Source organism: Chroicocephalus ridibundus, chromosome 12, assembly GCF_963924245.1.
Source record: "Chroicocephalus ridibundus chromosome 12, bChrRid1.1, whole genome shotgun sequence".
Taxonomy (NCBI): domain Eukaryota; kingdom Metazoa; phylum Chordata; class Aves; order Charadriiformes; family Laridae; genus Chroicocephalus; species Chroicocephalus ridibundus.
The window spans coordinates 2976773-3252960 of NC_086295.1; the positions used below are offsets into that span (position 1 = coordinate 2976773).

General features: G+C 45.0%; 8 protein-coding genes and 1 long non-coding RNA gene across 15 annotated transcripts; 5 read left to right on the top strand and 4 right to left on the bottom strand.

Moving 5' to 3' along the window:
- Positions 1-28561: 28561 nt before the first annotated feature.
- LOC134522415 (uncharacterized) lies at positions 28562-57658 on the bottom strand. Of its 2 annotated transcripts, XR_010073051.1 has the most exons (4): positions 57572-57658; positions 54963-55124; positions 42930-43039; positions 28562-29172 (listed from the first exon to the last, which is right to left on the bottom strand). It is a non-coding gene; the product is annotated as an uncharacterized LOC134522415 (long non-coding RNA). The 2 variants fall into 2 exon arrangements; XR_010073052.1 differs by lacking the exons at positions 28562-29172; positions 42930-43039 and adding an exon at positions 46378-49144.
- A 24-nt stretch (positions 57659-57682) lies between these two features.
- On the top strand, positions 57683-63530 carry MRGBP (MRG domain binding protein). Its single transcript, XM_063350074.1, has 5 exons — positions 57683-57936; positions 58502-58623; positions 59725-59806; positions 60927-61001; positions 62074-63530. The coding sequence occupies exons 1-5, from the start codon at positions 57714-57716 to the stop codon at positions 62262-62264; spliced, it is 693 nt and encodes a 230-aa protein (XP_063206144.1). The 5' UTR covers positions 57683-57713; the 3' UTR covers positions 62265-63530.
- A 1584-nt stretch (positions 63531-65114) lies between these two features.
- On the top strand, positions 65115-77310 carry OGFR (opioid growth factor receptor). The gene is given in 10 exon segments (XM_063349758.1): positions 65115-65382; positions 67437-67490; positions 69806-69850; positions 70559-70621; positions 71439-71523; positions 71934-72012; positions 72494-72560; positions 72875-73023; positions 73598-74791; positions 74793-77310. Coding segments are annotated over 10 exon segments (2262 nt in total). The 5' UTR covers positions 65115-65142; the 3' UTR covers positions 75079-77310.
- Positions 77311-78235: 925 nt separating this feature from the next.
- Positions 78236-117670, top strand: COL9A3 (collagen type IX alpha 3 chain). Of its 2 annotated transcripts, XM_063349759.1 has the most exons (33): positions 78236-78283; positions 78628-79298; positions 80559-80627; positions 85095-85130; positions 85736-85807; positions 86660-86713; positions 91190-91225; positions 91840-91863; positions 92378-92431; positions 93105-93158; positions 93914-93955; positions 95337-95393; positions 97081-97134; positions 97617-97670; positions 98213-98266; positions 98962-99015; positions 100155-100208; positions 100615-100668; positions 100978-101031; positions 101657-101710; positions 102654-102698; positions 103171-103224; positions 103551-103604; positions 106509-106562; positions 107249-107320; positions 110794-110829; positions 112222-112266; positions 112838-112870; positions 113236-113382; positions 114006-114060; positions 114852-115034; positions 115294-115371; positions 116535-117670. In XM_063349759.1, exons 2-33 carry the CDS (start codon positions 79233-79235, stop codon positions 116708-116710), a joined length of 2028 nt encoding a protein of 675 aa, XP_063205829.1. In that variant the 5' UTR covers positions 78236-78283; positions 78628-79232; the 3' UTR covers positions 116711-117670. The 2 variants fall into 2 exon arrangements, with proteins under 2 accessions (XP_063205829.1, XP_063205830.1); XM_063349760.1 differs by lacking the exons at positions 78236-78283; positions 78628-79298; positions 80559-80627 and having other exon boundaries at positions 84885-85130; positions 86660-86711.
- A 918-nt stretch (positions 117671-118588) lies between these two features.
- On the bottom strand, positions 118589-123216 carry TCFL5 (transcription factor like 5). The gene is made up of 6 exons (XM_063350306.1): positions 122483-123216; positions 121606-121792; positions 120791-120950; positions 119906-120152; positions 119385-119526; positions 118589-118715 (listed from the first exon to the last, which is right to left on the bottom strand). Exons 1-6 carry the CDS (start codon positions 123214-123216, stop codon positions 118596-118598), a joined length of 1590 nt encoding a protein of 529 aa, XP_063206376.1. The 3' UTR covers positions 118589-118595.
- A 3206-nt stretch (positions 123217-126422) lies between these two features.
- Positions 126423-186841, bottom strand: DIDO1 (death inducer-obliterator 1). Of its 5 annotated transcripts, XM_063349851.1 has the most exons (19): positions 186592-186838; positions 185859-186062; positions 184046-184172; positions 166501-166702; positions 164614-164712; positions 163345-164248; positions 162707-163025; positions 159506-159718; positions 158795-159017; positions 144782-145250; positions 143712-143871; positions 142880-142996; positions 142547-142654; positions 141966-142101; positions 141293-141839; positions 140519-140672; positions 139399-139488; positions 138538-138733; positions 126423-131575 (listed from the first exon to the last, which is right to left on the bottom strand). In XM_063349851.1, the coding sequence occupies exons 1-19, from the start codon at positions 186732-186734 to the stop codon at positions 128196-128198; spliced, it is 7791 nt and encodes a 2596-aa protein (XP_063205921.1). In that variant the 5' UTR covers positions 186735-186838; the 3' UTR covers positions 126423-128195. The 5 variants fall into 5 exon arrangements, with proteins under 5 accessions (XP_063205921.1, XP_063205925.1, XP_063205922.1 ...); XM_063349855.1 differs by lacking the exon at positions 185859-186062 and having other exon boundaries at positions 186743-186841; XM_063349852.1 differs by lacking the exon at positions 185859-186062.
- A 63-nt stretch (positions 186842-186904) lies between these two features.
- On the top strand, positions 186905-194561 carry GID8 (GID complex subunit 8 homolog). Its single transcript, XM_063349856.1, has 5 exons — positions 186905-187036; positions 188240-188369; positions 189527-189723; positions 190218-190415; positions 190748-194561. Exons 2-5 carry the CDS (start codon positions 188252-188254, stop codon positions 190919-190921), a joined length of 687 nt encoding a protein of 228 aa, XP_063205926.1. The 5' UTR covers positions 186905-187036; positions 188240-188251; the 3' UTR covers positions 190922-194561.
- A 3031-nt stretch (positions 194562-197592) lies between these two features.
- Positions 197593-219388, top strand: SLC17A9 (solute carrier family 17 member 9). The gene is made up of 13 exons (XM_063350270.1): positions 197593-197753; positions 206939-207136; positions 208723-208862; positions 209544-209643; positions 210417-210547; positions 211350-211446; positions 212335-212431; positions 214532-214619; positions 214907-214941; positions 215508-215623; positions 216110-216165; positions 216538-216567; positions 216677-219388. Exons 1-13 carry the CDS (start codon positions 197638-197640, stop codon positions 216838-216840), a joined length of 1368 nt encoding a protein of 455 aa, XP_063206340.1. The 5' UTR covers positions 197593-197637; the 3' UTR covers positions 216841-219388.
- Positions 219389-261191: 41803 nt separating this feature from the next.
- On the bottom strand, positions 261192-263057 carry BHLHE23 (basic helix-loop-helix family member e23). Its single transcript, XM_063350021.1, has one exon. The coding sequence runs from the start codon at positions 262663-262665 to the stop codon at positions 261670-261672; it is 996 nt and encodes a 331-aa protein (XP_063206091.1). The 5' UTR covers positions 262666-263057; the 3' UTR covers positions 261192-261669.
- Positions 263058-276188: the final 13131 nt, after the last annotated feature.

Here is a 276188-nt window from a genome sequence, read left to right on the forward strand (position 1 = left end):
AGAGAAATGAATCCTGTGTCGCTCAAACCAGGACACTTGTCTTGCCTGCCTGCTTTCCCCCTGTTGCCGGCCAAATGATAAAGACGACGTATCTTGGCCATGATTCCTGCAGCGGCTTTGCCCAGAAAACTGAGCAGATCAGGGCTTTATTGCACTGGGAGCTGTAGGGCCAGAGCGAAGGAGACGGCCCTCGCCCCGGAGAATTTGCTGCTCAAAACAAAGCAGGTTTACTGCGCCTTAACGGGGAGATTTCCCTCCCCACCTTCCCCTCTTCTACGTGACCCGCTTCCTCCCCGGCATCCGTTTTTCTAACACAGATGTAATTATCTGGGAACAGAACACTTGGGTATCACCCACTACATTAAAGTGTCTTTACACTTAATGAGCCAAAATCAGTCACCTCCATAGTCCCTGCTGCTCCCTGTTAAAGTTCTGTTGTGAAACAGCTCAGCCAAGCGCTAGGAAAATACGCAAAATCTTCCTAGTTTGTAGCCATTCAATTGTTTTGATGTCTGGCGGAGAGAAAGGTTGCTCGGAAAGCAGCAACAAAATAAAATTTAAATATTTGGAATCATTCATGCCTGGAAAATTCATCTTCTAAAACCTAGCTGAAATGCACCGCCTCTCCAAAAGCATGTCGGTGCTGCTTCCAGATGAGCAGAGCAGGAGCCTCTATTGTCCCTACACCATCTATTATTAAAGAATCAAATCATTTATTTTACGGATCCTTTTATTTGGTATTCAGCCCTACTCTGTAAAAAGGTGTCTTTTCAGTCCACTGCCAAAGGAGCTGCAGCAGCTCGTCTCTTCAGCAGTGAAAACCCACAACATGCGGCCATGCCCTTGTTTTCTGGCTGCAGGAGGATTTTGTGCAGGGCAGGATGCTCCCAGCGGAGCCGCCACTGACGGTGCAGAAACCCGGACCGCGTTCAAGCTGGGGTGAAAAACGTTGCCCTCTGCTCGTGGCTTCTCTAGCTCCGGGTGACTCCTTGAAAACGCAAAACTCCCGGGATCCAGGAGCTCCTCGCTCCTCCCACCCCGTGTCACGCAGTCGGGCACCGCATCCCGCCCCACCATTGCGAAGGAAAACAAAAAGGCTGCGGAGAATCAAGGAATTTCTTTTTTCTTCTAGAAAGGCACAAGGGCTGCGCCTCGAGCAATGAGGAATGCTTTCAATTTGGCCCGTATTTCTCATTTCAATTATAAAAGTAATTTCCATAGTTCACAGGAGGAAAATTTCAGGCGCCTTTTGAAACAAACGTTACATTTTAGTAAATGGCTTCATAAAACTTAATAAACATCCATCCAGAAGTTAATTTATTTAAAATGTCTTTAAATCCTCCGCTGCCTTATTGAATTTGTTCGAACTGTAGATCGGGTTGGAGTATATTCATGAGGGTGTTTAAGCAATAAGGCGGCGCATCCTGGTTATTGTTACGGGTCTCTGGTGGGCTGTGAGGCACGAAGCAGAGCGTGAAGCGACTTTGGGCACTCAAGTGCAAAACCCCTCCAGAAGTACAGGAGCACGGAGACAGCCCCGAGGACAGGTCAACTGCGCCCACCAGGGACCATGGCTACTAGAGAGAGAGAAAACACAATTGGTTCGCTCTTGAAGACAGACTTACTGAGAGCAAATTAAGTGGGAAGAGTCAAAAAAACTTAAATGAAAATTAAACATCTCAGACATGGCCAGAGTATGATAGAATCATAGAATGGTTCGGGTTGGAAGGGACCATAAAGATCATCTAGTTCCACCCCCCTGCCCTGGGCAGGGACACCTCCCACCAGCCCAGGTTGCTCCAAGCCCCGTCCAACCTGGCCTTGAACCCCTCCAGGGATGGGGCAGCCACAGCTTCTCTGGGCAACCTGGGCCAGGGGCTCACCGCCCTCAGAGTGAAAAATTTCTCCCTAATATCCAATCTAAATCTCTTTCAGTTTAAAACCGTTCCCTCTCGTCCTATCACTCTACTCCCTGATAAAAGATTCCCTCCCCAGCTTTCCTGGAGCCCCTTTAGGGACTGGAAGGGGCTGGAAGGTCTCCCCGGAGCCTTCTCTTCTCCAGGCTGGACCCCCCCAGCTCTCTCAGCCTGTCCCCACAGCAGAGGGGCTCCAGCCCTCCCAGCATCTCCATGGTCTCCGCGGGACCCATTCCAACAGGTCCATGTCCTTCTTGTGCTGAGGACTCCAGAGCTGGACGCAGTACTGCAGGTGGGTGAGCACAACAGCCACGCACTTACCCATCCACTCCCTCACTATAGATTTTTGGTCTTTCCAGTGGGGATCTCTTCCTTTTGCTTGAAAGTACTGGCTTGGCTGGTTTGTACCACCAGTGACATGACATTTGATTACACTTGGCTCCTTCTCTATGAAATCCTGAAGAAACGGGAAGCAAAATCCTTTACCCTTTTAACACAAAAATGTAAAACCATCTTGTAAAGCACGAACAGTCCGCTCTGCGTCCACACTGCTGCTGCTCCGCTGTGCACTGCTGAGATGTCTCGGCTTCGCTGTAAACTGAAGGTACATGAAGGAGCGATTATGGACGCACAGCCTGGAAGATCTGCTTCGAGATCTGCAAAGGTACAGAGAGAGTAAAGAACTCCTCTCTTGGGAGTAACATTAATATCTTGGATGGACCATTTCATTCTCCCTCGTCTTGATGAAATGCAGCATGAAGAGGAAAGGACAGACACACCATATTTCGCCATTGCATCAGTTTCAGTCGCATTAAGGGCTGAACCAGTTAGCCCGGCATTTCTTTGTTCCTTTCTTCTGCTTCTCCTTTCTCCTGTCTTTGGAAGCTGCTCAGGAGGAAGGGTATGTCCAACACTTCTGCAATGCAGCTTTCAGCCTCGGGCACCACTAAAACACATCATAATTAATCAGGATGTCTGATTGCTCTGCATCTCATCACTACTCCTTAACTGTGTCGTCTCCAGTGAAAACTTTCACGCACCATTTTTTCTTTACAAATGTCTCGGGGCTGAGCAGGTGTCAGCCTGGGTCACACAGGCCTGTGGTTCATCTCCTGCCGAAGCCAAGCGTGCAAGGGAAGGGGTCAGGGGCCAGAGCTCTTCGTAACTGGAGTGTGGGTTGCACAACGTGATACTCGCTCTTCTGAAATCCCATTTGTTGTGGAATAACCCCTCTGGGCTCACCCTGAGAGCAGATACTCAGCCACTTCTGCCATCCTGTGCCTACGTGCTGGACACAGTCACTTGCAGATTCCAACACCCCAACGTTGGGACCAGCACCCCAACATTTCATGAACGTAATCGAGATGTAATAGCCATCGTTAATGAGATGTAATAGTATTAGTGCACTGCTAACAACCCAGCACACTCCATACCTTCGTCGCCGCAAGGGTGCTCATGTTTTCTGGTGTCGTTTTCAGGCACGGAGAACATAAGGGATTCATTCAAGATCTCTAATGAAATCTTCTTGCAGACCAGAGATTCAAACCCCAGTGTTTCCGGCACAGTCAGCTCTGATTCATCTTTCCCTTCATTCAGCATAAGCAGGTAGTCCAGGAGCTATTTTAAGCCTCCATTCCAAGACGTGTATTAGCAAAACACGCCACCATTCAAAAGTTTAAAAGCAACTTCTCGCTGGTTGTCAGCAACGGCAACAACCTTGGCGTAGCACTTGGCACCTTTCAAAGTGTTCGTGACGGTGCTGTTACCCTTGGTGTCTGCTTCCGTTTGGAAACATACAGCTTGCAGGAGGTGAAGCATTCTGTTCTGAATTGAAAAAATACCCAAACAGGAACAAACTCCATTAAATGGGAGTGACCTTGGTGGTGCCATGGAGAACTATAACGGAGTCTGTGACACCTGACATTCTCAGTGTTCTACTTCTTCTGTCCACTTGAAAAGCAGCTACGGCTGTCAACAGCGTTTTCAGTACAGCTCCCACACAGAGTGTGCGTTCTCACAAAGTTCCACGTTACTGCGGTAAATCCTTTTTTGTCTTCCCTCAGACTGGCAATTGGGATAAGATCCATTGCTCTTTACCATCATCACAAGCATGAAACTAGATTTTTCGTGACCATCCCAGAATACCGCCTTATGCAGCCAGTAGTGCTTCCTGACTCAGAACTTGAGACTTACCCCTCTCCCTCCTCTGGCCTTCATCTGGACTAGGACAAGGAAAAGATACAGGGCTTTTCAGGCTGGTCGCCAATGACACCACAGCCAGGCACACGGACTGGGGAATTTTCTTGCCCAGGGAAGTGAGCATCCTTCCCGGGGAGGCTGGTTTAGCAAGAGAGGTAAACATAAGCCTATAGGCTTTAGAAATGAAAGGAAATCCAGATTTGTGGAACGTTTGTGATCCTAGGTGTAGACCCACATGCACAGCTGGTATAAATCAGTTTGCATCTGCTCAGAAACCCAGTCTGTGTTTTTAAATGGCCCAGTCTAGATGTTTGTTTCTCTTTTCTGAGGCTTTTTTTTTTTTTTTAAATATCATTTAGCAGGGGAAAAATGAAGCTGTTCATTAGGTGAGCAGCGCCACAACCAATCATAAATGCCAGAGGCGCTGATCAGATTAAAACAGAACTCACGGTTTGTAGCTTGTGTCTGGAAGGAACAAAGACGCTGGTGCTGATTTTGATTGAATGCAGGACGGTATCTCTCGCTTACTGTATGTATTACAGCGGCAAGGAGGGAGAGTGTTTATCACAGCTTGCCTCAGTGCTTTTTAATACACTGTTTGTCATACGGGGCTCACTGGCATTCACAAAACACCTTTGCAGATTTCACGTTGTGTCTTAATAAGTTTTCATGGACTTCAGGAGACAGAGAAAAATACATACTCCCATGCTGCCACTCTCATTCCATTCATACACCCATAAAACCAGCTCCGCGTCGAAGAGCGACGTCCTTGGTTTAGCACGGCTAATTGGGTGGTATGGCCCCTGCCAGATCAGCCACGCTGTTATAAACCGATTCCTGCGGAAGAAGCGGTGGGAAAACCTTTCCTCAATAAGCTTGAGGAAGAACAGGAGTGAATGTGAGTGGCAGCTTTGTACCTGTGGTGAACAGGAAAAGCCAAGGCCACCCACAGATGAACACCTCAATAGAAATCGGGGGGGGGCTATCTCTGCTCCACTCGTCAGTCTGGAAGGCAAATGCAAAATTAATGAACCTCTGTACAGTGAGATAAAGGCAGAAAAGGTTTCTGCGGGGAGGAGATCTCGCTTTTTTTTGGCCCCCCGTTGAAATGCGTGCCAACCCAAAAGCTACTGACTTTTCAGTGCTCAGCGTTGAGGAGGATTGTTCCATACCAGCTTAAGCTTTAGGTACAAAGGACTCCAAGTATGTCCAGAAAGTGTGGGAGAAATAAGTGCACAATGATAATTCTATTTGCTTTCTGTCTTTCTATATACACCATGGCATCAAAAGGATTTGCAGGCTTTTTCCAGAGAGAGGACAGTTGTGTTAGCAACATCAGCATGTAACAAAAAACACTGGAAAAAGAAAAAAAAAGAAAACCTTCTGCTCCTGTCTGATTTTCGCATCTTCACAAATCAGTCAAAAGCTTTTCTCTTCAACCAAAATCTCCCTTCCACTTGTTTACGGCAATTCATCCCCCTGTGCTATTCATTTTCCATGCAGAGTGCCTCCGGGGCTCAGGGTCTGCCTATTTTTCAAATCCGTCTCTCCAGGAGGCACCATAGGGTTTGAAGATTGGTTGTCTTGATCAACGTGAAAAGGCTGTTTTATGTAAGAAGGGGCTGTGAGTCACAGCAAGACTTTGACGAGCCCAATAGACTTCCTTAGCGGTTGGCACCGGAGAAATGGAGAATTAAGAGCTATAGGACTGAAATGAGATAGTGAATCAGATGACAGGATGGGAAAGATGTTTTGTTGGGGCGACAATTGATAAAGCTGAGGATATTGCACATTTATTTGACATTGAGCCTACTTCTTGTGAGGCAGCAAATGGAGTTTCCCAGGAAGCTGTTTAATTGTGCAGAAACAGAGAACAGGACCACGGTCGAAACGAACTGGAGGGGAAAGAGTGCTGGTCAGACACTGCACCCGAGGCGGTGGGATGAAGGAAGGGCTTGGGCACAACCCCACTAACCTGCTCGGCAGCGCATCCCCTCGCCGAGCATCACAGTAAAGCAGAGAAGCGAAGAGTTAAGTTCGCTCACGTCTCCCAGCAAATGCCTGTTCCCACAGTTGCTGTCTCTTTTTGGCCAGAGTTCTGTATTTTTCAACTGTTCTCAACTCTCTCTTAGAGCAATTATTCCAAAGTGCAACTGAGGACATTTTCCCTTCTGCTGAGATGAAATTCACGTCTATTCAGTTTGGTAATAGCTCCTCGGACCACCTAAAGGCATCTCCTTTCTTTAGTTTCTAATCTGTACATACCCAAATACAGGGAGAGCTGCTAAAACACGTGGACAGTCGGTGGGAGAAGAGAAGCTGAAGGGGAAAAAGAGGATCTGAGCTGATGCTGCAAAGGCTGAGGAATGGGGCACTCACCCGGCTTACAGGAGAAGGAGAGGGGGACAGCAAGGAAGGAGCTAAACATTCAAATCTGGGCAGGTTTGCAGGATTATCTGCTGCCAAATACACCTCCAGAGCACGTCAAGCTGCAGCTTCGCCAGCACCCCTCTTCCCACATCCACCTTTTCGATCACGGATGTTTTCACAGCCATCCCTGTCCTCCACATTTGGAAAAAATGGTCACCCCCAGACCCTTAAAACGAGTGCGTGTTTGGCTTGATTTGTTTCATCTCCACCGCAAATGCTCACATCTTTCCAACCAGCTCCTTTTATTTAGGATTAACGAGTAGAAGTTTCGTTTGAGCAGTTGTGAATGTTTAAGGACGTTTCAGGATAATTTGCGTTTCTGTTCGTATCAAATTATCTGGTCTATAAAATGGTTTGAGTCAATTCTACATTTTTACTGTTTGTGAGCAGAAATATTTCTGCCTTATTGGCATCGTGGACAGATTTATTCCTAGCTTTGTTTTCTTTAATAAGACTGTTACTTTAATAAGATTTAAATACTGAGACTTACAGTATACAAATTTCAGATAAATTTGCTCCCTGGTCAAGGCACAAAAGAGAAAATATTTCAATTAAATTGAATGTTAGCTTCTATCCACTATTCTACCAGCAATAATGAATTGCAATATAAAATACAATTCAACTCTAACCATAAATATTGGTAGTTAAAAGTCCTTATTTTTCCTTAAACTGTTCTGTGCTACTAGAAAATGTAGTGTTTCAAAAGTCAAACACTGAGACCTCATCATAACCAGATGTACCCAGAAAAGCTGCGATGCAGAGAAGTGGATTTCATCTCGAATAAATCACGAAGTGTGGTGGGAGCAATGCTATACGCTGAGAGTGACATTTGCATAGATACACAGAAAGCAAGTCCAAGACCCGCAAAACTGGGGTTGCACAACCAGGATGAGGTGAAGACACCGAGATATCGCAGACACATATTCCAGCCCCATCAGGGGGATCATGAGCAGCCACGTGGTGCGGATCTCACTTTGGCAGCTCATCTGAAGGACCGCACTTCTGTAGGTAGAGATCAGTTTCTTTTTAAGCATTATTTCGAAAGAGGAGCTCACGTTTCAGGTGAAAAGGTTGCCGTCTCGAACATCCTCAACGGCCTCTAATCCTGGTTTCTCGGCCAAGAGCTGACTCTGGCAGACCCCACTTAGTTTCAGAAATGTCACAACCTCCTCCTCAAAGATAATGGTAACAGAGAACGTAACACCCATAAAAAGCAAGGGAAGACGCATCAGACATTTCTGATAAGCAAAAGAGAAGCTGAAAGTTAATGTTCTCACACCTCTATGTCAGCAGTCCAGATGTACTGTGCCAAAAGAGTTTCAGCACTGTCGACAAACGTACACCTCCTCAAGGGCCAACCTTGCAAACACTATGTTTACCACCAGCTCCTTTGCAGAAAAGGGGATTAAGTTGCCAACAGCCAGGTTCTTCAGCTGAACCAGACCTCCATCACTAGAAACCGTAGAACTGGAGAATCACAGAACGGTTTGGGTGGGAAGGGACCCTTAAAGGCCATCTAGTTCAACCCCCCTGCCATTGGCAGGGACATCTTCACCTAGACCAGGTCACTCAGAGCCCCGTCCAACCTGACCTTGAATGTTTCCAGGGATGGGGCAGCCACCACCTCTCTGGGCAACCTTGGCCAGGGTCTCACCACCCTCAGCATAAAAAATTTCCTCCTTATATCTAGTCTAAATCTTCCCTCTTTAGTTTAAAGCCATTACCCCTTGTCCTATCACAACAGGCCCTGCTAAAAAGTTTGTCCCCATCTTTCTTATAATCCCCCTTTAAGTACTGAAAGGCCACAACAAGGTCTCCCCGGAGCCTTCTCTTCTCCAAGAGCTGTTACTGCCTGTGTTGAACATCCGTGGCCGAGGGCAGCACGGTGGCATCCCTGGGCCATCCGTGCTCACTTAACACTGTCTGAGGGTGGTGCCAAGCAGGAGTGCCACCCCTGACTGTGTGGGGCACGAGTGATGGAAAAATAACTGGACGGGGCCAAGTCCAGCTCTGCGTCTCGGTCTCATCAAACTTCAAGAGGTGACCTAGGACCCTGGTGCAGCAACCTTGTACTTTCTCCTCTCTGCTCGCATCCCCTTGGCTGGCAGCTCACTGTCCCTTTACAACCGCAGCAGGAGTTCGCAGTTTGGCATCCCCAGGAGGCAGGCAGCTGGGGACCGAGACGTCTCCAACCAACGCTCCCGTCCTTAGAGGCAGAGACAGAGGCACATTAGGCTGTTTGCTAAGAGTGTTCGTGCGCACAACGGGGAGGGGGGAAAGGAAGAAAGGGTGTCTTATAAAACCCCACGACAAATGGCAAGACAAAGGTAATTCAATTACTCCGCACAACGATGTTACGAAAAAGGATGAAGAACTTAAGTAGATAATTGTTTATCCTTTGTTTTCATTGCCGATTCAAAACTAATACAATTATTTGTGCAGGTGATGTCTCCGTTCCGATTCACATGGGGGAACAGTACTTCTTGTGCCTTATCAATTGTTAATTCAACATGACAGGTTTGACCTGAGAACACTAATAACATTGTCATCTCAGTTGTCTGTTGGCACGGCGCTGGACCGATACATTCTGTCTCACTAGTTCAGGCAATTTTGTGAATTTTGTGGAAGCAGAGATCTCAGATCTCTTGGGTGACAGGTGTGTACAAGGGGACAAGGGGAATTTCTTTCCTTTTTCTTTTTTTTTTTTTTTTTTTTTTTTTACAAAATCACTTTTCCCGTCACTTATAGTTGTGGTCCTCTTTCACTTTGGTTTCACTACCTAAGTCTTTCTTATAGAATAGCTCCAGTAAGGGAAGAAATATGAGCGGGGAAGTCATCTGCAGAGTGGACTTCTGAGTACGGTTAGACAACGTGGCTGTGGCTGGGTTGTTCACTCCTCTGCCTCTCTCTTCTGCTGTCAGCAGGAGAGAATTCTTTCCTTTCTCCCCTAATTAGCCCTGACACTTAAATGGCAAAATCCCCAAATCCCCACTCACACATGTTTTCCATTTGTGCCTTCCCATGAGAAGATGCAAGGCTTGTGCCAGGAACCCTCTTCTTTGAGCAGTCCCGCTTTAAGTTTCCAAATACTCCCACACAGCCCCGGCCAGGTGGTCCCCTTGTACGTAAGCTGCAGTCCAACCACAGCCACCTGTGCTCCATGCTTTTGTGGTCCAGAAAGTACAAGAAGAACTTTCCTGCAGCCTGCATGACCTTGAAGATATGATCCCTCAGGGAGGGGGAGGCTCAGCTCCTCCTTTCCTGTGTCCTCCTGTGATTTGATTTGATTTTACCCTGCCATGAAAAGTTTCCCTCTTGCCTGCTATATCCTTCCACCAGAGAGAGATCTGCAGTGAAAAGGGATGATTGTTAACACAGCTGCTGCAGGATGCAGTGTTGAACTCGCTGAGATTCTCATGGTGTCACCTTCGGCCTCCTCCAGAAACGCAGCATTGCTCTAGGGGCCTCGTTCAAACACTTGGAGCTGACAAGATGGGTCTCTGAGGGAAGGCTGGAGGTCATAGAATCATAGAATCATAGAATGGTTTGGGTGGGAAGGGACTTTTAAAGGCCATCTAGTCCAACCCCCTGCCATCAGCAGGGACACCTTCACCTAGACCAGGTCACTCAGAGCCCCGTCCAGCCTGGCCTGGAACATTTCCAGGGATGGGGCATCCACCACCTCTCTGGGCAACCTGGGCCAGGGGCTCACTACCCTCAGGGTAAAAAATTTCTTCCCTATATCTAGTCTAAATCTTCCCACTTTAGTTTAAAGCCATTACCCCTTGTCCTATCGCAACAGGCCCTGCTAAAAAGTTTGTCCGCATCTCTCTTATAATTCCCCTTTAAGTACTGAAAGGCCACAATAAGGTCTTCTCCTCTTCTCCAGGCTGAATGAGGTAACAAATGCTGCGTCTTATCAATCGCTGGGTGTCTTCAGAAAACAACTCCTTTGCCTTATTCATCTTTATGGATCCATCTCAGTATCTTCTCTTTTCTTTCTGGGCTGAACAGACCCATTAGCGCTACAGGCTTTTTTAAACGCATGTTCCTTTCAATGAAGGAAAACAGATAGGGAAGAGAGAATCCTTTTTACTTTCACACCTTTGTCTTGAAACCTTTGCTTGGTAATCCTACTCACAAGTAGAGATGAGCATACACTCTCTTCTGGGGTCCCGAGGAGAGGACAAACGCTGTGTGCTACAACTTCTGCCTCATGATCTTCACTGCTGGGAGCAGCTTCGGTTATTGCATCAGATTTCTCATTTCCCCTTGTTGCCCCTAGCTGAATTCATTATCATGTCATTGGATGAAATGGATAAAAAGCAAAAAATACGTATACACACAATGGGTATTCATTATTGCAGGAAGCACCTTGGCTGGTCCTCATTTCTAGCTGATGACTATCCCTCACAGACCAATATCGTGGTACCTGGGACTTTCTGAAGATGGACAGATCATCCCCATCACCTCACCCTGCCCGTGCAGACCCGTTGTTAACGCACTGGCACATCTCAGAAGCTCCTTGAGCCGAGAGGCTGGGGCACGGATCACAACAGGTTCTCAACAGCGCCCAAAGGAAATGATTCCCAAACGCCGATCAGACACAAAATATCCGCTAAGGACCAGAGCCGTGGGATGCCTCTTCTCACACACTCCTCCACTCCCGCTGACGGCGGATGCCGAAATAAACTTGCTCAGATGTCACAGCGGAGCCCGGCGAGGGGCCAGCGGGAAGGGAGGAGGTGTGGGGGTGGGTGAGGGGGAAGGATTTTGTTCTCTGTGCAAACAGCCAGTTTCACCACTGACAAGTCTGACAGGTGGAATCCAATTAAAAAAAAAGAAAATCCAATTAAAAAAAAAAAAAACAACTCACGGGTGCCCAGCTTCTTTGGAGAAGCTCCTCCGTTCTCCCCGCTCCTTTGTAGCAGCCGTTGGGTGCTGACTCGGGGCAAGCGAGCCCAGGCGGCCCTGTCCCCTGGCGTCAGGGCTCTCTTAAACAGGGACTGTGCTGGGGGCTTTGTCAGCTGACGGGGTAACGGGGCCACAGTCCCTCCGTTTGCACCTCGTGGGACAAAGCATCAACCGCTCTGCTGCCCGCACCGTTGGGAACACCGCTGCAGAAAGGTCGGTTGGAGTCTTTTGCTCCCGTTTTTCCCATGGGATGCCAACAAAGTGTCTCAGAGACACATAAGCTGTTTCGGTTTGATGATTAGCAGAGCAAGGACAAGGACCAGCCTATTAAGATGGGTCATTTGGCTTCAAAATTTCATTTTCTATCACATAACAAAAAGGATCTCCGTGAAAATATCTAAGTCAGAAAGGCAGGTCCTGCCAATTCATCATCAGACAGGCTTGAAACAAGAGCAGAAGACGGGTTTTTCCTCTCACAGGGTCAAGTTTGAATTTAAACACACATTCCTGGGAATCTGCATCAAAGATCCTAAACAGCTCATAACACAGAGCAAGATGGGCAAACGATGTTATTATTCAGCTACATTTACAAAATCCCCATGCAAAATAAACGTGCATTAAACTACTGCTGCAGCGTCTATGAATGACAGGGACCTTAATGTTTTAAAATTCCCTGATGAGCTTTGCTCTGCAAGATACTAAGCAATTTTCCCCCTGCGCCCTGAAGCTGGTAAGGGCGCAGAGCTGCTAATGCTTTGTAGGATGAAGTTTTTTCCGAGACAGGAAAGCTTTTCCAGAAAAGCAACTTGGTTTTTGTCACTTGCGCTTCAAAAAAAAAAAAAAAAAAAAAAAAATGTCCCGTGAGATCTGAACCTGCAGACCCAGGTAGAAGCAGTCTGGGTTTATCTTCCCCGTGTAGAGCAGACACCGAGAGTCTCAGCTCCCCTCCAGCCCTGCAGCTCTGGGAGGCGTATCACCGCTGGCGCTCTGGTTATGCTGGATTCCTGTGCTGCTCCCAGGACAGGCTGCACACGGCGATGCAACAACCACTCGCGCCTTTCCCAGGGACTCTTCTCACAAGCGGGGTAAAGCCTGACAAGCAGCAGCTGGCTAACATCAGCAAACACCGTCAGCTGGCCACGTGGGTGCCAAAGGGTTTGGTTTCTCATGGACCCAAATCTCTGCTCAGCCAAACGCTTCCTTTGATGGCAGGAGAAACCGAGTCACTATTTTAATTTCTCCCAACTTTAGGACACGAAGGATGATCGTACTTACGGGTGTGACAGCAGCAATGACACTGTGAGTTGTTCCCCCTTAGGAAAGTATCGACGTGAGCTATGGAGGCCCTGCTGACAGCAACAACAGAAAGAAGCCATGGCTTTCCTTGGCCCACAACGGAGATCTCACCTCAGCGAAGAAGTCTCAACTCGAGCAAAGGACGCCCTTTCTATCCATCCAATGGTCTTGTCCGAGGTTCTTTTTTACTTAGTGCTTGTTCGGGGATGCTCACCAGGGCCTCTGAGGATGCTGCCCACTCATCCTTGCTCACACGTGAATCCATGAGAGATCTTACGCTACGAAGCCTTTCAAAAGGTTTCCCCCTTGATGAGAGCCGCCACTTCTCTGCAAGGAGCCACCGCGGCCTGGTGATCAAAGCCAACATCCCTCATCAGGCAGAGCTGCACTGCTGTTATAACCCAACTTGCTGCAGTGCAAAGCTCATTAATACAACTCGCATTCATCACCGGCCATTACGCGAAGGGCTGACATTTTGAAATACTTGGCAAATCACACAGCAAGGTCCCCTAGCCCCAGCGTACACGTTCCCTCCCTAAAAAAAGGATCTGTGGAGTAATGACTGACAGAAGGTCTTATTCACCAATGTCTTTTAGTCTGCACTCATGAATTTTCATCCCCATGCCTTCCTCATAGGACTTTCAGAAAGCCAAACTGATTTTATTGAATGTGACAGGAGATAACGGTGCTTTATAATAATTGCACTTTTTTTTTCCATCATGAAGACTATATAACTTAGCAACCTCCAGCTCGCTGATGAGCAAAGGGATGCTTTGCCAAGTCACAGGCTATAATGTAAGCATCTAGAGCTCTACTTACCCTCATTATATCCCCCATAAAGAGGATGGCCCAGGAGGTTCGCAGCGATGTCCAAAGCATCTTGTGATTCAATTTGCCTCCTTATGGACAACAAAGGAGAAATTAGGGCAGGAGTAGAAACATACTGGAGTGCATCTCCCTTCTGAGGGACATCATGCTAAGATGGAATATGAACAAAATGGCTTGCTCTACCTTGTTATTCTGATTTATTCCCCGAGATGGGGCACTAACTATTGGTTAAGGCCAGAAAGGGCCTTCATTTGTGAGACTTAAAGTAACCAGTTGCTGGAAAGTTGCCCACAGCCAAAGGGAAGACTTGTGCCTACAACGTCTGCCCCTCTGAGGTGGGCGTCACTCCCCATGTGTCAAAGGGACAGGAGATGTAGACGGTTGGAACACGCCAGGCTGGAGATCAGAGGAATGGGTTCCACACGTGCTTGAGTTGTGTGTCCAGTTGCAAGTGTTGACCAGGTGCTTGGCTGCACAGCGGCTCCCAGGAGTGTCTGCAATTCCTGCCGCAAGCACAGAAAAGAAGGGCTGCGCATTTTGCTAGAGGAAAATCAGGCAGTTCGGTGAAGATTAGAGCCAGAGCAGGAAGCAATATCACTCCCAAGTTCTGATTTTGGCACAAAACCACCGGTGCAGAGCTATCAGTATCCTAAAAGAATGCTCACATACTTCATTTCTTCCTTTCAGCCCCATCATTCGGCAGTGACTCTTGGTTTGCTCCACTCGTAATATTTTTCCTCCAACAATAACAAAGTTTAGCCTATTTTCATTATCATTCATTTGCTGCACATTCTAAATAGCAGGGAGCGTGCCGCTGTCATCGGAAAGCAAGAAATGATTACGGGTCCCGCAGCCAGTCCTCAGATTCTGGGGGACAACGGGAGGACATGGGACAACGGAAGGATTGCATTTGTGATGGCACTAAGCTCCAAGGAGACCGTCAGACGCTGCCACAGGTGCGCACACTGGAACACGCCCCGTGTTGTATACGCATACATAAAAAACACGCATGGATTCTTGCAAGTGGAGGCGGCAGATTGGCTTTCTGACTTGCCACCCACGCCAGAGCCTCGGTCTCTTCGCGTTGCCCGCTTTGCCGTTCTTTGCTTGAGATGGGGGAATTTCCCCTCGACCTCAGCCAGGGCTGGTGAGCGGCGATGCTTTCCCCTCACAACAGCACTCTCTGCATCAGGCTGACACCAATGAGGCAGAGCACAGGGGATGTAAAAAGTTCCTGAAAGCGCAGCTGATTTTGGGTGCACTCATTCAGCAAAACATTTTATGATGCCGCGTGTGAAGGACATTGTGTGAAATTAATTGTGCTACATTTAATTAGCTCTCTGTCTCTTTTTCAGGTCTGCTACATGCGTATTTCCTTTCTTCCTGTTCAATTATTCTACATTACTCTCTTTCAACTCCTTTTTCCATTTAGCACTGTAGCTAATTCTGTAGCTGGTTGTTTACTTAGGGAAGTGGAACTGAGGCAATTTGTACAGGGGAAAAAAAACCCTCCTGTGCTACAATATGCATTTCTAGTGGCAGTCAACAGAAACAGACCGTTTCTGCCTCCCCCTGTAGACGCTCAACAGCCAAAATTACCCCCGCCTGCACTGCATGAAGCAGGGCTGCAGCCTCGCTCACGTCTATGCAAGTCCTACCTCCTCGGCAGCATTTTAAAACCAGGAGGAGGAGATGCCGATGGCCTTCTGTCAAAGCAACAGAAGTACATCGAAGTCTACACCTTTGGATAGAGAATACGTCTGATTAATTCTCCGCTAAATGCCACGCGCAGCGGAGCTGTGTTAATCCGACTGTTTGGGCACCCGATCCTGGTTTGGATTAGTAGAAGTTCATGTTCCCGTGCTGGAGTGATTCCTACTCTCATACTCATTTTTCAGGTGTACTGCGGTGTCTTTCACCAGAAAGATACCTTGGCAGAAGCAGGAGAAACAGGAGAAGCGATAGCATTAACTCGAACACACCGCAGCCACAAACCGATGCAGAAACTACCGGCAGCAGCAGGAGCAGAGGAGGAATAATCCAGCGAGCACTCGCTGATGGAGGGGTTGGGGTGGCCAAGCTCTAGGAAGGTGGCTGATGAGATGATGTGTACTGTGCAATCAAGGGCAATAATACATTAACTTCTGCCATCATGGGCATAAATACTGGTTAGCAAACACATCCCAGAGTCTATTGTCATACCCCTAGAAGCAGCCCAACCCGCAGCCGCCACCACTGGGTGATGGTGACATTGAAGACACACAGCAACATGGTGTCTAACGAACTGATGGCAGCAAAACCTGGGCAGCTTCGTTTTGCATCCCCAGTGGAAGAGGTCTGCCCCCCTCCCAGCTCTCACTCTGAAAAATTAACTTTGATGGGATCTTGCATATTTCCCCCTTCTCTCGGTTGTGCTAGAATTTCTCTGAGATGTAGATATGTTATGGCATCTCTGAGATGCCATAACAACCGGCTGACGAGACCGTCCCTCAGCTCAGATGTAAAGCCAGGCTTCCAAAGTTAGCATTTATGCAGAAGGCGAACTGGTATTTTGAATTTTGCCAGAACCTTAACCCTGACGTGCGCAAATCCACAAGTGTATTTGTTGGTGAAGAAGAGAAGTGAGTCAAGGCAGCAGTACATGAAACTGCATTAACACACTCTGTTCTTTGCCAATAAGAATCCAGGCTTCAGGGCAAAGGTCTGTTCTTCACCCGATTTTATTACGTGGCCTGGATTTAATTGTGAGCATCCTTTATCAGCTCTTTCGTTCTCTTTGTCAGACTCCAGATGCACGCGTAAGAACTCACGTTAGTCTTCCCCCGCTCTTTCAGCTGTCCCTGAAATACTGAAGCACCACTTTTCAGGCAGCATCAGTGGTTCCTGGGCTGCCAGAGGGCAGCTGAAATGGAGCTGGATGTTTTTGTTAGAAAACCGCCACGTTATAGCCACATTAAATAAATGTTGACGTGGCTGGAAGAGGAGCAAGTCCCCACATTAGGGTGTAGTGCAGTGAGGATTTAAAACCATGAGGAAAGGATCTGTGACTGAAAAAGTCAGCCTGGGGAAATGATCATCTATTTTATTTTATTTAGCCAGTTTTGCCTACGGATCTGCTTTTTCTTTGCTTATTTCTCACTCGGCTCCATTACGTGTTTCCTTAGTCTTGCTGCCTATACACTATCCAATATTTGTGGGGTTTTTTTTCTCTCTCTGTGCCCTTACAACCCACTTCCTGAATTTCCCACCACAGGCTGGGACCACTCTACTGACAACGTGATTTTGTAACGTGAAATTTCAGAATGAGCTGCTTTTTCCCCCACCATTTCAAGGATATTCATTCAGAAGCGGAAGCCTCAAAATAGCACTTGTGCCACAAGTTCACACTGAAAACTGGGGCCAAATACAGGAGGAGTCTTTATTTATGAGTTTGGGTAAGCGTCAGCAGCCCTAAACAGCCTAACACAGCCTAAACCTCGAATCCAGAGTGTGAGGAGAGAATTTGCAACAAATACTCGTGGTCAGTGACACTGAATGTGGTAGGAACGGAACTGTGAGAGGCCAGCTTGTAATTCTGGGTCAGAGCCAACTGAATTCAAGGGATGATTTCCTATCATCTCTGATAGGCTTTGGGATCAGGCCCAATTTGCCTTAAATCAGGCATCTGACACTTAAATAAAGGAAAAGGCTTCTGAAGTTGTGTTTCCAGTCAGGCCAGCGGCAATGAGCTTGCGCAACGAGAAAGCTCTCGTGTAATATTCCTTCCTGGCTATAGCTTTGTCCCAAGATGACAAATTGCTTTCAAATAGACCCACATGATATAATTCTATTATAGATGCTCTGTGCACGTTTCATGATGAGTCTTTCTACTTCTTTAAAGTCCTTCAGGAAGTATATTTTCTATTAAGTGCATTGATTTATATAGAGATAAAGCCATGTGTTATACAGGAAAAGGACAAAGTAACTTCACCCTTTTTTTAAGGTGAAAAAAAAAGGAAAAAGAAGTAGAAAATAACAGAAAATGACATAACTTGTATTCTGTCAGAGTAATTATCTGGTGAAGGAAGAAATAAAAGCTGTTCCAAAGCAAGCTTAGGTAGGTGGGAACGGATCACCCCAATGTGAAATTAGCCCTTCTTTTATTTACAGAAGTGTCCTGTCGGAGATTTGTTTGTTCAATTGAAATCTGGTTTCTGCTCAACCCTTGGAAAACTGACTCACAGATGAGCTGTTCGTCTCGGCCAGGCGAGAGGAGGTTGTCGACTGTGCTGCAACACACGTGGCCTTGGCTGACTTGATAATCGGAGACTCCGACAGGTTGAAAGGATCTTGACGAGCCCCTCCTGACGCTGCTCGTCCATCCGGCTCTGCCAGCTTCAGGGGCTGGTTATTGCAGTTCTTCTGCACATTGGACATCCAAACAGCTCCTCGGCTGCTGCTGTTTCACTAGGAACAAAACGGCCCCGTGTTGGTACAGGAGGGATCAAGCCCTCACCTGCCAAGAGGCTACAGTTTGTGTCTCACTAATCCGCACTTGCCCCTTTTCATGCTGGCATGATCCTGCACAGAAATAAATGTGTGCATAAAACCCCTGGCACTCAATACAGAGGATCTGGTTTTGGCCAAGAATATCGTGCAAGGAATTTCATGTGTTAAATTCTCTGGATCCTCCTTAGAAAAGGCAGTCCCTGGTATTTGCTCTGTTTCATGTATGTCTTTGGCTTTCACAGCCTCTTCATTCTCAATGACCCAAATAGTTTCTGTCATGTCTTGTTGATAATCCGACTGTCTTAAAACCTCTCTTAGTGTTATTAATATCTCATGCGGAACCATGTGAGCCCTCAGACTCACCAAAGCCCGTACTGAGAGCCTTTGGAAGCGATTCTCCCATTGCATCTGTCCCATAGACCAGGCTACAAATATGAGAGCAAAACGTCAAGTCCATGTTCACATGCGTGGAGACTTACTGCAAATCATACATACCAATGTTAGATATGTGATTACCAACTATTACTACATCAAAGGCACCAGTAACTATTTCACCTTTAATTATATTGATTAAACAACACAGGTGCGAAGCAAAAGGAGTTAATCGATTGCAGAGCACAGTGAAAGGCTCTTCCTTTCATCTCAGGAAGGTCCCTGGATGTAATTACAAAGACGCAGGTTGGCCCAGAGTGCCCAGACTGTGTTAGGGCGACGGGCTGCCCTTTGCAATTTCTGTCACCTCTCCGGCTTGTCTCCCCGGGTTCTTGCCTCTCCCGGATTTGTAGCGACATCCACAGCGGGAGCCGCGGAACCCTTGAGCTTTCTGCCATCCATTTGCTTCTCCTGACGTGAATTGGATGCACTGGGCAACCCTGGGGGAGGGTGGAGGGCAGGGAAGCGATTAGCAATCGACCCGCTCCCAAGATGAAACCATTTAATCTCAAGCAGCTGTGTGGAGGCAGCTGGAAGGGGCGATTTCTTGAATGAGGCTCCTTGTTATTGCTCTCTTTTGGAAGGAGGACTGGAGGGTAAGGGTGAATTGGGGTATTTCTGGGTTTGTTTTTTTTTTGTTGTTCTGCTGTCTTTTCAGCCTCTCTTTTCAACAATGACAGGATGTTTGATATACAGCTAAGGGCAGAAATGTGTGAAATTACATAAATGGGAAAAGAGGTCAAGCCAAAGCATTCTTTGGGAGAAATGAAATCTCTCTGAGCTGTCGTATCTTTTCTCAGCATATTTCTTTGCTTGAATCTTTTTTGGCTAAATGGCCAGGTCTGCTGTCACTGTTTCTCCCGCCCCGCTCCTTCAGAGGGTGGTTTTTCCAGCAGTGGGCTGTTTTCTGGGGTTGGTATTGGTTCATAACTTAGAATCATAGAATCATAGAATCTTCATGGTTGGAAGGGACCTTTGAGATCATCGAGTCCAACCATACACATACACAAAAAAACCCCTACAATCTCTGTCACTAGAGCATGCCCTGAAGTGCCAAATCTAGACGTTTCTTAAATACCTCTAGCGATGGCGACTCAGCCACCTCCCTGGGCAGGCTGTTCAGTGCCTGACCACTCTTTCAGTAAAGTAATTCTTCCCAATATCTAACCTAAACCTCCCCCACCGCAACTTCAGACCATTTCCTCTGGTCCTGTCATTATTCCCCTGGGAGAAGAGCCCAACACCCACCGCTCTACACCCTCCTTTCAGGGAGTTGTAGAGGGCAATGAGGTCTCCCCTCAGCCTCCTCTTCTCCAAGCTAAACATGCCCAGCTCCCTCAGCCTCTCCTTGGCTCTGTTCAGCGTAAAACCAATGTCTGTGGAGACATGAAATGCGTATGAGCCATGGACATATGATGTCTCTATCCTGGCACACCCACTTAATAAGAAAAGCTGGGGAAAACGTTGATGCTATGGACATCTGCCTGCTGGTGGAAGCTATTCCTCATAAGTGTTATTTAGTTTACTATAGCACCTAGAGACAACAGCAAAGCCAGAGTGCCTCTAGGTTTGACGTTGCTCTAATTTGGACAGTCCCTTGCCTACATCTGGGTTTCATTGTCCCCAAGATCTAGAGGTCCAGGAGCATCAGGTCAAAATTTTCATTTTGGGCTCATTGCTATGGCAGACAGGTGAGTTTTCTCCTTCTGTGGTCTGAAGATAAGTCATTTTTTTTTTTCTCAAGTGCCAGCACAGCTTCTATTGAGTCTTCACAATAAAGATTCTATTGTTTAGTCATTGTTATTATTTCTAGAAAAGGAATGATTGTCAGTGCTGCTGTGGGCTGATATTTTCTGCGGATTGGAATTGAATGAAAAGTCTAAATTAACAGTCTGCTATAAAAATGAAGAGATGGCAGCAGCTGTCATAAATCTGTCTCTCTGTGGAAAGAAAAGTGGAGTTTGCTGCTGATTTGCAGATGGTAGATCTGGGTCTCAGACCACCGCACAGTATGCCAAATGGAGTTACACTGAGGGCCAATGAATTAAACAGCTGTAACCGCATTGGCGAGAGGATACAAATCCTCTATTAGAATCAGAAAATAACCAGACAAATTATTTCCATCTTGCTGTTTCTTCTGGCTCGTGGTATGGCCTTTTTCTTAGGCGAAAGAACAGGGTGAAAGACGACAGTCTGTATGGCTCTAGGAGAACGCTTGGAACAAGTTCCCAGACACAGCGCATCGTTTTGTACTGGTTTCTCTGTCAGCAGGTCCAAGGCAGATGCGGGAAATTCCCCCATCGTAGAGGGATGTGATGGTGCCATAGTAGTAATGACCTGCAAGATGGGGAGCAGAAAGTTGCCAAAACCTAGGGATCTTTCACCGTGAGCACCCTGTGGGGACTGCAAATGGATGAGCAATCCGGACTCTGTAACTGTAAATTCTGTGGGACGTGTGGGGATGGAAGACAGAGGCGAGGCCAATGTAGCACTCAAATTTTCCAGGTAGAGTTCTCCCCCCACCTAAACTTTATCTCTAGAGAAAAAGGGAATATGGGATTGAAAGAATCATCGACAGAACTTGGGATCCAGAAGAGCTACGTCATGTGTCAGTGTTTTCTACCACAAATGGAACATTAAAAGTTCATCTTCCTCTCCTTGCCTGCAAGGCAAGTTTGTCGTTTCTTCTGCTTAGGAAAGAAAAAAGAAAAAAAAGACAGAAAGACAGAAATGCTTTTGTAGCCCATCTCCTAAAACATCACATCTGATGTGATAACTGGGAGGGAAAGTGGGTCACTCTGCTACAGCAAGTGACTTTAATTAAACTTCTTGGCAGGATCCACGAAGCCACTGTGTTCACACCTCTAATTTAATCTTTTTTGGGTGGTTGCGTACGGCCGCACCATCACCCTTTCCCCCTCTCCTCTGCTGGCATCCCTGTGCCCTCTGCTCTCTCTGACCCAGACAGCCTATTTTCACAGAAAAGCTGTAAAAAGTAAAGCTTGAGCTGTGTGGCAGGGGGCTGGACTGGTGGCATTTTGGGGATTCCCTTCTGACAGCCCTTCCTCCCTCGCTGCTCTTCTCGGAGATGGTGAAGAGAGGACAGGGTGGCACGGACGCAGCAGGTGCCTGTATCACACCTGCAGGCAACAGACGGCCTCTATACCTTGGGAGATTTTGGTGGAGAACAAGAGCTTTTAAATAAGCTCTCTGCAAAATTTTGCAAGATAATGCATCCCGGTATAAAATACCGAGTTGTGTCATGGTGCCTCCTCCATCACATAGTATTAGATTAAGCGCAGCAGCAGGACAGGGTATTACACAGCATCACGGTGTATTAACTTGAATTTGTGCTCAGTGCGTGTGCATCATATGATAATGGTTTGCTGTCAGCAAAGGTTGTTCGGAAAAGGAAGACTATTAATACAGACATAATGAAAACAGAGGGAGTGGAAATAATTACGTTTCCTAGCTCTTGTTAGAGGAGGACTGGGGCTCGGGGAGCGCCATGCACAGCCTGAGCATGGCAAGAGAGGAGCAATTAAGGGCATTTAGAATGGGGGGAAAAATGAAGTATTGCCACAGAAGCTGAGACCAGACGGACAACTTTTCTTCCTTTTAAATTACAAAGGATTCTACCTTTTTCTTTTTTTTTTTTTTTTGAAAGTCCATGCCACCAAGTAAATAACTATTCATGGCGATGCGCTTTGGAAATAGCCTCATTCAGAAGCTCAGAAGCTCTGTCCCTGATAACAGACAAGCTTTTACTGGGTTTATAGGAAGAACAAGGTATTTCTTGGGAAAGATCTAAAGTTTCAGCCACCTTATTTCTGTCTTCCAGGCTTCTCATCAAAGGAACGAAACTTGATTTAGCACTGGATCGCTGTCTGTGAGTCACCTGTAATTTAGCCATCACTGATTTAGAGAGGCATCAAGCATAAATGGACATGGAGTAAAAACCAATGGACAATTGATATTTTTCTGTCAGAGATAATAATTTATAATACCGAAAACAGGACACAGCTGAATTTAAAGTGATCTCACTCTTGGAGAAGCAGTGAAAAACTTGTAAAACTATAACTTCTGCAGATATATTTTCAACATGTATATATTCAGAGACCCTGGAGGAAGAGATTAAATAGAACAGGTTTTTAGGATGACACCTGACACCTGAGTTTTGTGGTCAAGATATTAGAGTGCGAGTTAGAAGACTATGCTTTACTTCCTGGCTCTGCAAGAAATGCTCCCTGTGACCTTTAACGTCTCATTTATTCTCCTGCTGTCTCCAAAATAAATAAAATCAGAAAAATCTTAATATTGCTGCCCAGCCTCCGAAGGGCACTACAGTGATAAATGCATTCATGCCTCCAAGGCACCCAAGGAATGGCATTACTACAGCCTTATTAGAACCAAGACAGACGCTTCGTGCTTTGGCCCATCACTCACCGATGGGTCACCAACTCAACCCATACCCTATAAATGGAAGTGACAGTCACACGACAAATTGCAGGGCTGTGGGAAAGATGGATCTGTCCTGCGCTTCTGACCCCAGCACCTGCCCTCTGCCCACAAATGCATTTATTCCATCCTTCCCCATCTTTGCAAGCTCCAGTCTGCCAGCGTTTGACAACTGAATCTCAGCTTTGACGAGAAATATTTAGGGAAGTGGTTTGTGATAGCTGCAAGATGAGCAATATTCTAATTCAAGAGTGCTCAGATAACAGCGTAGCAAGGTGGAAAGTGTCTCCCATCTTCTCTTTATCTAAATTATCACTTTGCGTTTAAAGACTATTCAAATGAAACCCCTGCAGTCACCAACAACCAATTTCATTTCCAGTGTCATGGAATAAGTTACCATATATTATCAATAAATAGAGGGAGAATAATAGTTCCAGAGAGAAACGTTGTTCAAAAGGAACTCAAGTGGACTCGAATGGAATAATACAGCACAAAAAGATCACTGTGTCTAGCTTCATCACCAGCTATTTGTAGCAAGCACAGCATCAGCCATATTACCCCAAGGCAGTCCTGTCAGGATCGATGACATCTTTAATTAATCCAGCCAAGCCAAAAACAAAGGACAGGAATCTCCGCATTCAATATTTTCTTTGCACATTGTGCATCCCACTGAAAAGTGCTCTGGAGAAGGTGGTGCAATAAGGCATTTCGGTCCCCAGCCACCCATCTGCACGCCCTGCACCTCCCCTCCAAGCGCCTTGCAAGCCGCGCTGAGATGGGAAGCGGTTGCCTGCACCACAGAAGGTGTATTCTTGCCTTTCCACAGATCTCAGACTTTCAGGTTCTAGTCTTTTAAAAGCCTGATTAGTCACAAAGATTTTATCAGCCCTTTGGTAAAGGCTGAGCTCCATCAAATTTGGGGTGTCATACCCTTCTTCTGAGGATATCTGCATTCAGTACCCAACCTCTGCTTCAGTTCCTCTGAAGCAATCTAACGAAAGATATTAATCTCTCTGTCTCTAGTCCCTAGCTTTTACTTTTAATTACCTTCTTTGCTTTGCACTTGAGAAGTGAAGCCGCCAGGGCCCAAAATTTAATTTGGGTGGATCATGCACCTAAGCAGACCCGATGATAAGCCAGAGTATTGGCAACGCTACCAGCCTGGAGACAATGCTGCAGATGGCTGCGTGACCTCAGGTAGACCAGATTGTTATTAAACATGATCTCAGAACAACTAATTCTTTAGCAACTAGAAGTTTATTAGGCTCTATATTGACATTCCAGTCTCCAGCAGTTGACAGAACAAGTACAAATTCATCTTCTGGCTGACTGGGCAACCCTCTGCTCCTCTCATGTTGACAGATCTCAGCTGAAGCACATTTTCAGTTTTCTTGGCAGATAAGTCAAGGATTTTTGCCATCTGAGCTGTCTCAGGCCAAATTAATTCACTGCCACATACACGCACGCCCAGCTCGGGACAGTGGGGACATTATCTCCGTGCCAGGAAGCACACGGTAACTGATGGGTGAGAGGACACCTCAAAACCCAGGTGACCCTATCACACACCTCCAAAATGAAAGTGTGGTTCCAGTCCTGTCCAGCTGTGGGCACTGAAAAATGAAAGAATTTTATGCAATTCTGTTTATGCACATCCGTATGTATATAAATTGACACACAAAGACACACATGCACGTACGTAGGTGTTTGTGTGTGTGTTGGAGAACATCCATCCAGACAACCTAAGCAGAAAACAGAGCACTACATTAAAGTTGATTGGATTATGAGGGAACACTGTACAGCATACATATTTCACAGAAAAAAATAGAGTAGTAGAAAACATTTTCCCTATTGAGCCAAATGCCTTTTGCTTTACTCAAGGCACTTTTTTTATACTACATTTGGAGCTGTTGATGGTTTCTAGTGATTTTCTGCATGACCATGAAGGATAGGGAGGGACTCTGTGCTCCTGTACCACGGGGCTTCATGAATGGTGCAATCGAGACCTTTCCGACAGCTCAGATGGCTGCGGGTAACAAAGCGATTACCTAGAGAACGCGGCAATTCAGAGAGTCTGAGAGGCTCTAGGGCCTTCTCTGCTTTTAAACATGATAATGTTTTTCCAGAAGCAGCACCCTGTGCTTGTTACAAAGCCCAGTTTAGCAAACCATATCTCAAAAAACCTCTTGCTGCTGCCACTTCACACCTTGTTTTCATATCGGACAGGGTCACTGTTGGAAGCAGGGCTCTCTCGGGCTCCTTGGGTTTCTCTGATTTCTCAATAGGACGCGGAAAAGCAGATCTCACCGGAGGGAGCAGCCACAGGAGGTCCAGACATGGATTTTCTCATCAAGGGAACTGCCCGCTGTGTTTCTGAGATGTTCACTGGGAATTTGTGTGTATTTTTCATAAATTAGGTTATCAAAGAAGGTACAGACATCAACCACTTCTCATCCTAATGGAAAGAACTCTAAAAAGCTGTGAATATTGGCTAATCACACAAGTGAAAAGGGCAGCAATTCAATTAGCCAACACATTAATTATTAACATAGAATTTGTTTCTTCACTTTTCTGAGGAAACACAGCAAAACACTAAGATAAAAATCAAAATGCACGATAGAGGCAATCCCAAAGTGTGTGTTTACTGACACTTTTTAATTTGCACAGAGCTGCCACCTATGAGAAATAAAGTCCCTGTTTGAATCTCATTTCAATAAAACCCTCAAGATGTGCAGAGGGGACCCACGCTGCTGAAAATGTGTTTCTGGCAGCCAGTGGAGCTGGTTCCACTTCTAAACACCTACCGGTGGTTGCAACAGCTTCACCTGCAGGATCCTTGGCTCCTGCGAGATGAGGATGGTCCCATCCCGCCATCCCCATCTCTCTGAGGCTCCAAGACTGGGATGTCTGTTCTTCTGCTTCTCACAGCACAAATTTGTACAACTCAGCCAATTTGCCCCTTTCCTGCGTTCCCCGTACGAGTCCCACGGTAACCGTCCCTGCACAGACTTTTTGTGAGAGGCAGGACCTGCTGAAAACACGTTACAGCTAAAGGGAGATTGTATCTAGGAAGGGCCATTATCTAAATTTTGCGAGTGGACAACTGAGGTAGAGAAACAGGGTCTAGAATCTCACTCAAGTTTAAGAATTAAGGGTAAGGTTAACCCGTTTCTTGAATCCCAGCCCGGGGTCTTGCCTGAAACTCATTTTCTGAGCTGTGGTTGTGAAGGGATAACTGAAAAACTCCCTTTTCGTTAACTTCATCGTTTTGGATTCCATTCTGTTACCCTTCCCCAGACGGGACAACATTTAGCTCTGCAATTCATCTCACTTAAACCCCGGGAACTCTGTGGAAAGAGCAAGTCACTCATCAACTTGAAAATAGACAGAATCAGGCCTGTAGAAGGGGACGGAATGAAAATGGGAAAGCAGAGGGTCTCCAGGGAGTTTAAAGTGTCTGTCAAACACACACCAAAGCTTCAGTTAAGTGGGCTGTGGAAAGTTTAATCGGATGGCATTATCCCAAACTGAATTCATTTGCTAGTGTATAATGTTAATGAACCTCGGCTGCTTTTGCTGAAAATAGAGGATGAATGTGCATTATTTTGAGTGCACGCATTAGCCACCACTAGTTCCTTAATTAGTTTTTCAAAGACTCTGTCTGAATGGAAAGGTTATGGAATAATAAGTGATAATGGACATTTGTTTTATTTGGTGCTCTTTCCTAATCTATGGGACATTAAAGAATGGTAAAGAGAAATAACTTCTTCCCATCAGAGGTGTCCATGTTGTGGGGAAAATGAAGCATGTATCTTTTCCACAAATGATCTGAAACTCAGATCCAGGCAAGTTCAGCTTTGATGGAACTCCCTTTTCAAGGGACAATTTGCCTGCCAAAAAGGAGTGTATTTTTCATATGGCTTCGCTGTAATCCACTTGACTGATGCTCCAGTTCTCTTTAAAGAGTAGATCTGCATCTAAACTGCTTCAGATGCAAGGACAAAGGAAACAGTGAAATTCCAAGAACTGAAAGCCATCAAGGCACCGGCAAATGCATTGAGGTCCATGAAAAGAAATGGATCTGGAGCTACAGGGCAGGCTTTCATGGAGAAAGAGGGCTGATTGATGGAAACGCAAAACAGGCCAGGGTCTTAGACAAAGACGGTGTCAGATTTCCTGTAGAAAATGGGAACAGCCCTTGAAAGAGGTTTTTTTACTAGCAAAAACCTTTGCATTTTTAAAGCCAGATTATGTAGCAGTGCTCACAAAAGCAGTGACAATGATCTACCTGAAACAAGAGACCCAAACTCTTACCAGGAGCAATCTCCTGACAAAGGGACTGAAAGATGCACCTCTTCTCTCCTGTCTCCTAGCGGGGAACCCCACTGCCTCCTTCACACCCACAGGTGAGGGAGGGGGCACCCTTGCCCTGACATGGGTGAGCCGTGAATTCCCCCCATCTTTCTTTTGTAGAGATAAGATGAGGGTCAATGGTTTTAAACTAGAGCAGGGCAGGTTTAGGTTAGACATTAGGAAGAAGCTCGTTACAACGAGGGTGGTGAGACACTGGCCCAGGTTGTCCAGAGAGGGGGTGGAGGCCCCATCCCTGGAGACATTCAAGGCCAGGCTGGATGAGGCTCTGAGCAACCTGATCTAGTGAAAGTTACTGCAGCGGGGTTGGACTAGATGGCCTTTAATAGTCCCTTCCAACAAACACATTCTGTGATTCTCCTGTCCCTTGCTGAAGGCTCTGTGTCACTGTCGGTTTGCTGGGGGGGGAGCAGGGAGCGCCGAGCAGGGACCGTGTTCTTTACCAAAGAGCCATCTGTGCTTTGCAGCCAGCGTTTGCGGCTGGAAGCCACAAGAGAAATCTGAATCCAGGCTGCGATGGCGTGGCCTGGAGTTTGGGGACCGTGTGTGCAATGTCCATGCACAGGTCAAGCTGGGCTATCCCAGTCCCTTTTGAAACTAGTTTTGCTAAAAGAGCTCGGAATGCAGAGGCCCGTACAGTCTTTAATCGTTTGCAGTGAGTTTTGCTCTTCACAGAAAATTAGAGGCATTAACTACACCCACAGAAAGCTTGGCGTGGATGTCCATCCGTGCCCCGCTTTCACCGAGCCACGTTGAAATCACACGGTTAGTTAAATCAGCACAGCTTCGTGCATCAGGCAAGCATTAATCACATCGCGGGGCTGTGCTTCAGCCCATCTGCGTGGCGCGGAAGGATTTCTTTGAAACTGCCAAGAAATCATCCGTTCCCTCTGCTCCCTCGCTGAGGATCTCGCAGAAGCTGGCTGGAGTTGTCTCCATTGGTTATCGATTGCCCTGATGGAAAACTTCAGCTTAAAATTTTTGAAAATAATTTATGGTATTTTCCAAAAAAAAAAAAAAAAAATTCCCAGACCATTTCTCAGAGTCATGGAAAGTTGAATGGTACCTTACCAAACAACACAATGACCATCAGCTTCCACTGACATGGCTTATGGCTTGATAAAAAATACTCAATAAAACAGTAGCAGCCATTTCCGTGTGTATGAACCTCTGTTCTGCATGAGAGACCCTCGACATTCGCATGCTAGAAATGTGGGAAATTCAGGCCCATTCCTTCTAGAATGTTATAGCTGTTCTGTTCACATCCATTTCTTTCACCCTCATATATAACTGCTTTTACCTTCACTCCTTTTGCTATCACTTTCTTATCATGAACTCCTGACATAGCAAACTGTGTTTTGACTGAACACATATAAAAAATGTAAATTTCTATGTTTCTATATAATTGTGCCTCAACATAACTGCGCAAGGCTTGATTCTGCTTGCAAGGGATCCATTTGCACACACAGACTCTGTATGCCTTAGCTATTTTCCTTTGATTTATTGCTTAGAATAAACTGTAAACACCGGTGTCTCTGTGCGGTTGTGCATTTCATTGTATCTCATTTCCATACTTCAGGTTTGCAAGTCAGACTCTGTGATTTATAGAGAACGAAAAATATGAGATTAATCTGTCAGCTCTGACACTGAAAAACTGACACATTGTAATGTCTGGAGAATTGCCCCTAATCAAACAATTAGTTAAATTGCAGTGTATTTAATTATTGGTAAATTTACCAGATACCGAAGCACAGAGCAGTCAAAACCCCTTCAGGAACCATTTTTCCTCGGAAAGCTGTTTCCTTGTGTCAGGATAGTATTTGCCATGTTCAAACTTCTCACCCTGGATTAGCAAAGTCTTTAATGTAGACAAGGATTACTGTATTATTTGCAAACTTATTCAACAAATGCTGCTGCCACGATGAACAGAAGCAGTATTTTCCTGAAAGTCTGGGATAGAAATTAAAGCCTGAGGGAGACTAATATCATCCGAGGCTGTTCTGAAGATCACGAAGGGACAGTGAGGTTTACTTAAATGCTCTTTCATTTCAACCAGAAATTTAATTTCACAGAACACTAGAACCAATCTCCGACAACAGCTTTATACAAACTGTTTTTTTCTGCTCCTGTGAAGGACTCCTTTCCAAAGGACCTGCTTTTTCCACCAAAAATGTTTCTGACCAGCTCCTGCTCACACTCATGTCCCAGACATATTTAAAGGAGGGAGGAGATGCGCAGTATTGGCTCTATCTGTCGGCCAGATGCGGAGCACCCTGCAACGCCCCGGCTATCGGAGCGTTCAAAGATGACTCACGGCCACCTGCACCCAGCAAAGAGGGAGAGAGAAACTCCCAGATTTCAGCCCAAAGAGCCCTGCCGCAGGCTTGCAGCTCTCACGGGTAGAAACGAAGCTTCGTCAGCAGACAGAAGGCATCCTTATTACTCCGGAGAGCAGCTCACGAGCCTTTCACTCCTAATTTGGGGTTTTAATAGAAGAGGGGAGAAGAAAGGTTGGAAACGAGATAAAATGAGGATCCCGTCTTAAATTCCAGTGATTCATGGATAACATTTTATCAAGGTATTTTCCTGCTTCCACCTGTCAAGTAAAATGCCAGTGGGCAGTATCAGATGCTTTCTCCCAGAACGCAAAGACAGGGAACCGGGAGACACAGATGAAGTGCTTGTTCACACCCAGCTACAGAACCTCCTGTGCTGCACTTTTTTTTGTCTTCTCTTGCCACACAATAGGGAATTACCAGCAGAGAAAAAGTGGAGAGCCCAAAAAGGGCTGCCCAAAGCCCTCTTGGAGGGTGAGCATGGTGGGCTGTCCTCTGCCATCGCCGATACCTGACGCATACTTGGTTCTGGGCTGTCCCAGAGGCACAACAAGACCCAGCACCTAAAAGATGAAGCCAGATATCGCAATAGAGTAAATACGATCTCGTTAACTTCAGATCAACACTGGGCGTCTTCCTCACCGTGTATCAGTCAAACATAAATAGGTCAAAAGCAAGGTAAATGGGTGAAAATTCATGTCTGTGATGTACCTGGAAGTAAAACTACGGGGTTTAACGTCCGGCTTTAAGCTCAATAGTGTTGTGCTGCAGTACCGTGACGATAAAGTCGTCCTCGGTCAGAGCTTTTGCATTATTTCATGTAATACCACTGGGATGCCCAAAGGACATGGGGGATTTGTCTTGACAGAGGAATTTAGTCCCTCAGGATCCTGCCTCTTAGTCCCTCCAGTAATAGCTCTTTTCTGGAAAACAAATTTCAGTTTCTAAAAACTGGCTGCTGTACCTTTTTGGTGCACGACGCCGAGAAGGAAGGAAACATCTGGAAATTTCATTTAACAAACTTAAGAAGTAAGACTGTTTTTTGGGGCTGCATGTTCTCCCTGGAACACCTCCAACTCCTTACTCAAGGCTCTGTTTGTCTCCTCAGGGGAAACATTATAACAGTACTGATGTCCTGATGGATTAGACAATTTCTTAATAATTAATGACAGTTTCCCTGTACAGCTTGGTCAGCATCCCACTAAACAGCACAAAACAAATGAGGTAACAACAAAATAGTTCACCAGTAGGTAATGCAGGGCAAGAGCTCTGAGCCCTCTTTAATTTTGCTGTGCACCTTCAAACTCCTCCTGCGGGAAGCCTGTTTAGGGTTGCATTTTTTTAAATAGGAAATCAGGAAAATGAGCTCAAAATTTTGCTCTCAATAATAACCTCCGCAGTAGTGTAATTTATGTTCCTTGAGTGCAATATACTGTAACAACTCTGCAGAGACTTCCTCACTGCAGCGTACCACCCACCCAGAAGATGAGCAAACGGCCACGAGGGAAGAGCCAAACCTCCCCAGAGGACAAGTCGAACCTAAGTTAGAATCACAGAATCTTTTAGATTGGAAAAGACCTTTGAGATCATCGCGTCCAACCGTTAAACAGTTACCCTATGGAAAAACCTCTCCATTTCCCTCAGCTGAGTACATGGGGACTGAAGTTCAGGTTTCCACCTGAAGACCTGTTTGCAGATGCCCAAAGTGAATGTACCCCCACGTCTCTGCAGCCTGTAAAAGGCAAAGCGCCGTCATCCCCAGGCCACATCCCCACCGTTTCTGATCTCCTTCAGCAGTATCAGGGACTCATGTGCAGACGAAAGGACATAATGTTGCCATCAGAGAGGCACTGCCTTATTAAATCATTAATGCACTGCTGTTTTCCTGAATATTACCGAGAAATTATTATTTGGAGAAATAATAAAGTATACTTTATACATATACACCATACTTTTCATATATATATGAGGATAAAGTATTAGGAAAAATTTTCAGAAGCATCAGGTGTTGGTTCCCATAGACTTCAGTTATAAATTTTTCACTCCTGCATTTAACTATTTGAAAATATTATTCCATTCTTTATCATGAAGAGCACTAGCCATATGGCATAATCAAGCACAGAGTTACTTACTGCCAAAGTGTTACTTCCAAATACAGTTACTTACTGCCAAAGAAGAGCAAATTATAGCTGAAATGGAAAAATGTTGAAATATTTGACAGCTGTTTTGCTATACCTTCACCAAAAAGAAATAAGTGGAAACGAGGTACAACTCCACTATTTTCACACAGAGTGAGAAATGCAGGCCACATAGAGATTAAATACTATTTTAGGTGGATAACTGAGTTTGGCAGAACCTGCAGAAATCTCTCTTACAGTGTGTAAGAAAATGGCCAGATTTAAATATCTGACTATAGGTTATCTTTTATTTTCCTACAGTTTTTCTGTATTCACTATATATTCACTATATAATAGAAGCAGAAGAAAATTACAACTATTGAAGTCAAGATATCCATTTACCCACTGAGCCATGTAAACACATTTTTAAAAAACAAAGAGTTGGATTCGGAAATATTTTTAATCTGTTGGATCTTACAGCCTCATTCTTTACTTGTACAAAAAAAATCAGTATTGGGATCTGTTTCAGCAGAAATCAAAAGTCGCCTAAACCTGGGAAGAAATTCTGTGCTGAATGAAAATTTTCACCCCAGAGAAGCGTGTGGCTGGAAACCAGCGGGGATTTGAGACAGACCTCAAATCAGAGTGTGTATAAACTTCTTACGTTGTGATCAAGTCTGGCCCCAGTTTAGGATTAAGGTTATGAAATGCTAAAATTACGTAATCAGAAATGACGGCAGCAGATAATGTATCAAGCTGTTAGGGAAAGAAAGCTGTTCCAGCTAAATCAGATGGGCCTTTTTTTCAAATATTCTCCAAGCAGAGCTAAAGGATCTCCGAACGGGAGAGGAGCGCAACAACCAAAAATTGAAGCTGCTGACAAAAAATAATAGGCTGAATCCTCAAGTATGGTTTAGCAAACTGCGCCCTGAACAGAGTAAAACACGAGCAGACGTAACTCATCTTCTGTGTGCCAGAATATTCGCCCAGAGCCAGGGCAGACTATATGGCACCCAGCACCCACGGACACCCAGTGCCAGAACATCCGTAAGGCCACGGGCAAAGCCACCTATGGAAACACATTCTAGTGGCATTAAGGCTGCTGTCCTTCTCCATCTCTGCATCCTCTGCTGGTGGCAGCTCAGCCACACCAGCAGATCTCCCAAAGACCTTTTAGCATATTTTATTGCCCATATGGGTTGCAATTCTAGCTGGGAACTCTCTCACCTCACCGTCTTCCTGTCCATGAGTGACCTACTCAGAGGTCATGCTGGTGACCCAGCTTGGGCTGCGCGCTGGGGACCACCAGGCAGCCCACATCTGCAGGAGGATGTCCATCAGGACCACACCCAGCACAACCAGCGTGGTCACTTAAGGCAATGGGGGCCCTTCAGGGCTATTGTCACCCCTGCGACGCAAACCAGGACTGCTGCTTTTGGTTCTCATAGCCGTGTCGCTTCAGGCTTGTGACTCTCAGCCCTTCGCACCTTTCGCTGTGTGACCACTAGAGCAGGAGGTTTAGCCACCCCTCACTAGTTTATCAGAAGAGAACTGCCTCTTTTGCCTCTAAAAATATTTCTCAAATTCTTCTTTATCACAGGTGCCTTCATTGCTATCTCATTAAATGCAATCACTGATTAGACACCAATAAGAATTTCATGCCATTGTTCCGGCAAAAAATTGGTGCCGCCAACTTTCTGACAAGCACTGGGATGTTGTAAGCTTGGTAGGAGTTTGATTAAACTCTAAGTGGAAGTTCTGAGTGCCACCACCAAAAACCTCCCTGCAGCTGTAGCCCCAAGTAGCACTTAGTCACCTGTGGGTATTCTAATTAATGAGAATTACAGAATTTCTCAATCAGGATCAGAATTCCTCGTTCCTCAAGCAATCTATCAGAAAAGGTAGATCCATCTGGGGGCGGATGGATGGATGGATGGATGGATGGATGGATGGATGGATGGATGGATGGATGGATGGATGGATGGATGGATGGAGCTGAGCTGTTGCACTTACCACTGAGGGTAGGTCCCATTCGTGGCTGTGGCTGTAAATAGGCTTGAGGTGGCTTTAAACCAGGCAAGTACCATGAGCGCTACAGAACTCAATGGGGGCTGGAAAACCCCCTGTGGAAATTCAGTATGCATTGCACCTGTCAAGTAAATTAGATATTGGGGCAATGCCTCCAATTACTCCTGATTTAGCCAGTTAAAAGGTAATCTGGGTAGAACTGTATGACCTGGCAATTTTCATAGTCTAAATATAATTAGGCATAATTAGGAAAAGATGCCAGCTGGTGAGTATGATTTAAACCCAGGTATGAGTTAAACCCATTCTGTATAAGAAGAGGGCGGTTCACGTCAGTCAGTGCTCTAATCTCTCCTTCACACTTGCCGTTTGCTCTCTGTTGTGCATTCATCTCTGCAGTGCACTGAAATTTCATACTCCAGTTCATCCAGCCTTTACCTTTCAAGTCTTGCCAGTTCTGCTGTAGCTGACTAAATTCACGGGTTCTGGAGGCAAATCCTGGTTGGTAGGTGCTGTCTCGGAAAAGGAGATGAAGCACTGAACTAAATAGCATTGCCCCAGCCTTTGCAATTTGCCATAGCCTTCTTGTAATTGCCGTGCTCTCTCTTTGGAGAGTCGCCCACGCTGCTCTGCGCGCGGCTTTGCCTTGATTGATGGTTCCTGTGCTCTGCTCTCTGGGGCAAGAGATTCAGGGACGTGTGCCCAGCACTAACTGAAGGCGCTAAAGGGGTTAATTAACATCGTTTAATAGCCTTCCCCTTGGCTGACTCAGGAGTGATGCTGGGAGGTTTGTAATATGGCTCTGCCCAGCCATCCCAAGCCTGAAAGATGCCAGTTCTAGGAAAAGGCTGGAAATTAGGGCCATGGATTACGGCTGGGGGGATGCTCCGAGGTTAGAGAGCCCTGCAGAGGATCCTGGAGTAGCAGGGAGAAATGGAAAGTTTCTCCTGCTGTTCATCAGGCAGAATAACCACAGCCAGCGAGATGCAGGTGACAAAGATGTGCCGTGTTCCGATGTTCAGTAGGGTACCTGCTTCATAATTAAAGGCTTTCATAGCAAAAACCACTGCACAGTGGATTTTATAGCAGTCTATGAAGAAGCAGAAGGGCACGGTTTGCCTTCCAAGGTCAGCTGGGAAGCCTGTACTTAGACAGAAATGTTGTCTAATTGTGCCTGCTTTCTGCTTCCACCATGCAACGTCTCTGCCCTGAGGAGCTCACTTAAAATCAAAGCAGTGACAGGAGAAGGCACGGGATAACAGCTGGGGAGGAGAAAACTGGATGCTCCCAGGACATTTGTAAGCACCTTGTTCCGGGAGCAATGAAACCTGTAGCCTACAAACTGGTGTTTCATGGCTGGATTCTCTAGTATTTATTAAGGCGTACTTTTTTGCCTGAAGTCTTCCCTAAAGATTGCAATATTCATAATGACTCTTTCCTGTGTTTTCTCTGGTGTCTGCTACCATTCCCCCAACATGAACGCTAACAACATCCATCCTCCTTGCCAGGCTACCTTCTGCTACGAGGTTTTTCAGACATTAATTTCTTCAGGAACTCTTCCTATCATATGAAATGAAACCAAAACCGAGCATTTGGGACACAAACTCAGAGTCTGTTTACACAAGAATGCCTATGGAAAACGAGTTAGAAGCTGAAAGATGTGAAATATCTCTGGTCCACTGGATGTCAGCCTTTCTTTCTTACTTTTTGAGACACCTAAGGGTTTCAAGTAGGGCAGCTGGGGCTTGCTGTAATTCCTGCCTTTACCCACCCCATTGCTTTCAACAGCTGGAGACCATAAGCACTTGGGAACAGAGTCTGTTTTTATAAGACACATCTACAAATGCCTGATGCAAAAGGACTCTTACTGGAATTACTGGTTAGTATCACAGTCACATGAAGAAGAAAAATACCTGGAAATTGAACAAAAATTCATGCCTTTTCAGTCACAGGATAAAGCTAAAATCATTTTGAGTGTAGCTGGTGCAAAACAGAATTAGTACTTATGACCTTTTTCTTTTTAAATTAATAAACACTTTCTTTGCTACTCCTCTTCCCCTTTAAAAAGTAAGATCACTTAGAGATCTTGGATAGTTTCTCTTTTTCTGGGTGTTTGAGAATTGCCTGGTATTGCCTCAGGTTAACAATAATCGGAATAGAGCATTCTGCAAATGAGCTCAGGAAACTTACCCCAGGACATCTCTCAATCCATCCTTTGCGGACAAGTGTTTTCAGCTTCCTTGTCTGTGACTCCGCATTAACAAGATTGATGTGGCTTTCACTTCCCTTGGACAGGTGAACCTCTTTTGATCATCCATCACTGCTTTTCACCAAGTAATGTGAGCAGCAGCAGCCTGTATCCTTGTGCTGTAAGAAATAATGGACTTCCTACTCCTTCATGGTGTTAATTCACCAGATAAACTCAACGAATTCCCATTGGGAGTCAAGGGTACTCAACAGCAGCCCAGAGAAAGGGCTATGACATGAAAAGGGACATTTCTTGTGTTGAATTCATGGCTGCACCGTGTAGATAAGTATTGCTTAGTTGGCTGTCAACAGTAATGAAGATTTTCTTTTCTGCAGGCCAATATCAATAAGTGTTAGCACACCACTGCAGCAGCTCTGGTTTGGATTGTTGGGTTTTCTTCTGGTTTGGGGGGTTTTGGAGGTTTCTTGTTGGTTGGGTTTGTTTGTTGGTTTGTGGAGGTTTTTCCCAGAAGACCCTAATAGCAGGTAGGCAGAATAAATCTTGGCAGAAGCCAATACGGAATAGTTTTAGGCCAGTAAAGGGAAGGATAAAGGAAAAGCCAACCCGAGGACACTCCTGTTTTCATTGGTAACACAATAATTTTGGGCTCAGACACACATGAAACAGGCCTGCTAACTACCCGTGCTGGTATTCATTTTGCAGAAATTGTATAACAATACGAGTTAGCTTATCCCCAGAAAAAAAACCAAGACAAATGTATTCAAATTTATCTAAAAACTTAGTATACATAATGAGATCAGTGTATCATTAATTCAGGAAGAAATTTAAGAACTGTTTTGATTTCAGGAGAGTTGCTCTTGACACACACCACTGAAAGCCACATGTGGTGTTAAAACAGTGGAAGAAATCTTTTTAAAGCTTCTGGAGGGATCCCTTGTGTTTTGTAACATAAAAATTACACCTTAAGTGAACTTCTGAAATCCCTGACAGAACCAAAAGACCTTATTCTCCTTTCGTTTTGACTGGTGGAATTACGCACAGTTTATACTGATAAAAGCGAGGAGAATAAATAAACCCAGGCTGTGCACTAACACTCTCCAAAGGCTCATTAAGCTAATTGTGGCTTGCTCTCAGGTGCCTGATTCCAGCTTCACCTCCCTGCCCCAACACCCGCATGGCCAAGGGCAGCAGAGCTGCCTCTGTTCTACACCACCACAGCCGGCAGCAAGGTAAGTCTTAAGGCAAACTGGAGTACTGCGCGCAGCTCTGGAGTCCTCTGCACAAGAAGGACGTGGACCTGTTGGAATGGGTCCAGTGGAGGCCATGGAGATGCTGCGAGGGCGGGAGCTCCTGTCCTAAAAAGACAGGCTGAGAGAGATGGGGGGGTTCAGCCTGGAGAAGAGAAGGCTCCAGGAAGACCTTGGAGCCCCTTCCAGTGCCTAAAGGGGCTCCAGGAAAGCTGGGGAGGGACTCTGGATCAGGGAGGGGAGCCATGGGACAAGGGGAGAGGGTTTTAAGCTAAAAGAGGGGAGATTTAGATTAAAAATAAGGAAGAAGTTCTTCATTATGAAGCTGGTGAGCCCCTGGCCCAAGTTGCCCAGAGAAGCTGTGGCTGCCCCATCCCTGGAGGGGTTCAAGGCCAGGTTGGACAGGGCTCTAAGCAACCTGGGCTGGTGGGAGGTGTCCCTGCCCAGGGCAGGGGGCTGGAACTGGATGATCTTTAAGGTCCCTTCCAACCCAAACCATTCTATCATTCTATGACTCTATGAAAAGTGCAGCAGAGCTGAAATGCAGCACAGCACTAGTTTTAATACGACCACACTTCAGTTTGCTCCCCACGGCTACGCGAGAATTGTGATGCACGCAAAGCACTCAGTGGGACCATATTTCCGCCGGATATGTTTCTCACAAGAAGCCAAACTGCGTTTCTTTATTCCACTCGGACTAGTTAATTTTGCATTTGCAAAATGAGTACCAATTTCTCTCTGATTTTTTACTCCTCAAAGAGAGATTTCTTATGGTATGTCACTTTTCAATCACATGCACAAATTCCCCACCTGGAATTGTGGCTGTTTAGTTACCGCAGACTTACTCCTCGTGTAATGGGGAAACAGCGTATGTATTATAAATCTTAAAAATACAAACCCAGCATGCAAATATGAATGTTACTCTGAAAGTCGGGATCTGCCTCTACCAGTAATTTTAATGCAAATAAACAGAGGTGACCTACTTTAGTACAACAGCTCTTCCCTGATATAGATGGCTCTTCCAAGATTTTCTTTTTGCTCTAGGTTAAGTTTTTATCTTGGCTACACAGGTGTGACTATGGATCTACTTACGCGACTTCAGCAGCTATTGCATTGATCCCAATAAGGAGATCTGGACTGTAGTGACTTGCCCAATGTGTCATAATGGGTTTGTGACAGAGATGAAAAGAAAATCCATGAGTCCTGATGCACTCCCTGCTGTTCTCCTCCTTACACAACACTTTGTTACATAAAACTTTTTCTGGAAAAAAAGTGGTGGGGGTGGGGGGGAATGGAAAAAAATAACATCTTTTTGGTTGTAAGCCAGTTTTCTGTATCAACATGGCAGTAGCGTGTGAAGCGAAGCAAGATTTCCTCACAGCACCATGTGACAAGGCTAATCAAAATAAACATCCAAAAAATAAAGAAATTAAGGATGAGGTAGCAGACTGTGGGGAGAGCAGATGGTTATTTAAAATAACAGCAAATTTTGCATGCTGACTGCAACTATAGCTCTTGTCACAAAACATAGTTGTTAATGGCAAAAGAGAAGGCAGAAACATCACGAGGGCACTTTGTAGTGTTGGTGGAAGCAGAAGGATGAAAAATATATGGGGAAGAAGGTATTTTCAGCTCTCCGCAAAATCTGCCCCAAATATCAATGGCACTGGAGCAGAGGCAGGGGAAACAGAGCTGCAGTAGGTAGAAAAATCACACTGATCAAATTTGTCACACAATACAAAAGGTGTCTCACAACCCCAGGGATCAGACACTGTGCTAAAGAAGAATCTTTTGTTTCCCCAGGAAAAGAAAACCACAGAACGTGTAGTTTACAGTAGTCTGAAACCTAGAAAAGAGGGTCCAGCCCCTGAGAAAGGAGCTGGGAAAGCAGGACTGCACTGGCAGCTTAGCTGACGTCGTGATTCAGCTCCAGCCACCAGCACAGCTCCCAGCCCCACGCATGAATCCATGACTTGGGTTCGAAGTCATGAGTTTAGCCGTGGGTTTTGCTAATCCTGCCATTTTACAGGCTCTTACTATGGAAAGGCTTGTTGCCATGGGTCAGACCCGCACAGGGCTGCAACGGGGACGCCCCTGAGCTGATGTACCAGAGCAGTTCAGCTGCCGTATGGCGGAGAGGTGGCCCGGGTTATTTTATCTGAACCTGGGCTCTGCAGGGATGGGGCAGCAGCTATACCAGCCCTCCCAGCTACTTCCATCCGCTCTGGCCACTGCCACTGCAGCCAGGCCAGCATCAGCCACGTGGCTCAGCATCACTCTGAGCCGCTGCTGCGCGCGGACTGCCCCTCGGGTTTGCAAGAATATATAGCAAAGAGAGGGGCAGATTATTGCCAGGCTGCAAATCACATTAAATAACAAAATAAAAGCCAAAGATGGGACCGTTTACAGACAGACAGGGGCATGAGCCAGTGTACAAACCAACTCTGTAGCCCCCAGGTTTGTAACCAGTATTCAGGTGGGTCACAGACTCTGATTAGGAGCAAAACACTCGCTCAAAGAGGCTACCACCACCTCAGAAAAGCTCCCAGTCATCTGAACAGGCTCCATTCATTTTGCAGATGCCATTCCCTGGTCTGACTCTATGAATATTACACTTGAAATGTGCCTGGTTTAAAAAAAAAAAAAAAAAAACCAACACGAAAACACCCCAAACAATCTCCTCCTGACATGGCTGTTGTGACAAATTGAACTGCAAGAAGAAAAACTTCTCTCTGTGCAAACTAACTGCCTGACAACTGTGTGGGAAGGTGGGCGGGAGCAGGAGGGGAAGGTGGCTCAAAGCATCCAAAAAAATACATCTTTCTGTACTCCAGCCTGCAGCAGCTGCTGCGGGAAGTGCTCTGGAATAGCAACCTCCCTCTGCACACCCCAAACAGCGCTACAGCACCAACCCATCTGCTCTTGGAGACCTGATCTTCCAATGTTCCACAATCACAAGGAGCTCCAGGTCTGAATAACAAGGCGATGAAGAGTTTATCTACGTGGTCACCTCTGACCAGCCCACGGTTCACCCCAGACTGGGGAGGACGAGACACTTCACTGACGACCATACCCAGATTACCCCATCCTCCCTGCACCCGTGTTCCCTATGCCTGAGCCTTCAACACGGATCTCTGAGTCTTTCCTAGTGAATTGTAAAATAACGTGTCTTTGCAGTTCTACAGGGGAGGGACTCTGGGAAGGAGAGCTGGCCGGTGTTTCAACCCCCCGCGCCACAGCAAAATGGGCAGCTACCAATCTGGAAACAAAAAATAAAAATCCTCAGATTTAAACTCACACTTGTTTCACTCTGGCCACTGCCAAGAGCATTCCCCCAGGCAGCGCCATCCGTACTGGCCGCTTTCAAGGGCAATATATCCACCAGCATGTTCTTTTTTACAAACTCAGTTTTAAATGTGTTGCTGGGATCTCAGGTGAAAACGGGGAGATGCAGCTTCCACAAAAGCAAGGATGCTGCCAACCAGCTGCTAAACAGCATCGTGGGGTCTCGGATTCAACGGAGGGGCCCTGGGAGCCTCTGCCTGCGGTTCCCTCTCTGCCCGGGCACGTGCTGTTTGCAGTTTGCCCAGTGTTCTCTCTGCTAACTGTAAATTCATTGCTGGCCCCCTGGCAAGGAGCACAGATTGCTGTTGTGCCACCACCCTGTCCCCTGGGAGCAGCCATCCAAGTGAGGTCAGCCAAGAAACGATACCAACTCAACAAAAGACATACATGCTTTTATAAGTTCACAGAAAATACCTGTTTCCTCCTGAGCCGCTAACTCTGAACCGCTTTCTACTGTGAATCCCCCTTTAAGGGGGAATAATAAAAATAATAATCAGAAATTGCAGACAAATTGCTTCCTCTCTACAGTTAAAGCTTGGAGAAGTGAGCTGTCAGCACACTGAAAGAATGGAGAGCAGCCGGCTCCGCTCTGCGCTATTAAGTGTTTTTAGCACACCAGACACTTTAGGATCTTGGCATAGTGAGCAATAAATGCAGAAGAAGCATCTTTTCTGTCTCCTGCAGAGGAGGGGGAAGCAGAGGGACATATTCTAAAGCCTCAAAGGCTGGAGATGGCAGTGGCATAGAGGATGCAGCTGTACACTTTTTCCAAGGAGGACAGGTTTCCATGGAGCTCACACCACGCATCACCTGTGTGGTACCCACCCCGGTCTGGCCTTCGGGATGCGGGAAACCAACAAAGCCCTTTCCCCAAAACCTCAGCACTGGCTTTGTCATGGTATCGCTCAGAAAGGTGGACGTTTCCAGGTCGGATCACCCCCAAGGTCCATTTACTGCACTCGCCTTCTCTGACACTGGCAGCACCAGATGGAAGAAGGTGAAAAAAATCCCTGGAGCATCACAAGTGCAGTGTCCCTCAGATCTGGGAAGGCATCATCAGCCTTATTATCTGCATTTTACTATCCTTCCAGCTGGTTTTCTGCCCTAATAGAAATGTTTGTGTTTTCCATGACCATGAGACAGCTTTTCTAGGAGCTATTTCGCTCCTTCAGCAAAAAAAAAAAAAAAGAAAACAGGATTCCTGAGTTTTCCTTTGAATGGAAGCTTTAGATCTGTTGCACCAGGATTCTCCTCACTCAGATACATCTCAGTTCTTGTCTCACAAAACTTCCTACTTAAAACTACATGTAGCAGCTTCCTCAGCAACAGAAAAGACAAAGGCAAAGGCTTATTGCCTGCCTAGAAACACAGAATTTTTTATCTGTCTATCCTGATAAACTACTGCTGCTGAACAGCAGATGAAATTAAAGCATTTTTCTAATTCTTTTCCTCCCAAGTGATCATCCTTGCAAAAATTAACTGTGTGGATGCCCACGGTATTTAAGATCACGATCTGCTCAAAGGTGTTTTCTGAAAAGAAAGGGAAGTTTTGCTGGGAGTCTCAGTTCCTGGTGACTGGACTTTACACATGATCCTTCTGCAGCATTATCTAGATAAATTATAATTAAATTTCCTTAGAAGTCAGACATCTTTGTACTGGCTTTATACACCCTTTTCTTTAAACTCTCTGATTTTATGCAACCGTTTTATATCAGCCCTCATCAGCACAGTAGCTGAACACTTCCCACATGAAAACTGAAAGTGAATGTAAACTTCAGTTAATTCTTTGTATTTCTTGCACATTGGGGTAAAACCTCGGCTTTGATGGCACTTCTATTTTTTATTTTAGATGTTACTATTTCTTCTTCATTTAATATTGCTTGATTAAAAGGGATTTATTGAATAGATATGTTGTTTCCTAAAGCTGATTGCATTTGCTGGGACTGAGGGCAGGATAAATCTCACCCCTAGCAGACAGAACAAAGATGTTTCCATTACGATACACAGGTGGGAAAAAGATGCTGGTACTCCAGAGTAGAATCCCAGAACCACAGCTTGTAACGTGGATGAGCACATTAGAAGGACCTAGGACAAACAGCAATATTGAAAGCTTTGGGAGAGCTGACAGAGACAGCATTAAAGCCTCTGACGAAGCCCCGTCTCCTGTGTGTCACCGTACGGTGAGTCACCGTCCCGCTGTCGGGCAAGCAGAGCTATAGATATAGATATACGCAACCTAATACCCAATTTTCTAGTTCCTGCCAGAGCATTTGGATAGAGCTTTTTAGTCTGTTTAATTCAGTTTTGCAAATATATCCTACCTCAGTGGTCTCATGAAACAAAAGACTAGCACTTTCTTCATTGCCGAAGGCCTTGAAATTCAGCACGGCGACTTCATTACAGAATCGACTTCTCAGATTACATTGGAGTCCTTCAGATTTAAAAAACAGACACCTGGTGAGCTTCTGTATTACATTTCCAAAACTTCTTGCATTTAGCAGCATTTTCAATAAGTTTATTTGCAAATTAATTGGCAGTGTGATTAAATTCTTATTCAGGTTACTCTATACAACGATTCAAGCGCCCATGTGAATATGTAATGACACATAAGATTAGACTCACTAGAGAAGCAGAAAATGAACAGTGACTGGCAATGTTGGCTTGGATTTTTTTCTTTTGAAATTAAAGTTCTTGCCAAGCTCTATTACACACAAAAAATTACACACCCATGCCTCTAATACCCTAACAAACCTTTGCTTTGCAAAACATCCAGACTTGAAGGTTATATTATTAAGTACAACCCCAGAAGATATAATGGAGGCTATTGCCATGTTTATAGGGTTAGAATTTATTTTTAAAAATAGGAAGTCTTTCCATCTAAGGTTTTCTTGGCCTGCTCGGTGAAATACCAGCCAGGTAACAGGTAACCTCCAGTTTATTTTCAAACCCTCTGGCCTCAAGGGAGCGGTGTACTTCGAATATCTACAAAACGTCGTTTTCCCCTCTACCTACAGGGCCTGAAAAAAAACAGAAGGAAATCACCAAGAAACAAATTCCCCTGCCCACTGCCCGGATTCGTTCGGGTTCCTCCTGCTCAGTGCCACCTCTCCCACCCATCACAGGAACCACCAGGACCAGAACCAGCAGGATTTCCCCAAGGGAAGCGCCCAAGTCATTCATGGGACAGAGGAGACGCCCGTCCTTTCTGCTGAGGTGGGAGGCTCTAAAGCTCAAATTCCCCCTCTCCTTTTGCTTTGCTGATTAAATCAAGCCCCCTGCTGTTTGTGGTTGATGGCTTTACAGGTATCATTCTCAGCCTGCTTACAGAAAGATATGCAAAAATACCTGATGCCCTCTGGCTGGAAATGGAATCGCCTAATCCGCAGGCACTTTCCTTGTAAACAGCCTGATCAACAGTCCACAAACGTCTGCAGAAAGTCTTCACCAATTTCACTAAATCCCAAGCTTGGACGTGGCTCCTTCTTCTGGAATTTGGCATGCTCGTAGCCATGGTAGCTGTCTAATATCAGAAAGCATCACCGGCACTGCTGTCCCTGCAGTGTAAATGCAGAGAACAACCAGCAGCCTCACACTAGACAATAAAACCCAGTGATGTTAACTGCCCATTAAGCCTGATGAGCAGAGCTCTTGATTAAGGCAATAATAAAGTTAGATTTGGATGTGATGATTGCAGCCATTGTTGCTGTCAGAGCCCAGGTGCCAGGCCTGAGCCAAGCCTCCTCCTTGGTTTTATCTACAGCCACCTGTACTAGAAACGTTTTTGTTGTTCCCCTTCTTGCTGCCCGCCCGTGTCACAGACCAGCGCTGGCATCACCGAGCTGCTGCCACCGGTGCCACCAGCACCAGCCAGGGCACAGCAAGCGCAGAACCGCTGCTGTCGTGCCAGGGCTTCAGATCTGCCCAGTGAGCTGATCCCAGTGTGAAGTTGCAACCATTAAAGCCTGGTATTGTCACAACAGAGCCACATCCAGCACGTTTGGTCATTTCCCTCTCCATACCGAACCACTGTTGTCTCAGGGCTGTGTCTGTCTGATCCACATCGCTGCTGGCGTGTAGTTTGTTACAGGAGCAGAGAATGCAAAATCAATGTCCAGGAGGGTTTTATAACTGAACCAGAAACACCGTGTTCTCGGCAGAGGAATGGACGAGAGATAAGAATGAAAACGAAGCTGTGGGAATACCTGAATCCTGCCCCACTTTGATATTTAGCGTGGTATTAAAAAAGGCAGTTATAGGGTTTCTTCTGTTAGTTCATTTGTGAAAGACTGGGGCATTTTTATCTGCAAAGCCTTTGGAGCTCCACTATTAGTCTGTTATTATGATTTTTTAATTATTACAAATAATTTTTAAATCCTTTAAGGAGGCTTTGCTCTCTACAACTTGGAGAAGGTGCTTTAGAACAGGCTTCCTACCAGTAACAGTCCAGCAGGGCCAGGAATACAATCCACTGCCATGGGATAACTTGGAATAACAACTCAGAATCCAGACTCCACTCTTCCCAGCAGAGTTGCTCCTAAAACAAGTCTCCTCCAAGCAGGTTGGTCACCTCTGGAGGCCATTCACTTGCAAAAACCTGGCAGCTCTCAGATAAACCACTTAGTTACAAGAAGATCCAATGCCCTTTTTAATAAGGTATCGCATAGCGATGGTGGGAACAGAGCACCCACTGTCCATCACAGGTCCCGCAGGAGAAGGAGGGGGCAACAGTCACCTCCAAACCCCCACGAGTCCCAGCCGTGGCCACCAGCCAGGGCGGGGTGTGCGGAGCGGGTCCGGAGCAGGGAGCATGGGACAGGCCAGGCTGCTGCTACGGGAACAGAGGCACCTCGCGGGGCTCTTTCCAAATGGCTGCTAATGCAACAAAGGGGACCAAAAATAAGTGTTTTGCATGGAAAACAGCACTCACGGGCAGTTCCACTTAAATGCTGTGAAATCAAATATTTTCCACTTATGACTACAGCCCATAATGGCATTTCCTAAAGGATCCAACTGTGCTGCTGACACAGAGTAGAAGTGAACAGGATAGTCCCAATAAAGCCTGATGTCCAATGGGTTGCTGGGAATTATTTACGCTAACTGGTTCCCTGAAAAGCTTGTTCTCCTTCTGCAGAAACCAGGCAGGAGCCCACCTCCAGCGCCACTTGGCTGCTTCTCTTGGTCTTGCTGTGCCCCTCCACAGGCAGCTCAGAGAAACACAAGAGTATTCAGGCAAAAAAACCATCTGGCAAACTTAGTCACAGACGTACATTTAAGGATGTGTGGGATTAATTATAGAGGAGAAGTTATACATGAGGAGTTGGAGGCCTGGGGTATTATGGTGAGAAGAAAATCGCAGATAAATTGTTTTCATTAGAGTGGGGAAGCATCGTGTGTGATCATCATTTATCCTGCACTTCATCAGTGCGGAAAGGTTGGCACTAGCACCTCCCTCGCAGCTTCTGTTTCAGGATGTAGCCCTGCAGGTACCATCGGGCTGCTGGACAAATACACTCTGCCATCTTAAGCTCGCCCAGCACCATCACTGCTGCTCCTTCTAAACCTCCAGCAAAATCACTTCTTTTCTGCCAAAGATGCTCTTGTGCTTTAGGAGAAGTTTAAGAAAACTGTGCACACAGGCCAAAATCCCAATGCAAGCTCACTTTTCAAACTGTTTATTTCTACACATCAGGCACTTTAAACATGTTGTTTGTCACTTAAAACAGTTACTCCAAACACTTCCAGCTATGTAAGTGTTATCTCTGTGCCAGTATTTCTTCCTAGAGGTAGAGGTAAGCCTGAGGACTAACATCAGATTGTTTCTGACAATAGAGAAATTTGAATCCGAGCCCAAACTGCCTGACTAAAATCTATTCCAGCAAGAATATAAACCAGCATACAATTCCAGATCATACTGCAGTAAACTAGGCATTTGAATTTGTACCCCAGATTACCTTTTGCACTTCAGTCTCATCACTTAAAATCAGTGAAAAAACATATTAACTGAACATACGGTAGTCACGGTGGGTGGAGACTGAAGACATGTAACAGGGTATGCTTCAAAAAATCTTCAGTCTGGGTTGATTTAACAGTTGACGGTCCTCAGAGTGGGAGAGTGGTAATGAGTGAAAAGATCAGAGAACTAAAGCATTCAGGCTGGAAAGCGTTACTCCTCTGCTCCGTCGTGTGCAGGAATATCACAGAAGGGCCAAGTAGCAATAAATCCAAAGGCAGGTAATTGGTGTTAGTGCTAACTCCTCAGCCAGGAGAGGAGCGGTGTCGCAGGAGGCAAGGTGGATCTAATTCACTTAACTCCTTGACCATTCTTAAAAGAAAACCACTTTTACATTACAAAATTAGAGCCATGTTTATTTACTTGTAAAGTTTTGCTGAATTTTGAAAGGAAGAAACTGTCAGAGTGTACCAAGAAGACCAGTAAATAGCCTGCATTAATCTTTGGTTGTCCCCCATTCCCTAAGATGACCTGAATTCGTAAGTTATGCGAGCTCTGAAGTCTACGTGACCACTGGGTCAAGCCACGAGGATACAGAGAGATTTTGTTCTGAGGCTGAATGCAAATGCACAAAAAACTAATGATGATTCTGAAGAACATTCAGGTTTCCAGTTGTTGACACCAACAGAGCTTATAAAGCAGCAAAAAGACAGCTGCTCCCATCAAACAACATCAATTTGAGATCTGATGCTTGATCCCACTTATCTTAATTATAACCTTTCATTAACCGTCTAAAGAGAAAAACAATTCTAATATAGTATCTCTTGGCAGAAGACTCAACTGAACAGTAAATTGAGGAAAGAATTCAGATTCACAATGCAGTAATAGTCATAATGAAAAGCTTTTCCCTTCGGCTGCCCTCTCGTTGTAACAGGTCACAAAGTTCTAAAATCACATTTTCTTCAATGATCAGTGATATTTTGCAACGTAAATAGCAATTGTTGTTCCAAACTGAAAATTAAAATGTTCGGTGACAGGGATGTTTGGGTTTGGTGACAGAAGTAGTTTCTTATATTATGACATACCATAGATATTAATACTACCTCTTAACAGGGCTTAGAAATATTCTTATTGTCTTGTCTTCCTAGATGTTTGAGGAATGTGGCAATTTAAACCTCTCGGACAGCCCTTGCCCTGTTGTGAATCCACTGAAACTGGCCCCAGTGCTGCCCACTGGGAGGTTTCCATCTCTCCTGCACGTGGGTTTGCAATCCTTTATCTGAGCTGGACTGGGATGTGAAATTGTCCAAAAGAGCAGTTTCGAAGCCCAAAAGAGGGTTTGAAATAGATCCGCCTGTAATGAATAAATAGAGGATAAACAAAAAAGGCCTTGCGTAATGCAAGTAGCGAGGCAGTATGAGCTGTACTGGTTTATAACACAGCGTCTCCTTCTCTCACACCACTGTGAACCAGGAGCAATTCCAGCGCCTGAACTTAGTAGATTTAGTCCAGTGTCATAAACCAAGAGATCATCATCATGTTTAATTGTCTGTTGTTTAAAGTACCGTCTGTTCATAACTAAAGAGTACATTGTGTACTCATTGTTCCAGTAAGTTTGCAGTTTTCATTTTCTGGAAATATATTTGTCAATAAACTTCCTATTATGAACCTGAATATTACCTGTATTAGAATGAGGAGCTTCAAAAAGCCATTGTCAGAATTCATTTTATAAATCGGTCTGGAAGACAAATATAAAGACTCCTAATCAGCAATCCTATCTAATAAAACTGATTAGAAGAGCACAGGTTTGCATGAGCCCGCCTTGATCATAGTGAGAGCAAATAGAAACTGTTCTGAATTTGAACAAATTAGAAACAATCCCATCAGGGCACACAGGTAAGGTAATATACAGATATGAATTGCAGCAATAAAAGAGCAAGTGGAAAATGAGATACGATTATTTTTCTTAACAACTAAGTTGATCCAAGAAGAACAACTTAAAAAATTCAAGGTAGTGAATGGAGCTTATCATGTTCTTGGGTTCCTCTTTCAGAACAGACTGTAGATATACAGGAAAATTCATCAGCTCTCCCTAACTTCCCCTCCAGTGCTGAAGATAAATTACACTTTGCACACGGGTACGTAAACAGCTACACACCTTCTACATGGAGCTGTTTTCTAAGGGTGGTAAGATTCCTGTTTCATCCCACTTTTGATCATGGAGGATACTCAGACGGAATCAATCAGACTCCCCTTCAATGGAGAGAAATTAAATGAATTTAGTAGCAAGACTCTTTAAAACAGCTTTAGAAACTGCTATACACAAAATGGGGAGAAACTGCCACTTTCCATGTTGTGCCCATGTTTGAAAGCCACCACAGACGGCTGCAGGTGGACACCATCAGAACGGCAGTAGCAGATTCGATCTTGTCCTGTGCAAGAGTAGAGCTTCCGCAGTCAGAACAGCATCAACATTGCCTCGAGGATGAAAGTCTGGCAGATGTATAAGGACAACAGTCGTGTTAGACCCAGGGCTAACACTATATCCATAGGTGTTTCTATCACTTTCACCGATGAAAATCCTTCCTATAAAAAAAACAATTATGAGACTAGTTTAAAGGGATCATTTAACAAGGGCAGTGAATGACCCAGCCTTTTAAATTTGCCACAGACATTTTTTTCCACCTCTCATTTTAGGTCTTTCTCTTCTTTGGCTATTGAGCATTTGGTCTTCAGGCTAATAAATAAAAGGGAGGACAGTGAAACCAGGTATAGGGGGAAGACGACAACATGAGAAAGGCCAGCATAAACGGGAATTTCTGAGAAACGCAGCTTATAAGTAGATTTGGTGAAAGGTTCTTCACCCAACAGAGCTGGATGATATTGCCCTCTAACCAAGGTCGGGTGGTTCTTCTAAGGTCACACAACTTTTCCTTCAAAAGCATCAAAAAAAACATTGGTAGATGCAAGTTCTCTTCTAAACTTACCACAATTGTAAATATTTTCTAGTGGAGACTTAGTCATTCAAAAGGAAAATCGTGGTGATTATGTTTAACATCACCAAAAGTAGAGAGCACTTCAGGTAATAGCTTCCAGGGAGGGGAAATAAAGCACTGGGAATAAAGCCATCCGTTCAATCTTGTAAATATTTATTATCATTGCATGAGCAATTCAGAATTCTGGTGTGCAATGTTAATAGGACCCACTATAGTTCACCTGAGCCCCAAATTTCCTACTGTTAAAGCAAATCAGATTATTTTTTAAAAATTCTTATTATTTTCATAAAGTACACCGTAGTCTATTATATGGTAAGGTGTGTAAGGATTCCAAATGAACTTTCATCTGCTTCTAACGGTGAACAAAAAAAGAAAAACTTTTGAAAGTCGGAAATATAATGTGATTGAAGGATTCTCATCTCGGGACTGCTAGGGAACCTAGGGCCTAATTCAGTACCTCTGAAGCTGCTGCAAAAAGAAGTTTCTATTTTTTTAGGCTTTGCTATCTCATGGCAGCAAAGAGAGCTGGGAAAAGAGCTGTGTTCTGAAATACTTGCTCTGACATATAGTAAGTTTGGCACATGTAGATTAAAGACATTAAATTTTCCTTCACAGGTATACAGTCCCCAAAATCCAACGCGCACAGATACCTGATTTGAGACATACGAGTTAACAAATCCTTAATCAGGATGACATTAGCAGTTAACAAATGCACAGATTCTGTGTGAGCAACAGGCCAGCTTTGCCTCTACCCCAGCCAGCTCGGGATACCTCGGCAAATCTAAAAACTAGCTAGCAAAGGAAGATTAGAAAAAATGAGGATTTTTATCCTCCCTAATTCTTTTGATGACACAGTAGCATCTCTAGTGTGATAAAGGATCTCCAGGGCCTAAGACTTACAGAGAGGTATAAAGTGGCTGTGGAATCACAGAGCTCTGACATTCCCTAGGATATTCTTAAATTACTTCTCCAACTCCAAGGGACAATCTGTAGCAAATGCTCCGTCTCTACCTCCCGCTCCTAATGGCTTCCTAAAGGCTGACCTAAAGTCTTCTGAAGCCCGGAGGAAGACTCCCCCCAGACACCGGAACATTCTGTATCAGCACTTTCTTTGGACTGTGGAGGTCCTTTTCTAATGGGAAGGTAAGAAAAGTGGGAGTAATTCAGATCATCAGCAGAGACGGTTTTCAGAATGGGTAAGAGCAAGAGATACTTGATTACTCTGACATGGGCTGGAGGATGAGTCAGGAGCCCCAGGACGTGCAGGTGGGATCCAAAGCCAGCCAAAGCATGATGTGCACCTGAGTATCTGTCTCTCACACCTCGCTTTCCTCTTCCAATCCAAAAAGAAATAGTTAGCGAGCTTCTAAAAGTGTGCCCCTCAACACACAGTATAAAATCAAATACATATTTTCTTTATAAGTTTCTCACAAAAACAATGAAGATAACTATTGTGAAAGAAATCGGGGGCCTTCCTACCATTTAGAAAATTGCTTAAATTTGATACTTTACTTCCGATATTGTGTCAAGGAGCGCAAAACCAGCATGAATGGCTGAGGCAATTGAGAAATCCTGAGTAAGAGGAGAAGCCCTGCCTCTTTCCAAAAAGCTTACAGTCGCAGCTTGCTGGGAAAAGCTGTGAAATGTGCTAACTGGCTTTGGCGCTGACATGGTTATGCAAAGTAGACGATAGTAATAGTGCTGCCCTGCCGTCATTTACAATGGCATCTGCTCTCTTTCAATTTTATGTAATTTTCATTGAATTTAGATCCATCAGGTTGCCCTGCCATAGGATTCATGTGAAAATGAGATCCTTATTCTCAGCAACCGAGGCCGTTGAAGAAACGGGATGTGCTAAGGCTGCTATCCATTATACAAAGGGAGGAAGATTATTCCCAAAATGAAAAGAGATGAAATCCATTCAAATGTGCAAGTTTTCAGTCACCTCCATTCCAGAAAAAAATGAGGCTATTCTAAATAAGAGGTCTGTATAGCACAGCTGGCCTCAGAATACTCTAACATATGTGTTCAGATGGGAATTATGATATATATGTAAAATTGCTTACAGACCTGACCCAGCACAGAACGCATTCTGACAGGAATCAGAGCTTGGAGTGAACGCTCCCTCCTGCTAGCTTGAAATAGTAACTTTCGGGTAGAGGCTACTGAGCGAAATAAATAAGGGATAAAGCAGGACCAGCAATTTAAAGATGGACAAAGGAGTAGAGCACATTGGCCAAGTCAGCCTGTATCCATCCACTATACATTCCCCCAACGCCAGAGTTTCATTATGTAGTGCTCCTAGTTGGAAGCAATGCAGAAGGCAGTAATTAGAATTTTGGAGTGCAGGAGAGAACTGCTGACCCCGTGGGCAGGTTTATGCAATTAAGTCTCTCATGAAGGTAACGTACATAATTTGCCAACCTTCTCATGCAATAGCTCATTGGTATCATTGACTTCTAGATCAACTTTTATCATCTCTGTACAGTTTATAAAATTACTGAGTTGCGGTACACAAGCAGCAACGCACTGAAAGGAAGTTCTGCCTGCTGAATCAGAAAACAAAAAGTGGCTAAGTGTATCAGCCCATAACAAAAAGAATTGCACGTCTTACCCTGGTAGTATTGTTAGCTGTATCTGTTCCTTTCTACAGGAACAGATATTTATATATATACATATATATATTTATATTTTTATATAGTGATGTCAGTCATGACAGTGTTGTCTGCACCCTTTCTTTAAACCTGTTTATTTATTTGAGGGGTTTTTTCCCTCCTGAGATGCCGTAGGCATGCACATGGTGAGAACTGACATTTTGTTGGCTATGAAGATGGAAACACTTCCTTGCTTCAGATCTAATCCAAACACTTTCAATTACTGATATAGTCACTTTGGCATTTTTGTGCTGTTTTAGAAGGAATAACTGGCTTTGAAATATTTGGTGTAAATTACAAGCAAAAAAGTAAGAGTCACAGGCCTGAAATATAGTAACCAACTGTCTCCTGTCTCCTCTTACAGGTGTCTCCTAAACCACCAAACAAATAGAAACAAGAGTCCAGTTGATACGAAATTCCACCTTCACTGAAATCAATGGATTTTTTTCCCTTTTGATTAACACTTAAGCATAAGACAACTAATTTTTTTGCAGTTGGTCTGTTTTAAGATCATTAAAGATAGAGGAGAATTCATTGAACATGGTGAAGGGTAAAACTGAGAGACTTAGGCAGCAGCAGTCAAAGCTGCTCCTGATAGAGAACAGTTACATCTGTCTGGTTGAAGGCAAACTCTGACCCATGTTAAGAGCATCTCCTACCAACAGAACCACTGCAAATATACAATTTCTTCTCCATGTGATGGACTTCGCTCCATACCCAGCGAGGAATTTGGCTCCATCATCAGATATGTTGGCTTATCAAGCATTCTCTACTGTGAGTAATTATATTCTTTGCACGTGAGGATAAACCCAGAATTATACAGCTCTGGTTTGGTTCCGTAAATCAAACACAGGCTTGACATTATGGAATCACAACAGAAGAGCTTTTAAAATAAAACAGGAGACAGGACAGGCCTGTTTTCCATGACTAATGAGGACAGAAGATCCTGTTACCAGCACTTTGTGGACTCTCTTGTTTCAGCGACACACTGAATCTGAAGACGTATTCCGACACACCAGACAAGCTCAGGCGTTCTTTGACAAGTTACTTGGCTTAGTCCTGGATGGTGCCACTGATTTAGCATTATTGCAAGCCAAATTTCATCCTAACCTACTGGCTGCAGCTGCAGATTGTTCCTAACGCACTCTTGTTTGCCGATGGGTAGGGTCCGTACTAGGAAGCAAACTTAAACAGATGATGCAGTCTAATGGATGATGCTGAAGGGCACTTGGGAATACTCTGGAGTAGTCAAAGTTGAAATGCAAAAAAGGGCCCTAACACGACGTCCCAAACCCCTGACTTGCACAGTTCTGTCCAGGTTTGTATGCGCTTAAAAGAGTACACGTGCTTTATGAAAATCTGCTGCCACCCTCCGCCACAGCGAAAGGCTGAGCGTGGTTGTCATGTGAATGTCAGCCGGTCGGGTTCAGTGCTTGGCTGCTTTCCTTCTGGAAATCCTTTGTATTTATGCTGGCTCCTTTTTATTTTAAAGAGTAGTATTTTTGTTTTGAAAAATAAATATAAAAACATGACCCAGAGACGAAAATGATGATCTGAACAATCCCAGTCACAACACTGAAACTGCCAAGGAAGGGAATTCCTTCTAGATTTGTGCTGGGCAGTGGGGTGAGTGTGAGTTTAGTTTGGCAGGAACTTTAGGCACTACCAACGAAAATGACCTTCAGTAAAACATGCCACGGCATTCTGATGGTGGCTTGGGGTAGCCAGGCACTCATGAACTGATTCTTGTGCTCACCTCGAACCAGCTCATTCTAAATCCACTGGTTCTTCTTTACACTTCCCTCTAAGCCTGGGATATGATGGATTTATTAAACTGAAAAAGTAAGATGGCTTCTTACACAATCCCCACTCTGCACTGAGATATTTTGAAGTGTAACAGCAGCAGTAGTGAACGCCTCTGTGCGTGCTTAGAGATGATTATTTGCACTGTTTTCAATCTATTTTTCAAAGGCTTGCCATCTGATGCCCATCTAATATCTAGCCTCTCTCTGTTGGGAGAATGAGCACAACCGATCACAAGGGAGAAGCTCCATTCAAGAACATATGTCTCAGCAAACAGAATGTGTCCTCTGTCTGCCAGCTGCTTCCCACACCCCACACCCCCCTATTTTGAATTAAATTCCATATTTTTACCCCTATCTGGCCATGCAGACCAGATCTGAGAGTGAATTCCCCATTCAATGCTCTTGTTTAAAATAATCGAACACAACTTTTTTGCTAAGAACTTAAGCAACTGGGAGAGGGCTGGGAAGTATCTCCTTGCCAGCCACGGAAGAGGCAATGCTGCTCTACAGGGATGTGTGATAAGACTCTAACAACAAATAGGTTTATCTTTTTGGTTCTTCCTCCTTGATAGGTTTAATGGGGAGAAAAACACATCTATATCAAACAATTGTCATTTATGTATGCAAAATGATCAGGCTCCAACTTTAGGGCAATTCCCTACGCAGCTCTGTTAAGCAAAACTTCCCACAGATTTCACACCAAAAGAACGGATTTTGAAAGTAATGCTAAAGCTTACAAATCAGAGCAGAACTCTGCTTTTCAGGGGTCTTCATCAGTCAGAAAGGATATTATATTTGGAAATACTGAAGTATGCCAAAGCACTGAGATTACTTCTCTTGTAGGACGATTTATGGACCTGAGAGTAACTTGGTGCAGGACTAGACCCCAAATCTTCTGCATGTAAAAACTACATATGTAATGAAATGGAATAATACAGTAGCTAATTACCCAGTTTGTCAAAAATTAAACCCAGCATCAGGCAGCAGTGACCACTGGGCACATCCATCAGCTTTACCAGGGCTCCCTGTCCGTGGGCTCCAGCAAACTGCAGCACTTCTGTAGAATAAAGCTGGTAACGCTCCCCCGGGGGTCTCGGGAGGTTTCATTCACCTATGTAAGAAAAATTCTGTTAGACTCTGTATCAAAGATGTACTAAAATCCCCAGCAAAGGTTAAGTGACCGGTTTTAATGCAAAAGTATGCAGATGATATTAATTGACAAGGTTCACATGGCATAGCAAGAATCATCCAGGATTCGGAATGAAGTTTTAACTTTGTTAAGGGCACTAACACATGGTGTTCTAAAATAATGACAAAAATAGTTGCAACCATATTGCTTATCCCAGAAATATAACGCTTCTAGAGAGAATGCCAAATGCTAGGCGTATTTCTCAGTTGTTGCAGCGCCTTATGAAATATCAAATTGTCTCTGCAGGGGGACACGACCCGACCCAGCAAAGGGCTGAGCACCCTTCGTGGACATCATCGGCAGCCAGGTTTCTATGGCTGGAAGCAGCCTAAAGAGTGGCAAGAAAAAGAGAGGAACTAAACTGTGCTTGTCTGACGTGGCTGGTATCTGCTGAAAAACAAAAGTAAGATTCGAACTTGAACAAGAGGAGGGTAAATTTTTCAGGATCTGAAAAATCTGTTCAGTGAGGGGGAAAAAACCTCTAAAATTTAAAGAGAGAAAAATAGAACTCTGGTCCAAATCCAGGCAGAGGCTGCGTGTGGCATTACTACAGGCTCCCATATGTCTCCTGGAGGCACTGAAAGAGACAAGGACATTTAGATGCAGGAAAATGTAATTATTTGCGATTGAAACAAATTAGCAGCCGATTTATGCATATACTCTTCCTGTTGAATTAACATTATTCTACTGAATTAAATTATTCTCATTTGCTATTGTACTTTCAGAGGTAGCCATATGTTTTTTCACATTCTGTCTCACATGCTACTTTTTTTAGTCATCAGAACTTAATGACATAAAAATTGCTATCTGAGTTGACACGGTTATTCCCTCTTGATGATAGTCTTTAAGTAGAAGCATAATGTGACAGCTGAGAGCACTGAAGCTCAGTGTTTCACACAGACTTAATATATATTAAAAAAAATTAGACCTGCAAAACTTTGAAAACTATTCTATGGGGGAGCAATTTTTCTACTCTGTAATTTATTTGCTTCTCTGTCTTCCTTCATTTTTCTACACATAGAAACATGTGTATGAAAACAGGAATTTAGTTGTTCGGGAACCCACGTGCTCCCGCTGTGCAGTCATCAGAGGAAATCACAACCCTCTCTTTCGGGAGCAGCTTCAGACTGGGTAGCAGCACAGGGCAAAAAAACATTTGGAAGATTAAACAGGTCTGAGAGCCAGGGCTGGATTTAGGGCTGGATTTAACTGGAAAAGCGTGCAAATTTGTATTTGAGATCAGCAAAATCTTGCTGATATATAATTTTGGCTCAAAATGAGGAAGGTCGTGTGAAGCCTGAGCTGTGCAAAGGCAGGTCCAGTGCAACCAGGACACGGGTAGAGAGGTGACAGGAGGCAGAAGAAATATTTCTGGAGATTCCTGTAGTCTTGACCCAGAAAAGTCATTCCAGCAGGATCTCTGTCACTCCGAATGGAGCTCTCACAGCAACAGTTATTCCTGGAAAATTTCAACAGCATCTAAACTGGACTGAAGCGAGAGACTCCTTTCCATTTGAGAGCCTGAACCTTGCTGGAAATGAGGATTTGTATCCAGGCGTCCCAATCCAGGATCCGCACCACCAAACTTCCCAAGGCTTCACACGTGAGGTTTTGGGTTTAACTCATTTCAGATGTTTACTTAATGTTAGGTTAATCTGTTTGGGGTATAAGCATTACATCAAGCCCCAAAGAATGGTATGAGTCAAGTTAATTCTTTGGGTAGCAAAGGTAGAGAAAGTTTTTCATTTCAGAAAATTGCATCTTTCCCATCCTGCTGTTTATTCTTTGGATAATTTGCATTGAAATAATGTCTCTTTGCTTGGGAGTTTTTGCCACCACTGCTTTATTATTCACTTGGAACAGACGTCCTTTGCGTATGATGTCATTGTTATTCGCTATTGAAATAATTTTAATGTCACAGAAAGGATTAAGATTTCAAGTGAGGAGTGAGCAATAGGAAAACCTGATCACCTAAGCAACAGAAGTCCTGTTTCATGCCTGTGTGTCTAATAATACCTAACAAGGCAAAAAAACCCTGTCACTGAGGGAATGATACATTCTCTTCCCAAAGAAAATGTTTTCTTACGCCTCAAATGACAGGCAAAGCTGGTGGGTTCTGCATTTTTTTTTTAAACGTGCCAGGAGTAGTTATTTGTTAAGCATCAGTTCAGGTTGATGTTGTGACAGGGACGAGCGGTTCGAGGGCTCCAAGGCGCTCGGGACCCTTCCCCAGTGCAATGTCCCACCGCGGCCGCGCCTTGGGCCCGAAGGGCGAGGGCTGGGACGAGCGAGGCTTCCACAGGCCCCGCTCCTACGCCCCAACCCTCCGGGGATCCCAAACGCCGACCAGGCCCACGGACGCCATTTACCTGAGGTAAACCCCGCCACGAACCTCCTGCTCCAGCACAGAAGCCGCCCAAGGCCTCGCCCCGCCGCCGCGCCCCGCCTCGCCTCGCGGCCGCCACCCCCTCCTCCCGGCCGGCAGGAGCCGCTGCGGCCGGCGGCGCGGCGATGGGCGAGGCGGAGGGCGGCTCGGCGGGCGCTGTGGAGAAGCCGCCGTTGCCCGCGGCCGGGCCGGGGACCGCCGCGGCCGTCGCTGCCGCCGTTGCAGCCGCCGCGGCGGCGGCGGCGGCCGCCCCGGAGCCCGGCGTGCCGGCGGAGGAGGCGGTGGTGGTGTGGAGCCCTGAAGTGGAGGTTTGCCTCTTCCACGCCATGCTGGGCCACAAGCCCGTAGGTGAGAGCAGGCCGCGGCCGAGCCGCGGCCTCGAGTAGCGGCGCTGGCCCGGGAGGAGAAGCAGGCGCTGGGCCCGGAGCGGGGGGGAGCGTCCCGGCCGCGCCGCTGTGCTGCCCCCAGCGGCCTCCTGGGCCCGCTCCCGCCGCCGCTGCCGGCCCGGGGCCCTGGGACTTCTCCCGAGCGCGGCGGGGCCTGTGGGGAAGGGGCGCCTCCGTGCCCGCCCGGCCTCCTCGGCCGTCCCTCGCTGGGGCACGGAGCCAGCCCTCCTCTCCCCTCTCAGTCTTCACCTTTCCTGGCCTGCTGCCTCGTGTTTCCATTCCGTTGTGTTTCATGCAGGCTCTCTAAAAGCCCTGGCTGCGGCCCTGTGTGGACGCATTGCCCAGTGGGGCATCCTCAGCCCCTCTCCAGCGCAGCACCTGTAATGTAGGGTGGAATATCAGCCAGGCAGGGCTGACCGGGTGCCATGTGTCCTTCCCGGACTGTACGGTTTCCCTGTAATGATAGCATGTTTTTTTCATTGTGTGGCATAGGTAGAACTGTTAATTGCCCTGAGTTCTTCCCTCAGGTGTGAACCGCCATTTCCACATGATTTGTATCCGAGATAAATTCAGTCAGAATATTGGACGGCAGATTTCTTCCAAAGTGATTTGGGACCATCTGAGCACCATGTATGATATGCAAGCTCTTGTGAGTATAAAACATCGATGCAAGTGCGTTGTTATTTCTTATAGTTCAGGAGTTTTGACAGGCCAAAATCACTGGGCCTGACATGCCTTTCACGTCATTAGGAATTACGTGTCGTTCCAGTGAGTTGATAAGCTTTTCCTCATGAGGTGGAAGGCAGTAAAACTTGCAGTGGTTTGTTGTTGGATTTTTTTTTCTTACTGTGTTCTGACTTTAATAAAGTTGCCTAAATACTGATCCAGCAAACACAGGTACTGTACTTAAGTGCCAAACAAGGAGGTTATAGTGTGTTTATGTAAGAATTTGCCATGGTTGGATACCAGAAATGATCTCAAATGATCACGAGTCATGATCTCTGTTATAGATTGAGGCCCAATAATTGACAGGAACCAGTCCAATTAATCAAATTAGTTTATTAAGCAAGCGGCAACAAGCAAAACAGCGCTGGGCGGCCGGGGAGTCTTTGCTCCGCCAACGGCGCACACCCCCTTCCCGAAAGTAGTTGATTATATACCCTTCTGGTTCCCGTATATGTGTCAATCCTGGTATATTCCGTGTCTGAGCGACGTGTTGCTAGGGGGTCGGTCTTGTCCCGCCTCCTGATGGTGGTGAGGCTGAAGGCTCCTCATCTTTATCAGTGTCCTTGGGGAGACTCTTTTCAGCTTATCTCACAACTTAGCTCTTCCCTTTAAAGTGTTAAAACACACCAGATGCCTGTGATTTAGGCCTTGAGGTGTCAAAGTGCCCCAGACAGCACACCGGATGCCTGTGATTTAGGCCTTGAGGTATCAAAGTGCACCAGATAACACGCTGGATGCCTGCCTGCGATTTAAGTATGTGAAGAGTCGAAACAGTGTAGGTTTTCACCAGCCTTTAAGAAAGCCTGATTTGGTTAACAAACATGATTCTATTTATTACAATCTCAAATACCTTTACCACCTAATCAGTTTGACATCAGGAGCCTCCTCATTCTCTAATGTTTGAGGTATCTTCTTAAGAATTATTAAGCTACTAATTGCATGTAGAACACAACTTGAGATTGCACTTCTAAATCCAAATTAAAGTTTTTAACAAATTCATAGAGATCTTTCTTTTCTTTCCTAGCACGAATCTGAAATTCTTCCATTCCCTAACATAGAGAAGAATTTTGCTCTTCCTGATGAAATGATTCAAGAAGTGAGAGAAGGTAAGTTCTGACAGCAGTCTCTTATTCTTGGTTGCTCTAATCTCATCTCAGGACAGGTAGTTTAACAGAACTCCCCCAGAAAAAGAGTGTAATGTGCCAGTCCAGGGCTATTCTTTTGGACTAGTATATCAGGAAAAGGAAGTGCTAAACACATAAAACTTTATCTCATGAATTTTTTAATCAGATGACTGAAGGAAACAGTTGGGGAAAGGAATGCTTCTTGTGCTGTTCATATTCTCACTGTCAGCCTCTGTGATTGACCACTGTGGGAAACAGGCTAGTGAGAGAGAGAGATCTTTGGTCAGATTCCACACAGTATTTCTCTTATTCTTAGATATAATGTAGATGAGATGCTAATATGGCACAAACATGTTCTCTTTATACCATTTAGACTCAATTTCTCCTTCTGGGTATACACAAAAGATCCATGTGCTTCATTAATACCAGTTTGCAGAGTGAAAGGCAGAATATGGTTCTTTGCAAGGCAATTAGTAGTTTATTGTGGTTGTGCTCTGTTGAGACTGCTGTAATATTACATCAGACCGTAACTTTTGCTAAAACAGATGATCTGCACGCTGTAGTGTGGTTGGTTTTGTAGCAAGATCATTTTTTGGACAGAAATCTTAGGTTAAGCAGCAAGAGCTGGATTTTCAAAGTTTAGCTATATGTGTGCTACTTAGTACTGTTATCCAAGGTAGGAGCTGGGAAGTTCTAGCATCTGCCAAAGGAGTTCTTGGGATATTTTAAACTACAGTGCAATTCTTCTCAGTTACTAGGTGCACTAAGCTTTAAACTAAAAATTCAGTGTAGAATCATAGTATAGGTAAGACATTGTGATATGTTTTGCCTGTTTAGCATTTCAGTTTCTTTCTGTTAGTAATTTCAGTGGAACCTTTTGACATGCGGCATCATCTTGTTTCAGTGCTTTACCTTATGCTCATAGTATGCCTTGACTGTTAGCTGTGTCTGTCACAGTGCAGAGGAACCTTTCTAAATTACTGCTGAATGTTGCACTGAGTATTTGTTAGCATTATGCACATATGCTGAGGCTACTAATCCAGAAAAACCACGTATGGTTCTTCAAAAGCATCTAACCATTGCCTAACAATCCTTTCTGTAGGAAAAGTAATGATAGAAGAAGAAGTAAAAGAGGAAATAAAAGAAGAGATGGAAACGCATGCAGGGCCAGAAGAAGGTAAATTTGTAACTCTCTACTGTGTAGTATGAGATTAAAAAACAACTGTAACTGAGAAATTAATGTTAAAATGTAAATCCCAAATATGGTGTACTTTGTGATTTGTATTCAGACTTAACATATACTCATGCCGAGAACTAGAATAATTTAAGAATGCACAGAGTAAGCAGTTGCCAATATCTGATACTTTGAAAGATTTCTGCTTTGCTCCTAATTCAGATGTGCAAAGTTGTATAGCTTTTGAGTTTTTTGGTTTTAATATGTACTTGACAAAACCCTGGGCGTCTGAAGTAATCTGAGGATCTCTGAAAGAAAGTTGAGTCCAGTTTTAGTGAACCGAAATACTCTGTGTTAGGATCTTTGTAGTCATGGGGAAAAATAGTCCCTATAAATCAAAAAAGATTGTAAGATTGTATGCTTAAATGAGAAGGTGGGCAGAGTGGTTTTTTTATTTTACTTTATTTGCAGTATCTTGCTTCTTTTAAATATAAGGCTTATTTTCCTAACACTTTGCTGTAGAACAAAGTCAAATGTGAACAGTAGAGATCCTGCTATTTACCTTAACAGACCAAGCCAACTGTTAACTTTATAATTTCGTAATACTTATATCACAGAATAAGTGTTGCTTTAAGATTGAGTCTAATAAAAGATCTAAAAATGTATTTTAAAAATATATTAAATTTCACATTTTGTGTGTTCAGTTTTAAAATCTATCTATAATACCAAATGTAATGACCATTGCAGATTATACATTTCATAGATTGGTCCTATGTTCTGTAAGTGTTACTATTAAGTATTTTAATTTTAAGCGCTGTTTGATGCCAGTTAATTAATTTCATTTTTAGCCTGTCAAAATACATGCCTGTCTTTAAAGCAAATAATAAAAGCAAGATGTGCCTTTCTTACAGAGGATTTTTCCTTTAAAAGTGAAAGTAATACTCAAGTGGTGGTTAAATATGCTGGGAATTGATTGGTTTGAAAAGTTTTATGTAATATGAAGAAATTTGCATCACTTCTTGTTTGCCTATGTGTGTAACTCTGATCTGGAATCATTACTTTAATCCTATTTCAGTTTTTGCACCCTCTGGAAGTTTAGGAAAAACAACTGAAAAGCCAAGCAGCAAAGAGAAAGAGAAAACTTCATCAGATTCTGGGTCCAAAGAAGGATCTGATAAGAGGAAGCGCAACAGAGTCACTGAAAAGGTCTTAAACGCAAACAGTAATCCCTCCAGTCCCAGTGCTGCAAAACGACGCAGAACATAAAGCAAGCTGTGAAAGACAGAAGGAATAAACTCTGGAACATGAGGAGGGAACAGTAAAAACGAGTAGCAGGATAGTCGCTACGTAAGCTTTTTGAGAAAGGAAAAGGTATCTGAGCCAGGTATTTGAAGAATCTGCACATTGGCTTTATACATGTAAGACTTTGTCTTTCCTGATGTGTTTTCTTGTCAGCACCGATGGCAATGGCCACCTTCTCAGGGCGCTGGGAGAAAGCTGGCAGCGTTAAGAGTTTACGCGTATGTGACAATTCCAGTGGTTGCATTTCAAACAAGTAACGCGCTCTGCGGCAGCACAGGTCGTGAAACGAGTGCTCAGTGAAGCACGGAGCCTCAGTTCATGAAAAGCGTAGGTTATTTCTATAAATTTTGGGTCGTTTTTTCCACCTTTGTTACTGTCTTTGAATATTACAGACCCTGCGTGGGTAATGTTTGTTGGCAGTTTTACTTAGTGCAAACACAGTGTTTGTATCAAATGTCTGAATTTGTTGGTTCACTAAAACTAAAATTCTTTTAAGTACATATGACTACTGAGTTGAAGTATTCTTTCACCCTGTTTGCTGGAGGAACCTTTACTTTCACCCACAGTGATGTAACATTTTTCAATCTTCCTAAGTTTATATACCATAAGTGAAGTGAAAATGATAATGCCCCTAGAATAATAATTAATTAGTGTCCTAAATAAAATATCCAGTGACGTCACATGGTTTTGTAAGGGATCAGCTGAGCTGTGTGTGTACCTGGAGATGTCGCTTCATCCATCTGCACTATAGTAGTATATAACAGTGGGTTTTGTACTTCATTATTTATTTTTTTTAAAGCCGTTTTAGTAGATGTTAATGAAGTTGGTGTTCAAAAATGTTAATTTTGTTTTACAACTTAAGAATCTTACTGACATTGTAATGCTTATCTTTTATATGCCGGAATGTTAAGATTTGATGAAGTTACTATTTTTCTGTTGTGAAAAAATAGACCACAATCAACAAAACACATGTTAAATGGTGAACGAAGTAGACTGAAATGCTACTGAATTTGTTTCACCATATTAACTACAAGTTAATGAAAAGAAGAATTACTTCTTAATCTGTCAGTATTGCCTTCAAGGTGAGGAACTAGGAACACGCGAGGTTTTGCTTTTATTCTAGGTACGTAGCCGAGTTCTTGTCTGCCTTATTTGTTTCAATTGTTTTATACCAAGAATAAATTTGACTTGTTTTTATTTTACTAAATGCTTATTGTTGTGTAACTTGTTTGAAAGTTATTTAGGTATGTTAAGCCCTTAGTGAAATTGGTCAGAAGTGCCTACCTCTTTTGGTTTTTTTTTTACTAATTTTGCCTGATCTTGCGAACTGCTACGCTGTTAGTTCTGTGAGATGTTTGATGAGAAATCCTTACCTGCTGAACTCAATACCCAGGTTGCTGTAAGCTTCCAAACTAGAGGATTTTCTCTGTTCTAATGAGCAATTTTGAAGGACTGAGTTGAGAAGATGGAGTTTTTGTTGCAGTCTGTTGTGAGCTCACCTCTCCGTCCTCTTGGAGGCCCTGGTGAGCTCTAGGAGGCTGGAACTTTTCCGGGATGGCCACTATAACCACTCTTACTGCACTTTAGGATCTGAAGTAGTGGGGCATAAACAAATTCCGAATGGGAAGGCATGAAATGCCATGGCTTTGGTGTTGTGCTCCAAGCGATGAGCTGTGCAAATTGTCCATCGAGGTGCCCCCCAGCTGGAGAGGTGCTACAGGTACCTCCATGGGTGGAAATGGAACTTCTGTAAGCTTGTGTGAGGCAGCTCCTGGCTTTAATTTTGATGTGTAAAAAAATGCTCAATTTATGTGGTATGATCAAGTTGCTAGGAGTTGTAATCATATGTCACTTACAGATCTATCACCGAAGGGAGTGCTGAAAGATGAAGGCCTCTTAAGTTTTGCTGTTTCCTTAAGAATTGAAGCCCTTTTTACTTTGTAGTGATCTTCAGAGGTCTTGGCCATAAAGTGCAGATTTTGTAACTTTTGAAGTCTCCCACCTTGTGGGTAAGTCCTTTCCATCCAAGGGATTCTATTCAATTTTTATTTTTTTTGTAAAACCAATGAAATGTGTTTTAGAGCTTAAAGCATGTATAAATGTGTCAACATTGATGTAATGTTAATGTATCTCTCAACACCATCCTTGGGGCACGGAGTCCCCACTTGGGATTTCACGGCCAATCTATCAACACAAGTTTCTTAGGAATTTGCTGGCTGCGGTCAGACTTTTGGAAGACGTAAATGATTTATGTGACCCGAGTGCCGCAGCTCTCCTTTCCCCCCTTCCCTTTCACTGCTCCCTGGCTCTCAGGAGGACTGGTTTGTATTAATTTCCCGTAAGAGGAGAATTCCCGCTCTGTGGAATGTGGGTGCCCAGGAGTTGGGTGGAGTTGGAGTGGGTTCCTGGAGTTGGATGCCCAGGTCTTGCTGAACCCTTCCCTGGAGGGACGAGGAACACTCCCGCTGCTCCGGCGCCGTGTTTCCAACAGCACCCACTGGTGCGGCCCGGGGAGCGGGGGTGTCCATATCCTGCCCAGGACCCCTTGCTGCTGCCGGGAATCACTTTTCCCCCTGTTTTTCCCCCAGGCCGAAGGGAAGGACCCAGCTGAACGGCGGAGCGGCCCCGCGGCGCGAGTGAGTGCGGGGAAAGGGACGGGGCGAGCGCAGGGACCGCGCGGAGGGACGCACGGCGGCCAATGGGGGAGCGGCGGGGCGGGCGGCGACCAATGGGGTGGGCGGTACCGCAGGAAGGGGGCGGGGCGTGTCCGCGCTTCCGTCTCCCCCGTCCCCCCCCACGTGCCGGGCTTTGTGCCGTGGCCCCTTTCGGTTTCCCTTTGCCCATGGCGGCCTGGCACGGCTGCTGGGCCGAGGGCGGCCCGGCGGAGGACGAGACGGGCTTATGGAGGTACGACTCCACCTGGGAGGAGGACGACGAAGAGGAGGAGGAGGAGGAGGAGGAGGAGGAGGAGGAGGATGGCGGCGGCGAGGCGGAGGGAGCAGAGGCGGCAGGCGGGGAGGAGCCGGAGGATGCAGCGGAGCAGCCGGTGCCCAGCTGGGCGCAGGGCTGCCGGCAGGCCCAGGTGGGTGCCGGTGGTGCGGGGGTCTCCCGGGGCGTGAGCGGGGCACAGAGCAGCCCCCCGTGGGGGGAGGAAGCCCCTTCCCCCTTCTAGTCCCTGGTTGCGGTTCGGCCGCCGTCGCAGGGGCAGCGCGATGGGTCTGACCGCTCTGTCGGTGCCCCGAGAGTCACCCCGGCCCTCGGGGCTGCTCGAATACTTTGGCGGATGCGGCTGATATGCACGCGTAGTCCCCCCCCGCCCCCCGGCCACCCGCTCGGTGTGCTGTCATTGTACCTGGGCACCTTCTCCAGCGTCCCAGTTACTGTCGGGAACTGGAGCAGCTTAAAATACTTATAGGAAGGTAAAGGTTTTTGTCCTGGCAGCGATCACTAGCATACGATTTTGTCCTCGCCTTGATGAAACAGATCTTCAAAGAGAGGAGGTAGCCTGAGGTCCATCCAGAAATGAGCTCTGGGGGTGGCCAAGGCAGAGGTGTGCTGTGGCTTTGTGATCTCTTAAATTCTATTACACTGCCAAGAGCTGGGGTTTAATATTTTTTTTTCCCACCATTCCATGGGATCTGGATACTTTATCCCATAAATACAAGTTCTGTCCTCTGTATGGCATCTGCCTGTTCACCAGATGCCTATGGCCACTGAATTTGACATGACATCGATGTTCTTCAGCAGCTCCTTGCTTATGAGTGTTTTGTTGGTATCATCTTCCTTGTATGGTGGCCTTTCATACTCCTTCATGCTATCAATAAAATGCCATCACGTAACATCTGCTCACTTTCAAAAATAATCTGTAACTTTTTTTTTTTGACGTGTTTTTTTCTAGGGAGCATATTGTAAAGCAGGTCTGAAAACAAAAAAGATCCACTGATGTTTTTAAAAACTGCAGGTGTGTGGGCAGTTATGAGTGAGGTAGTGCTGCAAGATGTGAACACTTGTCTCCAGTGCCTTAAAATAATGTTGATTTGAAATGAAAGGACCTTGTTTTCTTATCTAAGGTCCCCGTCTTTACCATCAGTGTTCTTCTGTTTGATGTGGAGCGTCAGTAATTTCTTCTGCGCAAAACTGTGTCTCTGTTTTTCAGTCTTTCCTGGGTCAGTTGAAACACGGTACAGTCCCTTGATTTAACTCCTCCCCTTTCAGGGAAAGGGAAACTAATCTTTTGGTTGAGTTTCATTTCAGTGACTCGTCCATATTCTTAGAATATAAACAGGAAGATAAAGCTTTCTAATTAATATACTTTTAAAGGAGTTTAATACTAAACTTTAAATATTTATATAAGCATTAAGTTATTAAAATAACCTCCCTTTAAAAAAAAATAATGCTGTGCAACGTAGTATTCCAGACACTGGTGACAAAAATACACACTCTCTACTTTGCAAATAAAATCAAAGTTTAAATACAACAGATGGACATGCTCATGCTTGTCTCTGTGTCTTCATAGAGTTTGCTGCAGGGAATGTAGTTGGGCCTTCGCTGTGCGCGTAGATCTGTGAAAGGTCACGGGTGTTTTAGGTGGAATGGCTGTAATACTTAAAAGAAGACGCAGGGATTTCCTTTGAAGTGTTTTGCATTGTTTGAGGGCACGCTGTCAATTTTCTTTTGTTCATGGCTGGAGTTATGGTTTTGTTCACAAGTTATAATGCCTCCAGAACATTCAGATTGTTCTTTTTGAATGTGTTTGTTCTTCAGATATTTTTTTTTTCTTAGAGCAACTTCTGGATTGTGACAACTGTGAAAGCAAGGACCATTTTTTCACCCCAGTGACTGGACTTTTCAAACTTTGCCTTACAAGGGAGGATATTGGCCCTAAGATTTATGGCCCCTGGAATATTGCTCTGCATCTTTAAAGCGGAGTTCTTCCTTCAGTGAGGACTCTGTGGTCACCTCTGTCTGACAGTGCTTGAAAAATTTTTAAGGGCAGTGAGCATGAATACAGAAAGAAAGAGTAAATATTCTGCTATCCATTTATGCCTTTACAACCTGCTAAAGGCATAAATCGGTTTCCAAAACTAGTTCCTGCTTCTGCTGGTATTACACTAATTCTCATTCTTCTCCCCTCAGCCTAGGTGGTATACTTTATGGCTGAAGCTGCTAATGTTTTTATTCAATACTGAGGTTAGAGTTTTTTTTATTATTATTTTCACTACGCACTTTTAAAACCGACCTAAAATTCGGCTTTTATCTTTGTATCTCACTCGTGTCTCTGCAAATCCTCTGAGTCTGCTGTAACGCGTGGAGTTCATGTGTTAATAACAAGCCCTGTAGTTCTACCTTCTCCTTACTCTCCATCAACAAAAAGTTTTGATCCCTTTACTCGATTCTGTTGACTTTCTCATTCCTGTGTCTTGTTCACAATCTGCGTGTTCTTTCATCCCTTTCGGTTGCAGCTGGTTTCCAGTTTTCAGCCACGTATCGTTCACGTTCCTCCCTCCTGGCTTTGTTCTCTGCTTTCCTCGCGCTCCTTGCAGAGCGATGCACGTTCTGATTGACGTGTTGCAGCTTTGGGGGGAGAAACCCAGTTAAATTGCTTATTGGTGGGGTGAAAAATGGGGAGGTTTGACTTAGGCGTTTCAGTTTGTCTTCCTAACCTGGAAGGAAAGGGAAGGTTATGTTTCTGTGTGGCTTGAATAGAAGTTTATAGAGACCCAGGAACAAAACCTGCTTGGAGGGAGGGCAGAGTTTTGCTCTCTTTGCTTCCCCGTCTTGTTCTCTCTAGGGGTGTGCTCCAGAACACCTTTCTCCTGCATCAGCCTCAGAGCCCCTTGCACCGTGGCATTGCATCCCTCTCGGTATCGACACTTACTCTTCAGCAAACCAGTTCTTTTCCAAAATTGGAGCCAGTCTGCTGTTAGCCTGTCCCACCTGGCTGAGTTAAAGGCTGTGATTTTAGAAGCTCAAGTGTAAAGAATGTCTGGAAATTGATTTTTATTTTTTTTTTCTGTAATTGGGAGCATAATTTTTGTTACTCCCACATGTATCAGAATTTTATCCCTGTAGTTCAAAAGTTATAGTCAAAAGCATCGATGAATTTCAAAGTGCTGAATCCCAGTCTCTGCTTACATCTTGAACAAAAGAATAATATTGCTCTGTTCTGGCTGAACATATTTCTTAGTCTTGTGTTTGCAGCCACTTATAATGGTGGGTTTTTTCCCCCAAATGTTAACAGTGTAGCAAAGCTTTTTATGGGTGCGTGCATTTCTGCAGCCTGGGTGGGTTCTGGGAACGGTCTCCAGCACTGGGATTGCCAGTCCCCAATGGCCCACGTGGCTGTGGCAAGTCCTGCCCCTTGTTTTGGTCTATCTTGCCATGTATAAAATGGAAATCTCTTGCGATGTTGACAGGCGTTATTTTAGGTCATCACAAGTTACTGCATTTAAAGAACAACTCGAGCTTTATTTAAGTCTTGTCACCAAAGCGTGGGGGAATCTTAGTGTGTAAATGTGTATTTAAAATGTAATTTTAAAAATTCTGCATTGATGACTTCCCTCTGTGGATAAAGGTTTGCTCTCCCAAGTGCTGTGCATGCTTCATAAATTCTCAGTATCAAGAATCAACAGGGCAGCCGAACGGATGACTTCCTTACAGCGAGGTGTTACAAACTCTAATCCAGTTCCTGCCTTAATAATTAATGAACCAGTGATCAGGGTTCACTAGAAAGTGCTTTTGCGTTTTTGATTTTTGCTCTGTTCAAGTGAGGTGAAGGTGTATCAAATTAAGTTAAAAAATAACTTGGGAGAATATTTGCTGCTACTTTCTTCTAAGTTGCTTAAAATGCTTATTTCGCAAGAGTCTGCACATCTTATTCCTGCTTCACAAAGCTCCTGCCATCGGCTGGCACTGAACGCTCTCCCTGCACCGCGCTTTGCACTGGGGGGGTCCTTTTATTCCTATTTTGGTGGTTCTGCCTTGACATTTCAGAACACTTTTAATGGTTCGTGAGAAGATGGTTCAGCTCTCAGCAAGACTAACCCTGTTTGTGTTGCTTGGGAAATGTATCAAAATCTTGTTATCATCCACTGTAAAAAAAAAAAATCTATATATAATTCCATTAAAATACATTTTAAATTAATTCATACTTGCAACTTTTATTTTACTGAAGCTCAGAGGAGGAAATGAAGCTGTTCTTCATGAATTCTGTCTAAATGCTACTACATTTGGAATTAATCTAGCACATCTGTGTAGGGAGGAGAACCTGACACCTAATTGTCAGGTGGCTGCGGCACCACAGGTTTTTCTCTGCAGCAATTTGAATTATGAATAAAATCAAGTGAATTCAGCTGTAACTAGGTAAATCTGTCACTTGGCAACTAATAGGCATCATATGAGTCACTGCTGTGGGATATTCTTATTTGGCATATATATATATATTTTTATTTTATTAGTAAAGCTTGGTTTCCAAATGTTTGAAACTAAATGCCTTTTATTTGTAGGATCAAAGATCAAATTTGTCACCACTGTCTCGGAGGGTTTTTGAGGTAGGCTTGATGTAAAGTTTGGTTACCTGGAGAGATGAGCAATAACGAAAATGATGATTGGAACGGAAGTCCAATAAAATAAATATCTGACGTGGGCCTAATATTGCAGACTGTCTGGCTCAGCATGATGCTAAATCTACAGGGCTGCTGTCGAGCATAAAGCAAAGATGAAGGAAACTTTATTTCGATAATGTCTACAGGCAATGAGAATCCTGAATTTAAGGGATATTTTTTGCATCTCGAATTCTACAGTTTTAAAGTCTGTCTGTGTCTTGACTAGGACATCTAGTGACTCAGAGAGAGAAACAGACAGGCAGGACTTAGTTTGTCTTGTTTTAAAACCTTTAAGTTAAGGAAGAAAATGACATTTTACTGTTTGAGGTTTCCAGATAGTTCTGACTGTTCCTCTAGGAAAACCCAACTGGGATAAAAGATAAGCATGAGACATGAAGACCTTGACTAATAAGATGAGAAAGAAAAATAAATGTTTGGGTTAAGGAGGATGGTGTGAATTTCCCTTAGTCCAAAGTTCTCTTGAGGAATGCAGAGAAACAACTGCAGTAACAAACCGGCTGGGTTTGGGGGTGCTGGGGGTGCAGTGGAGGGTACAGGAGAGCGATGTGTGAGAGATGCTGAATTTGGTCGGTGGATTATTTTTTGTCGCAGAAGACAACTTTATGGTGGATCTCTGATCTGTCTCTTCTCTAGTTCTCAGGCAGGCGCAACTGGAACGCGGCAAAAGACTTGCAGCGATACAGACATCGTTACCCGGTATGGACTGAACGACGATGCACGTACTCTCGTGGCTCTTCCTCATCCCGTGCTAAGTTTAGGAACACTTTCTAGATTTGAGGGCACCCTTTTGTCTTTGCATTGACAGGCTAATGTGGTTTCAGTTGGGGTAGAGTTAACTTTTTTTTTATTAGCAGCTGGCGTAGTGCTATGGTTTGGGTTTGGGATGAGAAGTACTGTTCATAGTGCGCTGGTGGCTTTAGTTGTTGCTGCTGAGCTCTCAAGGCCTTTTCTGCTCCTCGTGCCAACTGCCAGCGATGGCCGGGGAGGGGACACGGCCAGGACAGCTGACCCCAGCTGGCCACAGGGATATTCCGTGCCGTCTGGTGTCATGCTCAGCATATAGAGCTGGGGGAAGAAGAATGAAGGGGGGGACATTTGGAGTGATGGTGTTTACCTTCCCAAGTCACCGTTATGTGTGATGGAGCCCTGCTTTCCTGGGGCTTGCCTGTGTGGCTTTTCCTCTACCTATTAAATTGTCTTTATCTCAACCCACAAGTTTTGTCTCAGTCTTACTCTTCCATTTCTCTCCCCCATTCCATCTCGGGGGTGAGCGAGTGGTCCTCGCTCCCAGCTGGGGCTAAACCGTGTCACGGGCTCAGAACCTTTAAAGGAGTCTTTAGTGAGGGGGAAGGGATGATATGCATTATAAGAAACAAGCTGTTCCTTCCCAAAACACACTTCAAGGATTTAGCTTGAAATGTTTAGAAACATGAGGGAAAGCAAGAAAAAATGTTGAAGTAAATACTGCCTTTTAAAAGATTGCTGCTTGTTGATTTCTTATTCTCATCTCCAGGGTTTGATAGAATCAGAAAACGAGGAGGAAGAAGAGATGTGGAACTTAAGCTTTTATAAAAATGAAATTTGTTTTTTACCCCACGGTAAGTACTTTGATGACTTTTTGATGCAACTCTTGAACTGGTGAAAGAGTAGCTTGGTCTATGTGGGACAGTTATTTAAAAAACACCCAACCACCAAACAAACAAAACCCATCACCAAAACGAAAATAAAGAAGAGCAAAAAAACCAACCCAAAACAAAAAAAAAAAAAGTACCAAGAATTTCCATTTTTGAATGTCCTTGTTCCTGCTGTATGTTCCTTAATTTTTTGTTTGGTGGTAGAAAACTAAGGGTTTTTTTTCTGGCTCACCAGGATGGTTGTCTAATTAGAGAAGCTAACGCCTGTATGCGAACACCTGGCTCTGGATAAGGAGCCACGTTGGGTGGCTGGCCAACTCTAATTTTCATTTGGTGTCATTTCTTCTTGCCTGACTCCTTCCTTTTCTTTTCAGGTTTGCATATTGACACTCTGCTCGAATCTTGGTGGGACAACTATGAAGTTCTGGAAGAAAACCATTCTTACATACAGTGGTAAAGTACCTGCGTGAATACAGCGCCTCTCTTTAGTTGTGCCTCTTACGAGTCAGTTGTATCTGTGTTCCTGAACTCAGCTTTCCAGCAGGGCCACAATTGCTCCTGAGTAAAACTTGCGTCCACTTTATTTTTATTGAGTTGTATTCTTCTGGAAACAATGCAGTGGAAATCCTGAAGACTCGGGTTTCTGGTCAGCTGCGGCAGTAGATCTCAGTTGTGCCTCGTCTTACAGCACACTGCGGAACCACGGATCAGGGCAATGAGAGAGAGCCAGATGAGCGAAGTATGTTATCATTGGGGTAGATGATGCTTTTATGGCAGGGATTTATTTGTCATATAGTAAACTGCTGTGTCCATAAGGATGTGAGGTCTCCAAGAGATGCCTGTGATATCACAGTTTTTGGAATCTTTTTCAGTTTTAACGAAATGGGTACCCTGGGCTGGATGTCATCTGGGCTGAAAAGTTCTTTCCTTTCAGGCTATTCCCTTTGCGTGAACACGGGATGAACTTGCGTGCCAGACCGCTCACGTGTCAAGAAATCCAGGTATTGAAAGCTTTTGTTTGCTTTGGTTTTTGTGAGATCTGAAAGATGTTAGGATTTTCCCTAAATACCTGAAGTATATGTACCTAAGTATCTGAAGACTAGGTTTTTTTACATTGCTTCCTTGGGGCCCTAGTGTGAACGGAGCTTACTCCAGCACTGTCAAGCATTTGTCTTGTGTCCTGCCAGTAGCTACACCAGCAAATGAAATGTTTAGTGATATAATCAAGCCTTGTTTATAATTCAGGTGCGACTTAAACTCGTGCAGGTAATTAGGGAGTTGCACCTTGTACTCATTGAGTCTGTCTTGTTTTCAGGCCTTTAAGAAATCCAAGGAAGTTATGCAAAGGTTTATACGAGCGTATCAGCTCATGCTGAGATTTTATGGAATCAATCTGATCAATGAGGAAACTGGAGAACTTAAGAGAGCAGAGAATTGGGCTAAACGATTTCAAAACTTGAACCGGTGAGTCTCTGTTTATGTTACTGGTCATTTACTACAGCCAGACGCTTCTGTGAGAGGAAAAAAAAAAAAGTCAAAGTCAAGAAAATCCTCAGCCCTTGAGGAATGGAGGCTTTTGTTGATAAAAAGTTAGCTAGCTAAAGTGTTTTTAACTTGGCTCGGCCTCTGACTGTAGGTCACCACACTCTCTGTCACTTTATTAAGTGGCAAGTATAATAAGCAAACAAACCAGCTGAGCCTGGTTTCCTTTTGTGTCTGCTGCAGCTGCGAACAGCAGGCATTCTTCACGCTGGTCTCCTGGAGCATGAAATACAGACTTGGAGATGTTAATATTTGCTCTAGCAGAGCTTGTGTTTAAAACTGTATTTTAAGCAGCCCCCAGGAAGGGCTAGGAAGGTACTGCTGAAGGCAGGGAGCAGCAGTAAGCCCACCTGTACTCCCATCTGCATTGTCAAATAACCTTTAATAGATCACACTCAATAATGCAGGAAACATTTTGCAGGTGCCCTGGGGGTTCGTTGTGACTTCAGGCTTGTAAGACTTCAACTCAAGGGCTCTGTGTGTCTTTTTCTTTCAGGTTTAGCCACAACAATTTGCGGATTACGCGAATCCTGAAGTGCCTGGGAGAGATGGGGTATGAACACTATCAAGTGCACTTGGTAAAGTTTTTCCTAACAGAAACCCTTGTTAAGAAGACATTACCAAATGTCAAGATAAGTGCCTTGGATTACTTCCTGTTCACCATCAGAAGCAAACGGAAGAGAAGAGAACTAGTCCACTACGCTTGGCAACACTTCAGACCTCGAGGCAGCTTCGTGTGGGGGCCGCACGACAAACTCCTGAAGTACAGGCCCCGCTCCGCCAGGTCACAGCTGCACCAACAGGCTGAGGATAAACAGGAAACTCCTGGTAAAAAATGTGATGATTCTGAGGAAAAGGATCAGAATCGGTCTCTAGAAGAACAGAAAGCTGGAGGTGCTGGAGATGCTGCAGACTCGCAGCCTAAAGTGAACGATGAAGATGTAAAAGAGAAGTTAAGTGAATATGTTTCAAAGGGAGGTAAAAAATGTGATGATTCTGTGGAAAAGGATCAGAACTGGTCTCTAGAAGAACAGAAAGCTGGAGATGACGCAGACTCGCAGCCTAAAGTGAACGATGAAGATGTAAAAGAGAAGTTAAGTGAATGTGTTTCAAAGGGAGGGGATGGTGATGAGGAGAAAGAAGCTTCACTTACCCAGCTGGAGGAGAAGGATTTAAACAGTGAGACTGAAGAAGTGCAGACTACAGCAGAGAATGACTGCACAAAGGAGAGCAAGAAGAGAAAACTGGATGCAAATATGGCAGACGCTAAAAAGAGTGGACAGCTGAAAAGCCCTACTGATATTGAAAACATTTCCCGTAATCTGGGAGAATGTGCGATTGATGCAGAAAACCCCTCCTCAGTTCCGCTCTTACAAGCAGAAGAGGACCAGGACACACCGAAAGAAGAGGATGCAAGCACCAAAGACTCGGCAGGGCCAGAGACCGCTGATGCAGCTGTAAAACGGAGGAAAGTCAATGAAAGAACATCGAGAAGCAAAACGTTCAACTTGGCCATAAACCTGAACATGGGGCCCTCTGCCTCTAATGCCACGGTAAATCCATCCGTTGCAAACGCTGAGGCTGAAAAAGAAAATGTCAGTGAGAAAAATGCAGCTGTGGAAGCGACAAGTGAGAAGGGGGGTGGTGACGCAAATGGTGGGGCTGCGAGAGCCCCAGTTGGTTCCGAGACTGACTGGACTTTTCTCCAGTGAGAGATCTCCACATCAGCACCACTGCAACAGCGCAGTCCTTGGAGGCAGAAGTGAGGTAGATGGGGTAGAACAGCAAAAAAAGGCAGAAAATGCAAGTGAAAAAGAGCAAGCAGAAGTCACAGGCAAAAAACAAGTTCCAGAAAGCGTTGAGCAGAGCATGGCATCCGCTTGCCCTGAAGACGACACTGCCGAGGTTGCAACGCAAAAAGACAAAAGCTCTGAGCACGCGGCAGAACCTGATGAAGAGCCCGTAGCAGCAGAGTGAGAGCGGCACCGCAGGCACTCGAGCAAGCGGCGATGCCGCTGCCCTACCTGCTGGGAGCCAGCTTTAGCGATTTGGATGGCAGAACTACATGGAAGAATAAACTTTCTTCGGGCTGATCCTGGCTAGTCCCTGTCTGACTTCCACCCTTTTTTAATCATCTGTAGTAATTTCACCGAGATCCAGCCCTTGGTTACCCTAAAGAGGAAAACTCTTAGTCATCGTCTCGGACAGGCTGTGTCCTGTTCCTATTTTTTTATCTGATGTTCGGGATTATCTTGGAGTAACAGGGATTTTCGCACTTTGCTTTGGTTCTGGTATGTCCCTTCTTAAAGAGAAGAGGAAAACTAATCTTTCCTTGTTTGAACTAGTCAAGTATTTATTAAATACATGATTTTTAATGTAAGACAGCATGACCTAATTTGCCGGGCCTTTCTATGACCTTGTACCTTCTATTTGCTATTTTGAAAGGCTGAACCTTCCCTGGAGGCTTATTCCTGGCAAAGGTGCTGTGTGTCTGCTTCCTAGGGCATAAATCATTATTTTTGTGGCATTTGCCTAAAAGAGACGAGTATATGCATTTCCCATCATGTCAGAGTGTAGTTGCCTCTCCTTCTATAAAGAAAGTAGGTTTGACTTTAGACTGGGGTAAAACACGTAGTCAAAACCTTTCTCTGACCGGTTAACCTTTGTGTACAGATACTGTTCTCTAGGGTGCAAAGTGATGGGTGATTTGTTCCCTTTGTCCCCATCGGAAGTTGCTTTGTAGTGCTTGTTAGAATTGAGAAATTATGAATTGTCTGGTTTTTTCTAAGAGAAAAACCCTCAAACTTTGCCTGAAGCGGTCTAGAGCTCTTTTTCCCCAGGTTTTTCCACCGCCTTGAGACCCTTGATAGTCTTCCACAGATGCTTATGTCCACTACTGATTCAAAAGCCTTCTGTCCTTAATTGCCAAAATAGAATGAATACTTGTTTTTTCACAACTTTGCTGTTAATTTGCCGGTGGATTTTCTGCGGGCCCATGGCGTGAAGTTAGATGTGTGACATTTAACCCACTTCCTAGTTAGGGCAGGATTGTTTTACCATTAACGACCAGCGTGTCAGACAGCTGAGAGCATGTTAGAGTGCAACATGTCTGGAAACCACTGGGCTTTGTGGGGCAGTTAATTGAAACTTTAATTGCAGGGGGTACGCTTGTCTGGTTCGTTTATTTACAGCCCCCAAGAATTTACTTTCAGACCTTGCCAGCTATTTGCCTGCCCTAACGCTGCTGACCTCCCCGTTAGCTATTCTGCCTGATTTACACAGTATTCAACCAAGTCTGAAGGAGCATTAAACAATTTAGCACTTTGGCTCCTAGAGATTTACAACCGAGGACCTGTTTCATGAAGCGGAGGAAACCGTTTCCAACAGCCAGAAGGTCTGGACTTGCCGTTTGCTGAGATTGTTTGTTTTAGTTTGGGGCTTGGTTTTTTTTTTGGGTGCTGTTTGTTTTGTTGTAGGAGATGGCTAGAGGCTCGCCCGCCTTGCCAGAGGGCAGATGCAGTGGCCTGTGCTATGTTCATGTTTTCCCTCTCTCTGCTACAGCTCTTAAGAAGCTTCATCTTTCAAGGAATTTGATCGGTGACTTCCCTTCCCAGACTGTAGGTCCTGATTCAGCATGCCGCATCCATGTGTGGGAATAAAAGTCTGCGAGCTTAACATCTAATATTCATGGTCACACACATGCTGGAAAAGGCTTTTAATGTTCTTAAATTACTTCTTTTTTTTTTTTTTTCCTTATGAACAAATGGGGTTGAGTCGCCAATAAGAATACACTTAATTAGATACAAATACTTGAAGACGTTGAGTGAAAATTCTTTCATAAAAGATTCATAAGAAATTGTTAATTGTGGCTTTTGTACAGATTTATAGTAATTTTCTTATTTAATGAAGTTTTCATTGTGAATACGTGCTCAGTTGGGGCATAGATCCTGTATCTTGTTATGGTGATGTGTGGTTTGGTTTTGTGTTAAATGGGATTCCACGGTGAGCCCTGGTCTGGAGAGCTCAAACCAAACCCTTCCCATCATGGTCAGGTTTAGAGGTTTGGCTGTGGGTGCTTGCAGAAAGTTCACGGGATGTTTTCCAGCAATGAGCTGTATCACAGAGTCTGTTCCATTAACATCACCTATTAAAGCATGACTTTAATGCATACCGGTTTCTACTTATGTTTTTTCCATCTTTGAGGGTAGGACGTGACCATCTGTCTGCCCCCCACCACCACCACACATCTGCTGTTGCTTGGGCACCTCCAACAAGCGGTCCAGCCCCAGGCAGGGGCCTGGTGGGCTCAGCATGAGATCAATCTGCTGCTTGGTCCATGTGGAGACGATGCTCTGTCTTCTGCCACCAGTGTAAAATGTGGCCAGTGAATGTTTGTGGGGAAAGGACACCCTGCCACGTGCTTCTTGTTTAATGATGCGCTTTGAAGTGTTTCAGTTTGCCCCGTCTTGGCTTGGTGCTGCCATCCTCCCAAGCATGTCTGGAGATGCTCTGTGGAGCAAACGAGGACTTTGCTTTTGAGCAGCTCGTGGGGCTCACTGGCATACGGGGGCTTTCGTCTGGTGGGCCTTTTCCTCCAGGACACAAGCTCAGGGGTGTGTTTGTGGCGATGGTTCTGGAGGTGGCTGTGTCCCTTCAGCTGTGACCCCCCTGCGTGGGGACATGGAAGGAGAGGAGGACCAGTCCTCCTCTGTCCTGTGGGGTGGGCATGAAGGTGAATACTCCAGAGCCCTTCCCTTGCTGGCCAGAAGCAGGCTGAGCTTGCCGCAGCCCTCCGAGCCCTGGCTTGCTGTGAGCAGTGTGTGCCCAAAGGATCTGGATCTGCTTTGCCTTCTCTCTTGCCATCCGTTGTCCCCGGTGCGGAGGAGGAGGCACAAGGTCTGTGCCGAGCAGTTCCTGCGACTGCGCTGCTCTCCCTCGGCGAGGTCTGGGGTGTTTAATAAAGCATTTGATTTACTTCGAAGCCATCCAAAGACATACAGACACACGCTCCCTTTCTGCCCCCAGCTGCCTGTTCCGCAAAATCTTGTGGGAACTTGGTAAATCTTTGAGCCCTTTATCCCTCTGTCAAGGCTGGTGGGATGTTGGCTGCTGGGGAGCTGGACGGGCACACACTGTGGGCTCATAGAAACCTCCTGGCAGAAGGATGCCAAACTGAAACCTGGTATTTCATTTTTTAACCTTTGCTTTTCCACTTCTTCCTCTTGCTAACCAAATGAGCTGTGTCATCGCGGTCCCCATGAATCTTTCCACTGTTCCTCTCCGCTTCCAAGCCCCGCTTTGGATGAAATTGTCTTTAATCGATAAAGGGAGGCATGAAGCTATTTGCAGGAGATGCATCTTCGTGAATGTATTGCCATTTGGGATCGCCTAGCTGGGAACTGTCATCCTGTTCCTTCCTTGCAAATATTTCAAAGGCAATTCTTCCTTTTTTTTGGTCACTCTGAGAATGTTTCTCCTTTTTTCTCCCTCCTTGTTTCTCTCTGCGATCATCTGTTCTCTGGTCAGGATTCATCACTTTCCCTGGAAATCGGCTGGCATTCTTTAGATCTCCCTGAAAAACACCCAACAGATGTGAATACACCTCCAGAGCTAATAAACCATCTCGCAAAGCAGTAAGTGCTTTTCTCTGTAGTGCAGTTGCACTCGTTACAGGTATATTAATTTCTCTAGTGAAGTTAGGTAGCCTCAGGTGCTCGATAGCTCTCGCTCTGTGTTGCCTTTTATCTGTCACCACTGGAGTGGTGATGGGCTTTGAGAAATGCCCCGGGTGAGACCTGAGGAACGTCTTTGTATCCCCAGCTGGAGCAGCCGGATTTTGCTCCTGCGGCGTGTCTGCAAGTCCGGCCCTGCCGTGGGCTCCCTCCCTGTTTGCTCAGGGCTGGGGCTGCCCAGCGGGACATGAATGAGCTTCTCTTCTGCCTGCCTGCTGCTCCCCCTCCTTCTCCAAACCTCCCCTCTCCTCCCAGCTCGGCCCCTTTGCCTCTGCTCCTGAGCTCTGCCCTCCAGCTGGAGCCGCAGGTTTATCTGGAGGCGAGGAGGAGGAGGGATCTGCTGGACCTGAAAGGGTTTAGCTGCCCAGGAGGAACGGAGAGAGGCAGAGCCTGGGCACCATGGCTGGATTCTCTGCTCTCGGGCTTCTCTTCCTATGTCAGCTATTAGCCACGACGTCAGCTCAGGTAAGAAGCCTCGTTTATGTCTTATGCTCAAGAAAAAGGTCTGTAAGCGAAAAAGATACTGCGGTTGTTATACCTGCAGGATGAAATGGCAATAGGCAGATCGTTAGAGTCTAAAATTTGTTAAAAATGTGTGTGTTGCTTGTGCTGTTATGCAGAGAGTGCCTGGCAAACAGCTGGTTTTTACCTGCGTAGGTAGGCTTTCAGATCGTATCCTTGTGTGTAGAAACTGCTGCTTTAAACTTTCTGTAAAAGTATTGTCTTCTCCTTCGGGACTGCAGTTACGAGAGAGAAAGCCTTGGGAAAGGGGAGACCTGTTGATGCGAGAGAAAGAGTTTTCTTTTACAGTGAAGTGGTAGGTTGCCAGTGAGACCGATCTCCAGATTGGGATCTTCATCTGAATCGGAGAATTTCTTATTCCTTCCCTCAATCAGTTTCCAAATTTTACATTTATGAAATAGCATATTTAACCCCTGTTCACTTCAGACGTGAAGCTATATTAAACTTCCCTGTACGGTGTTAATGTTATTGCCTGGGGAAGTAGCTCCTCAGTGAGGTTTTTCATTGTGTTAGTGAGGAATTTTTGCAGCCTGGCTTGGGAATTCAGAGCTGCCCTCATCTGCTGCGAGCAGAGCTACTTCCACAATGAAACCTTTGTTCGCCGAAGCTACAGCAAGTTGCTCTCTGGAGCCCTCTCCATACAGAAGTCATTTATTGGACCTTTCTTTCCTTCCCCCCACCTCAGACCTCCTCCAAAATCCCAGATTTTCAAATGGCATCCTGCTCGGAGAGGAGATTTTTCCCTTTTTCCTTCTGTCTCCAACGGTGTCTGTCTTGCTTTTCCATAACCCCATCAGACTGGGACTATAAATTAATTTTTAACACTCGGGACCTATTTTCTGTGGGCTTTGCATTTCCTCCTCTGCCCCAGATGAAACGTGCCCGTAGGCAGTGAGAACCACGTCCTGTGCAACCAAAACCCATTTGCTGCCCAGTGGCCAGCTCTGATTCCCGGTGTAAGCCACCAGTTAAACCAGCTGGGATCCCTGAGGATGTCCTCAGTCAAAAAGGTTTTCCAAAGAACCTTGCACCGATCCTGAGCTCCTCCGAGTCCACCCAGGATGGCAGGGGGCCTGAGGGATGGAGGGTTAGTGCAGATGTAGGGTTATGCTGTAGGACTTGGCCATTGCTTTCTGATTTAGCCTGTACGTTTCTTCTGATGCAAAAATAAACTCTTCTCTCTCTTTCCCCCAATCCTTTCAGAGAGTAGGACCACAAGGCCCTCCTGGACCACGAGGACCCCCTGGACCATCTGGCAAGGACGGCATAGATGTGAGTGCCGGACGGCAGTGGGCAGGCTCGGGCGAGGGGAGGAGCAGAGGCAGAACCAACTGAGCAGAGAAACTGCTCTTGTTCTCCAGAGCCCCAGCTGATGGGCCATCCTTTGGAGACAGAGGACCTGGAGAACCACCCTACTCGCAAGAGACCTCGCTCTGCAAGCGTCAGAACAGCGAGTGGAGGAGCCGGGTGGCCTCGGGTTCATTGTCTCAAGAGAGAGTTCAGGACAAAGCTAGTGAATGCACAGGGGTTTGTGACCCTGCTTGCAAAGTAGAATGTTTCTGTTTTGGTGTCTAGGGAGGGAGGGGAATGTAAGACGTGAGGTTGAGTGCATGGGTATGATGTGTGCTAGAGTCATTGCACGTTCTGTGGTTCAGAGAGACGCTTATGTGACACACCAGAGCATCCATGTTTCTAGAGAGGCTCCGAGAAACTCAAACGTGCAGTGCTGGACCCTGCTTTTACTTATATTTGTTTTATTTCATTGCCGTCAGTATGGCTATCCCTAACTTACATTGGCATGTGAGAGGTCAGAATCTGGCTCGTGTGTTGCCAGACACGAGTTGCCTGTAGTGGCACAAAAGGCAAATGAAATGGGCACCCTTAATTTCAGCATGCCGTTCCGTATACGTACACCTCCTGCAGAGGTAGAAGACTACATACCGGAGGAGGAAAAACTTGTCCTATTATTTTTAATTGATGTTTCCATAGAAATGAAAAATTTTGCTTCTGTGAGTCTGTTGGATAAGGCCTGAATTGTGTCTTGTAGCTGGCAGTAGATAAAGAGAGCATCAGATGGACCTTCAACTAGACCACATCAGATGCAAAAGGCCGGATTCACATTTCGATATTCAGTTGGGGTAGCGCTTGTCTCTCTAAGTTGCTTAAGGAATAGGGCAGGTTTTCTTAAAGCTCTTCTCAAGTAAGTTTATTGGAATTGGACCTTTAAGCAACCTTGAAAAAAATCTATTCATTCCATGCAGTCATTTTCTTTTGGATAAGGTTAAAAAAAGATATATGAGTTCCCTGGTATATGGTGAACAAGGAGCTTTTTTGTGCGCAGTGGTGAGCTTTCATAGTGGCTCTGTGAGCGAGGCTGGTCTGAAGAGAGAACCTCATTGATTTGCAGCCAGTCCCTCTAAAGTGTCCTTTCGACTCCTGGAGACCATCTCACTGAAAATCTCGCTCTGGTTTTGTAGCGTGAAAAGTTCAGAGCTGGTACCTCCATGTCTTTCTCTCCACTGTTTTTCGTGATGTGATAAAAGGCTTAAGGGGACGCCCTGGAAGAGGGTGAAGGACACGCGTTGACGCTGGCAGCAGGACACCAGCGTGGCCAGCAGGCTTCAGCAAAGGGTGGCTGCGTTTCTGCACAGAGTGAAAAAGAAGAATTTGGGAGGGATGAAGCCCTTCAGAGTTCAGGTTGTAACCAACTTCTGTGTATAGGCAGTCGGAAAGAAACAGATCCCTGTCACTGTGTTGTTCAGTTCCTGCTTTCTAGAGGATATTTCACACCTTAATTCTGGAACAGCACCAGCATCGCTTCTGATTGCTCTTGGAAACAGGAGCCTGGGGAGATGCTGGTCACGTGAACTTACGCCCTTTTATCCACTGCTAAAAGCTTCAGAAGGGCTCCCTGTGGGACAGGCCAAATAGCAACATCTAATTAATATGAAGAACTGAGTCCGAATAAATCAAATGACAGAGTAAAGTATTTAAGGTGCTAAGTCTTGCAGTCCCAGCTTGAGCCTGGGGTTTCGGCTGTACAGGAATAGTCTCTCATTTGGACAGACTTGATCTACATCTCCCCTATGGATGTGGGTTGGCAGGTGCCATATTCACGTTTGTGGCCCGGCTGTTCAGAGACAGGCTCCGGGATGGCTTCTGCTATTCAGCAGGACATTGAGGCCTTTAAGGAACTGCACAGAAGAGGTGGAGGGCTGTGGCTAATGTTGAGTACAGTCATACAGCCTCCCAGTTTAAGGGCTACCATTTTTCTGGCAGTACCCTCTAAAAAAGTACGGCGTATAAAATCCACAACTGCTCTGCATTGTTGTCATAGTGCCGCGTGGAGAGGATGGTGTGGAGCCTGAGCCTGGTAGCATCAATTCTACCACTGCAAAGAATGAAACTATTATTTTATTTCTTTTCTTTAACAATGAGACTGTTGGTTTTTTTTAAAGCACGATCAGAACATTTCTGGGCTGTATCTATGCAAGTTTCCTGAACTTTGTAAGGTGCTCCAGCTGGGCTGTCTTCACAGATGGCTTTGGATGGTCACTGTGTGGGAAGAGTCGCTGAACGGTCTTTGAGCATTGCCAAGGTGTTCAGCAGTCCCTCACCGTCGGCCATGAGCAGTGAGCGGTGCGTAACGTACAGCTGAATTATTCAGGATATCTCCGAACAAACCTCGGATGAACCCCATAAGCACGATCTCTAGAAGCTGCTGCTTTCCTTCCTGCCTTTCAGTGAGAGCTGCAGCATTAAGTCCCTCTGAAATCTTTTATAATTATAGCCTTTAACATGCTTCACGTTTCATACTCAGTAACAAGCAAAATCTCTCTCTCCCAAGAATAGAAACAGCATGTTATGATCAAAAGAATTAGCGACAAGTTCCTGTGAATTATTTCTGGGGATGTAATTCCCCAAATTGCTAATAAGCAATTGTCACTTTTCAAAAATCAAGCTTGCGTTTTCCCCCTCCACACTTTCCATCTCCTGGCTTGACTTGCTAAGAAAGAGTAAACTTCCCTCCCTCTGGTGTAGCACCAGGAGAGCATTGCCTTCTGCTGACAGCCTTTGCCTCTAATTCCCAGTGATCTGGCATTAGGGGTATAAACACTGATTAGGCTTTTGATTCAGCTGACTGAAGTTCTGGTGCTCCTGCAGAGTCCCGCAGGGGTCCGCAATGGCAGGATCAAGGTTCAGGATGGTCCCAAACAGCCTTTGCTGATGCTGTGACCTCGCTGTTTGGATTGCCGTCACACAGGCAAGAAGAAATGCGAGGAGCTGGCAATCGCGAGTGATGGAGGAGGGAGTTGACCACCTCTGCTGCCGTTTCTAGCTGCCTTTGCAAACCATTCATTGCAAAAGAACTGCTCCTTTCATTTCCTTGGCAGGGGACTTTCCCCACCTATGATAATGATAACTATTTATGGAAAATTCATGGGCAAAGGACAGCAAAGGAGATGCTTCAGCAAGCCAGAGCACAAAGATCCCTCTGTTCAACGACCCTCTGGTCTGTGCGTTGATCGGTCACTGGTGCAGTACATAAATCCTCTCCTGAGCAAATCAAGGCAGCCAGTCTTGAGAGATTTGCCCACAGACTTCACAGTTGCCGACATGGTAAATATAGAAACGTGCTATAAATTCCACGCTTTTGCTTACTGCCTTACAACTCCTAATTATCGAGGCCCACGGTGGGGATGGTGTTATTTCTAGCCTTGCTCTGTTAATAACCATCCTTTTTTCCATATAGATTTTCCTCTTCTGGGGTATCAACGTGCCCCTTCCCCTCCGCTCGCCCACAATACCCACCTCTCTCACAGTATGTAGAGCACTTATCCTAAAGCCAGGAGGGGAGAGTACCATCCAGACGTCTGGAACTGCGACACAAAGTGACTTTCTGCAGGATGAGATGGGAAACCAAGCTCCAGTCAAGCTCCTACTACTCACAAGTGATCGCCTCTTTTGGGGCCTAACAATAAAACATAAATATCTTGTTGTCTGGGGTCCGCGCAAGCTCCTGAATGATGTTACAGCTGGCTGAGCTAGAAGGATTGATTCAGAGACTTTTCAAATATTGTCTCCCAAACACCTTTAGTGCTGTCCTTAAAAGTTGTTTTCCATTAGGATAGGAAAAAATGAGCGCTTTTGAAATATTTTATAAATACTGGGTTTAATCCAGATTGTGCAATTGGATTAGGTGGAAATCAGTTGGGGGCTTCGTTGATTTGCTTTTCCTGTCGAAGTTCAGTCATATGAAGAAAATGATTGTAGACAGTTTGTTTGTTCTTCACTTTCTGATAGTTCCCAACTCCTGGTGGTACCACAGTTCCGTACTGTGTCCTGGATACCTGGAGCTCATCACTGTATCCCTCTGTTTCATCGGGAAGATGTTTGAAAGCCTCGATAGCCATCCACTGCCCCACTTGCAGACAAGCCCAAGCGCAAATAAATTCTAAGCATATCTGGAAAAAGTTGCAGGTGTTGGGCACCGTTCAGAAGCTCAGGTTCTCTCTGGGAGGTCGAGGATGTGGGTTTCACCAAATCTGCTACTGTAGATGTGGAAAAGGTTTATCCTTGATCCAGAGCATCAGCTTCATAAGGGTGATGGTGGTAAATCGTGGAGTGGGCGTGAAGGGAGACTTGAGCGCTGTGACGGCTGGGAACACCGCTCTTGCAAACAGTCCGCAGAGAGGCGGGGTTCAGAACTAACACTGATGTCTTTTCTCTTTCATTTAGGGAGAGCCGGGCCCTCCTGGCTTGCCAGGCCCACCAGTAAGTATTTTCTGGTTGACGTTGACTTGTTCATCCTTCTGAGAGGGACACGGTGCAAGAGCTAAGGCCTACTGGCTTGGCTTTCCTCTTGATCTGCAGCAGAATTTCCATAAGGGGTACAGAGGAGCGGAGATGCTCAGCACTGGTCCTGGGGACAAGTGTGTTCCCCTGCTTCCATTGCTAGGGGAGGATACGCATGAACTAGAGCTCACCCATCACCCGCGTAACAAAAGCTAGTACGTGTGGTTATTTCTGGCATTGGTCTCAGTCTGCTTCAGCTCTTCGGTCTGCCAAAGGGTGCTCAAAATTGTAACAGGTGGCACAGCTCTTTGCTTTGGGCCACTTACCCCATCCCTTTCTACCCCTCTTACGGGTAACTGTATGCGTAAGTGATTAATTGAGTTGTGGAGAACTGAGCCAAAGCATTGAAATGTAGTTAGGATTTGGATATGGATTTATGGCAGGTTTCCTTTCTCTGCAGGAATTCTTCCATGGTGTAAGATTAATACATCAACAGATAAACTTCAGTCTTGTAGCCCGTATCAACACATGTTGTGTTTCACTTGTTGTTACGTTAAAACTAGTTGCCTTTTTATCTGATTTAGGGGCCAAAAGGTGCACCGGGGAAGCCTGGAGCAGCTGGTGAAGCTGGATTGCCTGGCCTGCCTGGGGTGGATGTGAGTACTTTGTCATCTTCTCTTAGATCTTTTAAATAGGTAAATAGGTCTCAGATCTTTTAAACAGTTCACACAGGTATAGGTGCTTTCACAAAGGGTGTATTGGATCTACATGTGTGTGTATGGTTGGACTCGATGATCTCAAAGGTCCTTTCCAACCATGAAGATTCTATGATTCTCTGATTCTACTTATATATCTTACATATCATGAGAAACGTAAGAGTTTTAAGAGCTGAAAGCATCTCCTGATTGAATCAAGGAGTACGAGAACAATTTTGAGATACATAACTGATAGGATGGCGTTCTTACAATGAAGTGTTTCAGTTCTTCAGAAGTGCTCTGGGCAGGTCTGCAGAGACATGGGCATCACCTGACACTTCTGGAGACCAGTTCAGGAATCCAGTGGCACTAATTAGCTGAGGCTTGCTGGTCACTGGGCTGGGATTTGCCCTGCAGCTCTGGAGAGGTGACTGCACGCAGCCAGGTTTTCCCAGCTTACCAACTTACTGCCGTGGCAGCCGAGCGTGGATGAGGTCTTTGCCAGCACATTTTCTTTTGCATCAGGCGAGAGGAAGCGTTCAGTCAGCTTCCACAGCTAAGCTGCAACTCAGTAAACACCAGTAACGAGACTCCTTGGTGGTGTTCGTCCACACTTCCGATGTAGAAGGAACCATACTGATAACTTGCTTCTGGTCCTTGCCTTTGTGATTAATCACAGAGAGAAGTAAAATAGGCTTTCCTGAGAGCGTGACATCCAGATGATTTGTGTTGGTGACAGGGACTTCCTACAGCTCTTATTGTTGTATTTCTCTGTTTTCACACTTCTCTATCTTTTTTTTTTTTTTTTTACAGGGTTTAACAGGAACTGATGGCCCACCTGGCCCAAACGGGCCTCCAGGAGACCGTGTGAGTAACACATTAGATCCCGAGCCCCTTTAAATGAACATTGTCATTGCTTGTATTGACGATTTCTCATTCCTTTGTAAATTGGTGACGTTTGAGTGTTGATGATGATGGCTTATTTGCCTGTAAGCCCTTGCAGAATACTTGGATCCTTGCAAGGAAGCCCCAGATGGCTTTTCATTAGGAAAGAGCATGAGATCCATCTTTCTGTCACATGTGTTGGAATGGGCTTGGATAGTTCAATGGGTACCAGAGGAGAACGGCTCTGGTGATATTTCAAGTATCTAAAAAGTTCCTTGAAACAGTCGATAGACTTAATTACAAAGTTTATCAAAGCGAAGCTATTTTGGCCTTCATTTGCAGTCTGAGTACGCAACTCTGTTACGTTTATAATTACTGCCACTGTGTATTAACTGTTTAAACTTTTGCCTTTTGTTAATTCCGGGGCTGTCCATATGGCTGACATTATTAGCTGCTTTGGCAGAGTTCCTCAGCCGGCATAGCAAGAAATAAGAGTTTTTTTCTTGCTTCCTGCATATTACAGCTCTGCTAAGGGGCACCACAGGGATAGTGAAATGTCTGCCTGTGATGTTACAGATATCCTTCACATCACCTACAATGGGGCTGGAGAGGCACTTCGGCCTCCTTGTGGCATTAAGAACTAAATATTAGTGAGCCATTCAGCACAGATTTTGATCCAGCGTGGTTATTTTCCCGTCTCCCAGGGAAGATAAGGCTGATATCCACAGCTAGTTTGCTGGTCTCTTGAACTGGGGGCTGCAGTGATGGGCTGAACACACATCAGTGTGCAGAGGTTGAAAAAGGTGGACTTTTCTGACATGTCCAGTATATCTCAATAATCCATTTCTTGCCCCGAGGAGGTACCCAAAGCTCAAAACACTGTGAGTTGTCTCATTTAATTAAGGGGATGAGTGATAGAGACAAGTATCCTTGATACGTGCCTCTTCCTTTCCCACGTGTAAAGCAATGTTTGCTTGGCCACTGGGAGAGCTGAGTGGCAGGAGCCGGGTGTCTCCAAGTCTCCATCCATTGGCACTGCGCTGAAACCCATCTCCTTTGCTTTTCCTCGTGCCCATCCTTCTCCCCAGAGATCCAGGGCCGCAAGATCCTGACCGCTCTCGGTCTATGGCGAGAGTCCAGCGCTTTCTGGGAACTGATCCCCAACTTTTAAAATAGAAAAGTTTGGGACCACACACAGCAGACTGAGCAGTTTTGTGCCCCGGTTTTCCTTTCGGTGGTAGTGTTTGCCCATGCCCACTTTAGCACACAAGCTCCTAGTTTGCAGGGCAATTGAGCAGATGATTTCTGGGCACAAGAACTTCCTCTTCAGCCGTTTCGTAGAAGAACACAAACACAGTTACCGTAACTACATCCTCTGGTTTGACGTGCTTTCCCATGTCTTGTAACTCAAGCTGTCAGCATGGGGCAAACCTGGGACCTGCTGTCATTTATGGGAGCTTTTCAAGGTCAGTGGTCCATCTGGAAAATTGTTTTAATTGGTCTAATAAAAGCCCGGAAAAAGAAAAACCTGTAAATCTCTAGCACTCTGAAAAGGACAGCATTGTTATCCCGGCTTGTGTTCTTCTGCCCAGCTTCAAGAACATATTTCAGTCTCAGGAGTCACTGAAATAAGCAGGTGGCTACTGACTGTTGTGGGACTGAATTCACACGTAACGCTATGACTTTTTCTGAATAAGCTTGTTTTTCTGAACTGAGAGCGAAGGTGTTTAGCATATGGAAGTGGGCTCAGGGAAGAGGATTTTTGGTAACACGTTATTGCTAAACGTTTCTTTTCCTCTTTAAGGCACGCTTCGTCAGTCCAACGGTGATTCATGTCTGACCGGGGACAGAGTACTGGGAAGTCAGCATACTAAAATGATTTTTATCTTAAATACTCCCATCGCTATCAGCATCCATTAGCTTTTCTCATGGTTCTGCTTACAGACTCATCAGATCAAGCCTACGTGTTTTTTCAATTAAAACCCTGCTTAATTTTTAGCCAAGAACGAGCTGGGTTCTGACCTCAGTGCTAGAAACTGGTGTCCTTCACTGCAAAGTTTTCAAAGGCCGTTCTGAAGTTTGGTGCTTTACACTGTAAACAACGAGGAAAACATAATTATTCATATTTATTTACAAGTGTCATATTAATCGAGTATTTCCTGTGCTCCGTAGTTGTATATTCATAAAGTATATAATTTTAAAATGATAAATTATGGTGAGATAGCTTTCTAATCAAACGAGAAAGAACATTGTCACCAGGAGAATGAGTTGAGTCAGACAATGTTATTAAAATCGAGGTGTAAATTAGAGTCTCTCCTTTGAAATTAATGGAATCACATCAGCTTGCTCAGGGACTCGATGATCTTTTACCGTACCAAGAACGTTCGCTGCTGCGTGCTGCACCTTACACCCTCAAGAATATCAAAACTAAGGGGAGTAAAGTGCCAATGCTCGGCGTTTTGGGTCATCTGCCAACCTTTTGGCATGTGGGCCAAAGCAGGAGGGTGAATGCAACTGGTTTCGGTGGGGCAGGATTAGGGTGTAAGTCAGGAGGTGCCCAGAATTCCATGGTTTTGTTGTAGGAGGAGATCCCAGCTTGTCCCTTGCAACCATCAGTAGTTGTGAGGACTTCAGCCTAAAGATGAAAGCGCCTGGAAGAAAAGCAGAGTAACCTGCAGCAAGAGAAGTGAATGAGCTGACATTTGCAGCAGAGTTGATTTTTATTGGATTACAGCCCTCTCCCCACAAGACCGCTCCTAATGAGGCCTTGGGTCCTCGGTGTCTTTCTCCTTAAGCTTAACAAGGGAAAATATTTCTAATCTCGTTTGGTACGCAGAACATGTGGAAAGGGCTGGAGTCGTCCCTGGGATCACGATAAGCAGCGGTGTGCTGGGAGATTTTCCAGGTCTGCCCATCTGCCTGGCGCTCGCGGTCCTAGGGGGAAGGCATCATTTAATTCCAGCTGAGGACACCATTCGTGAGGTGTTTGTGTGCATCACTTTGAGAACGTTTGGAGCGCAAGTTTGGGCAATTGGGCTGGCGAGAGGCTGAGGAAGCCTCGTGCTGTGATCGCTCTCTGTGCCCTGCACGAGGAGACAGGGGCTCTGCTGGCAGCACCAGCCGAGAGCATCACAGATGCAGGTGAAGAGCTGTCTGCAGCAGGGCCTGGAGAGCTGCGCGGCTCCTCCGCAGCTCCCAAGCACCAGCCCAGCTTAGAGAAACACACCGCAAACTGTTATTTTATTTATCATTTGCCCCAAATTACACTGGCATTGCTGCACCTCCACTCCTTTCCTTCCCTCCACTCCTTTCCTTCCCTCCACTCCTTTCCTTCCCTCCACTCCTTTCCTTCCCTCCACTCCTTTCCTTCCCTCCACTCCTTTCCTTCCCTTCCCTTCTCTTTTTTTTTTTCCTTTTTTTCCGTTTCTTTTTAAAAGGAGTGACAAAACTGGCCTGCTCTCATCAGCTGCCTGCCACTGCTTTTCCTTTCCCTGTTGCAGCAACAGCAATTTTCCAAGGAGGGTCTCAGACCGCCAGTCAGCGACACGCACCCGGTATCTTTTAGAGCTATCTTAGCAGCTGCTGGCCAAGCTTAATGCATCACACTGGGGTTGTTTTTTTGTTCATTTTTATATTTCCATTCCTTTTGTGTTTCAGAGTTACCACCTATAATTAATTTTACACTCTACCAGCCAATGCTGGCATCTTTGCAATGCAACAAGGGGATTAAGAAGGTCGGCCTGTCTGTGGTACTATCTTTAGCTAAGCAAGAACGTAACAACTTCAGGAATGACTTAATTTCGGTCTAAGACATAAGATCACCAAACTCTAGTCAAGCTTAAGAGGAAGAATGCAAATTGGGGAAAGGAGATTGGGGATTTGCCAAGGAAGCTAGCGAAGAGGCAGAGGCTGCCAAATCTTTGTCGTTGCTTGAAGGGAAAATGTATGAATTAATAAAAGTCACTAGAAAGAGTCCAAATCTTGTAAATAGTTTCAGATAATTTAGTCATTGGATCTACAACATGAAAGTATTATGAATGAGAATATTTAAAATGGATGAAATTCAATTTATGAACCTTTAAATATTCATGGAGACTGATCTGAAGCCAGCTGTGACTTGCAGAATTGTCTGTTTAGTCTTTTGGGAGCAGCTCTGCTCTCTCTTGCTCAGCAAACGGTGAAGAAAGTTGCCGGGGCCAGTTCTGAACATCCATCCCTACTGTCTGAAAATGTCCTTCAGTCAAGTAATTAATCAGGAATGACAGAGCCGTTATCCATAAGCTTCTACCCTTATATTTGTGAATTCAGCTGAGCATCTCCCGCTGCGTGCTGTGACTGTATGACACTGCTGGGGTTTTCAAACAAAGATCGGTGTCAAGGAGAGTGGGCGTTGGTGTCTGCCCATATGGAGGTTTCTGGTCTATCCCTGCTAATTTGTGCTCTGGTTTATTCCTGTAGGGCGCGCTGGGACCTGCCGGGCCACCGGGACCAGCTGTGAGTAACTCCTAGACCTGCATGTCTAAAAATGGTGTGCAATATTATGCTAAAACCACCACCAAGAAAAGACAGGAAGCCTTGTACCCCAAACAAAGGGATCAAAGCCTGACTGAGTTGAAAATACCGTTTGAAGTGTTCAAATGTGTATGTATGACCTGTTCCGCTAACACAGGGCTTGCTCTTAGTCCCTGAGATGTTACCAAGCAAGCCAGTTTGGGATAAAGACTAGCATATCAGATGCTATCAAAATTATTAGACGTTAGATAATGTCTTAATAAAAATGAAAAGGAAAAAAAAAAGGAAAAGCAGATAAACTAGAATCTCGTCTTCATAAATGTCTGTGTCCCACTGTCACGTCACCGTATGTGGCTTTACTTAGAGGTGTCTCATAGGTAACAGCGACGTAAAGGGAATACAAACTATTAGAGGCAACAAAAGGATTCACAAGACTCCAGCTCTGCTCTAATTGCAAATTACATTAATTGGGGACAGGGGAGTGCTAAGGAAACTTACAAGAAAAAAAAATAATTAAGCAGCATTTTCTAAGGTTTGCGTTTCTTCCTGTATGTTCAGTTTCTAACATCTTTTATTGTTTTAAATGTTGTTTCCAGGGCAAAGGACTACCAGGACCTCCGGTAAGTAATGAGGCTCTTGTTCAAAAAAGAGGTTTAAATTATTATATGAATGTTACTGGATACACTGAGTGTTACAAACCCACCCCAGGCCTTGAGTCCCTCTCCTGTGCCGGGGAGGGGGATGTGGAGTCCTGCAGGTCAGCAGCCTTCTGGGTTTTTTATGCTCACCCTCACCCCAGGGCAGCTGGCACTGATGTCAGTTCAAGGCATGGCAGCCTTGGAATCGCTGGAAACGACCAATTGGACAGCTTTTGTTTGGTGGGTTCCTGGGGCATCTCAGAGGGGGTGTCAGAGGGGTGCAGGTGTTGGCAACATGTGATGATGACATGAGTGTGCTCCCTGGGAAGGTGGAGCAAAAAGGAAGGTGTGCATGGGTAAACCGGTGGTCTGGATGGGGATTGGGTTCCTCAGGGGGATTAGACAAACAAGTACAGCCAGACTGTTTGTTTGCCCCTGGGCTTTGGCAGCTGTGCGAGGTCACCATGGGTGTAAGGCTCTTCTCTCTGTTCAACAGGGGCCTCCAGGACCCAGTGGGCTCCCAGGTGGAAATGGATTTCGGGGTCCTCCTGTGAGTTTCTCCTACCGTTTGATCCTCATTTACTGAACATGCCACAACCACAGAAGAATGAGGTTAATTTCTGGCCTCTTACCCCATTCTGGAAGTGTGACGCACAAGACACTACAAGCTCTACAAATGCCCATGGGCAATGCTATTCCTTGTATCAGCTTGTGTAGGGTCACCCCAGTCAACCAGTGCAATGCCAAAGATGTGCAACCGCTTGCAGCCGTATCTTCCTTTACCAACTATGAGTAAGGACAAAAGAGCAGCCAATGTCAGGAGAACAGAGGTCAGCTACCGACTGGCACGTACTTTCGGCATCCTCAAAAGAAGCTACTGAACAGAATGGGCCTGATCTGAGGCAGCCCGTTCTGCAGAAATATACCATTGGTTTTGGGTGCCCACAGTTCCACCGGAGGGTACAGAGACAGTGGAAGCAGGGATGCAGGTGCAGGGATATGTTCTTCTGTCCTAATCCCTGTGCTTCCAGGTGCATCTGCTGTTCTCTTTGCACTCATAGAAGCCTCTGCAGAAAGAAGGGTGCAGCTTAGTCCCATTAGAGATATCTTGCCCCACATTCCCAAATATGCAATGGTATTTGGTAGCCACGCTTCCTCTCACTTTCCGTTTTCATTTAAATGATTAAGTAAGGGGAATTCTGACTATTTTTCACTCTTTTTAGGGACCTTTTGGTCTGCCAGGATTCCCAGGGCCTCCTGGACCACCTGGACCTCCCGTAAGTTGAGACTTGCAAATAAATGTGAGAAAATTCCCGTGGGGAGTCCAGAATTTTCTTCTTGCTGCCCAAACGTGTGCGTTTTATTTGCTGCCATTGCCTTGAGGACTCCCTTTCCAGGCTGTTTCAGCAGGCCATAAACGCTGTGCCCCAAGGAGAGCAGTGACTCCTCACTGGCTGCGCTTCAGCGTGTCGATTATCTCCTGTTAATTGGCTGTGCTGTGTGGGGGGAGGAACCCAGTGATATCCAGGCTTTGTGGCACAGACAGATCACGGGGTGGGCTTTCTGGTCTCTCAAGGTTTATCTGGTTGATTGGATCATGATGTGTTCTTGTAGGGCCTGCAAGGGGGGCTGGAAACCAGCACGTCTCTGCTTTGGGTTTGCTGTGGTATCTCTGGAGGGTTGGAGGGATACGGGGGTCTTTCCCAGGGAACTTCCCTGGCCCAAAGGAGGGCCAGGCTCAAATTGCTCAAATTCTGAAATCGCCGCCTTCATCACCTAAGGCTCAGGGCTCTTCCCCAAGCTCTTCTGTGCATCTCCAGAAGATAATTCCACCCCTGACGTGTCTGTTTTGAGGACCGTTGCTGCTCGTAACGTTCTGGGTTCGGGGGGCTGCATTGTACGCTGTGGGGCTGAGTATCTGCCTCGTGCTGACCCAGCCGAGCTGGGGCTCTAAAGGGCATTTTCTAGAAATTGTATTTCCTCCCGGTGTTTGCCTTGATGCATTTAAAAGACCGCGTTTCATGAATTGCAGGGTCTTCCAGGCACCTTTCCCGATGGCAGTGTGGACCTTCAGGTAGGTTTTCCTTTGTGTAGCATGAAAATATTTGTTGGTTTAATCCTTGATGTGACTTTTTGTTGGCATACTTGGGTGACTGTCGGACCGTTTAACGTGCACCGTTCAGACCTGCGGACGTGGGTATAAACTGCCGTATCGCAGAACGCGTCAGCGTTGCGTGTGTCTTTACAAGACTGAAATGTTCTTTCAAGGCGGTAGATGATGCTAGCGCTGATTTTCTTCCTTGGCCTTTGCTTTCCAAAATGCAGGTTTTGCACACATTTTTTTTCATTTACAAAACAACTTCAGCATTTGGTAAATGACAACAGCTTTTCACGCATCTGCTTCCAATCCTGCTTTGCAAGAGAAAAGGTCGTGCGTGTTGCACTGTTTATTTCCATGGATGGTGGCACTGGGTTCCTATGGGCATATGCTTTGCTTAGATTTCCTTCCTTATGAGAAAGTCTCGATTCCTTTCTTTCAGGGGAATGAAAGGAGCGTTAAGTCCGTGAACGATGGAAGTGACGTTCCCAGATTTCACAGCTGTTGTTGTGACAGTATCTTTGCTTTTCTAATTGGCGTGCCCCAGAAAAGCTCAGAGTCAGTTTAGACTGCCTTCTGGCAAGTCACGTGGAAGTTAATAGAAAATGATACTATTTCTGCAAGTTTAATTTAAGTTACCCTGTGGAATATACTAGAAAATTAAATTTCTGCTACAGAGATGTTGCCTGAGGTTTTATTAAAAGAAAAAACAAACAAATGAAAGAAAAGCTGCAGAAGACAATCTCGTTCCCTATTTAGAATTTTTAGACTACGGCTTTTTAAGTCCCCATTAAATTTCCGTGCATGTTCTGATTTGTTCCCAGTCAAACCAGAGCTCCCACCAGGGGCTCACCCACCCCTAGTCATCTGCAGGTACCAGCTCACTGGTATTGGGGTTAATTTTTTTATAGGTCCCCTTCTGATAAACTCTAATGCTTGTCCTTGTTTCGGCTAGGTGAGTTGTCTAATGGAAATCAATACGCGTCAAGGAATGCACAGAATTAAATATGTTCCTAACAATTTACAAGATACCCGTCCAGCGTCACGGGGAGCTGTGGTTCTCCAGCATTACGGGCTGCGGGCCACTGCCAGCCTTCAGAATTTCTCCCAGCCCGTGCTCAAAGTGAAGCAAACCACTCATAAATCATTTTTTTTGTGGGTTACTGGGGGCCTGACCTGTTTAGGGCCCTCGGCCGTAGGGAAATGCCAGTGAATATATGATGCTATGAATGAATTAGATTTAGTGAATTTAGCCAAAACCCACAGGACCTTTTCACCTCTCCCCAGTCCCGAGACCAGCCTCCCTGGCTGCGCCGTCTGTACTCCATGAACCAAAGCGTGTTTCTGTTCCTTGCAGTGCCCAGCTCTGTGCCCGCCGGGTCCTCCAGGTCCCCCGGGGATGCCAGGGTTCAAGGTAAGAAAAATACCACCAGATACAAGGGTCTGTCTCCTCCTAAAATAAATACCGCGATGAACCCCTGGGATTAGGGTGTTTTATATACAGTGCACATCTGTTGGCTCCACACCCCCCCGAACCAGCCATGCGCTTGCCTGGGTTTATGCTGCCAAAACGGGAAACCCCGACACAGCCAAATATGAGACAAGAGGAGGATGGAGGGCGCGATCCTGCCCTCTTTGCATGCTGTTCCCACATCCATAGCAAGAGCTGCTCTGCCACGGAGCTCAATCCTGCGAAGCGTGCGAGCGCTCTCCCTTCTCCTTCAGCAAGGAGCTTCACATCCTCAGGTCCCTGCCTGCGCTTACGGGCGCGTTGCTTTGTGCCTCCATCCCTTGCAGGACTGCAGTCTGTCTTGGAAGATTTAACTGCCGCCTTTTATTCCTACAAATGAAATTTAACCCTTTGCCTAGGACAAGCATAAAGATTAAAACAGCACGCAAGCCTTGCCAGGCGCAGCTGGTGACCAGGAGCAGGCGGAGCGCAGCGGCTCAGGGCTGCCTCGGGAGCGATGGGCTGCCTCTCCAGGCTTCAGAGAGCTGTAAAAATCTCACCGGGTCTTAAATTGTGCTCACGGACCCGGTACACAGAGAGATACACGTTTTACTGGAGCAAGACATAACTTCCATGACTAAGTACAATTTAGTTGTCACTTTATACCCAGTGTAGCACCAGGCAGCTCTCTGTTTATGTCGTTTGATTCTGGTACATAAATTCTAGGTTGCAACCCTCAGGAGACCTTGCTCAGTGATCAAACAGCTCCTTCTCTGTCCCCTCTATGATTCACAGGAACTCTGTGCAGTAGGTCACACTCCAGCAGTGAACTGAAATAATAAGTTACTCAAGTTATTTTAGCAGGATTTAGCAAGAGTTGGCAATGGATGGACCATCTCCTGGGAAACGCTCTCAGTTCCTCATGATCTGACCTTTTGCAGGTCTGTTTGGTCTCTGAGCTGAGTCATAAATATCGTTAGAAATACACAATGTTTAGGGTAAAGCTATTCAAAATTCATAGCTTATGAAATGGAAAAACCTGTGAAGGTCTCCAATTATGATGCAAATGATGCACAGGACCTCTTGCGTGGTGAGGAATAGCATCTGCCACGGCTGAAATTAGTTCTGGGTCTCTCCCACAACAGTAGGAAGGGAGCCAAGAAGCAAATTGTATCTGAGTTTATATAAAAGATTTCCATGGGACATGGAGTTCATTGCAAGCTGGATGATGCAGACATTAAAGATGACTTAAACAAAAAGGGAGGTTAAAGATGCGGAATGGGGTTTTCAGAAGCGTCTCAGCCCCATTTTCAAAAGTAATGGGGGCTGAGTTCTGGTCCCTGACCTGTAATTGAGAATTGCGTGTGGAGACCCACAGCGTCGTCTTACTGCGTGACACTCCTGAAAACTGAATCTGGGCATTTCCTGAAACTAGATCAATTCTGACGCAATGGTACCTAACGCAGGAATGATGCATGGCTAATTAACCCCAGAAGTGACCTCCATTCACGCGTTTCCGGCACGTCTATAGATTATTTTCCCAGTAAGTCATTTGTGTTGTGGGAGTTTAGGTCTTACAGCTGTCTCACAAAACTCAAATTTTGAAACAAGACTGTACTGGAATGTGAATAATTGGAGCTCTTGCTTCTAGGGACACACTGGTCACAAAGGAGAACCTGGTGAAATAGGAAAAGAAGGAGAAAAGGTAAACTTCAATTTAAAGGGGGTGGGGGAGGATTTTTCTCTTTAAAAGCAGCGTAACATATAGGTTTTTTTCAATAAGACACGGAGAAATGAGGCAATTAACTGAATAACAAGAAGTTACTATGACTGAAGTGCACTGGCTTCCATTGCTCTGCATGTATGACTGTGTGCTAATGCTTCAAGAAAATCCGTCTTCCCAGTAATCATCGTGTTCAGATCAGTGCAATAAGTTAGTACCTGTTGTTTCACATCAGGGATGTCAGCTCAGGAAAAAAAGTCCTGCATTAATCATGCAGGTAAATTCCTGACTGGTGAAGTGTTCTTGCATGTAGAAGAAGTTGCCTATGAAGTAGAAGCCAATTCTGAAGCAGAAATCTGAGTGGGATGGAGTTCAAGGAGAAATAAGATGGGAAGGTCCCTGGCTTTGGGTTGGCAGGCTCATGCTATCTCACCCTTTGTTTAATTATTTTTTTCCTCTCCCAGGGCAACCCTGGCCCTCCCGGTCCTCCAGGCATCCCCGGCAGCGTTGGCCTGCAGGTAACACCTTCTCTTCAGACCAGTTCCCATGACCTTTTTACCGTGAAACTCAATGGTGCCATCAATCATCTCGCGTGACACAAACAGCTCTTGCCTCGGCATAATCACAGGTGTCAAAGTTGATGCTGGTGAAAAAACAAATCGCGCCGGTTTCACTGAGCTTTAATTCAGGTCCTGCTTTTTTGGCACCTCGCCTGGGCTGAGACATCCCAGCGATAGCCACGGTCTTGCTGGTACTCCAGGAGAGCCCTGGGCAGGTTTTGGGTGGATCTGAGGCCGAGCTCTGGGCTGGCTGGGCAGCCTGGCAGGGGGGCTGGGGACAGCAGGACTCCGAGTGCCTCTCTGCATGGGGTGTCTCCAGTGGCACTTGCTCAGAGGTCATCACCGGGAAAATGTCTTGTTTCTGCATCAGAAGGCTGAGCTTCCTGCCGCTCTTCACTGTTTCTTAATGCTTTCTGTGTTGATGAGTGGCTACATCATGCTGTTCTGCTGTTTTATGTTTAACAGTGATTGGGTTTTAATTGATTTGTTTTCTTAATTAGGGCCCAAGAGGACTAAGAGGCCTCCCTGGTCCAATGGGTCCAGCTGGTGACAGAGTAAGAAAAACCTTCTGATTTTTTTTATTTTTTTTTTTCTCTCTCCACCACCTATTTTTCTCGTGCAAGGTCCAGGTGGCATTTGTCCTTACCGGAGACCACTGGGGAACTTGTAAAGATGCGAAGTGCAGGCTCTTTCCTGCACCTCCCCAAGCAGAACAACCTTCCAAAGGCGGGAGGAGTCTACATAGATGAGGGATTGACGGAATTGAGGGATTGAGAAATGTTTCGTGAACATTTCACTTTCTGTTCGGTCTCTTTACAAGAAAAAGCCAAAGAACCGCTGGTGGACAAAGATTTTCAGGACGTGAAGAGTCTCCTCGGTGAGAACAGGGTTAATCTCCAGCTCATCGTGGCTTTGGACTTTTGCCGAAGTCCCTTGACCATTGCCCTAGAGGCTGTGAATGGCTTTGAATTTGATAAAGGCATGCGTTTATTTAGGAACAAGTGTGCTATCAAGATAGCGAGGCCAGAATAGTGTGTGTCACAGAGATAACGGTGGGGAGATCCAGAGTGAAAACCTGCGTGTTCAGAGGGGGATCTTTTGCAAGGCTGTATTGCAGGCTAGCAAGAACTACGGGGTGTCTCGCCAGGGCTGTGTGTTTTCTTCGACTGCGGTATAAGGTGGGGATACTGTTACTTCACCCTCTGCCAACCACAGCATTACAACGATGTATTATTATTATTCTTTGCAGGGTGACATCGGTTTCAGAGGGCCACCTGGAATGCCAGGACCTCCAGGGAAAGCCGTATGTATCTACTTCTCACCATCTCTATGGCCCTGCCTTCCACGACCAAAGCCTAAAGCTTTTGTTCCTCCTGCACTACGCTCTTTGCTGCCAGGGGACAGGAGGGCTGTGCTGACCGTCTCCATCAGATTATTCCCTTTGCCTTTTTCCCTCCAGTTAGAGAAATGTTATTTCACCTGACCCAGATCTCATGATGTCTTTCCCTCCATTGTGCCCCATGCCAGATTAAGTCCACCACATTTCCATCGCGCTCTGTTCTTCGCTGCTCTTCCCTGAGCGTCAGCAGCTGTGGGCAAGCACTTGAGAGGGGCATCTGTGTTCTTCTTGGGAAGGAGGGTTTTGAAGAAGAATCAGTAAGCGCTATCCTGAGCTGACGTCCTTTGAGTCTGGTCTCAGTGCCCGCAGCTCACAAGGACGTCTGCTACAAGCAGAAATGGTTGTGTGTATTAAAGCCCTCATCCTTCTGCAGAGCTCGGGGGTGAAGTGTAGGAGAACTCTGAACCGCACGTTACCCGTGGGCAATGCCTTGTACCCTCCTCACCACGCCCAAATATGAGACCAGAGCTGCACCTGCGGCATTATGGCCTCTCTAAGAGCATTTTCCACTGGCCTGCCACCCACTCTCTCCTTAGTGTGGATAATATGACGTCTGCTTTACAGCAGACACCTTCGCCTGCCTACACCAGCCAACACACCACGATGTGCATTGACCCCGGGGCAGCACCACCTCTGGGGTCCCCTCCCCAGTCTCTGCAGTTCTAGAAGAAATTCACCTGAACCAAAATAAAATGAGGTCTGCCAAACATTTAATTACGCCAAGCAGGATCTAGGCAGTAAATATTAAAGTTTTTCTCCTACCCCGTGTCTGGTTAAAGAAAATGCTTCATTAAGCGAAGGGGAAGATGGTCTGTCTCTGCCCCGAGGGGTTGTTGGCAAAGTCCCTGCTGCGATTCATCTGCGTGTCAGGAATTACAGAGTGTAACTGAGAAAGTACAGCCGAGCTCCTACGGGAATGTGTACCCTCACGCCTCTGCTGATGCCACCAAACAGCACAAAAAACCTTCATCATTTACACCCTTGAAACGTTGGTCTTTGTCGCTGTGTGAAGATGCTTAATGACTTTTCCTCCTCTGTCACAGGGAGACCAAGGAACCAAAGGACCTCAAGGATTCCAGGGGCCCAAAGGTGATACTGTAAGTGCAGTAAAACACCCGTCTGCTCAAATTTTGTACGTGACATTCAAAGGAGTCTGTTTCACAGGTTTATTATGGCTTGTCCCCCCTTTATTTGAAAGGGATGAAAGTATTCCTCTCAAAAATGAGATGTTTAAGTCTTATTAAAGATGCCCAAGTGCTTCTTACACTCCAGAGCACGGGGATGAGATCTTACATCTCCATCCCTTGAAACGACCAAGAATTTTCCCAGCATTGGGCCAGTTTTCTGGTGTGTCCTAAAAGAACCGCCATACCTACAAGAACAGGACAGGAGCCAGCACAAACTGAATGAAACGTCCCCACAGACTTTGAGTATTATCTTTGTTGACTAATTGTTCCTAAGGGTTGTGTCCTGAATAACACAGAATTTATTGATGATTTCTAGGGTAGACCTGGACCAAAAGGAAACCCGGGGGCTCGTGGACTCATAGGAGAACCTGTAAGTCAATTAAATAGGATGCAAGTCTCACTGTTGTCTTGCTTGTGGATGGTGAGATAAAACATGATAGGAGAAATCTTGCGTTTTACAGTCTTTGCTGTCAAACTTCTGCTCTGTGGGTCTGTGTAACCTTCAGCATAATCCTGGTTGGACCAGACCCAGTTGTACTGCTGTTGGTGAAAAATCTCCCCGTCCCCCAGTACAACTGGAGTTGGACCCGTTGCCAGAAGGTTCTTTGGTGTGAAAAACCTATTTTGCAAACCGCAGTATCTGCTTCACGACCTTAACCTGTGTTGTGCGTGGTTGCAGGGCATGCCTGGCAAGGATGGACGAGATGGAGCTCCTGGACTCGATGGTGAGAAGGTTTGTAAAGTCCTACTTAAACACTGCAGGAAAGATTTCCGTTGGTGTCCTGTGTGTGTTGCAAAGCTCTGGTGCCTGTCAAGAAAGAGCATGGCTGGAAAGCTTTTGCTTCTAAAGAGTTTTCCATTAGCGTAACTAGTGAAGGAGAGAAGTTGCTTCTGTTAATTAATCCCAAGGAAATTCCCTAAAGAAAAAAGATGTATGTATGGGCCGTGCACATATGATCTAAACTCAGCTGTGTCCCTACGCTTAGCGGTTCCTGTTGGCTGACTCTAGGCCTTCAGAGACGCCTTTTGAGAGCTGGTGACAGAGGCATCTGTTTATTTTAATTGCCTGCAGACAAAGTGCTGTCAGGTACTAGTTGCCTGGTTTTTGAATGGGGATCCCGCTGGAACATGGACCACGTGGTGCCAAGGAGGGCTGGGAGCTGCAAGGGGACTAGGGAAGGACCTGGGGGCTCTGGGCACCCAGTGGGTGTCCGCCTTCTGTAGACACAACAGGTTCTTGGTCTTGCACATGTGGGGAGGGAGAAGATGACAAATGCCTGTCTGGGGATGTGTCCCCTACCTGTGTCAGACCATTTTCCAGTACCAGAGGGTCCCTCCTAACCTCTCGATATCCACAGGGTGATGCGGCTCGCATGGGTGCTCCTGGAGAGAAGGGACCCAACGGACTGCCTGTGAGTATGGCAGCAGGACCCGTCGCCTTCGGGGCGGTGCAGCAGCTCGGGCTGCCTACAGAGACCCTTCCTGGGGAGAGGGGGGGCCGCTTTGCCTATTGTCTCACAAGGGGACCCATTTAAACCAAGAGGGAATGCCTTTTTCCCACCATTCAAACAGGGGAGCTGTGTACAAGATAGAACGGAAAACATCCCGAGTAGCACCAGATACTAATACAGTAATACCCTGGCTTCTGGCCGCTCTGGCTCCGTTTAAAATTTAAATTTGAGGGGGGTTTTCTCTTTCACATCCCAGTGACTTGCGTCCCTTATGCGGGGAGGTAAGATCTGGGATACAAGTGACCGTAATTGAACAATACCCTGAGCTCTGTCCTCACCTCACCAGTGTTCATTGGCAAAACGTTTCATTTTGCAATGCACACAGGCTGCCCAGAGAGGTGGTGGAGTCTCCGTCTCCGGAGACATCCCAACCCCGCCTGGAGGCGTTCCTGTGCCACCTGCTCCAGGTGACCCTGCTCTGGCAGGGGGTTGGACAGGGTGATCTCCAGAGGTCCCTGCCAACCCTATGATTCTGTGATCTCTCCAGCCTTCCAGCCATTTAAATAGGGGTAAAGTATGGCTTTCTTCCCGTCTTGCAGAATATTTTGAACACCCCTGGAGAGAGGTTTCTGCTGTGCAGAATGTTGCTGCCGTTGCTCTATTTGTATATTCCTCCTCTTTGCTCTAATTGTCAAGGATTAGTGTACGTAGAGCTGCTAGTGCAGTCAGCAAGAGGGAAATTGAAGCCATAATTTTCACGGTGAAAGCTGCAGAAATGTAAATCCTCCATTGCTTCAAGCAAGTGTTGCTCCTTGTGTGTCAAATCAGACCAGAATAACAAACCTAGTAACTCCACTGCTTCTGATATTGCTTTAATTTCGGGCTTGGGTTTTATTTTTTTCAGGGGCTGCCTGGAAGAGCAGGTCTTAAAGGCTCAAAGGGTGAACCAGTAAGTGAACCTAATGGTGGGTTCTGGTGGGGAAGCTACTAAACTTGGTACCCGCATCATTGCTCTTGTTAATCCTCATGCGTGAGAGAGCGCTGCAGGAAGGCGCTTCTTCCTGCATCGAGGTGATGCAAAAATGAATTAAATTGGTGTGTCCTGAGCATCCCTCCCAAAGAGCATCCCTGTCTCGCTCAGTCTGAGATGGGATACGGTGGCACTGCCCTGGGGCTGGCAGCCCTCACTGCTCCCGGGACAGGACGTCTGTACAGCTCATCTGTTCTTTAAATGTCCGTGAAATGTCTTTAAATGTCCGTGAAACATTTTTTAAATGTCCGTTCTTTAGAATTTTCTCTTCTTGGTCTTAAAAATGCAAAGGTTTAAAGCTGCTTTTATTTCCTGATCCAGGTTTTAACTCTCTCCTCTGTTCATTCTCTGCAGTCGTGCCCTAACCGAGTGTTTGCTCTCCCCCCTGCAGGGCAGTCCTGGAGAGATGGGAGCGGCGGGTCCCTCTGGAGAGCCAGGCATCCCTGTACGTATCCCCATCGTTTACGCTTATCGTGAGATTTGCTGAGCGTGTTTTAAACCGAGCTGCGAAGCTGGAGCTCGCATGCTGCTTCCCTGCACAAATAAAGCTTTCAGGAAGGCGATAGGTGCCGTGCTGCCTGTAACACGCCGCGATGGGCGCTCCCGGCCGGCCCCACGCAAGCGGGGCTTGTGGATGGGGCAGCAGGGCAGGGAGTTTGGGATTAAAATAGCCTGAGATCCAGGCATACGTTCTGGCTCTGCAGTGGGTTGGGAAGGGTGGATTCATAGCTCCTAAATGACTTCGGTGACTGACTTTGGTGTTATTGCCAGGGCGACGTTGGTGTTCCTGGTGAGAGAGGCCTGCCGGGACCCAGAGGAGCAACTGTAAGTACAACACTGCTGGGAAATCAAATAGCTACCAAAGTCGAGTTCAGTACCTGGGATTACTCTCTGGATAAAATAAAAGGCCGTGTTTTCTCCTGGCATTGCCCCTGGGGAGTTTTGGCAGCGGAGGAATTACTCCCCCAGAAACGGGTCAGATCCCGCTCTCCCTGACAGCTGGGTGCAAATGCAAAGCGGTTCCTCCCGTTTCATTTGGCAAAGAAAGCTGCAGTTGTCCGAGAGGTTTGTGGAGCTGCTACAGTCAGGCAGGAGAGACCGGACACTCCGCAGTTCCCTGACTGGGCACTGATAATCAGGTTCACCTTGTGCTGAACGCGAGTCATTAATGAAGCAAAACTCCCATTAAGTTATTGCAACGTACATTCCCACCAGCTTATGGAACGTGAAATCCTTCCCGTTCCCCTGTCGCTTTCCTTGGAGCAGTAGAAGTTCACCGCAAAACCTGAAGCCGTACAAGCAGCAAAGCGGGAAAGCCTGGACGTCGTCAGGGTGAAACGACAGGGGCTTGAAAAGTGTTAAAAAGTTTTAGACCCGTTGGGAGTCTCTTGCCTTTCTCGCACGTAGTTGCGTGCTTTTCCCAACTGCTGGAAAATGTCCGTACGGCGGGTGCAACGCCAGAAGAGTCTCCGGGTGGGGAATCTCTTCAGACGTTTCCTTCTCCCAGCCAGTACCGCGGCAGGGCTCACACCAGGGACCCTGTCGGTGTGAGCCCCTGGGAGATAAACCCCACACACAGCTCTGGCGGTTTTCACTTTTACTCTGTGAACTGACGACTTTTTGAAACTTTGGGGTTAGAAACTGCTGAGGTCCCCAGCGGGGCATCTTGTTCCCACTTTCATTGCATTCCCTGCGTCATCTCGGAGCCTGAGAAATAAAAAGCACCAGGAGTGGCAGTGCAAACCTGAAAATCACTGCATGGCTACCTGTCGTGTCCCTCCTCGACAGCAGTGATAATAATAAATGGTATCAGGATGATACCAACTTGGTTTTGTTCACACTATGAAAAAAGCTTGGATACCGTTTATTTTGTCACTCCCCAGCTAGTGTTGCCGTTGTGGTTGGACCTGACCTTCCAGTGGTTTTGTTGGGCTTTTTTCTTTTCTGTTTTTTTGGTTCCCCCCCCCCCCATCTCTCAATCTCATTTTGAAATCCAGCAGCGAGTCTAACAGCATTTCTGGTGTTGTGCCGCTTGCAAGAAATGGAACAGTACGATGATTTATTGTTCGTGAGCAGCTGCTGTTTAAACTTCCACGGAGAGGGAAATCAGCCTTAGAAATAGACTAGACTATTAATATTTGTTTTTACGTCGGCAATTTTTCATCAAAATAGCTGGCCCCGCAAAAGGTGTCACGTTACTATAGAGAAATCAAATGCAGTTGAGTTAATCGCGTTGGTGCTGACCTCTGGCCCGGGCGCAACAGCGGATGAACCCGTGTTTATTTCTAACCTGGATTTCTAATTTCTGATTTGTGTTATTAGAGTCCTAATTTATATGAAATAGCGTTAAAGTAATCTGCGAGCTGCAGGCTTGTCTAGCGTTAAGGCTGTTTGGCTCAAAACAATTTGGCTTTCTTTATTACAGCAAACCAAGGGTTTCTCCCCGCGCGCAGGCGGTCAGGTTCTATCAGGTCCCACCACTTTTAAAGGCGCCGGCACAGCAGGGTCATTTTGGGTGCAATTTAACATAACTTTCCTAGAGCTCTGCATTTATAGTTCTCAAAGTTCCTCACCGAATTACCAGCAGAAGTCAGAAGTGGAAACAGAACGGCGGTTCTCCAGCGTGATCTCAGCAGTTCGGCTCCTGGCCCTGGGCAGAGCCTGGTTCAGCGCAGGGTGGCGGCGGTGCCCGCCTCGAGCCAGGCAGGGATAAGGGCGACCGGTTGGCATCGTCCGTTGGGTCACGCATCGCACGAGGATTTCCTCTTCATGACGACCAGAAAAAAAATGTTAGGAGACAGCGGGTGTGTTCAGATCCCAGGGAGAACTTGTAGGGCTAACGATGAGGGGAAAAAAGCTCAAGGAAAGAAGAGAGATGCCGTTTAACACAGGCGCCCCCGCGCTGCAATCCAGAAGGCGGCGGGTTCCTCAGACGGCCCGTGCGGAGCCATCCTCTGCCTGCAGCGGCCGGTTGGGAGTTCATTTACGTCCCCTAATTCTACACCCAGCAGAGGCGGCTGTGAAAGGAGACAAAGCCGAAGTCCCACCTTGTAACAGGAGTTTGCCTAAGGCATCGATTTCAAGAGGATGCTTTACGAAATGGGATTTAGATGCCTAAATTACTTAGGGCTTTTTTCGCCCAAGATCTTTATCGCATGTGTGATTTTTCTCAGTAGAAAGCAATAGAGACTCCTAATGGTAATGCTCTAATGTTCGTGTTCTGCCCAGTGAGCCGGGCTCTTAACAGCACCTGCACTAACCGCATAAGATGCTTTTTCTGTATTGCAAGTTCAAAGTTTGTCCAAGAAAGTGGACACAGTTGCCTTTTTTCGTGGCCGAGAGCATGCAGCACATGTTTTACAGTAGCTTCTTGCAGAACTGGATCAATTAAAAGCGTAATATTGGGTTATCAGATCCCCTTTAATGTATATGGTCTGTGCTCTGTCATGCCTCCACCTTTTGCTGTCACTGATCTTTACTGCTTATGAGTATGATCTGTCATTAAGCATTAATATTTATAAATAAGCATTTCTGTTAATAATAATATTAAGGAAGCTCAGTAAACACTGAGCACGGTTTCGCGGTGGCTCATCAGGTCCATCAGCGATGCCACCGCGTGCCGCGGTGCAGAACCGCCTGCTCTCCCTGTTAGACATGAGTTGAATCACACAAATAACTTCCCTGGTCCCGAATTTTCTCCTTGCCAAAGCTTTTCTTTCTCTTTTTCAGGGCCCGCTTGGTCTTCAGGGCCCCATGGGAGCCCCCGGTGTCAGAGGTTTCCAGGTGGGTGCCGACAGGGGGAGTTTAAGGTGCGTCACGTTCTGTCAGGCCACTGTTCTCTGCAAAGCTCTGGCCAGAGAAGCGCGTGATGGCAACAAGCGATGGGAAGAAACGTCTTTCCACTTGCCAGACCCAGACTGACACTTTTATTAACACAGTACGGTAGAAAAAGCACAAGGCTGGATAAGCTGCCTGCCGGAACAATTTATATTTAGTGTTTGTTAAGGGAGGGTTTGAGTTTGACCTATGTGAAGACGCCTGAATTCCTCCTCGACCTGGACGCTCCCAGCTGGTGTGTCTGCAGTCAGCTCCTCCCTTCTGCCGCACCGGGGCTCTCACGTCTTGTCCCCCCCCTCTTCCAACAGTTCACAACCAGTGTCACTGTTTCCCCAGTGAAACTGGCTGAAAACCAGTGTAGGGTGCGACCTTCTGGGAGCATCACTTGGTCAGGGGTCGCAGCAAAAGGCCCGGGCCAGCCAAAGGCTGGAGCGCTTCGGCAGGTGGCTGAAACGTGGTGGGGCAGAAATCAGAGCGCTCTACCGACCAAAGCAAGGTGTCCCTGGGTCCTGGGGGGGAAAGGAGAGAGGACATCAAGGACAAATGACCTTTGTGAACATGTTGTGGAGCCTGGTGAACTTTGGGGATGTCAACTTTAAGCTGTCGCTCTTTCTTTTGTGTTTTCTTAACAGGGTCCCAAAGGTGCCAGTGGTGAACCTGGCCTTCCTGGTCCAACGGGAATTCGTGGAGAGTTAGGTGACAGGGTAAGGAGAAAACATCCATAACCAATTCCTGTTTGGGAGGAGTGAAATTAGAGCGTAACGGGGCCCCCAGATACGCCGTAGCTGGTGTCGCCCCCGCGAGCACAAGCAGGTTGGGTAGAAGGTGGGTACGTTGGGTGTCCCAGGCCACCCGCTGCGGCTGCCCAAGACGGACCCTACAGCAGGTAGCAGGACTCAAGCATCATGTCTCTGCTGTTCCTGTCCTTGTTTCCATTTCAGTTCAGGAATTCACGCTATTTTTAGACAGCAGGGGTTGTTTAAAAGAGACTTTGGGCTCCATTTCTAGCCAGAATAGACGACTGGGGGCTTTTTCCCTGCTCTGTGTGCTGATTTCACCAAAGCCTTGCTCCCCGTGAGCACAGGAGAGCTGATCCACGCATCTTTGTTCTTCAGCTGCTTGATTAGGATTTCTGGATATATATATTTATTTTTTTTAAAAAATTACAGTTTACTCGATGATTTTCTTTCTGAACAGCAACACACCTGGGCCCCACGCCTCAGAATAAATGCAGCTTTTTTATTTAAATGAATTCATTCTCATTTAAAAGAAGCCAGCGGAGTAAAGTGAATGACACTTGTTCAGGGCTTGCAGGAGAACAGGAGCCGTGTGTTCGCCGGCTCCCTCGACTCCAGCTTTAAGGTGAAATTCCTGTATAAGCAATCACAGCGGCACCACGGGGGTTTCACAATGGCCCTTCTGTGCCGGCTCCAGGCAGGTTTAAAAGAGCCTCTTGGTTGGCCTGGAAGCGTAGAACAGGAGGGTCATTGTGGAGCTCCAGGGTCCTGACTGCGTTCGGGGCTTCGTTGCGGTGAAAAAATGTATGTTCTGAGGGGAAGAGGCCCCTGCTCGGAGCAGCCCGGCGTCCAGAGAGCTGCTGCGGGCAGAGGGAAGGAAAATGTTATGCTTAAAGCAAAATAAAATATAATCTAGGGTTTATTTCTGGCTCTGAAGTGAAGTGTAGTTACTCTAAGATGTAATTGTTGATTGTTTCTTAACGCCCTAGCTCGTTAACAGCTTTCCCCGGGAAAACACGCCGCAGCAGGTTTGGGTAACGCTGGAGACTTTGCGCCCCTGCGTGTGCAGGGGGTGCTGAGGGGAACGTCCCGCTGCCCCCCCAGTCCCACCAGTGTCGGTGACAGCCACGTGTGCCCGGAGTCCTCCTCCCCGCGGGCACAGCGCTGCCGAGTTACACGCTCCTTACTGGGCATTTGGGCTGGGAAGACCCTAAAACCTCCGATCGTGTCTTTGTAGCCTAAAGAAACAGCCTCCGGCGTCTGCCGGGGCGGGGACAAAGAGGGCGGCAGGTCCCACCGTGGCTTTGCCCCGCTGCCAGCCCGGCCCGCTGGTCCCCGGCCTACAGAGCGGAGAGCTGCAGATACACGGGATCGATACAACTACAGCGCGCCAGCTGCGGCTCACCCATCGTGCTCTCCTGAAATCAATTCCGGCTTTTTTTTTTTTTTTTTCCTTTGCAAAGAAAAAAAAAAATTTATATATATCCCTGCAAGCCTGAGTTAACAAGTACTGATACGCTTTTGCACAGCCCTTGGACTGACTGCGGCCAGGAATATAAACCAGCGTATCAGTACGTGTGCTTTCTTGCATGAGAAATACAAGAGGTTTAACGCGTTTGACCGTAAGGTATAAAATAGGATTGAGGCGATACATAAACCATCTTGTGGGAGCAGGATATTGGGGAAGGGAAGGATCTGGCTGTTATTGCTGTGGTAGCAATAGGTAAATATTTTTCCTAAGGATTTTTTTTTTTAAGATCAAATTCCTGGGGATTCTGGATGCTGGCAGCCGTCCGGGGCAACGTCTCTCTCGGCTCCGTGGTGGCACCGGTAGATGCTTGGCAGATGTGTTAGTTGTGAGGATGGCTGGTGGCCGTGGAGATGGTGGTCCTAAAGTCCTGTCGCTTGTTCCTGCTGCTGGGAATTGTTACTGCTGTGAATTACACGGGTTTGAATCAAAATCTTCTGGGCTAAGCTTTTCTTTAAGGGACCGTTCCTTGCAGGACACAGTCTTTGGAGACTAAGCCGTGTTTTATTGCCATAAACTTTCATGGGGCCTTGGGACTCTGTGAAGTTGGAGGTATAAATCTGGATGATAATGTTCAGAAAAGAATACATCGTCTCTGCCATCGGCAAACACAAAATGGGGGTTATAAATAGCCACAGCAATTCTTGCATTTCCACATTCCATTGTCTGGTTTGCTCAGAGTTATTTTTTTCTTTAATAGAAATCCCTCCTTTTTTAACTTATGACTTGAGCAAAATGACATGCCCTCGTTGGATGTGTTTGGCCTCCTCGGAGATTCTGTTCTGCTGAGCCATCTCCAGATCTAGTTATTAAAAAAAGATCAGTTTGCAGATGCCAGACTGATGAATGTGCTGTAGAAATCCTGTCCGAAGGGTAAAATCTTTGAATTTCCCATGTAGATTTTGCAGTAGAGAAAAAATCCTGGGGTTCTCCTGAGCTCCTCGTTGGCTCTGCTAAATGGACCCACAGTCACAGAATGGGGCTGAAAACATCTCGTGTCCTCTCTGGGGATGCCAGGTAGACAGAGTTAAATTCGGAAGGAATTTCAAGCTGCCTAAATTATCCCTCGGGTGATAATCAGGTCATCGTCTAAATGTATTTTATTCCTGTGGCCGTGTTGTTCTGTGAATCTCAGAGTCAGGAGCACCTAACTCTAAATCCCAGGAAAACTGACAGTCTAATAAAGCCGTGAAAAGCCATCCTGACTTTTTGCCGTTGCAGTAATAAATGTTCTCGTCCATTTTATACCGTAAGTAAATTCAGTCTCCTCCTCACGTCTTCGGGTGTGAAAGGCAGAGATCAATTGCCCGCCCGTCTCATCCTGGACCTTGGCCTTTCATTTGTGATTTTGTTAAATTGCTGTTCCGGTCGTGATCGCGAGATGACAATAATGAAAAGCAGAGGGGCAGAAGTAAAGGAGAGTTCCTGTCTCTGGGATGGAGGAGAAAGATGACTTTTGCAAAACAGGTTTTGAAGACTAGGATTTAAAGCACAGAATTAATTTTAGTTTTATTTAGGAGATGAGGAGGATGGTATGAAAAGGCCGGTGTAGCTAACCTGTGCCAGGCAGGTGGGGAGCGGTGCATTGACCATCTCCGGAAGGTCTCTCTGGTGTGGTTGGATGAGGACGCGGTGGGCAGAAGACCACCAGGCCTGAGCTGGGAGGTCCCGGCAGCTGCTCGGCGCTGTAGGCAAGAGAAACTGTCCCACAACACAAAACTAGCTTAAAAGGATGCTTAAAAATCTCTTTTTGTTTGGAAGAAGTATGAGTAAGATTTGGTCCCTCCTACTTGGCAGCTGGGAGATGAATTCCCAACCCCTTGCTGGGTGAATGAATGTCTGACCGCACCAGGAATTCACAGGAAAATGCCAGTTTGAGCTCATTTGCCTTCTTTCTTTTACTTATTCTCAGGGTCCTACTGGTGTCCCTGGTCCCAAAGGTAACCAGGTAAGTGAAGCTGATCTTTCTCCTGGGATAACTTCCACGTCGTGGTCAGCAGAGCCGTTTAAACCCTGCCCGAGGTGCAGCCTCTGGCAGCCCAGCCTGCTTTCCTCCCCTCAAACACGCTGGAGCCGGCACCAACAAAACCCTCTTTGCTCCCGTTTTCCCTGCGTTGGTGACAGAGACGTGGTCTGTTCTAATGGGGACGCAGGAAAATGCGGATAAAAATGCTGGAGACTGGCTGTTTATTTTGTACCCGCGAGGTGTGCCGCGCCGTACGCGAGCTCCTCGCATCATGTTCCTCCCAAATTAAGTTCCGAAGCGCAGCTTTTCTCTGCCCGACGCAGAGGATTTGTCCTCGCCTCAAAGGCAGCCTAACAGACAAATGGAATCTTTTCCTTTTTGCTGCTTAACTTCTGTGGTTGGATTAGTCTCAGTTGATGAGCTTTTGAGCCACTTTTCATCAAATACGTGACATGCCTTAATGCGTGACTGGGTTTTTGCAGAAGCCCCATGCTTTTCCAGCAAGCGTTTCTTGTTTTATTTACAGCGTCAGCGTCTGTGCGGTCCCCGTGTTGTCGCTAAGGGGAAGAGCAGCGTAACCCGCGTTTCTCTTGCAGTGATCTATGGCTGTCGAGCAGAAGTTACCGTAACAGTGTTCATTATCTGCTCTAATTGCCGTGCAATAAGTCAGCTCCGCAGCAGAGCGTTCGGCGCGGGAAGCGCTGCCCGTGCGGCCGGTGCCGGCAGGGTGCCCCCGGCAACGCTGGGATGGCCCATGCTGCTGTTGGATTAATTGATGCTCTTTGTCACGGCCAGTAAAATTAATGTCACCAGAGCTTTAGCCACCTTTACATTAGCGTCCCCAGAGAGGGAGGGTGACGGTCCTCACCAAGCGGTGGATCGCTTCTGTTTAAGGGCAGGATGAAGCCATTCTGCAGGCGACTCTTCTGAGGAAACCTAGAGGACACCGTTACGCTGGACACTGAACCTTTAGCTGTTGTTGCAAACTCACGTTCTCCGTGAGACCCAGCGCTGGGGAACCCGACATTTGGATTCCCTGTAAGAGCAGTGCCAGCGCCAGCCCGTGGATGTCTTCCACGGCCACCCCATCTGTATGAATTCAGCCTTTCGTCCCAGTACCAGCTTGTCGCAAAGGGCACCTCGTCCTCGTGCCAGCTGCCTTCCACCATGAGTGTCGTCATCAGCTGGGGAACAGCTACTGTAGAGCTCAGCTTTGGGAAGAGAGAACTTCCTCTTGCTGAAACAGCTGTAAAGCTGCCAAGTGCCTCCATCTCCCTTAGGAGCTGAGGTTGTTCATGTCTCAGACCGAGCCTTATTGCCAACAATCTTTGTGCACCAGCAGGGGCAGTGTTAATTCTGGTATCTCCCTTTCAGGGCATTGCTGGAGCAGATGGCCTCCCGGGTGACAAAGGAGAACTGGTAGGTGTCCTTGAATGCGCTAGCGTTGACTCCTCAGATAACAGATGGGTCTAGAGGAACATAAATCAGGAACTAATATGGTCAGTGAGAATTAATGGTCCAAGAGCTCCAGCCCTGCTGGCTGCGAGAAGGAGAAGGCAACCCGAGGTTTCCCACCACCGTGTTCAGGGTGTGCATCAGCTCCTCTTGTCTTCAGGAAGCACCGGAGAGCCCCTGTGGCCGTTGCAGAACGGTGGCGTATCGGTGCTCATTTGTCATTTTGCCCCTCAGAGGGGTCGACATTGCTCTGTCGGTGGGGGGTTTGGTCCGCCTCAAGAAGTAGCCAGGTTGCCTGGACCCGCGTTCAGCATCGGGACCCGGGGTGAGTCCTGGCGTCAGAGTCCGCTCCCTGTTGTGCCAGGGCTGAGTCCGGTCTCCAGCAGCCTGTTGCCATTCCTGGCCCCTTTGCTAGAAAAGCCCGTCAGATGCCATGTACTTGTCCTCACGGCTTCCCGGAGCTTGGGAGGTTTGACTTTAGATGTGCATTTTCTGAATGGATCTTTCTTTCTTATTTCCCTTTTCGTTCTAACAGGGTCCCTTTGGTCCCCCCGGCCAAAAAGGAGAGGTATGTGCCCCAAAAGGTTTGGGAGTAAACGTGCTTATTGCATCTTTTGGTGATGTATCTCCGTAAACTATGTTCTAGCGTCATTTCCTAGAAGCAGGTTTTCTTCATGGTCATACTATAAAATTTATGACAATGTTTCTTCTGTCATTCAAAGCATTCGAATGTGTTTGATCATTTTGCTGCAGCAGGGACTCCTGTTGTCATGACATACGTATGTAAAATCACCTGTACCATGTAAGAGACGTTGATGATCAGCCAGATCAGTTGAGGAAACCCGGAGAAAGGTTTAACTAATCCCCGTGAGAAAAGAATGGACCATGTTTTCTGTTTTTAAGCAGTTGGGTTTTTTTCCTTCCTCGTCACAGCCAGGAAAAAGAGGAGAACTTGGTCCGAAAGGTGTGCAGGGACCTAATGGGACAGCTGGAGCACCAGGGATCCCGGGACACCCAGGGCCCATGGGACATCAAGGGGAGCAAGGTGTTCCCGGCATCACGGGCAAACCGGGGCCTCCTGTGAGTATTACCCGCTTCTGGGCGCAGTCAGGGGGGTCTCTGAAGCCAATAAATGGATCGTGGATTTTGGATGCGTATTCAAAAAATAAGGTCCTGCTTTTGGGCAGGCGGAAGGAGGTGACTGCAGGTGCGGGAGTTCACCAGTGCAAAAAAGATGAACGCCTTGCGAGATTCAGAATTAAAATCCCCCAGAATGTGCGCCTGGGAGAATTAATCTTCCCTCGCAATGGTACATGGACAGATGATCTGCGTCCACTGGAACCGGCTGTAAGTCACCCTTCTCATTACAAGAGTGAGTTAGAAGTTGCTCATTTAAAAATCCAACTCCTGCTCACTGCTTCGAATGTTAGACTTGGTCCGGAGCTCGCGTTCCAGCGTTCAGGAAAGGCCACGGAAGCCCCAGATTAAATACCTGGCCTAACACTAAAATGAATCTCTGCCGTTAGTAGGACAGAGCTGCTAAACTGAAGCTTTTGAAATGGGGAGAACCCCCCCGCTCTTCCTGCGGGATCCTGTGCTTCCTCCCCAGCTGCTGGGAATGAGCGACACGTCCCGAAGCTTCTGTGGGGGACGGTTATTGATAACGTGGTTTGTGTAAGGACAGATTCTTCTGTTAATTACAGGGCAAAGAGGCCAGTGAACAACGTATTAGAGAACTCTGTGGGGAAATGATAAATGGTGAGTATTACTGAGAGAAAACTGACTTTAGTTGCCATATTTAGCTGACCCTGAACATAAGATGGCTCCTGAGATATGTTATTTTTCTGTCTCAGTAAGAAAAGATACGTTGACATTTAATGTAAGGAAATTATTCCAGAGGTCACCTTGTTGTCTGGGATGTCCTTCATTTTTCTCAAATGAGTATTTTTACATGATTCATCCTGCTGCCCTACAAAGTGTGCCGAAAGTGCCTTTGACACAAGCGTGGCACGCGCTGGGCGGCGTCTGCCCTCACCCGGCTCGTCCTGAACTCCCGCTGCCTCCCAGAGAGTCCTCCTCTTTCTTTGAACTTACTGTTCTGCATTTATGGTCACTGTTGGGGATGAAGTGAAACTCTGAAATATTGTTTCAGAAAACCTGTTTTAATTATTTTTAAGTATCATTTGCTAGAATACTAGACATCTTTCAAAGTGGTTTAGGAAACGGGAAATATCAATGCCTTAAAAACCTGCAGGTTTCTGACCAAAATCTCCTTCTCTGGAGATGTAAAAAGAAATAAATAATAAAATTACTTAAAAAAAAAAAAAAAAAAGATGAGAGGACAGAGTCAATGGTCAGTTTCCTTCTGCCAGAAGCAGTAAGGGTGCAGGAGTGGCAGTGCGTGCCCTGCCCCGGCGCACAGCCCTGCTTCACCGTCAGACACTGGGTTTTCAGCTGCTCCCTCAATTAAGGACACTTGGTGGCAGATGACAAATGGCCAAGCAAAGAGTGAAAGTGTCGGACGTGCTGTTTTTAATTGTTCCTTTCAGATCAAATTGCCCAGTTAGCTGCTAATCTGCGGAAGCCCTTGTCTCCTGGAATGACGGGTCGTCCTGGCCCGGCTGGTCCCCCAGGTCCTCCTGGCGCCGTGGGAAGCGTTGGGCATCCAGGTCCTCGTGGTCCCCCCGGGTACAGAGGGCCAACAGGAGAACTTGGTGACCCTGGTCCCAGAGGTAAGACCAAACCAACCTCCTTCTCCTTTACACCCATGAAATAAATGGCAAACTTGTACTAATTCCAGAAGTGGAGGAAAACCGATCAGGCCCTGGGCAGCTGACGCGGTTCTAGAGGGCGGGTTTGAGTCTTTAGGGTGCAGTGTGAGCAAAGACCCCGGCTGAGGACTTGGAGTTCCTCTTGGTCTTTCCCCTTCCCCTCCTTGGATGGGGCTGCAGTACACAACTCGCTGCTGAAATTGTCTGTTTGTGATTAAAGGTGACGCTGGCGAAAAGGGAGATAAAGGACCTGTTGGTCAAGGTATTGATGGGCCTGATGGTGATCAAGGACTTCAAGGTAAGGCTGTGCACATAATTTAACAAACCATGATAAATTAAAGGCTTAAGAGGGAGAGCTCTGCATGTTGTCGGCAGTATATTGTCATCGCTTTGTGCCCGTGATGGTTACAGCAGGGCTGTTTTCCTGTGGGTACGGCAGGTGCAGACAATTTGAACAGCAGGACTCAGTTAGCACATCCCCTCTTCACACCACTCCTGTCTCCTCCTAAAGGTTTTGGAGAATGTTTCTGAGCAGCGGCTGCGGGACAGCCAGGCTCCTCCCTCGTTCTTGGTTTCTCCTGCTAAGGGCTGTGGAAGGTCGGGAGCTTTTATAGATCGGGAAGCCAGAACCCTCTTACCCGCTCCCACGTGGCTGCCAGCGTCAGGTTACTCTGTGCGGTGGCGCTTCATACTGCTTGTTAATGAGCGCGTTAATTACTGCATGTATCAGCTCATGCAAAGGTGTGCGACGCCCGTGCAGCTCCAGCTCCTGCTGCCCGTGTCCTGACGGACGTGGTTTCGGTGCTCTGTTTGCAGAATGCCGCAGTGCAAAGCTGCAGCCTGGACCACCAGCTGCGGCCTCCACACCTCAGCTCATCTTTACAGGTCAAACAAGAGAAAAAGGGGACAATATTTCATTTTACCAGAAACAACTATGAACTGCCTCGTGTAATGATTTTGAGTGTGGTGGTGTTATTGCTCTGTACCTGGCTACAGTCCCAGTTCCTGAAGTCGTGAATCCTTTATCAGAGGATTCAAAGATTAATTTATACAAATGGATGTGTATCTAGTAGAAAGTAGGAAGAATATTCTTTATTTTGCTCACCTATTAAAGCAGCTTTTCTAATTGCAATTACATCTGCACAATGATTCAGTTGCATCCATATAATTTCATAAAACCAGTTCTGCACTGGTGAGCAGAAGTCGGAGTGGACACATGCAGTAAGGAAAGCGCAATACTAAACATCTGCCTTCGACTACGCTGAGGTAATTCCAGTAAAAAAAATCCAATGCACATACTCCAGATTCAGCCTAAATTTATTCAACACCTCGGACTCAACAGGCCATAACAATTCTGATGTGCAGACACACAAAGAAATCTAAAAGTAATACATATATACATTTAAAAAAAAAAAAAAAGAAGGAAATAATTCATGTAATCTTTCTCCCCTTCTTGTTTAGGACCACCCGGTGTACCTGGAATTACTAAAAACGGTCGGGACGGTGCTCAGGGTGAACCCGGTCTTCCAGGGGATCCTGGTACTCCTGGTGCTATTGGGGCTCAGGGAACTCCAGGAATATGTGACACGTCGGCTTGCATGGGAGCTGTTGGAGTATCGACTTCCAAAAAGTCATAAAACAAGAGTACAAGAAGTGGAGAAGTGACTGAATATTTAAATAAACAGTGCATTGTAAGAAAACAGACCGAATCCTCATAGTGATAAATGGACAGATGTTCCTTCTATTGTATTAAGTGGAGACTCTGAGACAGTTCTATGAAAAAGAAAGCATCAGATTTGAAAACTTTTAATTACAAGATGCTTTATGGGTATTTTCTCCTCCCCCCACTTATTTCCCAGAATTTTTACTGCTAAACCACCTCACCTTCCCTTTCTCCCTTTGTTCAAGAGACCTGCAAAGAGGAAGCGTTGTTCCTTTTTACCATCTCATCCCCCTAACTGTACTTAAGATCCTGAATTTTCTGTATAAATGTTTGAGCCTTGTCCGTTGAATTCCTTGTGCTGCTCCCACTGCCTTCAGTTAGGCAGGTCTGGGCACTAAGATACAGGGGGTTAAGGTATTCAGGCACCTCGCTGCTGCTTACAGCAGGGGAAATCAGGCATTTAAATATCCCCTATTTTAATATCTTAAGATTCTGGCCTAAGTAAAGACCATAGCTTATGTATGTGCTGTCAGTTACCAATTTTTAGATGGCACCTCCAGTATTTGCCAAGACTAGTAAATAGTAAACCTCTTGCAATCCACTTCTGCGAAAGGTGTAATGTATATAGTTTAATTTACAGGGGAGATTTTTGTATATTTCCATATGATACTAAAGGACATTAAGTAACAGCATTTTCACGACCTCTACTTAAGCTATTTGCACAGTAATTGTGAATGAAACCCCAAATAAGAAAGGATGCTCTTCTGAAGTCCAGCCAAAAACACCTGTATGAACTGTTGTAAAAATAAAAGGAGATTTTTTTTTAACTTTTTCTTTGTGATGTTGTAAGTGTCATTATGCACATCAAATTAACTCAGCTAAATGCCATTTGGTTTTGCCAGAACTGGTTTTACTAGGATTGTTTGGAAATAAATTGCTGCAAAATTGTCCGTATCCGTGATTTAAAACAGTATTATTTTGGGAGAACTTTTGGTACTTTAAAACCTGCTAGCATCATCTATTTTAAAAAATTAATAAAACCACGCTCAGCTTACACACTATGCTATTTCTGCCCTATATGCTAAAGCTTATGAAGAAAGGAGTCATATTAATCTTTAAATATGAAAATAGTTTCTGCATTTAAATAATCTACTGCTTACAATGTGCCACTCTTGGACTAAAGTAACAATTTAAGAAGCTGTTGTACAGTTGTGTGATAGACATCAAAAATAGTACTGTATTTAAAAAAAAAAAAGGCTAACACCATTGTTTTTGGGACCAAGTATATTAAAGTGTGTATGGCAAATATGAACTCCATAATACCAGCACCGTTTAGAAGCCATGCACTTACTCAGTTAATCAATATAGCCTTTAAATTTTTAATGGAAAAAATTGGCATTATAATATGGTAATTAATTTCTTTTTACACTTGAAGAGTACATTTGCATCTAGTCATTAAAATAATAGGACAGACTGATGTTGTACAACTCTATCTAACTGTACTGCATCATCTTTAAAAAAAGCCCAAAACCACAACACAACAAAAATAAACCCCGAAGCAGAACCAGAAACAGAAAAAGAACGTATTTTTTGGTAACCAAAGGGGAAAAATACTTAGCTGTCATGACATTTTTCTTGTAGCTTCTGGTCCCAAAGCCCCTTTAACAGAGCACTGATTGCTATTGCTGGTAGTTAACTTTCATTTCCATTTTGAATAAAGAATATTTTCTTTAAAGCTCTATTTATGTATTTTCACAAGTTATAGTTTGCAATTCATGTTCAGCATGTAAACAGAGAAAATAAAATACAGTTTGGGCCATTGTTAGCTAGCCACGCTTGTACAATCCAAGGCGGTCAGTTCAGGCTACTTGGTCTCCATAGCCATGCGTGTTTTCCTGCACTGGACACGTTACAAATGAGTCTGATCTTGCTATTTTTAGCCTCCTGCCTGTTTTACCACAGAACAGAGTCTCAAATTCCTAAAAATCAAAATACAAAAAAGAAACAACAATTATGTTTAATGTAGATATTTACTTGAGAGATACATTTTTTTGTTTCACTAGTGTCTTGTAAAAAGATATAATATGCCTTTAACAGAAGTGCTGAGGAGCCGTAGCGTCATCTGGAGAAGGAGGTTTTCCTCTACGCACTCCATCTACGCTCCTAAGCCAGACTTACCCTGGGGCTGCAACTACCCGTGTCGTTTTGGGAGCTGCTTAGAAAGGCACATAAGCCTTTACTGCTCTCACCCGCACTGAGACAGCGTGGGCATTCAGCTGTGATTCTCATCACTTCACTACCAGCTCGAGAAAATTAAGGAGGGGAGGGCGGGGAGGAATGCTTGAAGAGGACCTAAATTCTACATTGCCATCCTGATGCTATCACACTCAGGAACTGGGCTAACTAAAAAAAAAAACATATAAATTTTAAAATCTGATTAGAAAACCCTGAGGACAGCCTATGATTTCACACTACGGAACTGAAACTGCTGTGAGGACAGCTATTAAAAAAAAAAATTTTTCAATTATATAGAGGTCCTTCACAAACAGCATCAAGCAGAAGCATTCCCTATACTTTTAGCTGTGTTATGATAGCTTTAAAACATTTCACATTTTTATCAAGAACAAGAATGAAATTAGATTTAAAACCTTTTTCAGAGAATCACCATGCCTTTCCTGAATGTACTTCAGAAATGAAGTCGTCCATTGTAAAGTTGTCGCCTTATCAGTATCAACAGTGCAAAATGGAACCAGGAGATTCAGCTCATCACAGCAAATCCGGATCCTGCGCCTACAGGCAAATACAAAAGGTCACCAACCCACGGGCTAGAAGGAAGTTGAAAAATAAAAAAAGGAAGACGACTCACCTGCGCTACAAGCCATGAACTTTGGGGACTTTTTGTTTGCTACAAGCTTTGTATTTGTATACTAGTCATGTTAGATGCAAGTTACCTTATCTTTATAGAGTAACAAAACAAAGACGACCACAATGAAACATACATATTTTTTCCTCTAAGGAACACTAAACCCTTGCCACCTGCACTGCTTTTTCTTGTAGGTAAAACAGAGTATGTAAAATTTACATTTTACTCTGGATAATGACAGCAGTGTTACAGTATCAGTATTTAGGCTTCAAAAACTTCTGTCTTGCCACTACTCACAGAAATTACCTTCTGTCTCTCTCCATGCGGTTATGTCTTTCTCTTCGCTGAGTGACTCCGTCCTGTGTACCACTTTGCAGCTGCACACTGGCATTTGCCTGTGCGGACTGCCAAGGGCCCTGGGCAGACGCAGTACTCTGGCTATCATCGCGCGTATTTTGAATTTCACTCAGGGGTTTGCGATCTATGTTTGTATCCGATGGGCTTATTCGGCTGCAGCTTCTTCTGTTTATTGTTTGCTTGCATATGGTGTCTTCTTGGAAAAACAAAGAGGAAAAGGACAATGTATTTATAACCCTCCCACGAATCACTGAAAGTTAAGATCATGGAATTATTTTTTTTTTTAATCACTTTATTTATGTGGAATAATCTTTGAAGCTTTATTGCCAGCCTAGATTGACTCTTACAGTAGTGCACGTCCTTCGGAAGCCCTAAGGCACTGCCTGCTGTTTCAAAATCCTCCTAGCTTCTATTTTCTCTGAGAACCCAATGAGATCCTGCCTGCCTTTGATAAGCATTTGAGGCAGTCCTTTAAACATTCTTCAGTTTGATCCTGACTAGATCTGCTGTACCAACTTTGGAGTCAAAAGTGCAGAAAGAAACCAGTTGCTTACTGGAGCCCCAGATTTTTCCAAGGTACTTTGCAGCCGTGGGTTTTCTTATTTCAAGCTAGAAGAAGTGCTAAAGAATTTTGAAAGTACAGCTAAAATCATAGGTGCTGAACTTCTTTGGAGAAATCTAGTCCCATAGTCCCTAAGCATATCTCAGACATAAAACCCACACCTTTTATGATTCACTAAAATCATATCCATTCTAAAAAACACAAAAATTCAGAAAAAAAAGTAGATTTGAAGGTCAAGAGAAATCTAAGTGAAAAGAAGATAAACGGTTTACCTCCAACTTTAATCCAAACTTCCTCAGGCAACGCTTTAGTCATAGCACCTACTGTCTGTTTTGTGGATTCAATTTCCTGATAGCAGAACGAGAACGTCTTGGGTATCCCAAGGTCTTGATGTTTGGCAGCATCCAAAATAGTGCAAGATGTCCCAGAGGTCTGTGAAAACCAAAACAGACATACTTAGAAGACTATATGCATAAAAAGAGATTATTTTGATATCTTCATGTTAACTTCTTCAAGTTTTAGCCCCATGATTCAATGTGTTGTATCAGAATAAATCCCAATTACTTCTGCACACAACCATAGGATACCATAGGATTTTAACAGACTGCTGCGTTTTTTTGGGATACCTCTGACATTTCTGAGTGCCATGCTACCATTCTCGCTTCAGAAGTTACTGGGAGTTTGGGGAAAAAAAATATCTCTTTCATCAAAATCAATTAGGAAAAAAGGGACCCATGGAAAATGGTACTAAGTGTCTCTTTCTCGTCTCGCATAGGTGAAGCAGCTGCACTGATAAACTCAAGAAAAAAAGTCCTTCCAGTAAGAAATCTAATGGCCTATTGATCATTACCTGGCTGGACGTTATTACAAATAACATAACTGCCACACAATTGGTTTGCGTAGCAAATTACTTTTGATGGTTTTAAAGATAAGAATAAATAAATTGCATTACAGATCATTCTGATCATTCCTGTTCAAACCAAGTCACACTTGAACCCAAACCTTTAGAATTACATTGCACCTAAGAGGTAACGCTATGAGCATTTGAAATCAGCAGAGTGCGAGTAGTGCTGAACACGTCACCTACCTGTGCCTGTGCAGGATTAGCACTTCCAGCAGCAGAACACGCGTTCATAGTAAATAACGGGTACGTGAACTGTAAAGAAGGCGTGGCAGGTGCCGTCTTATTTTTCCCTAATGCAACACACTTGTTGTCTTGCTGATGAAGAGGAACACCTATCAGTTCTGACGGCTGTCGAATCAATGTTACTAAACTTCAAAAAAAAAAAAAAACACAACAAAAAAAACACAGAAAACATACCAGACAACTTGAAAGTGAGTGCAGAAAAATTTACAGCTACACATACTTCTAGTAACTATCAGCAAGAAACCACTTTAATTTACTGTAAACAGAAATCATTACTATTGCCTACTTCAGGGACCAAAAAAAAAAAAAAATCAGATGAGAAGGTATTTTATTCTGTGCCGTAACAATTCAGCTCTATGCCTCACTAAAATGTTGTATCAGCACACTAATACAGTTACAAGGCCAGACTGTAAAACAAAATTTTTGCTCAGTTTCCCCCCCCATAGTCAGGTCTCCACATTGTAACACTAATCAATCGCTCTTAATATTTTATGATGATCAAAAATTTACCGTGCTTTTAGCAAGTAAAACTAGGCAATGTTGTTCTCTCACCTTAATTTACATTACATGTTGTTATCAAGAATGAAGTTGTAAAAAGTAATTAATTTTGAAACTACATTCTGTACCATTTATGCACTATACAGAGGGGCCTAATCTGAGTCCGTGGCGTTGCAGCCACGTTTGACTGGCACAATGTTAAAAAGCCCAATCGATCATTATAAAAAGTACTGTTCTTAGGTTTCAGGTAGAAAATTAGTTTTGAACTATATGATGATACATAGTCTAACAACATAAACTAAAATTAATTGCAACACACTTGTTAAGAGTTACTCCAGATTCTTGGGGTTCTTGACATCTGGGGTTTTCTGTCTGGATGCTGTTGAATCTGTCTTCCAACCGAACTCTGACTGCAGATTTAGATCTAGGCTCTGGTGCCAGTGCCGAATTTTCAACAAGTATGTTTTCTTTATTCGACCCATCAGAATTTTCATCATGTTTAACTTTTACTAAACTGTATCCTGGGACTTCTACAGAGCTACTGTTACACGTTTTATCTGTTCGGCTCAAAGGGAGGTTAGACTCACTAAGTAACATCATTCTGAGCTCCTGAAAGTCAGCGTAGCCCAAACGTGGGTTTGAAGTTAGCAAACTGCTGTCAGAAGGGAACCCCGACTGACAGGGAACTGGGTAAACCGACTGATGCCCAGAGCTGTGTGATGAACACCCGTCCTGACTGCTGTTCAGTGACGTCTGGTGCAGAGGGGTGTCTGCAGAACGACCAGGCGAGGAGAAAGAATTGAGCCTAGCTTCCACTTCACCTTCACTAGCTTGTGCCTCCGCGTGCGAGTAAAGTATGTGCTGCAGCTGGGTATACTCAATTTCCATCATCTCCACCAGGCTGACGTCTGTGGTGGTGAAGCTAAGATTTTGCTCACCGAAGGAACTGTCACTTGAGCTTCCAGGTCCACCAGCAGCCGGAGTGGGATCGGAAACACTAGCTGTGCTTTGAGGGATGGAGGTCTGAGGCTCCTCTGGGGCTGATCCTGACATGACTGCAGTAAACCTAATCAGTTACCAACGTCTCTCTCAACAGTGAACCATAAAACCTACGAGAACTATCAGTATTCTCCATAAAAAAAAAAAAAAGGGGGCAAAAAAAAAGTACTTAATACTGATTCTGTACCGCCGGGAGGTAGCAAAGGAAGGAAGGAGCTGCTGTACCAGACAGTCTGACCATTTCCCCCCGGGAAGCCCGCCCTGCCTCCCACCGACACGGCTGCTCACGACAAACGCGCTCCACCGGCCCACACCCAGCCGGGGGAGGGCGGCTCCGGGCACTCCGCTGCCTCCGGCTCCCTCAGAGGAGCCCCCGCCCGCCCCAGGGCGTCCCGGGGGGCGCGGAAGGGCAGGCCCCGCCTGACTGAAGCCGGGGGTGGGGAGCAGCTCGCCCGCGCCCCCTGCAACGCCCCGCGGCGGGGGACACCCTGGGCCCCGGCGGGGAGGCCCCGGCGGGGAGGCGGCGGAGGAGGGCGGGGAGACCCGCCTCAGCCCACCCGACGGCCGCGGGCAACTCCCAAACCCCCGGCACCCACCCGCCGCCCACGCGCCGCCTCCAACCACCGCGCGCAACCGCCAACGGCCGCGCGCCTACGCTCCCCTCCCCTCCCCTCCCCTTCCCTCAGGCCCCTCAGGCCACGCCCATTCCCCCCCTCAGGCCCCTCAGGCCACGCCCATTCCCCCCCTCAGGCCCCTCAGGCCACGCCCATTCCCCCCTCAGGCCCCTCAGGCCACGCCCATTCCCCCCTCAGGCCCCGCCCCAAGCGGCCGCCTCAGGGTCCCCCTCGGTCCAGCCGGGCCCCGACCCAGCCCGAGTGCGAGCCCGCCGCGGGGCAGTAGCCAGGTCGCCGTCCCTCCTTCCCGGCCTGCTTTGTCCACTTCGGGCTGGGGAAAACCAGCGAGGCGGGGGCGGTGGAGCCCAGTCCATGAGGAAGCGTCCAGAGCAGGGGACCGGCGAGAGGGGAGTGAGGAGGCTCCTCAAAGTCGCCGTCTCCAGCCGTCCCCGCAAAAGGGGAACGCAACGAGGTTTTCTTCACGCCCTGCCCTTAAACAGGAGCTCACCTTGCTTTTCCACAGGTGGCTACCTCGTTAAACGTGACCACCGCAGGCCCCGGCATTCAGCTTCTTGTTGCTGTAGCAGCTGCGTGGCAGAGCTCAGGCACTCGGGAGCACGAGGCCTGGTGAATGGCGCCAGGTGCGTGGTCTGAGTCACCCCCAGTATTTTAAAAATCCTCCCCAAACCAGCGTGGCCAGGGCTGGGAGGATCCACAGATGACTGACCATAGGTCATGTCTGTCACCGTTTCCTGTCATGGAGGTACCATTCAGTACTGTCACCTGCTCAATACCAGCCACTGATGGTATGAAGGAAAATTCTAAGAGAGAAAAAAAGCCACCACGATTGGAAATTAACACCTGTGTTTGGTTTCATTGTTGCAGGATAAAGACTTTTCCCTTTTTTCTTTCTTTTTTTTCCCCCACCAAGAACGCCTCTGTGAAGCACTGGAGGCAGGAGGCTCTTCCCTACATTCTGTACCCAGCTGCAGTGGAGGACAGAGCCCTGGATTTGCTATTCTAAGATTAAGTTACTAAATTATAAACACTTTAGTAGCTTGCTGGTGTTTAAAAACTGCTATTTGATAGAAAGTTAATCCAAAGGCCCTAAAAAAGTTCCATTTTTCTGGACTTGTGCTATGATGGTTCCATGAAAATGAGGTTGGACGCTAGGTCTTCTGCTCGGAGACCATCTGAACGCGTCCTCACAGACTCCCTCCCTCCGTGGCAGGCATCTCACCATGGTCAGCAGTTTGTTTGTACATTTGCACTCAATTACTTATCTACTACTGGTTACGTATTTTAGTATGAAAAACAGATGCCTATTACAGAAGACACATTGTAGAAACAAACCAGAGTGCAAAAGGCACAAAAATGCTACTCTAACTCATAAACAGAATGAAAAAAAATATTAATACTATATGAATCTTTTATCCCCTTCAGGAAGTTAAAAAAATAAAATCTGTGTACTGCATTCTTGAATGACGTGCACATTCAGTCAAGGTAGCACGCACAGACATTTCCCATGTTGAAATGTACCGTATTATATGAGGTGTAGCCAAAGTCTGAACGTTACACTGGTGACTTTGCTCTAGAAACAAAAGCATAAATTTTAAAAGCAGTTTTTTGCATGTTGGACTCAATAACACACTCTTCCCCTCCTCTAATCCTTCTGCACAGTCTCCTTTAGAATGCATAAAATTGGTATATTACAGTCTTTTATAGATGTAATAATCTTTCTGCTTACATCGTTCTTGACCTTTCAGAGGCTTTTACATAAAAATTTAGCAAAATACCCCTTGGAAAGTTAATTTAGCTTAGTACAAACATAGGTAAAAGCTCAAAATAGTAGTTGTTTCATGTTAATCAAAAGTTTGAAGAGAGCCAGAGAATTGTTTATTTTTCCTGTTTCTTGCAATGCGTGATAATAATCCAGTACCACTTTTAGTCTCTGTAAATTGAGTTTAATTGTTATGTTCTTTTCAGCCTAGATTTTACTGTCTGCTGCAATGCAGAACACAGGAACCTTGCTGCAAAAGCCACGTCCAGGTCACTATAAACCATATAAAGCTGTGGTTTAAAAAAAAATAAATGTCATCATTGTCTGTCTGTATGCTGGGTTTTTTTTTGCCACTACATGTGTGAGAGGATGCACTCACTGTCCCCAAATCGTGAACAGATTCCCCAAACTGATGGGTGATAAAGGAGTGCTTCCTGGAAGATGAAAAGCCACACATCTACTCATAACAATATAAAGTCAAGGAATTCATAAATGGTGTGAATTCAGTTTTTCTTAAGTTCAAAGCTGACCTGAATTAATGTTTTTTCTGTTCTTTAGATCTTTTGGTGTAAAGTCTTCAAAGGAAAATCGCAATATCATTAAAAAAATCATAATAAAATAGGGAATGTTTTAGAACTGAGAGACGAAAATCACAGGCACAGATTTTCATATGATTTTTCGAATGCCTGCAATTAAGCATCACTAGGTAGTGATGTCCTGCAAAGCATCTTCTTTCGTTAAACAATGAGGAAGTGAAACCCACGTGCCACCAGTCTTTTGGGGTGACTCCTGAGGCTTGTTGCAAAGTAGCAATATTTAGAAAATCATATACAGATACAGATTTAAGAAATGGACAACAGTTCTCCGTAGATGTTTATTCTACTTACAGTAACAAAAACCTGTGAAGTCCCATATTTTAATGTACAGTGATATATTTTGCCATATAAAATACAATTTACAGAAATTTCTATCAAGTAAACCTAAACAAACACACTTTTTGCATACTTTTATGTATGTCTTTAAATTAGAAACATCTCATTAAGAAAAAAATCTTACACCATAGTAGATGTTTGCATTTAATACCACCTCTCTGCATTTTAACGTTTTGTCTACAGGTTGGGAATACCGATGATCGTTTCAACCAGCAAATCCTTGATGTAGAAGGACTTCAAAGATGCACCAATATGAACTGTAAAAGCTGTAGTGAGATACATGGCATACACGCTACTTGTAATGTAGTCTTCAAGATGCAAACGTTTATAGGAATCTAATTTTACATTTTCAAAACTATTTTATAAAAATATCAAAATATTTACCGAACTGTTAATCTACACGGTCAAATAAATTAGCGGGGTTTTATTTCATACTTTAGAATTACGTACTTGAAGAATACACGGAAAAGTAGCAATGTGATGTATTTCACAGTGAAAAACCTCCCTCTCGAATCACAACACGAAGTACCACCACTCTCCTTTTCAAGCTTAATGCAGTTACACCTTTTTCAGTGGAAACTTTTATATACACTACCGGCCTAAGTAGGGTCTAACAACAAAAAGGTGACTTTTTTTTTTTTTTTTTTTTTTCCAGGAGCAAAACACTTTTAGAATGAAAAGTACAATAAAACAGGGACATTTTTTAAGTCTATGGCAAAATTCTGCAAAACCAAAATGAAACCAAAAAATGGCTCCGCTACCTCAGTTCAATCTATGTAACAGATTTAGTGGCCTATTTAACCAACTTATTCTTCTTGCCTTTGGTATACCAATTCGTTTGTAGTCTTAGCCTTTTTCAAATAAATGCCTGATGTTTTTCTAAGTTTTGCTGGTTATAAAGGTGCTACTCTTGTATGTTACTTAATTACAGATTTGTAAAAATGTGACGTGTAAAACCCCTCAGCCTCATGAAAGAACTAAGTATGACTTGTTTCTTGGCTGTACACTTAAAAGATGGATTACAAAACACAAAATACCTGTATATAAAAAGGAAGATAGTGCACTTTAAGCTTATAACATTCCATTTTCAAATCCTCCGTCAGTCACGAGTAGTTATTAACACTGTTCTGAGGCCTTTTCCTAAATACACACGACGCTTCCGTTGTAAAATAAACTAGACAGCAACAGTGGACGCCTTTTTTTAAAGCGTGTGCTGTAGGAACAACGTTGACACCAAAATATCACGTAAATGAGATGTAAAGGTATGGCTCCTAAGTTCTGGATTAAATTCTCTTATAAAATTACAATTCAAGTTACTGGAAAACATAACTTTATAATCTTAAAAAGCAATATGCTCTTCTTAGACTTTTTCCATTTCTGTACTGTAAATGGAAATTTTAAGATAAAGATGCAAGTAGAAAAAACAAAATTTCAGTACAGGTAACGCTGTGAATTTTTATAAGAAAAACATTATGCACAAAATGCAGCAAGTGAAAGTCCAGTATGTTCTTGCCTTTTATCTATTTGAGTATTTTCATTCACAGTTGTTCGAAAATTGCTAATTTGTCAGTCCATTTTGTAAGGCTAGTTTTACAACAGCATTTTTGTAAAGGTGAGAATATACACTATATACAGAAGATGCTGACTCAGTCCTTGCTGTGTTGTAAAAGTATATTAGTTCTGGGAAATACAGCATCAATCATATTTCTATGACTGATTAGTGGAAGATGAAGCTTCTGTTTCTGTTGGCTTCTGAGTCTCCTTCGGTGTTTCTGGCTTCATCTCTTTACCAGTTTCCCTACTCTTGCTCCGATCTTTGCGATCTTTTCCTCTCTCTCTTTCACGATCTCGATCTCTCTCTCGATCTCTTTCTTTTTCCCTGCTTCGATCCCGGTCCCTGTCTTTCTCTCGGTCACGATCTCTGTCTCTGCTTCTCGATCGCTCTCTATCACGTCTTCTGTAGGATTCTCTCTCTCTGGTTCTTGCTCTGTCTCGGTCTCTGTTTCTTTCCCATTCTTTACCCCGGTCTGAATCCTTCTCTCTATCTTTGTTTTGGTTTCTGTCTCTGTTTTTATCCCATTCCTTGTCTCTGTGTCTCTCCCAGTCCCTGTCTCTGTTCCAGTTTCTGCCACGGTCTCTTTCCCAAGGTCTGCCGTGTTCTCGATCCCTTCGTCTTTCTTCAAAGGGTCTCCCTTGTCGATTATCTCCTTGCTGAGGCTCTGGCTGATCTAAAGCCTTGTCTTTATTTCCTCCCTCATATCTCTCTCTCTGTCTCCCTTCAAATGTCTGGCCTCTAAATTCAGGATTTTTGCCTTCTCGGAAGTCAGATGCTGACCACTGTCCTTCCGACTCAGGTCCCTGTCCAGAAATATTGGAAAGAGATGCAGACGGTCCAGCTTCCTCCCACATCTCTTTTCTGTGGGATGGTGGATGGCTTGGAAGGTCCAGGAGCGGTCTTGGTGTTGGCTTCATACCTTGTGGTGACTGACCTTGGAAATGAAATCTAGAAGGGGGAGGTTCATTTTCTTCTGGAAACAGGGCAGGTGTGGCTCCTCTTGGTCCTCCAAACTGAAGTGGTGCTGGACCTCTCTGGTTGGCAAATCTGGGTGGTGGACTCCCTCTCCGTTCTTCAAATGGCTGTGGCAAAAGTCCTCTTGGACCAGGTATATGATTTGGAGCTGGACCTCTCTGCCCTTCAAATTGATTTGGGTGAGGCCCTCTTGGTCCCCCAAAATGACTTGGGGCTGGACCTCTTGGCCCTCCAAACTGAGGGCCTCCTCTCTGTCCTTTAAACTGAGCTGGTGGGGGCCGTCTTTGGCCTCCAAAAGGAAAAGGCGAAGGTCCTCTGTTTCCCATAAACTGAGGTGGATCTGGTCCTTCAAACTGTCCTGGAGGCCGAATCATTTCATTATATTGGGAATCTGAGAATTCCCTTTGTTCCATGTGAGGTTCCCTACGATCTTCAAACTGAGATGGTGACATTCCTCTTGGAACACCATGATAAGATTGGGCAGGGCCCCTATTATCACCGAAAAGAGATGGTGGTCCATGCTGTGTAGAAAATAAGGAAGGAATGGGACCCTTTTGACCTCCAAATCTTCCAGACGGAGGTCCTCTTTGCCCATCGTTATTTGGAGAATCGTGCTCTTCGGAGAACTGTGGTGCCGGTCCTCTAAAATTAGGTCCATGAGGTCCTCCCGGTGCATTGAGCATCAGTGGTGGTGGAGGCCCTCCTTTCTGCCCAGACAAAGAAAATGGAGGTCCAGCTCGGTTTTCTTCAAAGTGCTGTAAGGAAGGTCCACCCTCACCCTGAACTGATGGAGATTCAGTTTGTTCTACAAATTGATGAGACTGAGGATTTCTTTGTTCATCGTACTGCACTGATGAAAGACCCCTCTCTGGTTCAAAGTGACCAGCTGCCTTTTCCTGAGAAGTAAACATCGTATTTGAAAAAGAATCCCTTCCCATTACTTCGTTTGACTCATTTGACCACGATTGCAAAGACTGATTGTCACTTGGTGTGCAGAAATTAGGCTGAAAAGATGTACTTGGAGGTGTTGGAAGCAGCACTTTACGTAAAGGCTTGGATGCAGAAGGTTCTCCAGAAGCTGTTTGATTCATGTTTTCCAAACAAACTTGAAGAGTGTTTTCAAATTTGCTATTAGATGTCTCTTTCTGGGACACTGTAGAAGCCTTTTCACTTGAAACCCAATTATCACCACTAAACCCAGGCTGAGTAGCAGAAATTAAAGTCTTATCTTCCTTACCAAGTGAAGTCTGCAAAGCATTTGGAAAACTTGCTGGAGCCATTTCTCCTGTGGGTATCTCATTCTGTACCACCTGCGGCTTTATTCGAGAATCAACATTGTCATTAGTCTCTGTTGCCATTCTTCTGGCTTGTCGAGGATCTCTGTTCTGCCTCGGGTCACAGCCCTGGTTTAAAACTTGTGCTTGCTGATTTAAAGATGAAGCCAAATCTACTTTTTGTGTAGCTTGCTGGTCCTGATGGAATAATTCAGTCTTTATTAGGGAAGATTTTGGCGGTGGTGACATTAAAGCATCAGACACTGAAAAATGAGCCATTGAAACACCAACAGCTGCTCTTTGTTGTCTGAGGGCTTCTTCTTGTTCCTCCAATTGTCTTTTCTGTTCTTCTATTTGTTTGTTTAATTCTTCCAACATTTTTTGCTGTTCTACCAAGGATGAGGATGCAGACAAATCAGGCACGTACGAAGCAGATGTTTCCGAAGAATTGCTTTTAGTGTCTGTATACATTTTGTTAGGTAAATCATCAACAGTAACTTTTGCTTCTTCCAAGATAGTTTCATCTTCTGGATCGTAGGCCTCATCCTCTAGTTCTGCTGCATTAGATGGCTTTTCCATGTTATATCGCTTTTCACTTTCACCAGTCTGCATTTCAAAAGCTTTCTCTGGACCATATTCTTCTTCAGGATCATACGGTCTGTCATCCTCCTCCTCTTCTATAGCTCTGTCTTTCGACATCTGTCCAAACTGTTGCACAATGGGATCTAACAGAGGAACAGCTGACATTCCTCCATCAACAGTGGCTTGACCTTCCTGATTTGAAGACTGGACAGTTTCAGAATCCTTAGCAAGAGGCTCAAACGTTTTCTTTTTTCCAAAAAGTGTCTGCAGGATGTGCTCGAGAGGTGTGGCAGTTTTTGAGGCTGAAGAATGGGTAGCAGTAACACTTGCAGGAGCAGCGGTTGAAATTGGTGGGGTTACAGTAGTTGTGGTTCCACTTTTAATCGAGGAGAGTATTTTCAATACTGAAGGTGTAACCGCTGAGGCGTCTGGAACGGGAAGTGGAGGTGGAGGCGGAGGAGATCCAGGTGGTGTTGTACTTATGGTTGAATCTCCTGAATAAAGTGTGTATTTCGGAGTTTTCTTCTCTTGCGAAGCAGCCAGCGGCCCTTTAGAGAACAGCGATGTTTCCGTTTCCTCGTGTGTTTGAATTCTGCTTCGCTTTTCCTCTATCTTTTCTGTTTCAATGCCAGTGGCAAGACGCTTCCCCTTCTGACAGATAACCAATCCGAGAATTAGATTTGGCCGAGAAGACTCAAGACCTGAAAAGGGAACACAAAAATTGTATATGTAAAAAACTGATTTTTAATTATGCTTTCAGCAGAAACTTAATTATTTTAGATACTGGCAGCTACAAAAGTCATAAAGATAACAGTTTTTCTAAATTCCATTAGATGACCTACTGGCAATTTTCATTAGTCCGTAAGTGTACGCATCTGTATTTCTTTACTTTTTATATATATATTTGTATATAAGAAATGTTTTAATTCATTCCTTGACAAAGATAAAGATGGCAGCAACAGATATGATTATTAAAAAGTGTCTTTGCAAATGTTCAAAACTGAAGAACTATTTTATATTGTTGTGTTGTTACATAGGTTTTGTTGATGTTCAACCACCCCTACCTCTCCCCCTGAAAAGTCATATATTTACTTTTAAATGGTTTGCAAATATGTTGTATACACACAGATACTGAAAAGTGAGAAAACCCGGGCTGAACTTTGTAACTATCTTTCTCTTATAATCTACATTGACATTTACACCAGTCTATAATATTTTGTCTAGCTCTGAGTTAAACAAACAGCCGTAATTGCTAAGACAATAACCTCAAACCAACTGTGTTTGGAAACAGTATTAAAACTTTTAACCCACTCCCTGTGTGTTTGGTTTTTTCCCAGCTAGATATTGTTTTAAACCAGGATGGAAGCAGCCAAAGTCTAACTCCAGAGGCAGAGGCGAGTGAAGCCGATGGGGGTTTGCTGTGTGGGAGAAGGGGCCCTGGCTGCGCTGGTTTTCTTGGCGAGGACATTGTCACCGGGGATGAGCCTGGGATGCAGAGGGCAAGGGGACCTGAAACCCTCTGCCGCAGCACCCAGGGTGATGCTGCAAGGCCTTTCTGTAAGTAAAAACCGCTGCGAGCAGAATTACTCCTTTGTGAAAGCTTCAGACTTGAATCCTTGGAGAAGTATATCCAAAAACGATGGGGAAGTTTCTGATAAAAAGGAAAAATGCAAAGGTCTGTAGGTCTGTTTCATGTTATTGTAGTTCTTTCTTTTATAGGCACAGTTCCCACTGGCTCTTGTGGAAAATAAACACGTCCAGATTGAAGGACGGGGAATAAATTCTTCATAGAGCTGGTGGCAAATGCAGAAAATCTGTACAGAGAGAGGCTATTTAACTTCTGGATTTAACGACTTTTAAAGGGTCTGTCTTTCCCCCATATGTGCCATTAGATACGACTTGCATCCAGCTAGGGAGCAGGAATACAGAAACACAAATCAATCTGTAAAGTAACAGGTAACATTCACTGTGGTTAAATGGCAAGGCGAGGACGCTGACCTACGTTCGTTGTTCCTTCTATTCATGATCCTCTAAGTTCTGCATATATATGTTCCTTGTTCTTATTAAACCAAACCAACTGCTCGTTAAGGAACAATTTTTAAATATCTAATTATTAGCACCAAAAACTTTTTGACACCAATAAAAACCCCCCAGCCCCACAGATGCAAATCCATTCCATTAGCGAACGACATTCACAGATACATCACTTTGTTGAAACAACTGAATTCGAAGAAGTTCTACGGGGACTCTTAAATTTACCATCTAATGAGAAAATCACATCATCTGTTTTCCTGAGTCTATGTTCACATTTAATAAATTTCACCTTTTCTAAGTGCTTTTGGTTGCTAACTTCACACTGAGAAATTAGAGAGTTTTGTATATTTTTAGGTTAAATGTGAAGTTTTGTCCATGAGAAGATCCATCGCTCTTTCAGCTTAAGCTAAATTCAGTCAGAACCTACGTAAGCACAAGATGAAAAACGTGAATTGATGCCAAGGGCTAGCCCAAGCATTAGAACCAATTAAGTCAAGATTTCTATTTGCAGTTTGCTAAATAACACACTTTATGTTTTAAACTTAGTATTTCTCTTCAATACTTGCTATATATTTCATTAAGAAGTAACTTTTGTTCACAGAATGACCCCCCGCTAATCACCGGCATTTCCACTTCTTACGCTCAAATCTTACCCCACGTAAACCTTATTTTCTACATAATGGGCTACAGATAATAAGACAAAGATGGTAATTTTTCAAATAAAATAAGTTAACGGCGAAGTTTTATGAGATCTCTTGACAACTCAGGGAAAACAAACCCCCCTCAAAATTTCTGTGTTCTTCTGATTGTAACTGGTAATAGTACAGTGGAACAGTTTTAATCACTTACTGAAGAAACCAGCAAAGTCTGGTTACTCCCAGGAAAGAATCTTTTTAAAAAAAGACCAGAGAAAATGATAATGAAAATTTGAGGGCGATCTAAAGTATTTGCTTGAGATTTCCTATCAGGAATGGCTCTCATTATAAATACGTTGAGAAACAAGAATAATGAAATCTGCGTCAAGGGTTTTGGATCCCAGTTATTCTGTAGAATACATTCTAGATCCAAAACAGAATTCCTAGTATTTCACAGTTCAGTGGTCAAGTTTTACATGGTTCTGTGGTTAAGAGGGTATTGGACATGCTGTTTTAAATAATCTTTTTTTTTTTTCATTTTGTAATACATATTATTTCCTATTTGTACACCTAAAATTCACTGCCAAAAAGGTTTTTTCCTCCAGGTACAAGATTTCAGTGTTAGTAAGTGTTGCCAATTTTCACTTTCTTCTTATTTAGAAAAAAAAATATAAAAATTATAATTAAGAAAATTAACCATCTATATCAACAAAACTAAAATTTGCTAATAATTCAGTACATGCACAAATTTGCAGGACAGGAACTAAACAAATAATTCTTTTCAGTGAATCTAAGATTATTCAGAAAGGACCACATGACTTCACCACACACTCAGTTGCACCCACAGCCTAAAAGCAATTCTAGCAGTTCTGTTCACAATAAGTCACTACCTTGAATGGAATTATATTAATATATAAGATCAAGGCATAGTTCAAAAGTAAGACAACTTAACTAGGAAAAAACTATTCACAATTTACAGTCAGAATAGACTCATTTGTTAGAAATGGTTCACTGTGTGTGAATTTGCTTTATATTTTTTATCGGTATAGGAATAATGACTCCGTGTTTGGTCGGTGCTGACCAGTGCAGAGTCTCTCACCAACTGGTGGTCAGCCAAAATCTCCTCATAGGCATTTGCTGGTTGTCTGCTGTTAGAAGTTTTTGGTTATCTGATTTTATGTAGAGACTTGTGATTTACGCAATTAGCCACAATGAATCTCAACCACTGAATAACTGAAATGAACGGGTTTCACGAATCCATCAGACAGGATCGCTAATAAACAGCAGTTACTGAAAAATCAGTTTTGAATGCCTGTAGAAAACAGAGATCAAATATGCTAATTAAAATGGGGTAAAATTTTAATACACTTTCAAGACAGTAAGTTCCAGTAGTAAGTTATTAACGTTGGTTATATCTGTTTAGAGTTTAGTCATCATGTAATAAATCCATTAAAATTTTACATTTTGATACTGTAATTTTACACAAACTGGAGTGATGCCTAACCTGCCTCCTACATTCACTCAGTTCAAAGCGATCAAACACTAAATGCCTCTTTTGAGTGGAAACCTCGAGCTGGACCAGCATCAAGGGTCAGTCCCATTCCATTTCAATATCCACAAATAAATAGGATAAGTGCCTAATTTTAGGTAATAACGCAAACGTTGGCTGCAGTCTCCCAGCATTGCTCAGTGACTGCCTTTCACAAGCGTTTTAAGAGTGCTGCAGGCTGTGTCAGCAGCTAAATTATTTATAAAATAGTTATTATCCTATTATGTATTTGAAGTCCATGTGCTGGTTTTATGGAGTTACATCCTGTAACTACAGCCATTAAACCAGGGCACGCTAAATATTAGCATTGGATGAATATTTGTATTTCTTAAATACATTTCTACCTTAAATCAGTTTTATCATATTTATGCATATAATGGCCACATCATTCCCTGGCATCACCAGCTGGTAAGAAGCTACCCAAAATTAATGTACATTGATGACAAACCCACGGGAACGGACTAAGCATACCCATGGTGTACATTTTTAAACTGCAGAGACCAATACAAGATATTCTTTAAATTTTATCACCGCTATTTAAATATTTGTCCCAATTAATCATGAGAGCAACTGACAACTATCAGCAAATCTGTGTCCCCTTATCTCAGGGCTACAGCTCACTTCCAGCATTGTAACACCACTGCACGTCGAGGTTCGCTTGCGAATGGAACTGGCTGGCACCAAAAATCAGGTTTATAATGCTGTGATCTTCTACCACTGCTACCTCTCATCACGGTCTCTGCTGAGACGAAGACACCTCGCTCCATTCGGAAAACAGTTTGTTCCATTTGTTGCAATTTTTGGGAGGATTCTAAGCAGCATGAGGAGATTTCATGCCTTCATACTTTAAGAAAAAAAACATACTTCCTATTGCAAACTATCAAAAGAGATATATCAACATTTGTGGAATCCTTTGCTGATATATGTCTGTTTTATTAAAATTAATTTAACTACCTAAGACGCTTGTTATGTTCCCAACATTGCCATTAAATCCCTCAATAAATCACTTTCTATTGGCAATTAAGTATGGTTATACTATTTTTTATGAAGTGCTTTGAGGTCTACAGATGAAAGTGCTAAATAACTTAAAAACGTGTATGTGAAAGAGAAGTAAATTCACACACAGTAAACCACTGCACAAAGACAATGCAGAAGAGCCGGGCGATACAGAAAATCTGGTAAGAAATGTCTGAGATTAGTATAAATACGAGTAACCTTCCATCTTCCGTTGTTTTTAAATCACCCATGTCAAAGGTTTTTTTGTAGATCTTCTAGGTACTAGTGCAGTTGAGAAGTCCTCAGTTGTGTTCCAAATCCAGTCCATCAGAAACCAGGAGGAATTCACAATCCATACGTGCCTGATGGAACTGGCTGTTACACCTGGAATATCTTCTAGCTAGGATTTCTGGAGTGGCAGGGTTTGTTGTCCTCTCCCTCCTCCCACCTCCACTCATTCTTATCAAATCACCTGAAGCTCTCTAGAGCATAAAGCTTTTGGAGCCCTTACTAAACTCTATTTGAAGGTACACGATTAAATTTAAGGAGACAATGACCACTTTCCATAAAATATTTTTATTGATTGTGAAAGAAAGAAAAAAGCAGCAAATTCCATCAGATGTCATTAAAAAGTATGGATTACACGTCTGTTACGCTGCGGTTTTAATACATACACAAACCCAGACAAACAGCTTACCTGATTTTTTTGCCACCCCGTACTGGATCTGGTTTTAAAACACGAACACAACTTAGCACAACTATGAGGTAAAGGCTGCTACGGAAGTTTCCAAGAAGAGTGAACTGATGGCAGAGGTCGGGTGGAAGTGGCTCTTCTATGAAGCTGACATCATATGGCCTCTCTGCCTTTGGAACCTTGTTTCTATTGCTATCCTGTAACCCCTTTGCCTACAAATATGTATTTCAATTTGCCTCCATGAACACCTCCTGTAAATGACGCCTATATTTCTTCTGAGCAATTCCCTCCAGTTTTGAAAAACTTTTGCAATTTAAACTCCCAAATTACAAATTTCTCTACTAATACTCAGCAGAGTTTGTCTATGTTTGCCAACCCTCCAATCTAACGAAACCTATAATGGAAAAGTTGAAGTGTAAAAAGGAAAGTTGGGATTTCCACAGGACCGCACGCAGGCACCTCACAGAGACTATGTGATTGATTTAGATAGCAATAATCCCTCCATTTTAGCTATAGCCTAAGAGCAATGACCTGTGCACTGTTCGAGGATGGCTAAGACAGACTTGGGGTGTATGAGCAAAATCTCGTCCGAGGATGCAGAGCAAGTGCCTTTTGTAATCTCAGGGAGGAAGGGAGAGCATTTAACTAACAATGTTAGGAGTTGTTGTAGAAGCCATATGCCATTAACACATAAAAACCTGTCCCAGACACTGTTGCTCCTGCCTATGAACTCCGAGAATGCTTTATTGAGTTTAGTCCTAAACTGGTATTTGAGGCGTAGAGGACAGTCAGCGTCTCAGAAAGGTTTCATACCTACCGTTTGATATTTTCAGACCATTGCTATGGCAATGAAGTATTGCCTGCATTGTAACCTGTAGTTCTTCAGCTTCTCAAACTGTTACTTTATATAAAATCCCAGATACTTATTTGGAAACTAAGCATATGCACCTCCTCCATCCTCAGATGAAGATGACTTCAAATTTTGCAATAGAAGGGTGTTTCATGGTTGTATTCATGCTCAGTTCTTCTATCACCATGTTCAATGCACAAACATGGAGAAAACTCAAGCCAAACATTACCACTGGTGATTTTATCTAAAAATCGAAGACTGTAATACAACCTGCCTATACCAACTACTGGCTGGCACCTGCCAACCCTAAGGAATGTGGATCTTCTTCCCCCGGAACAAACCCGTTCTCAGAAGTCAGTGATTTGGCTCAAGTTTGCACCACCTAGAACACATTTCCAACACCTTGTGCACCATATTGCAGGCCCAGATTAATACTTGGCATGAGACAATGACAATTTAGAGAAAGCACTATGAATATTACCTTCGTCTTCAAGGATTTCTTGACTCCTCTGTAGGCTAAGTTTCCTGCTTGGTTTAAGCGATGGTGAGTGGCTTGCAAGGGCCCAGGTTTTGTGGATTTATGGGTCGCTGAAGATGGGGGCAGGGATGTGGCTGTTGCCCTTTTTTCAATATAGTGGCTGTTCCACCTACTCAATTTAACAGGTAAACCTCATCCTCCTAATAGCATATAAGCATCTTGTTGGAAAGGCTATGTAAATTTCAGACAATTTTCTCTTGAAAAGAGTTGGATTTCCAATTTTTCCCTATTTACATACTTTAAAATTGATTTTATATAAAAAAAATTTAATAATGATTACATTAAACATTCAACAACAACTTGTCTCCGATTGACCTTTTGTTTTGTGATTTTACCTAGTATTTAACCTCCCCTCTTTTGTGCTTACCTGGTCCCTCAAAGGGCAAGAGTTTGGAAGGAATTGGGTCCTTAGAACTCAGGGGGATCAGGTAGAGATCCTTGACATGTCTGTTGTTATTAGCTACAACACCAAAACGACCACGACTGCTAAAATAGGAGTAGAGAGAGATATAGGCAACTTCTTCTTCTTCTGTTGCAGGATGGAAACGAATCAAACACAATTCCTGAAATACAAAAGCAAAGTGGAAAAATTCAACCTGCAACACACCAGCAAATCAAATGGTAAAGGGCAAATTCCAGGGGTAAAAATAAATTGTACATTTATCACTTTAACTAGGTTTTCAAGGCAATACTCTAGCTTTAAGAGAGAACTGCTTTTCAATTGGTAATATTAAAACAGAATCAGGTCTGTCGTTTTCAGAAATACAAATTACTTGTGTATCTAACATCAAACTAAACATCTTGAAGCTCAAATTAATATGAAATGGAAGTCTTAGTTCCATAATTTTATCTCTATACTATGCATAATTTTTTCATTTCTGAAGTGTTTTTAATAGTAAAATCTATTACATACACTTAATGATAAGTTCCTTTAAAATTTGAATTTCCATCTTCAATACTGAATAAATATTTATATTCAATCATTAAAAATGCATTAATGGTATGAAGATTTAACTACTATGCAGCAGAGAGAGATCAAGAGGATCTGCAGCTCAATAAACACATTTCTTCGATAAATCAAAAATTTCAAAGGAGTAAGTGGTGTCAGAAGTTTTCCAGGTGTGACCTACGTCAGCATTTGCTGTTTATTAATTTATATTATAAAAAGTTGTCATTTTATATTGCTGTATTTTTCTTCTGGGTTTTGCAAAGGATTTTAAGTGTATACCTTAGAAAGCGAAGATTTGAGTTTGCCAACATAATCCCAGACTGTCTTCGGTGAGATCCTCCCACCAATATGAATTGTATCTGGTAAATCCTAAACAAGAAGTATTACACGGTAGTATGAGAAAAACCAAGAGAGACTAACGAATAAAAGCAGTGCAGGTTGCCCCATCCCAGCAGCCTAGTGGATAATGCACTATTATATTTCAGTAAACTTTTATATATAGTTTTCTAATTTCAGACAGGCTATTTCTAGATTTCCGGGTGTTTAATTATGGCACGTTACCATAAGGCTAACAGTAAATACGAGAGAGAAAAGGCACTCCCGAACAAGGATGGCAGCAGAATGTCTAATAATTCTGTACGCTCATTATTGACTTTCTTTTTATAGGGAAGCTGCTATCTGAAATACAGATTTTCTCCACACTTTCGGTTTCTCAGGAAATGCTGCACTCGTGACTCCAAGTCACATGAATTCTAGCGAGCTTCCTGTGTTAAGGACAGTGAAATCCATTTTAGCAAAAGCAATACCAAAAAGAACCACCAGCCCTGCTAATAAAAGTCCTAAACCACACATTTGTGTTTGAAACTTCCTAACAATCACATAAAATGCTTATTCATTTCAGCATAAACCTTTATACTATCTCATTATCTGAGCGTACACCCTCCCAGAATATCATCCAACTGTTTTTATTTGAAAATTAGTAAAAAGGATGATATTTTCAATAAATGACCAAACTTTTGTAACAGATCACACCAGTGACCCATCTAATTTGAGAACAGAACAAGACATCTGCTTTAAAATACTGGCTCTAAAACTTCAAAAAAATGAAGCTGAAATAAAGGTATGTTAGATCCATGTTAGAGCCTAACTTATGTATAAACTAGTTTAACGAGAGGAGAATTCTTCACAAATTTGTGAGGAATTTTTAGAAGGTGCTTTTTTTTGTTGTTTTCTTGAGCTACTTTTCCTATTACTAAAGGGATGCCATCACCACTACTACAGTTTCAATATATCTATATATAAATATATAGAGAGATATATTTACAGCGACCCCAGCCTTTCTAGCAACAGGAACTGCAGCACAGATTGATTCTAAACACACGAAAATGTCAGTTCTAACCTCACTAAGATAATCAAAGCACCCGGAGACAGGATATGCTTTAGTGACAAATTTGGCCACACTTTGCATGTTAATAAATCCTTTCCAAATGGTGTTGAGACGAGAGAGAAAGAGGGAGGTGTCGCTGTCTTGAGGTGAGCGTGGCTCTGCAACACTGCAAAACAAATCCAAAACAGAAAGGTTACAGAATACAAATGAGAATGGTCCCTTTTTTTCTTTTCTTCCCCCCTCCTATTGATCAAATACTCAAGTAAAAGAATATGCTACAAACAAAAATCTTGTAACTGCAGTTTCATAAGGATATACTTTGCAATATTTACTTTTACTACTGTATATACTCAGAATATGAAAGAAATCCACTTCTTTTCAAGCTGATCAGTTGGTTAATTTTAATTCATATTCATAAATTCAGATGTAACAGTATTTTAATATAGGATGAAAATCTAGAAATACCTTTAAACCATCTCTCACATACACGCTTTCTAGATATTAATGTACACACAGACTTCTAAGTCTGCATAATACCCTTCAAGTTTTATTTATCTGTTGAAAACACGTTGAGGAATCTTTGCTGTCAACATATACTGATGCTCTGAAAATTTTGCCAACGACAGAAGGTAAACGAGGAGATGGTAAATTAAAAACCTGAACCCAGCTACCTGAGCTTTAAAGTGAAACATGCTCTTTGATTGGGGGGAAGGGAAGGGGACGTGGGACTTTGAGGATAACCACATCAAAGATTGGGTAGCTTGGCTTACTATTAAATATACGCACTTGATATTGGGTGAGTGATGAACTGCTAAGTATCTTGGATCTGGTGAGGATGATGGTTTTGTTAATATTGATTTGGGGACAGTCATAACTGGTTTTGAAGTTTCCTGTTTTGTTTCCCCTGTTGAAACTTTGTCAGGTGCGGGACCAGAACGCAGGGCCGGTGTTGCAACACCGGAGGAGCTGCTCATTGCTGTCCTTGGGTCTCTGCCAGAAACCGTTACGGTTGTGACAACTCCACCGGCAGAAGAGGCAGGAAAAGCAGAAGCATCTTCAGGTACAGAAGAATCTGTATTGTTGTGGCCCTGGGTTGTAGGAATGTAAGTTCTTTCAACGCTTGACTGAGAAACTGTTTCTGCTACCGGTCCGACGTCGGTTTCCATCGCGCTTTCAGAGACGGCCTCTCTGGCAGGCTCTGCTGTTGGGGCTGGTGCAGAACTTTCATACTTTGGCTGAACTTCGGGTTTTGATTTCGATTCCACCTTTTTAACTGGAGCCACTGACTTCATCTTCTTAGATGGTACTTCATCTTCAGATGCTGAAATCTGACCTATAAATTTATTTTAAAAGCTTTTGATTACTATTTAACAATGAAATAGTTTGGAGAAAAACAAATAAACAAACAACAGCCTTAACATAATTCTTTTACTGTGCACAAAGTCAGCGCAGTAGATACCTGTACAGATTTTGCAGTTCAGGTCAAAAAGGTGGGCTCGATGTTGACTTGTTGTATCCTTCAACATGCTGCTAAAAACATCTACAGAAGGAGCACTGTTTAAATTTGGCACAGATCGGGATGACTCTTGCTGCTCCTAAAAGCGAATAAACACAAAACATATTCCAGCGGATCATTAATTTTAACCATAAAAAAAATATTTTGGGAAGCATTAATTAACTTCAGGGTTTGTTTTTTTTTTTTAAAATAAATTAAAGGCCTTGGTTAAAGCATATCAGATAGGGTTCTCAAATAATATTTGTCCTCCTTTTATTCCACGGTGTTTTGAAGTAGATAGCTAATATTCAGAAATAAAAGATTTCTCTGTAAATTGACAATGTTTCAGAAGTGCATGCAAAACATGCCCATCATTTGGTTGTTGCACTCCTTCAAACTACAAGGGAAAATGCTCAGAGCACACCTCCTAGCTAATAATATCCTTACAGTTCATTTAAAAAATCTGCACTTCTGGTGAAAGTGATGCCCTAGTTACCACTTATCTCCCTCGACCTCTTCTTTCTGAAGCAATAGCCAATACTCACATCAGAATCAGACACTGGCGGAGAATCTTCCATATTTACAACTGACATATGTTCCCGTTTTACAGCTGTTTTCTTGATTTCATGAGATTTGCTTCTTGACTCTATCATCTGAAAGAAACAAAACCATTTTCGTAAAAAGTCCACATATTTATTTTATAATTTTATTCCCTACTTCGTTATCACTTGGTTAGTTATAGAGAAAAAGTATACTAAAACTGAACATTATTAGTATTTCATTATGAAGAAAATGGTGCATTAATGTAACATGGGTGGTAAGGGTTGGCAAACTCGCTCTTAATTCATAAGGACATAGGGGAAAATTATGTTACTTACTGCTTTAGCTGGTTTCTCTTTCCATACAGACAGTTCTTTAGATAAAAGTTCTTCTGGTTTCATTCTCACTAGTTTTGACAGTGAGATTTCCTCACGAAGGACACGATGAAAAAGTCCCTGAAAACAAAACAGACTTCGTTGCCATGCTGAAGAGAACCTGCTTGGCCAACCAATAAGATTTGCAGTGCTGAACTGGCAAAACCTGTTCCAGTTTCTTAATTATCTACTAATAATACCAGCTACTTATAAACAAATTTGGAAAGGTGGAACAAACAGAAAATAAGGATGAAATAAACAGCAAGTATGAATTTTCCTCGTTATCACCAATATCTATCAATACAACTGAATAGGAATGTCAGAAGCTGAGCAGCCACTCTCCTGTTTCATATCTATTGTAGAAATTAAAGAAAAAAAGAAAAGAGGAGTTTCCAGTGTTCTCTAGTGGATATTTTCGTCTGCACCAGCATCCATTTTTTTCCTTTTAAAGCATAAATATGATCATCTACACAGGTAGTATCCACCACATACTACAGAATGTAACAAGAGGAGCAATTAATAAAGTCTGTATTTTAAGAAAGCCGTTCGGTAAATAAGTATTACACACCAAATGCCCAAACGTAATAGATACGCATGACCAACTAAAGTAGACTTTGAATTCCTTCTGGATAATTTTTTTTTTTAAATATTTGAATGGCTTTATAATAATCTTTTATAATATAATTCATAAGCCTCCATCTTGAAACTCTTCATCTTGAGGGTAGAGAGTTTGACATATCATTAAAACCCGAAAGTATGTTTCAGTATATGTTTACTATTTAAGGAAATTCCAAACCTGATTTTTGGGGTCCTTGAGATTGAACATGATGCTACGGTATTTACTCTTGTATCTGTTGTCCGTAACTTGAAACAAATTAAACATCTCCTTTTCAATATTGAGTGCTACTTTCCCTACTTCACTCTCTGTCATGACCAGATCATCGCTATCATTGACTCTGTTAAAAACAAGAAAGGGTACGTGCATTTACGTTAGGCATGAATCTTCAGGTAGCATTCATAAAAACTTAACTTTTCAGAGGAAGGAGCTGACCTGGCTCCTCCTCGCCCAGTGAAGGCTCAAGTCTCCTTTCGGTGACACCTCAAAGCCAAAGTCTATCTCGGCACCTTGAACCATGAGCTATGGCAACCTGCCAGCGCTGGCCACAGGCCCACAGAAGCCAGCCCTGGTGAGCAGCCGTCAGCCTTTACCGCCACTCCTGCTCATGGCACCCAAGTCAGGAGCTTTCTGCCCTGAAGGACACAGGGAGCCCCAGCATTGAGTCCGAGTCCTACATTTTCCACTGTGAGCAGACACCACCAGAACACAGTGCTCTATAGTAAGTACAGATGGCTGGGATTAGCTTGAATAATCCTTGTGAGGCAATCTGCTCCCGTTCGGTTTGGCTTTTTGTTTGTTTTTTTCTTACCTAAGCAATACATTTGTCCACTGACCAGGGTTTGTTGTTGACTGTTATGTTGGGAGGGGAGGGAATCTCTACTTCAGTAAGGCTTTAACCTTTCACTACGCTATTTCCTATACTGTGTTGCCTACCACCTCTACATCTCCAGCCACCACCATCACCAGATTTTAAAACTTCAGAGCACCTGCATTAGAAAAGCTTCCATGCTGTAATCTAATGCTCCGACTGCAATTGCCTCAATATAAACGGAACAGTGAGGTTTCTTTTTTTTTTTTAAAAGCTTTTTTTTTAACATAAATCTGAAATGCCAGTTACACCTGTAGTAATTTGTAGTATAAATTCAGTCCCTCGATACCCCTTGTTAAGAAGTAAATAAAACTCTGCAGGCTAAACACCTACATCTAGTTGTAGCTTCCTATATAAAATAAGTGCTTTGAATTCCCACCTCTTCCATAAAATTTCTTTTAGGGACCGTCGAATATTTTGTCGAATCTGCGAGTTGGGTTGTGACTGGATAGGGCTAGCTGATGCTTTTGCTTGACTACTTCCAGATGCGGTAGAAATGGAAGACAGTGAAGGCTTTTTGAGTCCTCCACCCAAACTGGAAGATGTAGCTGGTTTTTTGGAAACTGATGAGCCATGAGAAAGAGAAGAATGTTTGGAAGGAACACTGCCTGATGAAGGAATGCTGCCTGATGAAGGCCAAGGTTTCTTGGGAATTACACCTTTGAAACTTCCAGCAGAAGGTTTAAGTGGTTGCTTAGTTAGTGATGTGCTAGAGAAGGACGGGGACTTCTTTGAAGGCAGATTTTTAGAGAGAGAAGACGTCTGCTTCTCCATTATAGATGCAACAGCTTTCTTCGATGCCGATGTAGGCTCTGCTCTATCTTCATGCTTTTTCTCTTCCCTTTGAGCTGTTAAAACAAAGAAGAAAATACAATATTAAAGGCTTAGCCTTGTAACTTCCTATTCATGAAGATCCGTTACCATCTATAAAGAAAAGTCTGTGAAATGACATCTCCAGAGAATAACTATCAAGTAGGCAATTTAAGCTATTTACTTTCACTAGCCTTTTTAAAAGTCATTTTAAAAAACACACAGAGGTTGACATAATTTTTGTGAAGAAATTTGTGTCTTCGATCCTTCAGAGGTTACTTCATCTTAGAGGCCGACTGAAGAGTTTCAGAGAGTTCCATTTTGGCTTTAAAGGTTGAAAATTATATTTACAATCTACGCAAGAAAACTGAAAAGCAAAAAAAAAAAAAGGCACCACCTTCAAAGATTCCTGAGTGGGATAAGTTTCAAAAACACACCACATTTTCACACATTACAAAAAAAAAAAAAAAAAAAAAAAAAAACAAAACGCAATACAACCCACATCTTGTATTTCCACGGCAGAGTTCTCATAGCAATCTACAGAACCTGTTTATTACAGAGGCTGACCTGGTGGTAGAGTCCATGAATTTGAAACTGCAGTACGACCTTAAGTTTAGTATTATTGAAGTTTCATAAACCCTTTCTCCCAGACTTTTTATTTTAAAGAGCAAGCAAAGGCAGACAAGTTACGTAGCACAGAAGTTGTTTAAAAAATTTAAACACATACTCAGTGTACTTGGTTGCTGGCATTGATATTATACTGGTGACGTCGCCATAAACTATTATTAGATCTTCATATTCAGTTCCTAGCTAAATTCTAAATTTATAGAAAAATATGAATATTGCTGCTCAGTATTGCTGTGACGATCGAATGTCCACCATTTGCAAACTATTCCATTCACACTATTCCATTTAAACAATTCAACACAGCAAAAAAAGCCAAAACCAAAAAAACAACCCCACACCCCCAGCAAAACCCCCTTCATTTCCCGGACATTAAAGCTACCTCGGGCCAACACCAGCACATTTATCCGGACAGCGCAAACAAGGAAGGGTTGTGATGGCAACTACCAAAAAACCTCTCCCGAAACACAACTGTTTTGATTAGAAAAGCAAAGTTTTCTCCCTAAAAAAGCCTTTTCTTCTCACAAATCCATAGATAATCACTGACCAGTTAACAAGTTAAATTTTAATCTGATGTTTTTAGCTAGTGAAGGTTTGTAGATGAATTAGCCCAGAAGCCCTAGCTGCAAAATGCAGGGCACTTCCTAGGAAAGATCCAGGAATTTAACTTTCCATAATTTTACCACAGACCAAATGGTCCCTTCTTCACCTTCCAGATCTGCCATAATGACAGCAGGAATTGCTAGGAAGGGCCCAAGTTGTCCAGTCTGTCTGTTCTGAGATGGACTTGATGGGGACAAAGCACTCCCGTGAAGGATGGTCCAAGAAACCCCACAAACCAGCCCAAGCTCGCAACGGAAACGCCCCTCAAACAGGGGAAGATTTGGAATACTTAAGGGACACGGTGTGATACTCCCTAATTCCGGGAGGAAACAGCCTTGCAACCTTCCTCTGTGCTTAACGGCCAGGCACCCCCTGAACGGAGCATAAGCTTCCAGCAGAAAGATGCTTCTAACCCCGGTTTCTTTAACAGGCTCTTACTGATGGCAGTTTGGCCACAAACACACAAACCAGCGGTTAAGATGAACTAGGAAACGATGCTGTACTTCAGCTTTTATAAGGCGAAGTATAAGGGTGTGCATGAACTTCTGCTGGAACACAAAGAGAAGCCAGAAGATCCAGAAATACAGTACATTTATCCTTTTTTTTTTCCTAGAAGCATTTTACAAGTAGATGCTGTGAGGAATTTTTCTGAGTGAGACTTAACTAGCCGAAGTGCAAAACAAGAGACATGCTGTAATGCATTCAAAATTTTCAAGGAATGTGAAAGTTTTGCTATAGATTAAAATTATTCTTCTTCCATTACTCCCAGTTTTCCCTAGAGACTGGTCTTGGTTCCTGTCGTGAGCCTGAGCTGGGGAGACCTTCCATGGGACCCAAAGTGCCTCCCTCATGTCCTCACCCCCCTGCCCCGCTATCACCACACTATCGCTTTGCCAGCCCCGGGACGGAGAGGGGGAATTGGGAACTATTGCTGATGGCTTTGGTTTGGGCAAATTGAGCACCCAAAACTTAACAGAGGTAAAAAGCCAAAACATTCTGAGTTATTAGTCCTGAATAAAGAGAAGGCGAATATCCAAAACATGCGCACTGGTAACGCTGCAGGAATTACTCTAATTCCATTCCCTTTATCCCGGTTTATTGGATCTTTCTTGTCCCTTTTCAGGCAGGCAGGACAGGAGCACGTTCCTGGGACTCATCACGGAAAGGCAGGCCAGCACAGCCCGGGTTCCAAAATGATGACAGCAAAATTCACTCCTCAGTGCTACGACATTTTAGTTCTTTTGGTTTATAGCACCAGTACAAAATGTGAAAGTCTAAATTTGTATTTAATCCTCTATATGCTACCTTTTTAATGATTAGTTCAAATTAGTTAACGAGAACTACATCGATAAAAATTAAAAATAGCGGTTTTGTGTCAATCAGACATTGTATATATGAGAACTACATCCACACCAAACCTATCTGTTACCAACAGCCATGTCACAGTAGGAATATGTGCTTGTAAAATAAATAGATAAAAGTAGATTGAAGTTCCCAGGATTGAAGGGCAGCAGAATGAGTAAGTGTCCAAGAAGAAAGATGCAGAAGCATCCCTTATTCTGCAGGTTGACATCATGGCTATTTAGAAAGGTTGCCGAAGTGAGGTGTGTAATTCTGTGCGTCTTTAGCCAACAGAAAACGTGCAACTAGTTCTTAAGCTTCATGAAAGTTTAACAGTTTCAAACTACAATGCTACTTTATACCAACTAAAACTGTCTACCTAGCAGGATGCCTTGATTAGAGAAACTGATGGTATGGATTTCGTATGTACTAATTCAGTCACATGTAGGCTATTCAGCCCTTCAGAACATCTACCAACTACTCTATCAAATTTACAGGACACCTCACTGTATTTGAAGGACGCTGTCAAATCGTATGCACGTTTGACAAAGAATCAAGACTACTTAAACCCTACATATGCAAATAACCTGGGATGGCTGTAGATGAACCTAATTTAATAAACAAACAAAAAAAATCTTATCTCCTATTTTGACTATGAGAAACCAGAATTTTTGTCCTGTCAGGTTTTGGTTTTTACTGAGATTAGTGTTGTGCCGCATCATCCAGCTGAGCCAACTCACTGTGTCTTTACTCAGGTCTCGGATCCAAGGCAGAGGTGCTGAGTGGGAGGAAGGACGGGGCTGTGGCTGCCTCTTCTGGTGGCAGCTTGCCTCTACCGACTTAGCTGCAACGTGAGCACACCCCGAGGCTCACACAGTCTTCTGATAGGTATGAAACTATGGCAAGTGTGTGTCTGGAAGAGTTAACAGAACTGTGTACTCTTTTCAGAGAGCAGTATGCTGACACATGTGGAATTTAGCTCCTGAACAGATGCTACAGTCGCTCAGCAAACTGACGGGAGATATAACGGACCAGGTATTCTCTCAGAGCACCGGTTTCAAATCCCATTGCCTTGCAGTCCACAGCTTGAAGAGAAGACACAGGTCAATGTCTACTATATACACTGGCCACTGTATTTTTTACTGTGAGGTTTCCGGTCCTTTTCATCAGTAGCTCCAGCATTCCTACAATATATGCTTTTAAACAAATTTAAAATTAAAGGTTAGAGGTGACTACGGAACATCAGCCTATCCAGCCTAACAGACTAATAGGGAGCTTCACCACAGACAGATTAGTGCCAGAATAAGGTATTCAGTGGCTTTTCTATTCGGCACTTTTGAACACAGAGGTGTACCTCTCTTGGCTTGATGTTAGAAACGCTATTTAAAACGAAATAGTAATTCCTATTTTCCCCATTTTGTCCTGATCGCCACTTATTAGGACAGCAACAGAATTCTTATTGACTGAGGAGAGGCATGGGCTAGAAAGACGGAGGTACAGACAGAGCTACCCACCCAGCTCATTTCCAGAGTGAAACCCAACGAATCCTCTGGCAGAAAGAAGTGCTCATTGCAGGGCTTCAGAAACAGCATTACTATGGTACGTTCGCTACAGACATAACTCTGATCTCTCCCACTAGATGTCAACAGATACAGAACCCCTCCCCTAAGGAAATTCCCTGTGAAGCTAAGCCAAATATTACAGCACGCAGCCAAGAACAAAACTTCTGTAAGCAGGGGAGGACCCAACTGCCCCATTATCTGCTGCGATAGAGGAGTCTGTTGGAAGCCTGATGGTTACACAGCCTTCACTCCTGTGCAGCTCAACACTGGTGTTTCAGCATTGTAATGTGGTCGTTGAGGCCCAATTTAAGAATGATTTCCAGAGTGTGGCACTGTTTAATTTTGCATGAAGGATTTGCAGGATGCACTCATACCATAATCCCTCTCCTACGCTGGCAGGCTGTGTTTTACACCACCAGCATGGAAATTATCCAAAGGAAACTTCGCTCTTCCTCTGATCTCGTCAAAATACTTCTGTGGAGTGTTCAAGCCTACGGTGGTTCTTCCCCCCTTCCCTCTCCACCCAATTTTTCTTTGGAATAGCAGCTTTACAAAGACACTGCAAAAATCCACCACCCCCAGTTTCTAGTTAAATGATCTCATTTGTGACGGGTATTTTGCTGGAGACATCATCTGGTTTTCCCAACTTTTAAATACTTGAAGAAACGTGCTATTACTTTTGTTTGCATAGTTTTAAAATTATTCAAATCACACTTTAAAGATCTTCAATTTCTTGCTCTAGTTGATGCTACAAGTTTTAAACGATGCTGTAGACAAACTATAGGCAGTTACACTTCAAGAGCCTGTTTCATAATGAGTCTGTAAGACTCAGATTTTTTAAAAATCTTTTCATAAAAAAAAAAAAAGCATCACAGCTACTACTACAGAACACTAAAAACTTTTGTTAAATATGTCTTGCAGCCGTGCAAGCTGATTGTTTGTTACATAGTACTGATTATACTTTCCCTACAGAATTAAGAATTTGGCATAAGGCTGTTCAGAGATCAGAACTAGTGCCTCTGATGTCTAATACTGTCTTGTCATTTCCCTGGGATCTCCTCCATCTACACTAATCCATTTCCCCCCCCACCCCCACCCCAGGATAAAACTCCTGAAGGCGATGTGTGGGGAGCCGAGGCCGATGGCTGCGTCGTCTTGTCCAGCTTGCAGAGCTGTCCCCAGTGGGAGCCCCGGCGCGGGGGAGCAGGAGGTGGGCAGCCCCCCACTGCAGAAAGCACTGCCTTGCCCATCGCCGAGCCTTCGCCAGCCCAGAGCGCGGGGCCGGCTGAAGCACCTCTGGGTTCTACAGAGACTTTTCATGCTCTTCTGTCACTAAAATAGAGAGGTTAAAAACAAAACAAATAACTACGACTAACTTTCAGGCGTATGCACAATATACATGTTTGTGTGGCACCAACAGTAAGAAAGCTGGCAGTTAACATTTTTCTGTAAAAAAAAAAAATGATATCTGTAAAATTCCATAATACAAATAATAAAAATCTAAGAGGAGTACAGCTACTTGTGACCCACCTTTTAAAGTGGATCATTTACGACACTTAAAAGGATTTTTGTGTCCTTTTCAAAAGAAGCCTAACATCAAATTAGAGGGAGGAAAATTCACACTAGTGCAGCTTGGCAGTTGTTAAAAAAGCAGTAATACCTGTTAGAAGGTATCCTCCAACAGCCTGCGTAAAGGCTGGCCAGAGGTAAGTATGTTTTTTTGAGAAGAGCTAATCTCTAAAGAAAGGCAACGGCAGTGGCCTTTACAATAGCTTAAATATCCGCTAGGAATGCAGGTGTGAAACGACCAACCAGAAGCAATAATCCATTTAGGAATTCACAAAAACCCCCACTGGCATTTTGAGTGTCACTCAAAAATCGGCCTGTGTTGTCCTGTGAAGTTCTGCACGGTGCCGCAGCTCCTTCTCGCCCAGCTGCAGGAAGCTCCACTGCCCGGTTCTGTCCCATCCTTCCCGCCTGCGGCAGCTGCCCCGGCTGAGCAACGCAAACAGCACAGGCAGCCTGGCTTGGCACACGTCACAGCAGAAAAGGACAGTCTCTTGGCTCAGAGATGAGATACCTCACCCCACTCTGTCAGTACCTGAGGATTTAGGAACTGCACTTTCCCCTTTGTAAAACTGTTGAAACAGAGGATGGGCAAGATTTCTCAAATTTGAAACTGGTGGTGTCCTAACAGCTCCCCTTTGCCACTCAGCCCCGCCATGTCCTAAATGGACGTGTCCGACACAGCTGTGGTACGACCCCTTTCTGCACGACTCATGAGAAAAATAATTTTAACAGAGAATTTAAACTAGCCCCTCCACCCCAACGCAGTGGCTGATACCAAACTTTAATCCATGAGTTCTTCCAAAGTGAAACCTTTTGATGCATTAGCCAACTTAAAAATCTGAACAAAACACATGGGTGAGCCGGTGCTTTAGACGTCAGTTATAAAGCACTCTCCAACGGGAGGTCACTTACCCGTTCCGAGCCGTTCCTCAAGAGCAGCCCTTGCAGTCACCCAGCTGGTTTGCACGCCTGACATCTCAGAGCCTCACAACCTTCTGGAGGAGCCGGTCCCGTAAGGTGCCACTGAAGCACCCTCTGGTGGCACCGAGCGCTCAGTGCCCGAGGCTGTGAAGGTGCCGTTTGTAACCGCTTCATTTCCAGGGTCATTCAACTGTCGCTTTCCTGAAACCTGTTTTTGCTAGACTTTTTGTCATTTCCCTTAAAGATAGCTGAGCGTTAGTTCTAAATAACTCAAAAGTGTTCATCTACACTTACAAAGGTTTCGGTGTTAGTTTTCACTGTTACCTGCCTATGGCAATACGTGTCTGCTTCCACTTTCAAGACCAAATCATACTTTATTGTTAAGCACTAACGTTTCAGAGGTGGGCCCCTGTCCTGCCGCTTTTCTTCAAAAGTCTCAGTTCTAGTCTGCACAATAGTGAGCAGCTCATAATTAAGCTGCCTGTGTGCCAAGCCGTTATATTTGGACACACAAAGTACATCTGTCTTTAAAGTTAATTAATTTAGGAAACTCTGAGACAAGGGCCTTTTCTGTGCTGGCGATTTGTTTGCATTCAAGCCAACCCTGTAGCTATGCTCATGCAAATCTGTAGCTTAGATCCTCAAAGCTTTGTTTTAATCTACATGAAATTATAATGATTTATCTGGTCTACGTTAGTCGACTACATCTTCACAACTACACCACTCCCTAGCGAAAAACAGGCACTATCTGCTGCAAAAAAAGGGCTCCTTATTTTCCAGACCATTTATGGATTGGTCTCATGACTCCTTGCAGCAACAGGCCATCTTCAGGTTCCGAGTTCGGTACAGACCAGACGCAGCAAATCATCATCAGCAAAACTTGACTCCAAAGTGCAAGAGATCACCTCAAAACCACCCTTTTATTTGGGGATTAGCAGAGGAAGATCTTTTTCACTGGCTATGCAGTCAAGTGAGCAAGTTCAAAGAACTGAAGAATATTAGTAAAAGAAAGCAAAACAGCAATAGAGGGTGGTGAGTTGTTGGGTTTTTTTTAATCAAACTTTCATCGCTTTCAGTGTTGATGACAAGAGATAAAACCACCCTAATATTCACAGTGCATCCATAAATTGTACCATGTTTCTGACCCCCGACCCTTTCCCTCAGCAATGGCTCCTTATACTGAAGCCATGCACCCATTATGGCCAGAGCGCTGGCTGTCTGTCGTCCCAGCGCCTCAGGGGTGCTAGGTGCTTGAAAGGCAAAATAGGAACCATGCCAGCAGCAGGGACCAGCCTTCCTAACTTAAGAGACACGGCAAAAATCTTCATGTGGCTGGCAGCCACAGGACAGATGTAACATACCTTGTAGAGCAGAGAAGGGGAGCTCCAGCAGTTCACAGGCAGGAGGTGGTAATCGCTCCCCACGGATCCCACTGCTCCTTTTAATTGGCTGGGTCCCAGGGGATGCTGGTGCCAGCAGCCGCTACTGGTCTGGCTCGCTCCACTGCCAGGGTGCCGGCCCCCAGCAGCCCTGGGCCAGCACAGCCCCTGCCATCCTCATGGCACGAGTCAGCACTGGAGCTGCCTTACACCAGCCGCTCCGGGACTATAATCTTCCCAAAGCCAGATCTCCAAGATGAACGTCTCAGAAGTTCTGCCAGACTCATCTTAGGTGTTCTGATTATTATTTAGTCCGTGAACAGCCTTTCTGAAAACTCCTTGAGTTACAAAGGGTCAACGCTAGACCTACATATACAGCAGCCACGTGCCCCAGAAAGTTGCCAGTAACATAAAAATAAATAATTCTTTTTATTCCCTTGGTACTACTCAATACTTATTGCCTCTTAGTATGGGTCTACATTGCAGAATACAGCATTAAGCAAAGCTTTCAAGGCGTTAATTCCGATGCCAGTAGTTTAGTTGTAACAGTATGGAAGCTGGCACCAGCAAGTTTTTCCTATGGGGAAGAACTCACACCAAAACAAAAGGGCATCGAGTTTAACTGCAATCAGTCCTTGCAAACAAACATATTTATGACTTAAGAACAGCTCCTCAGTTTATGTAAAATATTTTTTAATAGTTAAGCTAAACCAACAGCGGTATATCCACAGACACTGCACTACTCAATTGAAGAGCAACAACTTACTGGCACCAGTCTGTGTGCAGACAGGGCCTTAACATTTTTGTTTTCGCAACGGTACTTACAGCTTCCTACATCGCTTCTACCTCCTGAGCCATAACTCCTCTGTCTTGAGCGCACTGCATTTTCCCCCTACTCTCTTTATAGTGGTATATTTTCTTTCTTTCCTGCCTTCAGACTGTCATTACAGAAAGAAAAAAAAAAAGTGACACAAGAAAAAGATACATAGATCAGGTATGCTGCAATCTAAGCATTTTGGTATGCACATCACGTTTTCTGATGATGGGCTCCCAATATGACTGTATTCCCTTTATGAAGTCTCTGTATTTTGTTAGAGGTGTATGGGAACAAAGCAGTACAAGTGCCCTTTGCATCTGAGATCGATACAAGCAAACACTATTCACTTTGTGAGTAGCTCTTGTGTGTAGAAACGTTTAGCTGCGGAAGAAATGAAGAAAACTGAAAGGGGACAATAAAAGGAAATGTGCGTCACCAGAGCCAGAGCTCTACAAAACCGGCCTCCCGCTTCCAGGAGGTGGCAGCGTTGTCTCCATAATTCACAGCTGTAAAGCAGGAGAGAAACCACAAACACTGAGCTTTTCGCTTAAATGCTTCCCATTCACTCAGTCCTGCTCATCAACAACAACTATGAAGCACTAGCACCAAATATTATAAGAGACAGCTATAAACTCATACTATTTCTCTGCCTCCAGTGAAGCAAACAGAAGTTTAGTGGCTTGGTGTAAAGTTCTCAAGAAGTTCTACCCCAAGAACAATAATAAGAAATAAACATTTAATGTTTATTTTTTATCTAATAAATCCTCTTCAGTCTCCTGTGCACTTAGTTACTTTTATCAATAAATGCAGTGAAGACGTTTACGTAGCTTTAGCACCCAAGTTGAGTAAATTATCAGTTCATGTATTTCTTTTAAGTCTAGTAAGTCAGCTGAACTTCAAAGATTCAAAGCCCTGATGAGTACTTGGTATACTTATGACTGAGTAGTTTAAAAACTGGGATACTGCAAGCATCTACCATCTTCCCCTCCTTTTGGATTAATTTTCTATTTTAAAACGGCTAATACATTTGCTGCTGACTTCTATTTAACAATTAACAGCAAAAATATAGAAAAAGGTCTCAAGTTTTCTTCTATCAAGCAGAAAACCTGTGTTCAGGTGCTTCAGACATATACACTGACACTGCTGACAGACCTCTGCATCAGCAAACTTCATGTTTGAAGTGTACCTTTACCCCCTCTTTACAGGGCAGCAGTGAATATAATGGACAATTATTCCTACAAATGCAATATATGGTAATAATTAGCGTAAAACATTAAATATAAAAGCCATCAGCAGAGTCAAATAAGCAGTGGACTGCTTTTGTGGTTCCTTCTGGAATACAACATGTTTATATTACACTGTTTGAAGTTTGTCCTCATCCAGTATAATTAAAAATAATGCTTCCTATTATTGCAAGATGTATGTCAGTCTGCTCCTAAAACTGAAACATTTCAGAAATCACTTCGGGTGGTGCTTCCCCACAAACACCTAGGTGATCTCACTGGATAAACGAGAGTCTGTTTTGCTTTTGTTATGAATTTTACATCTCCTTTGATATGATCTAATTATTGATAATTAGCACTAGCTCACGTGACAAATTCCAGATTTCTATCACAACTTGAATCTCTGAGCATCTCAACAATCCATATACTCGTATCAATTTGGAAGCTAGGGTGACTTTGGAAATTAAAGTTGAGCACTGCATATTAAATTAATACCAATTTTCCTAACAAAATTAAAAGCAACACTTCTGAAAGGGAATGTGACACAAACCTAACCTCCTCTTATACGTGCAGTTCAAACACTGCCTGAAACTTTTAAAAGCACTTGTACTTAATATTCACTTATCAAAGCAAGGTCAAGGTATTTCCTGCTCTAGTTATTAAATGAATAAATAGGATTATTTTCACTGGGAACACCAAGATGTTACACAGTGTCATTATCAGGCTCCAGATTTTGGTGTACAAAATCACTTCCAACTACAGTCCTAACTCATCCCCAAAAATACTTCATAACTTTTTTTGTAGCTAAGAAAGGCAAACTAATGGGGTAACAGAGAAAAAGAAATTGCTGCTCTATATAAACACATACTACTAGCACCAAATATACTTTCTTTTTTTTTAGATGCAAAATAGGCTGGGAGGAGAAAAGGGGGTTTGGTGGCAGGGTTTAGATGCGAATACACGATATGCCCCTATCACCCAGCACCTCTGTAAGAATGGCTCATTTTCTTCTTGCTATTACTTAATAAAACTACTGTCATATGTTAACAAACCCAAAAATCTTGTACCCGACAGGTACAGAGTAAACGTATAAAGTAAATCCATGTCTGAAATATGATGAGCTGACTGATGGAAAGAGTATTAGAGAAATTCTGCTAGTCATAAATTTCCTTAATTCCTAAAGGGCCTCGCGCACTGAGGTGACAGATCAGGATTTGCAGAACATGGCTTGAAGGTCTGGGAGAATGCAGGTGGTATTTCAAGATACTGTATATTGAAGAACCCCGTCCTTATTCTCCTCTAGGTGACCTTAAGTCCAAACATTAGACACCGAGAAGTCTGAATGACATCTTAAACGTCTTTCATAATCTATGTTCAGAAATACGCATTTCTAAGTGAGTCACTTCGTTCCAAGATTAGTGTCTAAACCAGATTACATGTTTTGTCCACTGCAGGTGCTTTTCTTGACAGACTACCTCAGACTTCAAGAGTTCTAACTTTTAGATACCCGAGGTGAAATGAGATGACTCTCACAAATTTTCCATAACGCTCTAACTTCTACGTTTTGAAGAGCACAGAACATTTGTTAAGTGAATAAAATCTTGTAGAATGCTCTTAACGATGAGGTAACAGCAGCTTCTCAGGAAGATTACAGCTCAAGCCCATCCAATCAAAAAGTAGGACAAATTTTTTCACAAATACACAAACAGTTTACCTGGGAATTTAGTAATGGCACAGAGACGCCACATATTAGTACAACTTACCTTAATAATAGCAATCTGAAGTTCTTCCTTGCATTTGATATGAGAGTTCTTCATCACACAAACTATGTTGTTTTCTATTCATTATTGAAGTCTGGTATATACACATATTTTTGAACCAATTTAACAATTTAGCTACAGGAGTCCGATTTTCTACTAGAATTTGTTAAATCTGTATAACCCCCAGCGTGGTAAAACTTAAGAGCCACCCCCCCTTAAAACAAAGCCCAAACTTGCAGCCTCAAAACCGGTAATTCCTGTCTCCTAGAAAAAAACCTGTAGCAATAAGGACATTTTAAGTGATACAGTTATAGGGACACTTGCAATTATATTGAGATAGAAAGTGTCATAAAAACTTGATATGTAAAACAAGCCCTTATAGTTTCATTTACGTCTTTCCTAATTTTAGTTATTTTTAAAACAGTACAGCTTCTGACAAAAAAAGCTACAGCTTCTTTAGAAGCAGCTGAAAAAAATAAATCCAAGTTTATCAAAATATGTATCTTAAGAGTTCTCTATAAAAGAGGCACGGGGCCCAAGTAACAAAATATGCAACAAAAACATGCAGGGAAAAATTTAAAATATTTAAAAACATTTGATGTGGGTAAACACAATTAAAATATACCTAGTAAGTCTACTATATGCTATAATAATAAACACCAATTTAAGGTAGCCGGCGTCCCCTCAGTGCTTAAAAATTACATCTAAAAAAATCTCAAAGATAATTTATACTTAATGTGTTACTTTACATATAATGTGTTTAATAATTAGGTTTATTTCTGAAAAGAAAATGCAAAATTGGCTAAAGTGTGGTTAAGAAAGCTGTGAGAACTGCATTTCTGAATTCATTAATCTTCAAGTGAATAAATATTAGACACCAGGTCATGTGCTTTGTAAATGTGAAATGGAAGATTTCACCTGAAGTTCCACCACTGCATTATAAAACTACTTAGCTGGAGCTAATAAAAAAATGTCATTAGCAGAAAGACTTGTTCAGGCTACAAAGCAGTAATTACTTACCTTTATATGAGTTATATGGATGTTAATTCAAAAACCTGCAAAAATATGCAAGGCAACATCTCCGCCTAATATCCACTTCAGATGTGTTCTTGTGTGTGTGTGGATAATGTGTGAAGTATGAAAATATAAAGGAAAAAAAAAAATACTGCCTCCCCCCAAACTTAAAAGTAAAGAATGGTCCTTAAATAATTCCACGTAAGGAAGAACAGCAGCAGGAAGAACTTGGATATACTTGACAGTTAAAAGCTGTTTGCAGAAGTGTAAGTATCACTGGATACCATGTTGAAGATTTCTTTCTCGGCACTAGCACTGAAAATGCAAGACCTGAGAGAAAGGTGCCAAATCTAAATTACAAAAATACAATTCAAATTAGTACAGTCAATTGCTGATTCACGGTGCACACTGTGCAACCTTTTTGTAAAACTGAACACGAATGTATCGATACTTACCTTTTCTGGTTAAGAAAGAGTTATTGTCTTTACAGGGAAAATTTAAAGCTTAATCATGTAGTTTTCATCCAGAAATCAGCTGGGTAGATTGATAGGCTCTTAATCATACAACTGATACAAATGAAACTCCTAAAAGCGTCTCCCATTTGTGTTTATCTCTGTGTGCAAACCTTTGAAGGTGAAGAAAAGTAGTTTGGTGCCATATTAAGGGGAAAAAAAAATCCTAAACTCCCTAGTCTTGCAGAGCCAAGAATGGATGGGTATTCAAAGAAAATGTAAATGATTATTCAGGAATATCCCTATGCGATACATACATTTGAACAACAGTGAAGATGAAATGGCAGTCCTTTCAGGCTTTACAGCATTGTAATTATGATCGCTTGCCCAGGACGGCGTGGTGTTTTCTGCTGCTGGCTCTTTAGCAATAGGCTGAGCGTTCACCTCCGTCTTGGCAGTTGTCAAAACAGTCTTCTTCATAGTCATCTCTCTTTTCTCAGGAAATTGTCTCTTTTGGTTTAAAAGAGGCTTAATACCTGCCTGTATGATTAAAAGAAGCTTCATTACTAATAATCATAGAATATATATAATATTTTACAAACAAGCAGAGATATAGTTACATACATGTACATAAATTTCTTTTATAGTAAGCTCCTGTAAATACACTTGAAATGATGTAATTTCAGATTCAAGTCTATAAAGCAAAGGTAATATACACTGTAACTTCAGGAAAAGAGAATGGTAAAGAAACCACCTGAAAACAACAGTATTTATCATCAAGATGTGGGGATTCTGCTTCTTTGTTTGAAAAACTACTGCCCATTTTATAGTGGTCTCAAAAGGGAAAGAGGGTGGCTTTTATTTCATCTTTTTGCTTCCCAAAGCATAGATACAATGCAGTCACATTAATTCACAATCCACATTAATTCCAAATTACTGTCTAAAACTCAGTAATTTAGAGTTTAAAAAGGTAAAATTAATTTGGAATTAAATTAAGATAAAAGGTGTACTGCTTACACTTAGCTTACCTGCAGCTGAGATTTTGGCATGCCAGGTTTTTCAGATTTTGGTTTGATCTTTTCTTTAGGTTTTGGTTTTGCATCTTTGCCAGAACTTAAAATCTTCATCGTGGCTGCTGCATGTTTGAGAATGCAATCATTGCTGCAGTACACAGAATCAGGCTGAGCCAAGTTAAAACAGCCAGGACCGATGCACTTTGATGCACCAGGAGCTTCTATTATCTATGGATTGAAACGGAGTGAGAGTTCAAACTTCAAAGAGGAATCAACAGAAACATACCTTTATAATATGAAGAAATGTTTACATACATGTGTGCAGACAGCAGCTAGGACTGTTAGTGACCTACACAATTGCCAGCGTGAAAACTTTCATTCGTGATATAACAGAAACAACCCATAGAAACTTAAGAATTTCACTCTTGTAACGCACTATTTTCAGAACGTGTTGTACTTTCAAGTGGTTGGTCTGCCTGCAATGAACTAAGGCAGGCTGGTTTCCTAAACTTTCAGATCCCGTGAGAACACAAATGTTTTTTTCTGATCCTCTACATCATGTGAAAAATCTCCTTAATAATGCAGAACTGGTTTCTCAAGAGCAAAGTTTCTAAAACACATTTTACTCTTGTATCCCCATCAGCAGCTGTCCTCAACTATGCACATATGCAAAAGGAAGTATGCAGCTATTCAGGTGTACAGATAATTCCTGCTCTAGAGGTTTACCAATTTTAATTTTCAAGTCTCCAACTTACATCAACACAACTCTTCTCCCAGATAATTTTGCCATAGCCGAATCCTTCTTACGCATTGAGAAGTTTGCATACACAATCTGTATTTTCCTCTACTTCACCATTACTCTCCATTTATATCAAATTGTTATATACTATGAATTTCCTCTTCAAATGTTAAGGTTTAGAAAATAGCACATTCCTCGAAAACAGAGTACGTTAGGTCAAAGCCTAGAAATGTGTGGAAGCTCTATAGGCTCCAACGTATCGTCTCTGGGTATTATGCCTTTAGTCTCACTCTTCTAGATTACTCCTAAAAACGTTACACAAACTAACCTAACACTCAGAACTACTGGAGTTTTAGACAGCCTCTCATGTATCAATAATCTGTAATTTTTAACTACCAAAAGCAAGGTTTTCAGGAATATTTCCAGTAAAAAAAAAATACATTAAAAAATTATTTGCATAGCGTGGCTTATTTTTCCCCAATCAGAAGTCAGTAAGACAGCATCATCTGCTACAGATAAAACCTGGGTCTGAGAATTTTCCCATAAAAATTAAGTTTATGCTTTAGAATACTTCTCCATCAATGTACACACCAAACTGTGAAGTACAAGAAAGAACTATCAATTCATGTTCCCTAAAATGCACCTCAAACTTCAGACTAACTGAGCTGTCATTTCTAATTAAGGGCATTAGCTCAGATGATGACAAAACTTTTAGTGTTGATGTCTGTACTTATACAATTTCTAAGAGTTTTAATCGCAAACCTAAACTCTACAGCTGTTGCTTATGGACAGCAACAAAAAGGAGTCTCTCTCAAAGCGCGTAGAATACTGGTGTAAGAGAACAGATGAAGTGCATAATGAGACTGTTCAGTCACTGTAACCTAAAGTGATTTCAGCACATCAACACAATAGCAATGATCTTTTTGCCCAGAATAGGCAGGGAATTCCACAGCAAGAGCGCGGTGCTTGTTTATACAAGCCATAGAGGGATCTTAACTGAGGAATGAGGGACAGCATGGGCTGCAACACAGACTCGACTGCTCAGCTCTCTCAAAATGTGTTACCACCTGGCAAACACAAGTAGAGCAATTCCATTCCACTTCCAAATGCCAAAAGAATACTAAAATATAAGCAGTTCTTCCATAAGAGGCAAGGAGTTAATGATAATTATGGTTTTCTTTCCCTAAAGGAGAGATGCCTAACATGTTCAAGGAACTTGTTAGCATGCTAATAGCAAAGAGTAATTGGTGATTCTCAGAAGCAAAACTTAAAATTAATATTAACACTGTCAGTGAAATGCAAATCAACACCAACGAATCTGGACTCTCAAAAACATTTTTGTGTACAAAGAAGTACAAATGTATTTGAAACTGTATTTGAAAACATTTTTGAGAAAAATGCTGTTTTCTACATATTTATCTTAAAATAGTAAATATTTATATATTAAGCTCAAACTGTTCTGACCTATCCATTAAGCTCACTATGCTGATATGGATAACTCTACTATTTAAATTGACTAGAACTGGGTGGTGTTCCAGAAATGTTTTGTAGAAAATGTATTACAACAGAAAGATTCCTCCAGAGAGATGCTTATATTCAAAATCATAATACTTTTCTAGGGATGACTTCAAAGTTTAAAGATAAGGTGTAAAAGAACAAATTCATACACAAAAAATATGAACAGCTGTACCATTCTAACAGCAAATACGCTAAACATGCTCTTCAAGGCATAGTAAGAAGAAAAAGAAAGTGTTCAAGACGTTGACATTGTGATAGTAGCTTGGGCAGTACAAAGACAACCACTATAGCATGAAGCTTTTTAAATTTGTGTATATTGAGCTGCAGAAGCTTCTTTGCCTGCATTTTGAATTGGGCATGGAACTTGCCATTACAAAATTTAAACTTCTTTTAGATTTTATGCCAGAATTTGCAATAATTCAAAATACACATTTTAATGTTTAAAAAAGGCAGTATGTACTAATAACCTGAAGAAGCATCAGGAAAAAAATCAGAACTTCAAAGACTAACTGTAAGTACAGAGAAAGTACAGCTGGAATTAACTCCAACACAGACACTTGTCAATGTTAAGTAAAAAGTTTCACTATCATCGAAAATGTCAACAACTGTTTGAAATTATTTCAGAGCTAGTATAAGCCAGTCCAAAATCCTAATATTTTTATTAAAAGAACACTTTATTATTTGACCAGGGCAGAAGAGCACAAAGTTGTAGTGGGGCATTTCCTTACACCTACATAAAACTTCTAAATCCCCCACTTCAGAAAAACCACTTTCTTAGTTTTAGTTCCTGTACTGATAGAACTATGGATAAACTTCTGCTAAACAATAATATTTAGCGGGTTGTTCAGCTTCATGTTTAGCTTTAAAAAACTAAGTCAGATTTACAGCCATGCAAGTAAGCCATTGTCACAATGCACTTAAGTGAAATACGAAGAATAAGAAACAAATCAAATACTTACAGGCTGAAATATCTTTAGCTTTTTCTTCCCACTTGGATTTGCAGCTTTTTCAATCCTACCCTTGATTCCTTGGTCCTCAACAGATTTTTGTTCAATTGTTCCGATGCTTGTGAATTCTGTGCCATCCACATTTACTTGCCCTGCTTTAGCTTCCTGCTGGTCTATTTCTGAAGCAGGCTCATCCTGTCCTTGTAGAATGGTGCAGTTTGGACAGATATAGTCCTCACCATTCCTCTCCAACAATCGCCCTCGAGCCTCAGAAATACCCACGCAGTCACCATGAAACCATTCCTCACATCTATCACAACAAATCATAAACCTGAAAAAACAAAAACACCAACCAAGGAACAGTAAAACATTGTGAAATTAAAAGACAATTAATACTTAACAGATATTTCAAGCAGATCTTAACTACCCCACTAAAGTACCAGTATACTGTTCTGCCCTACTGTTCATTTCTGTATTCATTTGCTTATCCCCTCTTTTTAAACGTTTGTTATGAACTCCCCCCAAACTTGAAAGCAACCCAACAGCTCATTTATATACTAAAAAGTAAATGTTAGCATTTGGTTTAAATTTTTCCTCACAGAAAACTTCCAACTACTTGCATTACATTTGTAGTTGAAACCTTTGCCTACCTGTTGTTATGTGGCTGACGACAAATACAATACAGAGCATTTGGGTCATAAATCTCAGACTCGGGTTTACTTTTGGGCAGCTCTTCGGGTTCTTCATCTGTGACCCCTTTTGCGCTGAGGGCAGGCTTTACCTCCTTCTGAACCTGAAGATCTTCGGTGTCTTCCTCAGACACAACCACTTGGCTTGCAATCTCAGTGCTGTCTGCAGTCTCAGGCTCTTGTTTGACAGGCAACTCAGACTCAACTTGTTTTTCACGCTGGGCGTCACCTGTTTCTGTAGGATCTTGTTCTGAATTTCTCTTCCTCAGCCGGATCTGTATATCCTTCAAGGTCAGCTGCACAGGTTTCTCTTCAACACGTTTCTTCCTTAGTCGATTCTGCAGTTCCTTTAGTGTCAATCCATCACTGTCGCTATCAGAAGTATCACCTTCCTCTTCCTCCTCCTCCTCCTCTTCTTCTTCTTTTGTGCGTCTGCTTTTAGAGCCTTTCTGATCCTTACTACTTCTAGTGCTAATCCTCCGAGTTGCAGGTTTTATATCTGGAGTGCTCTCAACACTGTCTTCTGAAGCAGTTTCGGCATCTGTAGCTGGGCAGGATGCCGGTTCACTCGAATCTTCCAGAGCAGTAGGGACACTCCTCCTTCCTCGACGCCTTACTGTTGTAAGAAATTCTTCCACTCTTTCTGTTCGTTTTGGTTGCCGTCCACTACGCCTGAGGTTTAAGCTTTGCTGCTGCTGTTGTGGCTGCTGTTCACTAGAGTCCACATCAATATCTCCTGCACCTTCTCGCTTCGCAATTGTAGTCCTTCGAAACCCCCAGGTTTTCCTGAACTCTTTACTTGTAGGCTTGATAGTTTTTTGTTCCTCCTCGTTGCTTTGCTCACCTTTATCATCCAAAACTGATGCTAAAAACAAGGGTAGAGTTATTAAACTGGTGGTGAATGAAGATGTTTTTCGTAAGTGGGTTTTTTCCAACATAGTATTATTAGTATATATTAGTGTATATAGTTTGTGATAATAGATCCAGATACCTACACATATGTATCTCCACCCCATTTTATAACCCTGAACACAGATAAAATACTTTCTTGTGAATGTAATAGCACAGCAGTAACCATTAAGTAGGTCACTGAACATGGTGCCAACATAATCCAGCTGTTATAAACTCTTTTGTTATTTAAATACAGATATATCCACACATATATATACACACACACACAGAGGACAAAAAAGCATATTTTCTGCCCAATTTAATAGGAAGAAATCTTACCAGGAGAACTATTTTCCATGTTGTCAGTATTAGATTCAGATTCTAATGGCACTGGCTGTGAACTTACAGCTTGTTCCATAGTATGGAGAGCCTGATATGCTGAAAATAAACATAAGGTTCAAAACTGAGATTCAAAAATATTCATAGCCTAAGTAATTATTGAACATTCTGACGTAATCCCATTATGCTAATGAGATCCTGTTTCGATAACACAGGGTTAGTCAAAGAATAATGAGGGTTTGGATTTTAAACAAAATGTAAAAGCCAGAGAAATATCCCAGTCTTCCTTATTAAAATAAACTAGGTCTATGTGTTGTCTACTAAACAGTTTCACCATTATTTTTAAGTTGTTTCAGAAACACTGGTGGGTACGCAGGATGGAGCAATACATTTTCCCTTCATTACTTCTCTAACAAGTTTTATTGGTCAAAAGAAATTATACAGAAAAGAACAAAATAAAAATCTTCTCAAACATCCCCTCTGGATGAAAGAAAGAAACAAACAAATCTGCACTCAATGGAACCTGAGAAAGGCTCCTTGACATGATTATTTACAAAAAGGTTTTCAGCCTATATGATCTACCAGAATGACCGAAAAAAAAAAGATTCAAAGAACCTCCAACTATCACAGATGGAGCCATAGGAAAAAAATAAAAAAATAAAAATCTGTGCTGACAACCAGGATCCCTTTTTTCTCAAAAAGGCATTTCCAGCATACGAGGAGACTCTCTTATTTGAGAAGACAGAAACAAATAACAAAATTAAATATAAAATCTGAGACTGCATTTTGAGCAATTCAGGAATAACCTGGTTTGAACAAGTATTAAAATTGGTATTACATCATGGTGCAATGTTTTAAATTAATTGCATGTCATGTAAATGCTCTCCTAAACGAATGCAGAAATTATGTTTTGCTGTCATTGCAATTACATTGCTCATGTGAAACTATAATACACAGTAGTAAGTATATCTCAATGAACTGGGTAAACAGAAACAGTGTTTTAAAAACAACAACAAACAACAAGCCCCAACTCTTCCACAACAATATTTTTGTTATAGTTATATGCGCATGCCTGGCTCAAGAATCACACAGGTAAGCCAAAAGGGAACACTAACAGAATTCCTAAATAAAAGTACTTGCTGAAAGAATCAAAGGTATTTCTAACAGCTGTACATATTACAGCTACAAGTTCTCAGAGGCATCCTTCAGTAAGTTCTTCCTAATCTTGCAGTGTACACTGGGGATAAATGCCTCCTTATTTCATATACTGCATCAGTTACGTTAATGTTCTGTCTTATCAAACATGATCGCTCTATAGTGCGACTCCTCTGCTTTGGTGTATTACATATAACAATGTTAAAACAGAAATGCAACTGTCAATGCTATGGAAATGTAAATATCCATGCAGCTATGTTAAAAGTTAACACTGAAATTGTGACTTAAAGAGTCATTTCCATGAGATACTATAAATGCAGCAGTAAAAGCAGCAGAATCCAGAACATCAATTTCAATAGTAACTGATTACTTTTAACATTACAGCCAGAATGAAAAGTGAGTTTTAAGCCTTTCCTACACAGGTAAAAAGCTGAAATGGCTTTAATTCAATATGAAATCCCATTAAGTTCCCCCACAAAAAAAAAATCACTAACTATACCTTTTAAATAAACAAAACAAAAAAACCCTAAAACCAACACTAAAATTATATTCACACCAGAAAAAGGCTGCGACAGAAGTAAGGAAACAAGTCAAAACAAAGTTTACATCTTTGTTTACCTTGGAAGATGAAGTTAAAAGCTACAGGCAGAGGTAATCCAAATTCTGAGATATAAATTCCAGATAAAAGGAAAAGAAATAAGAAGTCTCTTCAATGTCCTCTATGTGCTTTACCTGACACAGCATTAGAGGTTTGAACGGTTTCTCCCTGTAGCGCTGAATGAAAAGGAGAGCCAGAGGAGGGCAGCAAAGGATCAGAATCATTCAGCATTATCCTTCCAGCACATACTGAATTTCCAGATTCAGAAGTGCCAGACTGAGTCTCGGAGCTGTCAGCAGGACCAAACACTATCAATCCTCTTTTTCCTGCTGGCTCCTAGGGGGAAAGGGGGGGGAAGAGAAAAAAAAAAAAAAGGAGACAAAATAAGGCACTGATATATTTATGAACTTATCTTACTCTTGTTTACGTAAATTTTGAATTGTTTTGCCTCTATTACACTATAAAACAAATTCTGTTATTTTGCTTTTTGACAGTTTTCTGCTTTCAGAAAGACACTGGAACTGGAAAAGTCAAAGTAAAGCAATACCACATCCACCACTTATCAATAGTTGAGACCTCTGAAATAAATACAAAATATGATTGTACCCTTATAAATTAATTTACATCCTATTAAGACTTCCAAGAAAGTAATAAATGGTAATCAACAAGTCTATTCCATTTACTGTATTTAAAAGCATCCATAGAGTGAAATTTAGTAAGCACACAATGTGCAATGAAAATGCAGAAATGCTTTTAAACTCCATCAGCACACCAAGTTTATAGCAGGGAAGATTTACCAGTTTACACTACTAAATTTCATCAGAGTAGACATCTACAGCTTTGAGGATTTAAATCCAAGTGGCTACTCAGTGGTTTTGCAAGATGGGATAATAAAAATGTACAGTTAAACTTCAGAATTAAGGAATATTCCTTATCACTGTCCCTTTCACTAATAAGGTTTGCAATGTAGAAAATTTCAGAAGCTTTATTTCAAGAACAGCGGATTATATAAATAACAACACATTTTCCCCAAAATAAACCCTTGGAAATTATTTCAAAATCACATTTAAAGCATCTGAATAACACGCGGAATGGCAATGGAATATCAACACTGACTGCTTGCTTCCAGCTCACCTAAGCTTCAAAATCCTTAGGAAATGGCTGCATTTAACCCAAAGTTGCCTACCAAACTAGAAGAACACTGGAAAAGAATTTGGGAGGAAACGAAGGACCAGATGGACAGGGTAGAAAAAGTCACTTTTGAACTGACCTAAAAAATAAATCAGTGAAGACAATAGAACAGTACTGGACACAGACTCTGCGTGTCAGCATTCTGCACTTAAAGATGCAGGGTAACTGCCATAGTAGGTGTAGGAAATAACTAAAACATTACTAATTCTTTCAAAGGAGTAAAAACTAATTGTTAACACTCCAGGTGGGGAGACATACACATTTCAGAACAGATTACATAACCTTTGACATGCCAATACACAGCCTGACTTTTCTTTTTGAAGAATACGTCATTATTTTCAAATCTCTCAAGTTCCCAACTCTTAAAGCATAGTTGCTGCTTAGAAACACATTTTACTATCATCTCTAGGTGTTCTCCAATGCTATGTCACTGTCCCAAAAATAAGGGGAGGGGAAAAGACAAACCCCTCCTCAAATCTAGTTTTCATCAGTGTATCACTTTATTATTTCATGAACAAGAAATCTCAAAGTTTTCATGACTGTGGCAAAGCAGAATTAGGAAAAAAAACCACGAGCACACAGCTAAATCCACATCCGTATTTCCTTCCCCTCTACCTTCTCTATAGGGGATTACGTACATTACCTACATTCTTTCCCTCGGCCAACTATTTCCACTCCAAAAAGAGCAGAAAAGAATTAAACAAAAATAAGACAATAGAATAAACTAATTTTAAAGATCCTAGTGCTGTATCTCATGGTATTGAATACCTGCTCTAATATGTATTTTGCTCCATTGTCTGAATCAGTGATTATATCCAGGGAGTCAGTCACTGATGGCTGAAGACAGTCTGAGTTTAAAGTGCCTTCTTCCACGCTGTTGTTCTGTAACAACCTTTCAATCTCCCTGTTCAGAATCTCCAACTGATCACACATCATGCAATTTTTAAGTGATATGCCTAAAGGAAGAGGGAAAGTCAGCTAATCACTTCTTGTTCAACTCTAATATTAAACTATGAAAACAAACTGTGCCTCTAGAACATGCCAGAAGTGCATCCTATTTGAATAATTTTATCGAGCAACATATTAAAGGAAGAACTTTCTAAAGGACTGTCTTCTCAGTGCACAATTATGTATCTGTACGTTCAAGGCCCTGTGTGCAACACGCTCTTTACAACTACATTTGAGCCACAGAGCCGGTATCACTTAAGCATTCCAAAACGAGAATTGGCATGCTCACTTCTTAGGAGACATTCTGGCTCGTTCAGTGCAATACATTTTACAACGGTAGTCATACCCCACCCAGTGGCAAGGCTGTACAGTGCACAGTCTACAGCTCTGACTTCACATAAAAATAGCATTTTCAACACAAATAATAATTGAGACGTAAGAGATTCTACGGAAGAATCATGCTTCTTTTTGCATTAGTAGATGTCATCTCATTGCTATTACTTGTATTATTACCTACAGGGAAAAAATTTAACAGAACTGGAATTTTAAAATCATTTCAAATTTGAGAGGTATAAAACCACTAAAACTTAAACACTTAAAACACTACAGTTGCAGACTCCCTACATTCGCTATAAAATGCTTGGGGTTTTACAATTATTACTATTTAGTAGTTCTATTTTTTTCTCTCCCCGTTTGGTCCAAATTACTTTTCATGAAAAACAGAGTAAATTTCAGACTTCTTTTCCACGAATCTGCTTTTGCAGAACTGCATCTTAACACAGGTTAAAACTAAATGCATAAAAGAATCTGAAAAATCAAATATTATCAAAACATAAAAGCGCAAAGCCTTAATTCACAATTACACTTTTAAACCTAGCAAGTCTGCTGGCACTTCTAAGCAAACGTTCTAGTAACTGCCTGCAGAAATATTTACTGCAGTATAAGGCAACTTTGTAGTCTTCAAACACCTGTTTCTCTTCCCAATTCAGTATGATCGTTTGTACATTTTGTTCTGTCAGCTACTCAATTGCAGCTGAGATACTGAGAGAAATATAAGCTGAAGCAGTAAACTGGTTAGCTTGTTTTAAAGGAACTGAACATCCGTGATCAATTAATCTCATTCCTCCTAATGCAATACATCAATCACATCTCTGAAACGGAAAATTCTAGCTGGAAACAGAAAATTATTGTACTTCCCCCAATAGGCAATTCTCATCAGCACCATCCTGCCTTTCTGACACATCTCCCTTAAAAAGGCTATTATATACATTGAAAAATGTGAGGCAAGAATCTCTATAGGGACACAGATGGGACAGAAAGCTAAAATAATGTTAAGAATAAACTTACATACTGTTGCTTATTCATAAAGTCCTCTAGTTTTGCACAGGTTAACAACTTCTCTGATAAGCACTCTCCACTGTGAAAGCGTGTAAGCTTTTAAAACTGACTATAAATAAAGGTAGAAACACAAATCAAGAGTTTCTTAAAGGAAAAATCTCTTCCCCTTCACAGATGAAGTAAGCTTTGCCAATACAAACCCTAGGCTGATTTAAATGGAAACACAATATACACAGCTGGTCCTCATTAAACAAAGGATTCACGGTGCTTATTAAAAATCCATGTTTATGGACTAAGAAGAACGAAGCACAACCCTAACATGAATTGGGCTGCTACTTGCTCCCTTCCCCCGTGCTCAGTTACGTGGGCTACACCACACATCCACCCATGTATCTCCGCTGCAGAAACAGTCACCCCAATACTTGGTAAACACGCAGCTTGTGAATCCAGCAGAAAATGAACCCACCAAAGAGTGATCCAAGAAGATTAAACAAAATGAACGTACAAACTAGTGTAAAGACATGCAAGAACAGGGATGGGCAACAAGATCCCCTTAGGCACGCTGAACTGGTGTAACCCCTTGCTGCTGGCTCATTAACACCTGCACACCACCATCAAGCAGCAAGCGCTTGTCAGATCTCAGCCAGTGGGACTTCATTAACTACCCCCTCAGTCAAGACTCTGTTTTAAACTCGCAAACTGTAATAATGTGAGCATTCCACTGAAACAGAACAGTCACTTATCTAAAAACGGAGCATAAAGGTGATGCATAGTATCTTGAGAATGAATATTCAGCCAAGAAAGCATTTATTCAGGTTTTTCTTCCCACAATAGTTTGCAGGTAAAGCGTTCCAGTTTCCTCGAAACAACTTAGGCACTTGAATTCATCCTGGACCTAAATTCCAGAAGCAATTGAAGCACCAAAGTATCCTACCCTAGGAAAAAATCACAAAGCTTTTAATTTCAATTTGGTCAACTATTCTCAAGCAGTGACAAACCCGAAAACATGGGGCTGCCCGCTCTGTCAGACTCCAGAAGTCATCACTCACATTCAACATCCCTGTGGATTCTCTAAATACTGCCAACCTGTGTGTTTTCCAGTGTACGTGGCTTGAAGAAATTCCAGAGCAGTATCAGCAGACAATCTAACAAAAGAAAAGATATTCCCAAATTCCAAATCCTGCTGCTACTGCAATACCACTTGTTCACAAACACACAACAGACAGAAAAATCCATCCTCCAACATGTCTTTATTGATCAATAAAATTAAAAAAAGAGGGAAAGCTTGTAATATCACTCCACTTTTCTGTAAGTATAAAGAATTCTGTGGTCTACTGACATCTTTCTAACCCAACAGTCTACAAGTCTCAGGCAAAAAGGAAGGAGAGAGATGATCTATGCCAGTAACACTGGTCTGAGAGGTGCTAACTGCAGGACAGGCGGCTCCAAGACACCTGGACCTGCTGGTGCTAACTTCACTAAACCCTTTTAAAGATGTCTCAATATAACATCTTAATCTGATGATGACAGAGCAAAGCTTCTAAAGAACACCAACATTTACCCATCTTTTTGTCTTTATATTTTTAGACAAAGGCCAACTCAACAAATTGCTAACAAATATACGTTCACATCAGTATCTCTTCTTTCTTTTTTCCTCTCATTTCCCTGAAGAGGTAATAAAATGTTCAGTGGGTCCCCAGATGGAATAAAGATTTTGTCTTTTCCAGAACTTATCATTTTAGCTGCATTAAGAATCCACTGCCTCAGTTAGCTGGGAAGATTTCACTCTAAAAAAGTATCTTGAAAGACAGCTTAGTGATCAAACCTTAAACATGAACTCAAAAGAACCAAAAGAAATAATTTCTCCAGTATCTCGTGACTTGTGTAACAAAAAACCCCCCACCAAAACTATGTTAGAATTCAAGGTAAATTCCTCAGTTTCAGCTTTTCGGATTACTAGCTATTTTACTTAGCTTTTTGAGGAATCTGTATGAAAGACTAGTGATCTTTACCCTCTCATAAATGTTAATCCTCGCTGTCAACATCTAGATGACAATACATGCTGCACCTTATTCCATGTTCTTGGATGACAGCACTCTTCAATACTCAGCCAATTTGCTGTAATCTGCACAAATTCTGGTATCTCATCATTTACAAGCACCTTGCATGAATACTTTAGTCCAAATTATTAACATCTGGCACCTATTAGTTCTCTTACTCCCTACTCAGCCTAAGAACTCTATAGTAGGATATCTTTGATTTCTAAAGATCTCACACATACTCACCCCTACACAAGGCTCCAAGAAAGCAAGGTTCACCTCATATTAAGACTTGTGACAGACCCTAGTACCTGCAGGAGTTGTTTCAGTGTGACCTGTTACTTAACAAACATTTACTTCCACTGTGACAGAGAAAAAAAAAGGTGCGTTTTGGTTTTTTGGGTTTTCTGTTTGTTTGAGATTTTTTGGTTTTGTTTGTTTTTTAAAAGTCTTCATATTGAAGCTCCAGTTAATGGTTTAGATACATTGTGGAAATTCAATGGCAAGGGCCCAAGGACAAGACAGAAATCTCAAACTACCACGATGGCCAATATAAGATTCAGCAACTTTCTGAAAAATAGGGTTAGTGAGAAGACGACTGTTTGCATCTGCAAAGAAATTAAAAGTGTGTCTTATACCTTCTAGCTTTTAAAAGCAGGTATCATTCATCAGTGACCTGTTTCATCTCTGTGTCCTGACATAAATACAGCCTTTGCAAGTATTTAAGACACTAACTTCAATCACAGTGACTTGTAACTGGCCTTAGTTATCTTTTTCTGTGAGTTTTTTCAGAATAAGAAGGCTTGACATGCAAGGTATTTGGCTAGAACCAAAATATCCAGGATAGGTTTATTAAATATCAAAGAAACTGCAGGATGTTATAAACTGGACAGAAAATATCCTTTCCAGAATGATGGAACAGTGACTCCAATCACAGTTGACACTGCTCATTTTACTCCCTGTAAAAGAAGCACTGGGCTTAGCCTATGCCTCCTTTAAGTGTTAAAAAATTCCTAATAAGCAAATATATTAACATTACACGAGAAAAAAAAAAAATATTGTCTGAGCACTCATATAAGGACACGATTTCTGATGCAAATGAAAGAAATATTGGTATGGCTTAGCTGATGCCACTCCCACCTACAAGACAGATCCCATTAAAAATTACTTTGCATCCCTATTTGCCAAAGATGATGTGGGAAACCTGCACTCTTTCTACTAAGCAGCAGCAAAATTAATCCCTTCCATCAACAAGCATTACAAAAGCAGCCCAAAGGAAGTCAGTAGGGCAAAACCTATTTTCTACATAAATGAGCAGTTCCTTTCAGACCACGGACAAAAGGTACAATCACTGACCCCTAAGAACGGCAGGGAACAGGTTCTGCTCTGGCACTGCAGAAAGTCACCCACACACAGGGCTGCAGTGCAGTTCTCTCCATCTGCTTGTTCACGAAAGGTGCAAAGGCAGACTACTTACATGGGAAGCAAGAGAAAATCAGATGACAGAAAACAACTAATATATGGTCTTTTATTTTCATACAAAATGTATCCACTAAGTATCTTCCTTCTCAAAGAAGGAAAACACCTTTCAAAAAGTTGTGAAATGAGAGTGTTATGACAGGACAGAAGCAATGAGAGTGGAAGAGAGAGAGAGACAGCAGTCGTAAGGCTCAAGTCTCAATATGCGGAGACATAAGAAAACTGATGTGATCCCGGACTCCTTCTCCCACCCCTCAAATAATTTACTACTAAAAAAATTACTACTTGACTGCTATAGACAAGCTGCAGTTCAAGGTCAAAAGTCCAGATATCCCTGGCAAATACAAAGATTTTATGGCAGGAAGAAGTTTACATTTGAAAAATCATGTTAAAATAAAACTTGCATAAAAGCCAAGTATTTCACTGCTTATAGTTAGACACAGAATAAAAACAAAGCTACAAAAAAATGTAAAACTTATCTGTAAACACTCTGCTGGCTATAAACACACTAAATCAATTCCAAGATTATAAACAAACCTACCATCTCCTATACCCACAATACTAAAAACTTCAAAGTGGTAGTTAATTCCTTCCTATACCAGAATCAATACATTATTCCCATTTGAAAAATCAACACACTAACAAGCTTTGAAATTCGCAATGTAGATTCCGTACTACATTTCTGTAGTTCATTACTACAGCCATGTTTCTCAGAAATACCCCATCCTAATTTAAGAAATGTGCACTCTTGTTAAATACTGCATGAAGCAGTAATAATTATAAGCAAATATAAGCAGTGCTATATAGCCAAATTAGGACAAAGTATCACCAAGATCTACTTTTAAGGTAGCTTTTAGTTTAGCTAACAGTATTCAACCCCAGATGCACATAACATTATTAATTTGTCAGGGATGGCAACACTGATATCTACCGCACAGTCTCACATCACACCCTTCCACTCAAAGCTGCTGCTTCTTCCCTCACTTCCCCATCTCCCTTTACAAAGACAGGTTCCAGTACTCGGAAAGCCTAATTTTTCAGCATTAGGCAGTACCCCATCTCATTACTCGCAAAAGTAATGGAAAAGAACTGACTTGACTAGACCAGGCTGCCCCAGGATAGACATGGTTGCACCAGAGGAGAGAGAATCTGCACCTTTTGAAGACAGTGGAAAGAAAGTGTGTGATGCTACCCATGCCACAATGTGAGGGAAAAGCTCAGGGACACCACAAGCACACCAATGCGATCAGCTCTCCCAGGGCAGGGGGGAATTAATTCAGAGGCTTCTGCATCTCTGTTAAAACGCCCTTCCTCTATCTTGCTGACATTTTATCACAGAATCATTGAAGGTACTATAAGACCTTGTGGTGTCACGGTGTCACAAATAATTCAGTAGTGTCTGTCACTACCACATTTCTACCATCAGACACACGTGGAAAACCAGGAAAATCATTTAAATTAACTTTTGTGGTTTGCAGACTTTCTGGCTTTGAATGCAGGTTTGGATATTTTTGGTGCTGGAAAATTATTTCAAATGTCCAGGGTACGGTGCAAAACTTGTCTGGTCTTGGTACAGGACAGCCCATCAAGTACACATTTACGTGATATGAAATACTACCCAGATACAGTCACCTGATGCCAATCACCTAATGAGATTTAAAATGTAAAGATTAACTACCTTTTTTTAATTTCCAAAGATGCAGTAACAAGTGTTCAACTTTCTTCCAGATTTTCCTCTCATGAAAATTAAGTCAATACATTTATCAATTTCTCAAGATCACTTTTTTCCCCACTTGAGAAAGGTATTGAAGAAATATTCCCAATTGCCAATAAACTTCATAGCAAACCAACTTGACAGCTTAATTATTTTTAAAAGTAAACAAATGTATTCATTCCAAGAATTAAAAGAAACAGCTTCCCTTAAAAACAATAAATACATTCACTTTGTCTCTGTGCTTGTAATAATAAAGAAATTAACTTTTCCAAATTAAAATGTCTAGTCACCCATGATGAAAAACCCTCCCTACTGTATGTCTGAAACTAACGCATACACCATCATCCTTTCCATGATTTCTGCTGGGCTACTTACTTACCTTAGGTAAGCCTCATTAGAAGGCTACTGCATCCCATGACGGATAACCACGCACACACAGGACCGCAATCCTGCACGTTTGCAGTGAATGTGGGACCTCCTGCAAGCATTGGATTTACCACGTACGCACAACATCACAGTGCCATGCACGCACAGGAGACTCTAGTGCACAGCAGCAGACATTAAAGACACTGAGCGACTCCACAGTCTGACACAACTACTCCACGCAAAAACGCATAAAGTAGCTCCCTGGTTTATGCAAAACAAAATACACACACTGATGTTTGTTTTGATGTTTTTCTAGTCTTTCAGACTAGAAAAGCAACTTCCCAAGCAAAACACTTAAAAAAATTTTCTCATTTCAGACTGCATCATACTGGATCAGAACAGTCAGGAAAAAAATCAATTAAAAGAAAGAAGGGATGGAACACTTCACTAAGTGCAGCAGAATGAGAACAGCAGTAGGGATTACAAGCATATTTTATTCTGGATTAGTAGCAAAAAGTGCTTCTTTGAACCAGGGTGAAGTTCTCACAGTTAAATTCAGCTAAACAGCAATTTGTCATAGAAACATTCAAGGCACTTTAGCAGCAGGTCCACCAGAAATCTGGCAAACGTGGGAATTTTATTAAATAACAGACAAGACTATGATCATATCTACACTACAGATATTCACTGTCACAATTGCACAAGTCAGGAATGTTAAGGGGTACAATCCCTAATCAACAGAACTGTGCTGGTATAAGCACCTCATATTGGTGTGATTACACCTGCAGAAGTGTACTTTTACCTGTATGAGCCATTCTGTTTGCAGGGTGGGGTAGCAGGTGAGCACCATCCTGGTGCAGCAGAGTTTTATCAGTGTGGCTGCACACATAATGAAACTCTATCAACACACTAGTACAGGCCCTTTCAAGTAGGGAAGCAGTTTATCTCAGGAGGAAGCAAGACTTTGAAAGTTCATTCAAATGCCTTGAATGAAAAAAGTTACATCAGCAAACAGAGTCTAAGATATCTGGGTACACATTAGAGCTTTTGCCAGCACAGCCCTGTCCGTTAATAGCTGGGGACAGAACTGTAACGGGCGGCCCTACTGACAGAACTTCAGTACAGGACAAACCTTAACATAAGACGCTTATACTACGCACATCCTCCAACCTGTAGGCCCATAATTGTATTTGATAAACAAAATTCACATTCATTTTAGCATTTCTGCATTTGAGGAAACAGTAACTAACTTTAAGAGGAAAGAAAAGTATTATATACATGCCATTGGTATTTTTTACTCCAGAGCTTCACAGGTGCTTAAGAGACTAGGCAGATACACTCTATCGGCTTACTAACAGACTGACATTTGGCTTTTTTACTACTCCTATATAACCTTCTGAAGCTTCTATTCACATTCTTCTGAGTAAACTAATCCCGTATCTGCACTAATTTTACCCAAAGACAACAAAATAAAATTGATTTTTTGGGGTCAAGTTTACTTCTGCTCTCAGGGTATGAACAGTATGAAGTAAAGATGAGACAGAAAACAGATTTTGCCCTTTAAGAAAAGTTGTGAGTAGAACGACAAGTGCAGCTAGCTCTGCTTTCTTCTTTTTCCATTTTAGACAGATTAAGGGGGGAAAAAAAGGCAGCTTTCTGTGGTCAAAAGCTTAGATTAAAAAAATAAACATAACCACCTCTGTACAAGAAACCTTCTAAAGGTCCCAGTTCAAGCCAATTTTACAAGCCATGGTCCAAAGCTTACGCCAACAGAAATATCAATTACAAACTTTGATTGTTATTGGGTATTACTCAATATACAATACCTTTACACTCCCCTTCCATCATCTTCAATGAAAATATTTTACAAATACATACTACTTATTTGCCTAACATTCAATTTCTGCTACTGAACTTGACCTCTTTAGCAGCACTAAAAATACATTTTCAGCAACTGCATAGGGAACCATGTGTTTTGGAAAGGTAATTCACAATCTGGCATTCCTCCACTGAAGTACCAAAGAAATCAGTTCTTTATCATGGCTGTTAGCTGAATGGCAACAGTTATTCAGGCTAAATCTGAGAATCTTGCAGTTTAACTCTTCCACATCCCACAACTTGTTTATTTTTAAACATAAAAGATTACAATTCTACAACTGTCAAATTTCAGCTTGAATACTTACACTGTATTTAAAATTCCCTCTTCACAGACAGTTTTACACAAACTAGTAAAACTGTAGGGGATTTTTGTCAAGTTGGCATTATTACAGTACATATAATATTTAGGGATGTGTAACTAGTGTATGTAAAAAAGTTAGTTTTACATTATAATTAAACTATCTGTATCCTTTGGCATGTCTAGTTATCGTTGTCAGTACAACTGTGTATACAGAAATGGACTCAAAACAACTGCAGGATTATAATTTCTGACCCTATCAGCACAGCTGTTGAATAAAAACAACCATGTTTTTGCACTTTTTTCCATAATTTCATTTGTAAAACATGAGCTAAAATATAACTCCTGAAACAAGTTATAATTTTCATTCTTATTGCATGAAAAAGGCTTCATTAAATTAAGTGAAACAGAAATTAATTTCTCCTTCAGAATTTAGTGAAACACAGTAATTACAGCATACTGATTATGTTATTAAAAATGCAGTAAATACACTTCAGTTCCCAATTTTGATTATGGTTTGCTGTGAGAACACATATAATGCACATTTAATCTTTGTGTTTTAGATCCCTAACTGGAAATTTAAGATTTTTCTTAATTTTAAAGTCTATCAATGCTCTTGAGATTACCACCATTAATAACTGTGAAGTATTCACTTATTTCAGAAGCTGTATTAGATAAAAACTTAATAGTAGCACAACCCTCAAAAAGTTAACTGACAGCTGACTAAAGATTCTCCTAGCGAGGAGAGGCTTAACAGAACACAAAAAAGCAACGAGTTCTTGCATAAACTAGATAAGCCTTACTTATATTAAAATCCTCTCCTTGAATCTCCTACTACTTGTATCACTACGAGAGACACTAGGCAGAAAAAGTGCACCAGCAAACAAAACTGGTGCAGATAGACACTACCACTTCTGTCAACTAAAACCCACCTAATCTCACTCTTGCTAGGTACCGTCCCTTCTTCCATTTTATCAGTTAAATTTTATAAACTCTCAGCCTAACCCCTATGACCCTTGTCCTTCCTCTCTCCACTCAGTAATTCTCACTGAAGTTTCAGGCTGTAGAGAATTATAATGGCACAGCTGTAAATTACAACTATAAAGACAATTACCATATTAAACCAGACACAAATTAACATAATCTACTGTCCGAAAAATCTTAGTAGTGGAGCAAGTAAGTAGAACAAACTACCTTTTGATGAGTCCACTAGACACTGAAATATATTTATTCAATTTTATTTACTATTTTGGACTCATACAATTCTATTAGTATTGCTTTTGGGAGTTTCAGGGTGGTTTTTTTAAATTCAAAAGACATCTTTCAGTTGTATGAAAAGCACTCTCTGAAGCACTGTGTGAATGATATGTATTATTTTATATTTGAACAGTTTTAAAATCTGTAGTATTTCGTAGTGTACATAAATTTGCAGCAGAGCAAAAACTTCATTTGCACACCAATAGAAATTAACTAAAATATCCCCTAACTGAAAACACAGAAACTTTATAAAAAAAAAAATGTATTTAAATGCTAGTCTTGAAATCAACAATAATTCAATTTGTAAATCACTGGAGTCATGAGGTCTCAAAGTAGGCTGAAGGCTAACACAAGCCTTTATTCTTCCACCAAAGTGCATTAGAAAAACTTTTCTGTGCAAAATGTTTCTGGAACCATCAAGGGAAAAAATTTAAGGCCTAACTGTACAGCTATTTTGAGCGTACTTCTATATTTATTCCTATAGTAAGTTCCAAATGTCAAAGAATGATAACAAGCAGCTGGCATACATAGAAGTGGAGCAGAACCCAAAATATCTATTACAATTAACACTGTATATGTATGCTACACTTGTACAGTAACTACACATTATAATTTTTCATTGACCAGCAATTAAATGGCTTAAAAAGCTCATAATTTTTGTTTTTTGAAGCTAAACCAATTCAAATTACCACTTACAAGAAAACTGTGTAAAACAAAGACAAGCAAACAGTAAAAAAATTCTCATAAAATAAAGCAAAATATAGAATACCAGCTGCCAAAGAATTTACTTAAATAAGGCTGTGATGATTAAATATTTAAAAAAAGCTATTTCTGCAAAAAAAATCCTAGATTATCCAGGAAAAAAAAAACCAAAACCAACAAAACAAAACAAACACCACCCAGGGAAATTATGAATGCTATATACATCCTTTTGAGTTAAACAAAAGGAATCAGCATTTTTTGTCTCCCTGAGTTCCTAGAAGGAAAACATGAAAGCCCATGCAAGAAAAACAGCTTGTTACACTACTTTGAATTACTGAAGGTACAAACAGCAGGCAGAATGTAACACGCATTTTGTAACATATTTAAAAGATAGTAACGTTCTTTCCAATTTAAAAGTGACATGCTAAAAACGGTAAGATTTTCTTAACCCACTATTAAAATACAGCTATCACTTGGAGGTATAAACTGAAAACTACTTAACTGTATGAAAATAAATTTGGTCACCAAAGAATAGCTTTGTGTAAGCCAAATAAGCAGCTCCAAACTACTATCACCTCCAAGAGACAGTATTTAAGTACATTAACGCAAAGGGTGGAGAATGGTTACTGACAGGGAATTTACTAAATATTTAAAGCCAGACAACAATTACTGCTAAAAATTCAACCCCTCCTGTTTTCTCCTCACAAGGAAGTCACCAGAACTTCATATAAGTTCAACTTTTCTTGTGTAACTCACCAACGAGGAGATCACCTCCACTGCCCGGAGAAAACACTCGTCACCTCAAGGCAGGTAACGCTCACTCCCACCCTCAGCAGCCTGCCCCCCCCCCGACCCCGGAACGAGTTTTTGGGGTGGTTTCTGGCGGCTCCCCGCACCCCGCCACCCGCCGGGCCCTCCTCCGGTATCAGGGCAACGGTGAAACTCAACGAAAAAGGCGGTTAAAAGTCGGTGGTGACGTCACGGAGAAGCTTGCCGGCGTCAGCTTGGATATGACGTCGATCGCCTCAGAGCACAACCGTCCTCTCCTTTTCCCCCCCAAGATGGAGGAACCCGCCTTCCAGCCCGCTCCGCCCGGGGAGGGCGTCCTCTCCGCTCCGGCCCAACCGCGTTAGGAGCTTACGGGGCGGCGGCTTTTAGCTTCCTCCGGGGCCCCCGCATCGAGTCGCCGACCTTCTCTGGAACCGGGCCAGGCCTCCGGCGTGCCCGCGCCCTGCAGCCGCACCGACGGTCCCCTGAAAACAGGCCGCGCCGCTTCCCTCAGCCGCCCCCCCCGCCCCGCCTCCCCTCCCCGCCCGGGGCCCTCTGGCCGCCCTGACCCGCACCGCCCGCCCGCCTCCATTTTCTAGTCGAGCCCAAAGGCGTCCAGGCCGGAGGAGGCGGCCGCCCCTTTTTCCGCGACCCCTCCGCCGCAGCGGCGGCCTCGCTCCCTTTCTCCTCCCGTCCCGGTGCTCCTCCGGTTGCCTCCCTCACTCACCGCGGGGAGGGGGTGGGGGATCTCGCCGCCGCCGCGGGTCTCAGCCGAGCCGAGCCGCCATTTCCTCCTCGCAACCGCTCCGGAGCGTTGGGCGGGGGCGCTCCTCCCCCGCTACCATAGAAACCAAGATGGCGGCCAACGGCAGCCTAGAGCGCCTCGCGTTGCGCACGGCTCCCGGAGGACTGTCAGTGGGCGTTGGCCCCGCCTCCCGGGCGGGCGGCGCGCGCTCCCTCACGGCGCGGCGGGAAGGGCGCGGTGGCCTCTCAGCCCGGCCCACGACCGGGCCCGCTCGTCCCCGTCCCCTCCGGCTGCAGGGGAGGCCGAGCCCTTCCCCACACGGCTGCCTGCGGAGTCCCCGTCCCCTCGGCTCTAGGCCGCCGCACGCTGCCGTCCTGCGGCGGCGCACAGCGCCGGTCACCTCAGGGCTTCCTGTGCAGGCGAGTGCTGCAGCATCAACAACGGCTGCTCCCAGTTCTCTTATCAAAAATACGGGGTGATCTTACCTCACAGGAATTGCAGTTTTATTTATTATTCGTGAGGTTGCAAGTGCCAAAGCAAAACTGCACAATAGCAGTGCCAAACACTGTTTTGCCCACAGCGACTTCTCTCACAGCAGCACAGCTTTGTCACGGGATTAACATGGCAGAGGAGCCTACCTGCAGCCCCAACTGCTCACATCAGCTATGCTCCCCACCTGTGCTTATTCCACTGGGGATTTCTTTTGTTTTCCTATTCTACTCCATCTGTTTTAGAAAATCAAATAGCAATTGCTGTAGACCTCTGGGTCCAGGTTATGGAGTGCTGTGGAAGGGAAGCGTTCAGCAGATCAGCTCATCCACTGCATGAAGGCTTCCCAGTAAACACCCTTTAAAAATGGTTAGGCTACTCAAAATGCTCTCCAGGATCCAAGCTGCTATAAATCATTACAGAGAGTTAACTCCCATTTACATGTTTTGTTCCTACTGTCAGGTTTGTGATATTAGCCATCAGAAGCACCTACGTCCCACAGGCACTGAGGGGTCCGATGGTTTACAGGCAGACCCACAAGGCCATGCAGACACTCCTGACCTGGACATCTGAAGAGCCTTTTAGGCAGCTGGAGGTGTGAGATTTGGCTCTTTGATTAACCCTGATCCTGCACATTTTTCCTGATGTGTTGATAACACCAATTGCAGTTGGATTCCAGATAGGTGCAGCGTTTACTAAGATGAATTAAGGAATGAAAACATGTGGAAACATAAAAGCATACTTAGCATTAATTCTATAGAATTACAGCATTCTATCAAGTATTTTGATTACATCTTTTAGAAGTCTACATTCTATATACAAGACTTCTGGTGGTAAAAGCCCAGGATAATTTTGCAAAAGCTACTATTAGCTTTTCACCTGATAGCATAGTCAGCCTCTTTCTCCACCTGTAAAACTGGGCAGCATTAATACTTACTTCACACAGGAACACCAAGAGGTAAAAAAAACCCAACAGATTCCTGTGCAAAAGTACAAGACACCATGATTAAAGGCAAGCAGAAGTTTAATTTTTGTTCTGCAACTACAGAGCTACAATAAATCAAAAGCACGTGGAGGGGAAATACCTTATGATTCAGTAGGTCAAGCTGCACTGTGATTTATGCCCTGGGAAAAGCTGATAACATATTGTTAACGGACAAATTTAGCATCTAGGGAGTGCTCAAACCCAGGACTTGCACACCAAGGGATGGGAACATGCAAAACAAGGGATTGCACACCAGCAGTGAACAGGGGATCCTGCAACAGGAGATCCAGCAGTGAAACCGATATTAAATTCCTCTTACACGCATTTGGTAAGAGGCTTACACCATCTCAACGTAACACCGATTCACTTTGCACATCCAGTGAACACCATCTAAGGCACATCACACTTCCAGCCCACAAAACCCTACATCTTTGTGTTAAAGTCCAAGTCAGAGTATCTGCCTCTGCTGACAAAACACCTGTGTCACCTTCACTTAAATGGTACCATCAGCACCTCAGTCCTTTCCCTGCCTCATTCCCTTCCTAATTCTTTTCCTGTTAGAGCCTAATTTCCCTTAACATGAGAAATTTACTCCTGGGTTACTGGTCTGAATCTGCATTGTCCTGGCAGCACACAGGAGGAGCTTTTTTGGGTACCCACGTAACACAAGTTTTGTTTCAATTTAGGCCTCCTGTCATATAACACGACGATAGTTTCTAATTGGTTCGAACTGAAAACACTGCTGGGAGATTCTAGTGGAGATTAATGACTATCAATCAGCATCTAAAACAGTCTAATAAGCCCCTTATCTATCTCTCCTTCTTAAATACCGGAGAAGCTTATGCTAAGATATCTACAAATGCCTCAGCACTAACTCTCCTTAAAACTTTTCTCCACTGCTTCCCAAACTTTTCCCGCAATAAGGCAGTCAGTACACTGAGACTTTCCTCTGCAGCAGATACATCTTTATTTGTTTATCCCTTACGTTTCCCCAATTATTCTTTTTTAAGCTTTGGGTGTCTGCAAATTGGCCTGATTTATATTTGTAGTGTCTCACACAAGGGTCTTTAGGTGCAACCCATAAAACTACAATTTGTGACAGGCACTAAGGCATCATCTTCATGTTGCACAGAGATGGTGTCCCCAGATCTGAGGTGTCACTTCTGCTCTCACCCACCTTTCCCTTCACCAAGATAGCAACCTTTTCCAGTGTTTGAAGATGCGAAACCCTTAAATATAAAACTTACTTTATGCTCACCCTTTCTCTCAGCGCTTCCTCACTGAATGTTCTGGTGAGCCAATTTCAGCAGTCAGGTAAACACCAGAGACAGAGTTAGCCCATGAAAAGAGTAGGGATGAAAGCAAACGAGCAAGTTCTCTTCCCCTCCTCCATCTCTGCCAGGTGTTGTGGGTTTTTTAACAGATAATTGATTATTCTAAGTCAGGAGAGACTAATTTTTGTTGGCTGTGCTCAAGCTTTACCTTTCGTTGTGAAAAAAGGGCTCTGTCCTCAGAGTTCAGCACTTCACTCAAAATAGGTAAGTCAGGTGTCAAGGTAGTGTATCTTCTGGGTCCTTGATCCTCCAAGGCTCCTGATAGTTCATTTTTCCTAAAGATTAGATGAACACAGAGAAATACTTTACTGAGGGTTAAGCATATTGACATAAATAAAGCAATCCCCTTCCCTACCTGCTGACAGAAGCTTGCAGATTTTTTTTTCCCCCCTCCAATTCTAGGTAAACTCTCTCCCCCTCCCTACAATATATAGCTTTTTTTGCAGGGATTTTTGAGACTTCTCCAGGAATTAGTGATTTTGGTTTGGGATTCATTCCATTCAACTCCAAATATCAGTGATCAAAATACCTCTTTGAGATTAGGATTTATCGAATCCTAATCCATGTAAAAATTCTACAAACTGCACTGAATTACAGTTATTATATATTTCTTTTCATCTCAGTTTCGTAGTCTTGCCCAAAAATCCAACTTTCCATGTTATTACTGCCCTAATTACTGCAAGATTCTTGTAGGACTGTGGCATATTGAAGGCATGGAATAGTTTCCTGAAAGCAAAGTAGTTTGTTTCCATGCATTTTAATCCAACTTTGGAGTCACATAAGTATCCTGCAAGGTTTCCCCTGAGTAGTAAAAGAAAGGTTTGGTTCCACCTTTGGGCAGAATGTGAGGGTTTTTAACAGAAGTTAGGCTTTCGTGCTAGGAAAAGAGGGAACAACGTAGGAAGCTTTTGCCCTGAACTGCTGCACAGCTTTGTATCTTCCTATCCCCATCTTAATTTTGCGAGGTTTAACAAACGAAAGCCATGCAAGTTTGCTATTTCCAAATCCGTGGGTATTCCAGGCTATGAAGCACAGGGAACACAACCATTCCTCTTCACTAAAGACAGACACAGATATTATACATGGGGCAATTAAACATTTATTCAGTGAGAAACAAATTAAAAAGGGGAATACAGAAGGTGACAAGGCAGCTTTCTATCAGGAAAGAAAAAGTATAAAATATGTGTCATTTATTACTTAAGATACAGCTCATTCCCCCAAACACGCACTTTTTATTGCGCCCAGAACATTAGTAGGGAAAAACAGGCCTGTATCTAGATAAAGGAATAATAGTTCTATAAGCTTTTTATATACTTTGGATTTTAACACATTGGGCTAGTGCTGCCTTCAAAAAAAAGGTATCACTACAAGGAGTACTATCTAACCAAATATAAACAACTCATGCATTAGTCACTTTGTTTTCAGACTCAGTAAGAAAATGCTTCAATAGTAACATTCAAAGTGTGTTTGTTACAACTAAAGTGCCTGTAAAGCCTCTTTTCTCAAAAAAAGCTCAGTTTCTAAGAAGGTTTTATGTTACGAGAAGCATCAAAAAACTAGGGAAAGCATTCAAAAGGGAAAAAAAAAAAGAGAAGGCAGCTGGCCATAATATTCTGCACAGAAAGATTAAAAAACCTCGTTTTTTGTTAACATTATGATCAGAAAAAATGCCAACTCCTAAAAATATTTTAAAAAAGCCCCACCCCAAACTGTTTTTCATGACAAGCAAAACCTCAACTCAGGAGGGGCCTTTAGCCCCTTTTTACTTTTCTTTACCGCAGGGGCAATAAAGGGGGAAAGGGACATTTCTGTTGCACTTGGTTGAACATCCCAACCTGTGACAAAAGAGGTGTCGGCACCTCACACACTGCCACACGGCACCTCACGCCCATTTCAGCTTAGTTATTTGATATAGTGTGCTACTTATTAGAAAGCAATTACACCTGTTCTTTGTTCTTTACCTGTACACAGCGATTGCGGTATGAATTACACCCTGGTGCCTCCTCTCTGCTTGGGGTGCGCTTCCCTCTCCAGAGGAGCCACAAACCCTCCCGGAGGGGGGGGACACCTTCCTCCGCTCCCTCTTTATTGCAGAAACTCCTCCTTTTGGGGAGGAGCCGGCAAGAACCAGGCGGGACAGCGGAGCCCAAGAGAGATTTCCAAGGCTACGGGTTCAAAAAGAGAGGCTGAACGTTGGTGTTTGAGTTAAGGGACGTTCATTGCGGTTTTAGCCCGAAGAAGAGCCCTCTCCGTCCGTAGGAACCACTTGCCACGCTGAACCTTTCTTTGTCACGGGGCTAACAACTGTGTTATTAAATACTTGAAGTTCTTTGGCCAAAACTCGGCATTGTTTATGAACTCGGAGGTTTGTTTGCGGAAATAAGTTAAAATAATAAATTATTGATGACATTGTGGATTTTCGCAGTTTCGATGTAAGGACAATCGGAATTAAAGTGTGTTTTGGAGGCTGCGCTTTATGGCACAGTTACAAAAACAATAATCACGGGATGATTTAGGTTGGAATTGACCTTATAGCTCATTTAGTCCCACCCCCCTGCCCTGGGCGGGGACACCCCCGCTGCACCGGGCTGCCCAAAGCCCGTGAAAAACGAGTGATTGGATCCATATCCCCAGTCTGTGTAAGTCAAATTACATTTTTGAGGAGTATCGTTTGCAGCACGTCAGAATTTGTACCTCTTGAGGCCATTGAAACACCCAAACGGCGGCGTTGCCTCGGCCGTGACCCCCCCGGGCGCGGCGGATCGGGAGCTCTGCTCAGCTCTCCTCCTCAGCCCAGCCTGCCAACAGCAGCGGAACCGGCACAACCATACACCCATGTACCTACAGCGGCCCTTCTCCCCCGCGTTGTCCCAGCGGACCGGCTCCTGCCGGGCCCGGCCCCGCGGCGGCCCGCCCCGCGCCGTCTCTATGGTCCCGGCTCCCCGCTGGAGGGCCGTACCGGCACGGCCAGGCGGACGCTCTGGCCCGAGAGACGGCTCTATGGTTGCGTGTTCTCGCCCTTCTCCGGGCGCTGATTGGCCGGGAGGACGGTTCTCGCGAGACCCGCGCGCCAGCGGCCTGGCGGAGGCGGTGGAGGGGCCCGCGTTCGTGCGTCGGAGCCGGCAGCGCCGCGCGCTCGGTAAGATGGCGCCGGTGGATCCGCGCCTTCCCTCAGGGGACGGGGGCTGGCGGGGCGCTTCCCCCGGCGCGGCGGGATGGCCCGCTGTCACCCGCTGCGGGCGGTGGGGAGGCGCCGGGCCTGTGGCGAGCAGGGCCGAGTGCTTCGGTGGCCCGGGCGCTGCGGAGGGCCAGGTCGGGGGCGGGCGGGAAGGTCGCGGTGCCCCGGCGGGCGGGGACCTCGTTGGGGTCGGGCCGCCGCAGCCCGTTGAGGCGGGAGCCCCTTTCCCTTCTCGACGCGTAGTTGAGAGCGACGTGAGCGGGGGGCCGGGGACCGATCGGCCCCTTAGGCGGCCCCGGGCTGAGCTGCCTCCCGCTGCCCAGCTTCCCCGGGGCCAGCGGGGCTTTGGCCGTAGTTTAGAAGGAGAAAAACCTGTGGGAAACCGGCCGTTGCTGGGAAGGCGCGCTGCCGCTCGTGTTGGTCTGAGAGGGGTGGCGGTGCCTGTTGCTGCTGTTGTCGCCGCCTCTCCTCCCCCTTCCGCTGCCCCTGCGAGCGTGACTTGAAGGTAGAAGTGATTAAATGCCGGCTTTAGCGAAGCGCTTTGCTCCCAAAGCTGAAAAAAATATAGTCGAGAAAAATACTAGGAGATACCACTTTAGTAGCGTTGACGTGTTGACAGGAGTACTTTTTGGGACAGCAAAGCTAAGCTAGTGTCTTTTAGTTGTACATTGGATAACATATCACACACAGATTTGTAGCTTTACAAAACTGGAGCTGTTCCATCTCAGTTTTGGTGAAAATTTTAAAGCAACTATCGTTTACATAGGCTTTGCTTTAAGGATTTGTTACGTTTTTTTCTGGCTAGCTGTCAAACTGTTTGATTCATTTGTGTCACTTTGTGATGCTGTGTGTCCTGTCTAACTTGTAAACAAGGTTTATTTGGAGTGAATTTAAGAGTAACTACAAGAAGATGGTATTTGAATTTTTTATTCTGACACTTGATGAAAGCAGCTTTAGAGACTGACTAGGAGATGTTAGAGAGTGCAGGAACAAGGAGGAGAAAAATGTAAAATTGTGGTTTGAGATAAAAGGGTTTCTTTTGGGTTATTAATTTAAAAGATATCATAAAAAAAGTATGAAGATGGTAGTAACACAGTGCTTATACACCTTAAACTAACTTTCCTCTTCAATCATGTTAAATGAGATGCTTTGCTTTTCTTGTAGTAAGAGTCCAGGATGAGTTATGCAGAAAAACCTGATGAAATCACAAAAGATGAATGGATGGAAAAACTTAATAACTTGCATATCCAGAGAGCAGACATGAACCGCCTTATCATGAACTACCTTGTTACAGGTAAAAACAAGTAGTATGCTAGGAGGCTCTTAAATGCATGTCACTTACTTTTTCAAGACAGACGGTTTTGGCTAGAATATGCTCTAGATGGAGTGAATTAAGGACTTTGAGGACTTAGTGATTGCTGTTGGGTTCTCTTAGCAATGTACAACTGCTCTTGTGTTCTCTTAAGTGGAAACTGACTAAAATCCAGAGCAGTTGTCATGCAGTAGAAGTGATGTTATCAACCTTAACTCTTCTCCTAAAAGATGTAGAAAAGAAAGTATTTTCTGGAATGCTGTTAACAAACATTACCTGCTTTTGTATGATGTCCTTTTTTGTGCCATTAAAACAGAGTTCAAGATATGTTGCAGTCGTTAGATAGTACTCTGAAAGCTGCACAGAACAGCTATCAGAAGCAAGTTTTAACTAGAAAGATAAACTGTAAAAGGGCACTGTTGTCAAAATAGTTTGAGAACAGAAATATTAACCCCTGCAGGATGTAGGCTAACTTTATATTTGGAACAATCAAAAACCCTCGGAAATTGTCCCTAGCAATTATAATGCATACCAGCACAGTAAGCTATGCTAGGGTGGAGGCATCTGTATCCGATCTACACCCTTGTTTACATTGGTGTGTAAGTGAAGCCTGTGGGGTGAAGGAAGAGCATCTTAGTGGTGTAGATCATTTTTGTGTGTATGAAAGCATGACTTAGGATTTCAAATAGCTGCTGTAACTTTAAAAAAAATGTAGTGTTAGTACAAGACAGCAAAATGCATTTTCTTTTTCTGTTTCTTCTCAGTAAAGCTGCTAGGTTTGTGTAAACAAATTGAGGGTCTGGAGGGAGAAGTAAAACCACTCAAATTTTGAAAATCCCATTTTGGAATAAGTACACTGCTCTATTTAAATACAAAACAAGCTTTCAAGTTAAGAGTTATCAGACTACAAGTTGCATGCGTCCTTAGAGAATGAGGGCACTTGAGTTAAGAATGAATTAAGCATGTACTGCTGGATGCCTGTTGGATAAACACCTATTTAAATAAGAATTTTTCAGAATTTCAGACTTAGTCTTTAAACGCCCAAAATGAACAAACAATACTCAAATCTTTTAATTTAAGCTGATTTTTTTGAAGTGTTTCATAAAATATATTTTATAGGTAAAATGTTTCTATTTCAGAGGGCTTTAAAGAAGCAGCAGAGAAATTTCGAATGGAGTCTGGAATTGAACCCAGTGTTGATTTAGAGACTCTCGATGAAAGAATAAAAATTCGAGAAATGATATTGAAAGGACAGATTCAAGAAGCCATTGCATTAATAAACAGCCTCCATCCAGAATTGTTAGATACAAACAGATATCTTTACTTTCATTTGCAGGTAAGGACAGGTGGCAAACGTGATTTTTGTTTTAGAGGTTGCGGAGAGACCGGGGAAAAAGGGGTGCAGGTTTTATGAGTATGTTGGGAGGTTTGGACATGGATGTTTGTTCTTGGCATTGTTTTGTAGCAACGGGAGACTCTGTGGCATGATGCAGGAACCATCATATACAATGAGTAATGTGAAAACTTAGCAGCAGTGCCCTGTGACTTGCCAACTTCCAATCACTGTTAGTCTGAATTTCTAGTAGTTCCTTTAGTAACACATCTTTTCAAAACCCCTTACTCAAAAGCGTTGGGTTACCTTTTTCAGTAGATTTTGTAGACAGGTCTACTGCTCCTTGTCTCACACATTGAGAAGAATTGACCTCAAACTGCCAAATTATGGATTAGCGTTTGTCTCAGATTACAAATTTACATCTGAAGATTACAGTCTTGAAAAACTGCAGATTTGTTAATTTGTTTAGCTAATATTGCTTTGTCTTTTGTATGTAGCAGCAGCATTTGATCGAACTGATTCGGCAGCGTGAGACAGAAGCAGCTCTGGAATTTGCTCAGACCCAATTAGCAGAACAAGGCGAGGAGAGCAGGGAATGCCTGACAGAAATGGAGCGTACACTGGCTTTGCTTGCCTTTGATAATCCTGAAGAATCACCATTTGGAGACTTGCTTAACATGATGCAGCGACAGAAGGTAGTCCTTTCTCAAAAGGAAATTGATGTCTTTTATTCATATGTGGTGAAAATGATGTCCAAATATTTTTTAAATGTTTAGAAAAAAATCTATTTAGTGGTATGCAGAATAACAGAAGTATTTCTTAAGCAAGATTCAAACCAAAAAGCTGTTGATGTATTCAACTACTTGGCTCTCTTCCTTGTTTTCTTCAGGCTCGTAGTTTATGGAGCTTTATCCTGACCGTATTCTGAGGAATTAGCTCACTAGGTGTGATCTTTCCAGTGTCTGTATGACATTAGCAGTATTAATCATAGAAAAACTATTACTGAACTCCAGTATTTCTTTTCCAGGTATGGAGCGAGGTTAATCAAGCTGTTCTAGACTATGAAAATCGTGAATCAACACCCAAGTTGGCAAAATTACTGAAACTACTACTGTGGGCTCAGAATGAGCTGGACCAGAAGAAAGTGAAATATCCCAAAATGACAGACCTCAGCAAGGGGACGATTGAAGAACCCAAGTAAAATGTGTGCAGATGGACATCAAACAATCTTAGTACTGCACAGTATACATTTATATCAGTCTGTGACTGAAATATTTTTACTACAGTACAGCACTCAATTCAGATTTTTCAATGAACATCTAATTTGAAGGGAGAAAAGTCCCTTTTAAATGCTGCAAAAACTGCATTGAAAGGCGCTGTATCTCTTTGAAAGTCTGACTTAGGCTATGCACTATAATACATTTTTAAAAACAATTAAACAGGACAGAAAAAATAGCATTTTTAAAAGTACAGAACTCAAGCTTTCTAATTGGCTACTGATGCCTAGTTTAGTGGCCAGTGAATTAATACGGAGTTATATTGGCAACTATTCAGTTAAGTTTAACTGTCTCCTGTTTGAAATGTGTATATAGAACAGTGAATATTTTCTACCTTTAAGTTATAGGCAGATATACATTCCCCTTAAAAGTAACTGGTCAAGTTTTCATCTATAAACTTTGCAGTAAGGTCAACCTTTTGCTTAGGAAGTAGTGTACAAACTTGTAAATCATAATTTAAGGACTTTTTTTTTTTTTCCTTGTTTCTGACTTTTTGGTGCTTTATATGGTGAGAGCTATGTTCATAATGGATCAGTGACCCATCTTTTCAGGAGGAGTATTGTTGGAAATAAGGGTTTTTTTCTTAATTTTCACGAATGACCAAAATGGCCCCCAGAGGCATTTGAAGGTTTTTGTTAGCAGGGGGCTTTCCCCCCGATATTAAACTTGCAGCTGTAGACACTGCAGTGATTCCACTAAAGCTTTGAAGGCCCCTGGATGTTTGTAAGCTGAAAGACAGGCTTGTGTTAGGAGATCAAGTGCGGGGGAGAGATGCTCGTTGAAGCCTCTGATGCATCATCTTGTGCAGGATCTGCCTTTGTGCTTGCTGAATAAGAATCGTAGTTTTAGAGCTACTTGGGCTGTTTTTATGCCTTGAGCTGAGCAGAGCAGGGCTGTCTAAAACCAGAATTTTTCTGTTTTCTCAATTCTTCCATACCTTTCTGAAGAGATGCAGTTCATCTTCACCTGTATTTGTTTACTGACTGTCCTCACTCCAGTTAGGATTATAGTTTTAATGTTTTACATGTGAAGTCCAGACTTTCAAGTCAACAAATGGTAATCTTCTGGGTATGGGATGTTCTGGTCAACTGAATTTTGCAGCACTGTACGCTGGTATATATCCAGTGGTAGTAAGCACTAATCTTGCCAAATCAATCTCTAGATTTTTTTGGTCCGTATATCAAGTTATTACAGATTTGGTCAACAAAGACCGAGCTGATGGGTGAAATAGTTTAACATCATGAGACACTGGCAGTTGTCACACCAGTCCCATACTGTACATAATCTTGTCTTGTATGGTAGATATTACCCTGTAGAATGAAACTTAGTTTTCACTTAATTTTACTGGAATACTTAACGCATTAAACTGTATAAAGCTTTGCAGATACACCTGATTTATGGAAACTAACAAAACCTGTTACTGATTGCATTACTGTGAACACTGTTTACTTGTGTAGCTATCTTTTTGTGGGGGGAAACCGTTGTTTGCTAAGCAGCTATTAGAGATGTGGAGCGCCAAGGTTAAGCTAGATGATGGATATAACAAAATTTGTTCCCATTTATTCCCAATCGTTCTGTTCTCCACTTTGAGGCATTTGTGGTATGGAGGTCTTAAAGTTTATGCATAACAAACAAGCTATCAGTAGCCCCTCCCAACTACAGCAGCGGTCTGGCTTTCCTTCACACCCAGGCTGGTTATTCTAACACCAAACTTTTAACAGTTGTGGTTTGTTTTGTTTTTTTTTTAATTCTTTTTTTGGCTTTTTCCAGTCGGTTGATGTCTAAAAACCATGTATAACTTTTAGTTTGTGAGAAACTGTATGGTTAATGTAACTTTGTTTAATAACAAACTGCAGAAACAAAACTGGAATAGCTCTAATTTCTTCATCTATAACTGATCAGCTTTTCCTCTGTTCTGACGCTTGTGTTGTTGAATCTCATTGAAAGCTTCTCCCGGATGAAGTGGAAAGTGGTGCGTTTTTGTGGCATGACTAGCATTTTTCTCCATGAGAAGTGCAGTATTACAGTCCTGGTTGAGAAGTTCACTGTACTTCTAGAACGCTACATTAATTTCATATAGTATTTGGGCAAAGATTGAGCATAGATTACTTGAATTTTCACTAGCTTGGGTTTTTTTTCCATTAAAAAATAAACATGTTTTTTAAGGGGTTTAATATAAAATTAGTATAGAACTATTTCACTTTGTTTTTATGAACATGCCACATTGATAAGCAGCTTTAATCTGTAAAGTTTTTGGTAACTGCAAGAAAATATTCGAAAGCTATGCATTTTAGAGAAAGCATAAAGGTAGTGATAATGGTACTTCTAAGGATCTTTATATTAGTGTATATAAAATAGTTTGCATATACAAATATAATATATAATCTGTTTGAAATATTCTTGAATGGTAGGGGCTGTGAAACATATTATAATTTATGGAAATATTGTACACAGTAAACAGACCTCTCAGTACACGAATGAACTTTTGTCATATGCATGAGAAATGTCTTATTTGGTGACTACTAATGAATGGGATTTTGTTAACCCATTTTTGTTAGATAACCACTTTAACAAATACTATTAAATGCCACTTTGATCAGTTTGCTTTAGTGTAAAAATACATATTTTGTTCCACTTAATTTAGAACAATATGAAATGACTTTTGTAAGAAGATTTGTTCCAAACTCAGCGGTGGCAAACAAATCTGGTAATTAAATGTGGTACACTACACTCATTCCTCCCCCCAGCCTTTCCTTTGTTGGAAGCAAATAAGATTTTTTTCATTAATGCTATGGACACGAAGCAGTTGGGTTTGTAAAATAACCTGTCTCAAATGCCTCTGCAGCAAGGCTGTATATCCAGTGTGTTTTGATTAGGCTACAAATCTCTTTCCTTTTCCAAAACCTGTCACCTCCCTCAGAACTGTCGTCTTAGCTGTTACCGTGTTTCTTTTCTGCCTGTCAAATCTAAGCTGAGCTGTGGTTGCTTCTCTTGTGCAATGGAGTCATTTTGGAAGGGTGGGGGATAACGGGTTTCCATGAAGATGAAGTACCGGTGGTACTTTCTGAGAAATACTCACTGAACTGTTTAATTTTATATAGCTGGAAAACCAGAGGCTGCCGCACAGAAACTAACAGCTGAATTTTAAGTAAAGCATTTCCTCAAGACTTTTGAAGAGGCAAACTTAGACAGCTTGAAACCAGGTGAAGTACCTCTCTCTCTTTAAGACGATTTCATTGAAATGCTTTCAGCTCCTTCCACCCACATGAAAAGAAAAATTGAAATGAATGTGGAGAGCACTTATGTAGCATTTAAGATGTGTGAAATTGCCTGGAAAGAATTCTGTCTCCTTTCCACTCCTTGTACATACAGGGGAAGCCATTACATTATTCTAGGATGATTTTACTGTTTTTAATTTGTAAAATTTATGCTTTGTATGCTTGAGTATAAGCTTAAAAGCATTACTTAAAATCCTTGACTAGTAGATGAGTGTTGCTCGACTTATTTCAAACCACTTTCTGTCCAAGTTCGTTACAAAGCTTATTAAATTGAGTTGGAGCGTGATCCCTGTGTGTCTTATCTTCACGGGTAACGGGGCCACCTGCTCTTAAGCAGCCTTGAAATACCTCAAAGAATATAAAAGGATACGGAATCATATTTTGCCCGAAATCTGCCTTTAGGCTACAGCAGGTTGAGACGGGTCCGACCTGCGCTGTTGGTCTCTTCCATCCCGCAGCGATGTCACCGGTCAGTATTTGTTTCTGCTGTAATTTTCTGGAGGAGGGCCGAGGAGGGTTGATGGCTGTTGCGGAGCCGTGGTGTCCCCAGTCCTGCTCCTCAGCTGTGCCCAGACAAAACACACAGCTTCACCCTCAAAAGGATTTGTATTTCTCAAGGGACATATTTAGGTGCTAGAAACTATTTTTATTCCTTTCCTCTCCCCTCCTGCCTTCATCTAATTAACAATAAGGACAAGATTGGCCGAAGTGCCACTGATACCATCAGACACCTCCGAACCAGAAGGCCCCGTGCGTTCTCCATCACGCTCCTCGTGTGAAATGGGGATTCCAACAACCTGCTGCTGCCTTACACCCACCCGGAGCAGTTCCTGCACGGGAGCTGCTGTTTGCTTCAGAGCAGTCTCCATTTATCAACTTCCCTGATCATTTGCTTACTTTTCAGCATTTTACCGTCTGCAGCGGTTTTGCGAAGTTGCATTATTTAGCACTGGAAACCACGTGCATTTTCTTCAGACCGTGGGTAAGTTGCGTTGAGGCTGCTCTTGGTCAGTGGGGACCTTCCAAGCTGCGGTCGGACTGTCCTTTCAGACACAGCAACTGCCCCTTACGGAATGTGTGAGCCCATTTCTCCTCTCAGACCCCCTTTGGGATTTGGTCTGGATCTGTGCTTAGCTCCATAAAACCATTGTCTGGATGAACTTCAGTGATGGTAAATGTCAGCTCAAATATTGACCCAGTAATCTTTGGTTTAATCTTTTGACTAGGCTGAACACAGGAAAAATGAGAGCAGATCGGTGTTCTTGCATCAGATTATTTTCTGTAGTCAGCACCTGTCTTCTGAACCGATTCCATTTGCCATTTCGTCAGCTCGGTGGGAGGCTTGCTTCCAGAAAATTCTGCAGCAGTAAAAGGAGTGATGTCTCTGTTTTCACTTTTTAAACTTATTTATTTGCAAGTGATGGATGTTACGCTCAACCACTTTTTTAACTGCAGCTATTTTTGACAGTGAAGCTAGCTTCTTACGTGAGACGGGCGTTAGTCAAAGCAGCTATTCATGGCGGAGGTGATGTTGAGTGGTACAAGGAGTGGACCTGGAAGGGTACAACAAATAAAGAAAACTTTGTGCAATGTGTTTAATTTCTAAATTGAATCATTATTTCAGTAAGTTAGTAGCCAATGTCGCAGTGTCTGCTGGAGGTTCTTGCATCCCACAGCACTGAGACTTGTAGTAAATCATACAGGAGTATGAGTTAATAAGTGTTCTGTACCTGTGATTACCGCAGCATGCCCCAAACCTCCTTCTGAGCTTTTTACACGGATTTCACTTCAGTTACATCAGCACTCATCTCCCCTCCTGCCTCGAATTAACTCCAAACATATACACTATTTAAAAAAAAACATATTGAACAATGGTTTTGATTTTTGGCTGCATTTTACCATGACTTGGCTCCCTCTTCTGGATATGGGCTCAGTAGCAGAATGAATAAAAACATTTTATAGTTTCCCGTTTCCTGCCCAAATAAAGGGAGGAAAGGCTACAATGGGACGAAGGCTGAGCCTGTAGTTACTACACATGGTTCCCCTCAGCTTCCACCTGTACCCAAGCTGCTTGGATTTGGTTTCTGTGTTAGCGGGTCTGTGCAACGTGTGTGACTCTGTCACGGGCCTTTGGGGGGAGATCTCTCCTCTGAGGAAGAAATGCTGAAGCAAATGACAGAGTATGATTTTATGATTTGTAATTTATTTTTTTTTTTACTTTTGTCAGCCCTGGTGACCTCCTTCTTGAGTTGTTTCTGTGGCATATGAGGAGCCTTTTGCTACTTCACTGACTAAGGTTTAGCTTAATAATACTGTTACCCCTCTTGATTTAAGTAGCCAACTGCCCTTCAGGGACCTGTAGAGTGTTTGTGTTCGGAGAAGAATGGGTGAGTTTGCTAAACATTGGTCTGCTACAGCCTTCATTTTAATGATCACTTTACAGGCAGCTGTCTGCAGGAGTAGCAGAGGGGAGGTGCCTGCCCCGCACCTGGTACTTTTTGGTGCAGCCCAGCAGCTCCAGTGCCTTTCCCAAGGGCTGTGTACGACCTTGGCCAGGAGGTGCAGGAGCTTCTCCATCCTTCCCTGGCCTGAAGCTTTGCCATGCCTGCATCCAAGCTGCTCTCGGCCCCTGAACCACGTCTTCACAAAGCTCCTCCGCTGGCTCATTCAGGTTCCTGAAGTGAGTCATGAGTCCTCTTGTGTTAGACTGAGATAACCATGATTTTAATTATCTTTTTCCGTAAATGAATCTGATTATCTCAGATCTTACTACAGCAAGGCAACAGCTCCATCCAAAGAGTTAAATCAGGCTGTAACAATAGTGATTCCTGTTTATTTTTGCATTGAATTCTTTGGATGGGAATATCATATTCAGTTCTAATCCTTAAAAAGCAGAGGCGGAGACTTTTCTGCTGTCAAAACCATGAAAGCTGGAGGAGCAGGGTCTGTCTCACCAACGGTAACGTTGCACTTTCCAGGTATCAGAGGGAGAGGAGAGACCCTGTTTAGCCCCCTGTGTAGCCCCGCTCGGATGGGGATGTAAATATTTACCGGAGGCGGAGAAAAAATAGAAAAAAAGAGGAAAAAAAACCCAAACCCCACGTTTGTGGGTGATGGATGGAGAAAACACCACCAGCACCGGCCGAGCGCCTTCCCCGCCCGGGCACCCTCCGGGGCCCCGGGTTCGAGGCTGGCCGGGGCCGGGTACCGGCAGCGGTGGGGGGGAGCCGCCCGCCCCCGGGACTTCCCGGAACGGGGCGGCGGGAGGCGCTGACACGTGGCCGCGGCCCGGCGGGGGGAGGGAGGGAGGGAGCCGGCGGCCGCCGCGATGTGAGGCGGCGGAGGCGGAAGGCGCTGCCCGCATGGCCGCGGGTGGCGGCGGCAGGAATGTCCCGCTGTGCAGCGCCGAGCACGGCCCCCGCGCCGCCCAGCGCGACGGCATGAGGAGGGATGGCGGCGGGGACCCGTACTGGTCCAGGTAAGGCTGGACCCGCTCCTGGGAAAGCCGCTCCCCTGCTTGCAGCGCTCGCCCGGGGAACCCCCCCGCGTCCCCCGGGACCCTCTGCATCCCCCGGGACCCGCCGCAGCCGCTCCTGATGCCGCTCCCGGAAAAAGACGCCGCTTGGGGATGGAGGGGGTCGGGCAGCCCGGACCCTTCCCGCAGAGGCGGTGTCGGGAGGGGACTCCCGCGGGGACAGTGGCCGCAGATGTTGCCGGTGCCGGACCCCCGGCTCCCCGGCCCCGCTGCTGCCCGCCGGGGGAGCGGGAGGACGGTGCCGGGGACACGGTGCCACCGGCCCGGGCAGCCCCCGCCGGCTCCCTCCGCCGGGCTCCCGCGGAGACGGTGGAGGAAAGGGGGAAGATACGGAGTTACGGTGAAACACGGAGGGGGGGGGGCGGCAAAAAGGCTATTTGGCTTATTTCTGGCCTGTAGTGAGTTATTTAAACAAGCCGTTGAAACCATTATGAGGTGGTTATCGAAGTGTTCCAGCAGGAATGTTTGTACTGGTGATAGAAATGAATTAAGATAACGTCTGGAATAGGGGCTGGGCAGCAGCTAGACAGCGCGAACCGCTCTTCAAGTTAAGTAATTAAGATAGTTAAAAGCACTATTAAGCCGTTAAAAGCGCTATTAAGCCCGAGCTGTCCTCTTTTAACGGTAGGGGCACAAGCAAACACAGGGTGGTCTCGTGTTTGGAGCAGGGGCTACGAGCCAAGGAGCCAGCTGGGCTACCTGTGGCCGCGCTGCTCCACTCTGCCGCCCCGGGAGGTCACCCAGCACCTCGGCCCCGGGATCCGCCGCTTCTCTCCGCCGAGGCGGGGCGAGATGGTGATTCACAAGTGCCATGTGGCAGCGGGAAGTGATGGTCAGAGGCTTTTTCAAACTGGGAGCCCCTGGACTCCACCGTGTTGTCACCGCGCTTTTGAAATTTGGTTCAGTTTAAGGCCACCACGAAGAGGAACTAACGCCTGGCTGCCGCAGCGGTGGCCTGTCCCACCGGCTCCCCTTCACCTTCGGGGACGGTGTCACCCCGTGGCGAGCTCGCCCTGGCAGGAGAGTGGAGGGGAAGCCACGGGGACAGGTGCCAACGGTGCCAACGTGCAGGAACGTGTGGCCAAGGGTAAGAATTGCCCCGTCCAGCAGCAATTAGTCGCTGGCTGAGTTGGGGTTTATCATCAATCGCTTCCTGCAGCGGCAGCAGGCCGATAGCTGACGTTAACTGCCCTCTGAGGAGGCTCCTCCTGTGGTTAGAGACCTGGAAGTCTGATCAAACCCACAATTAGGTCAAGAGTAAGGGGGAAGGTCTCAAAAGCAGATCTTTGGCGGTATGGTTGTTTAACATTTGAAGATTCTCTCCCCAAAAAGCAGTTAGGAAAATTCCTTCTCTCTCTCTCCCCTTTTCTAACTTTTCCCTAAGTCTTCGTGAAAATGGGAGTGGTGAGAGAGGAAGAACCTCGCGCCGAATTTTCACAAAACAAAGTTTCTGCATGTTTTTCCTCTAGAAAAAATTAAATACATTTGGCCACAGCAAACCCTCCAATTTCCCAAATCTCTGAGAAAAATGCAAGCCATCGGTAACAGTTTCTAAAGCGATGATTTATTGATCAAGGCAGATGCATTTTGAAGCGACTCTGACCATCTTAAGTGCTGCTAGTAATTGAAAGAATCCAGTTAATGGGAAGGAGCGGCAGGATAACCAGTCAGGTGGTTATCTATATTGCAGAAATTCCAGAAGCAGCGATCACCTCCCCGTTGTTTGGCGTAGACACACACGCGTGGTCGCAGCCCTTGTTTGGGGAGGGTTTGTGGAGGATTGATGGTCTACAGGTGGTATGTACAGGTATGGTAAACAGGGTGGGAACGGGGCGGGGGGGAGCAGAGAGGGCAGCGATCCACCAGCTCGTGCCGGCAGGTCGGTCCAGTTGTATAAATCAATTTGGCGGACGGTTTTCGAACAGCGTATGCAAATAAATAGCTCTCACCCTTGCCAAGTAATGAGTTACTGCCATGGAGGGTTTTATCAAGTGGGGGAAGTGACACGGGTTGTCCTTTCGTGCTCCAACAAAAGACGTGCCAGGCAGCCTTCCAAGATCCGTCTGCACCGTCAGTGCAAGGAAAGATAAACAGTTATCTCGGCAGGTTTATTTTTCCATCTTTGTTCATGCGGCTTCTTCTTTCGTCCTCCCTTTTTTCAGCTGCCTTTTCCTTCCTCTTCCACTGTTCTTGCCCTATGTTTTATCCTGCCTCTCCGGCTGCCTTTCCCAAACTTTTCTGCAGGTTTCCAGCGGCTCCGTTAGCACACATCTCTTGCTCTTCCAAGAAAAACGCTTCGGGATTTCTGTCTGGGGCTTGAAAAAACCCTCGCGTTTGCGTAGCGCGTCTGGACCTTTAGATAGCGCTTTTTTATGGAGATCTTAACATGCCAAAGCAGGATCCCTCGGGCAGTGGGTGTGCGTTGGCAGCTCTGGTTTGACTGGGGGGAGACCGAAGCGCTGAGAAGAGAAATCTGCGGCTAAAGGTGGCGCACAAAGCCACGGGCAGGTCCAGCAGGAGCCACGGGGATCGCAATTTGGATGGTGCCTCCAGGAGAGAAACACGACACAGAAAATTCAGCGTGTCCTGGGAAGTGGACGACTCCCGAAACCGCTCTGCATCTCCCAGCCCCTGGCTGCACCTGAAGACAAGGGATTATTCCAGCAGTTTCTTTAAGCTCCAGAGGTAAAAGGGGTTGTACCGCCGGCCACAAGCTGCTCTCCGGCCGCCTGACCCCACTCTTTGCCCGCGGCCACGTTGTTTTTCTGAGCTCTGTGCCCTCATCTTTTGTCAACATCACGTTGCAGCTTTAATTGCATTTACTTATTATTTTTTTTTTTTTGGTGGTTGGGTTTTTTCATTGTACGAGTTCTCCTTGTACAAGTTCCTCACCCTGGTTTTAAGCGTGACCTCGCTGAGAACTTTTTTTCACGTGGAGAATGTAGGCAAGACACGCGGTTTCATTCCTGGCTGGTCCACGTCTGCCCTTGGCTCAGCGCGCGAAGCACGCCTGCGCTTTTTTATTATGTCTCCCCACCGCCTCCACCTGGACTTAACAACTATTTCCAGCTCATACGAGCTGCCGAAATCTAATTTCATCTTCGTTTTTGCCGAAAGCAAGAAGCGGAGAGAGGGAATAAGCCCCGCGCCGCGCTTGCTGAACACCACTTTGTTGCCATCTGCGGAAGGAGTTTGTTCACGGGAGGCTGACAGGAAACCAGCAGCTTTCCCAGGAAAAAAAAGCCCTGTGTCCTCCGTGCTGCTCTCGGCGGCTGTTTGCTGGTGGATCGGGAAAAAAAAAAAAAATCAAAAACCCCTCCTCTGAACCCCAAGGCTACTTTTGACAGCGACAGAGGTTTGGTTTGCAGCACGATGAAATCGGCTCGGGGCGGGGGGGCGGGAAGAACCCCGGACCTCTCTCTTGACAGGCGCGTTAGATTCTCAAGGGAAGGAGAAATTGTTGTTGAGAAAAACAAAGAGAGAGAGAGGAGCGAGAGGACTGTCGAAGCGGGTTAAAAATAACCACCTGGGTATTACCTGCTGGCCCAGGAGTGTCGGCAGCACTGCCGGGTTTGCGCCACCGCCGTCAGGTGGTGGATCACTTGGTGGATCACATAATTTGCGGTGGATCACATAATTTTCAGTGGATCACTGTAAATGAAAGCTGTAGGCCGGTGAGCTGGCAAAGAGGTTTTTGAAGGGGGATGCTGCCGTGGGGCTGGGGCTGGGCCCCGGGGAGGAGAATGTCCCCGGCCTGCGGAGCGGGAGGCGTGGGGGGGACCGCAGGCATCGGGGACATTCCCCTGGGAGGTGGCCCAGTGCCACCAGGGTTTGCCCTTGGTTTGGGGCTGGTGGCCCTCCAGCCTGGCTGGGAGCTGGGTGCCACCTCAGGGGCTCGTCCCCAGCCCATCCTGGGGTTCTTGCAGGATGGTGGGTGTCCACAGCGGGCTGGGGGCGCTGGAGGTGGCTCCAGCTGATGTACCCTCTGTGCATCTCCCACAGAGCTGGTTTTAGTCTCCTTATAGAGAGGGAAACTGAGGTAGCGATGCCCGGGGGTGGGCAGTATGCCCCGGCAATGCTGCCTGCGCCTGCCTTGGCCACGGCGCGGCTCCGATGCGGATCGAGAGCTGCCGCTCCTGGTTCTTCTCCCACTTCCAATTCCAGTTATGGAAAACACCCACAAAACCTCGGAGACGGCTTCTGGCCAAGAGCTGTGGCTGGGACACACTGTTGGTAGCCTCGCTGTCTAACACAGCTCTCGTGCCACCTGAAAACGCCTGACGGTCCGGACTCCTGCCTTGCAGGGGGTGCTAAACTGCGATCTAATGGATAGCCCGAACTCCAGCCCGTCCGTTTGAACAGGGACCTGCAGTGTCTGCAAACAGACAGACCTGCAGACGGGGGGGAAAGGAGGGAGGCAAGTCAGGAGAAATAAAGTTGAATAAATATTTGCTCTGTGGTATCTACTGGAGAAATTCCTCTGGCAGGAAAACGCACTGCAAATAAAGATACCCTGTGCTGCTGGCTCTCCTTCCGCCGCGGGACAGCCCGGCGTGGTTTTGCCCCTTTGGGGCTCTCAGGCATCCTTAAAAATCGCTCTTAATCACAGTGCCCCAGGCAGGGGACCCGCTTGGTTGGTGGGAGCTGGGTCCCAGGGGAATGTCTGGATGCTGTGGAGCCAAGCTGTGTGTGGAGGAGGAGAACCGGGGGAGCTGGGGCAGGGCTGCTCGAACGCCCGGCTGGTGCCGTGCAAAAAGCCGCCCAGGAAGAGTCATTAGAGGGCTCGAGCTAATTATAGTCTGTCTGGGTGGTGGTTGGAGGTTTACGAAATAGGAAGTGTTTTCTAGCTGCCCGGCTGGGTGAGGAGGGTCTCGGTGACACGCAGAAGGGGATGCACCTGCAGCGCCTGTTTGCTGTAAGCAGAAAGGCATGACGGGGCCGGAGACCACGGGCTGGGCAGCCAGGAGCCGCCGCCGTCACGCGGCACCCAATTAAGTCCATTAGGTGTCCCCAGACAAGCTCGGGTGATTCACCTGGCGAGGGGTTGGAGGTGGCCGTCCCCTCTGGTGGAGGCTTCTGCACCGTGGAGCCGGGGCTCGGCCGGGACCCACATCGGGCTGTGGGGAGATGCTCGGTCTGGCCGCTGAGACGGGCACGGTGGCACCGGTGACTCTGACTTCCTTCGTTTCGGACGTGCTCTACTCTGACTCGGTTTGGTTATCTCCAGATCAGATTATCTCTGCCTCCCGCAACAGCAAAGCCATTAATTTGTTAACGCTGGTAAAGCCCCGCTTCTCGGATGGCTGGTGTTACCTACAAAAACTATTTGAGTTGTCATTATTCCTTAGTTTTTGAAGGAGGGTTTTATTTTTTCCCCTCTGCGCTAGCCGAGGTTTCTCCTGTAACCTTTGCTGCTGCTGTTGTGCACTGAGCAGAACATTGACTCATCGGCAGCTTCTGTGATAACTATAATTAGGAGAAAATGCATTTACAAAGCTCTTTCCTCTGATGCAAGCACATCATTGTCCTCGCAGAGAAATAATTCTTGCCGGGCTTCCAGGTGGGTGTGGGCAGCTAGTGATTACATTTAACACTCACATTATTTGAATGGCTTTTCCTAGCTGGATATCCTACCTACGGAGCCAGTGGTAGACTGAAGCCGTCCTTATACTCCCCACTTGTTTTCAGTGCAAGTCTCTACAGATGCATTTAAACATATAGGAAAAGAATATAAATGTACAGAATGGAGTAGCAATCAAAGAAAGCATTGAGAGTGTGTCATATACCTGGAGACTTATTTAGTGCTTTTGAAAAAGAATAAAAGTCAAGAGAAAACAACTCAACTGGAGTTTTGTCAAAACATCAGCTGGGGTGGAGGGAGAGCGTCTCTGCCTAGCAATCCCGTCCCGCTGCTGTCCCTGAGCAGCGCTTTGGATGGCGTCTTGCTCTTGCAGGGACCCGTGTGGCGCTTTGAACCCCGCTCTCGGGCAGATGGGACTTGCTGCCTGGCTGACCCGGCACCGCTGGCCTGCCTGCCCCCCCCCCCCACCCCCAAATCCCCTCCTGTCCCCCCAGCACGGGGGCTGGGGGCTCGGATGACGCTGCCAGGGCTTGGAGGAAGGCTGGGAGCTCACAGCATCCCCTCCTGCCCCTCTGCCCTGACGCCGGAGCCCCTCATCGCTTCTTTGGGTCCAATCCACTAGTACCAAACGTGCTCCCCTCGCCCCCGCCTTCCTCGGGCACCGGCACTGCTGCGCGTGGGCTTTGCTTTTCCTGCTTGCAAACACCCACTGGAGGGAGCAGACCTTGGCAATATTATAAAGAGAAGCAGCGTAAAGTCTACTCAAGCTGCACAGGTCTTTTTCTCTCCATCTTGCGCCTTGCACAGCCGTGTAGGGTTTGGGGCCAAGGAAGAACAGTCGATCTAATTATCCCATTAAAATGCTGCTGCGCTCATGAGAATAACTCCGGGAGAGGAGGCAGAGCTCAGCCCCGCTCCGGAGGGTGAGAAAGCTCATAAAGGGCTCCCTTTGCTTCGGGGAGAGAAGCACAATTTAGAAAACTGTCTCGGCAGCTGAATGTAGGAAATGCCTACGCACATCGCAGGCTGCCGCCGTTTTACTTGGGCACCTCCGTTGTTGCAGGTTGAATAGCTCGAATTTATCAGCGCCGCGCGGCTGCAGATACCGGCAGAGGTTACGGCCCCGCGCTGGCAGCAGCCCGTGCCTGCGGTGCAGCAGCACTGGTTCGGCAGGCGCGGGTCGGTCCCTTACACCTGAATGCATCTGATCCTGGATCGCCTTGAGACACCCCTCTGAGGGCTCTCCGTCACATTTTCCATCGCCCGTTACCCCCCCGCCTGCCCTCTCCCTCCGATGGGGGATTTATATACCCCAAACCTCCTGCCCGAATCGTCCCGCTGGGTTGGTCTGATGGGACCCGCGGAAGCCTGGGGCTTCGCTGTGCTTCACCACAGCCAGATGAGGTCGGTGGAGCCGCTGCCCCCGGAGCTGGCGGGGGCAGGCCATTAGAAAACAAATCACCTTTGGTTTTGCAGCAAATTAAGTTATAGTTTCTGCATATCTTCCACGCGGCGTAAGACCAGGAGGAACTCAGAGGGCATTTATCATGCAGTTCAAACGCCTGAGGCAGGTCAACCCTTATTCCTCCAACAAAGAAACGTGAGGTTTTCTAGTTCCTGTGTTATTTCGTACGTGTGCACAGTAACAACGGTTCCAGCCTTCAAAGCACCACCTGAAACACTTCTAGTTCCTGCTGCCGGAGGCTGGCACTGAGCTGCTTATCCGCCTCATCGGGGAAACGGCAATAAATCCACCTCCAGCGGGCACAGCTGCCCGGCGTGGTTCACTTGCCATTGTTCCTTCGCCTCCCTCCGTGATGGGCCATTTGACGCGTTTATAAATGGGTTTGTGCTCTGTGGGATTAACCTGCATTTATCATAATTCCAGGACAGAGAAAGGAATGCTCATTTCAATACAAAAAGTGACCCAGGTTGTTTCCCGCGCCGGAGGTGGGCACGTTTAGTCGGGTGGAAAGCACGGAGGTCAGTGCCCCGGCACAGTGAATTCCCCGGTCAGCTCTGGAGCAGAGAGTCTGTTTGCTCAGTGCTTTGTGCTCTGGGCACAAAAATAAGCAAATACAAATAATACAAGTAGCGGGTGTTCTCACTAAGCTTTTAACTCCGTAATTCATGGGCAAAGGGGGACCCAGGCTGACGTGAGCGGGGAAGGCAGAGGAGTTCGTGTACACCCAGCAGAACGTGGGTTCCTGCTCCAGAAGCACGTTGCTGGCTTGGAGCAGAGAAAATTGCCTTCCTCCTTATTTCCAGCCTGTTTCTTCTGCAGGAGCACTTTTCTTGGGGCGGAGTACTCGTGTACCAAAAAATGCACTCTGTTAACGTATTGTTACTAATATTCTCTTAAACTTCTTAAAAGGCCAGGCTGGATTCTCTTGCTCCTCTCTCTGGGCTGTTCACCCCCATCATGTCTTGTCTCTCACTAAAGAATTCCTCCTATTTAGGAAGGGTAACACACACATTCCCCTTGGGGAAAGGGTAGGAATGCCAAATAACGAATGTTTGCTACACAGACAGGTGTGTCTCATTGCAAATGCTCCCAACCTCATGCACTGACCTTTCCTTTGTTATCCTTATCTTTTAAAGAAGAGTTTCCAAAGCTTTTGTTTGGGGAGAAAAGCAAACAGACCGGGTTTCCCCCCACCTTTCCCACAGTCAGCGCTGCCGGAGCAGCCCCCGTGTCACCTTGCAGCCTACGGACAGACATGATTTTGCTGCTGGGGTCACATAGTGTTTGGGATGAACGTTAGCGTCATTCCTAAAAGTCTCCAGATGCGATACACATCTGTCAGATGCGTGTCAGAGCCACTGTGCCGCAGGGGGATTGCGCTGACCTTTATTTTATCAAGATGAGACTCCTTACGCCTGGCAAGCAAACCAGTCAGACCCGCAAGTCCTTGCTGTGCGTGGATCTACCCTTCCATAGAATCATGGAGGCATGGAGCAGTTTGGGTTGAAAGGGAGCTTAAAGCCCACCCAGTGCCACCCCCTGCCCCGGGCAGGGACACCTCCCACCAGCCCAGGTTGCTCCAAGCCCCGTCCAACCTGGCCTTGAACCCCTCCAGGGATGGGGCAGCCACAGCTTCTCTGGACAACCTGGGCCAGGGGCTCACCCCCCTCAGAGTGAAAAATTTCTCCCTAATCTCTAACCTAAATCTCCCTCTTTCACTTTAAAACCCTTCCCCCTCGTCCCATGGCTCCCCTCCCTGATCCAGAGTCCCCAGCTTTCCTGGAGCCCCTTTAGGCACTGGAAGGGGCTCTAAGGTCTCCCTGGAGCCTTCTCTTCTCCAGGCTGAACCCCCCCAGCTCTCTCAGCCTGTCCCCACAGCAGAGGGGCTCCAGCCCTCCCAGCATCTCCGGAGCCTCCTCTGTTCCCGTTCCAACAGCTCCGTGTCCTTCTTGTGCTGAGGACTCCAGAGCTGGACATAGCACTCCAGGTGGGGTCTCACGAGAGTGGAGCAGAGGGGTAGAATCCGCTCCCCGACCTGCTGGCCCATCTGCCCTTTCCCCATCTCCCTCTCCATCCCTGCAGGCCCGAGTCCCGCGTCTGGACGGTGATGCTGCTGCTGGGGACATGCCTGCTGTACTGCGCCCGTGTCACCGTGCCCGTCTGCGCCGTCGCCCTCAGCACCCACTTCGACTGGGACAAGAAGCAATCCGGCATAGTGCTCAGCAGCTTCTTCTGGGGCTACTGCTTGACACAGATTGTTGGAGGACATATCAGTGATCAGTACTGGAAATCATTCTTGTGTTTTCCTCTGCTTGGGCTTTTTTAATGACCCTTAGCTTCGTTTGGACCTCTGGGTTCAAGTCTCGACAGTGGCTGGGACAGGGATGGGGTGGAAGGGTGAAGGATCTCCATGGGGAGAAGGTCTCTGGGGCACTGCAGGTTGCTCTGGAAGGAGCTGAGGTCTCTCCATCAGCTTCAGTCAGGGTCTGGAGCTCTGATTCAGAGAGGACACGTGTAGTTTTGACGGTCCAATTTGATCTCTGGGTCTTAAAATGAGCGCTGTGCTCACAGGGCAGCGTGCACCGCAGGACCTCGCACGGGCAAAATCCCCGGGTGACACAGGGAGTGTCTACACTGTCTTTACTGGTTCCTGCAGAGCAGCAGCCAGGAGAGATCCACAGTCAATGGATGCTCAGACCAACATAGGTTTGGGGTTTTTTCACCTGGAGACAGTGAAGAGCACTTTTATACCAGCATAATTTTTCTGATGGAGGCTGTTTTTAGCACTGGTTCAGTAACTGGAATAAAAAAAGCAAACCCACAAGCTTACATGTTAAGCTGGTGGAAGAACTAGCGGGTGTAAAGCAGACTTTATTTTAGAAAAGTGATAAACGCTGGTGCTCTGTGCATCGTTCATAGCTGCTGCTCACCGGGAGTGTTATTTGTCCATTAACAAACAGTTTAATCCCAGTGGTGCCGGACAGCCATTTGGAAGGGTTTATGGCTGCAATCACTAGCCACAAGAAGAAAGTATTTCCTTTTTGCAAGGAATACAGCTTTTTTTTTTTTTTTTGCTACGTGATCTGCATAGTCCATCTCCGTTTTCAGCTCAGCACCTCCACTTTTTCCACCCTACATTCTCATGCAGTCTTTTCACAAGCAAGCCCCCATCGCGGTTTCCATCCTGTTTGGGAAAACCAAGCATCTCCGTTTTATCGTATCAATTAAAAGCCACCTGCCCCCGTTTGCTGTGAGGAAAGATGTGAGCATTCACCTGCTCGAGTTCCTTTCCCCAGCCACCCTGTTCTTGGCGAGGAGGGCTTTCCAGTGAATTCTTTTGTGAGGAACACATGCCTGGAAGGAGTGCATTATCCATGCAGCGCGCTGTGCTATTTAATTATGTTCCTTAATAGTTTGCAAGCAAACGCCTGCAAAAAACCCCCAAACGTTAGCAGGCAGAGCTGGTGCAAAAGAGCAGATGGAAGAGAAAACACCGTCAGTGGTTAGGAAAAGCAGAACGGTGACAGCAGCTTGGGCTTCTCCTCCATCCGAGACCGGGGTGCACCAGTGCGGTGGTGTCTCGGGGCTGGAGTCTGCTGGAGTTGGTGGCCAGTGTCCTGGTGAGGGCAACGCCGGTGACCGGCCACTGGCCGCCTGCTCCAGGGGAGGTGGTAATGGAGGAGCTCAGAGCTGCTGATCCTACCAGCCCCCCGAGGGATAAAGACATTTGTAAGAGGAGAAGAACAGGTTTGACTCAAAGGTTGCTCTTAAAAACAGGCTAAACTGGGAAGCACACGAGGCTGGTCTGGGGGGCTTTGCCCTTTTGCCCCCAGCTCGTGGCTGATAACGTGTTTTCTGTCTTCCAGAATAGGAGGGGAGAAAGTCCTTCTCCTCTCGGCATCAGCCTGGGGGTTCCTCACGGTCATCACCCCGCTGCTCACTCACGTCACGTCTGCCCATCTGGTTTTTATGACCTCCTCCAGGTTCCTCATGGGGCTGCTGCAAGGTGAGAGCCCTGAGCGCGCCCGGCCGTCTGTCTGTCTGTCCGTCTGCCCAGGGCATCCGCGCAGGGGGGCTCATGGGTGGTAAACTCGGATGCAAACCATGAGGTTTGCAGTGCTCGAACCCCTCTCCTGCGTGTTCGAGCAATCCTCTGCCTCAAAACTGCCTCCGCATCCAGAACTTCTGTGGGGAAAAAAAAAATAAATTACATTTCTAAAGTAATTCGCCGGCAAATCATCCCCCTGTAGGGATGTCTCTGCCAGACATGGGCTGCTGGCTTCTGACATCACCAGCGCTCCTGTTTGAATTTCTGCATTTTAAAACTCCTTCAAAGCACTTGGGGAAAACTGGTCCTCGCCAAAACTTTTGGATAACTTTTGGATGATTTTCCTTCCCTCTTGCTGAGCCGCGGCACCGGGGGGCCGTTGGGGTAAGTGCGTTGGCACGGATGGATTTACAGTGGCAGCAGTGAGGATGAAACAGGGGATTGCGGAGAAGGCACAAACAAACCTTTCATGGTGACGGATTCACTTATTTCATTTTATATCCCTGTTTTGATTTCGCCAAAGGCCTTGTTGCTTTGTCTCGGTGCTTAGCTCCTGATGGATCTTTTAAATTTGCTTTTGATTTGCTCCCGAGGGCACAGGAGCCTGACTGCTCCCTGCCTTGCTCCTGTTGCTCGCAGGGGTGTATTTCCCGTCCCTGGCCAGCCTCCTGTCCCAGAAGGTCCGGGAGAGCGAGCGAGCCTTCACCTACAGCACAGTGGGGACTGGCTCCCAGTTTGGGTAAGTTCAAAAGGCTTCGAGCAGCGAGTGACAGTCTCCAGACATCGTACGTGATGAAATGCCATGAAATAGTTGGAGGCAAAACTCGCAGCCCAAAGTACGTGTGGATTCCTGGGTCCTTGAGGATACCCGCTGCAGCTGAGGAAGCCTCGGGCGCTTGCTGTCGTGTGTGTCAAGGATTTACGTATTTTTTTTCTCTCTCTTTTCAAGCCGGACTTTGAAGAGTGTTTGCAACATTTAATTACTGTGAGAAACAGCCTGATTCAGTAGGAAGAGCAAGAGTCAGCCCGAGACTGGTCACCTGTCCTCTCTGACAGATGGGGATAATATCACTTCCCCATCTCTGCTGATCTCCATGAGAATTGCCTTTCTAAATGAAAGGGCTGCTTAAAAGCCAAATAGAAATATTACGGCGTTTAATCACTTAGTTTTCCAGTGCACTCATTTCTTTGGCTGATTTATGTGTTTTCTGAGATACTTTCTGCACACCAGCGGCCTCATTTTCTTTCCCGGACGAGTGTGTTTCGGCGCGGGGCAGGCGAGCGTGAGGTCCCGTAGCGGCTTCTCCTCCCCAGCTGAGGATCCCGAGATGCCGAGTGGGGAACGGGGCAGGTTGCGGAGCCGTGGGGTGACTGGGCAGCGCCTGCACGCCCTGCGACTGACGGCTCATTGAAGTGCATTTAGTGACCTGGAGCGCCCACCCCAGGAAGCATCTCCCATCGATGCCGGTGGTCCGGGCGCTGTTAGCCAGATCAGCTTGGTTTCCCTTGCAGGACGCTGGTGATCGGCGGTGCAGGATCTCTCCTCCTGGACTGGTACGGCTGGGAGAGCGTCTTCTACTTCTCCGGTTTGCTCACTTTGCTCTGGGTTTACTGCACCTGCAAGTACCTCCTGGGCGAGAAGGGTGAGTGCAGCCGCCCGCATCCCTGAGGGTGCGGGACGCCGGTGGTACCTCCCGGCTATTTTCTGCAAATCCCCCTAGTTCCTAAGATCATGCCTGATTTTACACGAAGACGTTTTGTTCAGATGTCTTCTATAATGTACCCCGTGCCTCACCCAAGATGCTAAACCCATAAAACAAGGTTTTGAGCTCTTGCGTTGCTGATTGGAAGTCCCACGCTGGATCATATTCCTGTTGAGAGCCTGATCTGACTCCTCAGTTCTCTTAAGCACCAGTGAAAACACCAAACAGAGCATGATCTTCAAAGTGGATTAAGCTAAAGCAGGGCAAGATACTTATTTCAAACTAAGAGCATCTACACATAGAGCTTTTAAAAACCAGTTAATCCAGAATATCTCTTCCCAAATAACTGTCTGGGAGTAATTCCACGCGTGGGCAAACCATTACACCTGGCTACAGCGTTATTAGCGAGCGCGTGGTATGTAGGGGCCCAGCTCATCAGGCGCCTGCCTGGTGCTGCACAAAATCCAAACCTGGTCCTTGCCCAAAGAGATTTCTCTTTAATTTTAACCAGAGATACAACAAATGGGTGAAGGTGGCTGGATGGGCAAGTGTTGTGGATGCAGCGGAAAAATTTTGGTCAACATAAGAAGGTGTTTTCACGAGCATCCAATGCGGGTATTGCCATAAAAGAGAGTCAGAAAGATATTAAAGGTAGTCGTACAGCGGTCTCCCAGAGCTCCCTCCAGCTGCACTGAAAGTTACTCATCAGAGCTTTCCTTTGTATGTTTTTTTTTCCCTGCAGAACTCACCATCCCCGTAGACTATTTAGTGAGAGGCCTCTCCATATCCAAGCAGACCAAAGTGCCCTGGAAGCAGCTGTTCAAGAAGGCGCCGATATGGTAGGCAGCTGCGGCGGCGCCGAGTGCCGGCAGGGCTGGGGAGCAAACTCCTTCCCAGGGCTCCTCCTCCTCTCTCTGCTTATTCCTTCTGCCTGTGTGTATTTTGTCTGCTTCTCTATATATTTGGGAGATATGACCAGGTTTTGTAATCCCATCTGTATAAATAAAGAACTCAAAAGGTAAGCTTGACAAAAGGCGGTTTGTGCTCTGTCCAGAGGAATGTCAGATTTCAGTATTACTGGCAAATTTTCCTCCTTCGCAGGCTGTTCCCTGTGTGTGTTGTGTGCTTCTCCGGAGAGATATTCTCTACCGGTCCTGTTAGAAATGGTGCTTGTGATGGGCTCCTAAGAAGTGCTGCTCAGGGGCACCGGGTGGCACAGGCTGTGTCCTCATTGCTGGCAAAACCCCTTTTTAATAGCCATTTTTGCTTTGGGATGCTGCATTTGGTACTGAAGCTCATCCAAGCGTGTTCCCAAGCGCTGTTCACAGCCGGGGAGGAGGGCGATGGGGCTGCAGGGCAGCAAGCCCATTCCTGCCTTGAATAACCACGGACCATCTGCTGATAACAAATCCCTGGAACGCCCCGGAGAACACCTCCTGGAGCAGGGCAGCTCCTGCGGCGCTGGAGGGGACTGGTGGGAAACGCGCTCGCCCAGTTGCCGCTGCAATGAGCCTCGCCTGGCCCCGGGGGGGTGGCGGTGGGGAAGGAGCGAGCGGTGCAAGCCAAAAGGAGTATCTGTCTATGGAAAAATCTCAAGAAGCAATTGCAGCGCTGTGAGGGGTTTATTTATAGACCAGGAACTGAACTATTGGGTTGCTCGAGTGCCTGTTTCCCACGCAGGGTGACCTGTCGCTCCTGATTATTTCCTCCCCGCTGTGTGTTTTCAGGGCTGTCATCATCGCTCAGCTTTCTACGGCCAGCACGTTTTTCACTCTCCTTTCCTGGCTGCCGACTTTCTTTAAGGAAACTTTCCCCGACTCAAAGGTGAGTTGGCTCCGGGACGCAGGCGCTGCCGGTTCTCCCCGCGGATGAGGCGGTGCCGGGTGCCGGCCGAAACGGGTTGCCTGGGGAGGAGGATGATGGCAGAGGGAGTCGGTGGGAGCAGGCTGGGAGGTGGGAGGGGGTGGGAAGTTTCCTGCGGGGTCAGGAGCCGTTCCCCCCTTGCACACGCGTTTGGAGGTGCCAGCGAGCATCCTCCCTCCAGGGAGGCAGAGCCCGGCCTCTGGTTGCTCATTTAGGGATGCTGAAGTGAGGCAGAGCCGGGGCACCTTCCAGGCAGGGAAGAGAGGGTTATATTTGGTTTTTAGACAGCTTTTCTTCCCAGGGAAGGACGGTTTTTGAACGGCACAGAGCTCACGACATTACGCTGTTGCAAATGATCCCCAACACATTCACTCCTGTGTTTTCTCGGGGGGTTTTAACTGTGCTGACATTGTATAGCTCAGACCTGCCTGCAAAAATGATAGTTACCGTTAACGAGTACTTCAAAAGTACTATAAAGGCTTCTCTCTCCTCAGCACAAATGTTGTTCCCATTTTTCAGAAACCCAGGCAATGCTCATCTGGGCTAAGAGCTGGTATTTTGATCTTGCTCTCAGAAACTCAGTCAGTCTTTGCCACAATGGCTCTGTTAGGTTTTTATAATTTCCAGAGCTGCTTACAAATGCCTTTTCATGTTACATGGGTAAGGCGCTTTATGGCATACTTGATATTTATATTTAAATCATGTATTAAACCGGCAAACATATTGTCGCGGCGAGATCTGTGCACCTCGCGTAATGTGCTTGTGCAGCAGTAATTTACCATCTGTTAAGCATTATAGGATGGTGCCCTTATGTAAGAGGCTCTATATAGTGTTCCTGCAGCTGATAATCGCTTCATACATGCTGATAAAACGGGGCTTGAGGATGCTTGATTTTAAAGGATGGATGCTAATCCCTAATGCGGGAAACCTATGTCACCTACTGGCCAAAGTCCCTTTCTGCAGTGAGCTGCCATCACCGCTGCCTCCAGCCCACCTGGATGGAGGCGATGGAAGGGTCTGGCTCCTGCTGCTCGGGGCGATGGGCCGTAGGGATGCAACAAGGGTGGCTTCGGTGTGTGGGGACTGACTTGCTGAGCAACCCCAGCTGGTGTTAACAGACACCAGAGGTGTTCCCCCTCAAGCCCTATGGGGTAACGTGTTCAAAAATGACCAAGACCCGAAGTTTCAAAGGCACTGAAAGATGCGGGTGGACCCTGGTACGATTTCCAGGAGCAGCTGAAACAGGATTATTCAAAACCAAGATTATTCAGCCCTCCTGCGCGTCCTGAAGCCAAGCGAGGGAGGGAGGGATGCCTCCACGGGGCGATGGGCTCTGAGCGAAGGGGGGGATGCGGGGGACGGTGGATGGATGGAGAGGTTCAACCAGCTGAGATGAAACCCAGCCCAACCCGCGCCGATTTCAGCTCCTCCTGGGATCCGGGCACCAAAACGCCTCTGAGCAGCTCTAATCCAGATGACCGGTAATCATCTGTGATTACAACTGCAGCAAGCTCCCTTAATTGAAAATAGACCAAAGTATGTTGCTACCCGTAATGTTACCTAATCCTGGCATTAGAAAATCCAGCTCCGTCGCCTCAGCTTCCCCGTAACGCTGCTAATGAGGTTGAAGCTGATGTTGGAAATTTTGCCGACGGCTTTACTGATGACCCAGGGGGCAGAGGAGAATCTGCAGCTGGCTTCCCGGCGCTCTGTGGCTCCCTGCCACATCACCTTGCTGAACAGTAAACTTTGCCACGTCTAATCCCTTCTTCCCGGAGCAGACGGAGCTTTCTGCCTCTCCCTCGGAGGCAGGGCCGCCGGGGCGGAAGGGAAGGCAACAAACAGACAAAGGCTACAGCCCCGTGGTGTGCCTGCCAGCCTTGCAGCGCTGCTGGGTGTAGCCGAGAGCTCGCTGTGCGAAGCGGGTAGAGATCCCACAAAAGGTCCTCGTCACCTCATTTTTTTTTTGCTTTCTACAAGTATCACAGACTATCAAATAAAATATTTGCCAGCAAACCCAGCTCTGACAGCAAACCTCTCTTGATTTTTGCTCCCTTTCAGGGCTGGGTGTTTAACGTAGTCCCCTGGCTGGTTGCGATTCCGACAAGCTTGTTCAGCGGATTTCTCTCTGATCATTTAATCAACCAGGGTAAGAGCTTTTTTGGCTTTTCCTCAGCTCTTTATTTTATGTGACGCGTGAAGAGGACCTGGATGGGGGGAGGTGGGCTCGTTGGTGGGGAGAAGAAGACCCAGCAAACAGGCAATGTGAGGTTCTGATACGAAAGTGGGATAAACACTCCAGGGTCCAAATCCCATCCATGTGTTTGGGGCTCCCTTTGATCTCAGCCACAATATCCCCCTGGAGATGAAATCCGGGTGTCTGAACAAGGAGACCGGGTGAGCCGTGCTGAACTGCAACTCTCCTTTCTCTTCCAGGGTACAAAACCATCACCATTCGTAAGTTCATGCAGGTAAGAGAGCCGAAGCCGCGGGAGCAACGCTTGAGCTGCCCACCAGGCTCTGCTCGCACGGCGGGTTACAGCCGGAGTGGGGCTGGGGGGTGGTTACGGGTGGATGGAGGAAAGGGGCTGTAGCTTTGGGGTAGACTGATGGCCGGTGCGTGTGGGAAATGAAATCCAGAGGATAACCCTGACCGAGGAACAGAGCGTGGACCAACGGTGACGTTGAGCACAGAGATTTGTGAGTGCTCCAAAGAGGTTTTCTTGCACAGGCAAAGGCCAACCGTAACGCTGTCATTCCAAATGACCCCTTAGATACTGAGGAAATAGCAATACAAGGACGAACAGAAACAGAAATGCTGGGTGAGAGCACAGCACTCTCTGCTCCGCAGCGTCACATCCCTCGGGACAGGCCTCTGGCACAGAAAGGCAGGACACCGGGGCAAAAAAGTGTCTTGAGAAGCACCTGGTGCATATGGACTCTTGCCATCATAAAGGGAACAGTTTGTCCGTGAAAAGGAGTTGCTTTCTTCCTTTCAGAAAATGTGCTGTGCTATTTAATTTTCCCTTTCTTCCAGGTCATTGGCTCCGGCGTCTCAAGTATTTTTGCTTTGTGCCTGGGCCAGACGTCCAGTTTTTGCAAAGCGATCGTGTTTGCCTCCGCCTCTGTTGGGCTTCAGACCTTTAACCACAGGTAACGAGCGTGGTAACGACGGCAGCTGTGGCCCGTAGCTCTTATCCCGTGCTCGGCATTCCAGGGTCTCGGAGGAGGCTGCCTCCCTCCTGACGGTCAGAGCGAGAACTGGCGCTTGTCGGAGCATCCTCTGCTGGTCCCTGCCAGGCCGGCGGAGTTCAGCGCCTGCTGGGCTGGAAATGATGCAGCATTCCATCCCCCATCCCCGTGTAGCCTGGGGAAGGGCTGGGACCAGCAGCTATTAGGGAGATGGAGCAGGAGGGGAATTGCGTCTTGACCCCTCTGAACACTTTGAGTTGAATCCTTTTCCTCCTGGTACTCTCCTGTGCTGCTTCACTCTCAGCCTCTTTCCTCCTCTCTCCTGATGGTGCCATTTATTGTCTAGGACCTCTTCCTTCTGCTTGGCAAGCTAAACTCCGTGTAAATGATGAAAAAGCGACTGTGCTCCATTAAAACTGCCATTTCCCCCCTCTCTGTTTCTCCTAGTGGCATTTCAGTAAACGTACAGGACCTGGCCCCCTCGTGTGCTGGCTTGCTGTTCGGTAAGGACTCCGGTGGGGGTTCGGCTGTGCGGGAGAGGCGGTGTGTACGGGAGGGGACACGGTCGTCACCATCACGGTTTGAGCAGGAGTTGCTCTGTGCAACGTCTGCTCCGTATGCGCGGCCTCGGCTTCCTTCTGCGGTACTCCTGCCATTGCCGGGGGCGGGCAACCGCACCAACTTGCGGTGTTTTTTTGCCAAATTTGCCAAATGCTTGCCTGCACCGAGGGGAGGGGATGGGGACGGGGCTCGGTTGTCCCAGCCATCAGCAGGACATTTAGCTGTGCATGCCGACCGGGCAGCGGGTGGGAGCCTGGATGAAGCCGCTCGTGTCTGTGGGTTTCTAATATACAATTCCTTTCATTTCTTGACAGGCGTTGGGAATACAGGCGGAGCCCTCCTAGGTAAAGTGTCTTCCTGCGGCTCATCCTTTCCCGGGGAGTCCTCTCCTCGGAGCCGGGCAGGATCTGGCCCCACAGCCTTTGCATTTCTTTCTCTTCTCTCCTGTCCCAGGTGTCATTTGCGTGTACTTGGCTGGCTACCTGATTGAGACAACTGGCTCCTGGATTTCTGTTTTCAACCTGGTGGCTGCTGTTAACAGCATTGGCCTCTGTGCCTTCCTCGTGTTCGGAGAGGCCCAGAGGGTGGACACAGACTCTGCGTATATGGACCTCTAGAGATGAGTCCAGCAAGCAGCCGAGGAACAGGAGAGTGTCACGTCTGTGTGTCATTGTCGCACAAGTGCCAAAGAACTTTTTTTTTTTTTTTAAGGTGTTTACCAGGAAAAAGTATACTGAGACCGAGTACATCATGGGTCTGGAGGAGACCCATGGGAGAAAAGAAATTTAGAGTTCATTTTTTGCTCAGGGCATAGCTGATGGCCTGCAGAGCCGTTCAGCTCGACGTCTCCAGTGAAGATACGGCCTGTGTGACCAGTTTGCCCCAGTCCGTGTCTAATGGACAAATATCCATGTGGCCAAAGCAGCTCACCTGGCTTGTCTCCAAGGGGAGCCGGGGTTTGCGTGCTCTGCCCCGCAGAGGGGAGCTGCTTTGCCGTGCCGGGAGCGGGTGCCTCCATGGTCTGTGGCCGCAGGGAGGGTGGCCGGCTCTCAGGCAACACGTGTCCTCTGAGCTACATGGAAGGAATAACCCAAACAAACATACCTCTGACCTTAACCCTCCCTCACGTGCCTTCATCCTGCAGTCTGCTCCACAGGTACAAGCCAGGTGTACAAGAGAAAGGGTGGTGAGATGAATTCAAGGCTTCCCTTCAGGGCAAGTCTTCTGGCTGGATGTCTGCCGCGGACGCAGGGCCATGAGGCTGCATCAATACTGCCTTCACAGCGCCGGAGCTGAGCCGGGGGGCTGCAGAGCGGAACGCTCAAACCAGCAGAGCCCATCTTTGCTCAAGGGCAGAGCTCAAGGGGTCCCTCCTCTGCCGGGTCGCTTTACTCCAGCCCTGAGCCGAGGCTGACCACCTCCATCGCGAGAGCAGAGCGCTGCAGTCGCCCGGGGCCAGGCTCGGCTGGGCTGACCTCGCCGCGTAGGTGCCGCCGAGGAACCCCCCGGAGCTGCTTTGCCGCGTGCTGGGAATGCGTGGGAAGAGCAGGTCCCGCTCTGCGCTACGGATCTAAACTCCCGAACGCTTTCTGCTCGATTAGACGCGTCCTCCGCGTGCTCCCAAAGGGACACTGGAGACTTCCCAAAGAGCCTGCAATGGGCAGGTTTGGTTTCTACGTTAAGCGTAAAGCAAATTTCTGCGCTGGGGATCCATAGTACTGGATGTGGATCCCGGCGGTTCCCTGTGTCAGAGGGAAGTACTCGGCTGCACGTGCCTCTGAGCCTGAATGTCTTAAATTATTTATAAATATTTTTAAATTTACGTACCAAATCCTATATTTTATGTATTTGAGGCCTGATTCTGCATGCCTATTTTGAGTGGTACTCCCACCAAACCCCACAGTATTTCTAGAAGGGAAGGATTTACCAGCCTACAGTTTCTGGTTTTGTAGGATCTATTTTAAATGCGACATTTCGTATTAAAGCAATTCATTGCTTTTCCTCCCACCCCTTGCTTGCAGCCTGAAAGGATCTTTTTGATGTCTCTGGTGCTTACCAGAAAACTTCAGCTGAAGCTTGGGACCAGATTTCCCAAGGCGCCTCGCCGTGCAGGAAAGCTATAGGTTCAGATTAATTGTTCTTAAAAAAAATAATAATGATTATCCCCTGCTTCTCCTTTTGTTTTGGCCAAATTTCTTCTTGGAAGATAAGTCGGAGCTGTGTTAAGTTTCTGGATTGCTGGGTTTATAGTGAAGATATTGACAGCCTTTTAATTGCAGAGACACTAATGGGTGCCACTGAGCTAAGCTGGGCTACTCATTGGGGCGTTAGGGGATACAGATGCAACTGCCTGATGGCTTCACAAGAAAATATAGGATTGCTGTGGCTTGACTGGGGGCCAGAGAGATAAAATATTTTTTTTTTCCTCCTTCTGTGCTTTTTTCCCCTAAAAGGCTGGTTGCTTCCATAGGTACAAGTCTGTACCTGGGGTGCGGAGCCAGGACACACGGACGCTGCTGGGAAGCCTCTTAAAATCAGCGGGTAAAGGGGGGAGGGCACAGAGCAAACGCCACCCAGGCTTGCCAAAGAGGCCCGAGGCTCTGCAGGCTTCTCTGCCAGCCTCGTCCCTCCTCCAGTGCGAGCAGATGATTTGCAGGGATTTTTCTATAACCACATAGGAAAAAGAAAAAAAGGGTGGGTTTTGGTTTTTTTTTTTCTTTTTGCATCTTCCCATGCCATTCGGCGTTGCAGGTCAGGAGCGCGAGGAGGGAATTCTGGTTCTCTTTGCTGGTTGCACCATTTCTCGTGGAAGAGTTGGTGAGTTTAAATCAGTCACATTCGAACCAGGCAGCTTGGCCACCCCTTGGCTCCGCAAGCTGGGAAGTCTGGAACTAAGATCTTCAAAGGGAAGTCAGCGCTGCTGGCGGTGCCTTCCCTGTAAATCCAGCTAACGCTTTGGTGGGCGGTCCGGATTGTCTGGCTCTGTAAACGGGCTCATAAGTTAAATATTTGAAGTACATTTGAGACTTAGATTTCGTTATGTTCGTACCTCTGCGGCGAAGTATTGAAACCATTTCACGTAGCTGTACTATTATTTGTTTAAGCAACCTTGCCAAAGCTTGCTGTCTGAGAGTTTTTGTTATGGAAGGACCTAAAACAATAAAGGCAGCGAATCATTTGCACACTGTCCAGTTTTCCTTTGAATGCTGAGGTGCCAATTTGTGTGCTCAGGACGGGACAGACAGAAGTCAAATATATTTAGTGGGATTAACTCCTTAGGGCTGGTGCGAGCGGAGGGGGAGGCTGTACTGGAGAACATCGGGGCTGGCACATTTTCACTCGTACGTCAGACCTCGGCGTACATCCAGCTACATCTTCTTCCCACTTATTTTGGAAAAATGACTGAAAAGCTGTCTTCAGCGGAGCTGTGGTCGGTACAGCATCGGGGGACGTGGTCTAATGTCACTTATTAGAGTAATAACACAAAAGCAAGTCTTCCGTTGGGTGGGATACACCCCCGCAGCCAGATCGTCTTCCCCTTGGAGATGGTGTTAAAAATAATACTATTCCCAACTTTTTTGCATCCTGGCCGATAGGTTCGACCAGATGCCAACAGAGGGAGCTGTCTGATTTGGGATGTGGCAGCTCCCGGCTGGCTGAACGAGAGCTGCCGAGCCTGGCCCTGGCACAGCTGGCACGGCGGGCACAGCTGGCACAGCTGGAACAGATAGTATGGCTGGTATGGTTGGTATGGCTGGTGCGGATGGTTTGGGAGGGCTGGCACAGTGGGTACAGCGGTTGGTACATGTGGCACATCTGGCACAGCTGGGCAGCAAGCGGAGCCTGGCCCCACCGAGGAGCAGCCCCGGCTGGTGGCTCCCACCTGTGTTGGAGAGTCCCAGGACCTGCTGTCCCAGCATTCACCTTCCCGCTTCATTTGGCGGTTGTCCAGTTAGCACGAGGCCGGCAAGCAAAAGTTTGGGACTACAGTTTAAAAGGAGAAATAGCCACTAAAGGAATTTTAAAACCTCATCTATAGGGTCATGTAATCAAGAAAATATCTTTCAGGACTGCAGAGCCCACTAATTTTCTCCTCAATGTGCTCAGAAAAATACCCAGCATGAATCTTTGTGGTATGAAAACGGTGCTGAAGATAATTTAGCAGGATGCAAGTTATCCTCAACTTTGCCTGTCCTTTTGCTCCTCTTATAAAGGCATAGACAAACCTCTGACATACACACGTGAGCTGTTTTGACCTGAAAAGCCCTAAGAAACCACAGACCCGCCTTCTTCTTCATGGTATCCTGCAACCGTGTAAAGCCTGAGAGAAAAGAACGAGCTCTGCCACGTTCCTTCCATCGTGCGGGTGCCAGGGTTACCCTGCCTGCCGGGCTGGAGCCCAATTTCCAGCCTGCCCTGAGCAGGGACAGGTTCATAGAATCATAGAATGGTTTGGGTTGAATGGGACCTTAAAGCCCACCCTGGGCAGGGACACCTCCCACCAGCCCAGGGTGCTCCAAGCCCCGTCCAACCTGGCCTTGAACCCCTCCAGGGATGGGGCAGCCACAGCTTCTCTGGGCAACCTGGGCCAGGGACTCACCCCCCTCACAGCAAAGAGTTTCTTCCTCATATCCAGTCTAAATCTACTCTCCCCTCGTCCTATCATTACACCCCCTGATCAAGAGTCCCTCCCCATCCTTCCCGTAGGCCCCCTTTAGGGACGGGAGGGGGGTCTAAGGTCTCCCCGGAGCCTTCTGGTGCTAAAGAGACTGGGAACCTGGGACGGGGCTTCAAGGCTGATTAGTGACGGGTACGTTGTACGTGAGTTGGAACTGACGGGCCAGTTTGTATTTCAATTGTTTGGGGCACATTCAATAGCTGGCTCTAGAGCATTGGAAGGATACTGGTTTGTTGCAGTTTGCGTAACACTAAATCAATAAACACATTCAAGCAGATGGAAAGCAAAACACAGGAGAAAAATAGCACTATTTGGAGGAGAAAAGAAACAGCAAAGAGCACTTCTCGCTGGTACTTTCGCCTTGAAAATACAAGCAGATGCTCTCACAGCAGAGACCTGATCTAACATCCACCTGCCAGGTCCCCGGGGCTGGGACATGCCCCAAAGACACCGTCGTTCCGCAAAGGGCACCCAGCGCCATAACAAGCAAAATATCACCGTTTATTGCAGCCGTGACCTACTGCATGGTGCCTAATGAGGAATTTTCCATTTCAAACTTTAATGCAATAATTAAGATGTCCATTAAGGTCTTTACAGTTTGACTGCTTGTAATTAAAAATGGGGGGGACGGGGAGGGGGGCGATGGCAGGGAGCTGTGGTCCAGGGCATCAAGCTCCTGCCGGCAGCTTTAAGTGCTCTCCTTGATTTTTCTTCCCTGTTTTATTTCTTTCTTCGAAATGATTTCCCTGGTTTTGTTTGTAACTGTCCTCAGGGCAGGTGGCCTGAAAAAAACGTGAAAGCCAATCTTAGTTTCCACAAATGCTTGGGTTTAAAAAAAAGCTTTTACTCTCTACCAAAACACCCCCAAACCACCGGTGCTCCTGGGCGCCAGTTTTTGGGGGTGTCCCTGAGCAGGGACATCCTTGGGGCTCCGCAGGCATCACCTTGGGCCAGACTGCCCCCTCCGATGGCGCCGGGAACACAGCGTCAGCCAGGATGGCCCAGCTCCATCAGCAAAGAGTCATGGGAATAACCCAAAAGCACAGCGTGACCGGCAGCCCCGGGAACGGTAACCGGGGGTTTAATGCTCCAGTTGGTTTCCAGGCCGGTATAGCTCCCTGCTCACGCAGCTCCCGGTGCTGGATTCAGGGTGGGGTAGGTTTTAAGCCAATAATGAAAAGAGAAGAAACCCCCACATAAACCCACATCTTCCAAAGTGTCTCTGCTCCTGGGAGGTCCAAGTCCCATTATCCAGTAATAGGATTTGGCCTCCTAAACCGGGACTGAAAGACTTGTAAAATTTTGCTCCCAAATCACCAGATTTTTGCAAAGAATTAACAAAAATTAATGATTTGACTGAGGAAGTAGCTGCCAGATGAGCTTTGGCTGATCCCTCGAATCCCTTCCCAAATTGCTTTCCCTTGCTCTGGAAAACCACCGATTTACTGGTGACTCGCTCTTGCTCTTCCAAAGGCAGCGCTGGGCGCGATCTCCTGGCACTTTGGCATTAATTATTCTCTAATAAATTGTTATTAATTTCAACTCCAAAGGAAAAAAAAAATAATAAAAAATCCCACTTCCATGGGAGACAATGGAAAGGTACACGTGTAGCAATTATGGGTAGGACTTTACACAAAGAATTAGCAGCCTACTCGCGCATGTCCTGCATTCTCATTAAAGGCAAACCGTTGGCGGTTGACGGGGGATTTTCCTGTGCAACCATTTAGGCTCGTTGCAGCTGTTAAATTCCTTTCATGTTGGGGTTTATTTTTCCCCCCTTCTCCCATCAGGTCGCAGACAAACCCGCTCATTTACGATCTCTCCTGTGAACCCGCGTTGAGTTACGCGTGGGGGGAACGCTTTCATGAGACTCAGCCCTTCAGATGCCTGGAGCCAGTGCAGACGTCGGCTGGTCACGGCTGCCTTTCTACGCTTTTGCTCCTATTTTGCCCCAAAATGAGACAAGCGATGGCGCGTGCCCATAAACCCGGTGTCGCGAATTTCTCATCTGTGATCACTTTGCGTGGTCTTGCTGCTGGGACCAACCTGCTCCTCCAGCATCCTCCCTCCGGCCCCTCCATCCCGTGGTCCAGCGCTCTCCCAGCCCGTCTCCCCAAGCCCATTTAGCAGGTTTGGGGGAGCAGACATTGTTCCCCCACACCCCATCCCCAGGCTCACGGGAGGGAAGATGAGCCCTCATCTTCTACACCCCAGACCCTGGTTATTTACTGGTTATTTAGCAAAATAACCCCCCTAAACAAATAGTATCATCAGCAAGAGCATAATCAGATATCAGACAGTGGGTTTTCAGATGTGTAATTTATCGTAATCTGTTTTATTTCATGTTATTTCAGCCCATCTGGGGCACAACTGTGTTTTGAAAAGGGCTGGAGGTTGCAGTTCCCTCTGCAGGAGCCACCTGGACCAGCAAGAGCTTGGCGTAAAACCCCCCTCCTTGCAATTTCATTTTCCAGAAAGCTCTAAGTAGGACACGCGCTGCAGCAAAGTGGGTGACCTGAGGAGTGTTTGCCCAGCCCCGGGCTGTCCTGCGGGAGACGGGCTGTTCTGCACCTGGACAAGAACATTCGGATCCAGGGACCACGACAAATCTCTTCAGAGGGGTAACCTGTTTTCCGGGATTTTGTGCCTGGAGGCAGCTGGGAGTACAAGATTCAAAATTAACCCATTTCTTAGTTAAATGATGCATTTTTCGGGCTTAAAAACTATGGGGAAATTTTGATTCACCTCCAAATCAGACTTTTTTCCCGGCTCATGGCTCCATGACAAACTAAGTGAAAAGCTTTAGCCTTTTTGTTGCCGAACTTCTGGATGCAACTCTTCATCCTTTGAGCTCTGCCAAAGACCGAGTGATCTCTCTCAGCGCCCTCAGGTCATTTCAATATTTTGAGAAATGCACTGTTTAATTTTGATTCCAGTTAAAAAAATTAACTGATAAAATTACTGAAATCCAGAAACAGAGACAGAGCCTTGAGATGGACAAACTCTTCCTGGCAGGTTTTGGAAATCTTTCGTAATAGCTTGGGGTTGAAAAATGGGAAATGATCTAGAAAATAAACAAACCTGGAACCAGCTGTATTTTAAAGGGTTTAGGATAGAAATCGCGCCTGAAAGAGCATCATTAAGATGTATTACCCACAGGTTTAAAGGATATGGATAAAGCTGTTCAGGGTGGAAACTGAACCAGATACGCTAATCCACACGCAATTAGATGCTGGATTTGCCGTGGTAGTTAGCCTGGCCGAGACCCGCCTGGGTGGGTTGTATCTGTGTGCACTGTCACAGTTACAACACACATGGAATAGCCACACGAAAATCTGGTTTGTAACGCCGAGGTAATGCAATTTGGGGTATTGGAGGCTGTTTTTGCCGCTGGGATGGAGAGGGGGCTGAAGCTGGCAGCTCAAATAAGGCATCTGCCCCCAGGAGTGCCCAGACCACTGGGAACCAAGAGGGGCTTCGCTTTAGCACCTGCCCTTTTCTGCAGAGCCCAAAACTATAGCGTGAGTAAGAAACGGCGTATTTTGGCATTGCTCAGGGCTTCGGTGTTTGTAGGTGACTCTTTGCCCCTGGGCTGGTAAGGACATGTCACCGTTCTCAGGAAAGACACCGTTTTCTCTCTTTCCCTGCAATGCCGTGCCAATTTTTATCCTCTTCTGATGGTGTGTGTTCATCCTCTCCCTCCTCCTCCTCCTCCTCCTCCTTGGAGATTTCTGGATTAAAGAATAAAGCACAGAATTGATTTCCTGAACGTGCATTAGAGAGGATTATTCCAGGAGACTCATCCGTGTTTGGTGGATTAATATTTCCAGGGAAGGGCATCTCCGATCTCAGCCAATACTTCTCTCAACATATCCTGGAACGTTTTTTGCTTTTGCAGGCGAGGAGGAGCATCTGTAACGGCAAGAGACAGACAGCAGAAGTTCACAGCACCCGCGCTGGAGCTTCAGAATCTTTTGTAACACCAGCATTTCCCATATAAACATATGAAGGGTGTTTTATGTGAATTCTGCCTTTTCTTCATTCTGCTAATAATAAAGAATAAAACCAGATACACATCAGACAGACAGAAAACTCTACCGGCGGCAGGGAAATCAGGTACAAACCCCTGCGTCGCATCACTTGCCACCAACAGCACCCTCTGAGAGAGGGGCACAGCATTCAAACGACATAGGGGCCTGGCCAATTAATTAATTTGGCCTCCATGCCCTGCACAAACACAGCAGATCGAGGGCCTATTACGTTATAAGCGCAATCTGTGAAGCCTTTATGGCTTCGTGTGGCTCTGAATTACGCTTCAGAGGTGAACAACTAAAGTGGAGCTAAAGCTCCCCCCTGGTCTGTCTTGCACGCGGAGGAGACTCTGTGAATAATTGAGCAGAAGAGGCAAAACCTTTTCCCAGGAGAGGTGGAGGCGAGTCAGCCCCGAGCCCTAATTGAGACCTCGGAGACCAGCCTTTAGATGTCAACCAGCCGGACAAAAGCGATGGCTCCTCAGTCACGCTCGGACAGATCAGCTGGGCTCCCCTCGCACCCGGCTTTAGCAGGGCTTGGTCTGGGAAAACGAAGAAAGGAATAAAAAAAAATTAATCAGATTTTAGCAGGGCGGGCAAAAGAAAGCATTCAGAAGGGCTGCCTATCCATCCCTGGAAATGTCCTTCTAGGTGTTGACTGCTCCATTTGCTTGTACTCTTGCATGGTCCAAGGTGTTAGAAAGCGAGCCGGGGACCAGCGCCCGCAGGTGGCATTGTCCTGCCCCAGCGACAGCACATCTGGCAGCTACTCCAGAGAAGGAAAAGGTCTTCGGTTTCACACTGCCCTCCGATCCGAGGAAGGCACTGGGTGTTGTAGCCACACTCTTCTGAAAGTCTGAAATGCTTGGTTTCAAGACCTGGTTTGATTTCTGCTCCCAGTCTCAGCCTGGTCTAGAACCAGGGCAGGAAATCCTAAAGTGTCAAAGAAAATCATCTCCATGTCTGTAAGGACGCGGAAGGAATCGGGGCCACTGCCTGGCTCTGTAAGGGACTGGGAAAACCTGGCAGCAGCGGAAGGGTTGTTCGAGAAGGAAGGGTGGAGCTTCACTCACCCGAGACGGACACCGGCATTCGGAGCAGGAGATGGGAATGGGGAACTTTAACTCCTGAGCTGCTCTGAAGAAGCAAAGAGCTGTCCTGGAGGCTGGGATTGGGGTGTGGGTGGGAAGGTCACAGCAGAGAGTACCTCTTACCCCTCCTCACAACGCATTTAAATGCATTTATCTCCCTGCTTTCCTCCGGCTCTCAGGGACGATGTTTCTCAGGCAGAGGTTTCTATCCATGACCTTCAGGCACATTTTTAGAGGTGACACCAGCCCTGTTAGATAATCCAGAGGGAGCAAAGCAAGAATGTGAAGTGCAAGGGCAAAAGAATTGGTTGACGTTTTGCCCGTCTCCTGAGCAGCAGCATCCCAGCGGCTGCGTCCGCATCCCCGCAGCTCCGCTGTGGGACAGCCCTTTGCGCAGCACACACAAATCTTCCTTGGCGAAAGCGTGGATCCCTCCAACCAGGGCTGATAAACCACACGGGCTCACAACTCTCTCGTTTCGTTACCGTTGCCAAACTACAAACATAGCAAACGGATTTGCCTTTTATTAGAGCCACCAGGAATTTGGAGGAATAATTTTCCCAGCTGGTGCTCAGCACTGGGCAGTGAGGACATCTCCCTGTGTGCCACGACCCTATGTGGGATGCTGAAATGCGGAAATATGACCTGGCACAAAGAATAAACACAAGACTAATTTACTTAGTCCCATCACGATGTGCTGTTAGCTGATGCCTCAGCAATGCAGTACCAACAGGCAACCCAATGAATATTGTCTTGCTTGGCTTCAGATAGAAACTTCAACTTGAGACATGGGTTGAAACATCTCTTTGCGGTCCCTCTTGCTTTCCTCCATTTTTCCATGGGAATCACAGGAATCTCCGTCTCCTTTCCTTGTCCCCGTAGCCAAAGTATCCCACACCAGGTCACCCTCTTTTTTGCTTTCTGCAACAAATAATACAAGAGTTTTCTGTACCTCTGTGTACCTAAACAATAGGGATAGTTGGATAGCATCTTCCTTTTCTCCCAATTCCTACTTTTCTGTAAATAATGTTTTATCTCTAAAAGATTCCTCCCACCTCCCAAGCCCCGCCGGAAAAATACGGCTCTTAAAATAAAACATTTGGGGTTCAATATGGATGTACTCCACAGGAATTTCTCTTGGTTTTGTTTTCCGAGTGTTTCGAATGGAAAACTTCAACCAGATGGCGCCCGAGAGAGCACCTCGCAGCTTTGCATCTTTTAGGACCGATACAACTCATCGTCGACTGGAAAATAGCTTCTTTCACACTGTTCCTTACACGGCGGCCCTTTTGGCGACGCAGCTCAGCAATTAAAACCTGCACTTGAGAAACGATTCCTTTCACTGTGGAAAATAAAGATGATGCTCCTGAGCTCCCAGACATTGGCCCAGGGCTGGGAAGCCACCCGAGGACCTGTCCCCGACGCAGTTTTACCGCAGGAAAAGGAGAGAAAACAGGAGAGCGATACAATGCTCAGCCCTTGGAGAGAAAAGGGCCGCCTGCGAGCGCGTGTGCCGGAGCTGCAGCCCGGGCTCCTCGTAAATCTCCCCCCGTGCAGCAGCACCGCTTGCTTGATAAATGATGCTCCAGCCTGAAGTGCCAAAAGGAAAGGGGAAAAAAACACCATTTTTTTCCTTTCCCTGCTTCTTTCTAGTTATTTTTGACAAGCTGGAAGAGAACAGGGGGAGAGGGAAAGGCTGACGCATGTTTGATATACACTTTTGATGGAGCTTTTGCTTTATTATGTTTAATTGAAAAGTGTTAACGTCGTCCGACATGAATATTCAGCTGATGCCTTTTGGTGCTGTTCCAGGAGTTACGATCGCCTGTGATTCCACTACGGCTTCTCAGCACGGAGCCCTGTCAAAGCCAGAGTGACAGTGGGGAAGCTATTAATTGAAATAGCTTCATTAATTAGTAATTAACAGCAGGGTAATGACTATGTCACACATCGTATTTCAATGAATGCCCTTCATGTGTTATGGGGCCTTTAATTAAAGAATATGCATTTTAATTAAAGGCAAGTTTGGCCCTTTGGCCTGCGGAATACAAAAGACATTTCTAACTTTCAGGACGGGGAGGAGGAAAGGTGAGTGTGGGGGAAAACGGGATGAGCACGAGGCGTTTCAAAGTTAAATCCCCGCCGCTGCCACGGCTGCAGCACGGTGATCCGTGCATAAAGCCGGGGCCCGGCAAATCTCATCTTTGCACCCCGGGGGGTCGCTGGAAGCCGCCCCATGCCGTGCTCGATTCCCATCTGAAGATGCAGGTTTGGGGATTTTGGAGCAGCTCAAGCACAGCTCCCATCCTTCACGGAGGTTCCTTGGGAAGAAAGTAAATGTCACTCCCGAGACAGGCACGAGGGTAGGAGAGGATCATTTCAATGAGCCAAATAGGATAAATTACAGCAGATTTCGGTCTTTGCGGATTCTGCTGGGTAGGATTGACTCCCTGGGACCGGAGTGGGCACAGCGTTGCTTTCTGTTGGCTGTAGGCACAGCTCTTTCTGGAAAGATCCCACACATTTGCTCAGAAAGACAATTTGGAGGTTTGAAATATATGGACTACACGATGAGCGTCAAGGGAAAGTTTGGGAAAACAGATCCAAGGTGCCTGAAAGCTATTTACAATCTTGAGCAAAAAAACCTCAGAACCCACAAAACAATAAAACCTCAACCCAACCCACCCAGCAACAACCACCAAAAGGGTTCTTTTACATTTTGATCAAAAAAAGCATTTTTGTTTTAAAACCAAAAAAAACTTCAAACTGGCCCCTTTCAAAAATAAACTCTGCTCCCCTGACATCCCGATCTGAAAGACTGAGGAGAAGCTTCCCAAATGCGATGAGGATTAGATGAGTGAGACATTGCATTTCAAAGAGAAAATGGCACATCAAAGGCGGCTCCAGCCCGATATTGAAGTACCCACCCAGGAGGGCTCCTGCCTGGAGGATCGGACAAGGCAGAGGCGGTCGCTGCTGCTGGGAGCGCTTGGAGAGAAGGTGGGATGGGCAGGAGACAGCCCCACGTCTTCCTGAAGGCGGCTGGGTCTGGATCAGGCCAATGTGGGTTTTGGGAAGCACATCTGCCTCTCCCGGCTAGTGATGTTGGTCGAAAAGTCATCGCTTTGCCCTGTGCTGCTGAAATGTCAACAGTGTAATCGTCTCTTTAAGCAACCGCAGAAATTAATTTATTTAACAAACTAAGAGCATCTTCTGCCTCCCTACCTGGCCATTTCCAGAAGGTCTTGGGTGAGGCATCCTTTCCCTTGCCGTTACGTTGCCAGCGTGTCTCAGGGATGGCCAACCCCACCAGGAGCATGGGCTGATCCATCACGTGGGGGGTGCTGTTTCCCTCGAGCAGATTAGAAATTGTCTCAATTTACGGGCTACAGAAGAAATTGTGCTAAAACTTAGTCATAAAAGCCAATAGTTTCACCGTGAGAAGGTAATTTATACTACTACCCATGCTAAAATATGACCCTCTTATTACATTAGAGCCCTGAACTCCTCCAGGATCTCTTCAGCCTCACTGGAGAGGGCGCGGAGAGACCTGCAAGTCCCCGATGGCCAACAGCACTAACTGAGCCCACCGTGGGTCTCGGCATGGGCCAAATCCTTCCAGACCCCCCAGTACCCCATGGACGTGAGAGCTGGAAAGCAGGACACACACGTATGCACCAAACCGAGACTTGGTGGCCGTGGTGCGGAAGGAGGAGACGCAGAGGAAATAAGGTTTGGAGCAAAGTGGGCTGGGACGGTGAGACACCATCTGCCAAATCCCTTCTGCTGCTCAGGGGAAATACATGGAGCAAACACGCGGGTGTCGCAATTCAGAGTTAAACTTTGGAGGAGAAGTTGGGGGAGGGAAAACGTGTGAATCACCCAGGGTATCCAAGTGTGGTAATTAATGCTAATAACATTAAATAATTTAAATGGACAAGCAATATTTTATGTTATATTTCTTTGGCATTTTTAGTGGTGTCACACTGGGTTTGTCCTTGTGTCCTGGATCAGTAACATCCCATTCACCGTGAGTAAAACCAAGGGTGACTTTGGGGTGAGGGGTTGTTTTAAAGATCACTTGTTCTTTTTCTATTTCTCAAAGTAAAATTCTAGCTATGAAATTCCTACCCAGGTGGGAACGTAACTTGTACAGACACAAGTGGTTTATTTATTTTGCAACGGCAGGTATTCTGTGCAGTTGTGGGAAGACGGACTATGTTTCTGTTCACCACTAAGGCTTGTGTGTGTGTGTTTTGCTGTTACACTCGCTCAGACACTAAGAACAGCATATTTTAAGCATATTTTCACCTTTGGGCCCTACATCTATTCAAGACCCCCTGGGTTTGGTTTCACAACCTGTGCTAAAGTTGTGACCAAGCTGGAGGGGAAAGGGCCATCACAACATGTGTCAAAAAAAGCCTTTGGTTTTACCACGATTGCTTATACGATTGTTAAAATGCTGTTGGTGTGCTCAGCTGTGTACAAAACACAGAGATCAGGTTTGCCTCCTGAATAAAGCTGCTTGAAAACTCATATGTAAATTTTTAAAAGGAAAATGGATCCCTGGGTAAATAAATTCTGGTGGCACAGAATAGCAAAGGGTGCTATCGTTTTTCCAAAAATAGGAATCAAACCCTCTGGTTTTCCAGTTGTCTGATCTGTAATGCTGGCTGGGTTCACCTTAGCAGAAAAAACCCTAAATGGGTCTTCATTTTCTTCAACAGTTCTAACAAAAATAACTCCTGATTTAGGGTCGGTCTTGGTAGACTAAACGTAAACATACTGAGCATGAAATGCCTGGATTGCCCCAGCCTTCCCCCCTTTCCTGCTGTAGGGCAGAGAGAGAGACTCATAGAATCACAGAATTGTTAGGGTTGGAAGGGACCTTAATTGGTTGGAGTGTTTTTAGATGCAGCTCTTTGCAACTCTGGAAAGTTTAGCTGGAAAATTTATCAAAATACAGTCAAATTCCTGTTCGGATGCAGCGCAGACTGGGGGACAGGAGTCTGGCTGGTCTCCGTGGGACGTCTGGGACATGATTGTCCTTTTCATTTGCAGACACAGCAAGAAAGTCCAAACTGGACGCGAGCCACCCTGTGCAGAGAGGAGTTTGGCCCTGACTCATGGTGACCGCCATTCAGGTCTGATGATGCCCATGAGGTTGGGAGGTTGAGGACTCTTCACCTGGGAGAAGAGTCTACCATGAGTCTGCCCAATAAGTGCAACTCGTTAAGGTAATTGCTGCCGCTGCAGCGAGGCCACCCAACGGCCCCTACTCATGGCCACGGGATGCCAACAGCCCCATCTGTGGCCGATGCCGGCTCTGGAGTCACGCCAAGGCCGCTCTACGCTTTAGCTCCACCTGGGAAGAGCATCGTGGCAGAAGACAGACAGACGTATCCTATTTACAGGTTTAAGTGAAATCCAAACATCCCCGCGACGTGCACCGCAAACCCGTGTAAATGCCTGACCTTGCTCTGCGTTCCCTCTGCTGTACAGCTCCAGGAGGGGAGCCAACTTGTCCCTTTTTTCCTCTGCTTTTTTTTTTAATACTTTGTTTGTTGTGTACCAGCGGTCGCCTCATCACTTTCAAATCAAACGCCTTCTTCCTTTATGCTCCCAGAAATTAAAACGTGGCAAGGCCTTTTCTTTTTTTTTTTTTTTTTTTGCCTTGTTTTTAAACAGAAAGATTAAAAGTTGTTTGAAGAATAATGTTTTCCTAAGTTTTAGCTGACATTCAATTTTAATGACTTTTTAAACAAAGTAACTATTAACTGTGCATCGTTTTATAGTTTCCTGATGTCTGACAGGTGTTTTTGCCCATGTGGGAAACAGATGCTAATAACATTTTCCCTAATAGCTCATAAATAATAAGCATTTAGCATTTTCCTTTGTATACTGCTCTGTCAATAGCCAATTTACTTTTCAGAAGCCACAACGTTTTCCTGTCAATCAGTTTTAGCCTCGGGCACTTTTTGGTGATTAGAAACCCCTTAGAGAGCGAGAACTCCAAATTAGTTTTAAATAAAAAATAAGAATATTCATGCTGTTGAACATCTAAAGGTAAAAAAAAAAAAAAAAAAGATCTGGGTACATAAATATCACTGGTGGGGTATTAATACTTCATAGAAATAGAGTGACCAACTGCTCTCCGGAGAAATGCAGCAAAGACACGCACATGACACAAAGAAAGTAATGTATGCTGGAGAAAAATAACTTTTTATTTTAAAAAGGAAGTAATTTAGGGGTTTGCTAATGTAGGAGAGCTATATCACCTTCTCGTTTGGAAACTTAGCTGCAAATCCAGCACAGCACTTGATGCCCACCGCGGTGTCTCATTCTCTCCATGCGCCTTGGATCGAGTCCTGACATTTTGTCTCTTTCCAGACGAGAAAAGGGGTAAAGCCAGAATCTTTCCCCCGAGGGGAGAGCAGATGCAGAGCTGGGATGTCCACAGTGGTGGGCACCAAACCCAGGAGGTGCCAGGAGGACCACGGGGACCACCTGGAACGGGGACTACCTGGAACAGGGACCACCTGGAACAGGGACCACCTGGAACAGGGACCAGCTCTCCAGGCAGTTGTCTTCTGATGGTTCATCCCTACAGGCACCCTCCATTTTCTAGAGCCACAAGAAGTGTCAGATAAGGGTCCAGGTATCTCCTGTCAGACCTTTTAGGCTTCACTGTAATATCTACGCACCTCCCAGGTAAAAACGGTTTTGACAAACTCAATTTAAAAAGCTTTGCCCCCGCTTCCCCCAATGATCACAATAAACAGCACTTTGGAAGAGAGAAGGACCCTGTGCTCCAACATTCAAACGTATCTCTGGCGGTGATGTGTCCAGCTTTCACAGCAGCTTTGCACCCCCTGAGTTTATCCCAGCAGCACTTTGGGGGCTGTTGGACCTGCAGCAGGGTTCCGGTCACCGCTGGAGACAGGACACCAATATGGATGGAGCTTGGCTCCAACGCTGTTAGGCCTTTTCTGCATAAATGAGCTGAAATTCATTGATTTCACTCTTCATTAGCCTTACATCATCACATTGCGTTGTAACAGGCAGCTCTTCCGCCAAATTTATTTTCTCACTCATTTTGCAAGAGAAATGGAGTGATGCAACCTTCGCCAGCCAGTACGAAAGGCAGCACTTTATTTTAAGAGAAAGTGGCCTCATTTATTCTAACATATTGACCTGAAACTCTGCGGCACGCTGACAAGTCCGCTGCCGCACTGAATACCATTAAACCCCAAGGGGTCTTAGTTAATCGAATGTAAACATGAATAATGCAGTGACATAAAATGCAGGTATCACATGTACGCAAGACAAAGGGTCAGGCAGTGGGTTGGTATCTTCTGGTTGATTTTTCTCCTTGAATGAAGGAAAAGGAAACTTTTGCCCTCAAATGAAGTGGTTCTTCAATTCTTACCGTCAAACATGGCAAGAGTGACGTGACCCACATCACTTTCTTCCCTGACGAGCTCATTTTGCAGCAGCAGCGGTGTCACAGCAGCTCCTTTTGAAATGGCGGCAATGGAAGGGTTAATGGCAGCGTTAAATGACTGTCCCTGGATTTAGCATCAGCGCTGAGGGGAGGAAGCCTGGGTTTCTCTAAGCAATTCAGGCTGCCTGGTTGCCCATGCAGAAGGCAAACATGCCTGATGTTTCAATTCACATGTGGTGACTTTCTAATAATAGGGGTGTTAATTGAGAGTAGAACGGCTCTAGCCGGTGAGGAACAATTAGCTCCTGCTTTTACAAAACGTACCATGGCACATCCATGCATAGGAGGCTGGAAATCACTTTTGCATATCTAATTTTTAAAGCTAAAAGATGGCTGTCCTGGAAGCGAAAGGGCTTCTGGCACCTGGCTGGGGCGTCGCGTTAGCACTCCTTATTGCAGAAGAGTTCCAGCGAACAGCCCTGGCACCACGGACCGTCGGGTGCTGGGTTTTGTTCAACGCCTTCTGCTCAATTCCCAACTCAACAATGTCCTTCAAGAAGTACTTGCCAGGAATAGCTGGACAAAAGAAAGGTCGATGCTTGGTATTGCTGGGGTCATAACGCCTTTTCATGGTCTGGGTGCTGGTGGAGCACCAAAACCTGCGGGAAGTTTTGAGACTCGCTCTCCAGATGGTGTTGGGTGGGAATTGTCACTGCTGAGTAGCTCAGCGTTAAGTGTAAGAGGTTTGAAAGAAACCTGAAAGGCTCATGACACTTTTCTGTCTGTTATTTTTCATTCATTTACTCCTTGGTAATCTTCTGCCACCCATCCCCACCAGTCCCAACCCCTTACCGCTGCTGCTCAGGCTCCCACGTGGGAACAGTTCAAGCCAACCTCCTTGGCCAACCTCAACAGCCTGAAAACGAAGGGGAAGCTCTTAAAAAACCCACACACACCCTTACGAGACTTGCTCTTGCACGTCAAAGTGATGGAGAGGAACCAGAATAACCCCAATGAGCTATTTCAGTGTATTTAACCCCAATTCTTTACGCCCCTGCACTAGTCAGGAACAATGCCTGGGTTTGGTCTTTTCCCTTCCCTTTGGTTTTTTTGGCTTACTGCACACCAAATGGTAAACTGCCCCGAAGAGCTACCTCGTTAGTTTTTCCTCTCTGAGCAGTTGGGTTGAAACATATGCCATTAGACCTGATGTCCCCAGTTAAAACCCCTGTCACATCACTAAATATTTTAGCAAATAAAAAATTTTTTAAACACGCGGCCAGATGTCCACGTTGACATAGTGCTTAAGGCGTTTGACTGATAAAAAGCCCAGGCCCTTGGTAAGCGGGGATTTAAAAACATGTCCTGAGGCAAGTGTGTGATATTAAAAACATCCTGGGCTCTTTTGTATGGAGATTTGCATACGTTGAGGTTTTAAAGAGAGTGTCCATCTGTCACTGAGCATTCTCCCAATACAACAAAGCATCGATAAATATTTTGAACCACAGTCACTTTTCAGCAGGCACCAGCAAGGAAGCAGAATGGTTTCAGCTGGGATATCCATCGCTTTGTGCAATAAAAGGAGCTGCAGTTTCACTTGGAAGCGATGTTTAATATTTATGAGGATGACAGCCCCGTACAATTACAGAACTACAACCTGGCCCTTGGGTGATTCCATAAAAAGTATCAGCCAGCCAGAGCAAAAAAAAAAAAAAACAAACCACAAAACAACAACCAACCCTCAAGCTTTTGTTCTGGAAAGCCTGGTTGCTGGATGCAGTGCTGTACCACGATCGCAGCGGCACCCGCTTGCAACGCACATGGCAGCAGGGCTGCTCCCGCGTCTGTTGAAGCGAGGGAAAGACTCCTGCCAGCTTTAATGAGCTCTGGACTGGCCCGGGTGCAGCTGAGTTGTCACCAGAGCGAGTGAAATTCGTCGTTCTTAGCATACGTGTTGGGAAGAAAGGGTCAAAAATCCAACCGGCTGCAGTCCTGTTCAGATCCATTGCGTCAGCGGAGGGTTTGGCTGCTTGGGTTTAAGGCAATATTCTGTTTTAAGGCTTGGTCTGGGGTGTGAGAAAACATACAGCGGCAGCAAGGATGGGGATCCGCATCTTCTCACTATAGTAGAAAGCCCAACGGCGTGGGAAGAATTTTTACAGAAGGAAAAAGCAGGCAAGCAGGCATGGCTCGGTGCCTCGAGGAGCTGGCAGTCTCATTTCAGGCAGGACAGAGCCGATGACCAGCTCTCCAAGTTCCGCATTTTTGTTTAGTTTTGCTTTTCTGGGTTGACATTTTCCAAGGAGGTGCCGCGTTCCTCTTATTCTCCAACCGCCTAGGAGATCTGAAGTGTCTAATTGAGACGAGACATAGTCACAGCACAAAATCGGCTTGCAGCAACTATTTTAGTTAATTGGACAATTACAGTTTAAGCACGTGTGCATCTGAACAGATTGACTATCCAAGTAGATTTCCAGCCTGTCCTTCTCTTATTCTTTCCTTCCTTCAATCCGAACCCAGTCCGGAACTCTTCCTGCCCGACCACTGACCCTTCTGAAGAGCCACCTATAAAATAGATGGTTATTAATCATGGTTTTTTCCTGTTTCTCTTGCAAAGCTGGTTCTAAGGGTGCAGCAAATATTACACTGTTGATGGCGGGAGATGCCAGGTGGCAGATGGGTTTTTTCGTAGGTGCAGCGCGATGGTCTCACACAGGATACGGGTAGGTGGTGGCTGCGTATCCATCTTGACTGAGAAAGAGGAGTCTCTGCTAGCACATGTTTGGGGGTATTTCTTTAAGTCTCACGTTGAAGTTGTTAAAGATCTGAGGAGAGTTTCAAGAAAGCAAGAGGCAGACAATAATAAAAAACAACTCTCTTTTCATTTGCACAACACACATATTTATTGGAAAAGCATTGATTTTTCTTCCAGGAGGCGATACATGTTTACTGCTGCTTGAAGGCAGCAATACTTTATTTGCAAGCATGTGTTGTTAAAGGAAACTCTGACTTTCCTGCCTACAGTCGTAGTACGGCTTCTACCCACGCAAGGGACACCTGGTAGGTGTCGGGACAAACCCGGCGTATCTTGATGGTTAAACAGCGGCATCAGTGGTGTCAGTGGTTGTGGTGTTAAACGCGTGATTGCTTGGGAGAACAGGAGGATGCGACGGAGGAAAAACGGCTCGTGACCATATTGATTTCAGGGGGTGATGCGGATAAGAGCATCAGCCAAAGACATTCCAGTCCTAAGGCCTCCAGTTCGGAGAAAGTGCATGCTCACCTGCTTCATTAATCTCTGCTTGAAGTTTAAACTACCTAATATGCAAACTGGGAACTCGACGCGCAGGTGCAGCTCACGACCTTTCTGCACGCTCAGTTGCCGGCAGTAAGACACGGGATCAGACAGCTTCGTTCTCAAAAAGAGATCTAGCGTTCTAATCTTTGCTTGTATTTTGGGCGCTAATTTATATTAAAGGGCCATTTCCCCACTCAGGTGTAAGAGCTCAGCTGTCATTTAATATAAGGGCTTAGATATTTTCCTGAAGAATAAGGACTCGGAAGACTCACAGCTTGCATCCACCCCAGGGCTGTGGCACCTTTCAGGGGCTGGTGACATACAAACCAAGCGTGTAAATATTATGGTGAAACCTGGTTCCCACAAATTTGAGACTCGGGCTGCTGGGAGGGATATTTCCACATCCTCCTCAAGCCCCCGTGCGGAGCAAACTTCCGCTTCCAAGCAGATCGCCATCCCTCCTTGGATTAAGCAAATGAATTTCAGAAGGTCCACCTCAACGACTGATGGAAATTGGTGCAAAGTTTTTTTTAATTTATACTTTGCCACATCAAGACCATGCATGAGGGAGTGTTAATGCTTCCAACACAAGCAAGAGCCAGGAAAACAAATGGTGGCTTCAAAGCTTTTCTGGATGGTCCCAGTCCCCTTTGCAGAGGGGATGCGGCTGCGCATTGGACCAGTTCGGCTGGGCTTTGGTTGATGGCCAGCGCTGGCTTGGGCACACCAGTCCTGCAGCCCCTGCAGCTGAAGAAGGGCTGGAAGAGTTTTATTGACCATGGAACAACCTGTTGGTTGGTGCATCCTCAGTCCAGCACCGACTGCCTGGGGAACACGCACACCGTGCTCGCCTCAGCCAGAGCCGGCACAGCCACGCCAAGTGACGCTGGCCCTGCCTCTTGCCAGAGAAATTAAATGCCAAATCCTTTGCTATTTACATAGCCAATTAACGCCAGTTAGGCTACTGGTGTGAGCTGGGCACACCAGCACGGGGGTAAAGGCAAAACAGCGCTGCGTGCCTTCGACAAGCAGAGCTGAATTACTCTGTTTTTCCCCCCAGAATGATTCAAGCTAAGGGAAGAGGCACTGGCTTGGGAGGAGAAACATTTCAGAGAGAAAAAAATCAGCCCTCGCTAAATCCATATCCCATCTCCTGAAAGCTTGCTTACTGCCAGCTCCCTAATTTATGTAAACTGGTCGTCAGAACTGAATTAAAACCTACAATTAGCAATCCGGGAGGGCACGACTGTAATTCAGACAGATGTGCCACTTAAAAATATTTACATAAAGCTTGCAGGATAACTAGCACTCCCAGAGGGAGCCATCAAGCAAACCCCCCGGCACGCTGGCACAGCCAGCCACGGGGCAACGCGACTCGGAGCTTTGGGGTGATGTCCACCAGCTGGGCTCATCTGCCCCCGTCTGCAGAGCCCAACCTCGGCTCAGATCGGCAAACTGCTGCAACCACAGCTGCAGCTCTTGGGAACAAAACGTATCGAGACCTAAAGAAGTTACCAAGAGCCTGAATGTTTTCTGACCTTTTTCTCAGAGGAGATGGGAGAAGATGCTCTGGAGCCAGTGGGAGTTTCTTAGAAGCTGCTCAGAGAAAGCTCAAAACCATCTTAACAGACCAGGAAAGCCTTGTTGCTTGCTGCACCATAAGCTCATTGGCAAGGACACAACAATTAGGACTTTCTGAGCTTCGAATCCAGGAAGAAGGACATGACACGGAGAGCAGCTTGGCTCGGTGGGCAGAGCAGGAGGAAAGGGATCTGATTTTTGGTGGCCGTATCAAAGGGCTGGCAGCTGCCTCTCAATTCACTTCGTTGCTTGTAAAGGCCAATTCAATCTAGCATTTTCTTCTCGGGAAAGACTCTCGAGATTAATTTGCACTTTTAAAAACTTGGGATTATTGACCAGACTAGAAAGCTTTCACCGTGACTGGTTGTGAGCCAGGCTTACGCTTTTGTTTTAACCAGCTTGTGCCAGCAATGGGCTTTTGTTAGAAAGTGTGAAGCAGCTGAGGGAAAAGTTTTACTTTGCAGAGATCCATTGCTGTCATGGTGCAAAATTTAGACTTGTTTATACACAGCCTTAGTCGTTCTCCAGTGCAATGCGGACGGGAAGGAAATCCCAGTGAACGGATGCTGGGTCCCACTCATTGACCTCTCCCTCTGGTGCACCTTCTTTTTCATCTCCCAAATCACATGCAGGAGATAAACTACCTCTGCAAAGCAGCACCTTCTACGTGTCAAGAAACTCTAAATTAGAGGCTTTATCTCCAATTTCAGAAGCAGGTAAGGATTGCTCAAAAGGAACCGTGTAGGTGGGGCTGGGGTGGCAGGAGGGCTCTCGGGCATTCTCCGGGGGGTTCAGGAGCCCTGAACCAACACACCTGCCCCAGGGCGGTAAAGCTGGGAAACACACTTGTAACAGCCAGTTCTAAAATGGGGCCAGTTCACCCAGACGGTGAGGACAGTCATGCTGTTTTAAATCCCCTGCAAACCCAATGACTACAATTGGCTCAGACATAGCTCTGGTAGAACCAGGAAAAGCTATTCACAGATGTCAATTTATGGAGATAAGCTTTTTTTTTTTCCTCCGCCGCTGGCCCGGCTGCCGATAATCACCATTTTCCACCTTTCCAGTTGCAGAAGTTCATATTTAATGTAAAGAAATTTCAGCCTGGAGAATGCAAATGAACTTTTGAAGATATTTCTTTGATACTTGCTGGCTGCTCTCATCACACACGGTGTTTCCTGCTCCCTTACTGGCGACCAACACCTCCTCTGGCACTGACTCGTATTCCCAAATGATTGCAAAAGCCTATGAATTTTTCTCAGACATTTATGGGAATACTGAGAATATTCACAGCAATAGATGAAAGAAGACTGAGTACCAGATTCACTCATTTATTGGCAAAATACAGAAAAAAAAAAAAAAAGTGGTTGCCCCGTTTTGTTTCTATTCTATCTGTGGCTTGCTCAAAACTTTCCAAATTTGAGTAAACTTTCCTTCTAAAATGGAATTGATATACACCAGGCTTGATTCATCTGCTGGCCTTGGCGGCTGGAATATTTCAGCAATGGGTTTGCTTTGTTTCAGCATAATAGAAGTCGAAAAATATACTGCAGACGAATTTTATTATTGCAGCTTTTATATGGGACATGAAAGCGTGCTAGTTTAATACAAAGTCATTACTGCAGTTAAAACCATTAAGTTAATTAATATGGACATTTATTACCACCGATAAAAGATAATATCAGGGGATTTATAGAAACAATATATCTGTGTATTCTTCCTCCTAAAGTCTCCATGAAGACAGGACTTTCAGTGGGGCGGAATATATTGTACTGGCACCTGTTACAGGGGCTTGCACTGAAGGTAGGTCAAGGGGAACACCTGCAGGAGAGTCATTAAGAAAACCCCGGCCCCGAGAGCACCAGGGCTTGCCAAATAAATCCTTCAACCTTTATAATTGTGAGACACTGAAGGAAGGAGAAAGTCCCTTGGTCCAGCCAAGCCCTGAGCGGGAGCTGTCACTGTCACCTATTTCTTTTATCGGGAGCGACCCCTCTGCTACCGAACGCGGGGACAGCGTCACCTCCCGTCCTCAAAGAGAAAGATAATTCTATACTCGGTATTTTAGCTGGAGAAAAGTCAGCAAACCCTCAGCTTTCACCCCTTCCGCCTCTCCAGGTCTTCGGAGCTGAAAAACCTCGAGTCGTCCCTGACTGCTCTTGGTCATTTCCTTGTACTGATGCCGGATAACAGTTGGGAGACGTGGTAATTTAATAAAGCTTTGCAAATGTAGACAACTGCAGAGTGTGATAGAGGGGCGGTATCAATCACGGTAATGACAGACATTAGCAGAATGCCAAGTGTTTTGGTCTCAACAGATCTGTCACCGGTTTGCAGGCGGCGGTTGTACGTACAGGTCTGCGCAACGGCCGCTCTCGCTCAGGGCTGTCTGCAAAGCTGTCACTTCAGGAGGAGATTTATTGGGCCGATACTTGTGATTTATGTCAGACGGTTTCAGCTTTTGCTAACTTGTGTGCAGCAATAGTAGTCAGCAAGCAATTAAAATCTTTGGGCCGTTGTGCTGGAAGCTGCAGGAGAGTTGCCCAGAGCCGTCATTCAGCACCGTCCCCTCTTAAAACTCCTCATTTTGGAGGCTGGGGAGAATTTCAGGGACTGCCCTCCCTGGCATGGATGGTTTCTTCCTCTACTTAAACCGGTGTGAATCTGGTTTGGGGGAGGGGATTTTTAATTCTGGTTTTCTCTAGCTCCACGTGTGGAAGTCTCCAGGTGCCGCGGGATACCCACCCCTTGTGTGTCCGCTCCTGCACGCCCACAGTGCCGTGGCCGCGGTCTGCAGCCAGCGGGAAGCACCGTTAGATACAGTGACCCAAACGAACCTCTCCTTGCCTCATGGCTAAGCCCAGGCAGCCTCTGCCCACGCGTCTGCTGTGACCCCCCCTCTGCCAGGGAAGCTCCCCAGGACCCCTCTCCCCGCCTGCTTTCCGCTCCCCCGAGCTCCCGAGCTGGTGACCCTCTCGGCGATGTCCATCCACCCAAACTGCTGCTGCCGCACCCGTCGTGGGAGCAACCAGGCAGAAACCCGGCGCAACCACACCCGGCTATGGCAAAAATCAATTTTCCGGAGCAAAAATGAATATGGGTGGATCGTTTCAGGCAGCATCTCCTCAAGCTGCACTTGCGCACCCGCTGCCGTCATCCCAACGCCGTGGTCCATCCTTCCCGCGGCTGCGGCTGTCAGGAGCTGCAGACGCTGATGAGCGGTAACGACCTTTCCGCCGCCCCCCAGCCCCACAGTCAGAGCTGGGAGCCGAAGTCAAACTGGTCTGACTGAAGTGTGGCCAGCCCAGCCCTGTGAGCCCCTCCGCAAGCTCCCCTGACCCAAACTCTTTTAAATCCGACAGCACTTTGGAGATAATTAGCCTCATTGCATATACACAACGGCTCTCCCATGAATGATGCAGGCTTAATTACTAATGACGGGGCTGGGTTGGGTTTTTTCCCCTTCTGTTACAACTGTGAGTGATGATAAATCCACACCTTAGTGGGCTTTTGCACCCGCTGAATGTTGCAGTCCTTTTTTTGCCTTTCTTTTCGTGGTCTTTCAGATGGTGTTTGAGAGATCAGATTATTTTTCCCCGTTACAAAATGGGTACGGGAGGCTGCAGGCAGCCGGAGTTTTCTGTGTGCAGGTGATGCGCTTGGTAATACCTATTGCATATTTACATCTCTTTTCCCCTTGTTTTATGTACAAACTTCAGTTCACATTGGAAGTAATAAGGTATTTGTGTTTCTGCACTTTTCATCCTGTTAAAATCACAAGGAAATTTTACAGAGGAGCGACCGCCCAGTGCAGGGAGCAGCCATCGGGAAATGCTGCATCCCACTGCTTAACCGATAACCGCGGCTTTTATACATTTTCCAACACTTTGCGCTGCAGGGACAGTGTTTATACGTCAGAGGTGAATATTTGGTGCTCAAAAACCAGCAGAGCCTTTCCCCTGGTCCTTAGTCCTGCTCTCGGTCACTAACGGTGCGCAGGCAGAGAGCTGTGACGGGGGAAGGTGCTTCGGGAGGGCAAACTCCAGTGATGGGCTTACTTCAGATTTTTGGCTCCAGCCCAGCTTTACCACTATTCAGCCAGGCTTTTCTGGTATTTACAATTTTCCTGGCTGTTTTTCCTTCTCCCAGCACCCCACAGGCCGGATCCTTCCCGCATCCCCCCCCCCAACAAGCCAGGAAAACCCTGGGGCATCACTAATGAGGTGTCGGGAGGGGGTTTGTGCCTTTTGGTACAAGGTGGGTGGAACAGATCCACCTCTGCTCCTTTAAAATGCTGAACGGTTCCCTTCTTTTCCAGGCAAAGGCTATATCCACCCTTTTGGCTCATTTTTATTTTTTTTTTTACCATGGGGCTGAATTGTCCGATCCGTTACACACAGGACCTGGGTGTGAAGAGCCAGGTAAATCCAGGATTACTGTCAGCATCCCAACACGGTCTGCGGCACCGAGCTGTACAGCCTGGCACGCCAGGTTGGGAAGAGGGTATGTTTGCTTAAGGTAAAGCAAAAAAACCCCTAAGGAACCAAACAAACCCTCTGGAAAAACTTCTGCTGAGCAGAGGTGATCCGAGCTGACATTGAGAATGGTTTGATTTACAATAACAGGGAGATAATATTTTGCTAAGCCTCCCTGTAATACAATGTGTGTCATTTTAAATTTCCCATTACACTGAGCAATCTAATAAATAAATGCCCCGGCTGCAATAAACATGAATCATTCAGCGCGGAGAAGCTCTCAGCAGTCCTGTAACAAATATCTTCTTCCTACCGGTCTTTGGAAGTCGCCGATTAATTTGACTTTCAGCTGGCTGGCTCGGGAGCCGGGGAGCCCGGCCACTGCCAGACAAGTGCCGGTAAGATGCTGGGTCAAACTCTGCGGAGATTTAGTGACAAATCAGATTTACATATTAGGGATGTGCCGCTCTGTAAAGGATACGGCTCAAGCCCGGTGATTAGCAAGGACATGGTGGAATAGAATTGGCCACGGGGGTTTTGTAGGTTTGGGTTTGTTTTTTTTTTCAGTGCTAGAAAACAAAAGCAGTTGTTTTACATGCTGCAGCAATGAAAGCCGCCTTCTGAGAACAAGGAAGAAGTTCATGTTATTTGTCCCCTAATTTCTGCTGTTAATCTTTCACCGGATTATGTGCACGTGAAGGTATTTTAGCTATCGTCTGCCCTCATGCCAATATTTGTTAGAATTTGGGGTGGAATTTAATATGAGTGATGTTAGGAGAAACAGGTCAGGGTTTCAGATTAACACCAATAACCATAATGAGAACAGATGCTTATATCCATCTGGAATGTAGATTTAATATGGTAAATTCATAGCTCAGCCCATGAAATGCAATCATCAGATGTTTACTGGTCCCAATTTAATGAGCGATTTTGGATTAAACGGGGGCCAAACAAGAAGCCACCAATCTATATTAAATCTCTGCAAAATGAAAATTGCAAAGATTTACTTAGGGTCATTACACAAGAAAATTTAATCACAACCTCATCCATAATGTCACATCGTCATCAGACTGATAATTGAAATGCCATGTGAGGGATTATGAATAACCCTCTGTTTATGAAGATAGCTTTCTGATTATCTCTATGTCCTGTGAGTAACATAAAATATGATTTGTATTAATGTACACGGCCCTTGCCTAAAAGAAACCCATTGGGGATCTGCAGAAAAAGTCTGATTTCTTCCCTTCCCTTCGCGGTTACTGACGGGAGATGCCGTTCAGTAACGTTATTGCCACAATTTTGAAGCTGCAGGGGAAGGTGCCGCCTTGCATACAGCATCGCAGGGAGACAGGGCCCGCCGTATCCCTGCAGCTGTGTGGGTGCTATGAAGTATTCAGCGCATGATTTTAGTAAGCAAACATTGATTTGTCTAGAATCAATATTAATTTTTCAGACCGCATGTTCTCTGGGGCAAGAAATGTATCTTCCATGATGTACTAAACACTTAGTACATTTGGGATGTTATTAAGAGCACCCTCTTGATTTTGGCATGTTGCAAAATATTCAGCTCTTGTGTATCTGACAATTATATAATTGTGCATCGCACTGGGTTATACGGCAGCCTACAAACAGCCAAATTTCTAATAGCGTTTGGTTTGAAAAGTCCATCTAAATATTTACAGAGCGTGTGCTGAGGGACTCTCTGCTGCAGCCCGGAGGGTGAACGCTCAGCTGAGATACTCCAGAATCACACAAAGGAGCAACAGGCTCTTCTGGAGAACAGGCGCGGGTGCTGCTGACACCCCTGCAAAGGGTTCCCGCACCCTTTGCTTCCAAATTGACGCCTGCTTCGTTATTTAGCTCACACCTAGGTGACCCAGCCAGGCAGGAGGTGATGCCCTGCTCTGCCACCGACTTCCTTGCCAGCCCTGGGCATGTCACCTCCTCCCTGGGAGATGGTACCACGAGGCCAACGTACCCCAGCGCAGGAGATGATCCAGCAGAACCAGTAAGCGCCCTGCACAGAGGATGGGATTTCTCATTTTCTGGCCCCACGGATGAGATCTCGATTGGAGTAACTAAACTAAGCGTCCCCCTGCCGAGCCCAGGGTGGGAGTGAGGATGAACCCAGCAGCTCATCTCCAAAAATGTGGCCGCCCCCTCCTCCTCCGAGCTGCCTGAGCTCAGCCTGAAGACGCCACACACCCCGGGGATGCAGCTCCGTTTGGGCTGAGATCAGGGGACCTGTGGGAATGTGCTTTTCCCCTGTCCGGGGCTGGTTTCTCTGTCCCCTCATTGTCAGTGCCGCAAAACTGATCACATCCGCTGTGATTTAATTGCCCTGCATAGGAATTAATTAGCCCCTTTGTCAGAGAACAATTAAGCAGCAAGCTCAGGAACAAGAAGAGCCAAAGTAGAATAAAAGCCTGTCTCCTGCCAGTCAGGCAGAAGCCAGCAGTCCCCGAGACCAGCATCTCGCATGCCCGCAGCGAGGCATCCGCACAGTCGCGTCCTTCGAGGAAAGGTTTTGATCAACTGCCCACATTGCACTTATTTATCCAAATTTTAAACAGCTTTAGCCACCTACATGCCCACACGGAGAGAGCGAATGTTGCCAGTGGATCTCAACCCATGTTGAGCTTAACGGGCTCTGAAAAACTTTTGCATCCACTTCCTAGCCCTGCTACCCTGGGAGTAATGTTCCCCTCTGGAAATCATTTGTTTCCAAGCAAATCTGCGCTCCTCTTTGACTGCAGCAGGCATTGGGCAACCATAAGTGGAAGGAGCCAGATTTTCCACCAGCAGTAAGTGGGAGGCAGAAGAAAGCTGCACACTCTGCAGGTGAAGGTTACGCCTGGCATCCATGGGACGCGTAGCCCTGAGGTCCGACAGGTTTACCAGCGCCCGTGGCTGAGGATCCACAGGAAAAAAAGTTGCTGTGTATTTAAAACATGGGTCTGCTGTAGGTAAGCATGACACATAACCGGAGAAAGCAGTGGAGCAGCCTGGTGGACCCACAGATGTCCATCAGTGCCACCACCCTTGGGCACGGTGTGACATCACTTTGGCTTTGGTCAGGAGGTACCGGGCAACGTGGGAAAAGCGCAGGCAGAATGGATGTTGTAAGTTGGAACTACAGGGCTTGTCGGAAAACCCAGGCTGAGCTTGTCGCCCTCAGATGAATGCCAGGGTGCCAGGTCCTGGAACAAGGTGGTTACTCTGCCCCCACAATTGGCTCGGGAGAGAGGGAGCACACATGGAGCCTTTTCCATCCGGCTTGCCCGGATCAATGACCGGACCCCGGCTTTCAGCATTTACACAAGCGGCACAGATAAAGCTATTAAAAACAAGATATCCGCAGAGAATGGGCAGCCATACACTGCGCGTAATCTACGCCAGAGCACGCACCAGCAGCGATACACAACCAACACAATTAAATGCAGATAAACAGCTAAGGCATATCCCTCCGTGGACCAGGGTAAGAGAGGACGTTATTTTAGAAGAAGTCCTCATGATGTTCCTGCCTGTCCGACCATTGGAAAACCGAGGCCAAATCCCATGTGGGTGAAATTTTACCCAGGATGCCGCATAAACAACTAAATCACAGGAGAAAAAGGGCACTAAGTGGCTAATAACGGGGCAGGTGCCTTTTGTTAGTTGGACATAAATGATGCTGCCCCAATACTTGAGCACACGGATTTCCACCTGTGGGCGTTGGCAGAGCAGACAGATGGGGATGACACTGCTCTGATAACTTCACCTCAACCTACGCTGCTTGAAGGGGATGGCCCAACGCTGCTGCCATGAGACGAGGTGGTCTCCAAAATCACCAAAGCACCACGGAAAGGTTCCATGGGAAGTTTACACCCTTAAAAAGAAGCGTGTTTTCCACTAAAGCTACAAAATGTTCCCTGACCCTCATTTACAGGCTCTTTAATCCCTTATTGGCCAATAGCCTTTTAATGGGGATTAGTATGAAGGAACAGACTGGGTGATCTCTCTGGGTTGGTGTTTGTCGTGCCATGCAAAACGCTGAAAGATGAGCCATTCGCAAAATACCTGCCACCGAAGGTGCACGACCCTGACTGTGTCCTGACTCAGGGGAGAGAAGCAGCTGTGGTGTGGGAGGCGGATATCCCTCGGAGGCAGGTTGGATGTGACTCGAGCTCTCATCTAGGAGCTGTTTGGCTCTTGCTGTCCCGCACAGTAGGTGATTCCATCAGAGATCACTGACAGATGGCGGCATATCCAGTGGCATATTTAATGGCACCCTGAAATGCCACTTCCCAGCTATTCCCTGCTGCCACCATGGAACAAGGTCCCACTTTCCCAAGGCGAGGATGATGAGGGTGATGTGTACCCAACGTGTGTGGGCTCTGCGCACCATCTTCCCCTTCTCGTGCCCAAGAACCGGGCAGCTCTGCCAGCAAGCGGACAGTGACCATCACCGTCTCGGGACCTGCGTGTTTAATGGGCTTAACCAGCGTTACATCTCCCAGGCACCTTCCCTCCTCCGGGCTGACCCGTATAAGCGTCTAAGAGCATTGTACCGCTGCCAGGCGATGGTTTGCTCCACTGACATATGCCCCCGTGCGATATTTAAACTGTGAGGTTCTAATCCCGCAATTACCCATTAGGGAGGTCATTACACATGGGCCGGCAGAGCAAACCTGGGTGGAGATTGACGGCTTTCATTAGCCCCTTCCTTTTCTTCCAAACCCTGGATATCTTACCAAGTTTCTCTAGACATAAGGTGCTGGAGCGGCTTCAGCTCTGCGGTGATGACAGGACGCTATCTGCTAGGCTTTCATTGAACAGTTGGGCTGAGTGTTGCCTGCCTTATTACCGAGGGTAAAAAAAGTAATGAGTCATTATTAACGGTTGCTGGCATGTGGGCAAAGTTCAAAGGTGTTGGGTGAGGGCCAAATCAGGCTCGCACCCATGGCTGCACGGCCGCAGAGATGCTCCCACCCCTGGCTCTCCCTGCAGCTCTGGGAAACAGGAACGTAAACGCAAATACCGCGACGGGGACAGAGCTCTCCGGTGCGCACCGGGGCCGAGACGGCAGAACGCTTTGGTGAATCCTGTTCTGTAAAAGTGCTCATCTGAAGGTGACGGCAGCCACAAAATGGAGGTGTTAAGGAGAACTGACGCATCAGATAAACTCCAGCTGTCGCCTCCAGTCAGCGCCTCTTCTCCTTCCCCTGTCTGGCCCTCGTCTCTTGGCTAATATCCCTAATGATTAAGATGATTGAGAACATTTTTTTCTTCTTTCACTTTCAGCCTCAAAGGTCGAGCTTTGTTTTTCTTCCTTTCCTTCTTTCAACAGTCTCATTTCTCAAAGAAGAGGCAGTTGAGACCCAGGAAAAGTCAGCAGTTTGCTGCTTGACCTGTTTCTCTCCAGAAAGCTTGTAAGACACCTTTCGGGTGCTTTTCTGTATCCTCCAGGTAAACACAGCTCCAGACCCTGCATTCAGTGCTGTTTTTTTCTCTCCTAACCACAGTTTAAAAGATCAGATTTGAAGCTTTTTTTTCTTGCTGCAAAACATCTTGTATTACAGGTCAGAGGAGCCCAACCCAAAGTCTCTAAGGCCACACTTGGGACACAGCATCTAGCCTGACATAGATTATTTTTGCCATATTTTCTGGTTGACAGTTTGGTGAGGCGGTGGAGGGTGGTCTGCGAACATCTGTGAACTACCGCAGTGGCTCCGGGTCCAAAAATTAATTGAACATCGTAGACTCTCTTTTTTTGAATCTTTTCATAGAGTGATTTTTCTCATACCTTCCCAGGTACCCACTTTTTCCGTGGCAGATACTGAAAGCATCCCTGGCTCCTGCAACCGTGCCAGGAAGGACCTGTCTCCCTCAGCTCCCGTAGCAGGGTAAGGCACGATCCCCCTCCGTGCAGAGGCAACGTATTTAGGACCTCTTGGGACACTTAATTTTGCTTGAATAAGCCCAGAGGCATAAAGTTAAGTGTATGTGTGGGTATGAGATCACGGGCTTTAAATGGACAAACATTCATTCTCGTGCTGACAAACTGGCCAAAGCAGATTTAGCGAGACACTGATCGATCCATCGCTCCACCTCGGGATGTTACTTTGTGCGCAGAGATAAAAATCTTTTAAATTAATTTCTCCTGTTGTCTCAGGGGTGGAAAGCTGTGGAAAATTCCCCAATGGTGAAGAATGTCACTTACCAAAGTCTTATTCTGTCCAAGTAGAATGGTTGATAAATGAATGTAAATAATCTACAGTATTTTGCTTTAAATAGTCTAGCATCAGTTAGAAATCTCCGAAAGAGAATGAAACATTGAGAAAATGTTGTAGAACTGATCCCTTGATTTGTTTTTTTCCAATTGTGGCTGTTTTGAAAATATACTGTGCTTACTGACGTGAGCAACACACAGAGAAGAGTTAAAAGTGGCACATTATCTTTCCAATGACATATTTAGCCAGTTATTCAGGCTATAATGAAGCTGTGTAATGAAGTCAATGTCCTTGAAAGTTCTTCATCAATTTTTTTCTCATCTGTCAGCATATCCACTTGCCGACACAATATTAATTAAACACAACATTTCCTGGAGTGTTGAAGTGAAGTCCCATCACTGATAATGAACAGGTTTAGGAGAGTCACATCCCAACAAAATTACTTTTTAAACCAGCCTTATTAAGCAGAAAATTAGACCTAAATCACCCTACAACATCCTCATTAAAAGCCACTGATCCTTGGCTGCTTCTATGTTCTAACATCTTTAATTAGCAAACTGCTAGTCTATCTGCCATGATAAATGCTATTAATCTTACCTTTCATTTGCTTTCTCTTAACCTATCGTTTGCCCACTTCAGGGAGACACAACGCTTCCACGAAAATTCATTTTATTGTGTCTAACGTCCTCGTAAGGATGAAAAACGCGGCAGTCACGGGTTAAATGCGATGACTCTCTCTCCGTCCTCACTCCATCACTGACTTTCAGGATTTGTAGATATCTCGGATGGCAGATGTGCTGTGTTTGAGGGGAAATTAAGAGTATTTTCCAGTAGATATGGATGGAAAACTGCTGTCAAGCCTTGATAGCAAACCCCAGCGCAATGTGGATCGGTGCCCTCCCTGCTGCCCTACTGGAACCAGGGAAGAGTTATGGGCGTCAATTAAAAAATCTTCTGGGTGTCTGCGAAGGCTCCACCCAAGGAAAAGAAATGCTTTAAAAACACGACTGCATTTTAGCATAGTAGCTACTAAATTTGCACCCTTTGAGTAGCCTTTACAAAGTGTGACAGCTTCACAGCTTCCTTAATGTTCGTTCTCGGAAGCTCCAGAATGTATCAGGACAAATAACATACTGCATTAGGCCACTTTCCCGTTACATTAATCAGATGTAAGCATATAATGCAGTGCCATACTACGCATTTCAGAAATGCATTATTATTTGCTGGGTTCTCAGGTGCAAAATGCCATCTTGTGTGTGGAGTGTTTTTTTTCCCAGTTTATAACTGCGGAATCGGGACTTTTCAGTAGGTTCGTGCTGGCTGATTTTTGCGGTGCGTTTGTGCGTCACCTTCTTACAGCAACCAACGCCACCACCTTCAGCTCTCAGCTCCCGGGCAACAGGGAAGTACAAATTTGACCTCACCCACGCAAATATCTTGTGTGATAAATCTGGTTTGAGTTAGTCAGTAGGTCTTTTCAACGGGCCTCTGAAAGAGGATCTGACCTGGATTAACATTTCACGTCCTCATCGCAGACACTCTCCACAACCCTCAACTTTCAGAGCTTAACTCTGAAGTTTGTCGGCATAATTGACTCCATTTACCCCTATTCATTTTTCTCTTTCATTGTTATCAGCCCGTATTATTTAGTGACCACACTTGCTTCCCCCAGACGCAAACACTTTCCCTAGGCAGCTTTAATTGAAAGCTGCTTTTAATTTCTCATTGCCTTGGGTTATTCTGATTGCTGACGGGCAGCTCCTTATTGGGGCCAGGTTGTTCTAACCGCTAGGAAACCGCAGCCTTTTCAGCTCTCATTTTAAGCCCTAATTCTAGCACTAGGCTGTAAGGCAGGGGCTTCTCTCACCGTGTTTGTGTCTCTGAAAACCAGGCATCTCTTCTAAGCTACCTGTGCAGCTTCTGCGTTCAATGTCAGAATAAGCATCCCCAGAAGGTGACTTGTCCGCCTAGTCTGCAGTGACGTGAATTACCCTTGGGAAACCATTATCTATTATTCCTCAGGACGGAGACAGCCCCAGCTTAATTAGTTGTCTGACTTTTAGATGTTGAGTTAGGGACAACAATCTGACTCCCCGCGATTTTTTTTATTTCGGTCTGGAGGAGATGAGTCACGATTCGTTTGCAAGAATCGTATTGGTGAAGCTGTGCCTTTCTAATGAAACCCTTCTCTCGCCCCCAATATGTTTCCATTATCTTGCCATCAGGAAATAATTTTTTCTCCAGCACGCGAGGGCACATGACATGCTCATTTACTCGCACACATGCGAAACCAGATTAACTACTCCATAAATTAGTTAAAAGATTTTCCCAGAGAAAATGAAGAGGAAAGACATGTAATTTCCACTTCTCAACTCCTGAATGGATGAAGATACTCTGTCTCCTCTGCCCAGGACTCTCCAGACAGATACCAGAAATCAAGATCACCGAGTTGTGATGACTGAGCATATGTGAACACAGGGGCTCCATTCTATCCCAAGCTATTCATGTTTTTCTCTCAAAATTGATGACCACAGTGGTTTGGGTTTTTTTCATATTTGGGTTAAACTCCACCATCCTGTGCCTCAAAATTTTGGGTATGCTGATCCTGAGTTTTATCAGCTGGGCCAAACGAAACCCTGAATTTAGGGTAAAATCACATCTGAATGGAAATCGAGATCAGAAGAAACTTTTGGTCTAACTCAAACAGAGCGTTTCAGGCCAGCAGCTAGAATAACGCGGCGAATGAATCATAGGCCAGAGTAGCAAACAGACTGAAAGTTATTAGAGAGGCATCGGAAGATTTGTGACGAAAAAATATCAGCCTTTTCCATGATTGGGCTGGTTACGGGGCATCCTTGTCCGAGCAGATACCCCTCACATCGCTACAAGGCTGAGACACTTTCTGCTGCCCAAATCCCAACCAAACCCCAACCCGCAGCCCCCCGGAGGAGCTTTTACAAGCTTTTAGATTGTATTAAAGTGCAAAAGATGAGTGTTACTACTACCGCGGGACCTGATGGAGTTACACCCCTGTGGAGCATACCTGCCATGCTCAGCAAACAGGCGGAGACACAGGTTTTTGTCTGGGCTGAATAAAATATCTTCTGTGCCTTACCTGGGTTGTCTCCTTTTGACCAGAGCACTCCTCATGTCATCTCTTATGAGATGGGGTAGGTGAAAATACTGCTTTCCTTTCAGACAACTAAAACCAGCCATTAAAAGCGTTTCAGGCAGCAGAAATGCGTGCATGTGCCATCAGCAATGTTGGGTGTCACACGGGAGATCCTGGGAAGGGCCAGAGAATAGAAATGAAGTGCTAGAAGTCGACTGCCCAAATAACGCTGATCACAAAAAGGGAATTTTATGAGGCCGGCACTTGTCTCATTGGAAAATGAGAAGGCTCCCTGCGGTTAGGGGAGTGATACTGGTGAAAAATTAGCGTAAGAACCAGATTAGCTCTGCGGAATGAAAACCAAAGGTTTTCTGAGGGGAAATTACCGAGAGGGGAATTACAGCTTGGAGGTATCACCACCTCAGGATGAGTGAGAGCAAACCAGGGCTGGTGCAAAAGCAGAGGCTAGGCTGAAGTAGGGATGTGACTATATGAATAAAACAATCCCTGTTAGAAGCGCTGATTTTCCCAATAAAAAGAAAAACAGAGTTGTACAGCCGTGGTAGCACCTCCTCCTCCTCCCACCGTGTCTCAGGCTTGCTCCCTGGGGTCACCAGCTTTGTGCAGGACCCTCTCTGAGGCAGGAGCCGCTGGCTCAAGCGGTGACAGAGACACAGAGAGAGCAACAAAGGACAGCCCCGCGATGACACTTCACGTTACAGACCGATGCTTTCACAGACAGAGCCCGGATCTTGGCTGGAGACTTTGCCATCTCCCCCGTTGCAGGGCAAGAAGCGACGGGTGCCAAGACAGGAGCTCGGAGAGCCGGAAAGCTGCGGTTTTGCACCCAGGGCATGTTTCTACAGCAAAGCGTTTCATAAACCCTGGCCCAGATTCTCCCCTATGACTCGACTGCACTTAGTGCAAGACAAGGATTGGAGAACAAAGGTGGCTTGAAGCCACCTTTATGCCTCTCCACTCTGGAAGCAGCTGGGGACTGGCTGGTCCCAGGGGTAATTTCAAGTTGCCTCGGGCTAGCGTAGCAGCAGGAGACTGCTAGAGAAGAGCCAAGATGCAGCTACACCTCCTTTTCCATCGGCTGTCACTGCTCCAGAAGGAACCGGGAGGTGACTTGGGTGACACCACTGCCACAATAGAGGCTCAGCCTTCCAGGGACCCCGAGTGCGGGGAGAGAGCGTGAATGTCAGTGCGGATGCTGCCGAGGAGGCAGCACCATGTGCGGCTCGTTTAGGAAAGCAGCAAGCCCAGATCATCCGAATTCAAACAGGGCGAGCCGCTCGCGCCGGCCAGTGTGTGTCCCTGGGCAAACGCCTTCATCTTTGCTGTGCCTCAGGGCAAGGCAAGTGCAGAAGGAAGTCAAAAGCAACAGAATTTCACTAAAATAATCAGATGCTGCTTCCAAATTTGGTTTAACTCTAAAAAAAAACCCATGTAAATACCCACAGACATGCACACTCGATGTGGTAGAGAATTAGTTTTTCAATTATTTCTACAGAAACTATTTGCAGGCTGGATCAGAAGCCCACCAAGGGCAGAAGCACCTGCAGGGGAAATAATCTGCAAGAAGGAGAACTTGCACGAGCAGTCTGGTCCTAACAAGCGCACGCAAGAGCTCAAAAAGGAAAGGAAAACCTCTTGCCCGACAAGGGATTTTGGTTTTGCTGAAATACAATCTAAGACGGACCCCAAACACCTGCAAAGGAGAGACACATTTCAGAAAAGGTGCTTTTTGCGCAGTGCTTTCCCCCCCAAAAAAGGGTTACCCCAAAAAAATGGGTATTTGCGAACTGCTGCAAGCACCTGAACGAGGAGTGAAGTCGCACAGGAGCAAGCTTGCCTATGTCGTGTGATCTCTGGGTACCAAGATTATTCTATAGAGTGCCACATCCGATTGCAAAAAGAGCGTTAGGAGTAATAGAGCTCCTCTAACTAAAGTGTTTTCTGTCCTCAAATCTTCCAGGAAACCGACGGAGGCAAGAGAGGGGGGAAAAAGCCGAGGGGAGAAAACTTGTTAGAAGTAAAATTGTATTTTCTTGGACATCGGAGAGGATGTAAAACTAACCCAGAGGCCTCCAAGTCAGCAGCCATTTTACCATTTTTGCGAGAGATTCTCATCTTTTTCCCCTACAGCCCCAGTTCTGCCGTAAACACTGAGCGCACCCACCACGGCTGTCAGCCACGGAGCCTGCTCTACACTGAAGCTGCCGGGAGATAAACAAATACTTAAGGTAATATAACTCACAAATGGGCGGCATAAGGATTTCTTCATGACATCTCTGTGAAGAGCGCAATGCATGATTTTTTTTTACTTTTAGCAAATCAATAAGAATAGGATGCATTTGGAAACCAGTAAAAGCCAAGAAACGCTGGTTCTCCATCGTTCTTACCGCAAACCTGCCGACGGCAGAATGGGAAACTAACACCCTGTAGTGGCCCAAGCCATCTTTCTTTTCTAAGGGTAAAATAAAATGATGAAAAAAAAAATTATTCATGGATTTGTCAGGTTGAAAAGCTCTTCAGGAGACCAGCGGTTTTGAGGCAATGACACCTGTGCTACCATCAGATGATGTTGTACAAAGTTTCATGAAAACATAATAAAAGCATTCCAGCAAAGCTACCAACAACTGACGGAAAAAAGACATATTGGGTAAATAAGTGATAGAAATATTCATTCGTGCACGCATGCAATATATGTGAAGACGTTATAAATACGCCTCAACGTCTCATGCAACATGGAGGTGCATTTTTACACAGCTAAACACACCCGCACACACAACCACATTTATCAGCGTAACCTAATTTTGAAAGTTTTTTTTCTCTTCACTAATCAGTCGGCTGCCGTTTGCTCGAAGGCAAATAAAAGCACGATAAATTCCTTACTGGTGTCACGGCAGAGGAACCATTACTAGGGAGTACAGAAAAGTTGAGCACTAGTAAATTCTGATGAAGACCATTACTGTGATTACTGTTTGTGCAGAGATGCGCCGGCCCCATTGTCATTTCTCATACTACATCAAGCAACGGCTGGTGGGGACCTAGTGCTGCTGTCGCCCAACTGAATGTGACCTTTTTTGGGTGACCGCGTTGTGGTGGGGGTTTTCCTACTCCTCTGGGAAAGCGTGAAAAAGAAAAAAGAAAAAAAAAAAAAAAAAGGAAAAAAAAGTGCAGACCCTAGGATGCTATGTAAGGTTTTAATAAACGGAGAAATTAAACAGATGAGCTTTTTTGCTTTTAAATGTCAGCATGGCAACTTCCCTGTCATTTCCAGGAGAAAAGGGAAGGGGGTAAATATCTTGGGATGTGGCGAGTTTTAAGCCGCATAATGATGGCGATAAAAATCTATAATGTCAGTTGCCTTGTGGCAATCAACAAACATTTCGCATTATGCTTGCATCTTAAGGTTTGCGGCCAAAAAACAGATTTGCCTCTGTCTCATTAAAATAACGAATGCAGTCCGAATGGATCTGCAATGATTCACTGTACGTCACAGTAAATCACAACGCTTTTTGGAGCCAACTGACTATGGCCTCATTACTTTAGACAAAAGTGGGCTTGGAGGAAAAACTGGGGTGATGTTTTTTTGCTCAGCCATGTTTTTCCCTTTGAAATACTTAAGGCAAAAGAGCAGATAGTTTTTCTCCCCATTGGTAGCCGAGGAAGGTTGGGTTATATCCATAGTACAGTTCTGTATCGATATACATGAACACACCAAGTGTGGGGAAATGGAAATTAAGCAAATACAAATGGCATTAATGAAACAGAGTCTAATGAATGTGAATCACTGATGAAATTAAAGTCTTAAAAATGAAAGTAAGCTGTTAAATAATAATAAAAAATACATATATTTTAACTATTTGACTAGAGTTTGAAAAGCAGCATGTTCTCCTTCTCTCTTGTGTAAGACATCACACATTTGGGGTTTGTCTTCTGCAAGTCTTTGTTCTGCAAATTTCAGTACCTGAAGTGTAGCAAAAAAATTAAACCCCATTTTTTTTTCTTTGAAAGAGCTTAGTTAAATATCTCTACAAATGAATTGTAACACTAATACTTAAGATTAATCTATTTGGCCTAAAAGAAATTTTGAGATCTGTGCTCGAAACTGTTTTGCATTTCAGGAATAAACATTAACTCAAATTTTACTATTGCTAAATGTAGCTAAGAATATTTTAAAAATTTAACTGGACCATTTAAAAACTATATGTATTTATAAATACAAATAGAAATAAGAACTTGAGGTAACAGGTAAAAAAAATAACGTGAATTTTGACTATGAAAAGCTTATATATAAGTTCACGGTGAAAAACCATATTTAGAAACATCTAAATGAATGGCAAAGATATCTCAAATACTTTCTTTGTTTTGGTAATTGTTTCCATTTTCTCTTATGCACATATGCTTTATTGTAAAATGCTTGATATTAAGCTATTTTCCTACAAAACCCATGCAAACATATTTCTAATTTGATAGCAAAATATTTTGTTATATACCCATCAGGTATTTTTTATTTCAGGTAGGAGAACAACTGCCTGAGAAGCATTCATGGAACGGCTGATTTAAATGTTATAAATCCCTGAATTTTTCATCTCCCTTTGAACAGAATGCCAAAGGGGATTAAAGACTAAAGACATATCACAAACAAATTTACATTATTAAAATTACTGTAATCAAGAGTCTTTTCTAGCCTTAATCAGGATTAGTGAAAACAAAAACCCACAACTTTTCTATTGTGTAATACTAATCAAAATTCTATCAAATGACAGATAACAGGGTAAAAGCGGTTTTGAAAATTAAAAATATTGGCGGGTGTATTCTAGTATTCTTTAAAAGTATTTTCCCCTATTTGAGATGAGAGCAATGATTTCTCTGCTGGCATTTCGTATGGCAGGCAATAAGCATAGGCAAAATAAATTCCAAGAACGCTGCGAAGTCCGACCTCTTACTTTTGGGAGGAAACACACTTGTTTGAAGATACGCAATAGAAGCGGGAGGGGAAAGTGCAATGCTTGCTTCTGTTCTCCTAAACTGTATGCTAAATAATCCGAGTTGTGGAAAACTCCACTAGAAACCTGCCGTAGAGAGAACTCGAGCCTGCAGGACACGCACCGCGACTCTCGCTGCTGAGCTGGCAATAAGCAGGTTTGGTCTAAAGAACCGTGACAGCTTTTCAGCGAGGTCTTTATCCACCGTGCCCCACGCTTTACAGTTACGCTACAAGGCTAATACAGTAAAGGGATAAAGCTTGTACAGAGATTGCTGGGTCCTCTGGAGCCTCTTAAAGAAGGCAGCATTATGTTGGGTTCGGAAGCCACCGCTGTGCTCTGGAGCATCAGGCCCCATCCTGCTGTTGCTGGTATCACCAGAAACGCTGCCAATTAGTAAAGCAGCAGCAGGGCTGGACCCTACGTTCACTTCACCCTCGTAAAACGCCAATTGCTATTTTAGAATGAAAATTATAGAAATGCATGTGTAAAGAACAATCCTGAAAAATGATCTGAGAACAATGACCAATCGCTTCCTAAAGTCTCGGAAACAAGCTCAGCAATGCAGCAATATTCAGATATTTTAACAGTATGTCAGAAAATCAGCTATATGGATTAACGAACAAGGAAAACCGTATGATTCTCACGATTTCTTTCTAGGAACTCCAACCGATTTAACTTTCTGCTGGTACCTGAAGTAGCAAGCCGCCTTCTGGGCCCTCCATCTTCAAACCTGTTGCTTGCTTGTATTTGGTTAAACAAGATTTTACCTTGCAAGCTCAGGACCGCTAATGTTAAATCTTGACTGATGCAGTGCGAACTGACAGCAGTTCCCAACGCGCTATTAGTAAGGTTATATTGGTTAGTAAAGCATTAGTTTGGGTTAGTGACTAGAATTACACGGCTTAAAAAAAAAGCAACAGACAGTGGAGCAGCATCTCCTCTTTGCGCCTCTTCCTAATGACACCTCATGCTGGTCATTCTTGAAATTTAAAGAAAAACTAAATGAGGTTAGAAAACAATATATTGTATTAATTAAAAGTTGGCATTATGTTTTCTTCAAAGTATGAACATACCAGAATAACGAGTACGTTAGAACACATGATCTGTATTTCAGTTCCATCTGAGCACACACCATAAATCCTCCTTGGAAAAAAAGTGGGCATCATAACAAAAACATTTGAGCAGAAAAAAAAAAAAAAAGATCTTCAGCGTTTTGAAGTCCTCCCTTCGTATCCTCTGAAACACCAACTGGAAGCAGACATTTAAAACCTTACATGGTACACAAAATAAGGTGATTGTTTTTTCATATGCCAGAGAAGGGGAAAAACAAATGACAAGTTCCGGGATCTCATCCCCGGAATAACCATGCAGATCTGCAAGGTTAGCACTGATGCTTCACGCACACAAATGCAGTAGTCAGATGCGATTCTATCCCCTCCCAACAAAACCATCTTTCCAGCAGCATTAGGTATTCACTTGGCAGCGGTTTTAGCAGCAGCTCAGCACCAAACATAAATCACATCGAAATAGATGCCTTCCTGTCAGCGGGAAACACAGAGGGCTCTGTATGGGAAGAGTTAAAATCCTACAAGTCCATAGCGACTTAAAGCAACTCACAGGACTGAATTTTCAGATTAACTGAGACGTTAGTCAACTTTGTTTTAGTTTAGTCTTAATTTGTTTGTGGCAGAAAAAGTTATGATTGGAGTTCCTTCTATTTTTGAATTAAAAAGCTGTACTTTAAGGTCGATTTTAATAACGATTTACAACTTCCTCTGGTATTGCTTTGATAAGTTCTACATTTCTGTTTTTAATACCTAGACTTTTAACAGTAGTTAGATACTCATGCTTGCTAGTTTTTCTATCAAAATTTTCTTTAATGCAGGTCTGATCTTTTATATTTGAAATTCCATGTTCAGCCTCCTGAGATTGCTTAATTCAAAGTGAGCTCTTAAAGAGCCTTCTGAACATGTCAACGACCCTCAGAAGGTGGATTTTTAGGATTCTAGGTAGATATGGTAATATGAGCAAGTTTTTTACTCATGTGAACTATAGGAAAAGAATTAAACAATCACTGCACTAAAACCCATTCTTCCAAAAATAGCTTGTCTCTAAGACTACGAAGAGTTTTTTAGGCTCTGAAATTAGTGAGCCACATTTTTTGCCATAATTGTTTGAGAAAGAAGCAATTATGAATTCCATCATTATTAGTGTAAGCCTTTAACCAAACCAAACTCATATTTAATATTAAGCTGTTAAATACTTTGTTCTCCAACTATTTTAGTTTTGGTGAAAAATGAACAGTTAAACTATATTTAAATATCCCCAACTGCTCAATCTTGCATAATTTCAACCAGAAGTAATACAAATTTACCTAAAAATCATGATTCTCCGTTAAACTGACCCCGTTTCCAAAATATTATCTAGCAACAACTCAGTCTGCAAAATTTTAAATGACCTTTGCTGATTTGCAGTTTCCAGTCATTTTTGCTTCAGTAGTGCTTTTGGTTGGCTTTTGCTTCATCAGATGTTTTTAAGAGTATTTTCAAGATTTTCTTTTATGGAAAAAGGTAGAAGAAGTAAACAGTTCTGTAAAACTATTCTGTAAAAACAGAAGAAAAGAAGATATAAAAATGGAAATGAGCAGGAATCAGTTTTAAGCATATGTCTTTATGAATGAGGCTTAATCACACACTTCGTTTTCCAAACACAAAAAGTCTTTTGGAAATGTATTAATTAAAATTACGTGCCATAGACAAGCGGCTTTAGAGGGATGGCAGTCCTTTTCAAATTAGCATAACACTAGCGACAGGCATGGAAATTGGTTTAATAACCCTAAATAGTTACACCCCACTCCTAACACAAATGGCCACGGACAGCTCGAGCCCCTCAGGCTGCGACTGTACCAGTTTATGCGGTTGCTCTGACATTGGGTGGGTATTCCAATCCGAACAGAAATAACCAAATGCACCTCAATTATTATTATTATATAACGACTAGCGAAGCATACAAGGCACCAAAGCGTTAAACAGCATAAACCAGAAAACCAGAGTAAACCAACATGAGCCACATCAAAAACTCAGCCAGCGAGGGACTCACTTTGTAACTTGTACTAACACAGTCAATACTTGGCAAGAGATTATTAGTTTAGTCATGATATTAAACAGCCAAACCCCACACACAGGTCTAGGGTCAAGCGGTAGATACAACACAAAAATCAAGCCAAAGGGATAAGCGGAGTCTTTAAGCGATTTCCTTCCCTGCCATGTTTTACATGGGGGTCCTCAGAGCTAAGCTCGATGCTACAAGAACCCCTTTTAAACACCACTTTCAGGGCACAGCATTCTCCAGCAAGTGTCAAAACACACACTAAATCTCTACCTACTTAGCTCTAAATGTCAGGCATAAGCAACATTTTTTTTTTTTGGTGTGCTCACGATTTATGAGAGCCTGGAGAAAAACCAAATCCCTGCTGATAAGGAGGGATAAGGAAGAGCTGAATGTCCACCAGCTTTTTCCAAGTATTCTGATCGTTCCCCTAACTTCACAACGCTGCTCTTCCGCAAAGGACTGCTGCGTCCGGCTCCGCTTTACCTCACTTCAGCAGGGGTTTTGCTTTGACTGCCAGCTGGCGTTAGAGACATGTAGGACAGAGAAAGTGGTTATTCATGTCTTTTATTTATTATAAATACATATAAATATGTTAAATGACTTTTTGCTTTATCGTGATGAGCAATGAGTTTGGAAAAAATCATCTGGGAAACTTAACCAAGCTGAGAAACAGGCAAAAAGCAAGCATTAGCATACAATCACAGGCTCCTCTCAGTTCAAGAACAGGTTAATTATTTTTTTTTTTTAAAGCAAAAAAAAAAAAAAAAGAGCATCTTATTTTGAAGCATCTATTGTTTTATCAAGAGTGCCAAGTTTCCCCCCTCCCGTGAGCTGACCAAATGACATTTTCATTTGGATTTGCGGGTGCAGTCCAACCCCAGCTGGCTACACAGGACACCCCCCCCACCCCGTGATTCTGAAACATTGCGTAGTTTTGCAGCCGGATTTTGCTTCCCCCGCCCCCCCTTTAAGCAATTTTTAACACAGGTTGATCACACCAAAGAAAACTCACTGAGGTTCCCATTTCCAGATCTCTCTCCCTCCCTGTTTTTCTATAGTTTAGTTTAAAAACTGCTCAGAAACTTTGTAGATCAGAGCAAGTGGAAAAGTAACATTATGCTCACAGTCCACTAACAGGCTGGGAAGGAAATAACTCTACAGATGAAGCTGCATGTGGCGGGCGTAACTAAACAAAGCCGAAAGTGGGTGTTTCTGGGGTCCACGTCAACTGCCAAATATTTCCAAATGGGGTGCAGGGAGGGGGGGTGGATTTAAGAGAAGCAAACAAAAAAAGAAAACCCAGACTTAACTGATGGTAGGAAGCCAGGGCTGATGGTAGTGGAAAGAAAAGTGCACATAAAAGAAAAGAAAAAATAAAATAAACCCAAAAAAGCCCAAAGCAGCCCGAAGTCAGGGCTTGTCGTTACAGTGTTTGCAGAGGGCAGAGGCGGCTCCTGTGAAGGCAGTGCATTTCTCGGGGCAGCCGGGCAAGGCCGTGCCGCCGAAGGGGTAGACGGCCGACTGTCCGAAGGGGTTGAGGGTGGCGGGCAGCGGGGCGCTCAGCGCCTGGCCCTGGTTCAGGTAGGCCACCAGCCGCCGCATCTCCTCCAGCGCCTGGGCCTGCATGAGGATGTAGTTCTTGGCCAGGAGCAGGGTGGCGATTTTGGAGAGTTTCCGCACCGAGGGGCTGTGGGCGTAAGGGATGACGGACCGCAGCCCGTCCAGGGCGTCGTTCAGGTCGTGCATCCTCCGCCGCTCCCGCGCGTTGATGCTGAGGCGCAGCGAGCGCTGCTCCTTGGGCTTCTTCCCCACGGCCGCCCCCTTCAGCTTGCCCTCCCGCTCGAAGGCCGCGCCGCCCTTCACCCCGGCCTCGAAGCCGTCCTCCTCCTCGCCGCTCTGCTCGCCGCTGCTCTCCGCCGACTTGCCCAGCGCCCCGGGGTGGAAGTCCGCCCCGCCGCCCCCCGGGTAAGTCCCCCGCGGGCCCTCGCCGCCGCCGCGCATCGCCCCGTAGGCGAAAGCCGAGGGGCCGTAGCCCGGGGCCAGCGCCAGGTACGCCTCGCCGCCCAGCGACTTCAGCTCGGCCATCGCCTCGGCGGGGAGCGGGGGAGCCGCGCTCCGCCGCCGCTGAGGAGAAGCGGGTGGAGGAGGCGGAGGAGAAGTAGGCGGCCCCGCCGCTCCGCTCCGCGCCGGGGGCGGGCAGTGAGGCGGGCACCGGCCCCGCCGCCCCTTATATCGCGGAGAGGGGCCCGCCGGGACGCGCCCGCCGCCCAATCGCAGCGTCCGCGGCGGGCAGCGCCTGAGGCGGCGGGCGGGAAGGGGCGCGGGGACGGGCTGGACCTTCCCTTCGTGACCGGACCGTCCCTTCGTGACTGGCCTCCCGCTTCGTGACAGGCCCCTTCCCTTCATGACCGGCCTCCCGCTCCCCTCACCCCGCCGTTTCAGGGAGATGAGGTGTCGGGGTACAGCGGGCACCCCTCAGCGGGCACCTGGGGACCAAAGGAGGTGCCACCTGAGGAGTGAGCAGGAGAAAGCAGCTCCGAACAGTGAGCGGGAATGGACACGAATCACTGTCGCCCTTATAGACCTTCTGTCTGCTGTCTGGGAGGAGGCAGCGGAGGAGAAGCTGCCGACATGAAGAGCGCAGCACCAAGAGTATTACCTGTGTTACCTGGAGCTGCCCCCGGCCGCTGGAAGGGCAGGGAGAGCATCATGAATTCCTACCCCCGTCTGAACGCTTTGGAAACATGAGAGCAGGTTCCGCTTTTAGAAGGGGACAGTGCTGAGCTCCAGGCCCGCTAATTGACTTGTTTCCCTTTCTAAAATTAATGAGAAAAGGCGATGGTTGCACCAATGCTTCAGACTGCTGCTTGCTGTAGCCCTTGTTAGCCCCGAAGCAAGCAAAGAATTAATTAGGGAACCAAAATATTTTCTGGAGACTTTCCTATTGTGATTCTTGGGGAAAACTGGGGAAGTGAAGACTCTCCTCCACTCCAGACGTAGGACCATGAGCCACTCATGGTACACGTTGCGATGGGAGGCAAAGGCATGCAAGGTCTTGCCAGCTGTGGGCACGGCTTGCTGATGGGGCCGTTCTGATTTGGGTGGGGATGACAGAGGAGGCACCAGTCATGCAGACAGATTTCCGAGGTAAAGGCCCTGTCTATTTCCATTTTCTTCAGAGACTCACTTTGCTCCTCCCTTCCATGTGCCAGAAAAATGAATTTGATCCTTGGTGAGTCAGTCCAGCTCTGAAGGGAGCTGAAGGAGTTGTGGGTACCAGTGAGTGCTAAGCTCAGAAAGGAAGCAAACCACTGCACATCATGGCCTGCAGTGCGTGAGAAATCATCACTGCGGGGAATCGTTGCCAGGAGTGGTAGAGTGTCCGGCCCATGGAGAAATCTCATGGAGAATCCAAGGCAGCCACTGGCAAAGGTGAGAGCTGCGTAGAGAAGGATAATCAGGGTGCTTTGTCCCGTGTTCCTGCATTGAGATGATAGAGAGAGCTTAATCTTTAATTGCAGCAGAAAGAGGTCCCAGTCTCGCTTTTTTTCTAGGCTTCTGAGACTGCTTCACGGTACTGAGTTTTGGTACAAAGATAGCATAAGGGCATACCACACTTTCTCCAAGCATGACATGTGCCTGGTCCAGGCTCTCAAGTGTCTGCTTAGAAAGGATGGGGTGAATGCTGTGTAGTGACATACAGATGCGAGCAGGTGGATATTGCCCGCAGGCAGATGCAACGAGTTGATGCAGATGTACCTGGTAGGTTATTTGCTGTAGTAAATAGCTTGGGTGTTAAGGTGACACGAGGCTTTTTCCAGAATGGGTTTTGTTTTTATCAGGCCCTCTACAAAGCGTAGTTAGCTTGTCCTCTTCCCATCACCTCCCTTTATGCAGTGTGCTAATGTGAAATGACGAGCTTGTCTCTCTCCCTTCTCCACGTTAGAGCCAAGAGTGCCGAGATCTGCAGTGACACATGCACCCTCACCCATGGATGGAGAGCTGCTGCCCGCAGTGAGGCTGTTCCCCTCCCCTGTGAATGTAAGTCTGGCAGGTTGTGTTTCTGCTTTTCAGAGTAGTGGAGCACATAAAAGCAGCTGCTGTCCAAGCCTGGCTGTCAGAGCGTGCACAAGGTTTGACCATCAGACTTTTCACTGGTCTTCTCTTATCTCACCTCCAGTATCTGAACATGTTACAATATTGTCACGTCTCTTTTTTCGCTACCCTTATCAGGCTTATCAGGCCATGAAGACCAATTACTGGTTTTAGTTGCTTAATTGTTTTACGAGAATCGGAACACTTAACTGCTCCTGGGACAGATCCCTGTATATATTCACGGTGACTTTCAAACACAGGTGAACCCAGCATAACCTCTGCTCATCTCTGGAATCAGTCCCAAAATCCAAGTGATAATAGACAAAGGGAGTGAGGTACTAGAATATTATCACTGTCATAAATCATTCCCATGAGAAAGATGATCAGGGATTGTTAAAAGCAGGATTGTCCCCTGCTGGAAATGATTTACCTTTTTTTGTAATGTGTTGAGATCTGGCAATGAGAAGCACTAGAAGCGTTACAGCGCTTCAGGAATTCTGGTTGTAAAGACACATTACAAGTATTGCTGGCTTTCGAAGTATGTCATAGGCATCTAACAAGGCTAATGCCAGGCAAAGCAGTGGGCTGAAAATCAGAAGTAAACACTTTTCAACAGGCTCTCTAGTGCTTTAATAGATAGATGAGTTCTTCAAGGGTTATTTCAATGCTGAAGGGCAGCTTGGGAGGTATACCAACTACAAGAGAAGAGAGCAGAACGATTTACTGCTTTATATGTAATTCCAAAACACATAGCTAAGGGAAATCATTTGGAGCCTGTATGAATTTGAAATCAAATCAGGTTTAATGCGCTACCAAAAAATGCACACAGAGGAATTTGCTTTGGACTTCTCCCTCAAATTTCGTCTGTGAATATGCGTCTTTGAAAATATTCAACATGGTTTCTCAGTGAAAACTGAGAAACAGGAACATCAGAGTTGGGTTTTGACATGTTGGACTAGAACAACAAAAAAGGAAAAAAAAATAGCAGAAGGGTGTGACTCATATGTAAGAACATTGCAGAAAATAAAATTTCTTCCATGTGCTTTGGGGAAAAATGGACATATGCAATAGGAAATAAATTTATCCGATGCTGTAGAGTATTTGCCAGCTTTAAAGTGGGATTTTTTTCTTCTACTGTTTTACGTATTCAAAACTTGGTGTGAATATTTAATAACTAATAGATGACTACTATCACTGTAATTATAATAGTTATTGTAACTGTAAGTTCCTCTAGGGAGGACCCATACCTTTATTAAGACTCTTTTCGAGTCACAAACATTTTATAAATAAAAGGCAGCGTCAGCAATTTGATATCTGCATTCCCCATGTCTGCCTCCCTAAATTCAAGGGGTTTCTGTTAGTTTGACCAGGCAAAGCTGCCTACAAAGAGAAACACTTGCTCCTTAACTGCCTGCGGGGACCGGACCATGACTAGCACAGGCTGCCAGGGCTGCACTGACCTTCGTTTGTTGCTGGGGCTATTTCGGGACTACAGCTCCCAGCTGCAGCTTGGAGACTGCTCTCATCCTTCAGGGAAGAAAAAAAGTGAATTTGGAAGTTGCAGCCCCTGTTACTACAGGAAGAGCTTTAATACATTTACTTTCGTTTTAAGGCAAAGAGAGGGAGAAAAGGATGGAAAAAAATGTATTTTCTTCAATTTCAGTTTTACTTTTGAAGCCATGCACCTAAATAAAACAATGCACCTTACAATGTCAACATCTGCTGTCTGAATGTCTAGAGGACGGGAATGAGATAGGACTAAGCTACAAAGCACAAACCTTTACTCAAGAGCTACACACTACTTGTCCCATATAGATAAAAGACCTCAGGGTTTGGGGTGGACCTATTATCAAAATGTATAAGAAGATTAGTTGCAAAGTCTGCCCCATTCATTTCAAAACTTTATTTGTTTTGCTGGATAACAGGGGGGACCAATTCGCAAATGGATTTTTTTTTTCCATCAGAAAAGAGGAGGGGGCAACCATGAGAAATGAACTCTTCATCCCTATCGGACAGAATGGGTATTAAAAGAAGAACAAAACAAAATTTCCCGAAAAGGTCAGAAGGAAGGAGGTTTAAGAGAGACCAATATGCTCTGATCTTGTGGGGTTTTTTTGTCAGGACGGGGGTTTGGCCAGCCTCCCCCGCGGGCCCGGTGCCCTCCCCGTTGCTGGCTGGCCACGTGGGCTGCGGGCTGGCCACGCCGGGCTACAGGCGGGACCGGTGGCCGCTGTGACAGTCCCATGCTGACACCTAGCGACCACCTCCTCCAGAGCCCGGCGGGCACCCGCCTCCGCTCCTCGGCATCCAGGCACAGGGAGGCAAAGCGCAAAAAAATTAGAATTGACCCAAAAGACTAAGAGGCACAATAAGACCGTGAGCGCTTGTGGGTCTCGGTGTGTAATCCCACACCCTGTGTTTTGGATACCCGCCCTGCAAATACAGCCCTGTTCTGGGGGCAGCTGTCACTGCAGCACACCCAGCAGTCTTTGGACCTTTTATTCAAATACGCGGAGAGTGGAAAGTGAAGAGGTGTTCAAGCACCGAAATGAGTGAATGGATCATCTTCTGCTGAGTACAAATGATGCTGGGACAATTGGAGTTATTCTACCCTGAAAGCTCAACTGGAACTGCTGGAAATAGTGGGTGAATGCTTCTGCCCTCGGGTGTAATAGCAAAAACAACCAGGTCAAAAAAGCACAAGATATGGCAATGCTGTGCTCGTTCTAGCTGTTTGGAAATGGTGGGTAGGTAGAGGACAGAAACTCAAGGCAGGGAAAAGCTGTCAGAGCTCAGCCTTGCAAGTGTCTGGCCAAACACACAGAATCACAGAATGGTTAGAGTTGGAAAGGACCTTAAAGCTCATCTAGTTCCAACCCCCTGCTATAGGCAGGGACACCTCCCACTAGACCAGGTTGCTCAAAGTCCCATCCAACCTGGCATCTATAGATCTGGACTAGCTGGAGGTCGTGGCTGTCGCCTAGACAGGAGTCTAAGAAGAACTGGAGCTGCTGAAGTGTTAGTGTTTCTGCTGCGTTCTTGTCTATCACTTGCCTATCACACAGCTGAGACTCTCCTCAAAAAATCCCTGAATGATGCAGGAACATACCATTTTTATTTTAGGGGAGGAAAATCTTATGGCTAAGGCACAGGACTTTGGATAGAATACTTCTGTTCTCAGCCCTAGCTGAAGCTTACTCAGATACTAATAAGGAGTTGGATTCTGATTACAAAACCTGCCCGAGAAGTTAGGTGGATGTGTAGAGTCTGCTTATGATCCTCTCTGCTGTAGTGGCTATACTAGCTATGTATTCAGAGTAATATGAAATACAGGGAACGCTTCCTTTACTGTCTGATCCTGAAAACTCCACCACAAGCCCTACAGCTTATAAGAGCACCCCAAAGAGCTTCAGTACAACAAAACGGTCAATACTGTGTTGCTCTTCAGACACAAGTGATGCTAAAGTAAGGTCTCTGTCAGTAGCCGTCCCTTCAAGGACCTAGCAGGGCACTTTCTGAAGGGGACTTCCAACAGGGAAGGAGCAGAGCTCCATGCAACTTTAAAGGTTATTTCGAAGAAGTTTATTCAAATGAAGAGTTTGTTTAACAAATACAGGCCTCTGGGATAGGTTTTGCTCGGCGTATGTCACTCAGATAGTCATACTTTTTCCCCTTCACTAGGTGGCAGCAAGAAGATAGGTATAAGGATTTGCAGGGTTATTTTTTTTAATACCGTAAGGCAGAGAGTTTTCAACTGTTTTCCTGTTTGAATGGATTTCTTTAGCTGTCCCCGTACACACACAGCCTTCAACAACGAAACCAACAAGCAGCAGGTTGGTCAAAAGCCCCGGCAGAGATGCCTGGAACATCCCTCTCCCAGGCAGGAGGGAAGAGACCCTGCCTAGCTCCGGGCTTCGGTGCGTGTTTCAGCGCGGAAGGCGCGATGGAGAGATTCTCTGGTCTGCAGTTCCCTCTGCTGGCAAAGTCTCTCCTTGCAGCAGCCGGGCTCAGGCAGCTCCGGCTGCAGCCCCACTGCCAACAGGTAGAGCTGGGAGGGGGTTAGCACAGCAGATGGCATGGGGAGGAGGGACAGGGACACACTGGAGTAGCCTCGGATGTGCTGCGCAGGGCCACAGTAGCCCCTGCCCTTTACAAGAGCAAGGAGACATCATCCTCTCTTTCATCTAGCTCCAGTTTAAGCTTGCAGATGAGATACTGGCTATCGAAACTGGATGTACGAAGGGCCACAAAGATGATCTGGGGGCTGGAGCACCTCTCCTATGAAAACAGGCTGAGAGAGTTGGGGGTGTTCATCCTGGAGAAGAGAAGGCTCCAGAGAGACCTTAGAGCCCCTTCCTGGCCCTAAAGGGGCTCCAGGAAAGCTGGGGAGGGACTCTGTCAGGGAGTGGAACACTAGGATGAGGGAAAATGGTTTTAAACTGAAAGAGGGAGATTTAGATTAGATATTAGTGAGAAATTTTTCACTCTGAGGGGGGTGAGCCCCTGGCCCAGGCTGCCCAGAGAAGCTGTGACTGCCCCATCCCTGGAGGGGTTCAAGGCCAGGTTGGACGGGGCTTGGAGCAACCTGGGCTGGTGGGAGGTGTCCCTGCCCAGGGCAGGGGGGTTGGAACTCGATGATCTTTAAGGTCCTTTCCAACTCAAACCATTCTATCATTCTATGATGTACAGCTCTTGCTTCTCCCAAGTCCTTCTCCTCTTCTTCCTTCCCATTCCCCTGAGACCACCAGGCCTTTATCACTAGGACAAAGTTCTTTATGGCAGTCAGCAACGCACAGAGGTCCCTCAGCTCTGGCTACACCCTCTACAAACTTGCTGAACAGCCCTCATCATTGCCTCTGCTAAGAGAAGGGGTTTGCTTGGATATTCATCAAGACCTACACAGAGAGGAAAAATCATATATTTTCAGGGAGTGACTGAAAAGTCTTATGCAGAGGTATATCCCAGAGCATGAAACCATGAAAGAGAAGAGAGAGTGACAAGGACCCCAGCTGCCCCTTCAAAGTGCAAACAAAAATGTTGTCTTCCTTCACTGAAATGAAAACAAATGCTAAACACAGCTCCTTCCTAAGCTAGAAGAAAGGTTCAATGCCTGCCTGCCTCTGTTCTTCACAACTCTCTGTTACAAAGTCACTGTGCATCTTGGTAACTCTCCACAGCTGGGTGCAAGGATCCCTTTCCTAGCCAAAGCAAAGGAGATAGCCCTTCTCAGGTCCTCTCCCAGCACAGGGGGGCTGCAGGCCACCAACACGCGGGTGCTTAGTTTGCCAAGAAGAAAGTGTTGATGGAAGCAGCAGGATGCAGAAGGAAGGGATGGTCTGGCTGTTCAGAGCTGAATACGTGTGTAGTCATGGTGTGGCTAGCGGGATGTGCAGCCTGGATGGCCAAGTGCATGCTCAGGTTGGTGCAGACTGGCAATCATGGGCTTTGGTTTCTCTGCTCAAGCGTAATAATGAGTGTCTGTTGTCATATCCTCAAGTCTTAGAGGCATTAAGGGAGGTGCAGGGGACTCTCCTGCTAACCGCTGGTTTTCTAAGACACAGGCTTCTCCCATCGAGTATGTCTGTTTGGCTCTTCCCCCTCTGCAGAACTGACCTGTGCATTAGTGAAGGTGATGCTTGAGAGATCTGTATGTGACAGGTGGCCTTGAAGAAAAACTGAAATGGAAAGATGTTCCAGCATGGGTCAGGGCTGACAGTGGATGCAGGACATGTAACGATTAAAAGAAATGGAGCCAGGCTTTCTATCAGAAGATTTTTAGAGTGGGAATTTAGTTCAGAACAAGGTCTAGACTTCTCTCCCAAAGACAAATGATCTGTTCTCTTTCCTGCTTTTCAGGAGGTTTCTGCTTCTCTGGATGCTTTCAGTTCCCTCCTGCAACGTGAATATCCCAACCTAACAAGTGTGGGAAAACTTGGCTGTTCTAATAAGACAGGGGAGCAGTCGAAAATGGATTAAGAAGGGATTGAATGTGTCTTGTGAGAGCTTGGCTATTGATTTCTAACCCTCCCATTCTGATGTTATTGCAGAAATGATTTTCTTCTTCACCGTGCAGAGATTAAATATTAATAAATAGAAAATTAAAAAAAGGGGGAGAAAAAGACCAGATCCCAAGACATCCCAGTGCACAATTAAAAAGCAAATGAAGGATTTCTAGAATGAAAAACTTTGTTTCCTCAAGTTTTCTTGAACTCAGAGTAGAAACATAAGGGGTTTTGATGAGATCATTTGTAGTATTTGTATTTAGTGTTTGGCAGCAGAGGGGTGTGAGTTTGAGCCACATCCCATTGCCGTAGGTTGAGTATAAAGATAGAATAAAAAGGATGGAGATTTACTTAGATCCTATTCACCAGTGACCCATTTACTCACTGATGATGAAGTAAGGGGGAAGATGCAGGTCTGCTCTGGCTTCACTTACACTGCATCCTGCAGTCACACTCAGTTCCATTAGGTTTCCATTTATTATTTAACATGAAGAGATGGAAGACAAGGCATACCAAGATGACTTTTATGTCCTCGGCGTTTCTCTTGCACAAATATTGCACAAGCTGCTACTTCCCATGAATTCCGTGGCTCCCAGGTGAAACCCACATCCTTGGGTCTCTGAAGCAGGAGAGGAGTGGACAGGCAGCCTTTGCCTGCAGATCAGGACTCCCAACGTGCACTGGCTTTGCAAGGAAATCTGCTCCCTGTTTTCAGTTCTCCTGTGAGAACTGCAGTTATTCTTCTGCACCATCTCCCCTCTCATTCCAGAGAGCTGGGCAGTGACTGAATGAAACAGGGGCACAACGAGAATCTCGGGTCCAGCTTCTGCAAGATCAGTATTCTCTCTGTAGCAGGATACACACGGAAAATGCAACTGAAAGTTTGGAGGCGTTGGATATGGAAGATGGTTCTTTTTTAAGGGAATTGCTACCATGAGAAGGGGATGTGCTAGGGTCTTAGCCAAAGGCTGCAGAAGTGTCTGTGTGTCTGCCACCCATCACTCACATTCTCTCACAGCACTCTAAAAGGTTACTTATGTTGGTACATTGTCCAACAAAGTCAGAGCAAAGTTAGCGAGTGGAGACAAGAGAGGAAGAAAGAGGAAATGGTTCTAGGGTCCCGTGAGCATAACCAAAGGCAGGGTTTGGCCCACTGCTTTTCTGCACTCCTGTCTGCAACTGTCAGCGGTGTTGCTGGCTGATTTCCATTCTAATCCAATAGCTTTCAAGCGGCACAAGATGTATGATCAGTGTTTTACATCCCAAAGAGGCCCTTCTTTGACAGACTCATAGCTGGATGTACCTCGTCTGTTCCTGTCTCTATTCATCTTCTTTTTTTATGATCTCCCTTGAATTTAGTGGCCGTGGCTTGTTGTGGCTTTGCTGCTGTCAGTTCTTCATGGCCTTAATGCTCAGCCGTTTGAAGTCAGCTCATTCGCTTTGGATCCTCTCCCCGTGTCACTCATTTTATTATGGTCCTGTAGCCTGTTCTTTGTTTCCTCAGCAAAGCAAGACCAGGTGGGACTTTCAAGATGGGCAAGTCAGCGGGGAGAGACCCCTTACTTGGATGGCAGAAGTGCTGACCGCCGGTAAAGGAGAGGGAAAAGAATTCTTTCTCTGGATTTAAGGGAAGTAGGTAGATAAATTTGTGGCAAACATATGGACAAATGCAAACCTGGCCCTGGGCTTCAGATTCTGCTGTAGGGCTGAGCAGATGGGGCTCCAGTCCTTAGTCTTTTACCCATTCGCTCTGTGCCCCAGGTCCTTCAAATCAATGGGAGTCAGGAAGCCAAAGGTTTGTGAAACCCTGGTTATAAAGTGCTAGAGCTTCTGCGGCTAAACAAATGACTGCCTATCAGCAGAGCTGGAGTACCTAATCATGTGCACTCTCAGTCTGCTCTGAAAATAAAACACCCTAAATTGGAGAGTGGTCCAAGAATGCTTATACAGACAGTTATTGGGATCAGCTGATGGGTGGTAACCCTGTAAGCCACAGTAAATCAATTGCTTTCTGTTACTCCTCATGTTTCAGCTGCTTTCTGCCCTTCAGTTCCTCATCCTCAAAATAGCAGTGTTTGCAGTCCTGGGGCCTGAGACGATCACTCAGAAATGACTGTAAAGCACTGATATTGTAGATAGTGCTGGAGTTCCATACTTCTCCGGCGTTGCCTGGTAAGATGGTACACTAATAGAAAAAAGTGAGTAAATGCCCTTCCTGGGTGTATAAAAAGAGTGTGTGCAGATTATCCAGCATGTCACACCTAGGTTTAGAAGCAACATACGGCATTATTTGGCAGACGCTGGGCAATATTTAGTGATTATGCTAGCTATATATAATGGAATTACAGAGGGTGTGAGAAAGCAGCACCTCCTCCCATCTGCCCCCTTAAGGGATGCAAATGCTTTGCTATAACACTGTTCCCCGAGAGCTAGAACTTTAGCAAATAAGGGACTTTATTAAGTTGTTAATAAGATTTCATTTTCTCACTAATGCCGCGGTGCTACATTATTAATTTAAAACTGTATTTAGCCTGACATGCTAAAGTGCTAGGCCTCATTATTAATGCATAAACCCATGCCTCTGTTGTTTAATTAAACACCATGATTATGAAGTTCTGATGTGGTTTAATGATAGCAGGCTGGAGTGGCAGTACATTCCTGTGCTCAGATCTCCCCCATTCCCCCCTCCTGCTACTTTCTCCTTTCATTTCCCTTTAAAAGCACAAATGCAGTTGTTGTTCTGCTGAATAAACACCACATGACAAATGATGTTGATCTTTCCAAGGTGACATAGAATTGCATTTTTATTTTCCTCAGCTTAGCTTCTTATTGACCGGAGATTTCTATCCTCCATTTTTTACTGTCTCTAAAGGTAACTATTTCTATTTCCCCAGAAGACGATGTAATCCTTGCTCCCAGTAAAGTCAACAGGAGTTTCCAATTGATTTCAATGGGGCGGAGCTACACTCAAAGACAAGAAGAGAGCTAGAGAAGAAGCTTGGACCATTGTCATGTATGTCTGTTTAAACATGGTCGCTTTTAAACCGTTCTTATCTTGGAGATGGAGCTTGGTCAAGGGAAGACGATTTTGTACTGAATCACGTAAGAATTAAATGGATCTAAACCAAGATAATAAACCCTGTGGATTTTTCCTTGTTTCTTTTTCCCCACCAGAATCCTTCTGCATTGGGCTCAAGTGTTTTGGAGTCATTGTTTCATGCAGCCCATAATTTATTGTATTCTCCTTGGTGTCCTTTGCAGGACCAAGACCTTCTGGGTATTTCTGAGAGACTTTCTGCTATGTATTCCCTCCTTTCTTCCCCCAACATTTGGCTTCATCCTCTTATTCCTCCCTATTCCTTGTGATGATTCTTTCTGAACAGCAGCCTACCCAACCTGGCTTGCAGAGCTTCTTACTTTATTGACTAGGAGTAAAATTAAACATATTCTTGTGTACTTTCCTGCTTAATAAGGATTTACACAGATCAGCCCTCTGTGCCTTTGTTTCTCTCCATACCCCTTGCCTGCTTTTCTGTTCAAACAGGAAATTGTTGGATTTGGAGCCTGCCATCTCCCAAACTTTAGGGTCCTCTCACTCCTTTGAAGGCAAAGGAGATTTTGCTGTGGTCTTTACCAGAACCAGAATTTTATCCCAAGCCGTTTTTCAGCCAAGGCAGACGCTGGTCTGGCTAGAGGAGAAGGACGAGGAACAAGTTGCATGACTGCATCAGGGGTGCAGGAGCACTCATCATTCTGGCTGTTTCTAGCAGGGTGGGTAAAGTCCCTCTCTATTGCCATCCAGGTGAATTCACGGATGACAACTAGCGCTTTGCTCAGCAGAGCCCAAATTCTGTTTTTAAATAGGCATTTGGTTGAAACACATCTTCGATTCTCTTCCTTGTATCTCTCAAAGAAGAAAATTGTTCATTGTAATCAACCTTCCTTCACATTCTTGCACTGGAAGTGAGTGCACAGATCTGTTCTCTGCATGGGCAAATACAACAGAAATGTTACCAAGCTTAATTTCCTTCAGTAGATTTTTTTTTTGTAAAGTATGTGTTCAGCAAAGTAACCTTTCTCTAACAAAGAGATGACCTTTTTGCATTTATGTAGTGCTTGTTGCTAGGATTTAGATCTTTGCTGAAAGCTGTTATTTCTCTTAAGTACAGGAGAAAGTGCATTTTCACCTCCATTTGGGTAAACTGTCATTTTCTACTGTTCACTGCTTTTCTCACCATGGAATAATAATTTGAGGTTCAGTGGGTTTTTTGAGAGAATGCATTCCAGGAGTGTGGTGGGGCCTGGGAAGTCCTCTACGTTGCTAGTGGGGGAGAAAAGGAAGAGGAGGGAGAAGGCTTCTGAAATATTTAAGGCCTCTGAGTACTGCAGTTGCTCAGCTTCTGCTATCAAATCATATTCAATTTAGGAGGGTCATGCAGGTATTTTATAATCGTACACAAAACCCAGCCAGTGGGTAGTTGAGAAGCTATACATGTATGCATAATATATTATTTTTCGGTGGTAGCACTAGCATCCATGGGAAGCCACTTTAGGTAGATTTAAGAGGATTCTGTCCAACCGTGATACTGATGAATAACAGAAATAATCTAATATTACTCTTTGTGTAGCTGTGTTACCGGCGTTATTACAAGTGGTGATGCAGTAGGAACTGAGCCACTTCACATGCAGTGGGCTGTAACAGTGAAAGGCAGCATTAGACACATGTATGCAGGTCGCTCCATGAGACAGAAATTAGTATCTCACTCTTTCTTGAACTGTTTCTATTAGTTTCTGTAGTAAGAGACTAAAAGAAACTGCAAAGAGCAACTTGACTAGTTATCTCTTTTCTCTGCAAATTGAGCATGGGAAAATCCCTCAATTCCTTTGGTGTTGGAAATGTATGAAGACCCTGCCTAGTGGGGAAAAAGACCCAAAGACTTCAAGCATTTGCAGCTGCAGTTGTCTCCAAATAGGAACATGCAAAGTAAAAGTGTCCCCTAAGAATAATCACACTTTTCTTGGTCAAAATTGCTCTTCAAATGCACGACTCCATAAGTTGGATATACTGTTTGCCAGTCTCACAGTATTTCAGTTAGCGGAAGGCAGCATTCTAAGTATTTATCAGTGATGTAAAATAATTGAATTGAATGCATTGCTGGGGAATGGCACAAAATTGCACCGCTCAGCGCAGAGTGCCTCGCATGCTGTGGTTTCCAAAAGGTCAGTCCGGCCAGCCAAGTTAACAGCAATAGCCCCGCTTTACATCCTCTTTCTCTGTCTCACGCGCACTTAGAAGAGAGGGAGCGATTGACAGTTTCATTGCAATTGAAACAACTAAAATTAATCAAGTCCAAATCCCTCCTGTCCAAGAGACCATGAATTCAGCTGGATCAGAAGCCCTTGGTTAAGCAGCCCCTGAAAGTCTATCAGAAGTTTATTAGTATGGTAATTTATCTGGGTAAGCGCATAAAGATGCTAATTGAAATGGTTTTTTAATGCATTATTTTTTAAAGGGAGAAAGGTTGGGGATTTTCTAGGAAGAAAAGTAGAATTGTCACTTATGTTTCATCGTGTCATAATGTTATAATTTCATTATTTTCCTATGCTTCATTTTAATTTTTTTTTATTCTAAACGCGAAGAACAAAGAACTTGATACTCCAAAGATTTGGGGCTCATGCCACGTCTGGTTCTGGTCTTGATGCATGGAGATAGATTGAATTAATCAAACTTCTTCACACTGCTATTTAATCAGGTTTACAATTAGCTGAGGGCTGCAGGTCTCCCGGGCCTATCAGCTTTGCAAGCAGAAGCTGTAATACAGCAGCTCTGCA

Coding starts and splice junctions, on each gene's coding strand:
- MRGBP (XM_063350074.1), top strand. CDS start 57,714: ATGGGCGAGGCGGAGGGCGGCTCGGCGGGCGCTGTGGAGAAGCCGCCG. Junction 57,937..58,501: donor GCTGGGCCACAAGCCCGTAG/GTGAGAGCAGGC, acceptor TTCTTCCCTCAG/GTGTGAACCGCCATTTCCAC. Junction 61,002..62,073: donor GCATGCAGGGCCAGAAGAAG/GTAAATTTGTAA, acceptor ATCCTATTTCAG/TTTTTGCACCCTCTGGAAGT.
- COL9A3 (XM_063349759.1), top strand. CDS start 79,233: ATGGCTGGATTCTCTGCTCTCGGGCTTCTCTTCCTATGTCAGCTATTA. Junction 101,032..101,656: donor CTGGACTCGATGGTGAGAAG/GTTTGTAAAGTC, acceptor CGATATCCACAG/GGTGATGCGGCTCGCATGGG. Junction 101,711..102,653: donor AGGGACCCAACGGACTGCCT/GTGAGTATGGCA, acceptor TATTTTTTTCAG/GGGCTGCCTGGAAGAGCAGG.
- TCFL5 (XM_063350306.1), bottom strand. CDS start 123,216: ATGTCAGGATCAGCCCCAGAGGAGCCTCAGACCTCCATCCCTCAAAGC. Junction 120,951..121,605: donor CTAATCCTGCACAGGCACAG/GTAGGTGACGTG, acceptor TGGTTTTCACAG/ACCTCTGGGACATCTTGCAC. Junction 119,527..119,905: donor CGCATGGAGAGAGACAGAAG/GTAATTTCTGTG, acceptor ATTTGCCTGTAG/GCGCAGGATCCGGATTTGCT.
- DIDO1 (XM_063349851.1), bottom strand. CDS start 186,734: ATGGGTGTATGGTTGTGCCGGTTCCGCTGCTGTTGGCAGGCTGGGCTG. Junction 166,703..184,045: donor CCCTTTTTTCACAACGAAAG/GTAAAGCTTGAG, acceptor CTTTCCCCCTAG/GAGCCAGCAGGAAAAAGAGG. Junction 138,734..139,398: donor TCAAATCTTCGCTTTCTAAG/GTATACACTTAA, acceptor TTTGTATTTCAG/GAATTGTGTTTGATTCGTTT.
- GID8 (XM_063349856.1), top strand. CDS start 188,252: ATGAGTTATGCAGAAAAACCTGATGAAATCACAAAAGATGAATGGATG. Junction 188,370..189,526: donor CATGAACTACCTTGTTACAG/GTAAAAACAAGT, acceptor TTTCTATTTCAG/AGGGCTTTAAAGAAGCAGCA. Junction 190,416..190,747: donor ACATGATGCAGCGACAGAAG/GTAGTCCTTTCT, acceptor TTTCTTTTCCAG/GTATGGAGCGAGGTTAATCA.
- SLC17A9 (XM_063350270.1), top strand. CDS start 197,638: ATGGCCGCGGGTGGCGGCGGCAGGAATGTCCCGCTGTGCAGCGCCGAG. Junction 209,644..210,416: donor GGGACTGGCTCCCAGTTTGG/GTAAGTTCAAAA, acceptor TTTCCCTTGCAG/GACGCTGGTGATCGGCGGTG. Junction 216,166..216,537: donor GTGTGCTGGCTTGCTGTTCG/GTAAGGACTCCG, acceptor ATTTCTTGACAG/GCGTTGGGAATACAGGCGGA.
- BHLHE23 (XM_063350021.1), bottom strand. CDS start 262,665: ATGAAGGGAAGGGGCCTGTCACGAAGCGGGAGGCCAGTCACGAAGGGA.